Here is a 288,358-nt window from a genome sequence, read left to right as displayed (position 1 = left end):
GACAGGGGGAGGAAGTTATCAATGTAGGGACAGGGCAGGGAAGAACCAGAAAAATCTGAACTTTCCCACCCAGCAAAACAGTTTTTGGAAAGATTGTGGGGGGAAACAGGAAACTATGGGAGGTGCACTCTGTTGCAAGTATAATTTTCACTTTGGGGGGAAAAAAACACTTCCCAACAGCATTGAACCTAGAGCTAATTATCTATGTGGAAGCAGCCTTGATTACTTTCCTGCTGTTTTTTAAAATGCGCCCAGGCAAATGAACAGAAGTGAAAGCTGCGGCAAATTTTACCTGCATAGAGCAGAGTTCCTAGTTTATTTTTTAATATAAAATTGGAACCAGAATTCCTTATATAGTGGTTCTGCTTAGGAAACAACAGTAAAACATTCAGAACTCCAAGCTTTGGAAAGAAATCCAAATCAGATGAATTTCAGAAGCCTTCCTAAACAGAACCCAAAAGAACTGATTTTCACTATCATACCTGCGTCTTACCTCTAGCCCCCCTTCTGGGCCTGAATCTTTGCCTTCTGAAACCCAAGAGAACCTCAGCTATGCAACATAAAGGATGATGTTTATGCAGAATATTTATGGAAAGTCATTTGAGTGGAAAGGCTGAAGTAGAGATTATTGCATTGTGTCAAGTTAAGGAGCACTTAATGCTACCTAGTGCCCTAGTGGTAATTACTGCTGTGGCAATGGATAGCATTTGAACCGGGGAAGAAAGTCACTGAATGTATAGTACATGTTACTCACACTATGGTTTGTGCTGTGTGGTACAGTGCTAGACAGTATTCCTTATCTGCATTAACCATAGGTCATTGCAAAGTCCGAGGGTAAATAACAGGGGTGGCCAAACTGTGGCTCGGGAGCCACATGAGGCTCTTCTAGGTCTATTGTGTGGATCCTGGAGGTCTCTGAGCATCGCCGTGGCCATACATTTTAGTTTAGTTTAGTTTAGTTTATTTCCCTCCCTTCCCTTCTTTATTTTCATGTCTTTCCCTCCCTTTTCCTTCCTTCCTTCCTTCCTTCCTTCCTTCTTTCCACATCTTTGATATTTTCAATAAAAATGTTGGGGTTGCTAGGTCTGACTCAAAAAATACCTGGGGACTTTGGGGGTGAAGCCTAGCAAAGGATGTGACATCACTTTTGTGATGTCACTTCCAAGTCAAAGGTCAGGTGATGGCTCTTTCCAAGCTCCACCCCTTCCAATGATGTTACTTCCAGCACAGTGCAGTAAAACCCCACCCCTTCTTGTGAGGTCACTTTCAGGACACTGCCCCAAACCCACCTCTTCATCTGAAGTCATTTCAATGCATCGTATCTTGCGGCTCTCAAAGATCTGACGTTTATTCTATGTGTTTCTTACATTAAACAAGTTTGGCCACCCCAGGTATATAAGCACAATACCTTAAAATTCACTAAAGTATAAAACTGTTGCATCAGTTGGTCTCTGACACAAGAAATAACAGCTGTTTATCTCAGAATTTTAGCACATGATGCTGTTCTATAAGTTGGGAAATCAACTAAGGGCCAAGCTACAAGTGACAAATGACACTTGAACGGCAAGTGGATTGAGTGGAGGGCAAGTGAACAGGGAGAAATACGCTTGCTGTTCAAGTGTCATTCGTCACTTGTAGCTTGGCCCTGAGTTTGTAAGAATCTAACAGATTTTCTGAGCTTTCGTACATTGGAGTTTTTAGCTTTTGCAGCTTTGTACACTGGACAAACTTTGGAATTCCCTTCCCTCAGGGCTAAGCTACAAGTGACAAATGACACTTGAATGGCAAGTGTATTTCTCCCTGTTCACTTGCCCTCCACTCAATCCACTTGCCATTCAAGTGTCATTCGTCACTTGTAGCTTGGCCCACAGACCCAAATCTTTCCTTTCTTAGCTTTTTCAGAATCTAGTAAAGACCATTCTCTTCCAGATAGGCTTGTATGATTGTAATCCCCAGGAGACTTTGGGAGGCAGAGCATGGGGGGGGAAAGATGACATGCGCGCCTCAAAGGGATCTTGATGTCAATGCTGCTCTAGGATTTCACCAATCTCTTTGATAAAATCACAGAAACTGGAGAAATCCTAGAGCATCGGTGACATCACTTCCAGGTTTTAGCCAGAAGTGACTGTAGGAAAATTAGTAGAGTTTAAGGCAGAGATTGTGCATTGGAATTAATGAGAACAGACACACACTCCATTACAGCTCTGTAAGAATATAGAGGATAAAAATAGGATTACATTGGATGAAAATAATAAATTACTAGACTGACTACATCTTGCTAGAAAAGGTATCTTAAGACTAAATGAGAGAGAGAGAGAGAGACTTTGAGTAAGTGAGACAAAGAGCAATAAAACTTCAGTATATAGCATCACTGAATTGCCCCCCCCCCCCCGCCCCAATAAACAGGTTGCCCAATAAAAAATCCTAATTCTACTTCATTAAGACTAGTGACTCCCCTTTCCTTTGTGGGAATCCTTATTTGAAGCCTAAGTGGTCACATGCAAATAAGTTTACTAAGTAACACAGTTTAACTCTTTCATGACTGAAACAAAAACACTTGCTAAGTCCCAACAGTGACCACCCCATGTACATGGTGTTTCCTTCCTATTTCCTTCTGCTGTTCATTTGAGCAGCGGCAGGGGCCACAAGGTATTGGCAGATGAGTTGGTAGTGGATGGGTTGGCCACAGGGCCTTTGAAGTAGGCTAATACTTTGGATTGTGCAGGATTTCAGTGGCACCTTAGAGACCAACAAGGTATCCCAGATATAAGATTTCAAGAGTCAAAGCTCCCTTCTTCAGAGCTTTGACTTTTAAAAGCTTATACTTTGAATCCTGCTGTTCTACTGCAGTCCAATACTGCTACCTACCTGAAACTTTTGATTCTGTGACTTCAGTTTGATTGGCCTTTGCTTCTTTTGTTTTTTTAAGCTCTGCCTGGGGTATCATTATTGCAACTACTGTACTGTTTTTAAATTTTCTAATCAGCATGAAGCTACTTGAAACTGAGCCAGACCAGCAGTCTATCAAGATCAGTAGCTGTCCAGGATCTCGGTTACAGGTCTTTCACATCACCTGCTATCTGAACCTTTCAGCTGGAGATGCTGTGGACTGAACCTGGGACCTTCTGCATGCAGAGCAGATGTTCTACTGCTGAGCCACGGGCCCTCCCATTAAATTCTTTCGTGGTTCTCTGCTTTTAAATGTGGTTTGCATTTTGTAGTCTTGCCTTTTAATATTGTTTTAATATTTCATACTTGTTTTAATTTGTTGTAAGCTGTCCCAAATAACTTGTAGGCAGGAAGAATAGAAATTAGTAAGCAAAGTAAAATATTTATACATGCAATACATGCCATTTATCTGGATAATATTTTTATATGCTATAATGTTGATTTATTAATGCACAAATGCCATTGAAAGAGATGCATAATTTGAAGAAAAAATACAGTGCAAGGTAACAGAAAATGATGCTAAGAAAAAGAATCATAGATTCCATTTGCCCAAAGGAGAAGTAAAAACAAAATGGGGATTTGGAGGCTGAAGACACTATGGATGGGATACTGAAAAGCATCCCTCATTGTAACAAGCTATGTGACTAGTCCCATGCTGAAATACAGGAAAGCTTTTAAATGTTACACCAGTGCTATGGAATCACCCATAGAAAGGTGGCTTCCGAAGTGCACCTATGTATTTTTGCTGTAAGAACAATTAGCCAGGACTCTCCCTTTCCCATTTACTTGTTTTATATCACAGTTAAGCTGCAAAAACCTGTCTCTTTGCCTCCCCTGCCAGACATATCCCAGGACCAAGTCACTCTTTTGGCCAAATTGGTATGAAAGGAAGAAGGGGGTAGAGAAGGGACGGCCGAAGGAAGAAGGATGAACTGGTCTGTTCCACTTAGGAAGCTCAGCAAGCGAGAGGTTCATCATTAACTGTCAAACAGTGGTTTTAATCAGCCCTGCTCCTCTGTGGAAGATGGATTTAATATCAAGGCCCATTTTCAGAGCTATTAGTTTAATTATGACAGGTGTCTGCAAACTGGATGGCTTCGCTTTCTCGCTCTGAAGGACAGCCTTTAATTCTCTGGGCCCACCGGGGCCACAAGGGTACTTTGCAAAAATGAGATGCCATTAAAATCTAAGTGTTTCTTTGGTACTTTCTTTTTTTTATTCATGTACGTATTTCTTCGTCCTCTACCCGCCATATGCCTCCGTTTAGGATCAGATCAGAAAATTGTCCTTTTAATGGAAAGCAAGATAATTTGTCTGATCTATCAGGACATAGAAGGCTAGTTAGAAAGCCCTGCCCTTAGCATTCAAGGTCAGGCAATGACTTTGTGAACTATCTTTTAACCTTCCCATCAACACTGCAAAACTCCCTATCAACACTGCAAACTCTCCCTAATGAGCAGTGTCCTTCCAGAATGTATAGAACATCTCATTCCCCTCATTCTGCTAAAGCGTTACAATGGATGATACAGTTAAGAAATCTTTGGAGGAGAAGCCATATGCCTCCTGGTAGTGTCCAGGAAGAAGACGATATTAACATGGCAGCTGGAATTGTTATAGTTAGGGTGTCTCGGATCCATTTGTATTATACGTAAATAAAGGTGTACAGTTACTTCACAAACATCTGGGATTAGTTCTTCAGATAACCTGGAAGTTACCAAACTTCTCATTATAACATTTGAAGTTCCTCCCAACTAGACTTACTGGGCCTCCCACTGTGGCAGGAGGTCTACTGCTTGTAAGCCTCATTGGCTGCTGCCACTTAGAGGGAAACTACACCTCTGGGCATGTGTCAGGTCCTACCAGGTTCCCTGGGTAGATGCAAAAAGCCATCCTGGATTTCCTGCCTCCTGTTACATCTACCTCCCCCCCCCAATCCACCCGCCCCCATGCTCCTGGAGGAAAACCCAAGCGGAGGCTTTTTACAAGAGACAAAGGGCCAAGCTACACATGACGAATGACACTTGAACGGCAAGTGGATTGAGTGGAGGGCAAGTGAACAGGGAGAAATACACTTGCTGTTCAAGTGTCATTCGTCATGTGTAGCTTGGCCCAAAGAGAGAATCCCCACCACCACTTGTCCCCCAGCAGAGAATCACATGGAGCAGCTGTTCTTTGTAAAACTACACTACCCAGGGAACCTTGTGGGATCCAACACATGAAGAACACGTCTGGCATCTCGTGTAGTTTGGCTCTCAGAGTGGCAATGGGAGAAAAGTTTTAAAGAGCAATGTCACTGATGTCACTACAATACATTTGAGTAGATATCCCATTCTCCTCTGCCCTCTCCAACCACTCACTTGACCAGAAGGGGGGGGAAGGTGCTGGAATGGGTTTACCCCCACTCCTGGAGTACATTCCCACACACTCCAGATTGCTTCTGCATTGTGCCAGGAATGATGTTATTTCTGGCACAACATGGAAGTGCAGGCTCACATAAGAGGCCAGTTGAGTAAAAATTGTCCCAATTTGTGGTGAGGTAAATTATCCTTGCCCTAAATCGTCCCAGTTTTTGGTGAGGTAAATTCTCCTGGCATGCCCCACCCAGACCACCCCATCTCCTGGTTTCAGCCCTGGGGAATCCGGCAACCCTACTTTTGGGGACAACCCAGAAGTGACAAAGCATAGCTTTAGGAATCTCCAGAAATGCTATGATTTTACTATAGAACAAGAGCTTCTTTTTAGAATTTGAAGATTTCTATTTTTAAAAAAACATGCTCTTCTCCATACAATTAACTGATAGGGCTCCAAACTGATCTGCCCAGCTCTACAGTCCCATGATTCCCTCTGGATAAAAGTGGTTAAGTGATCCTGAAAGAAAATCTCCCTTTAGCTACTATGATTGTTGTAGGAGCTGAGGGGGAACTCGGGGAATTGGGCTTACATGAAGCTGTCTGGATCTGGGAGCAGATTTAGGTTTGCTGATTCTAGAAAATCTGATAAGAAGTAGCCCCCACTCTGGGGCAGACCCAACCCAAGGTTTATCTAAGCTAAGCAAAAGCTAGTAAAGTCGAGGGAAGTGGCTTGCCATTCCCCCACCCTGATCTGCCTCAGCCTACTCCTGCTCACCTGGCCAGTGTTGGGGGAGGCACAGGGGTGGGGAGAAGAGCATACACATACTACCATGTTCCCCCATTGCACTGGCAATGGAGGAATTGTGGAGCACGCTGAAGCCGAGCTTTGTGAAAACTATCCTTTCCAAACAGTTTTCACTGAGCTTGGCATCAACATACACTGCGACTCCTCTTTCACACTCATTTTCCAATGTGATGGAGGTGTCATAGTGGATGCTGAAGCCATGCTCAGTGAAATCTGCATCCAAAAGAATGGTTTTCACAGAACTCGGCTTCAGCATGCATTGTGATTCCGCCATCGTACCAGGAAATGATGCCATTTTCTGGTGTGATGAGGGAGCCCGTGAACATGGGAGAACAGAAGGTGAGTATCCTGCTGTCCCCCATCCTTCAGCTTCCTGCACTCTGGTTTGGGCCCCTAGGGCCCCTGCGAACCCTAAAAGTAGCCGAACTGGGGTCAAGGGTGAACTATATGTGCCTATGTGCTGAGGGGTCGGAGGACAACCTGAGAAGAGAAGAGGCAGAACCAACAACAAAACACTAATTAGTGTGAGGTGCACAACTCTCTCTTTCTTTCTCTCTTTCTCAGGCTGAGGGAAAAGGAAGAAAAGGCAGCCAAAGATTGCTTCAGTGTTCAGAAAAGCTGCTTTTCAGGCTCAGAAAACTCTGGTCTGAAACAAAACGAATACATTTGAATGCGAGCTTAGTGTTCCAAAGTTCTTCAAGGCGCAGCACAGCAAAATCTGTTCCATTAAAAGGCACTACACAGTTAATACCCATCCTCTCTTCTATTTCCTCTATTTTATGACAAAATCTGTATCTGACAACCAACCAGGAAAAGAAAAAAAGAAGGTCATGCCAATGGTGAACTGGCCATTTGGCAACCCAAAGCAGATTGCACTCTGAACTGCAAGGATTACAGCCTTGGATGATTTTGTGAGGGCAGTAGAAGTGAGTTGACTGCTGCAATGGCAGCTACAGCCAGCTCTGAGGCCAGGGATGTGGTTCTCCAGGCTTCAAGAAGTCTGCACATCATTTCCTGAACAGATTCCTGAGGGTGGGTCAATAGGATTGCTAGGTTTCAGGGACTGACCTGAAGTTTTAGGGTTGTAGCATCCTTCTCAGGGTCTGCAGGAGAGTTAAATCTTAAGAAAAAGGCCCATACCTCATTTCCTGTTTGTGCTTCTCTTCATCCCTTTTATTTATTTATTTATCCAACTTCTATACTCCTTTTCCATCATGCCTGGCGATACTCGAGGCAATTTACAGCATATGTATAAAATATCTCTGCTGTAGTGCACATTTGTCTGGTGTTGGACACATTTTGGTTTCTTGAAAGACATTAGTCTTGCATGATTAGAAGTGCCTAGTTTTAGAGGAATGCATTCTAGCAGCAGAGAACCTCCTCCACAATGGGCGCAGTGGAACTCAAGCAAAAATAAGGTAGAATCCAAGGCAAAGATCCAGAAGCAAGAGGGCGCCTTCCACATTCCAATAGTTTACCATTCTATTTCCTCTGGCCCATTCTTCTTGGTTTTGTATTCTGTTTCTCTCTCTGAAGAGTTGGAGAGGCCCATATCATCAATCATATCATATACAGCACATGGGAAAGAGGTAGGATTACTTGGCCTAGCTTGGCAACCAGTGGGAGACCAGGGGGCTGGAAAATGGGGATTGCCATCAGACCAATGGTGTGATGTCACTTCAGTGACAACATGCCATCAGCCCGACAGCCATTTTTAACCCTGCCCCCCCATCATTCAGAGTGGCCATAAGAAACACAAGGCCTGGGTGGGGTATTCCCTGCCTCCGTCCCTGCAACACTAGAAGAGGGCTATGGCCTCCTACTAAAGTAGGAATGATTTCAGATTTCTTATCCCTGCTGTTTCAAATAAATGTGCTGTTTTCCACCTAGCTGCTTTCTTATGCGAACCAAAGCCATGATTCTTTATTTTTGTACCATTTTCTCGATATTTTCCAAAGATTGATTGGAAGGAATGTGGTCAGGCTCTGCCCCATCTTAGAAATCACCACCTTCTTGGACCCAGGCTGTGCTTTCTGACTGTCAGGGCCTGCACCTTCTGTGACCTGGCAGTCCTAAGCTTCAGGGAAGGCCAGATTCTTACTCTGCATTGTACAGGCTTTTCAGGAATGTGGCATGCCTTAGTGACAGCAAGACTTCTTAGAATCAGGCTCAATTCAGATAGATGTTGATAGAGTCCATATTCATAGTTTCTTGGAAATATGGGGTGAACACACAAACACAACTCCCAGTTCCATAATGGCCTGGTCAGGACAATAATGACTGAGCAGACAGTCGGTGAGGTCAGACTGAGGTAAGCAGTTTTTCTGCTCTGCTTTGGCATGTCTATATGAGTGGTATAAGGTCACTTTGCCTCAGAACAAGCTTGCTTTTGTCGGTTAATGGCTGATGCCTTTGGTATGTGCTGTAGGGTTTCTTATTCATTGAAACTCAAAATACAAGATCATACATTTCTGTTATTACAGAAAATACCACAAGATTTACTAATTGTCATAGGAATTTGCTAACTGGTGTAACCGACTGCCAAGTTTTCTCACTCTTCTCCCCAACCTAAACTTGAAGAGGGAAATAATTTCCCCCTTTCTCTCCCTATCCTGACATGGAATTAGTTGTTTTCAGTATTCAGTAGAGTAAAGAAGATAATCTTATGGGTCTCTTTGACCTTTAAGTGAAGGCTGAGACAGAATTGGCATGGAGTGGAGAATCCACAGAGATTTGAGGGTCTTTCATAAGAGATATTATTTCTGAAACACTTCAGGCTTCCTCTGTACTGATGATAGAATGTTGAGTGCACCACTTGGATATGTCATTGGAAATACATTGTTACATGTTCCTCACTTCCACTTGTGGTGAGATGTTCTCAGGTTTAGTTTCTTTTACTTCTCAGCAGTCCTGGTTTACCAAGAATGCTTCCTATTTTATGGTACCTACTCTTACTAAATCATTAAGACATGGCAGGTTGTGGCTCAAAGACAAAACAGCTACTTTGCATGCAGAATTTTCCAAGTTAAATCCCCAGCATTTCCAGTTTAAAGGATAGGGTTGCAAGTAATGTGAAAGATCTTTGTCTGAGACCCTGGGCACTTGCTGCCAGTCAGAGTAGACCAGGAGTCCCCAACTTTTTTCAGCTTGACAGCATCTTTGAAATTCTGGTGGGTGCAGCTACAACATGGGTTGCCAGTTGTCAGTCATGGAAGGTGGAGTAGGGTTGCCAGTATCTCTTTCTTGTAAACTGTGGGGTATCTGGTGGGGGGTGCCACTTCTTTCTCACATGCGCACGTGCCCCACAGCCTCCCCAATAATGCCACTTCTGATTTCAACCAAAAGTGATGGCGTCTACTCCAAAGGGTAGACTGCTTAAAAAATCATCAGGCAGGTGTGAACATGTATGAGAGGCCACGACTGTATGGCATGGTCTGCCCATAATGTGTACATATGTGCACTCTGCACTAGAGATGGGCACAAACTGGAAAAAAACCAAACCATACGGTTCATGGTTCGTCAAATTTCACAAACTACGAACAATGAACTTTCATGAACCTGCCTCTGGTTCACAAACCGGCGCGGTTGGTTCGTGAAAACGTCACATCCAGGTCAGAAAATTGTCACTTCCTGGCCAGCAGAAGTTCACTTCTGGGTCAGCAGAAGGTCTGCAGGAAGTCCATCCCCTGTTGCCTAGGAAACTGATTGATTGGCACCAGGCTGTCTGCAGTGACGAAACAAAAAATGAACCAAACGAACCAGCCTAAAAGTTCGTGACGGTTCGTCAGAAATGGTATCTGATGAACTGTGGTTCATGAACCACTAAATGGCCTGGTTCGTGCTTAATTTTGGTTCGTATTTCGGTTCATGCCCATCTCTACTCTGCACAAAAGCAAAGGTTCCTAATTGTGTAGATAACCTTACATGCATACAGCGTGTATGTGCTTATGGATCTAGTCTCACAGTGTTCTAACCATTCTTCTTTTGCCCTCTTCCCCATGAACTCTCACTCTCTCATGAATGATTTTCTGGAAAAAGCTTGAGTTTCTTGATAAACCTTGGCAAATAAGAGCTTCTCAATGTCTGACTTTTTAATGAATAAATGTGGACGGTGAGATTCCCATGTGAGTAACCCCTTCTGTACCGCTGATCTTGTAAATCAGACGAATTCACCGTGTCACTGGCATCTCACACCGGACCAGATAATGCACAGCTTCCTGTAGTGTAAAGGTACATTAACCTTTGCGCGCTCTGCTGAAGTTTCAACAAAAGATGTCTGGAAAGAACTGCGAGGCCTCGATGCAATTACTTTCCAAGCACAGAAACAATCCCAGCAGGGAAAAGATAAGGGGGAGAAATTGCCAAGGGAAGATCATTCCCCCTCCTTTGATTGCCTCCAAAATAATGAAGATAGCTCAACAAATCACAGAACACACCTGTACGTTTTTGAACAAACCTGTATTTTTCTGGTTTACGCAGTTCCCTTTCCAGGGAAAAAGATGGAACCGTTTGTTGTGAGCCTTAAAAAGATCAGATTGACAGTTTGGGCTTTACAGCATACTGCAAGAAGCCTGACAGCCAAACTGTAAACTCGTGGTAGCTGCTTTTAAGAAGCCACTTACATGACCCCACGGGAAATGTTGTCAGCTTCTTCCTGATTCACTTGCCAATGCTGAGAAGACCTGCACACCACTCTCTCTCTCTCTCTCTCTCTCTCTCTCTCTCTCTCCATTTCTTTGTCATACTTTAAGAGAACTGGTGGAGCTGCTGCAGGCACCACTTCTGTTTTGCAGGATGAAGAGAGTTTTGTACAAGAGCTGGATGACACCACTTTTTACTAGGGCTTATCTCCAGCTGAACGAAACCATAAGACATTGGCTCCTTTAGTGGCATCTTACAAGTCCAAAGAAAGCCTGTGAAATGGCAGGCACTCGGCGCCTCGACACAAAAGCAGCTCTTTGCTTTTCTTCCTTCTTTCATCTTGTTTTTTTTTCTGAGCCTTTAGAAAGCAAATGAAAAATGAATTCAAGATTCTGCTTACTGCATGAAGCTCAGCATCAATTGATGAACTGTGGAGGTGTTGTTTTTAATCGGCTGTTCCTATGCTATTAATGTTTGTCCCACCCAGGGCCGGCTCTTCCATTGAGGTGGAGCCAGCCCTTGCCTTGGGCATTGAACTCTGAAGGAGGCACCATGCTGGCCCCCCAACGATCGATCGGTGTTCCCTGCAGTGTGCGCGCTCCTGTGTGCTCGTGCAGGAATTCTCCTCTCTTGGTGCAAGGCATTTCTTCTGGAGTGCAGAATGCAATGACAGCTCCTTGGAGTAGAATCTGTGCTCTGGGAAGGAATGACAGGTTTCACAGTGGAATGACAGCTCCTGGTAGTAGTAGAAGCATTCTTGGAGTGGAATTACAGGCACCACAATGGAATGACAGCCCCTGGGAGTAGCAGAAGTGTTCTTGGACTGGAATGACAGCCCCAGAGTGGAATGACAGCTCCTAGGAATAGAACCTGTGCTCAGGGACTGGAATGACAGGTCGAAGAGAGGAACAACTGCTCCTGGGAATAGGGTCAGGACTCTGGGACTGGAATGGCACCCTCTGTCATTCTACACCCACTGCCATTCCAGTCCCAGACCACTGATTCTTCTCCCAGGGACTGTCGTTCCACTCTGGGGCCTGTGTTGGTAGATGGGTAGCCATGTTTGTCCGTAGCAGTAGAACAAAGCAAGACTCCAGTAGCACCTATAAGATTAACAAAATTTGTGGTAGTGGATGAGCTTTCATGAGCCACAGCTCATGAAAAGTCCAGTAGTGCTCTTGCTCTTTTTTTGTGTTGTAATGCATTTTAATGGAGCCCATGCAAGTAAATTGGCATTCCTGGCTCCCATTTTCTCCAATGAGCCTTCAAGCCTCTCCCATGATTTCCAATGGGCAATCCTCTCATTCCTTTTAGTACATCCCTTTACCCCTCCCCAGCTGGAATCAATTCTACTTCTCACCTTTCTTCAGGCTTTTGAGGGGGGGCTGCTTTTGGTGGAAAGAGTGGCTGGTTGTGTGTGCACTGCCACAGAGGAAGGAGAAAGTGAGGTGAGACACACACAATTCCCTTTCTGTCCCTGTGCGACAGGTAGGAGCAAATCACTGTTGTTGGTTTAAAGTTGTTTTAAATTCTATTACTTTCCTCCCCCCTTCTCCTTTTCATTCTCTCTCCCCCTTGCTATTCTCCAATCTCAATGCTGCTCCCCCTTCACTCCAGCAGAGCAGCACCCCGCACTGCGCCCCCTCTTTATCATCTTCCTTCTCTCATTCCCTAGTTTACATATATCACCCCACCTTCCCCCTCTCCCCCAATAGTTTATTTCAATATTTATACACCACATGCTTAGCTGTCAGCTGCCGTTCACTTCAAACCCAAATGGGCGGGGGGGGGGGCAGAAGGATGAGCATGAAGGGTAGTTCCCAAAAGGGATCTCTGACAAAGGTGATCAATATTTTAAGGCTTGGAAACGGTTGGAGAGAAAGAGAAGGATTCAGCTCATTCTCCCCCTTCCAAACATCTCTCTCCTCCAAGCAGGCCCTGTAAGAGAAACCCTCCTTCTACTGCCAAGAGTCTCGGTGGGAAGAAAGAGAGAGGGAAACTTTTTTACACACACACACACAAAAGGAGGTGTGCTCAAAACTTCAATGCAAGTCGCTGTTTCTGCTCACAAAATAGATTTTTGGCTCACAATAAGAAAAACAAAGATTGTTGTTATTCTCACACTTATTTAAAAAATTAAAATTAAAATTAAGAAATAAAAATTAAATTAAAAATGTAAAAAGTTTCAAGTTTTGTGCTTTTCATTTTTCCTACATTTCTTCTGTTTTTTTTTAAAAATTGGTAAGCGGGGGCAGGGGGGGCGCAAGTAGGTATCTTGCCTCAGGTGCCAGAAACCATGGCACAAGCCCTGGTCTCACCCTTCCTCCTAGAAGCTCAGGGCAGTGGTGCATTGTTTTCCCTCCTCCATTTTATCGTCACGACAATCGTGTGAGACAGGTTAGACTGAAAGACAGCAACTGGCCCAAGGTTACTCAGTGAGCTTCCATGGCAGAGTAGGAATTCGAACCTGCTGTGGTCTTGGTCCACTGTTCAGCCAAGAAATCTGCCGCCTGCCCTCTCTACCCTAATGAATTCCTGATGAGGTGTATTAACATCCCACATTGCTGCTTGAATTTGGTTTTAATTTTTATATCTTGTTTTGTATTATTGATTTTATATTGTATTTTATGTCGTTGCAATATTATTAATGTTGTTCGTGCCCTGAGCCTGCTTGCAGGGAGGGTGGGCTAGAAATGCAATAAATTAAATTAAATTAAGCCTGGATCCACACATTGTTAGATACTTTGTGTGCAGGAATATTCAGGGAGCAAATGGTAATGATATATCATAACATGAATCCAGTCCTAGAAGTCTGTAACTGCCATGGTTTGTTCCTATCCATGCAGCACAGTTGAGCAGCAGAGCTTCTAAGAGTGAAAAACTCTATCCCTGGAGAGATGTAGCCTTTGCTATCTGCTGGAAAATGGACACTGTTTGCCTCCTCCCGCCAACACTTCAGAACTAACCCAGACTGTGGGTTATTTTATGGCAGAACTGCATCATTACTGAAACATCTCCTGAATTTGAATGCATGTTACCAATAACAGGCAGCCTACCAGCGTTTGAGCAACCCACTTTAGTTCCACACTTGTCCTAGAAGTGATGTTGTGGTGTTGGCACAGTGTCCTGTCACTCCACTGAGCAGGAGAGCCAGAGACCTGGCACCCCTAGTATGTTTGGTAGCCAATGTGTTGCAGTGGTTAGAATTTCAGACTGGGGTTCTAGAAGACCAAGGCTCAACAGGGACAAGCTAACTGATGACCTTAAATTAAGTATTGTCTTCTAGGATTAGGGGGTTTGTGGGATTTGGGCGTTTAAAGAGCCCTGCCACTTGCAAGTGGCAGTTCCCTTTAAACTATCAGCTGGGATCCCCCCCTCCCTGCCGCCTGCCAGCTGATAGTTTAAAAGGACCTGCTGCTTGCAAGCGGCAGGAAAAGTTTAAATGGCCATTTCCCTGGGGAAATGGCCATTTAAACGGCCCTTTAATATGAACCAAACGAACCAGTAGACCAGTTCATGGAAGTTCATGGAAACGAGTTTCCACGAACCACTGGTTTGCGAACCATGAACCGGGAATCATATTCTGATTAGTACGATGACATTGTGATGTCATAATTGCTATAAAAACTCTGCTGCTCAAGAGAGGAGCCAGAGGGAACCATTTGTGGTATTTTGTTCTCTCTCCTATAATTGTAATTAAAGTTCTATAGACCATTCATTCCACTCCAGCCCTTTGTCTCTAATTAGGAAGGGTGCAGAGTGTTAGCTGGTTTCAGGCATAACAGAACAGAGACGATGATAACATATTCCCTGCACACAAAGGCTTCTCCTTAAAATTTGTGCATCCCCACCTTTTTAGGAAAGTTAGGAAAGTTCATTTTGAAATATATCTAGCAAACCTGTTATTTCTCCACCTTTTTGTAGTGACAGAATTTGTATTTTAAGAGACATTCCCTTACAATCAACAGCACTAGGAAACTTTGTAGTTTGAGGACTTACCCCATGATCTCATGATGACCTTAGTTCTAGAACATGGGTCCCCACCATGGCACCTGCTGACACCTTTCCTGGTGCCTGCAAAGTGTTTTTATAAAGTGAGGGGAGGGCAGGTGGAACTTTTGTCCAGAAGGCTTCTGGCTGATCATTAGAGATTTGAATGGCTGTGAGGATTTTTAAAGACATTGCTTTGGCAGCAACTGCAACCACAGCACAAGGATCTTCACTGCGTGACTGAATGTAAGCCATGGCAGCCATTTTGTGTCTGGCAACACCTCCTGTGTCATCCATTTTGTAGCAGCCATTTTGTGACTACAACTGTCAGAATTCCAAGGGTGCTTGCAGGATCAAAAAGGTTGGGGACCCTATTCTAGAACAAGGCTTAGCAAGCCTAAGCAGGTCAACTCAGAAATCAGTTTAATTTTATTCAGCTTGGCTTAACCCCGGGGAAGCATTCTTAGGATTGGAACCATGGAGGCAGTTATACAAGATGTTTTAGTGCTATTCATTTTAAAGTTGTTGTTTTAAGCCATTATTCATTCTATTAAATTTGTATATGTGGACTTGGAAGTCTTATACTTTTGTGTTTTATTTTTCAATAATGTTCAGCTGCTTGGGCTAAATGGATGATTCTGTTCCCCTTTGATCAACAATTATAGTTCATCCGTTCATTTGTTCGTTTGTTCTTCCTTCCTTCCTTCCTTCCTTCCTTCCTTCCTTCCTTCCTTCCTTCCTTCCTTCCACTGGTGAAATATTGGTCATCCAGCTTTAAATCTGGAAATCTGTTGTTTTTAAAGGGGAAGGGGAGCCCTCCTGGTCTGATATTCAGGTGCCTTGTAATTTGATGTCACTTTTTAAAAACATCCTAATAAAAGTCAACTTTAGAAGCCAGGGTGTGCAGCAGGCTGTTCAGCTGCCCTTTTCCTTGTGCCTCTCTGAATGATCCATTTATTCAACAGGAAGCCTGTCTCACCACATAAAAAATAATTTTTAAAAAAAAAAATTCAGCCAGACTGGCAGCATAAAAATGTTTGGCTCTGTCATCTTTGTGTTTCTGTGAGCGCCGAAAGATCTATAATTCTCACACTTAATGTAATTCCAAGGCATCGAGAGTGATTTACAGTCAGTTTACTCAATACTTTCAGCTTTATTTAATGTAACAGTTATGGCACATAAAAAGTTTATTGAAAATCCTTTGGGAGTGTGATTGAGTAAGAAACAGTCATTGCTAATACCATTACAAAAGCTGAGGAGAAGGGCCTTGGCATGTTCTCACAGTGACCTTTATGAGTGTCTGAACCAAGGGTCACACTGGGATATATTTCCTCCGTCCCACCACTCCTCCACAGTCCCTTAGCACTGCTTTGCATTTCTGATGACTAAGACTCCGTCCTAGGCCTCAGACATAACCATTTTTCATCATATTTATAATTATAACACTGACTGCATACCATTGCTATTTATCACATTTATATGCTTGCCCTTTCTCCACAGAACTCAATGCAGAATACATAGTTCTTCATGACAACCTTATAAGGTAGGTTCAGCTGAGAAACTGTGGCGGCCGCAGGTAAGGGGTGCCAGGTTTCCTGTATCCCTTTCATTGCCTGCCAGCACCTCAAAGACTGGTGGGGAAAAAAATAAGGGGAAAGAAGAGGGGAGCTGGTGGTGAGCCAGCACATTACATCACTGCCAGCAAAAACCATAGAGTTTTGGTGGCCCCTAGAGCATCATGAAATCACTTTTGGTTTTACTCTGAAAGCCACACCACGTTCTGACATGATGCCAGCGCACCTGGATCCCTTCCCCTAAAACTTCCCAGGGGTGTCAGGTAGCAGCCTTGCATCTTTAGCCCTACGTGACCCAGTGAGATTCATAGCAGAATCAAGATTTAAATCTAGATTTCCTCACTGACACTTCACCAACTTTACCACACTGACTGTCACTATCAGTGCCAGTCCCGATTTTCTGCTCCCTGTTCTTAGTAAATTGCTGGCCCTACTTTTAACTGTTGGGAACACCTTCATAATATTTTAATGTGATTTTCAGAGGTTTCATTTTTTTCTTCAAGGGTTCAGCTCCCTCTTCAGGATCTTACCTCTAATGAATGTGCACTAATAACACATGAACACTATGGTGCCATGCAACGTGTAGCCTTCCATTTCTAAGGCTGCAGAGCCAGTTTGGTGTAGTTAAGAGTGTGGGACTCTAATCTGGAGAGCCAGGTTTGGTTCCTCACTCCTCCACTTGAAGCCAACTGGGTGACCTTGGGTCAGTCACAGCTCTCTCAGAGTTCTCTCAGCCTCACCCTCATCACAGAGTGATTGTTGTGAGGAAAATAATAGCATACTTTGTAAACTGCGTGGGCATTAAGTCGTCCTGAAGGGCAGTACATAAATCAAATATTATTATTATTAAAGAAGGCAAGACTAGAGGGGAAATAGTCCAATGATGTTATGACACTGCTGATATTGACAGCGCATAATCATCATAACCAATACTTCTGTTTGTGAGAAGCTTACTGTTGTCACATCAGGGGAGGACAATAGCTAGCATAATAAAGTTGGTACAGGGTCAGATTAGGAACTGGTAGACCCAGGATCAAATCCCTGCTCTGCCTCACTGGGAGATCTGAAGCCAGTTACATTCAGCCTAAGCTACCTCAAAAGATTTGATGAGGATAAAATGAGGAGAAGAGAACCAGGCATGCCACTCGAAGTCCCTTGGAGAAAAAGGCAGGTTAGAAATGCAATGCACATAGCTATATATCGGGTTGATTAATTTGGAAGAATGGCCATGGCTAGGGAAACAATTACTACCAAAGTCATTTTCCTTATCGGTAGGAAAATGGTGCAGAGATGGAAGGCAGGAGCTTCCCGCCACCATGTCAAGATACTGAGCCAAATTAGGCTCCATCAGGCTTCAGAAATAACATTCAGCTGGTCCAGTTAACCTGGACAATTGTGTGTATATGCAGCTAGAATTCAGATTGGGGCCATCTGGGAAAAGAAGAAGGGATTTAACCCATCAAGCCTGCTCATTATCACTAATAAAATAAGGTTCCTTGTGTTGTTAGGGGCTGTAAAAGGTGCGGGGGAGATGTGTCAAAGCCTGTCTTCCCCACCTTTAAAATACTAATAACAGTACAGCAAGTCCAATTTTTCTAAGTGAAACCATAGGTCAAAGGTGACTGCTTAAGCTTGTTTCTGGTGGGTAGCCATGTTGGTCTGTAGTAGAAGAGCAAGATTCGGTCTTTAAAGAAGCACTTTAAAGACCAACTAGATTTCCAGGGTATGAGATTTTGAGTGTCAAAGCTCTCACCAGCTGGGATTTCCCCATGGAAACTCAGTTTAGAAGCCTGGCAGAGGGACTGTATTCTGTTTGGGAGCACAGCATGGGTGGAGGAGGGGATCCAGCCCCCACCATGTCATTATCCTGATCTGAAAGAGCCCCAGGGGACAGCCCTGGGCCCCCATGGGCCAAATAACACCCACAGGGCTGTTTTTGGTTGGGAAAATGGCCCAGAGGGGAAAAGGCAGGATCCCATCTCCTGTACTGTGGCTCCAACCAGAACTGGGCCCCTGCAGTGCTTCTGAATTGCTTCCATAGAGAATGCACAGTTGGCATCCTGTTGCGAGATGTCATGGTGATCATATGACAGATATTACATGTAGTGATGACCTAAGAATAATTTTGTAGAAGGGCTGTAACACTGAGTTTGCATTTATCATTCTACGTTACAAAGTTTTCTGTTTCGTTTAAACAAGCAGATGTGGCATGACACAGTGGGTGCTGCCAACGAGGATTGGCAGTGCCATAAAGTTGGTGGCAGTGCAAGGGCACAGCTAGGATTGCCAATTGTCTGGAGAAAAAAAAATGTCCTGTCCATGTAATACAAACTAAAGGGGCTGAAATGGGACAGCTGCAGTTTTTCTGGCATGGAGGTAAATCACATCACCTGGTAAATAGCATCCTATTAAGCCTCCATTAAGAGAACAGGACATTTTTTCTCCAGGCTATAGGCAGCCCTATGCACTGCTTTGAATTATAGATGCTACACTGATGAGTGAAGCTGAGCAGAGTTTGAAGGATTAAATCCCCCAACCCCCATGGCTTGCATCCAAATTGCAGTTCTGTGTGCAATTTACATTTTACAAACTAACAAGAGATCTGCTTTATCAGTCCTGGTTTGTTCCTTGGTAAGAACTTATTATATACAGGTGATCTGAAGCAAAGCAACTTTTCAGACCCACCGTGGTAGAACAAGCCAGCAATTGTTAGGGGGGAATCCCTCCGAATGCAGGTTGGCAAGGCCAGTGCTGTGTTTCAAAATGAGTTCTTGGCAAGAGGTGGTGGGGAGGGCGTCTGCAGAGAGATGGCTGTATAGTTTATGGATTAACATGGTTTTATTACATTACTCTTTAAGCTTCAAAGGTCTGCCAGGAAACCCAAGCTTACAATCTATTGAATGACATTTTAAGAACAAATAATACATTCATATATTAAATTTGAGAATAAACACATACATTATAGGAAGGGATTTTGTCTCTGCCTGACCTTTTCCATTGTATTCCCCCTGCGCAGGGCTGGAGAGGAGCCTTTTCCAAGAACCTTTCAAACTGGCTACAGAAAGAAGGTTTTGCTTGCTCAAAGCACTGCTGAAACATGACTTGGAAATAAGAGCTTAACCACGATTATCCCTCTGACACTAATCTACAGCTACACTAAATCTTGTTGCCTCAAATTAATCAATTAAGCATCAACCCACAGAATGGGAGAGCCACTGGGGCCTGCATTTATGCTCTTGGCAGGTGGTTTCTTCATCCTTCTCCCTTCCCAACTTGTCTCTAATTTCCACTCCCTCTTCATTGGACATTGTGACGCATTTCCAAGCAGAAATTCCAAGGACAACACTACCGAGTTTTGTTTTCTTTGGCTGAGAGAACTCAAGAGCCTTTGTACTATTTGCTTTATTTATGGAGCCAGGGTAGTGTAGCCGTCCTGCTGGGCTTTTAATATTTTTTATTAATTGTTACAACTTGTATAATGTTGATGTTCTTATTATATTTTATTCTTTAAGACACCTAGAATAGCCTTTGTGGAGAGGCAGCATAGCAATCAGCGATATAGAGAGTTTTGAACGGAGAGAGCTGTGTTCTAATCCCTGCTCAGCCATGAAGCTCACAGTGTGACCTTGGGCTCAGTCACTCACCTTCTCTTAGACTGACATGTGGAACTGGCAATAAGACAAACAGCCCTCCCACAACAGCCTTTCTGTACTAGTGAAAGTGCGGGTGGTGGAAGGGAGGGAACGGTGACATTCCTTCTGTCTCTGCATGCACTCAGGAGCCCATTTCACACACACACAATTTAAAAGATGAATGTCAGGATATGTTAAATGCAAGTGAGTTTGGGGTTTCCAACTGGTGGATCTATCTTCCATGAATCTGAATATGTTCATGGGAATAATATTGTAAGACAGCAAAAATCTGTGCATTTATATATGTCTCTGATAATAGGGAGCATAAGGAAGCATGGCACATGTATGCCACTGTTTTCTAAGGTGATGTTGGGTCTTACCCCATGTTTTGGAAGTATGCTTTATGTAGCTGTGCAGCATGTTTTCAGCACTGTGAATCAGCAAGAGATGCTACTTTTCCAGTCACTGCTAATTCATTTCAAGGAGTAAGAAGTGATCAAGGGCCAGTGAAATAAAAGAGAATGTTTGTTATTTCTTTCGACACTGTAAGTTTTGCCCAGGATCTTTCAGATAGTTTTTTTTTTTAAAGAGGTAGTGTGTCTTATTTTTGTTTGGCTGTTCCCATTAGAGAACAAACGTGTGGCAATTCTATATGTATTTTTTGCAATACATTGGTTTGTAAAATAGCATGTTTATAATCAGGAATTTTATTTGCATTCATTTTTGGTTTGTGCTTTAATCATTTTATTCTTTACTGAAAACATAGGTTTTGTACCTATCTGTTTTGTTTGTTCTGATCATGTTCATTGGTTTTAATCAGAAACACATTTCCAGTAGTAAGTAACTTTTTAGTTTTTCTCCCATCCAGGGCAAATTGTTCATCCATGGGATCTTCCTTGCCAAATTTCAGGTAGATTAGAGAAAACATTCCTCTTTTACAGGCAATTAAAGCTCTACACATAGCCAGCTCTAATTTTTTACTATGCAATTGGGCTGAAACTGAGCCATTTGTGATGCCATGAGATCGATATACAGTCTACTGGTTGGTCGCTGTGTCTGTCTGTCACTTACATTAATTGCTGGCTCAGTTCCTCTTCTTCTCCTGCTGTACCCATCAAATTAAAACAGTGGCAGCAAGGTACCAAATGAATGACCTTCCTTTATTACATCTGAACGTAATTAATGTCCCACTGCAAATTAGTTATAATAACTGTATTAAAGAAAGGGGAGCATTCTATTCAGATTTTGATTCATGGATGTCTGAATCCTAAGTGTGAATGTGAACTAGAAGGAGTCAAAGTTGGGAAGGCAGGCCGCACGGCAGAAAGGAGATGTAGGGAGGGAATCCCGGTGAGGTCAGAGTTTGGAGAGGGGAAAGCTCAGCAGAGATGTGATGCCATAGAATCAGCCCTCTAAAACTGCTGTTTTCTCCAGGGGAACTGATCTCTGTAGTCTGGAGTGCAGTTGTAATTCTGGGAGAACTCCAGACCTCACCTGGAGGTTGGCAACCGTACCACAGATTCAGGTGGCATGTGGTGTTGTGGCTGGAGTGTCAGACTAGGCCTGTGGTAGGGTTGCTAGGTCCCTGGGGGATGAAAGCGAAGGATGGGGGGGTTGTGGGGGGGAGTCACTTGAGGGGAGCACTTATCTTGCGTGCAACACACATGAGCTCCGGAGTACCCCACTTCGCACCAGGAATGACACAAATTTTCCTACCTGGAGATAGCACTCTACTTGCAGACTGTTTCCAAAGGTAAAATGGAGGAGGAAAAAACCATGTCACTCTGAGATTGTTGGAGGAAGTGAAGAATACAAGTATAATAATGCTGCGTTCAAGCCACCAAGAACTCCTAGAAATGAAGAAGTCAATATGGGAGAGAAGGAAGGCGAGATCGAGGGGAAAGGATGCACAGCTTCGTTCTTCTCACATTAGTCTAGTAGGTCTGCCTTACTTGATGAAAAGAATTATAAGGAGAGTGAGAACTGGTCTCCAAGATTTAGGATTCCCAGCCATTGGCTGACAACCAACAGGAGAGGGAGGGGAAGGGAGGGGGGATATCCAGCACAAATACATAAGAGGAGTCACTGCATCTGCATCGGTGCAATACTGTAGTATCCCAGAATTTTTGGGGGATCTTAGAGAGTCATGCTAATGCAGTGTCACCGCTTTTGGGTTTGAGCTGGAAGTGACAGCTATAATTTGCTGGGTTGCCAGCCAATCACTGGTGATTGGCAGGAGTTGGCACCCCCCGCCCCCCAGCAATTGTCTGCTACTGGCAGGCAACCTGGGAAAACATGTACTGGGCATGCTCCTGGAGGGGTGCAATAATGTCACTTCCTAAAGTGATATTGTCGTGCTGGCCATAGGTATGCTCCCATGCTTTGTTGAGGGCAATTTTGGCCACAAATGGGCCAGAATTAGCCCCGCACAAATTGTGGAAGCATTCCCACGGCTGGTGTGATGACCTCACTTCCCAGAAGTGAGGTCATCACGTCTCTGGGAGTGCACACAAACGTCATGCATGAGGAGGCCTCAAAGGGTAAGTCCCAGGTTCCCCACCTCCCACCAGGAAGGGAGAGGGGCATGGGGACCCTAGTATAATGCCACAGAGTCCACTTCCAAGGCAGCCATTTTCTCCAGGGGAACTGATCCCTGTTGTCTGGAGAGCAGTTGTAATTCTGGGAGATCTCCAGCCACCACCTGGAGGCTGGCAACCCTAGCAGCACAAAGACCCTCACTCATTCACTTCCATTTCTCCTCTGTTGCCCTGCTGCACAGCAGCAGGGACAGCAAACAAACGCCAAGCGATCTACACTGCAAGAGGCCTGGCAGTCCTACTGAGGATTCATGTTACCTGGCTGCGAATATTCTCTCCCATTGTATTTTCAGTTCCCTTCCCCCATGTCAAATGGATTATTCATACTTTCCACTAGGGAAAACTTTGAGCCACATACCCCTCCACATACCTGAACTACTGCAAGCTTCTCCCCGTCTTTCCCTTTTCACACTTCAGATTAAGACATGCTGAGGCCCTAAACAACATCATGTTTTAGAGGCCCCATAACACCCAGAAAAGGCAGTGTTTTATTCATCTTTTTAAAATTTAGAAGCCCCTCAGAATCTGAGGCTTTAACTGGTAGCTTTATTAGCTTATGCATAAATCCAGCTCCAGTCTTTCCTTCACCCTCAGATGCTGCTCCCCAAACTATTCAGCTCTCTCCTTGTCTAGATCCTGTGACGTCCTCTTTCAGATCCTCCTCAATCACTCACAGAATTCTAGTTGTGGAATAGGGCTCTCCCTCTCCTTCCCAGTGCTGCCCTCAACATCAACCACACTTCATGGGCACTCAGGAACGGCATTGCAGGGGGCTGACATGGAGAATTTGCTGAACGCAGGGCAAGCCCTGTTGCAAAGAAAAGTGGACAGAAAATCTTGGGATCCCAGCCTTTATTAATTTATTGTATCTTATTTATAACCCTCCTTTCTCACAGAGACTCAAGTATACTACTACACATAGTAGTATAGTCTATAGTCCCTGTTCCTTTATCAATGCATCTCTTTGAAACCACTTACTTACATACAGCCCTCCTATCTTGAGTACAAAAGGCCCTCTTGATTCATGAGTTTTGCATAGTTCGTGGAAAGCCACGTGAGTGGGAGCTTTCCTGACTTTTCAAGTGGGGGCCACCAGAAGAATGCACATGTACAGGCAGCTGTTGATTTTGCCCATGTACAGGGTGGCAATTGCAGAAGGCTCTATTCAGATAAGTGAAGCTGTGATGGCGAAACAGGGAGAGAGATGGTCCTTGTAATGATTTTAAGTAAATGTGTGTATGTGTCTTTAAATGCTTGGTGTGGCATAGATGAAGAGTGGGGGTGAAAGAGAGGGACGGGACGAGTGAGTGATACAGTTGGTTGATGACTGAGAATGTGGGCAGAGTGAATGCAGTTTTGCGACATCGCGCAAAACTTGTGCGAGAAGATGCTATCTTTCGTGGGCTTTTTGCGACATTCCGCAGCATTCCGGATGAAGGCGAATAGTGTGGAAACGGCCCTGCTCTTTGGAAACCATCGAGTTTTAGAAATAATATGAAACCAATACACTTCTTATAAAAATAAAAGCTTACTTTGTTTTTAATCCCAGAGTATCTGTCATCCCTATATCCCATTCATTTCCTCAGGTACCATGGTACATGGTACCATGAAAAAGCCTGACCCTTCGGCACGTTACTAAAAGGAGAAATTTAAGTTATTCTGGAATTTAATTCCTGGTGGCAGCCAGGAATTAAATCTACCAAGAGGGGCAAGAATAAAAGGCTTAAAGACCAAATCTACCTAAGAGAAAGAAAGCGTCATAACAGTCCTGTAGATAGGAGAGACCAAGGCCATAAAAGGCTTTGTATGGGATAGCCAACAATTGAGCCCAGTAACTGATGGATAGACAATGGAATGACTGCAGAATAGCTTTCTTTATGTTATTTTATTTTCCCCTTCATCCAAGAAGCTAGCCTTTTCCAATCCACACAGGATTCTTCACTGATGCTCATAATAATCCCACGTGGTTGGTGAGAGGGAGTTACTGGTCAAGGATCACTCAACGGCTTTATGGTAGAACCCCAGGCTCCCAACCGAGTGCAGAGGTCAGGCAGGGCTTTTTTTCAGCTGGAATGCGGTGGAACGGAGTTCCGGCACCTCTTGAAAATGGTCACATGGCCTTGTGTGACCTAAGGCTTGTCGAAAAGAGCAAATCCAGTAGCACCTATAAGACTGACAAAATTTGTGGTAAGGTATGAAGTGAGCTGAAGAAGTGAGCTGTGTCTCACAAAAGCTCATACCCTTCCCACAAATTTTGTTAGTCTTGTGCTACTGGACTCTTGCTCTTTTCTACTGCTACAGACAGACTAACAAGGCTACCCATCTTGATCTAAGGCTTGTCATTCACTTTCCAGCTAACCCTACCTCATAGGGTTGTTGTGTGGAAAAAACTGAGGGGGACGCACTATCTCTCTCTCTCTCTCTCTCACACACACACACACACACACACACACCTGGAGACCGGGTAGGATAAAAATGGGATAGACTGTCCAGCATCGCCTCTTCCTTATTTATGTATTAAAATAATAATTGCATCCCACCATTTTCGCGCTCCCTTGGCTGAGATTAAAAGCTCTGCAGGTGCCCCAAGCGAAAGCGTTTTGTTATTTTATGTTTCTAACGATCATGCGAGCCTCCCTGCCCTCCCTTTTTCCTTTCGCCGCGGCGGTGATTGACGCTACTGGAGCAAAGCAAATGGACGCGCTGAGTATCCATTTCTCCGGGTTACTACACGAAAATGACCGATGCTCGGACGGTTATTGCCAGTCTGGGAGCCAATGAAAGCATTCTTCCCGGTGACAACCGCCATCGCCTTGCGCCAGGCGATCAGTTAAAAATGTAAATAAAAAAGGCCTACTGCAGGAAAGCCAGCCGAGCTGCGCGTTGGCGGGGAAGGAGGGGAGAAATTGCAACGGCGGCCGTTTATTGATCCCCCAGTCAAGATTGATGGCACAATAAGAGCGGGAGGCGAAGAGTGATTTTGCTTTTGAAAACCTTGATGAATAAGCACTCGAGGACAACAAATAGCCGGACTCCCCGGATGATGGACGGCGACGGCCGAACAAGATGCATTTTTAGAAATGGGAGAGAGGAGAGGCGGACTTATTAAAAAAAATGAATGACCACATGTGGCAGGGATATGCCACTGGGGAGAAGCCAGCCATTGATTTATGTGCACTCTCGGCATTTGAAAATTCAATAACAACATTGACAAATGAGAGGCAAAGCCGGACAGAGGACGGCACGGAACTTGGGAGTGGGGGAAAGAAAATGCCAAGGTCAGAATAAAAAGAAAGGAGGGAAAGAAAGGTTTCTGAGGGAGAGGTTTGGAGGAGTTGTGGGGTTGCCAGCCTCCAGGCGGGGCCTGGAGATCCCCCCAGAATTGCAACTGATATCCAGGCCAAAGATCAGTCCCCCTGGAGAAAATGACAACTTTGGAGGGTGGACTCTATAGGATTATGCCCTGCTGAGATCCCTCCCCAAACCCGGCCCTTCCCACGCCTAGCCTCCAAAATCTCCAGGTATTTCCCATCCCAGAGTTGGCAACTGTAATGGAGGAGAGGCCTATCAATAGCTACTAACCAACCTGGCTAAAGGGAATCTCCACATCCGGAGGAAGTAGTGTTGCCAGTTTGGGGAGGAGCTAGAGCTTTGTAGGTTATAATGTCATAGAGCCTACTGTCCAAATAGGGGACTGATCTTTGTGGTCTGGAGATCAGTTGAAATTCCAGGAGATCTCTAGGCCTCACCTGGAGGTTGGCAAGTCTAAGAGGCAGTAATAACTACATAAGCGCTTAGGAGGCTACATAAGGAACATGACCCGTTGTTGGCCTTCCAGGGCACTTGTTTGGCCCCTGTGAGATGCAGCATGCTGGACTGGATGGACCACGGTCTGATTCATCAGTGTCGTCGTATCATAAGACCTCTGCCTCTCCTTGCAATATTCAGAAATCTGTTTCATGTTTTGCATTAGTTCCTAGGTATGAAAATTTGGAGCAGCTCCAGTTCAGGTATTACTTTTGACTCTGAGTAAACTGGATAGGCGAACAGCTGTAAAGGTGTCTGGGAGGCTTTGGCTTCTTGGTTCTGAATAACGTTATCCGTGGTTTACTCTAGACAACCCTCAGCATATTTCTGAGTGATTATAGCATCCTACATTCCTGTTCATCCAGGTTTATGAAACTTGAACTTCTAAAAAGGGAAGCCCTGCAGCTTAACTTGGAAAAAACTGTCAAAGAGGTGACCCAGGCAGAACTGTCCCCAGAAGCAGTTTTCCTTGAATTTTTGGAAGAAGGGTGGACTGAACAGCTATTCATTTAATAACATTTATATAGCTAAGTATTTATTATTCAAGGTATTTCACATGTTCATTATCTTGTTAACCTGCACAATACTTTATAAATATAGTTGCCAAGCCCAGCCTAGCAACCAGCAGGAGACTGGGAGGGAGGAGGGGGCAGTCAACATCACTTCTGGAAACTGCACAAAACTCTATGGTTTCTGGTGTGGTATGACATCACTTTTGTTTTTTTTCCTGGAAATAATTTCATGCCATCACTCATGGCATTTTTCTCTCTCTTGCTGGCTGCTGGAGCACTGATGGGCAATGATCTCTCACCTCCAGCAGGTGTATGGCAACACTACCTATAAAGTAGACTGCTGCTATTATTTCTGTATGTATGTAAAACTACCTTGCAAATTAGGCAGAGATGAGATTTGAAGTGGGGACCTCTCAGATCACAACTCATTCTTATAGGAACTGTTGTATGTTAGGTTCTATATGGTTTCCCTATTTGAAAAGCCAAAGAGCTTGCAGGTATGTCTGGCAGTGTTTTTTCAATATAAAGTGGTGCTTATGCTTCCATTGCAAAGTTCCACAGTGGTGTCCAAGAAATGTACTTGATCTTTGGGTGGAGTGAATACCTTCATGGCCATGATGTTAAGGCCTCTTTTTCTGTGCTTCCCATAGGATCTCTGAAGGATGCCTAAGTGACTGCTGAAGTCAGCAGAGGGTGTGGCTAGCTGGTTTCCGATTGCAGCTAAGCATGCTGAGAAGCAAAAATGAGAGCTGTCTCATTGAATATACGAAACACAGCTGTTGGCCTATTTCTCTCTAATTTACAATTAAGTATACTCTGGATTGCACTCATGGGTTCATATAGAAAATTAGGTTCTACATGATCATAGTCAACATTATCAATCCTATAATAGGAAACCAAATAAGGGCATGATTTGGCTGTATGAGTCAATGAAAGAAGGCTTGTGTGTTACAATCAGCATCCCAGCAGAGAGCCACTTGGGAAGTTCCATAGAATTGGAAAGGCAGGAAATTATGTGAGTGATTGGGGCTTTGGGCCTCACTCTGTTTTTGAGCCCTTGTACATGGCCAGTGTGGTGGCAGAGAGGTCTATCAATTGTGATTAGCCATCACTGCTAAATGCAGCCTCTGTCTCAGAAGCAGTGTTTCTCAGAATATGAAGTTTTCAGCCCTGCTGTTTCTGGTCATTTTGGTTTTGCATCTTCCTTACACAATGGAACTCGTGATGCCACATTTTCAAACCATTTCCTGTTTACTCACAGAAAAATGTTTTCCATAAAACAAATGCATTTTTCAATGTGGCATGTACATTGAAGCCTCTGACCTGGATAGCAGGCAAGCCTGATCTTGTCAGATCTTGGAAGCTAAGTGGGGTTGGCCTTGCTTAGTAATTGGATGGGAGACCTCCAGTGAAGACCAAGGTTGCAGAGGCAGGCAATCGCAAATCACCTCTGTTAGTCTCATGCCAAGAAAACCCCACCAGGGGTTGCTATAAGTCAGCTATGACTTGAGGGCACTCTCCACCACCATGTGCATTAATAAACCGGCAATCTACATTATATGATATGCATAAATGACACATTTAACTATCATATCAGTTGCATATTGAAGTGTACACTGTGTGTACAAACCTACAAATGAATGTAGGACATCACAGCAAAAAGAAGAGAATGGAAACTATTAACAAAAATAGGAATGATTTTTTTTTTTTAAGGCAGAACAAGACAGTGTGAGAAAGCTCTTGCCATCACAAAGTGTTTGAACAATTTACTGAGCTATCAGGCTGACTTTAGTAGGCTGTAGGATGGGGGGATACATTTTTTTACAGAGTAATGCCAAGCTTCAGGGTGTAGAAAGATTTGTTTTTATTTATTTACTTTATTTATACCCCTCTTTTATCCCCAATGGTGGCCCAAAATGGCTTACATCATTCTCTGCTCTTCCATTTTATCCTCACAACAACCCTGTGAGGTAGGTTAGACTAAGAGTGTGTGACTGACCTATGATTACCCAGCAAGCTTCCATGATAGAATGGGGAATTGAACCTAGGTTTTCCAGACCCTAGTCCTGTACTCGAACCACGACAATACACTGGCTGTCTGCTTAGGATTGCACTATTTATTGCATTTTTAAAATCTTATCCTTACTCCAAGTAGCTTAGACTGGCATATTATTTTCACAACAGCTGGGGTTGTCAGGCAGATGCTGTGGGGAAGACATCATTGACATTTCAACATCACCCGTGGCTAAAACCCAGAAGTGTCATCACTAATGCTATAGGATTTTGCCCGTAGAGATCATCAAAATCCTAAAGTGTTAGCCACATTACTTCTAGGTTTTATTGAGAAATGGCATTGATGCATCAATGATGTCTCTGCCCTCCCACCCCCACTCTTTCAAGCACTGGTGGGGGCTTGGAGGCAGCAACAGGGGAAGATCATCTGCCATAGTGGATACATTCGCTACCCTACTCTGAGGCAGGTTAGGCTCAAAGAGAATAACTGATCCCAACTACCCCAGTGAGTGTCAAGTGAGCAGGGATTTGAATCTACCTTTCCCCAGGTTAAGCCCAATACTCTAACCAGGCTGCATCCACATATCATTGGACATTGTGCTATTGTTGCACTACAGTAAACATTCACAACTGGATTATCTGCCCAGGAAAATCCAGTTAATGCAATATCCAGCACTGTGCAGATGCAGCCCAATACACCACCTTGGCCCTCACACTTGCTGTGTGTCATGTTCTTATAAGATATAGCTTAGTCCAGACAATACACTTTAACATGTTCTTGGTTGGTGATGTGAATGATGTGTTTGGCATGGATATTTGCAGATTTAGAATAGGCATTGTGTTGTGTAAAGCATTTTTTTAAAAAAAGCAGTTTTCCATTGTAAAGTGATTCTTTCACTCCCCTCTCGGGAACATCTAGAGGGTTCATATTCCATAAATCATTGCTAACTTCCTACAGAAAGTTATAGAAGTCAGTATTTTGAAGGGGGACCATGGAGACTCAAAAAGCTAAATGGCCTCCATTCTTTGGAATCAATGCCCAAGTGCATTAAAATCCTCATCAACATGAGCATAATGCACATTTTTGAATTGCCATGGGCAAAAGATCAGATCATCTCATCATGGAATTCTTGAGGCAAATCCTTGAGGTGGCAAGCTAACAACTCAACATGCCAAATGCACATGGCAATCTTTACATACAAGCCATGTATTAAGTGTATTGTCTAGAACAGGTCATACATATTCTGTGCAAAAGAGCTTTTTGAAGAATCCTTAAGGAATACTTTGCATCCTAAGAAACTTAGCTATCTCACTGCATCCTGTGAAAAGAGAATGGATTCTCAGAAGGATCTTCCATTTCAACGCCTCGAGAAAAGTACAAAAAGAACTTTCCGATTTTGATGACTTTCCTTCCACTTTTCTCCTACCTGCCTTCAATTCACATTCTCTAACCTTCCTCGGGAAAAGTGCTGTAAACATAGGGAGTGTAAATCTGTAGAGGTTATTCTGGCACAATGATATATAAAGCACCGGGGAGGCCTGCTTTGATATGTGGCATGCCATCGTGCGCTCTCTATTATGGGATGGACACTGCAGCGAGAAAGAAAGGGCAGCCAGGAACTAAATAAATTGAGTTATGAGGCCAAGCTCGCTCTTTGTATGAGAACGAAATCTCATTTGAGGGGCTATAGATAAGTTTCCGAAAGGACACTTTTATGGCTTCCTTGTTATCTAAGCACCGAGGAGCTGCATGTCTAAATCTCCTAGGATCTCAGAAGGGCACTGGTCCTGCAATCTTAAAATAATGTGAGAAAGAGCTAAACACTCAGCTGGTTCACTTCTTAGTAAGGCTCTTAATTACATTATCATTCTCTGCTACAATATACATAAGGCTAGATCATCATAAAAATCCAAAGATCAGCTCAGCCACTGCAAGATAATTGCTTGTACTTTTGCTGTAGGGCTGAGTTAAAACATCATGCCACAAAAAAGGACATTTCAGAATGTTTGCTGGAAGACCACCCCATATCACAATGAGATGTTTCCCCCCTACTCCCATTTGTTGCTCTTCTTGATGGCTGCATTGGTGCCATGTTTAAGGAAAGTAGTTTGGGAGGGGGAGTAGGGAATGGCTACTTGTCTAGCCAATCAGGGATTATGTAGCCAGTGTGATTGCATCATAGTGCCAGGTAGCCTATCAGATGTGGCTACATTATAATGCATAAAGCCAAATTAAGCAATGCTTTCTGCCCTCATTCAATAAATAAACATGTTGCCCCATTTTGCAGCCCGCTGAATTATCACTAAAACAAGATGCCTTATTTCCTGAGCCAAATTCCTTAGTGGAAAAAACTCTTTTCCAGGACTGTCATTAAATTCTAAGTACAGTTACATCATTCTAAGCTCATTGACACAGGACTGAACTGTAAAAAAACCTTTCATTTTGTATCACCATTATGTGTCCGGTATTTGTAGTGGGATTTCTAGTTATTAAGAGTTCTTTTTTCCTCCATCCCTTTGCAAAAGCATGCTTTCAGTTTGGAGAGTGATGCATTCACCAGTTGAACGTTGGCTTCAGAGAATAACTGGCCAAAATATTGTTTTTCCCCAGTTCCAATAAATTTCAAAATTGCAAATTTCAACTCAGTCTTTGAAGCAAAGTGTTTCAAACTAGCATACCGATGGATTCCTTGGGATATGAATGTGAAACTATACAAAATTCATAAGAAGCAAACTCTGACAGTGATCTTTATCTAGCATCTTAGCTTCCCATTGTATGCTTGGAGTAAAGTGAGAGCTAGTACAGTTTCTGGGTTATCTTTGGCACATGTACTCTTTGCCTAAACTGCCGTCTTCGGCTGCAGAATGTGCAAAAGTCTGGGGGTAAAGTTCTGATCCTCTCTGAGAACGTGCTAGGTACGTAGTCCTCTTTCAGCTCCTGTTTTCTTCCTTTGGCATTGCTCTTTGGTGTTAACCAATGACATGGCTACCAATGCCGTTACTGGCTGCTGCTATAGTGCCGTATGTGGAAATGTGACCTCACATTGGTCAGACTGGACATTGTTTTTTCCCTGAATGTCCCCTTGTTTCTTGGCCAAGGTTGAACAGCATCTTTAAGGCTTGGCCCACAAGTTCAAGCCATGTACACTAGACAAAAATTCCAGCATGTGGGGGAAGGAGAGAAGCTTTGCTCCTGCTCCCCTATGTGTAGCGTAGGGAACTGCTGATGGAAATAAAAATGAGATTTGAAAGTATGGCTTTTCAGTTGTTCAGCCAGTAATCAGTCCCTGTGATACAACTCCTCTATCAGCTGAAAGTGAGAAATTCCTTTGACAGTTGGTCCCACATATGCTCACCAGCATCAGGTAAATGGCTGCTCTTGGCCTCAATCCCCTGCCCTCAAGAAATTGATGAAAGGGAGAAAAAAATGGCTGGAAAATGGCCTCCATAGTAATGTGCTGGAAATTTCCCCATGTCTCTACGGTCTTTACCATAGAGATCAGGAGAAATGCCTAGAGTATCACCTGGAAGTGACATCACATCTTTCCCAAACTCCACCCTTCTTCCCAGGTGGAGAAAATCTCCCAGTATTTACTGATGCAGAGCAGGCAACCCAAGTCTCACAACAAAAAGTAGGTGAGGTAGGGACTGAAGGAAAAGGTGGCTCTGTGTCTTCAGTGGATCACAATGAAAGTTGCTTTTAAACTGCTTAAATACGGCATGGCTCCTAACCTGCAGCTTGACGCCTCTGCTTTCACACAGTGAGACTTCTTCAGCCAGCAGTCCTGCCCTGCTTTATCACAATAGCAAAACCCAGGTTTGTTCTGCTAGTGGTGAGTGAATGGCTATAAGCCAGCAGCTAGGCTGGGATATGAGCAATCTCTCTGAAACATGAGGCTGGTGTCAGTGGTGACATCAATGAGACGCAGGATGGGTAGCTCTTGGGCACTTTGTCATCACCAGCATCGGGGCTTCTACTCCGCCCCCCGTTCATATTTCATTGGTAATAATTTTGAATGAAAAATTCCAAGGCAAGAAGTATGTGAAAATGAATTCCTGGCAAGGAAGGTCAAGGGGGAGGGGGCGCAAATAAAGTGCTTCTTTTCAAGGCAGCTGGGCTTATTTTAATGGGCAAGGTCAGCAATGAAATGACCAGGAAGAGAAATGGCTGCCATTACGAATCAGTCGTGATCTTGTATCAATTATTCCCCGAGCCGTTTCCTTGCCTTGGGCTGAAGCAAACACGGTCCTAATCAGTTTTACATCTACGCTTAATTTTATTGGAAAGAGGAGCCAGCAATGCATCATGGGAAGCTTGCATGACATGAAAGGTGACCCCTGCCAACTTAATGACACAATACATAACCCTTAATGAAGTCACTATCTTGTCCTTTTTCTTCCCCCTTTGTGCTGTCTCTGTGCCGTGATTTATGGTGGCATCATTTTGCTTTGGCCCTCTTTTCATTTCTGCTTGACAAAGTGGATGAAACAATTATCTTCGTTATCGGCCAGAGCAGTCGAAATGTGATCGTTGAAGATTTCTGCAGGTGGAGGTCCTTGGCCATGGATCAAAACCATTGCTGAAATGTGCGTCGGAATTGTGGTTTTCATTCTCTTTTCCCCCCACCCTGCTGACTTTGTGCGTCGGAAGATGGATTGTATATCCCAACATGCACTGCAAACCCTATATCATTGTAGCAAGAAGTAATTTCAGAAGAAAGCAATCTCTGGCGCTGCTGCAAGAAGGAAGCTGGGGATTTTTCATTTCCTGCCAGCGTCCCGCCACTGTACATGCACATACATTGCCATTGTAAAGATTGCAGCAATATATGTGTTCACTACAGAGGGAGATGCGGACTGGAAAGTATACAAACGACCATGTATGATTTTAGAAAGCACCAATTTAAGCTCTACAAAATAATGTTAAAATATTTATTTGATATATTTATATACTATCTTTCAGCCATTGCATTCAAGGTGGTTTAGAATTTTTTAAAAAATATTATCTGCAATGCCCTGATCTGGATAGCCCAAGCAAGCCTGATCTCGTCAGATCTCAGAAGATAAGCAGGGTCACCCTTGGTTAGTAATTGGATCGGAGACCTCCAGTGAAGACCAGAGTTGCGGAGGCAGGCAATGGCAAATGACCCAAGTTAGTCTCTTGCCATGAAAACCCCACTAGGGATCACCATAAGTCAGATATGACTTGATGGCACTCTCCACTACCACCAATATCTACAATATGATTAGGGTTGCCAACTCTGGGTAGTGAAATTCCTGGATATTTGGAGGTGGAGTCTGGGGAGGGAACAGTTTGGGGAAGGGAGGAAGGTTGGCAAGCATGTGATGCCGTAGAGTCTGCCCTTCAAAGTTGCCATTCTCTTCAGGAGAACTGATCTCTGCAATCTAGAAACCCACTGTAAGTCTGGGTGAACTCCATTTGGCAACCCTAAATATGACACATGTAATGTAAAAGGATTAACATATGTCAGTTTGCTCATGGTTTTTTTTCCAGCATTGTTTCAACTCTGCATTGGATTTCTATTTGTTTTCAGCTTTGTATTGTATTGTTTACTGAATATCCCAGCCAATGGTTGTATTGACTTATACTGGGTAAGCTACCTTGAGTCTCAGGAAGAAAGGAGACCTATAAATAACCTAAATAAAAATAAAAGAAATAAATAAAAATAAAAAGGGACAGGAAAGGAAGGGGAAGACGAGCAAATTCATGGTCTCTTGCATAATGTATTAATGTTCCACAGTGACCACATAGAAGGGGTGTGGCAGCTGACAGTTCCAGGAGGGGAGGAGCCAAATGGCAGCTGGTCCCAGGCAGACCAATGGAGGGCCCCTCCCTCACCTCTCCCTCTGATGTAACCAGATGCTGAAGGCAGTTTGGTAGGAGGAGACCTAAATGTTACACAATTCCTATTTTCTCAAGGATTGAGAATTTCCTGGGGGCAGCACTACCAGGTTTATAGGGCAACCTTCAGCAGAGCGGCTCTGCTCTCCTTGGCATCCGTCTCTGAAACGGCTGACTCCTGCTTCTCACAGCAATCTGCCAAGCGCTCATTTCAGACTTTACAGCTGAATTTCCCGTCCCTCTAACCACCCGTGGCTCTTAAATCAACAATAGCATTATTGTGTCACAAGCCCTGATTCCCATCAGATATCACTTGAGGCAAAACTATGGTGACAGATGCAATTATAATAATCAGACAGCTAAGGCACTGTCTTATATTTAAAATATATATTTTATGCAATCTGTTATGCTTTGATCCTGCTCTTCCTTCAAGGAGCTTAGAATGGAATATGTGCTTCTCTCCTGATCCATGTTATCCTCACAGTAACACTGTGAGTAGGCTTTTAAAATGCATTTATTTCATTTATACCCTTCCTTTCTCCCCAATGATGACCCAAAGCAGCTTGCATCATACTCCTTTCTTCCATGTTATCCTCACAACAACCCTCTGAGGTAGGCTAGGCTGGGTGTGTATGATTGGCCCAAGGTCACCAAATAAGATTCCATGACAGAGGTGGAGATTTGAACCTGGCTCTCTCAGAGCCTAGTCTTGTTTTTTAAAAAAACTTTTAAACTTTATTAACCAATAAAAACAATTTGATACATATAATCTCAGAGCCTAGTCTGACAGTCTAACCATTATGCCATATTGGCTCTCTGTATCAGTTTGCTCTGGGTCTTTTATAATATACAGAATACAGACTATTATCTACAAATGTCACTAACAATATAAAATATTGTCCTTAACCAAGCCAGGTGGGCGGGTGTTAGGATACAACAGAAAACTCAGCATACAAAACCACAAAGCAATAATTGAAGGGGGGGTGTACAAAAAAGGTGTGATAGGAAACCCAAACAGAGAGAAATTAATGCTGCCAATATGCATTAAAAGAAATACCAGGAAGGAGGTTCGAGAAGGGAATTGCCAACCTACAGGTGGGATCTGGAGTTTTCCCAGAATTACAACTGGTCTGCAGACAACAGAGATCAGTGTCCCTGGAGAAAACAGCAGCTTTAGAAGGTGGAATCAGAGTCTCTGTACAGGAGACATCTTATACTAGGACGCTCAAGTGTAGGGAGACGCAGTGTAAGCTGGGAACGCCTCTCTACACAGAGCCCCAGAGACAGCTCCTCAGAGTATTTGTTAATTTCATCTTCGCCTCCTGGAAGGCTCTGTCAATTTCACCTCCCCTTCAGGGAGACAAAGGAGAAATTAACAAACCCTCTCAGGAGCACTCTCTGCAGACTTTGTATAGAGAGGTGAAATTGACAAAGCCTTTGGCTCTACCTTTTAAAACTAGGCTTATAACTTTTTAAACTACTCTTCCCAGCTAACGTTGCATCTCCCTACACTTGAGCATCTTCATATAAGAGGTCTTGTGTAGCACATCTCTGCTGAACTCCTTACCTTCCCCAAACTTGTCCCTGCCCAGGCTCCGCCTCCAAATCTCCAAGAATGTCCCAAGCCATCATGTCTTCACTTTACAAATGAAACCAGGGTAAATGGGAAGTTAAACGGGAAGGTGAATAACACGAGAATTACTCAGTATGGTAATGTAATGGGAGAATTACTCTCAATCAAGAGTATACTGTACAAGGATTATAAGTGTATTCATTATAATGTGTGGACTGGGCTCCTTAAGAGATGAGGTAAATTGCATCTGGGTGACATAATTTCCCTCCTCTTCCTCATTAAGGAGTATCAAATGACAGCTTTTCTCAATGGTGCTGGAATGAGGTACAGCAAGTGACTTTGTTAGTAATTTGCATTTTAAGATATCTCTGCAACTACATCTGGGTAAGACAATAATCAAGGAGCAAATCTGCTGGATTTCTCTTGTCTATATGCATTCACTGATGCCATGCAAGTAGAACAAAGTCTAAATCTTTTCAGTTTGGCAATATAAATCCAGTATCCTGAGACTCTCAGATTTCATTTTTTTAAAAAGCAAGCTTCTATACCTTATGGTTATAGCAAGCATAAAAGTGTGTTGAAATGTTTGGATCAACAGGATTTCTAAACATGATGTGAACAGGTTTCAGTACTAAAAACTCTTCCACCTCCTTGGATATCCTAAGCAGAAAAATATAGAATACATAGTAATCTATTTTATGCACACAGCGTTTAACAGTTTTGCACATGACAGATGTCAGTTTCTCTTGATGCTGATGTTTTTAAGTTAAGCACAGCAGCATTGTATTACACCTTGCTGACCACAAGGACGGTGCAATTTGATTGCAAATTACAAAAAGCACGCTGCTTTTTCCTGAGAACTCAGAATAGGTTGTATTGCAAATTTATTACATGTGGGTGAAAGAACACTTTCCTGGGAGTAAATTCATTGACTACTTGGGGTTGCTTTCTCAGATACACATATGCAAGACAAGGATACACAAGGGCTAAAGGGGTAGAGAGGATCCAGCCTCCCCTTTGCCACCAGCTTCAGCTTCCCCCCTGGCCATTGGTTCTGGCTGGCCCTGCCCTCCTCCTGCTGGCTGCTGCCTAAACTCAGCACAATATGGTGAGAAAATAAAGGGAACTGAATTAAAGGAGGGGCCTCTGTTAGCCTTAGTTAGTAATTGGATGAGAGACCTCCAAAGAAGACCAAGGTTGCAGAGGCAGGCAATGGCAAACCATCTCTGTTAGTCTCTTGCCTTGAAAACCCCAGCTGAGGTGGGAGGGTGGGGTAGTCACCACCATAAGTCAGCTATGACTTGATGGCACTTCCCACCCACAACCATTTCCTCAACACCATGAAACAATTAACATTTGCATGACTAATGTCTATAAGGGAAATGGGAGTGGGGGGTGCTTCAATGCATATTTTTAAACTTTGCATTTAAAGGTTATTGGATTAAATTTCACGGTGGCATTGCATGACTGCGTGATGTATGGGACTCTGGAGATCTCTGTTCTCTTTCATTATCTCTTAAAATAGAGCGACACTTTTGATGAATCCATTGAGGCCTGCATCCTGGCTGCTTCCCATGTTGGTTTGGATGTCCAGATTCTCATAACAAGGGTATGAAAGCAACATCACCTTATGGGTGATGCCCAGCATACTGAGAAAATCATAGCATAGTATTATTAAAAACAGAAGACCTGCTGGATCAGACCCAAATGCCCATATGGTCCATTTCTCAAAGTGGCCCTCAGGAATACCACAAGCAAGCAACGGACCTTCCCCAGCACCCCCTTACTGGGAGAGTCTACTGAACCATCGGGTTTAATAGCTGCTGATGAACTCAACTTACTTTTCAAGCCATCTCTGGCCATCACATTCTCCTATTGCAGCTCACAGGTAATAGTATCAGGAAGGGCAGCAGTTTTTCATTCTTGTACGTTCATGCCTTCTGGAGCATTGGAACTGTGCTGATTTATCCAACAAGAACCCTGGAAAGCATCTTCCAGCTCATCCCCTAGCTGTTTCCAGGGAGTGTTTCCAAGACAAAGCCTGTGCATTGCCACAATTGCACCTCACTATTTATTATCGCTGTTTATATTTGTCTTTAAGAGGTAGAGGAGGGCAGGAGGAGAGGAATGCCCAGCAGCCATCAGTCATTCCCAGAGATAATGAGAAAAGATAAATAAATACATGTGAGTTTTGGCCAAAAAGAGAAAGAGAGAGAGGAGCTCACATTATCAGCCAATAAACCAATAATCCATTAGTGACCAAGGTTGCTGAATAATATAGTACTTTTGCCAGCACCATAATTTATATGGCAGACTAGAGAATAGACACGATTATTAGAGCGAGGGCTACGGGATGACACATGATGCATGACCGTGCAGCATTGATCTCCACACAACAGGAAGGTGTCTAGACTGGGAGATGTATGACCCTGCGATTCAGAGCAGGGAATATTTCATGTGAGGCCTAATGGAGTAGTGTAGCCTGTGATGGATGAGACTCCTACTCTCAGTAGCAGTGCAGTTATAGTTGTGCTAATGCCCGACCTCTCTCTCACGCCTGGTGTCCTTCATTCAGCCAGGGTGACCTCATTGAAAAGGATATAAAATGAGAAGGAGAAAGCGACGGGGGAATGAGAACGAAAAAGAGGGGAAACCCAAGGAAAGCATATGATTTAAATAAAGGCTGCCGCACTGTCCCCAAGCCTCTCAAAATCCCAGATGTTTAAAAACAGAATGGCTGTTTTTGTTTTTTGTTTTTAAAAAGGAGATACATCTTCCTCCCAAAGAGCATTTGCACGAGTGGCAATTAAACAAAAATAGTTGTACACTCTCTCGTTCATTAAATGGTTGTGTTTCATTTGAATGATAATCCCTGGAAGAGTAGCTATTATATTCCGATGGAGATATGGCCCCCCATTCCTGTGAGCAGATGTGGATTATTGGTCCCTGATCACTATATATATATATATTTATATTGCTGTAGAAATGCACAGCATCTGGGCTGTCTTCTTGGAAGTATCTCCTGCACTCAAAAATTAAGGGTAGGATATAATTAAAAGTATGAAAATATTAATTTTCAAACACGCATACTATCAGTACTCTGTGGAGGCTTGGACGGTTAAAATCTCTCTGTAAGTGTCTCTTCTGCTGGTACCGTCTTCTGATGTGGAATCAGCAGGCAGTCTCTCTGAGCATAAATACTTCACATTCCATTTTTCTCTGTATAAAAACTTCCATGGATTCATCTTTTAAGCTGATCAGAAAGCAATTGCTAATTTCTTCTTATTCATGTTATTATGAATAATAATGCTAGTTTCTTTTCTTGAGTAAACTTTTATCCTGTTTTTTGTGATCTGATAATTTAGATCATAAAACATAGGACAAAAGTTCACCCAAGAAAATAAACGTTATTATTCAGAATAATGTGAGTAATAATGAGAACAAGTGGGGGATCTGTAAGGACTTGCAGAGGTGATCTCCCTTTCCCCACCATGTCCTCTTCCTCTCATGGAGCTCTCATGGCCACTCCCTGTTTCCTGCCTGCTGTCCTTCCCACCCACCAGCCAATCTACCTTTATCTGTCCTACTGTCTTTGTCTTTCCTTCCTTCCATCCCCCTGCCAGCTCTGCCTGGGAAAACTCTGCATGGATCCAGCTGCTGAGCCGGGCTGGGCCAGACTTAGAGTATCTCTACATGTTACTAAGTAACTAGGGATGCTCAAGTCCTCAAGTCACGTGCAGGCTGTTCTTGCTCAGTACTCGGGAATGCTGCTTTCATGGGAGCTCCCTTTGTGTGGCTGGATCTGCAAGTGATTCCGAAGGGCAAAGCGCCAATTCAGCTCTGTTTTTGCAGTGAGAACAAGTACTGGAGGCTCCTTTGAATTGCCAATTTGTATTTCTCCAAGATGTGAGAAAGTGTCAAGATCTGCATTTCAATGAATGGATGTCGGGGAAATACTTTTAGCCGTTGAGGAGGAACTGATATGAAACGTGTGAATATACTCATGGGGAGCAAATTGAAGTATGACTGTGTGAGCAAGTGCATGGAAAGTTGGAGGGGGGACACGTGAAAGGCGGTTCACTTGAACATCCCTAGGTAGTTAGTATCGTGTAGAAAGACTCTTAGTTGTCTAGTGCTGGCCACTGAGGCGTATTTGTATGATGCTATCTGCAGGGTAGGATTGCCATCCTCCAAATGGGACCTGAAGATTTCCCTGAATTTCCGTGCCTGCCTTTTATGGGCAGGGCCACCCTGGCTCCAAACTTAAGAGGCACTTAGATAAAAGGATAGGGACTGTAGTATACCCAGAGTTGCCAGGTCCCCTCATGTTCTTGGCAGGAAAAGGGGACCCAGCACTCACCTTTTTCCTCCTGCTCACACACACACAAAGGATGTGTGAGCTCCGGGGTGGCACAATAACATTACTCCTGGAAGTGGCATCATCATGCTGCCCTGGGAGCATACCCAAGAAGCCTGTTCTCCACCTCCCCCACCCCCACCAGCCAGATGAGTGATGGTGAGACGTGGAGGGTGGGAGCGGGGGATCTCTTGCCCCCAATGGGGGACCTGGCAGCCCTATACCACTGTGCTATGTCACGTTAAATTGCTTATGTTTTTTCAATATTGTTTCAGTTCTTTTCCAATTTCTGCAATGTGTACTCTACTGTATTGTTTATTGAATGTCTCCGCTGTTGATTGTGTTGAATTACATTATGTAGTCCACCTTGAGTCTCAGTGAGAAAGATGGACTATAAATAATGTAAATAAAATAAAATAAACTTGGATGTTTTGATCTTAAGAACTCAGAGGTGAGCCAGGCATAAAGATAAAGCCAAGAGTGTTTTGTCTCGTTTTTGTAAGTAAATACTTCCTGGTAAAATACTGGATTGTCCCAGCACTTTTGCACTATATACTTGCAAGACAAAAGCAGTGGCTCCTTACTAGAGATGGACACAAACTGAAATATGAACCAAAATTAAACACGAACCAGGCCGGTTCGTGGTTCACAAACCATTCAGATCCCATTTCTGATGAACCGCCACGAACTTTTAGGCTGGTTCGTTTGGTTTGTTTTTTGGTTTGTCACTGCAGACAGCCTGGTGCCAATCAATCCGTTTCCTAGGCAACAGGGGATGGACTTCCAGAAGACCTTCTGCTGACCCAGAAGTGATGATTTTCTGACCTAGATGTGACATTTTCATGAACCAAACAAACTGGTTTGCGAACCAGGGGCAGGTTCATGAAAATTCATGGTTCGTGGTTCGTGAAATTTGATGGAACCATGAACTGCATGGTTAGGTTTTTTTCCGGTTCGTGCCCATCTCTACCTCTGCCTGATTGGGAACCTGAATCAAAGCTGTCCTAAAAAGTGCCTACAGCTTTGCGTGCTTCACATGAGAAGCCTTGGGTCAGAAAACCACACAACAACACATGTGGCAACATTATGGTCATAGCCTTTGAATCCTTGTAAAACTTTCTTAAGATTTATAGACTGCACAGTTGCAAATCAACATAGAAATGTGAGGGGGGTGACATTGCAGCCCATGAGAGCACAACATCTGGTGTTAGATACAGACTAGTTTGCTTGTAGTCTTGCTTAATTTGGGGAGGCAAACTTTCAGTTTCTCAACACACACATGGATGCTTGTTCATATGAGCTCCAGTGTTGCTGGTGTGTGTGTGTTAATATATTCTGCATCTTTCTTTCTCCATACAGCCAAGACTCTGCATACATCCTGCCCCAGGACAAACTGTCTGGAAGTTGACACAATTATTTCATTGTTAATTATGGTAAATTTGCTGAATTTTGGCTGGGCCAAAATATTCTAAATATAACTGGCAGTGAATTCAACAGACTTTTTATGGACAATAAATGTCTGTCTTTCTCTTTTATATAATATCATGAGGCTACTCTGAAATAAAAGATATAATATGTTTCTTGTCTGGTCCAAGCCTAATTGAACTCAATGGCATTCACTTCTTGATTAATGTGCAGGCTGTGGGTGTGATTAGAAATGGGTTATTAGGAATTGATTTCTCACATATTAACCTGTGGACATTAACCCTAAACAAGCATTAATGCAATATTTTTTTCATTGGGCTTGATGTTGGGCTATATACACACTCACAATCACCTCTTTACCTTAGTGCTGTGTAAAAGTATCACTTGCAATGCAATTCTATGTAAAATTACTCTAGTCTAAGTGCTTACGCTGGAATAACTCTGCAAAGTACTGCAGTCAGTTATGCTAAGAACAACCTGATATCTCTTTCGTCTTACCAAGTGCCCACTTCCAGCAGGTGATCTCCTGTCATGAAGCTCACATTCCTATGGCTGCTGAAGTTTGTGGTGCAAAAGAAAGAGTGGTGTCAGGATAACATTTGACCCAGAAGTAACATAACTTTTGAATTTTGCTCTAGGAATCCTTCCAGTCTCTCTAAGGGAATTCCTAGAGTGTTGTTTGGAAGTGACGTCACTTTCGGATCAGACACTATGTTTCCCAGGTCCTCTTCCAGAAATTTCCAAGGGGTTAGGGGTGGCGGCCTCCAGGTGGTGGCTCGAAATCTTTCTAGGGCTGCCAGTCCACAGGGAGGGGGCAGGGGATTCTGCACTCCCAGCCTCTGCCCCCCACTGCACTCACCTGGTCGGCAGGAGAAAAGGCCCCTGGGAACAGGCCTGGGAGACAACAAGCCTCCTAGGGCAGCGCTCAGCAGGCATGCTTCCTACAGGCATGATGATATCACTTCCGGAAGTGACATCATTGCGTCTAGTGGCAGGCAGGCTCCCACCCTTCACAGGGGCCAAAACTGGCCAAAATTGGCCCCTGTGAAGGGCAGAAGCATGCCCATCGTCAGGCATGATGATGTCATTTCTGGAACTGATGTCATCATGTAGGTCCCGGGAATGCTCCTGGGCTTTGCACTGGGTAAATTTGGGCCTCAAACGGACTGATTCTTTAAGAATCAGCCTGGCACGAAGCCCACGGACACTCCTGGGTCCTGTAGATGACATCAGTCCTGAGAATGAGGTTGTTGCGCCATGTCAGGAGTGCACCCTGGGAGACCCATTCCTGCACCTTTCCCCCCACCATCTAGGTGAGTGGCGGGGAGAAGGTTGGGAGTGGTGGATTCCCCCCATACACTGGGGGACCGGCAACCCTACACCTTGACCATTTCTTCAAAGCAGATGAGGCTGCAAATTGTGTTTTCACTACTTGGATTCAGATATTTCCTTGCAAACAATACAGATAGAGTCATAATTTGCCTGCTGCTCAGGGAAAGCCCTACTGAGACTAAGGGCCAAGCTACAAATGACAAATGACACTTGAGTGGAGCGCAAGTGGAGTGCAAGTGATCAGGGAGGAATACACGTGAGTCTGTTCACTTGCTGTTCAAGTGTCATTTGTCACTTGTAGCTTGGCCCTATGCTGTCCCCTACCAGCAGTCAGTGAGGCAGTCAGTGTCCAGTGACACTGTGAAGTAACTTCTGGTTAGGTCACCAGAAGTAACATTAAGGCATCTGATCACCATTTGGGCAAGTCTCGCCCCTGCCAGATATAGAGGTCTCTGAAGTTAAGATGATGTGCCCTACGTAAAAAGAAGTGAAGGGGTTTCATTATCATTTTCAGCAAAGATGACACTCCTTTTCTGTGATGAGGGAGGGAGATTGCATCAGAAAGGATTTTCACTGCGTCCAGACAAAGGGCACGTTGACTGAACTCTTTCCTTTAAACCCAGTATTTATTTCATTTATACCACACCTTTCTCCATAATGGGAACCCAAAATGGCTTACATCATTTTCTCCCCAAGCAAAGTGCAAGTGCATGCTCGTGCCTGGCATGATCGTGTCACTTCCTGGAAGTGATATCATCATGCAAGCGCCAGAATCATGCACACTTTGTGCAAGCACAAAAAAAAGAATCCCAGGAAGCACAAAGTAAGTACTGTTCCTCCCCTCCTGCTGGGAGGGAATTTCACTGCCTTGGGGCTGGCAGTCTACAAAACATGGACTGGCAGTTGGCACTTGGGCTTTGGGCCTTCAATTAGGATTGCTTTGCCATTCTTTAACCTTGAAAATGACAGAGCATCCTGCGCATCATGTCAGTAGCACAAAATGGGTAGGACATCAAGAAGATTATTGGGTTTTGTGCTCTAATTATGGGCATGTGGTTGCAGCATTTGAATTTTTAAATGCAGAGTTGGAAAACAGTTTACAGTGCCTAATGTGCAATTATTAGCTCTTATTACCCAACACAGCAATTTTTACTTTCAGATTGCATATTGCAAACAAACTAACACATTGGACCATATTTCTATAAAATAACACATTCCTATTAGTTTGTTTTGAACACGCTTGTTTTAACTCTTTGCTGCTTATATGGGTGGAGGACAGTGGAATCATGCTGATGGACAGGGAGTTTGTTAATCTATGGCAGGCCCTGGAGAGGAGCTGAAGTTGGTGGTAGAGTGTCTCCTTTCCATGTAGAAAGTCCCAGGTTCAGTCCCAGGGATCTCCACTTAGCAGGATCAGAAATTAGGTAGCAGATGGTGTGAAAAACCTCTGGCTGGGACCCAAGAGAGCCACTGGCAGACTAACTACACTATTGTCCTTGGCAGTCCAATTGTCCAATTCAGTATAAACTGGCTTCATGTGGTCATGTATGGCAGATGTTTGAAGAACCAGGAAAAAATTGGGGAGATAAGCAGAATTGGTTCCTGTCCCCTAGTTGGCTGTGGGGCTTGGAATAAAACTCCATAAACCCCATCTTCCTGGATTCTTGTTCTTGACTCTGAGAGCATAATCGTTCTTCTGGAGAACCCAAGAAGAAAACTCTGAATTGTCAGGTCAAAGTAGTGGTTGGAGGGAGCGGATGCGGCTGTCATATGCTAAACCACATATATATATTAAACACCATGACCTGGATAGCCCGGGTGTGCCTGATCTTGTCAGATCTCAGAAGCTAAGCAGGGTTGGACTTGGTTAGTAATTGGATGGGAGACTTCCAATGAAGACCAAGGTTGCAGAGACAGGCAATGGTGAACCACCTCTGTTAGTATCTTGCCATGTAAATCCCACCAGGGGTCACCCTAAGTCAGCTATGACTTGAGGGCACTCTTCACCACCACCACATATATTAAACAGCGTGCATGCACCAAGCTGATCACATGTATCCATGCAGTTGTGCCAGATGTGCACCCACCCAATGACCTCCAATGAATGGCTCTGCAACAGCTTGATCTGATTTTCAACAAATCAGGGGTTTATTCGCAAGTGGCAAATACAAGGCAATTCAAAGCTGCAGAAGTTCAGGAATCCTGAGTTCAAATCCCCACTCTGCCACGGAAGCTCTCTGGGTGACCTTGGTTCAGTCTATCCTTGGTTCAGCCTATCCTCTCTCAAAGGCTGATTGTTGTGAGGATAAAATACTAGAGGGGCGAATAATGCTATAAAGCTCTCCCCACCGGGGAGAAAAGCAGGCTATAAATATCCAAATAAATAAATAGGCAATGAAAATAAGGTGAACTGAAATATATGACAATGATGTCGTGAATAATAAAGAGATCATTGTCTCCTTGTTGTTGTTGTTATCTCTGTACATTAGGCCTGTGGACCTCTGGGTGGGCCCTGGAGATCGCCTAGAATGTGTACAAACTGTACACATATAAGTTTCATCTCCATGATCAGGAATCTTCCAATCCGCTACTTGTAGTCTTAGGGTCAGAGTCTTTGCCAGTACGGAATGCATGCCTGTCAGTGCTGTGCATAGTAAATATGTATGCAGGGGGCAGGGCAGTATGTTTATTCTCACTCCATGTATGACTCATGTTGGCTTGTCTCCATATGTCTTGTGCTCATGGCTGCATTCTTAAGAATTCTCCAGTCCAGCTTAGGTATGGTCCCTCCCGGTAAGCATGTTCTTTTTCCAAACTGGCATACTAGTTTCTGGAAAAACAAAGCACGTTTCATGGCATGTTCATTTTTCTTTTTTAAAAAAGAACTTGAACGGCAAATTAAAATAGGAGGGAACAGAGACGTTGGAGGATGACATAAAGAGCCATAGAAAATTCTCTGTGTACTTTTTAAATGCTGGAATTGCCCCATGGCTCGGCCAAGAGGCGTGTTTTATATTTCCACAGGTACATGACTGACATCACTCCCTATTAAGTTCTGTTTGAATAAAATGGTAGTAGACATTTAGGTAATATTACAGGGCAATAAATGGTTTAAAGAGCCTTAGGGGATGCTGTTGAAACACAGGGCAGACAAGGATTCCAAAAATACATCTTGCGCTATATTAACCTCTTTCAGACTCCAGCTCTCAAACAAATAAGGGTTTAAAGAGGGGGGGGGGGGATACATTCACACTCCATTTAGAAATTACTGACTGTATTTTCTCCCCCTCCTCTTTTTTTTTTTTTTTTACTGTGCTGGGCAAACGGCTAGTAGTTAAAATTCAAAAAGCTTCCCCTTTATCATTATCATGAATCAACACAATAAATGACCCCTTTCAGAACACGGTAATAAGAATTTGATAAATCATCAGCCAAAAATTAACTAGATGTCAAAACAATCTTAGGAAAGTGTGATGGATTAGGGGTGATAGCGGCAATTAATCTCCCAGCGTGAGTTCAGGGGAGAGACTGAACGCTGGGAGATGGATAGGGGAGGCCGAGGCCTTGCAAGGTCAGGACATTGCGGAGAGAAAAGAGGGAGGAGGAGGGGGGAGGGGGGAATCCACTGAGTCTGCAGTACCCTGGCATCCAGCAGCTGATCTGGAGGTCAGTAGCATGCCTTTGGAAAGAAAAAAAAAACCCTGTATCCAGCTGCTTTCTCTGATGAAGTAAGCAGTTTCCCACTCGCTCTAATAAATACCACAAGCCAGCTCATGAGGAACTGCACATGACCACAGCGGAGAAAGAAACCAAGGAGATTCTGTTAATGGTTGTTTGTTTATGCCCCTATAAAGAATATCATGGGGAGGGTGAGTGAAGGGTTGAGCGCCGGTTGAGGGGGAGCCACTGAAATTGTCCTCCTGCAAGCAGCTTCTTCTAGGGCTGTCTGAAAGTGTTTATTGACTCATTCTGTTTGAATGCAGGGAAGCAGGCATTGGGAGGGGGGCATCTCTGCAGTCATAAATCCCCACTGAGCAGCCAAGAAGCACCTTGTGGAGCTTGGATTGCTCCCAGCCAGGGTGAGGTGTTGCGGCTTGCTACTCTCCTTCCCGTCCTAGTTCTGGATGCTCTGAGTGGCAGTGTTGTTTGTCGAATGAAACACTGGCACGGCCGAAGCCTTCCTCTTTGCTGCTGGAGAGATCCTGGATATTTTTCATGTGCGCATTAATAACAGGCACGCACGCACGCACACGTGCATGTGTCTAGCATTACAGTTGAGCTACAGCATAAACACAGGAAGCTCCAAATAAATATATTAGGAGCTAGATGGAGCCTGCATATTACACTCATTCTGCAGTCACTCTATTGGCTACCCGCCAGTTACCAGGCTCAGGTCAAGGTTTTTGAGCATCACATACAAGGCACTTCACGGCCTTGGTCCCTCATACTGATGGAAGCACCTTTCTCCATATACATTGCTACCTTGTGCAGGTGCCAACCTGCAAATGAGCAAAATCAACAACTGCCAGTACACGCGCCTTCTCTGTGGTGGCCCCCCACCTTATGGAACAGCTTGCCTGAAGAGGTCAGGAAAGCTCCCATTCTCCCAGCTTTCCACAAACTGTTCAAAACCAAATTATTCAGGGAGAGCATTCTTACACAAGTAGTAGCACTATGCTCAGGGTTACCAGCCTCCAGGTAGTAGCTGGAGATCCCCCGGAATTACAACTATTCTCCAGGCCACAGAGATCAGTTCACCTGGAGAAAATGGCTACTTTGGGGGATGGACTCTATGGAATTATGCCATGCCAAGGTCCTTTCCCTCCCCAAACCCCTCTTCAGGTTTCTCCAGGTTTCACCCCCTAGATCTCTAGGAATTTCTCAACTTGGAGCTGGCAACCCTAGCTATGCCGTAAGGAAATGGTTCAGAGAGATGTATTAGTAAAGGGATAAGTATACCACTGTGCCTGATAAGTCAGTTGTATTTCTGATAGATTTAATAAACGTCCTACAAAATCATATATGGTGGAAAAGTAGGATAAGAAACTGTAAATCAATAATCTGTGGATTCCTGCAAGTGAGTACAGATTAAGTTGCAGCCTAGGTTTAATGTATATTTTAAACAGGCACTACTGCCTAACTTAGTAAAGCCCACTAGGCCCAGGTCAAAGCTCTTCTCTGCAACATATTCTGTACTCCATTTCAAGACCTTGGAGCCAGCAAATCAGGGCCTTCTCTGCCATACCATAAAACTTTTGTTTTGCTGTTCCCCCATCGCCCCCTTGCCTTCCAATAATAAAATCCAACAAAATGGAACGTTCCTGGGAACCTGGAAGTTTGTCCACTGTAGCCTTCTGCAGATGTTATGCTGTCATTCTGCTTATGATGCAGGAGTCTGTCAGCCATATTTTGGGGAAGAGTGATGTGTACTAGCGCCAGGGCTTTTTTTCAGCTGGAACGTGGTGGAATGGAGTTCCGGAACCTCTTGAAAACGGTCACATGGCTGTTGGCCCCGCCCCCTGATCTCCAGACAGAGCAGAGTTTAGATTGCCCTCCGCGCCACTGGAGTGGCATGGAGGGCAATCTAAACTCCCCTCTGTCTGGTGATCAGGGGGCAGGGCCACCAGCCATGTGATCATTTTCACCAAGGGCGATTTAAACTTTTAAAAGCTCCCCCCTTCTTCCAGCTGACCCAAAGTGATGTTATTGGTCCTGGGAGTGTGCACGCATTTTGCGCACGCACATGTGGTACCGGGGCACCACTTCATGAGTTGTCCCTGTGCTGGCAACCCACTGATTTCCACCACCTCTTTTCCCAGAAAAAAGCCCTGACTATCGCCATATTGTGCAATAAGGGCAACACGTGTATTTTCCATGCAGGTATAACTAATGTACCTGCATGGAAAATGCACATATTGGCCAATTCACATGATACAGCCATCCTGTCTGTTGGATGCATCCTGTGAATGGCCGTCGTCACACGGGCATCTCTTCCGTTAAATTTACAGCATATAGCGTCCTACCTGTTATCGGCACAGTAACGTTTCTTTGGGTCACCTAACGGCTCTTTGCGCCACCAGCTGTCCACACCGAAGCACTCTGTTCTCTCTAACCACGCAGAAGCAGCTCCCCCCCTTTTTTTTATTATTCTGGCGTTTAATTCCGCTATAACGGAATAACAGCATATAAACATTCCGTTAGAGCAAAACATTATGACCCTTTTGTTTTTCCAACTTTGAAATTATATAAATAGCCCTTTGCCCGCAGAAAACTCCCTGTCTGGCGTGATCCCCATCGCTGAAGACTCTGCCATGGCGATTGAGTCATTTTTACTTCAGCAGAAAGTTTGCATTGTGTTATGTCGTTATGGCGTTATAAGGACATAATAAAATAAAAAAAGGGGGAGTTGCAGGAAGAAATGGATTCTGGGATTGAAGGGAGGGCATAGGACATTGCGAGGCGAAATACATCGATGTGAGGCATTCACACTGAGGCACAAAATAGCGCGACTATCAAGCACAAAGCAGAAGAGAGAAAATCGCTACAGTGTTGAAATAAGGTGGGTGATTGCCGGGAAATAGCACCATTTTAGCGCTAAATAAAAGCCCGTGTGACGACGGCCCTTATTTCAACACTGTAGCGATTTTCTCTCTTCTGCTTTGTGCTTGATAGTCGCGCTATTTTGTGCCTCAGTGTGAATGCCTCACATCGATGTATTTCGCCTCGCAATGTCCTATGCCCTCCCTTCAATCCCAGAATCCATTTCTTCCTGCAACTCCCCCTTTTTTATTTTATTATGTCCTTATAACGCCATAACGACATAACACAATGCAAACTTTCTGCTGAAGTAAAAATGACTCAATCGCCATGGCAGAGTCTTCAGCGATGGGGATCACGCCAGACAGGGAGTTTTCTGCGGGCAAAGGGCTATTTATATAATTTCAAAGTTGGAAAAACAAAAGGGTCATAATGTTTTGCTCTAATGGAATGTTTATATGCTGTTATTCCGTTATAGCGGAATTAAACGCCAGAATAATAAAAAAAAGGGGGGGGGAGCTGCTTCTGCGTGGTTAGAGAGAACAGAACAGAGTGCTTTGGTGTGGACAGCTGGTGGCGCAAAGAGCCGTTAGGTGACCCAAAGAAACGTTACTGTGCCGATAACAGGTAGGACGCTATATGCTGTAAATTTAACGGAAGAGATGCCCGTGTGACGACGGCCAAGGTGGGTGATTGCCGGGAAATAGCACCATTTTAGCGCTAAATAAAAGCCCGTGTGACGACGGCCACTATGTGCCTGCATCCTCCTGATATGCGTGCTGGCAGGCTCCCACATTGCATGAACAGAAAACCAGTGCAACATTGATAGAGAGATACAACATTTGATATTTTGGAGGAATCTAATAAAATTACTATTGGTTTTGGAAGCATCCCATAAAGATCAGATCAGTGCTTCAGGATTTTTCCTTGAGAAGCTGTGCTGACATATGACTTCTGGACACATTTCACAGAGGTCCATTCCCTTGGCCTGTGATGATCATCAGCAACCAAGATCTAACAAAAGAGACAACATTGCCCGCAGACCTCTAAGGATTTGCTTACCTGAAACCTGCTTTGGAGACTGTGGAGTATTTGTTTTTCTCTTCCATAGCACACTCTTTATTTAACGTTGCTCTCTCTTGTTTGCAACAATAAATCTGCAGAATAAACCCTGGAAAAGGCTAGAGCAACACTTCCACTGATCTGTTCAGTCACTAGTTTCTTTAGTTAGGCAAAGATTGCCATGAGGATCTTTAATAAACTGATAGAGATGTTTACATATACTAGCAAAGGAATGTTTTGATTGCACCCTCCCCCTTCCTCCCCATAATTGCCTCTTCTCTCTCCTCCTCTTCTGTATTTGACCAGTCTCTGTATCAGGCATCTGACGAAGAGAACTTGATTCTCGAAAGCTTATGCTACAATAAAATTGGTTAGTCTTAAAGGTGCTACTGGACTCTTTTTGATTTTGCTACCACAGACTAACACGGCTAACTCCTCTGCATCACTGATAGAGTTGCCAACTCTAGGTAGGAAAATTCCTGGAACTTTGGGGAGTGGCAATGTGATGCCATAGAATCTGTCCTCCGAAGCAGCCATTTTCTCCAGGGCAACCAGTCTCTGTTTCTGGAGGTCAATTATAATTACAGAAGATCTCCAGGCACTACCTGGAGGTTGGCTACCCGAAGTTCAGCAAGCTCTGGTGTTAAGTTTTCTGATTCTTTTTTTCTGTGGCTAGATACAAATTGGTGCTTTTGGTCTTTCTTTCTCTTTTGTATTTTGATGTGGTAATTTTGAGGGTAGAGTGATATTGATGTAAGATTGACTGGTAAATAAAACAGGATATAAATCTTTAATCAATTAATAGATCTTTATTACAAATATTTATATGCCCACCTTTCTCTTCACTGAGTCAGGAGGACCTAAGATAAGTACAAAGCTATATATTTCATTTGTTTGTTTGTTTGTTTATGTCATTTATAGTCGACCTTTCTCACAGAGACTCAAGGCGGATTACATAGTGTGAAATTAGTACGATCAGTATCAGGACATTACCATACTGTATCAAGGGCATAGTGTCAAGGACATTTCCATGAACAATGTAATAGGATTTCACAAAGATACAGCCTTAGCAGGATCCAATACAAAGTTGATGAATTGCTGAAACAGAATATAATCAATTCTAGGACTGGCATTAGATAACATGAAGCACGTACAGGAGTACATATTCAAAGCAACAAGTAATATGTAAGGCAACATAGTGGTGAAGTCTATGGTCCCTAACTCATTAGTGAAGCATCTGAGACCCCCTCCCTACAATATTTCCCTCCTATCTGAGTAACAACAACCAGAGTTAAAATAAACTGCCCTGGCTCCACCCTTTCCTGCTCTTGCATACATTTCTGTCTTGTGGCTCCATGTCCTTTCCCCTGGGGAGGGATGTTGCTCAATGGTAGAGCATCTGCTTGGCATGTAGAAGGTCACAGATTCTATCCCCAGCATCCCCAGTTAAAAGGACCAGATATTAGGTGACGTGAAAGACCTCTGCCTGAGACCCTGGAGAGCTGTTGCCAGTCTGAGTAGACAATACTTATCTTGATAGATTAGTGGTATGATTCTGTATAAGGCAGCTTCATGTGTGGTTGTGCCTGCCTCCCCACTCCTGGCCTCCCAAGATCTCTCTTGGCATTATGTTGATCAGAGCAGTGGCTTTGTTTTGCAAGGTGGCAAGTGCCATGCTAAGAAGGCATGTTTATTTTTTGGTACATGAGTGACCCCATTTGGAATGTGGGTTCTTTTCTGATACTGTAAGATTTACAGTATCGTTTTGCACAGCGACAAGCCCTGTTCACATGTTACAGTGAATGCACATACATCCTACCTGTACATGTAAATATCTGTTTGTACGAAAGAGCCCGTGAAAGTCCATTCTACAAATGAAATTGGAGAATGTATCCGTGCCTGGATACATGTGGGGTTTGTATCACATGTTCCCCTGGGCATGCATTGATTGCACCTTGAGAATTACTCAACACACGTACAAAGAACAGTTGCTGTAACGTATGAACACGGCCATAGAGAGATTATCACTGAGGGATACCCAGATTATGTATTCATCTCTTTTAAACAGAGATGATCATGAATTTTTCTGCTGCTGAATTTCATAACCAAATCTCTACTTATGCCACCAGCATGTCACAATGAAATAGACCTGACAGCGAGGTGGGTGTTTTTGCTGCTGTCCTTTTGGCATCTACAAAATTATTGACTGTGCACTGTAGTTATTTACTGACCAGACTTTTACTTCCTCAAGGTAGTGCTGGAATGCCCGGTAGCCTGCATGTTGTTCAGCCTGAGGTGGAGAGCAGCACCGAATCTTGGAGGTCAAAATTTTAGCTTCCTGCTCCTCCAACCAAATAAGCTCCTCCCCCATGTGACCTCAAGGAACATGTACAGCTCACTTCCTAAATGCCATATTGAACAGCTGATTAAAATACATATTCAGATTGTTCAAAATACTGAGTGAAAAAAAGAAATCCTGAAGAAATTTTAAATAAACGAACACACAGCCAGAGGAACAGAAAGAGTCATAGATAATATTTATTTGTGTATTTATTCATAAAATGTGTACACCATCTCTCTGGGACCTGCTTCAAGGCAGCTCTCATCTAAAACAATATACTAATACCAACAAGCCACACAAAAGTCAATTAAAACATGTTAGGGAATAAAAGAAACAGAGCTGTCTGAAAGGATATTGATAAAACAGCCCTCAGGCTTGGAGTAGTCCGTGAAGCAACTTGAAAAGATGAATCCCTTTTGTTAACGGCAAAACAGATTTGGGGGATTTACTGTTCCCTGGCTTTTAAGAAATCCTGGGCACAAGGGAGTAAGTATAGAACTGAAATTAACTGAAACAAGTGAGAAACACTTTTCCTCACTCAGATTGGATCTGGGCTTGGCACACAGACCTAGCCCAAATAGGGCACTAGCACCCCTCCCCTTTTCTGATCCCAGTTCCAAAATCTGGGAAATCTGTTATGCTTCTGAGAGCAGAATTTGGAGGGTAATGAATGATAAGGTTTCTAACTCTTCCTCCCTGAGTTCCCAAAGCTTCGTACATTGCAGCTGTCATGTGACAGCTGCTGATGCTTCTTAACAGAGGGAGGGGGATTTTATTCTCCCCTCCCCCCCCACACCACTTGAATATTGCTCTTGCAACTTCCCAGGCACCAGAGACCTGGGAAATGTAGTCCCCCCAACCCCGGGTTCCTGATGTCTATAGTATGAAAAGCCAACATGTTATTCCCTCCCCCCCCCCCACGAAGCCCAGAGACTTTTGACATCGGTTGTGTAAGAATCAAAATATCTGTGAATGAAACTGAGAACATTCTGGCTTCCCCTTAATATATCCATCATGTCCAGTCCCATTATTGATACATTGACTTTCTTGTTTCTGATTTAAACTGTCAGAGTCAGTAAAATTGTGCTGACAGGTTGAGGGCTTGTGGCAGGACTCTGACGTGATGGTTACTTATAGCTAATTAAAGCTGAGAACATAATAAACAATCCCTGAATCCTAGCAACCTCATTTCCTTTGATGTGGAGTTGGCTGGATCCTGACCCGACATTTGAAGTGCTGACGGATATTCCATGTTTTGTTCTTCGGTCAGAGCAAGACATCTTGCAGGAAAAAGCCTGGAAATGGGAGAATAATTTTGTGGTGTTTGTCTTAAGCGGTAGAGAGGAGGGGACATAGTTCAGGAGCTGCGAAATGAGTGAATTCAGTTTCTGGATGAAGAAGAGGAACACTTCTGAGAAAAGCAAGGCCATAAGTCATGTGCTTGGAGGGGTGAATTATGATCTGATAATGATTCCTGTTAGGCTTCTTGACTGACTGTAGAATACCTCAAGCCAAATATGGTGTCTATTGGTTTGATTTAGATATGAGATGCAAAACTACTGTACAAGAGCATAAAAATTACTGTGCTAGAGCAGACCAAGGGACAGCTGGATCAGCTTTCTCTTTTCAAAAGCAGCCAACTAACTAGCTGATCCTACCCAGAGACATCCTTCTAAGCCTCTGGATTTAAATGGACTTTGAAGGGTGTAATTCTGTATAGGATTACAGTATTGATGCCCCTGACTGCGGGAATCTCCATCCTTGTTGAGTCTGTGGTAGGGATCCCGTTCCCATAGTGGGGGCGGGGGATCTCCCGCTCCCAGCCTCCACCTCCCCACCGCTTACCTGGGGAGAAAAGGTGTGAGGAACAGGCCTGCAAGCGCCAGAGCACACTCATGCTCTCAAGGAATTCCTTGTTGCACCAGCAATGATGTAATGCCGGCAGCAGCATGATGCCCTCACTTCCGGAAGTGACGTCGTTGCGCCAATCGTGGGAGCGCTCTCCCTCTCCGCATGACTCTGGGCCAAGCTACACATGACGAATGACACTTGAACGGCAAGTGGATTGAGTGGAGGGCAAGTGAACAGGGAGAAATACACTTGCCATTCAAGTGTCATTCGTCATGTGTAGCTTGGCCCTCTGATTCAGCCAGTTTGGGGCCCAAATTGGCCCCAAATGAAGCACAGGGTCACTTAGGATTGCCACTTCCAGCTTGTGAAATTCCTTGAGATTTTGGGGATGGGGCTTGAAGAGGGCAGGGTTTGGGGAGGGGAAGGACTTTAGCAAGGTATAATGCCATAGAGATCACATCCCAAATCAGCCATTTTCTCCAGGGGAACTGATCTCTGTTGCCTGAGGATCTGTTGTAATTCCGGGAGAACCCTCCCATGGCCAACGCGACAACCTCACTTACGGAAGTGATGTTACCGCACTGGGTGGGAAAGCACACACAGCGCGCACTCCTGAGGTGCCTGCTGGTGGCGGGCAAGCTCTGGGAGTTTGCCCCTTCCCACTAATCACTGGCTGATCAGCAGACGAGGGGGCAAATCCCTGGGAGTTTGCCCACCACCGGCAGGCACCTGGGAACCCTAGCGTGCTCCTTTGCTTTGCCGGGGCAAATTTTGGCCACAACTGGGCCCAAATGGGCCAGAGTTATGTCACAGAGCCCTGGCAGTTAGTAAAGTTGCTCCTCTATCACCAACTGCAAGAGCCCCACCCCCTCAGTCAGTCTGGCTGGCAGCGGGTGAGGGAAGGCCAAGACTTTGATTGAGGGAACTGCTGACTTCTTTGCAGGCCCAAGCCAGAGAGAGAGAGCCTCAAGAGCAGCAGCAACGGAGCCAGTGAAGAGCACAGAGGGCAAGAAGCAACCCTTGCCCACTTCTTTAAGTGAACATTTTTGACTTGCTGCTCTCTGTGTCACTACTAGACACCATTAGTTAGAGCTTGCCTTTGCTCAGAGTGCCCTTTCTAAAGAGCACTGAAGATCCCGTATCTGCAAATGTTGCTATGTTCACAGCAATTATGATTCAGCTACACATGTAGTTGTAAAGTTATTGGGTTTATGATAAATATATGTTACCTTGAAAAGTATTGTATTTTGAGTGGGTTTTTTTGGTGAAGCAATTTCATGATCACTTGCTAAGCCACAAGGGTGCAGTCATTTATTGACTTGAATTCTGCCCCCGCCCCAATTCTCCAACTGAAAAAAGATACTTTAGGAGAGGAATCTATGTAGCTAGGAATGCAAGGATGGAGTTGGTGGTGGGGAGTACCACCGGTACCTGAACCTTGCACTGTCACAGATTTTCCTCCACCCAGGTGAATATCCCTGGCCCCTAATGACAATAGCGTCAGGAGATAAAGGTCATTTTGTCCACAGCTACTACAACCAGTTTAACCCTTAAGTGCACCACTAAAGGGAACATTGCTTGGACGTATCATTTTGAGATTAGGGACAGGATGTCTCCTTCGTAACTGCTTTACTGGAACTGAATTTGATCATGAACACAAGAAGCAGTTCTATACTGAGTCAGACCCCTTGTCTATCAGGAGGATCAGTATTATCTACCCTGACTGGCAGTGGCTCTTTCATGACACCTCCTATCTGATCTACTTTTTAACTGAAGGTGTCAAGGCTTGAACCTGATACTTTCTGCATGCAGGTGCTGTACTATTGAGACTTAGCCCTTCTATGGCCCTTTATTGTGCTTTAATTTTCTCTTATCTTTAGCTCCCTTGAAGGCTTATTCCCAGGCAGAAAGGCGGCATATAAATATTTCAATAAATAAAAAGAACTGAATTAAACTTAAAGAGTTCATGGATCACCATCTGTTGTTTTTACGTCAACCCTGTTCTTGTCCAAAGGGCCTTTTGAGAATATATGGCTGCATGCCAGGGGCTCACTCAGTTGATCACCAGGAGATTTATTTGGAAGAACTCAATTTCCTGGTATGACGTTTCCGGGCTAAGCATGTTCCAGATGTGAGCCATTTTTCCATGGTGGAACCAAGGGTGTGTTTCCTCATAAAAACCAGGCCTTACCCTCTTTTATATAATATCAAACAGGAATAGGCCAGTGTTTGGCATCATGTCTAAGCTAACTGATATTGACTGGGTTGTAAAATGCATAAATTAGAGGATTAATACTCTTTTAAGCATAATGTATTGCTTGCAAGGCCTCTAGTAAACCTGATCACAGAGCAGTTATGCCCCAGCTTGCTACCCGTATCTGGGAGTTTAATGACATTCAATAGCATGGACTTCTGCCTTCAGAAGGATGCAGATTTGAAAAGGCGAACAGGCTTCAGTATGCTAGAAACGTGACTTTTCCTCAGTTGAGAGTTAAAAGAAAGAAGTAATGTATGAACTTTTTCAGGTTCCAGAGAGACCACCACGTTAGGCTGCCGCCCACAACAAAGAAACAGTAAAATCTTGTGACATGTGGAAAGCTACCACATTTCTTGTAGCATAAGTTTTTATGGACCAGAGTCCACTTCAATTGACTTGGGGGAGTGGGGGTGGGGGAAGTGGAGATTAGGGACACCAGGACCAGGTTTGGGTTCCATTGTGTGATTGGCCAGACCTGAAGTGGATATGACTGCGCTGGAAGTGACACAGAGCTGCCACTGGTCAAGCAGCCAGCGAACAAGCAGTTACTTCCAACCGTCTGTAAAAGTGTCTCGCTGTGATGTGAGACCTCATGAAGAATCACAGTGTTGAGGGAAAGGCCTGCCCAAGGTCCCTGACATGAGCATCATCATGAATAGCAGCTTTCAGAGTTACCAGGATGCAACAGGATTGTGAGAGTTTGGCAACAGTTTGTGTTGACGGCTTCCCCCCACCCCCACTTATCTGTAAGCATGCTGGTTGGGATGTCCTCTAAAGACTAGACGGCTTCAACCCAACATCTTCAAAGCAGTTCTGAAAGAGAGAAATTACTGGTGAGTGTGGAGGAAGCCTTCCCAGCCTTCTCAAAACTTTCCAGCCTATGATGAATTTGGGATCTTTGCTGGGACCACCACAAAAAGAACAAGGGGTAGGAGTCTTCCCTCTCTGCAACACATCATACTAGAATCCCCTATTCCGTGGGATGTGACAGCCATATATTTCACAAAAGCTTTTGCAACAATGAATGGATTAACCTTTCAAGAGCCAGAAAACCTTTTTCCACCCTCAGCAGAATCAGTTGGGTTTTTCAAAGCATAGTGAATGACACAAATACATCCAAGTTAGGGTTGCCAATTCGGGAATTTTTGATGCATGAAGCCAGAGGATGTGTTCTAAATAAGCAGAGGGGAGAGACCATGCAGAGATGTGGGTTCAAAAACAGTTCCCAAAGCTACAGTTGTCATTTTTGCAAGCAAGAGTTTGAAGAGCTGCATATAATACTGTTTATGGATGCTACCCTGAGTTCATTGGAGGAAGGGTATTGATATCAGGGCTTTTTTTCAGCTGGAACGCAGTGGAACGGAGTTCCGGCACCTCTTGAACATGGTCACATGGCTGGTGGCCCCGCCCCCTGATCTCCAGACTGAGGGGAGTTGAGATTGCCCTCCATGCCGCTCAGCGCTCAGCGGCATGGAGGGCAATCTCAACTCTCCTCTGTATGGAGATCAGGGGGCGGGGCCACCAGCCATGTGACCATTTTCTCCGAGGGCAACCCACTGAGTTCCACCACCTCTTTTCCCAGAAAAAAACCCTGATTGATATTATGCAAGGAATGAACAGCATATAAATGTGAGAATGAGAGGAAGGACTCTGGAGGGATGATGCAACAGCATATGAAAAACAAAGTATCCTGGGATGAGCTCAACAATTAGGAACAGGTCAGTGTTTCCCATTTAACTGCTTTTAATATTCATTTATACTTTGCTCACCAGGTTTGGTCCTCGGCTTTCCACTTTTGGTTCTATAGTTTTATCTGTATTATGAAGTCATATGGTTTTTATATGCAAATTACATGGCATTCATGTGTATTATGTAGATCATTTCTATGAATTTGATATAGGAATAATATTGAAAATTCATATATTTTGCAGAGAAAATTTTGTGCAGGGAAACAGAAAATGGCTCAAAAGTCAAGAATTGCAGATTTGGTTCCTGTATATTTCCCAGAGGACCCTCTGATCAGGAGAAAAGAAATTGTTATCAGTCCCTGGCTCCAAGGAGGCCTGCCTGGCCTCGACTAGAGCCAGAGCTTTCTCAGTCCTGACTCCTACCTGGTGGAACGCTCTGTCTACCGAGACCAGGGCCCGGCAGGATCTACTATTTTTCTGCTGGGCCTGTAAGACAGAGTTGTTCCCCCAGGCTTATGGCTGAGGCTGGGCCTCCGCTGGCTGGAGGATACAACATCTACCCCCCTCCCTATGAGAGCTGCCCATCACTGTTCTTAAGCTGCTGCTATGTTCAACTGTACTGTTGCACTATTTGTAATTAACTGTACTGCCCCCATCAAGAAAAAGAGTGCTGCTATTTTATATTTTTGTATGATGCTTTTAAATGTTTTATATGAAATGTTTTAAATGTTTTTAATGCAGTTATCCGCCCTGAGCCTGCTTGCGGGGAGGGCGGAATACAAATACGATAAAATAAAAATAAATAAAATAAAAATTCACGCCAGGGAGATATGAATCCAAAACGAAGACATGAAAGTTGAAACAGCAGGTAAAGAAATTGTCTCAAGGGATATTGGAGGCCAAAATGATCCTTAGCTCTACCCCCTTCCTGCCACGCCTTTTCTTCGGCCTCACTCCCTGCTAGAGGGAGGACTTGGTTGAGTCCGGGAGCAACGGCAAGTGCTCCTCACAGCCCCAAGGGGCTGGGTGGTGGCAGCACTGGCTGCACAATTGGGTCTGGTCAGACAACGGCTACCTGCAGAGATCATTTCCTCTGGAGCAAATGGCTGCTTGGAGGGAGGATTTTATGACATTATACCCCAATGATATCTTCCTTCCCCAACCCCTGCCCTCCATAGGCTCCACTCCCAAATCTTCAGGAATTTCCCAACATATTGCTGGCAAGCCTGTGTTCAGTGGTGATTCTTTGTAATGGAACTGAAGTGTTACTAGCTTGCCCCTAATTTGGGCAATGAAATGTTGGAAGGTACATTGAATCCACTGAAGTCAACCTCTGTTAGAGCCTCAGAAATACAACTGGATAGCAGGTTTTGGCAAAACTCTGCATTCAGATTGGAACCTCCTGAGTAGCTTTCTTTAGGGCCATCTGCTCTTTCCAGCCTTTAACCTGAAAGTGAAGTCTGTCTCCACACCTCCTTTCTACTGCATTAGCTCCTTCATTTGTGGCTAGCAATAAGGTGACCCACCCACATGTCACCTATGACCTCTATGATCATTTGCGAATCACTGAGCCAAGTGACATCTGGCAGCTTTATGCAGGCCCAGATCTAAATTGTAAGCTTCATTCTGCTCTGTGTGTTTGAGACGGGACGATTTCTGACTGGTGTGCTCGTTTGTTCCCCAGCCTTTCTTTAGAGCTTGATTTCAAACCAGTTCATCATCATTTGGGAGGCGTAGGGCTTAGGCCTTGTTGAAAAGCAGCCTGTGTAATGCTCTAAGACCCGCTGGCCTCTGCATGCTCCGGGAAAATCAAAATTCTGAGGCCTGTTTTGAATTTCACAGCACCAGCCAACTTTAACAAACTGCAGTGAACCAAACAAAACTCAGCCCCAGTGCTCCCCTCTCCCTCCGCTCACAGCAGCATGGTCTATAATAAGATTTTGCACCTGGTGACGGATGTCTGGTGCTCCTGCTGTGGAATGCCCTTGTGCCAAATATCTGTCACGCTCTTCCGAAAGATACAGATACAGCACAGAACTGAGAAAAAGAACCCCAATCAACCCTGAAGATCTATTTGTAATCAGAGTCCCGGAGGCCTGGTGCCTAGGCAGAGCGAGAAAGCCATGTGAAGCCAGCCTGACATTTTCAGCGTGGAGGAGCAAGTTCTACAGGGCGCACACAACTGGTAACAATTTTCTAAAATTAGGGGGTTTTGTTGTTCTTTTCCTCTTCCTTTCTTAATGACTCTTCTGTGCTGCCTCTAGCCATCCCACTCATCAGTTTGCGTCATATGGGAGCCATCATGAGCGAGAGCCCTGGGAGACAGGCGAACTTTTGCATCGCTTAATGGTTTCACACTGACCTCAGATATTTCCCCAAATGCCTGACTTGTGAAAGTTTTTTTTTTAAAAAAGAAAGTGGGAGACAGACTGGTGATCAGAAAGCTGATGTGGATGAGGCAAAAGACCATAGTCCCATTATGTACTGGGGGCAGGGGGAGCTTCACAGTCCAGATGGAATAGAATGAGCCTGACAAGCCAGGGATAAATGGGAATGCAAACACTGAAGAAGATCAACAGATAATAATGGGGTGGATCATACATTATCCTCCCACTCCACTGAGCATAGCAACGTTTGAAGCCTTCCTCCAACCTGAGCAGCTTTCCTCCAACTTAGGAGGTCCTTCTGTTGGAGGAAGAGCTACTGAAGTTGGAGGAAGCCTTCCTGGAAGGTAGTTGGATCTACCACACTCTTTTTATTAAGCTTTTAGGGCATAGTCTGCTCACATTTCATCCACTTCAATGAGCAACTTAAACATATGCTTTACTCTCTCTATTTCTCTCTTCCATTTGTCATAGCTAGAGTCCTACCAGCACTTTCCATTGCCCACTAGCAATCAACGGAGAAGTGATGTGTCTGTGTGGGGGGTTGTCAGTCACCCCAATATCATTTCCAGCTAAGCAATGTTGGTACATCACAATGATGCTCTAGGAATTTTCCTGATCACTATGGTTTTTACCATAAAGATTGGGGAAAACCCTGGACTGTTGCTATGTTGCAGCAATATCTCTTCTAGGTTCTTAGCCAGAAGTGCTATTGTGGTATCGTGCCATGATCTTTTGAAGTTTCGACCCCCCAAATGGGAATCAACACTTAGAGCTGGGCTGACGACCATAGTCCTGGCGATATCTGGGTTCAAATCCCCATTCAGCCATGAAGCTCATTGAATGGCCTTAGGCCAGTTGTCTTCTCTCGGTCTAGCCTATTTCACAGGGTTGTGTGATGACAAAACGAGAAGAGATAACCTTGTATACCACTCCTTGAAAGAAAAGTAGGATAAAAATGGATAGATACATGGAAAAGCAATTGGACATACATCTGCTGAAAGTTTGCTGTTGTGTGCCCTTTTTTAAGCAGTTTTCTGTGGCAAACAATTTGAAATCTTGTCTGATCACTAGAGATGGGCACGAACCTAAAAATGAACCAAAACAACCCACGAACCAGTCCCGATCGGGGTTCGCGAACCAGGGATCGTGGAAGCTCGTTTCCATGAACTTCCACAAACTGGATTACTGGTTTGTTTGGTTCGTATTAAAGGGCCAGTTTAAATGGTCATTTCCCCAGGGGAAATGGCCATTTAAAATTTTCCTGCCACTTGCAAGCGGCAGGTCCCTTTAAACTATCAGCTGGCAGGCTGATAGTTTAAGTTCCCCTTCTCTTTGGCTGCCTTCCATGCTGATTTTCCTCCACTTTCTTCCTGGTCCGTTTGAGGGGGAGGGGTTATTGCAAACATACCCTTTCTTCCCCTTCTCCCTTGCACATGTTGGTAGACTACATTATCCCCTGGGGTTATCATCTCCAAAAGAAAATGTTATGAATATAGTTAGTGCTAGAAATCATGTGGGAGCAAATAAAATTGAGGCTATGATGTCAGAGAAGGACATGCGGGAGCAACTGTTGGGCTGATGGTGTGATATTACTTCTGGGGAAACTTGAGAGTAATGTTACACCTCTCTAGGAATCACCAGAAACTATAGAGTTTTCTGAGATTCCTAGAGAGGACTGACAGAAGTGACGTGCAACTTCACTTCTGGGTTTTCCTGCGGAAGTGATGTCAGTCTTCTCTAGGTATTGTTAGGCCTCAGTAACTCAGGGCTCAGTAACTTTAACTCCTCTTCCAATAACGGTAACAAGACCTGAGCCTTTCCTTTCTAGCGAGCTTCTGGAGTACCAACATAACTCAAGTAGTGCCTGAGATAACTGGAAGCTTTCAACATTTGATCATGATTTTGTGTGCTTTTCCCACACTTCCTCCTCTCTCAAGGATGTGCAGGCCTCCTTTTATTTGAAACCAGGGAAACACTTTCCTTATTCCCCAACAATGCAAATCAACATACTTCTGTGTGTGTTGCATCCAAGAGACTCCTTGAAACTATATAGTTCCCTATATAGATGGGAACTCCTTGCAGAGTTCCCATCTTCATAGATAAAATACTGAACAGAACTTCCTGTGGTTATTAGTTGCTCAAGGGTAGCTTCTGAATATTCATCACAGCCAGGGGCATCTGAGAAGTTTTAACTCTTTGTCATACCTTTTAAAATCTGTCTGCTGCGTATTTTCAACATCAACTGAGGGAGAGAAAGAAAAAGCAGAAAGTCTCTTCAATGGTTCCAATCCAGAGTCTGTCCATTCTGGAGAAAGTCAACTGCAGCCCATGGGTCTACTCTGAATTAGGCTTGTGGCCCAAACCATCTAGTTTTGGATCATCACTTGCAGAAGAGAGGTCAACCACCACTAAATCAAAAGCTAAGAAGGGAATGCTGGGATTAGATGTGCATCTAAGCAAAAAGTTCCTCTTTTTTAAGAGAAGCAGGCAAGCAACACATCCCATGCATTGCCACAACGAAATCGTACCTTTTATGAAAAGTCACTTTGAGGTCACTGTTTTTGTCCAGCCTTTCACTACATTAAATGCAATTACTTTATTGTTGATTTACCTGTCATTAAAGGCATGTGTTTGAACATGATTTATTGAGTGAGTTTTGTGCCAGTTGACTTGCAATAGATTGCACAATATTCAAAAAGGCTCATTTGCCTGGCATTACATTAGAGGCAGGGTGATTGCAACACAAAGCAATGTAAATGAGTTCGGAGAGGCTCCATCACTCATGTTGTCATGTACTGAATCCTATTATTATTTATTACCATAATTGTACTGTGTTTCCTGGGGCGATAAATTAGGACTGATGGGTCCCGCTGACAGCCGAGGACTGGACTCGCTCTATATAATTTAATAGGGATACAGTTGGGTCTCTGCTCGGAGGAGAGTCTGGGAGGAATTAGTAACTGAACAAAATCTTTTCTTTCTTAAAAGGGGGGAAAAGAGGAAAAACTTGGAGAGTGTGTTTCCTCCCCCCCCCTTCCTCTTGGTAACAGTTTAGGACTTGACAAAAGCTGTGGCAAGCGGGAAGGAAGAGAGGCCATTTCATTTTCACTAACACAGTTGCTCAAAGAATCACTATGATCTCCCCCCCCTTTATTTCACTATCTGTTGTGCATTCTTGTCAAGACCCTGGAGTGCCCTGGTGTCACGTGACAGGAAGCATTCTTCCAAGGAAGAGAGTGCGAGAAGATTAGCCAATTGTTGTTCTTTGAGGGTAGGGTTGTCAACCTCCAGGTGGGCCTGACGATTTCCTGTAATTTCAACTGATCTTCACCCTACCCAGATAACTTCTTCGGGAGAAAATGGCTGCTTTGTAGGGTGGACTATATGGCATTATATTCCACCAAGGTTCCTCCCTTCCCAAACTCCATCCTTCTCAGGTTCCCACCCACAAATCTTGGCAACCCTATTTGAGGGATTCACAAACCACTGCAAAACCTGAGTGGATAGACAAACAAAGGTACTCCTTGCAGTGGAATGTGGAATTCAGTATCAAAGGATGGAGGAATGGCCAGAAGCACAGATGGCTTTAAAAGGAGATTCGTTTCATGGAAGGTAGGGCCATCAGTGGCTAGCAAACGTGGTGAATAAAGGGAACCTCCATGGATGGAGTCAGTAAACCTTTGAATACCAGGAGGTAACATCCAGGGAAGGCCTTGGTGTCTATGCCCCATTGTTGGCCTTTCAGATTAATATATTGGCCTCTGAGGCAAGATGCTGGACTAGATGGACCACTGCTCTGATCCAACAAGGCTTTCCCTTCATTCTTACCAGTAGTGAGCACTTGTGTAACACTGTCAAATATTTAAAATGCTTTCTGTATGTTATCATGCCGTAGGCCTTACAACAACACTACAAAGTGGGTCACTGGTTGTAATATGTCAAAACTCTGACTGGGAACATCTGGGTTCTCCTCTGGCTAATCAGTCTCAGACCAACCTACCTCATAGGGCTGTTCTGGGGATAAAATGAAGGGAAAGCCTTTGTCCCCCAGTGCTCCTTGGAGAAAGGGCAGGTTACAGACAGACAGACAGACAGACCAGTGATATCATATTGGGCTGAATGTGGCTTTCCTATAGCCACCAAGTGAGTTCATATAAGGTGAAATTGAAATGGGGGCTTTCTGACTCATCCATCACTCAGTCTCTTTAAGTGCTATAATACACCAGCTGTCTTGCAAGACATCTGATTTTCTGCAAGCGAGATAAACAAGACCAACATGGTGCAATGCCAAAACCAACAACTGATGAGGAATAGACCTTCTGAGCACAGCATATCAGAAACAACTTAAATCTGGTATCATCTAATACCTCATTGACAAAAAGGGAGGCACACTTCAACCCCCTCTTCTCAAACCAAGGATTATTGTTAAAGCCCCCATTTGCTTATACCCACCTTGATCCTGAGCACTTCAGGATCCAAAGTGGATTACAATACTATAAAAATAGTATGACACGGTTGGATAAACAGTTATAAAATAAACTAAAACCATATTAAAACCCCACCTAAAAACCCTTACGCCCTGTTAGCAGGATATTCCCCCTTTGCTTTGGCTCACCTGGTTTCCCCAAAAGCTCTGCAATAACTCTTTTTTGCAGCCTCACCAGAAATAGTAGAAGCCCCCTTGACTTCTTTAGGGAGGTTGTTACACAAGCATGGGACAACTGCTGAAAATGTCCAAGCCCTGACCATTGTAGAACGTGCCTTAGAGGGGGCACTGACTATTTACATTGCTGGGAAGAATGTAACAGCCACACAGATCATGGGCGGTGGAGAGGTGGTCCAGGTCCATAGGCCCTGCCTAGTTTCCAAGATCTGATGAGATCAAGTTTGTATGGTCAGGGTGCATAACTCTAGCAGTAACTCTTTAATCCACGTTGGGGACCCTATTTGGGTGGAAAGGCAGCACAGAAATATTTGAAAGAGACAAACAACAAACACACATTTCAGATTTAAGTTCTGTTTAACAGGATGCCTTTTAATCTACAAAGCCAATTGAATCTTCAGTGGCCAATCAGAAGCTCTGCTGGGCAAAAGCCTTACCTAGCCTTACCCACTTTCCAAAAACACTTGGTGGGGTACCTGGAAAGGTGTCAATGGGCACCGTGTTTGGGACCCCGGAGATAGATAAACCCAAACAATATGGCTTGAATGCTTCCAAGATCAGCTTCTGGATCATGCAAAGCTCCTTAACCTTTCAACTTGCTCCCTAGGGCTTATGCCTCTGCTCACACCCAAGTTCTAAAGTACCTGCAGGAAGAGGGAGGCAAATGTAGCCCCAGTACAGCTCACCTGCGGCTGTCTTCCTAGCACCAAGCCAGCAAGATCTTTCTTGCCTCCTTCCCCCAAGTGATCAGAATATTTCCAGCATTTTTTATCTTTTCTTTCCTCCAAGGAGCTCAGGGTGGCATACAATTTTGTCTCCTCTCTCACCTGATTCTCACAACAATTCTGAGCAGTAGGCTGAGAGGGGGGGCTAGCCTAAGTTCCCCCTCTGAGATTCATGGATGAGCGGGGAGTTGAATCCAGGTCTCCCTGGTTGGATACATGGAACCCTGGAATATGGTTAAGTATTTGCCCTGGCCTCGGAAATGGTTGGTGCTTCTGATTTTTTTCCTCCCCTAGAGTCTTTCTGCGGCCAAATTGGGCCACTGTCAAAGAACAAATAACAGGATAAAATGTGAAACTTTGTACTAATGGCATTTTTATGGGGTTAAACAATGAGACCTGACAGCGCATAAGTTATTGTGCGATAAATCACACCAAAGTGTGTTTCTCAGCAGCCTACAGCGGGTCTTCATCAGCACCTGCATGTGAATTATTGAGCTCATAAACATTGATTAATTCAACTATACTATGCCAAGTGTGAAGAGAAACTTATTCAAATGATTTGTTTAAGACATGGCTGTATATACTTTAGCTTGGGGGAAAAAATCATACTTTGATGGCAAGTAAAACTAACCTTCATTGATGATACGTATCATGCAAATGTCTGTAGTTTCTCATTGTGATTAGAGAGGCCACAAACTTTGATTTGAGCAGCTCACAAACAGCCAAACTGCTTGACAAAAAATCAGCTCCCTGATTGCAACCAGTGTGCAAAATGGGAATTGCAGTGTTGGGTGTTTGAGCATCCTTAATTGCGAGGTCCCTGTATTCCTTTGGGGGGGGGGATCATTGCCAAGGGTCCCCCTACCATTGCTAGGGTAAACCATAACAAAATCCCACCTGTCTTCTGAGTGAACTGTACTTTTGATCAATATGTAAAACCAGTCTTAGACACAAGATTGGATTCAAGCAAGACTTTTCTCTTGCTGTCCCTTATGCTTGGCCCTGTTTCCCCAAATATCCTTTTTTTTTTTTTTTGAAAAATTTTTATTGGGTTAGAATCCATTATTTCCACATTTACATTCAATTTTCCCCAATTTTTTCATCTCTAACCCCCTCCCTTTCCCCCCCTTTTTGTTGACTTCCAACAGCTTTCCAACCCTTTGTCCCCTTTCCCTTACTTTTATTAGCTTCCTCTATCTAAAACAAATATATATTTTCCATTATTCTAAGCAGTACATCCTTAACTATTTTTAACATTATATGCCCAAACTGTAAGCCTTTGTTTCCATCTTAGATAAACAATTTATCCCAATTTTTCAATTTCAGGTATTTCTATATATCATAAACCATATAGATCATACATTCGTTTATATCAAACAATTTGACTTATTCTCTATATATATTACTCATTCTATCTTTTTATAATAGTTCTATATATCTCTCCTCACGTAGTCAATCAATTTGACCCATCTATATCTTCAGACATTCAGTTTGGTACAAAACTTGTCAGAAAAAAAAGAAAATATTGTTAGTTAATCGCTCCTTATATTTAGTCCTTATAATTAATTATTTTCTCTATGTTCTGTTTGTTAACCTATATATATCTATATATATGTCAATCTATTAATCTGACTGCTTATTAATTCACATTTATCTCTTCTCCCCCCGGTAAAGTCTCCCCCCTCTACTTCAATACTTCAGTAGTTCTCAAACTGCCACAGTTTTCCTCCCACCTCCCATTTCTTCTCCAGGTATTGTTTCAGCTTCTCCCAGTCTGTGTTGAACTGCCCTGAGTCCAGATCTCTCAATTTTCTTGTCATCTTGTCCATTTCAGCCATATACAGCAATTTGTAAGTCCAATCTTCAATAGTTGGCACTTCTTGTACTTTCCATTTTTGCGCATACAAAAGTCTAGCTGCTGCTGTCATATAAAATATCAACGTCCTGTGTTGGGCTGGAATTCCCTCCATTCCCAAGTTCAGTAGCAGGAGTTCTGGGTTCTTATTAATTTGAAATTGTAAAATTTCACTCATTTCTCTTATTATTTCACCCCAGTACTGCCTGGCTACCTCACACGACCACCACATATGATAGAGGGAGCCCTCATGCTTCTTACATTTCCAGCATTTATTAGAAGTATTCAAATTCCCTAGCGCAATCTTCTTTGGTGTCATGTACCAACGATAGATCATTTTATAAATGTTCTCTTTGATATTAATACATGTCGTTGTCTTCATTGTAGTTTTCCACAAGTATTCCCATGCCTCCATTGTTATTTCTTTATTAAAGTTTATAGCCCATTTCACCATTTGTGTTTTAACTATCTCATCCTCGGTATACCACTTCAACAGTACTTGGTATACCTTGGATATTCTTTTCTTATCTTCTTTAAGAAGGGTCTGCTCTAGTTCCGAATTCTCTATTCGTATACCTCCCTTTACAGAGTCCGAATTATATAAGTCTCTGATCTGTCTATACTGGAACCAATCGTAGTTAGGTGATAGTTCCTCTTGTGTCTTTATTCTAAGTTTGGATGCTTCAGTTTTAGTTATTTCTTTATACGTTAAACATTGTTGTTCATTATCAACAGCTCTCGGGTCTATCACCTCATATGGAACCACCCACAAAGGGGTTCCTTCTTGTAGATAAATTCTGTACTTCTTCCAGATTATGTATAAACTTCTCCGAACAAAGTGATGCAGGAACATCGAGTTGACCTTTACTTTGTCATGCCATAAATATGCGTGCCATCCAAATATTTTTTTATATCCCTCTAGGGCTAATAGTTTCTTGTTCTTTAATGTCATCCATTCTTTCAACCAAACTAGGCAGATTGCATCATGATAAAGTCTCAGATTGGGCAGTTGCATTCCGCCTCTTTCCTTTGCATCTTGTAAAACTTTCACTTTCACTCGAGGCTTCTTGCCTGCCCAAACAAAATCTGATATTTTCCTCTGCCATTTTTCAAATTGTTTGGAGTCTCTGATGATTGGTATTGTCTGTAGCAAAAACATTACTCTTGGTAACACATTCATCTTAACTGCTGCAATCCTGCCCAACCATGACAAATTCAATCTATTCCATTTAATCAAGTCTCTCTCTATCTGAGTCCATAGTTTTTCATAATTGTTTTTGAATAGATCTATGTTCTTTGCAGTTAATTCGACTCCCAAATATTTCACTTTACTTGTTACTTCACAATCCGTTGTTTCCATTAACAATTGTTGTTTCTGCTTAGTCATATTTTTGCATAATATCTTTGACTTCTTTTTGTTGATGAAGAAACCTGCCAAGTCTCCAAACTCCTTGATCTTATCTATCACTCTTGGCATGTTCTCCAATGGGTCCTCTACAATTAACATTATGTCATCCGCAAATGCTCTGACCTTGTATGAATAGTCCTTTATTTTTATTCCACGAATTTCATCATCTTGACGTATTTGTATCATCAGAATCTCCAATACTAAAATGAACAACAATGGAGATAACGGGCAACCTTGTCTTGTTCCTTTACTTATCGTCAATTTCTTGGTCAATTCATCATTCACCACAATTGCTGCAGTCTGGTCTCTATAAATTTCCTTAATTGCTCTGATGAACCTTTCTCCCAATTGTAGCTTTTCCATAGTGGCAAACATAAAGTCCCAGTTTAAATTGTCAAACGCTTTTTCAGCGTCAACAAAGAAGAAACCAACCTCTTTGTCACAACGCTTGTCATAATATTCAATAGCATTGATCACTGTCCTTAAGTTGTCTCTTATTTGTCTGTCTGGCAAAAAGCCTGCTTGTTCCTCCTCTATGACTTCCGAGAGCCACCCCTTCAATCTCTCCGCCAATATCTTCGCAAAAATTTTATAGTCATTGTTGAGTAGCGATATAGGTCTATAATTTTTCACATTAGTCAGGTCTTGGCCCTCTTTTGGGATCAATGATATATTCGCTTCACTCCAAGTTTCTGGAATCCTTTGATCCCTTAAAACCCCATTCATCACCTCTTTTAGGAATGGTGCCAGTTCATTAGCCATTGTCTTATAGAATTTAGCCGTAAGTCCATCTGGCCCTGGCGCCTTTCCTAGATTTGCAGATTGTATTGCCTTACTTATTTCCTCGTCAGTTACTTCACTATTCAACTTATTTCTCCAAGCTTCCGAGATTTCTGGAAGTTTGGTTTTCTCCAAATATGACGCTATTGATTCTTTGTTTACTTCTTTTTTATTATACAGCTTAGCGTAAAATTTATAAAAGGCTCTACTAATGGTAGCCTGCTCCAAATACGTTTTGTTATCTTCGCAAATTTTATTTATTATCTTCTTTTCCCTTTTCTTCTTCAATTGCCATGCCAGGTGCTTCCCAGGTTTATTAGCACCCTCAAACGCTTTTTGATTCAGTCTTTTGAGATTCCACTCCAATTCTTTATTGCTCATTGCTGTTAGCTGTTCTTGAAGTATTTTAATTTCCTGGTATACCTTCTTTTTCCCTGGTCTCTTTTTTAGCTGTATTTCTTTGGCTTTTATTTTCTCCTCAATCTCTTGTCTTTTCTCCTCTTTCTTCTTTCTTGCTCTACCATTTAAGTCCATTAGTATGCCCCTTACAACCGCCTTGTAAGCATCCCAAACTTTATTGGTTGGTACTTCTTTATTCACGTTGTATTGTATAAAAAACTTTGTCTCTCTTCTCAGTATTTCCATATTCTCTCTTTCCTGTAACAAGTCCTCATTTATTCTCCATGCTTTCCTTTTTCTCTTTTTTCCAAATTTCCACATAATTGGGTTGTGATCTGAGCCTACCATAGGCATTATTTCTACCTCCTTAGTCCATAATGCTAAGTCTTTTGAGGCCCAGATCATATCAATTCTTGATAATGTAGAATGCCTTGCAGAATAAAAAGTAAACTGTCTGCTTTTAGGATATTCTCTCCTCCATACATCTTCAAGAGTCTCTTGTTGAATCAACTCAAAAAAAAGCTTTGGTAATAGTCCTCTTTTCTTTTGTGCCGTTGTAGTCTTTTTGTCTAGTTCCAAGTCTGTCACTCCATTGAAGTCTCCAGCAAGAATTATCTGGTCGTATACAAGATCGTCTAAATGCTTCCTTAAATCCTCAAAGAAGCTTTCTTTTGCACCGTTAGGTGCATAAAGTCCGACTACCAACACTCTCTTTAAATTCCAAATACATTCCACTGCTACAAATCTAGCTTCCACATCTCTCATAACAAATTTTGGCTGTAGCTCCTCTTTTATGTACAACACCACTCCTCTTTTTTTCTTGTTGGAGGCCGCTACATATTCTTTGCCCAATTTTCCAGATTTTAAATATTTTACATCCTGCTTTCTGATATGGGTCTCTTGCAAACAAACAATGTCACATTTTTGTTTTAGTAGCCAGTGAAAAGTATTTTTCCTCTTATTCGGTGAGTTTAGTCCATTTACATTCCAAGATAATACTTTACACTCCATACTCATGATCTTGTTGGTAAGTCTTTTTCATTGTCCTTAATAAATCGCTCCATCTCTCGCTCAGATCTGATGCGTTTTTTGGCCCCTCCAAACTCAAAGGACACTCCTTCCGGTAACTCCCATCTGTACCTGATTTTCATGTCCTTCAAAATCTGAATTAGCACTTTATATTTTTTCCGGTCCAGTAACACTGATCTGGGCAGTTCCTTCATTATAATAATCGTCTTGCCATCAATCTCCAATGGATCTTGAAACTGTTTTGTCACAATCCTCTCTTTCATATTTCGTGTTGTAAACTGCACAATCACATCTCTTGGTAGTTTCCTCTGGGTTGCTATTCTCGAATTCACACGGTATGCCACATCTAGGATAGCCACAACTTCCTCCTCCTCCTTCCCCAGGTACTCAGCCAACACCTCAGTCATCTGTTCTTGCGCTGACTTTCCTTCCACTTCTGGCAAGCCACGAAAACGTAGCTGCTTCTCCATATGTTTAGTTTCTGCAACTGACATTCTCCCCTTCACCAATCTCATCTCTGTTTGTTGCGTGTCTGCTAAATTCTCCATCGCGTCTTCTACTGTTTTAACTCTCTGCTGCGTTCCTTGTAATTCACTTCGTATTGTTTCCATACCTTTTTTCACTTCTGACAGCTCCGATTTTACTGTCTGTGTAACCTCTTTAACCTCTTTTATCAGCTCCAATTTCGTGTCCTTAAGTTCTTTAATCATATCTAAAAGTTTTTTGTCCAGGTTTTTATCCAGGTTTTCTATTGCCGATTGCCACTCTTTTTTTGACATCGTGGGGCTTGCTTTAGCTCGCTCCCACGAATCCGCTCTCTTCCTTAACTCCGTGGCGTAAAATTTAACGTTTTTCTATTTTAAATGTCCCGGTCTTCTTATAGAAATTAAATTTTAAAGAGTCCAAAATGTCGGGCGTCTTTTCTCTATGGTTTCTCTATGATTTTGTAATCCAAGATGGCCTACTTCCTCTTCCGCTGAGGCCGCGACCCTTCCCCTTTCAAAAATGGCGATTCCCTACTTCCTGCCCTCCAGCAAGGGCCGCTTCTCTCCAGCCACTCTATTGTTATTACGCACTTCCTGTCTCCCGTCTTCCCACAGCAGATCTCGCGATGGTGTCTTTTTCTCACAGCTCCAAAGCCACAGGTATTCAAAACAATAGTCCCATTTCTTTAATAACTTCTTTAAACTTAGTATCTTTTTAAATTCGATTCCTGCCGAGTCTTCCCCTCCTTTTCACTAGTCTGTTGCAGTTTAAAAATCTACTTTTTTTCCTCTCTGTTTTTATCAATCTGTCCCGTCTCAGAAGATAATGATCTTTACCTTCTCTTCACTTTTCTCGGGTTGTAATCGCTGTTTCGATTTTAAGTTCTCCTCTCAGCTTCTTCCCCCAATCGATGCTTGGGTATGTAGGTCTTATGCCAGCCGAATTGGCCCCAAAACTGCCGCAGAGATTATAGCCGACCCGTCGCAAGGTGGGACCTCAAGGATCGGGGGGAGACTCGTTGTGTAGAGCCCCCCCTCGTCCGAGATCTAGCTCACCCTAGGGTCTTGAGCGTTCTTTGCCTGCTCCCCGCCTGAGAGCAGTCGGCCGCGGGCTATTTTCACCCCGCCGGCCGGTTAAAACGGCAGTCCGGTCAGCTCCGCAAGTGGAGCTGCGTTAGACCTCCATGGATCCCAAACAGGAAGTCCGTTTCCCCAAATATCCTTATGATCCTACCACTGTCTCTTCCTTCAAAGCACCTTTCTGTGAAGCCTTTGCCAAAACCTCTTAGTCCTCATTCTCTACCAAAACTAAGCCTAACTACGTACAACAGCTGAAGTTGGAGAGGGGCCATCAGAACATTAATTCCCCAACTTGAAATTTCTTGCCAGAACCTTTTGATCTTAAACCTGGGCTTGTGCTGAGACTAGTTCTCTCTGTACAGTGTAGAACCCACTGTAACTTCTTCCCACCTGTGTCTTGAGCAGCAGTAGACTGGGATAGTAGAACAAATCAGGAATAAGCTGAGCCAAGTGGCCCCTGTGGTGCTGGAATTCAGGGGGCCACTTGGCTCAGCTTGCCCCTGGCTGTCCATGGCCTTGCAGGGCAGCAGCCCACCACAGGGTTGCCAGGACCCCCTGACAAAAGTTGAGGGTGGGGAGACTTATTAGATGATGGGGGGGGGTCTCAGTGGTGACATTATTACATTACCAGCAATGCATTAATGTGACTTCTGTCGGCCCAGAAGTGACATGAGCACATTGCCAGGGGACGCTGGGGATGCTCTAGTATTTGGGGAAAAATTCTATGGTTTAATCATTAATCATCCTCTGGAAATGCGCTGACATCACTTCTGGGAGCACAGGGAGTGATGTCAGCATATTAGGACTCTGTTGATGTTCTCCCCATTTCCCTCCTGCTGGCCAACCGAGTGGTTGTAGGAAGCACCCACTGGCAGCGGGGGAATCTCCCACCATCGGCGGGGGAATGGCAAACAAGGACCACCAGGAACTTTCCCATTAAATTAATGGCTCAGGCTGTCTCTGGTATGGTCTGAGGCATCTCGAGAAAATGCGGCAATACACGGCAGCCACGTGTGGCTTTGGCCGTGGGGCCGTACTTTGCCTCCTCGGCGGGAGGAGGAGCCAGCTTTTCCCGGCCATCCGGGTCTTTCCAGGGGGCGGGGCGGAGATAGAGCCGTTCGGCATCTCCGCCCACCTCCACGCAGTTGCTCCGAGCGATCGGTTGGAGCAGGACCTTTCGGAGCCTGCTCTGCCGTCGCTCGGGGGACGCGCCTGCAGACGGAGCAGCTTGGAGCGGCAGCTTGCTCCGCTGGTGTGCCGGCTCCTGGGACTGCGTGGCTCTGCAGTCCAGGCTGCTTGCTCCGTTTTTCGGGCGTTTAGGGCCCTTCTTGGGCAGCGCGGCGGAGCGCGTCTTCCCGGCGGCCTCGCACCGGTTCGGCGGCCGCGGAACGGTTTGGGCGCTTCGCGCCGATCCTTTTGGGGGGGTTGTGCGGGTGGGCTAGAGGGGAGGCGTGCTTGCCCCTTTATCTCGGCCTACCCTGCTTCGGCCGCCTTTAAAGGCCCGTGACTGGGGGTGGGGGGGGGGGGTCCGGCTTGCCTGGCCTTATACCGATCCCCTTTGCGCTGCAATTCGGCCGCCATTTTGGGCTTAGTGGCCGCCATTTTATTTTTATATTGTGTGTTGTTGGGGCTGCTGGAGTTTGTGGCTGCTCCAAACGCTGTTTGGGTCTTGTCTCCCTCAACCCCCCCTTTTTTTTCTCAGCTTGCAAATCTGCATCTATTTCTGCGGTTGTGGGGTGGGAGCTTTATCTCCACTCAGGGCCTGCCTGTTGTTCTGCAAGCAGCTATTGCTTAGCTTTTCAGTCTTAATCAACTTGGGTGTGCTTGCAGGATGGCTTCCAGAAAAGGGAAGGGGCCGACCAAGGGCAAGCAGCCTGCTAAGAAACAGCTTTCCAAACGGCCTCCCCCTGCAGTGTCGTCCTCAGACGATGAGGACGAAGTTAGTTTTCATGCTGCAATCTTGAAGCGCTTGGAGGCTCTTGAAAGGGGCAAGGGGGCGCCTGCCACGGCTGGTTCATCTGCGGAACGCAGTAGACCAGTTAGGGCTGCTTCTAAAGCCGCCTTCAGGAGGGAGATTTTGACTCGTTTGTCTGCTCTTGAGTCCACTGCAGGTTCGGCGGAGGCTGGGCCATCATCTGCAAGGGAGCTCCCTGCAGAGGAGGATGTCGTAGCTTGTGATCCTGAACCTGGACAGGCCGAAGGCGGTCAAGTGGCGGTGGCGGTGGAGCCTAGTGGTCCTGATGGTAAGTCTACCTTGCCGTCACAGGCATGCACTTGGCCATGGGGACCCTGGGGTCAGGCCGCTGCCTCCGGGTCCTCTGGCCCCACCATTCCATCCACCACACTGAACACAGCTTGGCAGTTTCCGGGGCTCGTGGGTACGGCTAATATGCCCCCAGGGGCACCTAGCGCTCCATCGGCTGCAGGGCCTGCTACAGGTCCGGTGCCAGGTTCTGATAGCATGGCTCAAGGTGTTTCTCACTTAGGTTGGCAGTACAGCGGTTGCCCGCCCTGGGGATTTACCCCTTACGGTGTGTATGGTCAGGTCCCCTATAGGGCGCTGCCATTTGGGGATACAGCTCTCCCCCTTGGCGATCACCTTACTCAGGCCACGAGGGATAAGATTGTGAGGGGGGAGTACGTGGACGTGTTCACCCTTCTTTTCCGTGAATTGGAAAAGAAGGACAAGGAGGACTTGGACGACCGCGACAAGGAAAAGATCAAGCGTCGCAAGGTTGACCGCACGTGGCATAATTGGCTCCCGGGGTTTTTGATATATGCAGGGGTGCTGGCGAGGGCGCAGCCTTTTCGTGCTGTTTCTCTGTTTCTGTATCTCAACATAATTTATAGGGGGTATACTGACTTCGTTGGTGCTGCATGGTTGCAGTACGAGGAAGAGTTTAGGATGAGAGCAGCTTTGAACCCTCAGATCCCCTGGGATCAGATTTACCTACAGCTGTGGCTGCATGTCATGTCCCCTTCGAAACCCAATTCTGGTGACAGGGCGGATAGTGGACATTTGATTCACCGCCCGCAGGCAGCTGGCTCCACCCGCTCCCAGGCGGGGCAGCAGGTTCAACCCCGGCTGCTCTGTTGGGACTTTACCTCAAAGGGTTTCTGCAACAGGAGGGCCTGCAAATATAAACACGAATGTCCGGCTTGTTCCGGGCAGCATGCTTATTCCTCCTGCCCCAGGGCCAAACCTGGCGGGGGTGGCAGGCGCTCTGGTGGGGGCGGGGGTCAGCAGTCCGCTGGAAAAGGGCCCCAGCCCAGTAAATCTGAGAGCGCTTGAGCGATTACTGCCTTATTATCCCAAGCGTGATGATGCGTTGTTCCTGTTGAATGGTTTTAAGTATGGTTTTAGGATACCATTTCAAGGCCCGCGGGTTCCTTTCATGTCAAACAATTTACGTTCAGTTTTGGGCATGGAAGCTGTTGTGCGGGAAAAAATATTGAAGGAGTGTTCAGAAGGCAGGGTGTTGGGGCCGTTTCTTTCGCCTCCTGTCCCGTGCCTACGTGTTTCTCCGTTGGGGGTGGTCCCTAAGAAGGCCCCTGGTGAATTTCGCTTGATTCACCATCTTTCTTTTCCAAAGGGGGCTTCGGTCAACGATGCCATCCCGGCGGAGCTTTGTTCTGTGCGTTATACTTCCTTTGACCAGGCGGTCAAGGTGGTGCGCAGGTGCGGGGTGGGAGCTTTTATGGCTAAGTGCGACATTAAGTCCGCCTTTCGCCTGCTCCCGGTTCACCCTGATGATGTCGATCTACTGGGCTTCTTTTTTGAGGGTCAGTATTATGTAGACAGGGCCCTTCCCATGGGGTGTTCAATTTCATGTGCTGCCTTCGAGCGCTTTAGCTCCTTTTTAGAGTGGGAGCTGCGGAGAAGGTCTAAATGCCGGGATACCTGTCATTACCTCGATGATTTTATGTTCGTTGGGCCTGCTGGCACGGCACAATGTGCCAGCCTGCTTGCGGGCTTTGTATCCCTGGCTGGAGAACTGGGGGTTCCTCTGGCACGTGAGAAGACGGAGGGTCCATCACAGGTTATGACGTTTTTGGGCATTGAGCTTGATACAGTTAACCAGTCTCTGCGTCTCCTGGCAGATAAGGTGTGCAAGCTCAGGGAGATATTGTCTGCATTCAAGGGTAAGCGGAAGGCATCTCTCCTTGACCTACAGCAGCTGGTGGGCTCTCTAAATTTTGCATGCAGGGCAGTCGCTCCGGGTAGGCCGTTCTTACGCCGGTTGTGTGATGCCATGGCAGCTCTTCGGGCCCCTCACCATAAAATTCGCATCGATAGGGGTATGCGTGCGGACATTGAGGTGTGGGAAGAGTTTTTGGGATCCTTTAATGGGATTACTTTTTGGCGTGAGGAATTATTAGTGGGTGCCCAGTTGCAAGTAGCCTCCGACGCTTCAGGGTCCACGGGCTTTGGGGTGTTTTTCCGTGGGCACTGGTGTGCGGAACAGTGGCCCAGGGAATGGGCTGAGAGTGAGATGGTTCGGGATTTAACCTTCTTGGAGTTTTTTCCCATTCTGGTGGCGGTTTTTCTTTGGGGGCGCGAGCTTGCCAACCACGTTGTGCACTTTTGGTGCGACAACATGGCCGTGGTGCAGGTAGTTAATTCTCTCACATCTAAGTCAGTCAGGGTTATGTCGTTGGTTCGGGCGTTCACGTTGAAGTGCCTGCAGCTTAATATATTGTTTAGGGCCAGACACGTGCCGGGTATCGACAATGGGGTGGCGGACGCTTTGTCTCGCCAACAGATGGATCGCTTCAGGCATCTTGCTCCCGGGGCCGACAGCTTTCCCTTCAGAATGCCACTGGACCTGTGGCGCCTTGGCAAATGGAAGTGAACAGAGCTATTCAGATGGCTATTGCTCCCAGCACCCGTCGAGCCTATGAACGAGCGGTAGGAACGTTCCAGGAATTTAGGGAGGGGGTTGGGCTGAAGCAGTTGTGGCCCATCCCCGCTGTGCACCTCCTGCAGTTTTGTGTAGCACAGAGGGCTCGTGGCTTGGCTGTGAGGACTATTAGGGGCCAGTTAGCTGCGCTGGCGTTTGCCTGCAAGGCGCGTGGCTTGTCAGATTCCACGGGTGATTTTCGAATCCGGAAGGTACTCGAGGGCTGGTCCAGGGAGTCGGGGGTTGTGAAGGATTTAAGGCAGCCTATTTCCCCAGCTATTCTGAGAGGCCTTGGGTCTCGGTGGGGGGAGATATGTAGTTCTGGTTATGAGTGCCGGCTGTTCCATGCCGCTTCCCTTACGGCATTCTTCGGTGCCCTGAGGGTGAGTGAACTGGTGGTTCAGTCACAGCGGGATGCTTCCGGACGGGCTTTATCGGCTTGTGATATTCAGTTCGTGGGCGGTAAGGTCCTGATTAGGATTAGGAAATCTAAGACGGATCAGATGCAAGCTGGTTCCGTGCTGACTTTGGGTCCTTGTGAGGACAAGGCGTTATGCCCTGTCCGGGCACTTCGCTCTTATGTGAAGGTTAGAGGCCATGATGAAGGAGTGTTGTTTCGGCACGATGATCGCTCTCCATTAACTCGCTACCAATTCTGGGCGGTTACTGATAGAGCATTGCGCCAGCTGGGATTGGTGGGTGTCAAATTCGGCATTCATTCATTTCGAATTGGGGCTGCATCTACTGCGGCGGCCATGGGCTATGCCGACAGGACCATTCAGAAGGTGGGCAGATGGAAGTCATCAGCTTATCGGTCTTATATTCGTCCTTTACCGGTATTATAGTCTCATCTAGTTTGATTTTTTCCAGGTGCAGTGAGCAACCTTGAAAGGAAGCGGATTCTTATAGCTGGCCACAGTATGGTGTTCTGGGCTGCAGTGCAAGCCAGACGGACGCCGATTGGAGCTCAGCTCGGGTTGAGCGAAGATGCCTCTATTGAATGGCTGGGTCGGCGTGGCCTTCGGTGGTCGGGGTTGCTGCCTCTTTTGTTTGGAGGAAGGACGGGTCCTCCTCCCCACATCTTGGTCTTACACGTGGGTGGTAATGACCTGGGATTATTGAAAGGCAGGGCCCTGTCCCTACAAGTGATTGCTGATCTGCACGTGATCAAGAGCCGTTGGCCTAGTGTTTACATTTTTTGGTCTGAGATGCTCCCCCGTCGTAAATGGAGGGAGTCTCTTGACCCTAGGGGGATGGCTCGGGCTAGGCGCCGGGCAAATAGGGCCATTCATAAGGCTTTAGCTATGGGACTAGGCATTTATCTTCCTCACCCTCGCATTAAGGCCGCTAATGCCGCCCTTTATAGGGCTGACGGGGTTCATTTGTCGCCGTCTGGTAATGACATCTTCTTGGACGACCTGCGGCTTGGGCTCAGGTTGGCACTAGGCCACCTGTGGGGCGCGAGGGCCTAAGCTGAGGCTTGGCCTTTCGCGTTGGCAGGAGAACTTGGGAAATAGGGAGCGGGCCGGTGAGCACCCCTTTGGCAATTCCCCATCGGTGGGGAAAGGGGTCTCTCAGGAGGGATGGTATGCTTCATGGCTACCACCACCTGTGCAGACTGCCTCCAGGGAACCCCAGGTGCAAGTCCTTCCCTCATGCTGTACGGCTGAGGCTTTAGGAACTTGAGGGGGGAACCCTTTGCCTGGCTGGCCGGGCCGAGGCCATTCCATGAATGGATTACGCCCGGGGCAATGGGGGCTCGCCCATGCAGGCAAGGCGGTGGTCAGAGGTGACCCCGTGGCTTGTCCTGTACCGCATAGTTTGCCCTTGCCGCAGTTTAGTGTTGATGTTATGTTTAATAAAGCGGCTATTTATACCAATAACCTGTGTCTGTCTCATTCTTCCAACTGAGGTGGCAATGCGGCAATACACGGCAGCCACGTGTGGCTTTGGCCGTGGGGCCGTACTTTGCCTCCTCGGCGGGAGGAGGAGCCAGCTTTTCCCGGCCATCCGGGTCTTTCCAGGGGGCGGGGCGGAGATAGAGCCGTTCGGCATCTCCGCCCACCTCCACGCAGTTGCTCCGAGCGATCGGCCCACCCTCCTCTCCCTGTTTCAATGCAGGATTAGCCGGTTGCTTTACTAAGAGCCAGGTAGGAATTTTTTCCTGCTCCCCCTGATTGGCATAGGTGGGGGGCAGGTGTTTTGCCTACCTTGTATTGAAGCAGAGGTTGAGATGTTGTTTAGGGGTGGTGCTGTGTAGGCCTCCCCTGGCAGGAGAACTTGGGAAATAGGGAGCGGGCCGGTGAGCACCCCTTTGGCAATTCCCCATCGGTGGGGAAAGGGGTCTCTCAGGAGGGATGGTATGCTTCATGGCTACCACCACCTGTGCAGACTGCCTCCAGGGAACCCCAGGTGCAAGTCCTTCCCTCATGATGTACGGCTGAGGCTTTAGGAACTTGAGGGGGGAACCCTTTGCCTGGCTGGCCGGGCCGAGGCCATTCCATGAATGGATTACGCCCGGGGCAATGGGGGCTCGCCCATGCAGGCAAGGCGGTGGTCAGAGGTGACCCCGTGGCTTGTCCTGTACCGCATAGTTTGCCCTTGCCGCAGTTTAGTGTTGATGTTATGTTTAATAAAGCGGCTATTTATACCAATAACCTGTGTCTGTCTCATTCTTCCAACTGAGGTGGCAAATTATGTATTCGAGGCACTACAGGCTTCTTGGAAATGCAGGTCTTTAAATCTCCTGAGTGCTCTGACCTGGATAGCCCAGGCAAGCTCAATCTCGTCAGATCTTGGAAGCTAAGCAGGGTCAGTGTTCATTAGTAATTGGATGAGAGACCTCCAACAAAGAACAAGATTACAGAGGCAGGCAATGGCAAAACACCTCCGTTAGTCTCTTGCCATGAAAACCCCACCAGGGGTCACCATAAGTCAGCTATGACTCGATGGCACTCTCCATCATTGGATCTCCTGAATACATATTGAATTCAGAGAGAAAGGAGAGTAAGAAAAGAAAGGACTTTGCTGCTGCCACTGCTCTTCCAACAGGTAAATTTAGGAGAAGGAAGGAGGTAGAGATATAGGAAATAAGAGAGTTAGGAGGAGATGATCGTGCATTTACATTCAGTTTTTGCAAGCTTCTTTGCCCTCGCTCACAAAATGTGAGTGCTCCCAAATTAAGCTCGGAAACAGTGAATGTGAAATTTTATTTATTTAGATCCTATATTCAAATTCCACTTTTATCCCCAGTGGTGACCCAACATTGTTCTCCCTTCTTCCATTTTGTCGCCACAACAACAGCCCTGTGCAGTAGGTTAGGCTGAGAGAAACAGTGACTGGCCCAAAGCCATCCATGGAACTTCCATTGCAGAATGGGGGATTTGGACCGGAGTCTGTCAGTCCCTAGTCTCTCTAACCCAGTGGTCCCTGATGTGGCACCTGTGGGCATCATGATGTCCACTTATATGTTTCCTGGTACCCGCTTTCTTCGTCCCATAAGCATTTCTTCCTGTAAGCTAAGAGCCATTCCTGACTTTTCTCCACTTCATTCAAAAGAGCCCATGAGACATTCCCTTTTTTTCCTTCAGGGAACACACATTTGGATACAGCTTCATGCATTCTGATGCCTCCTGATGTTTTGTGATTGGAACCCAATGGCATGCATTTTGTTGTGGCGCCTAATATCTGTCCTCAAAATTCCAAAAATGCTCAATGGTTCAGCAATGTTGGGAACCTCCTACTCTAACCATTACACAATGTTGTCTAAATTGGGGTGAAAGGACTTCTGCTCGTTACTGCATATCATTGAACAAAATGGGCATTCTCCCCCAGTTTAGCCTTGCCATGATTTCCCTCCCTTTATTCTTTCCGTGGTGTTGGATTTTAGATGATAATCTCCTCAGATCAGGGACCTATCTTTTTACAACTGACATGCACATTGCTGGGGCAATATAAATAATAATAAATAAAGGGCATGACCCTGTAGCAATTTCTTTCCCAAAGGAAAAGAAGAACAAGCCATGAGGAAACCATCTCACTCCATTCCCAGTCCTGTTAGAGGGGGTTATCGACACCTCCCCTTGCTTCCTTCCTCCTCCTTGAGGCTGTTACAAAAGATTGCATTCACACCTCTCACACAGACATATGAAACCAGTCCCTCAGACATCAAAGTTGTCCTCCCTCCCCGCTCTGCTCTGCTGTTGCAGTGACACATTTTTGGTCGAGCCTGTCACATTAATAGAACTTGCTGTCAAAGCTCAAGCTTTCCAAACAATGAAGGGATTGTGCTGAGCTCAGCTTGGCTGACGGTCAGATCCCCAAGAAACCTGAGGTGAGCTTATAAGGTATTTAGGCGGCACAAGCCAAACGGCAGAGGCCAATCTTGTAGAGGGACTCCTCGTTAGTAACGGTGTCTATGTTTTCAAGCTGACTGGAGTCCAGAACTGCATCGCAAATGTTCAAATTTCCTTAAATGACACTATGTTTTCTTCCCCCAGACTTCTCCCACTCTGCTGTATTTTATTTCATCCATTCTGAAATCACTCAGGGACAAATTATATGCTACTTTTATTGCCCTTAATGGGAAAATGTCATGGGAGAGCCTGTGTGCTTTAGTGGTGAAGAGCTGGAGTGTGATGGGGGAGACCCCATCTCACCAGGCATTCCTTGGCCAGCCTGACCAACCACACAAGCATTATTGTGAGGATACAATAAAAAAGGGAAGAACCACCCTGAGTTCAGGGAAGGAAGGGCATATATTTATTATAGATTACCAAGGAAGAGCGGGGTGCTGATGCAGTTTTTAAGTTAACGGGAGACAGAAACAAAATGGTATTTCAGTTTATTGAGTTGAGATTTTCTACCCCATCTTTAAAACAAAACTTTGAAAGCAGCTAAGCACAAACATATTTTCTTTAAAAAGTTAGATCTTTAAACATAAAAATAATAAAACAATAAAATAGCATGGTTTTTTTAAATTATTTTTTCCATTGGAAGTTTGAGAGAATACAATTGTCTTCATGAGGCACTTAAAAGCGGACAAAGTAGGCAACAAATGAATGCTCCTGGGGCTGTAGAAACTACAGGGTGTGCTACCACTACACAGGCTTGTTTCCAGTAGCCAGCAGCACCATCTGTGACTATGGTGAGAGACCTCCTGCTGGCGCCCCCTGCTGCCTGTTGCTGCTCTGTTGGCCACTAGGAGAAAAATAAATTTAAAAGTCGCTGTTAGAGATGGGCACGAATTGGGAAAATTCCAAACCATGTAGTTCATGGTTCATTGTGTTTCATGAACCACGAACTATGAACTTTCACGAACTTGCCCTGGTTCGTGAACCAGTTCGTTCTGTTTGTGAAAACATCGCTTCTCGGCCAGCAGAAGGTCTGCAGAGAGCCCATCCCCGCCCCTGCCAGGCTGTCTGCAACAAGGAACTGAAATACAAACCAAACAAACTGGGCTAAAAATCATCACAGTTTGTGAGAAATGAGCTCCCACAAACTTCGGTTCATATTTCGGTTTGTGCCGAAACAACAGCATTACGTCTTTTCCAGGGATTACTCATAAATGATGTTATGCTGCTCTAGGAATTCCTGGAAAATCAATGGTTTCCAGTGATTCATAGAACAGCATGATGTCACTTTCAGGTTTTCCCTAGAACTGATGTAAGACCATTGTACCCCCCCCCCATGGCCCCATCCCGCCAAACGTCTATTGGTTGCCAGCCTCTGGCTGGTGACCCTCATGAAGATGAGGACACCAAGATGCAGTGCTTCTGAAACAGGTCTTAAAGTATTGACATGTTCTCATTTCATTCATTCATTCATTCATTCATTCATTCATTCATTCATTCTTTCATTCAGATATTTATAACCTGCTTTTCCCATTGGGAACCCAGAGTGGCTCACAACATTGTCCCCCCCCCCCACATCCATTATATCCTAAGAAAAAAACCCTGTAAGTTACTTTAGGCTAAGAGAACAAGTGGCCCAGGACATCCAGCAATCTTCCATACTAGAGTGGGGATTCATGCCTGGATCTTCCTGATTGTATTCTGACACTCTAACCTCTACACCATGCTGTCTGTGAGCATGAATGAGTTGCACATGGAATACTGGAAACATTGAACTGGGGAAAAGCCACTAATACATATTCATCAATATTTGACAGAGGGGAATGTCCATTACTTTAACATTAAGTCAATCATGGATCATGGTATGGCAAACAAGTCAAAAAATTTTCATAGGCCTTGATAGCATGTCCTGCCAATCATCATGATATATTTCCACACAACTCAAACTGTACATGCTGTCACTGATAATCTCCCAGCAGTTTCCCTTCTCAGACTGCATTACGGAGGTCAAAATACATTCACTACATAGAAAGTTACAACATTGTTCTTAGGCAAATTAGACAACCTTTTGTCAAATAAAAAAGGAAGGCTTACCAAGACAGGCTTCAGGGTTGTGAACACATCCATTTCGTATTATCACCTTGCATGTGTGTATATATATATGTGGTGTCCTCAAGTCAGAGTTGACTTACGGCAACCCCTGGTGGGGTTTTCATGGCAAGAAACTATCAGAGGTGATTTGCCATTGCCTGCCTCTGCAACCCTGGTCTTCGTTGGAGGTCTCCCATCCAATTACTAACCAAGGCTGACCCTGCTTAGCGTTTGAGATCTGACGAGATCAGGCTGTCCAGGTCAGGGCATCACCTTGCACAGACATTAAGAAAATAGTGCTCTGAAGGGCTGATTCAATCATGAATTCAGCGGACACTTATCAGGACATGCGATGATAAGCTTCCACATGGGATTTTTCCTATGAGCAAACATGTTAGGAAATCATAATTGTGTTTCCCTACAATTTCCTCTGTGGAAGCGATTTGTAGTTTTAAAAAAGTGGGAGCACAATTGGACACCACCCAGCTCAGAATTTTAATGGCATCATTTGTATAGTTATGGTACTTTGAATGATCAGAATGTAGAACATGAGTTCACTTGCTCTTGAATTTTAACTAAATTCTAAACTGGCAAAAGGAGAAATTATGGTTTTTCTGGGCAACCCCCACCACCGCCCAAAGCAAACAAATATGGGACATACTGTATATCAAAGCAAGCTGCTGCAATTCAGCCCTACTTCAGCTGATATTTTTCTGAAATCTTGCCAAATTGTACCACTCACCTGGAAGAGTTTTTATGCACAATTTCATTCTTCTGGGACAAATCTTTTTGATTTAATGAACCAGTGGCTAGAATTTTCAGGCTTTTTAATGGTGACAGGAAGAAAATCATACTTTGAAAGTGGTGCCAGATTATCTCAATTTCTTGTGGGGTTTCTTTTTACAGAGTAAGGCAGGGGGCTACTAAATGAGGCCAACTTACCTGCCAAAGATCATCCATCAAAGGTTGCCATGAATCATTATTTACTGTACATATGAAGAATGGCTGGCCAACTATATTACTTCATAATAGCTTGGATCCAAGCAGATTTTCTGCAGGTGAAAAATGAAGGCAGTGTTCTCTTTGATCACTTAGGTAGGCTATGATGAGAATTAAAAGAGCTACAAGTAGAAATCCACATGGACTGATGGCTGCAGTATGAAGGGAAGCTTGGTGAGACTGAGTGGAAGTGGTTGGATCCAACCCAACAGGTTAGAATTATAGCCCATGCTAGTATGCAGTAAACTCATAAAATTCTCAGCAACCATTATCTTAAGAGACCAACACTGAAATCCTAGGGGGAATCCCTCCAATCTATTGAAATCAGTTGACATAGGTTGGAGTAAGAGTGTGAGTATAAGTGACTTTCTTCACGTGGAGAACACTAGATTTTTCTCGCAAGGTTACCTGGGAGGTGAAGTCTGAGTGGTCCTTCCCCTCTCTGTTAGAATCGCTGCCTGAAGAGCCACAAGAGGGCTTCGTTTGGGGGCAGGCAGCTGCTGCTTTCTCCCAGGGCGTCCTGCGGGCTGCCTGTTTCTGGGGAGCTGCTCTGGAGAAAGCGGTTGCATCGGTGAAGCTTCAGCTGCAGCAACAGTGGAAGGATCTGCTGCAGATTCTTCCGCTGTCGCTGTGGCTGAAGCTTCACCAACACTGCCGCTTCCAGAGCAGCTCCCTGGGAGCAGGCAGCCTGCAGGACGCCCTGGGAGAAAGCAGCAGCTGCCCACCCCCAAATGAAGCCCTCTTGTGGCTCTTAAGGCAGCGATTCTAACAGAGAGGGGAAGGACTACTCAGACTTCACCTCCCAGGTAACCTTGCAAGAAAAATCTAGTGTTCTCCACGTGAAGAAAGTCACTTGTAGCTTTGCTCTAAGTCTCCATAGAATTGCACATTTTGGCTCTTGGGACATGTGATGCAGTGGTCTGGCAAGGAAGGTGATGGACCCTTTGGCTATCAGTTACTGTGGTTGCTGTCTTCTTCCAGTTAGTGCCTCTGCATGGCCCACATAATTTGTGTGTTTCAGTGCATCTCTAGCAATATTACAAGAGTACCAAATGACATGAGCTAGAGAGATGGCAGTGCTGAGCAAATGTCTTCCTTGGTTATGGCCACAATCATTAGCAGCAGACTAGGTGATATTCCCCAAACATCCCTCTTAGAAGCGTTTACAGCGGAACATTTTTTTAATGGCTCAATGAATATGAATGCAACATTTACTGCCATTTATAAATATGAGACTTTGGGGCCCATACATCTCTCACTGCAGATGCACAACCTGCCATTAATGGGCTGTCACATCAAAGAGAGGGAAGGCGCCCCAGTTCATACTGACAGATTAGAGCATTATTCCTAAAACAAGCATTCAGAAATCATTCTTATTGTTGCACCAGCCTTTCCCTTTCAGTCACACACCTCTTTTAGCCTTATTTCCCCCCCATTCTTTCATTAATGCCAAGGAAATGGAGGCCGTTCTGTCTGTTGGCAGACATAATTTTAGACAAATACAACTTCTTATCAAATAAGCATGCAATAAATGTTTGATGAACAGAACCCTTCAGTAGGACTCCCAACGCTAATTTAATGAGAAGTAGCAAATGATTTTTTTTTATATTCTGATTGCTCCCCAGAGACAAATGATACTTCGCAAACCTATTTTTAACAAATGAATTATTGACTTAAACTGGCACAATTAATCACAATATAATGGGATCAGGGGATGTTAGACGCTCATTCATCATGGCAGATGATGAGTACTGACTCTTCCAAGAAATGAGGCTATTTAATCACTCTCAGATGAACAGCTACATGCTTTCAAATTTCAATCATAGAGAACTGGCAACAGAGGATAAGAAGAAGCCACTTTAGAAGGGATAAAGGAAGCATGAGCAGGGGAATTCTTTCTGTAGCAGATTCTCTCTTTTGTGTGTGTGTGTGTGTGTGTGTGTGAGTGTGTGTGTGTGTGTGTGTGTGAGAGAGAGAGAGAGAGAGAGAGAGAGATGCTTTCCATTGCAAAAAGCAAGGAAGGCTTTACTACAAAAGGCCTGGCAGACTCCAATCTATGCAGTATTTCTGCAGTTTTAGTTCAGAACTAACATTGAGACAGTCTGCTCCATTGGGAAAGTTCTTAGAACACAGATTGTAAAAGTCAGAAAATGCTTGATCCAACTCAGAATCTTGCCTGCTAATACTCAAGGATACTTCTGAACTTTTCCTCACCCAACCTTCTTCTGAACTTCTGAACTTTTATTCACCCAACCTTCTCCCCTATGAACCCTACCTTTTTCATCAGTTAAGTCTACAAGGGAAGTCCATAAGAATGACATTTAAATTACAGCCTGATGCACATCCATTTGGGAGTAAGTCCTGTTCTGAAATCAGTGGAATAGACTTGGGAATAAACAAGTATAGGATTCAAGCAATTAGATTTCTTCCACTGAAGTTTCTCCACAATCCTCGTTTCATCACCAGTAGTGAAGTCAAGAAAACAACATGATGATCAGTGTTCCTGAATACAAGGTTTGCTGAAAGAGGGGCTACTTTGCCAAGACTTGTTGCTTTGCTTTAGCAAGCTCAGCTTTTTGATCCTTCATTTAGAATGGACTAGGAAACCTCAGGGTAAGTGAGACTGACCAGAACAAAGCCAAAGTCCAATCATATTTTAAAAACCTGAAGATCAGCCTGTAAATATATCAAATGTGTCCCATCTGTCAACAACAGCCCAAGGGATGCTTCAGGAAGGTTCATATGTAGAACATGATGAATGATTTTCATACAGCTAATCAGAAATATTGCATGGTATGCAATATATTGTCAATAGAGTTAGCAAGCTATGGGTGGGGCTTGGAGCGCTCCTGGAATTTCAACGGATTGCCATACTATAGAGATCAGTTCCACTGGGGAATATGGCAGCTTTGGAGTGTGGAATCTATGGTATCACAGCTCTACTGAACTTCCTCCCCTCCCCAGGCTCCACCCCCAAATCTCCAGGAATTTTTCCAACCCAAAGCTGGCAGCCCTCATTGTCAATAAACTTCAGGTAGTGACTGGTAGCCCCTAATAGACCTCACCTCCATAGATCTGTTCAAGCAACTGAAACCTTGGTATGTTGAAAGCATGAAGCAAGGGGCTAGATTTCAGCAGACGCTGGCCCTGACTTCCATGTAGTGATTTGACTGGTGCTTGGAGCCTATCCACATGCAGTTTGTAGGTGTGTAAGATCTCTCAGTCCAACATTCTACATTTCTGATTAAGCATTCACAAGCTCATCAGTGCATAGAGGCTGTGGATATGCTATCTGTTTATGATACTGCTCACCTGCATGGATTTGTATTTAGATTTCAGTTATCTGTGCAAAGTTCATGTATACTTAAGAAAAAGTTATTCTGTGTTGTACTCACCAAAACATTTTGTGGAAATTAATTGTATAGGATGGTGAGATCCTGTCTCCACCACTGATCTCACTATTCTTCCAACAAGGATGAACTAAATGCTGGCAATAGGGGTTGTATGTGAAAGCACCAGGGATAAACACATGTTCCCGGTTTGGGTCCTCTGCTTTTACTGTTGACTTTTTAGATTTGTACTGCATTTACATTTTGCATTTTTAATATGCAATTGATACAATATGTATACATGAAATAGATGCTGTTTACTTATAAAATAAGTAGAATATCTAATATTGTATTGATACAGAAAGAAAAAAATGTATGGGAAATTCAGGGCAAAGACTGAGAAATAGTAATTAAAAAAATAGTGGGTTTTATTTTCCCATAGGAGAAGCACAACTGAAATGGGACTTTGGGGTTGAAAAGCAGGAGCAAGTAATTCAAAATCATCTCTAGAAAGCATCCCAAAGCAGAACTGTCTTTATTGTGGAACTGAGAGAGAGGGGAGGGAGACATGCCATCAATTAGTATGAAATGAGCATATGGCTATCAAGCCAGAAGACAACTTAATACAATGCACAAACACATTTCCCCTACATTTGAGTATACTCATTCTTAGAGGGAAAGGTAATGTATGAAACCACTCGGAGAGTGAGTGTGTCAGGGGATGGAGAAGTTTGGAAAGATGACAGATGTACTGGATTTTATCAGCTTTCCTCAACATATGTCATTGCTCGCTAAGCAATCAGTAAAAACAAGAATGCACAGACACAGCCCATGTGCACTCCAGGCGCATTCTGAACCTCAGCTCTGAAGCCCCAGGCAGCTCCTATTATGGGGATCTGGTAGCCAAGAATCTTCCCTTTCTGTATTTATAGACCCATCAGAAAGCTAGAATGGACTGGGAGAGAAGTCTTTTCTTAAACAGGCGATGGGGAAGAAGCCTGCTGATATTAACAGCTACTCTAGGCATATTATCGTGTGCAAGTTTCCTTTAACAACTTTGCATGACACATGCAGTTTACATTATGGTCTCCTGCACATGCAGCCCTTGGCTTGTTCTATCCTCCAGAGCTCCAAATTTATGGCCGTGCAAATAAAGTAATATGCATGCCAGGGAAGGAAAAGGGGGGGGGGGGTAAGCCTGCTTTGTTTCTCCTTCTAAGACAAATTAACTCCATCCTTGCCGAACCTCAGATGAGATTTTCCATCCCTCATGTGGTAAAGGCAATTGCTGTGAGCGGAGCTGAAGCTCAACAGTGCTCCACTGAAGGGCCTGTTTTGAGTGCCTGGGCTTAGTCAAGATTTTCTGTTTTCCCTGACACCTGGTAACCATAGCCAGTTCATCCAGATCTGGGATTAGGGAATATAACTCCAAGTCAGAGTGTGGTTTCCAGAGTAGCGCTGGATCATATCTCACCCCAAATTCATAATCTTGTTGGAAGGCTGTGAAAATTAAGGATGAGTGGATTTTCCACATTCCTTTCTTCTACTGTTCTGGAGTTTCTCTCTGTGTTGTGTTCCCACACCTTCTCAATTCCACTTTAATGGGAAGAATATCTAAAACTCATCCTGGAAAAGGAGTAAACTGAATTTGTGGCAGCTTCCAATCCCTTCAGTTCATTTCCACGTGCCTTCCACTCTGTTACCAATGCACGTGATGGCTGACCTCTTGGAAGAAAAATCCTCTAGGAGTTTAGAAAGCCCTCTCAGGCATGTGTGGCTTGCATGGTGCAGTTTTGAAAGAGGGCTAGAGGAGAGAGAGCTAAGAGGATCAAGTATTTCATACCTTGGGTAGCCATTGGGCTGGTGGGGCATAATGATGGTGAGCAGGGCTTTTTTTCTGGGAAAAGAGGTGGTGGAACTCAGTGGGTTGCCGTCAGAGAAAATGGTCACCTGGCTGGTGTCCCCGCCCGGAGGGCAATCTATACTCCCCTCTGTCTGGAGATCAGGGGGTGGGGCCACCAGACATGTGACCATTTTCAAGAGGTTCTGGAACTCTGTTCCCCCACATTCCTCCTGAAAAAAAGCCCTGAAAAAGCCCCCTGAAAAGAAGGAGGAAGTCTTCTCCAAAACCTACCACCTGATGTGCCCTTGTCAGTTGGCCTATGAGTTGAGTCAGCCATGGTTCATAATTAGGAATATGGCAAAACTCCGCAAGATTGTGGATTGCATTTAAATACCCTCTAGTCTGGTTAGACCTCATTTGAAGTACTGTTTTCAGTTTGGGACACCACAATTGAAGAAGGATGTTGACAGGCTGAAATGTGTTCAAAGGTGGGCTGCAAAAATGGTGAGGGGTCTAGAGACTGTCCTGTGAGGAAAGGTTGAAGGAGGTGGGCATGTTTAGCCTGGGGAGGAGACCACTCGGAAGGATAAAGCTGAGAATCACAGGATCCACAAGTTTAAAAATCATGTGGGATGGGGGATGTAATATGGAGCAGAATTGGGTGAATTTGAGTGGAAAAGTTGACTGGATCCCATACAATATAACTGTTTACCCTTGTAGGCTTACCCTTGTAGGCCTCTTGCCATGCTCAGTAGATAAAACTGTTGTTTCAGGATTTCTTTAGCACAAGGTTGATGTCCATTTTCTTGAGAAATCCTCTGTCTGCCAGATGAGTCTTGGATAGGCAGAAGTAGGCAATTAATCTGAGTAGACAGGTTTGAAGTACTATTATTGGAGAGATGCCTGCTCTGCTGCCATTTTCTTTGTGAAAAGAGTTCATATTCTAAAAAGGTAGCCTCAAAATCTGGCTTTCTTTTCCAAAAAATTATTTGGGGCAATCCAGTGCTTGTGATATAATGGTTTGTCTATGGAGACTATGGCCCTGGAAGGAAAGAAAATAAATTTGCTTTGTGTCAGGGACATGTTTGACTCAGAATAGGGATCAAAAACTAAAAATAGATTAATTTGTTGAAGCTACCAATTATTAACAGAAAAGGCCAACTTTAATATTTTCTTTCCCATTCCCTCTTAATACAACAGAATCAAAGGAAAATAAGAAAGTGCCATTAACTGTTCAGAGTTTGTAAGATTTTTTTCCTTTGCTGATAAAAATAAGCCCTACTGATTAATCAACCAAAGATTTCATTGCTTACCCATTAAACTGATTTAAATGTATAGCCCAAATAAATAAGCTTTGATTGCTAATCAGTAGTGTATTAGGTTTAATTGTATATGGCCAAAGGCCATCACAATACAAAGTTAAAAACAGTAAAAAAATCAGTGTGTAATCAGTAGTGTATTGCCCCCCCCCCAGTTGAAATGAAAGGCAGACACAAAGCTTGGGATTAAAATTGGGCCACTTTATTGATTACAACATAACTTGTCACTACAGCAAAGGATCTAGCTAACTAGTGGTACAGGTCAAGCACTGGGGTCAGCTTGGACCTCTGCCTTGACCTGTCTGGGTGAGCCCCCACTGCCCCAGGGGTGAGCCATCCAATGAATGGCTGTACCCGGCGGCCAGGCAAATGGTTCCCCCTCCAAGTCTGCGGCACCTTGCCGCACAGCAGGAGGGCCTTACTTGTACAGGGGATCCATGCGGCAGTCTGCCCTTGCCACTGGCTACCATACAGCCCACCAGCTGCCCTGGACAGACCCCAATTCCTCACCAATGAGCATGTGCCAAGGGGGTCACTGGCCTGCTCATTTTGCCCTTCTAACCTACAAGTGGCAGGACTATGTACAGCTCCACCAACCAATTACACGACACAAATCCCACAGTGCAAGGTAGGCAAAAAACCCTTCTCCCCTTTCATGCCAATTGGGAAAAGAGAAAAAATTCCTACCTGGGCCTGACAAACAGTGACTGGATAAGCCTGCACTGTAATAGGGAGAGTGGGTGGGCCAAGCAACCAGAGTCCTACTGCAAAGGGGGGAGGTGCAGAGCAGGCTTGTATACCCTTAGCTCCGCCCTCCCCAAGCACCCGTATGCCAGGACAAAAGGATACAGCCTTCCCTTCATCCGCGGCGGCAAAAACAGCCCCCACCCTAGCTGCTGCACTTTCGGGTGGGAAGGGGCCGACTTGGGAAGGGGCCCTTAACCAAGCCAAGGTCAGTACCACCTAGATGAATGACCAAGATGTGAGGTGTTGGACTGGCTCTCCCATCAAAGAGGAGTGACAGCAACCCTGGCCAATGAAGGCCTCTACGTCCTTGCCACTTGACTGTGGTCCACTCACTAAGACTGAGTTGAGACCCGATCGGAGTCCTTCTGTCTTGGTGGGCTGCCCACACTGTGCCCGCAGATGAGGATCTGAAGCCTCTTGCAGCGAGACACAGCACCTGAAGAAGAAAGAACCAACAAATTACAAGGATGTCAGGGGTTGCACGTAACCCTTGTACGCAGAGGACCGCCAATGCCCCACCTTCTGGATGACAGGCCCAGGAAAGCCCATGACCACTGCTGTTGAAGCAGCCCCAATCCTGAAGGAATGGGTGCCAAATCTAACCCCTGCCAAACCTAGTCTGGCGAGAGCCTTGCCTGTAACTGCCCAAAACTGATACCTGGTGAGAGGGGTGCCATCCCCATGACGAAACAGTAAACCCTCACCTTCCCCCCTCAACTCAACATAGTGCTTAAGCGCACTCACGGGAGATAATCCCGGCTTAGAGCAGGTACTTAACTGAACTAAGGTCCCCTTACCCCTCTGGTCTGTTTTAGACTGTCTAATCCTAAATGTAACTACATTGCCAATGAATTTGAGGTCTTGCGCCATAAGGGCATGACCTGACTCATCTCTAAGGGATTGGGCCACCAATTCACTGACACACAAAGCCCCCCAAAATGCCGTGAGAGCAGCTGCATGAAATAATGCCGCCTCAAAATCTGAGTGGCACACCTTCCCCCACACAAGGCAAAGGCCCCGGAGCACAGAAGGAGAAATGGATTGCCTAACATCGGCCCTTGTTCCCTGTTCATGCAACCAACCCTCAAGCATCTTTCTTAACCTGAAATCCCTGGTGGTGTCCCCCAGTCCTCTAGCCTTGCTCTCAAAAGCGAGCGCCGCTGAGGCAGTATGTCTTGTATGGTTGAAAGACTGGATAACGTTAAAAAACCGTAAGTTGCTGGCCCTGGAGGGACATAAAAAAATATTTGGATGGCATGCATACATGTGGTATGACAAAGTAAAAGCGGACTCTATGTTTTTGCATCACTATATTCAGAGAAGCCTCTTCACGGTCTGGAAGAAATACAAGTTGTATATGGAAGATGGAATTCCTTCATGGGTGGTTCCGTATGAAGTAATAGATCCGAGAACTGTCGATAATGAACAGCAATGTCTAACCTACAAGGAGATTACACAAATACAACATTTAAAGCTGAGAATAAAGACAAAAGAAGAATTGTCTCCTTGCTATGGATGGTTCCAGTACAGACAGATCAGAGACCTTTATAATGCAGATTGCCAGAGAGGAGGAATAAGATTGGAAAATTCGGAGCTAGAGGAAGTGATACTACAAGAAGGCAAGAAAGAAATATCCAAGATTTACAAATTACTTTTAAAATGGTTTACGGTGGATGAAACAGTAAAAGTCCGGATGGTGAAGTGGGCAATAAACTTTCATAAAGAAATAACAATGGAGGCATGGGAGTACCTATGGAAAAATACAGTGAAGATTTCAACTTGTACGAACATTAAAGAGAATGTGTACAAAATGATTTACAGATGGTATTTAACACCAAAGAAAATTGTGCTAGGAAATACTAATATGTCAGACAAATGCTGGAAATGCAAAAAGCATGAAGGATCATTTTATCATATGTGGTGGACATGTGAAGTAGCTAAACAGTACTGGGGAGAAATAATTGAAGCAATAAATGAGATTTTACAAATACAAATAAACAAGAACCCAGAATTGTTGCTACTGAACTTGGGAATGGAGGCAGTTCCAATGCAGCATAGAACATTGTTATTTTATATGACAGCAGCGGCAAGACTTTTGTATGCGCAGAAATGGAAGACGCAAGAAATACCAACTGTAGAAGACTGGATTTACAAATTGCTGTACATGGCAGAAATGGACAAAATGACAAGGAAACTTAAAGATCTTGACCTAGGACAATATATTGTTGATTGGGGGAAATTGAAACAATTTTTGGAAAAAAAGTGGGATGTAAAAGGAGAACTGTGGCAGTTTGAAAATTTTTAAAAAACAATGTTGCAATGAGAAGAGAGAAGGGATCTTACCATTTAGGGGGAATGTAATTATAATCTAAGCTAATATAATATTTAAGGGAATTGTACATTGAATATATGAGATAATGAGAAGGGGTAAATAGATATCTCAATGAGGTATACTATATATGATATATAACATAAAATAACGGGTTAGTGGATCAGACTTTACATTATAACATATTATGTGGTTATGCTATATGGTGTTGTGTGCTGTGCTACACTGGTGGCATAGCATACAATATATATATATATATATAATATATTACTATAATATATACTATATTGATAGTGTATTTGATGGAGTATATGCCTAAAAGAAAAGAAATAGAATAAGTTTAAAGTAAGAGATAGTGTGATCCCTGCTATATATTATACTATATTGTTATGTTATATTGATATGAGATATACTATATTGATAGTATGTTTGATAGAGTTTATGTAAAAGAATAAGAATGTGCTTAGAGTAAGAGATATTATGATTCAAAGTTGGTAGGAAAATATAAATGAAATAGATTTAAGTAATGAGAAGGGTTAAGGGTTGGAAAGCTGTTGGAAGTCAATAGGGAGGGGGGAGGAAAAGGGTGGGGGCAGAGTAAGGGGGAAAATGGGATTATATGTGTTAAATTTGGAAAATTTTCTTTTGTTTTTCCACTCACCAATAAAATTTTATTAAAAAAAAAAAGCGAGCACCGCTAGCTGGCTTCTTATAGACTTGACTGCTAACCGCTTACCTTTCAGCTCAACACAAAATCGCATAAGGTGCTTCACCGGTATGGGCCATACCTGTGGCAGTCCGACCACCCGTCTAAAGCCTGAAAATTGACGTACTGCACAGCTGTAAGTACGCCGGGTACTAGGGGCAATAGCCAATTGGATGGCCCTTTGTGCCTCTACCATCCAAGGCTCCACAGCTCCTGGGGCATCTGAGCTGGCTGCAAATCGGCCTCCGGGGCAAGCTGCCAAAACCGTTCCATCTGCAAGTGAGACAGAGCATCTGCCACACTATTATTTACACCCAGAATGTGTCTTGCCAAAAACAAAATGTTTAGCCTCAAACACTGAAGCGTGAATGCCCTGACTGGCCTCATAACCCGAGGAGATCTAGATGAGAGGGAGCAAAGGACGCACACCACTGCCTGGTTATCACACCAGAAATGGACAGTACGGTCTGCCAGTTCGGCCCCCCACAAATAAACCACCACTAATTTGGGGGAAAACTCCAAAAAGGTCAGGTCTGAAGTGAGTCCAAGATGTATCCAGCGTTCTGGCCACTGCTCAGCACACCAGTGCCCCCGAAAAAACACCCCAGAACCTGTGGACCCTGATGTGTCAGAGGACACCTGCAACTCTGCCTCCAACAGGAGACACTCCCTCCAGAAGGTTACCCTGTTAACTGTGATTCTCGAAAGCTTATGCTACAGTAAAGTTGGTTAGTCTTAAAGGTGCTACTGGACTCTTTTCTATTTTGCTACTACAGACTAACACGGCTAACTCCTCTAAAACTAATAGGAAATATGTTTCTGGCTGTAATATCTTTTTTTTTTTTTAAAAAACCAGTTGGATGTAATTCTCAGTGATTGTACTCCTTACCAAGCAATCCTTTCTGCTAAATTTCAGGCTTATAAGAGAAAGAATCCCCATGCTATAGGCAATTGAAGTCAAAACACATTTTGGGCTGTATTCTGAAACTCTGAAGGGTAATTAACATGATTTTAAAATGACTATTAGAAGTGCTATTTATTATTTGGAAAATGTATATGCCACCTCTCCAGAGACCTGCTTGAGGTGGCTTACAACTAAAACAATAAAATAAAACCATTTAGATTTTTGTTTTTTTGTTGGATAAGTGGTTTGTTTGTTGTTTATGGTTAAGTGGTTGAACTGTAAACAAGCACTTTTCTGGTTTAAATCCCACTACTGCTATGGGCTCAGTAGGTGCCCGTAGGTAAGCCACTCCTCTAGGGTTGCCAGCCCCCAGGTAGTGGCTAGAGATCTCCTGGAATTACAACTGGTCTCCAGGCCACAGAGATCAGTTCGCCTGGAGAAAATGGCTACTTTGGGGGGTGGACTGTATGGAATTATGCCATGCCAAGGTCCTTTCCCTCCCCAAACCCCACTTTCTCCAGGTTTCTCCCCCCCAGATCCCCAGAAATTTCCCAACTTGGAGCTAGCAACCCTACACTCCTCTCAGCCCCAGCTCCATAGCTGTGAGGATAATAATAATGCTTTGTTCACTGCTCTGAGTGGGGTACGTGTCTGTCTAGAAGAGCGGTATATAAGTATGATTATTACTATAATTAAACTTTGCCAGTCAACAGATTTGCAGAACAGATTCTCCTAGGCTTGAAAAATGTATTCCTTAAACCACATGACTGGTGGTTCCTCACACACCCACCCCTTCCCTGTGTCTTCTAGAAAATCTACTTGAAGCAGATAACAACAACAACATACAATTTTATACCGCCCTTCAGGGCAACTTAATGCCACACACACAGTGTGTTATTATTATTATCCTTATCACAATCACCCTGTGAGGTGGGTAAGGCTGAGAGAGCTCTGAGAGAGCTGTGACTGACCCAAGGTCACCCAGCTGGCTTCAAGTGGAGGAGTGGGGAATCAAACCCAGTTCTCCAGATTAGAGTCCTGCTGCTCTCTTAACCACTACACCAAACTGGCATGACAAGATGTCGCCCAACCCTGACTTTTCCTGCCCTTTCTTCACTTCATTGGCAGCTGCTTGCAAGAGGTGGGGAAACACTGGGTGAGATGATATTAAATCACACATTGACTCTAAGTAACTGCTATCAGCCGATAAAGGGGAGATACAAACTAGCAACTCAAGCACATTTAAGGCAGCCTGTATTTTGGCTCTTAGTGCTCTAACACTATGTGATGATCACTTGTATCTTTGGGAGTTTGGCAAGTACAACTTGTCCTGTCAAGAGTGTTGTGTTGGAGGGAGAAGCAGCGCCCAACAAATACAGGATTTGACAACTCTGACGATGGAGATGGGGCTAATGCTCTTTTGACGGGACTGCAAACTTGGACATGTGAGAAAAGAAAGGAAATGGGGCGGGGGGACTTTGCTGAAAGACCTCCATTTCACAGGAGAGCAGAAATAATATATACACTGCATTTCAGCAATCTGTCAGCTGTCAGCAAAGGCCTTGCTGGAAATTAATTTTCAAGAGCAATTTCAATAGCCCGTTGGTTTTAAGCAGTGTGGGATAGATAGGAGTAGACTTGCACAGTCCTTGGCTGTGTGCCGTCCATGCACATGCAATTTAACCTCTTCTCCTAGGCAAGCTTGCTTTGCAAGCAAATGGACTTTTTGAATAAGTAGATGGGCAGTCCTTTCCATAGCCATGGTCCAGTTCCAAAGTGGTATATGTATAACCAGATATGGATCAGTTTTGATTGGCACAATCTGGCTTGCATAAGAGGAATTTTTGAGCACAGTATATTTGGGTCTCTTGATATGGGCTTCCCTTCTGGGAAAGTACATGCAGAGAGGCAAAGACCAACATGCACTGGGAAGACCATGCAAAACTCGCGTGAGAAAACGCGATATTTCGCGTTTTCCCCGCAAGATGGCGCAACGTTCCGGAGGCAGGTAAGCCATCTGGAAACGGCCCAGCTGTAATTCTGGAAGATCTCTATCCATCGCATGGAGATTGGCAACACTGGCCTCCCAGCCCTCCCCTTCAGCTGCCCCGTGGTGCCACCGCCGGCACCACCAGCACGCGCTCCCAGCTGGGTCCAGCAGCTGTGGGCCAGGCGCAGCAGGCTGCCGGGGCAGCGCGGAGAAGAACTGAGCAGGACGACTGAGAGGACACACGCACGCTGTCCCAGCTGCCTGCTGTGTGACGTGGTGGTAGCAACAGCGCTGAAGCTGCCCCCGGCCTCAGACACCAAAAACCCTGGCACCGGGCCTGGTTGTCTTGGCGGACACGCTAGCCACTCTTTCTTGAACAGATGTTCCTTTGGAAGCACACAGGGATGGGCCATTGGCTGAAGCTGAGCCAAAGCCTACAGCTGGAAGGAAAGCAGTGAATACTGTTGCTGTTCCAGTAAAGCCTCAGCTTGACCTGAAAGTCTTTATAGCCCTTTTGGGTTTGGAGGAACCCATGGCAATACTGGTTGGGTGGAGTCACTAGGAACCTTCACCACCCAGAGTCCTTCAGCCCAGTGGCTCGGCACATACGGAAAAAGTAAACTGATCTGTGGACTCCTGGTTCTAACCTGAGCAACTCGTGCCGACAAGTCCATGTTCTTCTTTGTTGTGTTGCTTCCATCGCTGTTAAACCTCCTGGGGCCATTCTTCTTTTGAAATGGCATCCAGAGCAGTGCAAGCTCTCTCTTCTGCACATCATATAATTAAAGGAAGAGTAAGGCAATGATTTCAGTTCTGCAAAGCCTGATGCGGAAGAATGCAAGTTGTCAAGAGACACATCACTCTTAAAATGGCTGTTTAAAAAGTCATGTCCCTGTGAGTTTTTGCTAAAACAGTGATCAATAATGGTAACAACAGGTAATTTGATATCATTGTTAATGTTAGTGCTGTAGAATGCTGACAAACAAAGGCTGGCTAGTTCTATCAGGCAAGAAGTGACACCGGTATTGTTTGGTACTAATCGATACCAACTAGCACATTGCTTGCCATGTCAGAGGCGTTGCATGCTTCTCCTGGGGTAGCTGTCCAGAATGTGGAAGAGAGACAGAGAGAGCAGAGAAGAGCAGAGCACATGGGAATTGGCAAGCAGGTGCTAAGAGTATCCCTGGGAAAGGATAAGATTCATTCCATAGCTGACTTTGGGATAAATTAGCATAAATTCATAAGCCTTAAATCCCAGTGACAGCGGCACAGCCTCCCTCCTGTTGTTATTTATTTTGAGATTTTCACTAGGGCAATAGCTCTGCGTTTGACATTTATATAGGTCACGGTGAGCTAATAGCCATCTGCCATCTGGGGACTTTTATAATGAACATTGCTGAAGACTATGAAACAATCTTTGGCATTTCCAAATTGAACATGAGCTGGAATGGGGTTGATCTTTGCAATATGTTCTGCCATTGATGCACAGGTTAGCATTAGTCATTTGTTTGGGCTTTGCTTTATTCAGCCAGCCAAATATAAACACTCTCTCTCTCTCTCTCTCTCTCTCTCTCATGGGGACTCCACTGATAGCAGTAAGTTCACAATTCCTTGCATTCTTTTGCGAACAAAAATCCTAGAGGATCTTCACTGAGCTATTGGAAGGCCGCAAGTCCAGAGCTCTAGCAGCCTTTCCCTCTTTGTTCCCAGGTTTCAAAGAAATCAGTAATTTCCACATCAATCAGTAATTTCCTCATCATTAACAGAAACTTCTAATAGTCTGTTGCCAAACCCAGATAAAAGTTGTAAACAGCCATATTGGCCCCCACAAAATTCAAAATAAGAAACAAAATCTATGTAATATCTTTTATTATGGCCAACCAAAATGACACAAAACAATGAGCAAGTTTTCAGTCTCACCAAAACTCTTCATCTGGCTGAATGTTACAAAAAATGTTTAAAAATGAGGGAGGAAAAAACACAGATTTTCCAGATTATGATTATAAGACTCTTTCTTGTCAGTGTTTGGTTAAATGCTGACAGTCTCACAGTATAATTGCTATAGGGGGTAGATTACAGCGCACTCATCCTGGGCAGAAGAAGCAAACAAAGGAAGGACATCTCATTTGCAAAAATACAGGCCTATCATAGAAGTTTGCTGAGTAACCAGGGTCTAGTCATACAATTTAAACCTAATCTATCTCACAATTTTTTGGGGGGGGGGGGAAGAATAAAATGGAGGATGTTGTAAAGAGTCATAAAGAGTAATATAGTTAAGAAAGAGTATTTGCAGGAGAGGTCCTTAGCTTCCTGGTGGTGTTCTGGAAGAAGTGCTGTTAAGATGCTGATGGAGTTGTTGCAGTTAGGGCCTGTAGGCTCAAGTTGTATATAGAGATGGGCACAAACCGGGAAAAAACCGAACCATGTAGTTCGTGGTTCGTCAAATTTCATGAACCACGAACTTTCATGAACCTGCCCCTGGTTCGCGAACCGGTTCATTTGGTACATGAAAACGTCACATCCAGGTCAGAAAATTGTCACTTCCAGGTCAGCAGAAGGTCACTTCCAGGCCAGCAGAAGTTCATTTCTGGGTCAGCAGAAGGTCTGCAGGAAGTCCATCCCCTGTTGCCTAGGAAACTGATTGATTGGCATCAGGCTGTCTGCAGTGATGAACCAAAAAACGAACCAAACAAACCAGTCTAAAAGTTTGTGGTGGTTCATCAGAAATGGGATCTGATGAACCATTGTTCGCAAACCACGAACCAGCCTGGTTTGTGCTTAATTGTGGTTCGTATTTCGGTTCGTGCCCATCTCTAGTTGTATATAGTAAAGAGTCAGTTTGGTGCAGTGGTTAACAGTGGCAGGACTCTAATCTGAAGAGCTGGGTTTGATTCCCCACTCCTCTGTTTGAAACCAGTTGGGTGACTTGGGGTCAGTCGCAGCTTCTCAGCCCCACCCACCTCACAGGGTAATTGTTGTGAGAATAATAATAACACACTTTGTAAACCGCTCTGAGCAGGCATTAAGTTGTCCTGAATGGCAGTAAATAAATTAAATGTTATTATTATGATGCTATTATTATTTTTGTTCAACAGATGAACATAGCTACCGTACAGAGAATTTTCCTGATTGATATTATACTATGCTTCTTTCCCTCCTGCTGGGCTCTTTGGCAAAGTGTTACTTAGTCTACATTTCTGAACTGTGCATCATTCAGGGGCTAATGAGAGCCAGTTTGGTGTGGCAGCTAACAGTGGCAGGACTCTAATCTGGAGAAAGGGGTTTGATTCCCCACTCCTCTGCTTGAAACCAGCTGGGTGACCTTGGGACAGTCACAGCTCTTACAGAGCTCTCTCAGCCCCACCCATCTCACAATACAGTTTTTAAAATGCTCTGCATGGGTGTTAAGTTGTCCTGAAGGATAATATATAAATCAAATGCTGTTGTTGTTGTTGGTATATACGTAAATAAATAACACCAGTTCCTTGACAAGCTGCTGGGATCAGTTCTTGGTGGAACCTGAAGAGAACTTCCTAAGTTCCCATTATAACAGAGGAGAATGATTAGGTTGTCAGGCTGTGCTTGCCAAATGGTAGGTGCTTCAGGGGTGATTGCATGGGTGGGCAAGTTGTCATCTGCAGCATGACATCACTCCTGGGAAACCAGGAAATGATGTCAGGTAGCTCCCAGAATGGCTGTAGTTTTTAGCTATTCCTAGAACTATATTACATCACTTCTGGGTTTTCCCTAGAAAATGTTCTTCTGCCGTTGCACAGAGTGATGATGTGCAATAAGGATAGCCTGTGAGTGGCCTCCTGCCATAGTGGGATGCTTGGAAGAAATAAGGACGATGTAAAATGGTTTGCAGCCCCATTAGGGAGAAAGACAGGATATAAATGAGACAAACAAAGCTGAACATCATAATCCAGATGAGATATGACTAGTGCAGAATAGGGTGAAAATGTTTACTTCTTGTAACTTGGATGCTACACTTCTGTTAATAGAGCCTAAAATTGCATTTGCCTCTTTTTGTAGCAGTATCAAACTGCTGAATAATTTTCAGCTTGTGAATGACTGCACACCCAACATCCTTTTCATATGTATTATTGCCAGCTCAGGTATCACCCAGGTAGCATATCACTTCTCTGTTGTATTCTTCCAACTGATAGTTAATAAAAGAAGTATTACCCCAAAGTAGCTGAGCTTCTGGGCTACATGATGAAAGTACCTTGTTCGCCATATATATCTATTATTGTGTGATACACTTCTTATGCCATTTTCCTTTGGGGAGGGCAGGTAGGAGAGAAAGGAAATCAACCCATGGCCACAGCATAACCACAGTGCAGTGGTTAGAATGTTGGACTTGGACCATGGTTCAGATCCCCACTTTTCCAACTGGACTTTTCCCAATAGGCCCTCCTAGCCTAATAGACTCTCTTAGTCAATCTGGCTAAATCCGGCTTTCCAATCAAATCAGAGAATTCTGGATCCGCTCCAGAAACCTGGATTAATTCAGGTTTATCCAGGGGAAAATTGCTTTAGCCTCAGGCTAGCTACTTCCTGGGCTTCTCCCACATTTTTTTTCCAAGAGGGAAGGGAGAGGAGGGAGGGGGAATGAGGCAGGGAGTGGGGAGTGAGTAGTCAAGCTCTCCTGTCTGCCTGGCTCTGCGAGTGACATTGGTTCAGTTGGACTAAATTCCCTTGCTTCAGTATGATTTGTCCAGAATTTACTGTTTTGACATGATTCTTTGGTTTGATGTTGGTCCCCTTGTTTCAGGCGGGGGAGGGGGGAGTTTCATCCATTTCCTTGCTTCAGTTTGGTTTGGATGGAATTCTCTGTTTTGATATGATTCTTTAGTTTGATGATGATCTTATTTTACTTTTGTTCCAGGGTATTCATTCCCTTGTTTCAGTTTGGCTCAGTTGGGTTTTCTCTGGGTTGAGCTTGCATTTGGCAGTGTACCTCTGGCCAATGGCAGCCTTGCCCCTATGTGTTTCTAGCTGGGAGCCAGCTTAGAAACTTTCCTGCCATAAGAAATAATGAAGAGTGGCTGGGCAGCTTGCTCAGGGGGCACCTAGGTTGGGGTGTGTATGTGTCATCAGTTTGGTTCTACTGGGCTTCCTGTGTGTCGAGCTTGCATTTGGGAGTGTGCCTTGGTCCTGGCAGCCTTTCCCCAGTGTGTTTCTGCAGTGGAAGTCAGCTTTGACTTTTCCCCCCTTAGGAAACAGTAGTGAGTGGATGGGGGCATCTTGTTCAGGGGCCCATAGAATTGAACCCCCTAGTTCAAACTTCCTGAAATTTGGGGTTCTTTAAAGGATATTCATTAGTAGATTGCCTGGAAATTTAGTAGAGTTTGTTTAAAAAATGACCTCCTTTAGACCCCTGGATAGCCCCTGGATAGTTTTCTCCATAGAAAATAATAACAAAATAAATTTGGGATTCTTTAATGTTGCCAAACCAGATTAGAGAATCTTCTCCAGAATTTAGGGAGCCCAGATTTCTCTGCTTGTTTGTTTCCCTGAAACCTGGATTTGGCTTTCCCAGATTTTTTTTTGGAGAACACCTGTACTAACTTCCACTGGCCATTGCACATCATTGTGTATTTTATAAGAGAAATGCGTAAAAGAGCTCAAAGCAAAACGCCCATCTTACCTTAGTTGCTGTTTCTTACAATATTCTAGGGACCTTGAGACCTATTTACCATTGTAGAATCTCTATGAGTTCCATGAACCCTGGGATGACAAATTGCATCTGTCTGTACCTCAGTAGACTACAGCTGCAGATTGGTTGCCCCCTCCCAAGATTCATCTCATGTTGAAATGCTTATTTCCTTGTCCTGAGATCTGTGAAAATTGGTCTTTTCAGCTTCCCCTCCTGAGGGATACATTTCAGCAAAGCGACCAGAGCTTTTGATTGGAGATGCTTTACTCTCTTTCAGATACCAATACCTGGTCACAGGGTGCCATAGCCTTTTCATGAGCTTGTTCAGGGCGCATTTGAAATTCAACCCCTCCTAGCAGGGGGACTGGTCAAGGTGAGGGCATGATTGAATGCTGACCAGTTTTTGACCCAGTTTGACAGGAACTCAGGTTACAAAGGCTGGCTGTGATAAGCATCAATCTTTCATACTGAGCCATTCTGGAAAGTTCAGAGGGTTCTAGCTTAAATAATTCAGTGTGCTGACATACCAGTTATGAGCAAAGAGGAGAGGTCATCCTCCATACCTACCCCCCATTCCTCTTCTCTTCAGTTATGCACAATGGACTAGTTTGTACAATACAAAATCAAGGGTTGTTAGCCCAAGGCTGGTATCCTGATAGAATGACCCCTTTCTGGCTGCCTAAACAAAGATTGCTACGAAGTTTTTCAGTCACTCTGCATAATAATTTTTATATTTATATTTTATTTATATATTAGATTTATATCCCACCCTTCCTACGAGAAAGCTCAGGTTGGGTCCCAATATCACATGAATAGCAATTACAACAATATATAAATACCATAAAGTATTATAAAATATAACTTTAAAGTAAACCATATAAAACAGTAAAACAATAAAACACTATCCAACAAGAACATCTAAGATGTGGCAGGGCGCCAGCTGCATTGGTTGCCGGTGGAGTACCAGATCAGATTTAAGGTTTTGGTATTAACCTACAAAGCCCTATGCAGACTTGGACCAGCCTCTCCCCATATGTGCCCCGGAGGATGCTCTGATTGGGAGAGAAACAACTATTGGTAGTCCCTGGCCCCAGGGAGGCCTGCCTAGCCTCAACCAGAGCCAGGGTCTTTTCCAGCCTGATGGAACTCTCTGTCCCTTGAGACCAGGGCCCAGTAGGATTTGTTATCATTTTGCCAGGCCTGCAAGACAGAGATGTTCCGCCAGGCATAAGGTTGAGGATGGGCTTGGCCTCTGCCGGCTGATAAAAAGAGGAAGAGTGGAAGATCTGAACCCTCCCATTAGGGCTGTCCACTATCTTGTTTTTTAAGTAGCGCTTATCGAATGCTTCCGTCTAGCTATTATATTGCTGTAGTTCGTATGACTGAATGTTTTAAAATGTTTTTATTTTTTATATTGTATAAATTATCTTCAATGTGTTTAAATTGTTGTAATCTGCCCTGAGCCCGCTATGAGGTGAGGGCGGAATAAAAATCTAAAGTAAATAAATAAAATTATTTCAGTACATATCACTTAGACATGGGCACGAACCCAAAAAACATCTCCCGTTCCCGAACCCGGATCATGGATCGTGGAGGCCGCAGTGGAGGGGCGCTGGAGCTTGGAACCAGAGAAGATAGATCCCTATCCACCAAAGCCAAGCACAATTGTACTCTCTCAGTCTCTCTCTCCAAAGGCTAGCAAGTGGCAAGCAAGAGCTTTGTCCCATTCCACTGCTAGCAGAAAGTGAAACCCAGTCTGGGAGCCCATGGCTATTTATAAGCATGGGTCCCATTCAGCAACACAGGAGGTCTGTGTTTGGCCGTCAGAGCTGCCTATCAGGGTTTGCAGGGATGAGATTGGAGTGCCCATGGCTACAGAACACCCCCTTCCCCCTCCCTCCCCTGGGTGTCTTCTCCCAACTTGTAACTGCTTTGCTGCTCCATGGTTGGAAGGAAGCCCTGCTGATCAAGGAAAGCTGGGCTTCCATTCGGGTTTCCAGGGCGACAGAAGGAGGGCATACAGAGCTCAGGCATTCCCCTGGCTCCGTTGCCAGGGGAATAGATTGCTGGCACCTGAGTGTCTGGATTCCCGAATCGAGCCTGAACGCCACGATCCAGGCCTCTCCCGACCGCTGGATCGTTGGCCATGGACGATCACGATCCGCCGGGTCACAATCGCGCGATCGCCATTTTCGTGGGTTTTTGACGTTCGTAATGCGGATCGTGCCCATCTCTAATATCACTTATGCACAACAGATCTCAGCTAGGCTTTAGAAGCAGAGCAGACTGGGTAAGGGACCAGTAGGATAGTTCACCAGCTCCTCAACCATTCTCATAGGACTGGTGGAACATCTCCATTTTGCAGGCCCAACAGAACTGTAATAAGTTCCGCAGGGCCTGGATCTCACCTGGAAGAGTGTTCCACCATTTCACGTTCATTCACAGATTATTGCCCTGGTTCGAAATGAATGATACACGTGGTGGGGCACTGAAAGTGTGCATTGCCTACCTACCCAGATGGTATACCTGTTCAGCCTCTGATTCCATCAGACACACTCAAGCACAGCCTTGCAGTGGACTCCAGAAGGGTAGTTATGTTAGTCTGTTGCAACAAAAATAAGCAAGAGTCATGTGACTAATATATTTTTATTCCTACATGAACTTTAGTAGACCAAAGCCCAGTTCTTTGGATTCTATGCATGGATGCTCACTAGGCAGTCATTTGAGGGCCTCTTGATTCTGATGTTTACATGTCATTTATCTCATACCCCTAAAATGACTCTTAGCAACTGTACCTGTAGGCATGAACCTTTATGTGGAGATAAAAGTTTTTTAGTCTTTAAGATGCCACAAGAATCCTGTTTGGGTTTTGTTTAGCTTGTAAAATCCAGTGTATCTAGGCCCAGACTGTGTGGTTGACCTGTGGATTTTTTCCTGGGATAGGAGTCATGCTGTTAAAGCTCGGATGTGCTGGATTTCATACATGTATATCCTATTCAAACATTATACCCACATGAAGATATCCAGTAACCTTATAGATAGGACAGGGCCACTGGGTGGGCAAGGAGGAAGCCACTACCAACTGTACTCCCCACCAGGTTTTGGAAAGCAGTTGAGGGAATGGTGGTCTTTCGGTGCTACACCTCTGAAGATGCCAGCCACAGCTGCTGGTGAAACGTCAGGAACTACAATGCCAAGACCACGGCTATACAGCCCGGAAAATCCACAACAACCATAGTTGAGGGAATGTACAATAAAATGAGGCTTTGTGTTTCTCTATGGAACTGTGATCTCCCAAGGCTTAATTTTTCATAGAAACTCCAGTGGATGGGAAAGAAGAAACATCTCCAGTTGTTAAAGAACCCACAGTTAGACATCATGACAAATTGGAGTCATTTGAAGACTCCTTGGTTTGCTACATAATGGGAGGAGGGAAGATAGACTTTGTTTATGTTAAATCAAATTTACTGTACGCATTGTGAACAAATTCCAATTTGTTCATTGTATCTGAATGGAGTTTCAATCCCTATTTTGTCCCATTTTTGCCTATTAGGGGAAATGTTTGGGATATAGAAGTGGATTCAATTTCTCTAGTATACATATGTATAATTTCTCTTGTATACACATATGTAAACCTATGCACATGGATACAAAATAATAATTGCACCACTTCCTTTCTCCTCCCGTATAACTGCTTATATCAAAAGTAAATGCTGTTAAGTGTATTTGGAGTTGCAGTAATTTAGTAATAAATGCCTATTGTGGGATTAACATTCTATTAAAAAAATAGTAAACTCTTGTGATCAGTTTATATTGGGTGGTCTTGATCACCAGTTATGATCAATACACTCAAACATTTAAACTGTTTACCAGAATTTGTACATTTCTGACATGTTCAGTTGTGCTAAAAATATTGTATGCACAATCTCATGCTATTGTATTGGTGGTCAGTGAAAAGGACGGGGGAGGGAACACTTGGAAGTGACATGACACCTCACTAGGAATCACTGAAAATAGTATAATTTCACCATAGAGTTTCGGGCAATTCCTAGAAAGGTGTGTCATGACTTTCAGGTCTTCCCTGGAAGTGATGTAATTCCATTGCCCAACATACCCCACTCTCATGTCCTTGTTGCCCTGAACTCCCTCTGATTGCTATTCGTTGGCTGGCAACTCTACTCAGTAATCATTAATGACAGAAGCAGCTGAACTCAATGTGAATGAATTTTCACATGGATCTTTTCACAATGCATCATGGGAACTGAATTTTCCCTCCCTGTCTGCCAAATTTTTGTTAAAAATTCCTTTCACTAACAAAAGAGGAGCCTTGGGGCTGATTGGCTTGGATTCTTTACCCATCATGTCAGCATGACCCAGTCTTTTTTGATCGGAAAGAGAGGCCAGCTGTTCAGATTGAGAACATTGCATGCATGCCTTCTCGGGAGAAGAACTATCATTCTCTAACAAACCACGTAACTCTTGCCCTGCATTGTGACAATTAACTGCTCAGATTGGCTGCCCTCACAACCTCTTGCCCCTGTAACATGCAATGCTATTGATGGAAGACAGTACTATACAGCCACAAAACTACTCAATGTGGCATTCAATTCGAACTTCAAACAATAATCACAAAAATTAAAAAAGAAAATGTGGAGTATTCCTAATGCACAAGTTCCATTCTGGAAACAAGGTCATTTTGAATTCCAGGATTCAGGGAACAATTTCTAAAACATTCCTGTTTCATAAGAGGTTAAGGAATGATCCTTTGTGTGACAATTAGAGTGTTGTATCCATGATGTCACAAGTATCTTCTTCGAGATGGTTAAGAATATACAATTAATACACCATGAATCTGAAAGCATGGGCCACGAGATTCATGTGCACAAGAATAGGTGGTGTGTGCATAAGCTGCTGTATAAATATGACATCCAGTGTGCTGAAATCAGGGGTTCCCATTGGCACAATCAAGGTCTTTTACAGGCACAGAAAACACATCTGCATAGGGCATACAAGTCTTGTATTTCAGTATCAATTGCAATTATACCACTAGCATTTTTTAACATGTTGATTTTCATTGTACTTTGCAACATGCTCCTTTGATCACTGGAATACAAGCAAAACTAATGTTACCAAAACAAAGCCCCCTTCCTACACTAACCTACCTAGGCCTCAGGCTTATGCAATGAGAACCACAGCAATATATTATTTGATTCCCTTTATTTCAGCCTCTTGGGCTCTGGTTCTGATTAGCGGGTTTCTAAGAAGGAATGAACCAATTTTAAATGAGAACATTCTGTGTTAGGGGAGGAAAAGGAGCTAATGATTTAGAAGAAAAATGCATGGTTTATATAAGCCTGCCAGCAACTGGAAGCCAAAGGAAAAAGCTGTATTAATTGTACCTGGGATTTTGGGGTCTGTTTTGCCTTTATATTTTTTAAGAGTAGCTGATTTCATCTCCACAGAAAGATGGATTGGTATGGCCAACCTAGCACCAGATTTTTCCAAGGAGAAAGATGAAATTTCTTTAGAATATGTTTTAATGAAAGTTTTCTCAAATATAATCATTAGGGGCTTTCAGTGTGGCTCACAGATGGCAGAAATGGGGGCCAATGGAAAGGAAGGAATTGCAGAAAGATCTGAGAAGTAGTAAGGCACCAATAGGGACAAGCAGGTTTCACCAGCTCTGTGCTTTGAGAGTTCTGAAGTTACTCCTATTTAACTCTGGTCTAATGAAGAGAAGTTCTGAATTTCAGAATTGGATTGTGTACAGTTGGTGGCAAAATCCAGTTTTTTCCAAACCTTTCTAATCCAGTAGTTGTTGAGACGGGGCAGGGGCAAAATTGCAGCACATGACATTTCCCATATCAAGAAATTTGGGAAATTCCTAGAGTGTCACTGCATCATCATGACTAGAGATGGGCACGACCAGCAATACGAACTAAAAACCCCCACAAACAACCCAATCTGCTGTTCATGAACAAGCTGTTCATGAGGCCCTATTCTAAATGAACAGGTGGTTGTTGCAAGCCTCCTTCTTGCTGTTCATCAAGCCAGACAATCTGGCACCTGCAATCAATTCCAATGGCAACTCAGGCAGGGATTGTCTGAACTCCTGCTGTTGCCCTGGAAACCCCAATCTAAGCCCAATTTAGCTTGATAGGCAGGTCTTCCTTCCAAGTGTGGACTGGAGCTCCAAATTTGTTACAAGAGGGAAAGACCAGGGGGGAGGGGGGCTCCCAGCTCTGGCTTTCAGGGAGAGACAGCTGCTGTTAGAGAGACAGGGAGAGTGCATTGGAGCTTGAATTTTCTTTGTGTGTGGTGGGATAGGGATCTACCCCTTCAAGTTCCAGGGCTGCTGCCAGGCTGTGGGGCCAGGATATTATTTATTATTGGTACATTTCCTGCTGCCTGCTCAGGTAGGGTTTCTGGGAGTGGTGCAGTCGGGATCTTGATGGCTGGAGGAGAGCCTGCTGTGCCCCCACGAACAATGAACAATGAACATGTTTGTGACAGGATCATGTTTGCCAGTGTTCATTGTTCATGGATGGCAACGAACAACGAACACCATGTTCATTTTTTTTCTGTTCATGCCCATGTCTATGCCCCACATAGATGCTTTGATTCCCTCCATGAAGTATTTGCTCCCCCACCCCCTCTGAAAACATGCTTTTAAACTTGTGACATGACAGCTTCATTTTAAAGAGTAACAGACTTGCCCAACAAAGATGCCTCTTGCCTCAGGGTAGATTTTTCAAGATTGCTATTGCCCATGTTCCGTTTTTTTTCCTGTTCGTGCCCATGTCTGGTCATGACATCACTTCCAGCTACATAAGCTCAAGTGACTTATAGCATCACTACTTTTTTCTTCATTTTTTCCCTGCTGCTCCACTGAGCAGCTATAGCGGGAGACCTGGCTGCCTTAAATCCTTTGCATCTATATTACCAATGTGTAACATAATCCCCATCCATGTTTTTAATCTCCATCTATGTTAATAAGGTGCATATTGCAGTGATGCATATGTTGCCAAAGTGCTCTGCATGAGCTTCTATGCCCTACAAATAAAGAATCATGATGAAACGTATATGTAGTTACATCAAGATTACTTTCTGGTAGTGTTTTATCAAGTGTGCACATCAGTATAAAGATGGGAGAGGAAGATGCTTATTGAACCAAAAGAATGGAAAGTTGTGGTAAACAGGCACAGTGCTTGGAAGTGAAAAAAAATGAAATTCCTAATGTGTTGGTTTCACTTATGGAAGTGCTTTGTGGACCATTGATCCGATACTTTCCCCTTCCCCACACAGGCATCAGTCACATGATGCTGACTCATCCACCGTCCAATCAGGCAACATGGGTCTCCTATGGTCTGAGCAGGAATTGGATCTCCTGTTATTGGCTCAGGCAAAGGGACTCCCCGACACTCTCAACTGGTTCATATTGTCCTTAGGCTTTGTGGGTTAAATAGTCTTGGTATTTGGATCTTAAGATGTGTTACCCGGGATGTGTCACAGATGGGGTTTGATTTTAAAATGTTGATTTCCTCCCCGACTACAACAAATGATTATTGGTTTTTCCCTTATAAAACTTTTAAAGTAAGCTATTTATTTATTATTTATTTTACTAAACTAATACACTGCTTCATAGCTTTAAACAACATTTCCAATGTGTGAGGCCCCGCCCCGCCGGCCGCGTCCTCCCCTCGTCCTGCCGTCCTCTGAGCTGCCACCAGGAGGTGGTTGAGGGAGCTCCCTCTGCCTCAGACTTGGTAGGGGCAGTGGTTTGGGCACCAGTCTCTGCCTCCTACCTGCTGCCTTGGAAATCTCTCGCACTCTCTCTGACCAACCTTCCAACCAGCCTTCTCCTCCCCGGCGTCATCGGGAGCTTCCCTCTTATAGCCCCTCCTGGTTCTGCCTCCTGCCTCTCCACCAATCCCCTTCCCCAAATCGCCCCTCCCTGATACCGACACCTGGCTGCCTTCACCTAGTTGGGCTAGACACCTTTCCATCACCCTCTCCGCCCCTGCTGTGGCCTCTGTGCTCGTTTCTCCCCTCTCCCACCCTTCACCAATCCCCAGTGGCTTTTCATACTGAGGAGCCCTCCCAGGACCCGTCCAGCCAACCCAGCGCGGGGGACGGCTCGCCGGGCGTTCCTCCCTTCCTCCGATCTGGCAGAGCCCTTCCCCTGCCGGCGTTCGGCCGCGCCCGTCCCTGGGTTGTGGCCCGGGGCGGCCGCGGCGGTGACTGTGCTGGTCTCTCCCCGCGGCCGCCTCCCTCCTCCCACGCCGCCGTCGTCGCTGCGCCAGGCGGCCGGCCTGCTTTCGGCCTCTTCCCCACCGCGAGCCTCGGCGGCGGCGCCCGTGGCAGCCGGCCCGGCGGCGGCGGCGGGCCCAGCCGCTCCGGCTGTAATGGCGGCCGCAGGCCCTGCTGCTCCGGCGGCCGCGGCAGGCTCGGCGTTGGTGCGCCGGGGAAACCCGAGGCGTCCGTCTTCTCCGGGCCCGCGGCCGCGGGCCTCTGGGTAAGTGGGGGTGCTTGGTGGGGGCCGGGAGGCTGGCAACGGGCCCTCTGAGGGTCCGTCGGCCCGGGGGGAAGGGCCCAGTCCGGGGTGGGTGAGGCCCACTCCGGACACAATGCAATTTGCTAATTGCCCATGAAAACTTGCTCATAGGAATGAACAAATTTCATTTCTTTTTATATTAATTTGTATTTGGGTCAATAGTTTGACTTCTTCCATTTTGCTGTTGTTTTTGTAGATTTTTCTTCTGTATCTACATAGTATAGACCTTTACATGAGAGGGAAGCTGGGAAAGTCTTTGGGCCAGCTGAATGGTATCTGTGCTGAGCTTCTTTTCTTCCTGTGCTGTTGGTATTTAGCCTAGGAGTGGCCAGAGGTCTTTGGGGTGAACCAAAGGGCAAGATCCAAAGGTTTCTTGTCCCTTGGTTCTTAGCTCATGATTTGTCTCCTATGGCACCCACTCAGAATGTATGAGTATCATATTGTATATGTGTTTTGATTGTTCAATTGTATTGTGCATTTATTTTGTGAGCCACTTTGAGTCCAGAATTGTGGTAGAATGTGATTTGATTTGCACAAAGTAAAACCAAAATGGAAATCTCTCTGGTCAAAACTATAGGAATGAGAAAGTCAAAATCTTCCATACTCAGAAAACATGCTGTTGCCAGCAGCTGAACACCTCCAGCACACAGTGTGGGAATGTGGTGGCCAATACCAAAGCTGGCTCTTCTAGTCAAGCCATTGAAAACAGCTTTCTGCCCACTCTGATTTCTTTCTGTAATGATGTAAAGTACAGGTTAATGAAGTCAAAGCAGTCCTGAGCCATTCTTGTTACGGTTGTTTGATGTGAGCAATTCTTCTATGTAGTGCTCCAGCTAGCTTTCTGCCTTCCTTCTTCTCTCCCCCCACCCCTTTCTGCATTGTAGTGCAGATTTTCTGGCATCGTGCTCTGCCACTGCAGCCCCTTGCCTGCATTTTGTCTACATAAATTAGACCTTGTGTAGCATATTGGCCTGTCAGGGGACTGGGAAGAAACTATATATTGTTTCTGGCATTCCCGGGCCCTTCTGCTCCTGACATCTGGTGTGTTTGTGACAGGGAATACATTCCTAACTCATTACCCGGGCAAGCGGAATCCCACCCTGACAGCACCATTAATCAGAATCAAGCAGTTTGGCAACTTAAGAAAGAAAAAAAGGAAAAGGGAGAAACACAAAGCAAAAAAAAAAAAGGGGGGGGACCACTTTCTAACTTTCACTTGTGTGTCATTCCAGTGTCTGGACAGCTAGCAATCTATCTTTTGGAGTGACAGCTATGATGGATGGTATTATTTATGCTTTTGTGTATTAAAAGACAGCTCAGGTCCTAGCTTGTCACTCTGCTGAAGATTTGCAAAAAGTGGAAATTTAATTTGGAAGAACAGAGGGCAGAGATCAAGGAAGAACGGACTAGGCAAGCGTAGATCAGAAGAGTAGGGGTGGGCCCAGCACCGTGAGGAATGAGCTCAGAGTTTCTCATGACTGTGAACTGGGTGTAGTTTTAAGCGAATGGAGAGCAGTTTAATCTTGTAGGTAAGAAAAGGTTCAAAGTAGTGGATGCCTCCCAGTGAATGGCCGCACGTGGGTAATTCTTAGCATCCTGAAAGCTCTTGGGAATCAGCTTGATGTCTGCTTATGTTGGCAGCACACCAAACAGCTTTCTGCTGCATCAAAACAATAACAACAACAGCAAAGTTGAATGTGAAGTTCCTTAGGGAATTCTAGTGTCCATGCCTGTTGGCTTTAGGGTTGCCAGGCATGGCATGGCAGTGGGTGGGAGATGGGACAGGTGGGGACTTTTGTTTGGGGGGTGCAGTTGGCATCCCTGATGTGATGACATCACTTGTGGGTGGCCCAGAATAATGTCATCGTGCTGGGGATGATGCTCTAGCATTTGCCCCAAACTCTATGGTTTCAGGCTGGGCTAGGGGAAGCTAACTCAGATTCTCTTTGAATAGGCATATCTATTGCCAGTACAGACAACTATTCTCTTCCTTGTTGAACATTAAAAACTGCCTTATTCTGGATGGGACCAGTGAGGCAGTATGGTCTAATCTAGCAGCTACTCTCCAGTAGCAAGATCTTTCTGAGCACCTTCTAGGGAAGATGGAGTCCTCTTTGACCACCAAATGGGGATCAAGAAACTTGTATGAACAGAAGCCATGGTGTAGTGGTTAAGAGCACGGGACTCTAATCTGGAGAACCAGGTTTGATTCCCCACTCCTCCACTTGTAGCCAGCTGGGTGTCCTTGGGTTAACTCTCTCAGGGCCAAGCTACAAGCGATGAATGACACTTGAACGACAAGTGGATTGAGTGGAAAGCAAGTGGAGGGCAAGTGAACAGGGAGGAATACACTTGCTGTTCAAGTGTCACTCGTCACTTGTAGTTCGGCCCTAAGACCTCTCTCAGCTCCACCCATCGCACAGGGTGATTGTCCTGAGGATAATAATAACACATTTTGTAAATAACTCTGAGCAGGTGTTAAGTTGTCCTGAATGGTGTTACATAAATCAAATGTTGTTGTTATATGCAAATGATATGATCTTTTACTTAATTACAACCTTTCTCCAAACTGATTTTGTCTATGATAACAGCTTATGTCATGGCATGAAAAAAGATTACAGCAGAATATGAACTGGTGAGCACCATGCCAGATAGCAGAAAACAAACTGAACAGGGCCACTGAAGTGCCTAGACCAATGGAAAGGGTCACATTTCTAGAAGAAGCCAGCTCTACCAGGATTCTCCTGAGGAAATCCTCTTACATCCTGAGCTTTCAAGGTATGATGGAGCGGCTCCTGTGAGGGCCACAAAACAAAAGCCAATTTATCCCATTCCTGGTTCCACCACATAGATGCAAATAGTTATACTTGATCACCTATAGGTTTGCCTCATGTCCTTCTCACGAGCAGGGGGCAGATCATTCAGCAAGCAGTTTGGAGTGAATTTGGATGGATTTGATTTTTCACAGTTACGCTTTCTCATGTGATTAGATGTCTTTCTTGCAGTAATTGCCCCCATCATTCACTTTCCACCATTGCTTCTGATATTTACAAGGCACATCATAAAAAAGAACAAAAAAAATCACTTTGAGATTTTTGACCTGAGATTTATCTTTCTTTTCCTCTTTCCTCATTGGTTTAATAAATCTCATGCCTTTAATTTTGTATGATGTAGGTAAGCAGCTTAAATTATAAAGTCTCTGAGTGAGGGTTTTCTTCTTTTTTTCTGAAGTAATTAAGGGCTCTGGAACAACATATTTATTGTTGGTTGGTACGTCTCTTTTTTATGAATGATATCAGTTCTACCAGGTAGCTTACAAGGTCCCTCAAAAGAAGTTTTTCATCAGTCCATTGCCAAAAGGATGACCTTAAAGGGGCATAGCTCTTTTGGTGTTGTCCTTCCAGAGAGCCACTTCTCTCTGGGAATAATTTAGTAACCATACATTTGGTAACCAGATGTTCTCACTCTCTAAAGAAGAATGGGACTTCTCCCCCCATACTGCTGTACACTCTGCTATAGAACAAAACTGCTTCTTTCTCAGTGATAGCAGAAGCCAAAGTGGTAGTAGAAGGTACATGTGATCCTTTGTTCTCAAAGTCTTCCTGCCCTGTGGCTCTGTCAACATCTTTGTCAATATTCTCTCTCTTTCTCTCTCTCTCTCTCTCTCTCTCTCTCTCTCTCTCTCACACACACACACACGGGAACCCACCACCTCTCACCTCACCAGCAGAGGGGGGGGAAGTCCAGAAATGGGCCTTGGAGCCCCATAGCATGCTCCACAGCACTTCCTTGTCGTGCCAGGAATGACATCATTTCCAGCATGATGTGAAAACAACAGGTTGTGCAGGACTAATTTGATAAAAATCAGCCCCCAATCTGGTGTTTGGGGCCAATTTTTATCAAATTGGCACCACACTCAATCCATAGCTTCCATGTCGCGCTGGGAAGGATGTCCTTCCAGGTGAGACAAGGAAGTACTTCAGCACACACACACACACACAAGTCCTCCTGGTACAAAAAAAACATTGGCTGGTAAACTGACATTCACATGCTAGATGTCAATTTTTCACATCTAACATCAGAGATATGAAAACCTGTGAGTGACCTCCATTTTATGCTCTACATTTGGTACCACTAGCACCATCACCCAGCCACCCATTTTATCAATGAACTGAGATCCCATATCTTCCCATAACTTCTCATATAGATGGATTTGTGGAGAAAATGGTGTTGTATGGATGTCAAGTACTGTTAGACGTCATCCTTATGTCAAAGAGAGGCATATTCACATATTTTGAGAAGAATTTAACCAAAAAGAGCAGAGGAGAATTTCTGGAAAGCAAATTCATTTCAGTTCTATAGAGAAAGCTATTATGAGGCTGATCAGTACAGTACAGTACAGTGTGTGCACACATTTTTGAACAAGATACATCCCATGCCAGAAATATTTTGATCATAGGATGACCCATAGCTTTGACCCAGGCAACATGAAAGAAAAGCAAAGCGTATTTTATTACCTTCATTATATATGGGGTATTTTTTTCCTTTGAATGACCCCAGTTTGGGCTATTTTTTACAGACATCTGCTTCATCTGACCCTAACAGCCAACCATTTGTTTTTCATTAAAACAACCTGGTCTTATCCTTCAACCCCAGGTGCATTCCAGTTTTCTCTTCTATGAGGTACTGTACTTCATCATGATTGTGGCAGCAAAACCATCCGTCACCATGTCAGTTCTGGTCAATGAGAGGAAAACTCCCAGTTATTCCATTCTGATCCAACTAAAGGACCAAGGTTTTTCCAGTAAGAAGGGTTAGATGAGACAAGAGGTAGTGTAACTTTAAAAAAAACACCTGCCCAGCCTTTGGACCTTTAAATACAGCTCCTCCTTATGTTACCTAAAACTTTTACCTCATAAGGGCCTTGGTCACAACCAACATTCATTTTTTTCTCCACACACACAGAGCTTCAAGTGTTCTGTACTTTACCCAGGCTTATTATCTCAAGAACACCTTCCCTTGGGAGTCTGAGGGCCAAACTACACATGACGAATGACACTTGAACAGCAAGTGTATTTCTCCCTGTTCACTTGCCCTCCACTCAATCCACTTGCCAGGCAAGTGTCTTTCGTCATGTGTAGCTTGGCCCTGAATTCCATTGCTAACACCACCAGCAATGTTGCCCTGTTTTGTATGACCTATAAATGGCTGTCTCCTCAACTCCCTCAGTGTTCCCCTAATTTTTTTTCTGCCACCAAATGATTTCACCTTAAATCTCTTCACTTTAAATGGTATTATAGGAAGGCCTATTAATAGAAGGTAGTACCACAGAATGGTCAGCACATGGAGGTGGCTGTGAGATAAAAAGGGATCCTATGTTTCAGATGAATCAGGTGTTTTGCTTAATCAGAAGTAGAATTTATTTATAAGTACGTAAGTGTGATGGTTGCAGAGAACTGATAAAATTATTGGTTTCAGAATAGGTTCATAAGTTGGGTGGTTTCAAAAATAGTTATATATTCTTAAAAGTATATTCACTGACCTAGTCACAAAGAGTAATTTTCCACACAGAACTTCATTAACAAAATAAACGCTCCTCTCATCCACACAGATGTAGATTCATTCAGGCTTTTTCACACAGCTTGCCTGACCTAGATAGAATAACCTCTCTCTGAGATACACCAAATAGTATTCTGGAAACCCGATTCTGAAAAGTACCATTTTTTTTTAGTGCACACCCCTAGCAAGAGGCTTTGACCTGTAAAGTTTTCAGTGGCCTAGAGACCAGAAGACTTGAAGGTTCGCCTTCTCCCATATCAACCAGCACAAGGTTTAAGGTTTTCTTCAGAGGTTCTTTACTGAAATTTGGATGGCAGAACTTCTGCCAAAATGGCAGAACTTAAAACTACTGTCCATATAAGGATTATCAACATTTGGAAAACAGCTGATGAAACTGACATAATATGTTAATTTTAAAGAAGGCTGAAAATATAAAATTATTGGAAGCACTGGCTACCCTTTAACATATTTTCAAGATAGTTTTAAATGCATAATGGTTTTTTATGCTTACCTCTGTGATTTATGCTGTTTTAAATGAATATATTTTTTAAAAAAATATAATAATTCAGTAATTTTTTTAAAGGGGGAAACCTTCATTAAACATTTCCCAAAGGCAAAAACTGGGATAGATTAAGGACAGTGATTTACTAGGGAAAATTTCCAGAAACCAAAGACTGTTCTCAATAAATAGGAACAGTTGGAACATATGGTAGTTTATCAGGTAGTCTAAGAAACAGAGAGAGAGAGAGAGAGAGAGAGAATTTAAATTTTTCACTGTATGCAATATTTCAAAATTTTATACAGACTGAATTGTGACATAACTGTCATTGTTTTATGACAAAACTGAATTTTCCACATTTCCAAAGCAAAATATTTTGAAAACGTCAAACCTGAAGCAAATGGTTGGAGATTGTATGAATGAACATTATTTTAAATGTCAAAACATGTCATTTAGGCATGCCTGAAATGCTTTCTTTGGTCACCAATATATCAGCTATTGCTAAATGTTCCTTAAGCCTACATGAAAACAAGATAACATACAGATGGATTCTCTAAATTCAAAGTAGAATAACACTCATCTTTTCGGATGGGGGATGATGGAGTAATTTCATAGAATATTTCTTTGAGTTTATGTACATGTGCATATATGAATGTATTTAATCACTTTATTTATAGACTGCCATACTTACTGAGATTCATGGTGGATTACAAAATTAGAAAATAATGCAATAAAAGCTGTATGCAAAAACTGGATCACAGAAAATGAGAAAATAAAGCAGCAGAAAAAAGATAAATAATACAATAAAGAGTGCAATAAACTACAACGCTATTTCTTTCATAAAAACAGCCTCCTGAACAATTTCATTTTTAAATTTTCTGCAGAACAATAGAAGTATGAAACAAAGGAGCACACCAAGAAAGTTTTCCTTTTAGTTTCAGCTTCGTGTGTGTGTGTGTGCATGTGCACGCCAGTTTGCAACTGAACTGGGGGGGGGGGTGTTTTGTTTTCATGAGTTTTGCCTCATTGAGTGTGCGTAGACTGCACATGCACAAAAGCACGCTGTTCTTTTCAAGGGGTGGCGAGGAAACGAGGCTCTAGGGCAATTGCTTTGCATGCAGTTGCACCAAAATCTCACAGAACACAGTCCTCCTTCTAAACCATTGAACCACTGAGTTTGAGAGCAGGCTTCCATGTTTATAGTCCCCAAGAAATGCTTGGGGAAGGCACACATCAAGGTGAGTTGAGCTGCACACGCATGCACTGTTCTTTTCAAGGGAGAGGGAGTTGGGAAAACAAGGTTTTATTTGCACTTTACCAAAAACTGCAATGCCCCAAACCTTCAATCCAATGAGTTTCTCCTCAAGCACATGAAGACTCACACAACAATGGATGCCAAAGAAGGCGAGTGTTTGCAGGCACACACAGTGGTGGGAAACTTACTGGCAAAGCAGTGCTGGCATGGCACACCAGCACTGTGCGCAATGGAATGTATGGAATGTATGAACTACGAGCTGCATACAGTTCTGTCTTTCTCATGATTTTTTTTTCAAACTGAAAAGCAGCTTTGGAGGCTGCCTTCAGGAACAGATGAATTTCTGTTGCCACCTGTAGAATTCAAAAATAAGAAACACATTATGAGACATATTGCATGTATCCAAATATAAACATATCCTGTCCTTGTAATGTTTTAAATTAAAGCTGCTTTTTGCAATTATGGCACATATCTTTTCTGCTTAGTATTTCTACTGTTACAAGTAAGGAACACTTCCTTAGAACAAGGAACAAGTGGTAAGCTAAGAATTATGTTTAAGAATTATGACTAATTATTAAAATTAGTTCTTTACCTGCCTGTCTCTTCTCTGTTCCAGATGAACCATCCTCCAAATGCTCTCCCCAACACAACTTTTTAAAATAGAAATAGAGATGAACCTGTGGGGGGGGCATTATTTTTGCCTTCACATTAGAAGCAGACTGTGTATTTGTGCGATACTTCTCTTTGTCTGATCTGGAAGCATCTGACTCTGCCTTCTCTTTCTGTGCCTTTGCATTCTTTCTCCTGATGGTCTTGCAAGAAGCAAAATGCTTATGCAGCATTCTCCAATGCGTAATCCCACTCATGTGCAGCCGGATTAGCTGATCGTTTGTACTAGGGAATAGTGTTATTTGGATAGGTCTCTTCTTTTTTTCTTCTGCTTCTTCAAAAATGCAAGAAAATACAAAGTAGTTTTAACAAAAGTAAGTTTTATCTTGCAAAATATGCAGGCTTGAAGAGTGTTTCACGATGCTTTCTTGACTGTGCAGTTTTGTTACAACTAACAAACATCCTCAATAAGAAGAAATTCTATAAGATAAAAAGCAGCATAGAGAAAGCAAATGGGGTGAAGTAGCATGAGGAAGAAGATGTTTCTCCACTCAAAAATTTCCCCTCATGAATTGTTTTCCGCCCCCTTTCCTTGAAAAAGACTGTTGTGGGGTTCTTCTTTAGTTAAATCCCAGGAAGCGATTGCAAAATAGCTCTAGTTGTGCAAACTTCCCACCTCTGTCCCAAAAGAAATTAGCAAACAAAATTATTGATGCTGTTTAGTGTAGATATGTGGATATATCAGCTGACTGCTTCAAAAGGGGGAAAGCAAGAAGAACATAAAAGACTTTAATGAAAAATTTGTGTAATAGAAAGTCATTAGGCTTCAGAAAGGAATGAGTGGGTATGCATACATTTAGTTTAAAAGGCAATCTAGCAATGAAGGATGTGACGGCAGGAAAAAGATAGTGGCCAAGATAAGGGATATTTCAAGACTACTTGTTCAAATGCAGCTGAGAAAGACTGCAGGGAAATTAGTAGCTCTTTAACAAGGTACTAAGTTTCACATAAACTGAGAAAGGTGGTGAGTATAGTGGTTAGAGCAGTGATTTGTAACGTGCTTGTGGTCCCATTATATTCACTGATGTGTTTCCTTGTACCCTTTACTCTTTCCTGAAGTGTCCATGTCCCCAAGCAAACAGCCAATCCTAGCTCTAGAAAATGCTCTAGAAGAATCCAGGAGGTATCTACAGGATTTTGTCTTTGGGAAAACAGCTGCCACATCAAAGGAGGATGTTTGGCTTAAATCTCCTACCATTTTGTTGAACTTCCTAATATTTTGAGATTGGATCCACCCACTGCAGAAGCCATTTTGTGATGGGTCCAAAACCCCCATTGGAAGCCATTTTGTTGTGCCATTCTCTACCTATTCTCAACATTCCAAAAGTAATATCAGGTTCAACAGCATTAGAGACATCAGGGTTAGAGGGACAGGCTCAAACAAGGATGACTTCTGTTGCTTTTCTTCATTTTTGCACCATTCTGCACCACTTACATATGTACATCATTGATACACAATTGACAAAAAAGAACATTGTAATGAGCATTCATTTTAACAAAAAATGGGGGGGGGGCAGGTAAGGAAATATAAAATGATGCAAACACCAGGACTCTCAGATTTGTGTTTTACAAGAGAGAAATGTAAATCAAAACAGACATATTCAAATTGAACCAGGCAGCTTTCCAAATTCAGTTGCATCCCTCAGACAAACATTATGAAGTATCTCTTCAAGTTGCACAATGCATATCATGAGCTCCATAGAGAGGTGGTTTCCTTGATTCCTTCTGTGAACTGCTTTCTGGAACTCCGAAACATGTCTCTCATTCAGGGTACACTCCACAAACAAATCACGCCAGCAGCGAGAATCACTCCGTTATCTTTATGCCTATACTCGCTGGCAACGTTTCATGGCAGTTCCGTTGGAATCACAATTTGCTACTATTGCTCTCGATTGTGTAACTGTCTGGCCCATAATGGAATGGCAACATCTGAATTTGGTTTTCTGAGAGGCAGAGAGAAAGGAGACATTAATAGAGCCAGTCAGATTACATCGCTGAGGATTAGGGTTTGGTTTTGTGAGTGGTTCTGACACCTAGAGCAAGAGCCAGATGGCTTCATTCTTATCCCATATGAGTCAAAATGAAACACTTGAGTTAATTTATGTGGAGATCACGGCAATCTTGCTAGACTTGAACTCTGAATGGCATCAGCCAACATTGGCTGATTTGATTTCAATATTTATCAGAACAGACAACTACCTCCCTCCTTTTCTGCCCTGCTAGTTTACAAGAGGCTGGTTATAGGAATGTTTGATGTAGAATACTGGCACTCTAGACTTGCTGGTGTTTATGGAACAGCCTGATTAAGAGAATGAAGGATTTGGAATCAGAATGCTGGAGTTATACATGCTCTGCTCTGCATATCTAAGGGTCAAGCTACTCAACACACTCCGGGATTCTATGATCTCCTGAACGTTTTTAATTGTAAATATTAACAGCTGTTGGGGCCTCCCCTGATTCAAGTTAGAGCTGCAAGTAAAAGGGGCAGAATGTGAACATTTTCTTCCATGCTTTTTTCTCTAACTTAAACAGGCCCCATAGAGCTGCTATCTGCCCAGTGAGGAAAAACAGAGAGACAATTTACATGTTTCCACAGTGACTCAAAAGAGCAACGCATGTTCTTGTCTGTGTGTAGTGGAAAAGAGTAAGAGTCCAGTAACACCTGTAAGACTAACAAAATTTGTGGTAGGGTACGAACTTTCGTGAGTCACAATTCACTTCTTCAGCTGCGTGTGTGTGTTTAGAAGTACAGCACAGAAGAAAAGATAACCCTCCCCTCCACATACATAACCTATCAGAGGGCCCACTGGCTGCTATTTACTGGTAAAAATGACTTAGGAGAGCAACAGAGCAATTCTAAGTAGAATTGCAGCCATGACGTTGACAATGGCCTGCAAGTGAGGAGTTGAGAAAAAAGCTGTGGCTTGGAGAGCTGACTATAGTGCTACTTTCACACACGCGGGATAATGCACTCTCATTGCATTTTAGGAATCATTTGCAACTGGATTTTCCTCCCTCTCTCTCTCTCTCTCTCTCTCTCTCTCTCTCTCTCTCTCTCACACACACACACACACACACACACACACACGTGTACACATTGTTCTTTTGGTTCAATGTAGAAGCATGTAAATTGGCTGTATATGTTTCCTAAGGTACTTAAAGAGCATGCCTGGAGACCAGTAGTAGTAGTAGGGCCAAGCTACACATGACGAATGACACTTGAACGGCAAGTGTATTTCTCCCTGTTCACTTGCCCTCCACTCAATCCACTTGCCGTTCAAGTGTCATTCGTCATGTGTAGCTTGGCCCGTAGTAGTAGCGGTAGTGTGTGCTCACGTCATGTGTGAGCTTGTCAACCCCCACAATGCCGCATCCCTCCTGAAGTCCCTGGTAGCCAGTTGGAGCGAACTAGGATGGTCTCACTGTGTATGTACAACCAAATGCTCACAAATATTCTCATAGAAGTTCCTCTCAATTAAACAAGCAAACAAAAATATATCTCTAACTGTTCCTGGGCACGCATAGGAGAAAATGGTTATAGGTTCTTTGAAAGGGCAGCCACCACTTCGCAGTGGAGAGAAGTAGCATGTTGATTAGATCGCTGGAGATCTGGGAGATGCATATGAGGGACAGTACAAGCGATTGCCTCTCTCATGGTGGCCAATTGTTTATTGCTTATGTCAGCTGCCCATTCCATATGGCTCCTCATGACTTGATCCACTCCTGCAGAGCTCCTGCCCAGTTGGTATTCAAGAGGCTTGAAGTGGCCCCTCACAGTATAATCAGTGTTAACATTTACTGAGGAAATGAAGAATAAAAGTCATTCTTTTGGTTAGGCTGATGACTGATTGGTTGATGTTTCATCAATGGGAGCCAAAGAGAGGAGACATTGGGGAGGGGCTGTGGCTCCGGGTTTTTAAGGGTTCCCCAAACCCAGCTTGGGCTCTAGCAGCCACACAGCAGCTGTAGGAAATGGCTGTTTAAAATAAAGGAGAGCCCAAATGGCCTTAGAATGCCATTACTGGGGGAGAAAGGTCTCCAGCCTCTCCCCCTCAAGCCATTTTCCAAAGTAGCAAGGGTGGGTGGGTGGGGAGGTCTCTGTTTTTGCTGCTCCACAGCCATTCCCAAAGCTGCTGTGTGGCTGCAGAGAACCAAACTGAGTCTGGGGGATCCAGATCAAACTCTTTAAAAACCTGCTTGTTTAGTTAGACCCTCAGTGGTAGAGCATATGTTTGGCATGCAGAAGGCCCCAACTTCAATCCCTGGCATCTCCAGGTAAAAAAGGATCAGGTAACAGGTGATGTGAAAGGCCTCTATGTGAGATATTGCTGATCTTGAGAAAGAGCAGAAGAGGTTAGCCAAGATGATTAAGGGGCTGGAGCACCTTTCCTATGAGGAAGGGCTGAAGAGAATGGAACTTCAGAAGGAAATACTTCTTTACTCAACAAGTGATTAAAATGTGGGATTTGGTGCCAGAGGATGGAGTGATGGCCACAGGCACAAACAGCTTTAAAGGGGGTTAGGCAGATTCATGGGGCCCAGGTCTATCAGTGACTACTAGCCATGGTGACCAAGGGGAACCTCCACATTCAGAGGCAGTAACCACCTGAATACCAGTGTCGGGAGGGAACATCAGGAGAAGGCCTCGGCAAATGTGCCCTGTTGTTGGCCCTCCAGAGTAACTGGCTGGCCACTGTGTGAAAGAGAATGCTGCATTAGATGCAAGCTGCCATTTCCTCCAGGTGAATCTATCCCTGCATTCTGAAGGTAGTAATGAAGTGGAGAGTGCCAACAACTCATAACTGACTTATGGTGACCCCTGCTGGAGTGTTCAAGGCAAGAGACTAACAGAGGTGGTTTACTATTGCCTGCCTCTGCATAGCAACCCTGGTCTTCCTTGGAGGTCTCCCATCCAATCACTAATCAAGGCCAACCCTGCTTAACTTCTCAGATCTGACAAGATTGGGTTTGCCTGGGTTATCCAAGTCAGGGAGTAGTTGGGAGATCAATTGTAATTCCAAGCGAACGTCAGGCCCTCCCTGGAGGTTGGTAACCCTGATACTTAACATGAGGTAAACCCCACTGAACATAGTAGGCCTCACTTCTGTGTCGACATTTTGCTGTAAACCCTCTTAATGTAGCATGGGCAACTTGCAATTGCTGGGGGGAAATTATTGCCAATGAACAGGGCAATTGTACGAGATAATTAGGAATGAGCACCTCTTATTGGACAACTGCCTGGAGCCCACAGACTGGCCATTTCTGTTGTGGGTTTCACAGTGCAGGCCATATAAATTCATGATTCTACGTGAACTGAGGAAAACTTCAGACCATAATAGATAGCAGCCCCAAAGCTAATATTCCCTGCCCCACCTCTGTGCACATTGCATTCCCCTGCTGCCCATTTCTTAGAATTTGCTGAAACAAACCATGAATGTAACCAACACGATCCGTCAACAGGTCAGCTGGTGCCAAAGGAACTTGAACGCATCTCTTTTGCCGAGAAGAGCTACCTTCTCAATCTTGAGGCTTCTCCATAAAAGTACAAGTGTTTGTGCTTCAGCTGGCGCAGCTCTCTTGTGCTGAAACCTTCCTTTCATCACCATGTATTAAGCTGAAAGTGCTGCCTCTTTGCTTATGTACACAGAGCATTCCACATCCTGTCACCAGCATGACTGATTTGTCAAGCTTCTCAGAGGCCCAGCAGCAACTCAGGTACAGAGCAAAGGCAGCTTTTCAGCAAAGAGCACACACAGCAATTTTTTTTAACCATCAGGGAACTTTCTCGGCCTCCTTTGGCCCCATTCTCCTCAGCCCCAGAACATGAATGAACACTTCTTTCAGTAATGGGTTTTTTCCACCTGGTTGACTTGATGAAAGGTTTATGAGTTGACAGTCTGCAAGCAGAACAAAGCAAATGGGAAGAGGAGTGTGTGCCGGGTGGCAGAGGGCACCTGATTCAGCAGCTGAAAACTTTATTACAAACCCAGGACACTTGGAGCACTAAATCTGGAGCATCCTTGTCGTTAACCAGGAGATACTGTTGCATTTCCCATGGAAGCGGGGATATGATGGGGTTGAGCAGGTTTGCACTGTTCTGTGCCTTTCTCATTTTTGATTTTTTCTCTGTGCTGCGTTTCACCTCTGAATTCCAATTAAATGAGGAAAATTTCCGAAATTAATTGCAGAGCTGAAGCACGTGCAATGTCCACTTCACCACACGGCTTTGTTTGGATTCATCACTTGGCCACATGGAACCCCACTGAGGACAGAAGGATTGCCGCGCTGGAGAAGTGCTCACTCTCAGTTGAAAAATTCCTGGAGATTTGGGGGTGGAGCCTGAAAGTTTGCAGAGGAAAAGCCACAGAATCCACACACCAAAGCAGCCATTTTATCCAAGAGGAAATAGTCTCTCTAGTCTGGATGGAGATCAGTTGTAATTTTGGGCAATCCCCAGGCCCTAACTGAAGTCTGGGAGCCCTATCAGTGGCAGGGATTGGTGATACTGTGTGGAGTAGCTGGGGAGTGCATGCATGGAACAGGGAGGGGCCAGCTAACAGTCAACACTCCAGGGAGAAATTTGTATGTGAAGAATTGTGGAAATATTCTAAGGAGACGAAATGTTTAAGGTTTTCACATGAAGGAGAAACAAACAATTGTCTTTGTAACTTCCAGTTGAAATGGGACTGAGAGAAAACAGATCATTCTCTTGGAATTTGTCACGAGCTTTCACAATTAGTTGATACAGGTGCCTAATGTTTAAAAGAATCATTTTTGATTGCTGAATCCCTGACACCTTCTAGGAACTTTCATTTTTAGTAGGTACTTGTTCAGCAGCTTTATATTTTAAAATGAATATATGCAACACACACACAGTCTACCCACAGACTATGTTTCATGGATAGTACACATAACTTGAAGACCCTGGGTCTTCTAAACTGGGTTTTCTAAACTGTTCTAGTGTAATGGAAACTGTGGCCATTTCCATACATCTTTCCCTTGTGGAAAATCGTACAAAAGTTATGGAACAACAACATCTTCATGGCACGATTTCCCATCATGACTCTGTTTTGTGGCACAATTTATGACATCATTGCACCAGGAAACAGAGTTATCATGACTCATTACAAGAAATTGTGCCATGAAGACGCAATTATTCTGTAAGTTTTGCGTGATTTTCCATGAGGGAGAAAGATGTATGGAAACAGCCTATATCTGGGCATGAGTCAGTGTGGCATAGTGTCAATCATGTTGGACTACGATCTGGAAGAACTGGGTGCAAATCCCCCCCTCTTGTCATAGAAGTCTGCCGGGTACCTTGGAACTGTCACACTCTCGGTCTAACCTATCTCACAAGTTGGTTGTTGCAAGGATAAGGTAGCAGAGGGATGAATGAAGTAGTAAGCTGCTTTATTTAAATTACAAATAATATAATAAATGAAACAAATCCAGCAATCAGAGGGATACATTCATATTAACATTTATTTTCTGATGGTAAGAAGTGGGCATTTTTTTCTTACTGGATTGTCCAGCAGCATGCTTCACGGTATGAAAATGTGTTGTACAACTACACCCCTGTTGTTTTCCATAAGCGGACACATACAGAGAGTGGAGTCTTGCTCAACTGTCATTTCTCTATAACAATCATGGCCATGAGGCTGAAATGCTTCTATTTTAAACTCTAATCCATTATTTCTGCATAACTCTTGCGGAACAGATGTCCTTGAAATGTCAAAGTGGGGCAACATGCTCAAGAGATTAAGGGAGTTCCACTCTGTAAATGACACTATACAGTTGCAATTGGTGTCTTGGCTTGAAGAAGGAATGGCAATGTCTTGAGGGTGGAATTTAATTTCGAAATAAAATGCTCAGAGGTTCTTCTAAGTGTCCTGAACTCCCTCCATTGATTCTAAGCTTTGGAAACTGAGCCTAGAAGTCATTTGCTTTGCAGTATGAAATAAAGTTAGTCCCCCTCCCCCCCGAGCATTAGTTTGTTTACTTGTTTATAGGAAACTATTCAGGTTCAAATCCCTGTGTACCATGAAACAATGGGTCAAACATCATGTTACAGTTTTTAACCAGATGTGTCTGGCTTCTCTTGACTTGGCTTTGTAGCCCATAAGTACATATGCATAGGTTTGCCAACCTCCAGGTGGTGGCTGGAGGTGGTGGAATTGCTACTGATTCCCAGATCACAGAGATCAGTTCTTCTGGAGAATATGTTTTGGAAGGTGGACTTTATGGTTGAGGTCCCTCCCCTCCTTAAACCCTGCCCTCTTTAGGCTCCACCCCCCAAAATCTCCAGGAATTTCCTATCCTGAAGATGGCAAAGTTACATGTGCAGCCCCCACCCAATGGGCCCATTTCAGCTTGGAGAAAGGGCGTGGGAAGAAGGCTAAAGATTCCCAAAATTGTTCTGGAATTACAATCCATCTCCAAACTACAGATATTAGGTGCCCTTGGAGGATTTTCCTAATGTTTTGATGAAAATCAAATCTCTATTTATTGGACAGTTGCGGCTGAGTAGGTAGCTTGTCTGAATGGAAAAATGATATAAGGTCACTAAGAGCCAAGTTTACTGGATATCTGGGAGTGATCTTTGCAAAGTGTTGCTGGCTTTCCGGTCTGTGGAAATGGGTAGTGGTGATGGACCTGTTCCTGTTGAGGGGCTGCAATCCAAGAGACTGGGACATATAGGTGAGTTATTCCACCCTGAGCTTCTTAGAGGAAGAGGGGGATAAAAACATACTAGCTAGGTAGGTAGGTGCTCTTGGACCTAAGAGGAAGGCAGGCAGTGATAAGAGACTTTATTCTTCCATTTAGGATGCCTAAGATGGAACCCTGTTGCAGGCAGAGCAGTTCATTCTTTAGTCACCCCCAGAAGAATGACATTGACTCAGATGCGACTGGATCTCAGTTCCTCATCTCCAGTTTCACAAACCCAGGCCCTCCTTTCTCTTGATAACCAATCTGAGCAACACACTTGCAGACTGACAGTAACAAATGAGACCAATTGTTGCTTTTTGACATCACCTTGCAGTGGTGAGATGACAGCAAGAACAATGCATTTGTTTGCTGTTTGCGAACACTCTGGGGAGCGTCTGTCATCGCTGAAGTCCTCCTGTGTGTATTGAGTGACTCTCGGAGAAAAAGGATAAGTTCACCCTGTAGCTCTATTACTACTGGATTTTGTATGTGGCTTTTCCTTCCTGCTCCCATTTTCACAGATGAGGATGCTCACACTACTAGATGAGGTTTTCACTGGTGAAATGTGGTTTGCTGACTGCTGTATTCAAGGGAAATTCTGTTCCATGTTTACATTACAATCTCCTACATTTGGAATCGTGCAAAAATTTCAAAATGTAACCTGTATTTGGGAGACCAATTCAACTTCCCTCTGGTGAAGAAGGGATCCCTGACTCTATGTATGTGCTGTCAAGTTGTAACCAACTTTTGGTGACCCCTGCTGGGGCTTTCAAGGTAAGTGAGGAGCAGAGGTGGTTTGCCATTGCCTTCCTCTGCAGAGTCTTCCCTGTTGGTCTCCCATCCAAGTACTGACTCTGCTTAGCTTCTGATATCAGACAGGATTGGGCTATTCCATACCATTCCTGACTCTAGGACATCTTTTTTTTCAAAAGAGCTTTATTGTTTTAGACTCAGGTCTATTCAATGGGACTAACTCACAGGGTTTTGTTTGACTATTCTAGAGCTGATTTGGATCCAAGTAGGAAGTGACAGTTCTGTGTCTAGCATACACGCACCTTCTTGAGCATACACAGAAATTGATTTATCAGCATAGTTAGCCTTAAATATGGCTTTCTTGTGATATACGAATGCCGAAATCCAGGCTTGTCCCCAGGCGTTGGCCTAACATACTCCTCCAATGACAGAGAAGCTTAGCTGGATCAAAAGCAATGAAACTAGCATTTGGCTAGTAGGAAAACCAGGATTTGTATGATCAACTGCAAGCTGGATCCCACCCACCTCACAGGATGATTGTTGTGAGGATAATAATAACATACTTTGTGAACCACTCTGATTGGGCATTAAGTTGTCCTGAAGGTCAGTATATAAATCGAATGTTGTTGTTATTAATCTCAAACTGTGTAATCGGCCTTGTCTCAGTGAGAAAGGTGGGCTATAAATGACATAAATAAATAACAATAAAAATAAAACCAGGCTGTGTGACCTAAGCCATTGTCAGATCTGATGTTATAATACTGAAAACGCAACAAAGCAAAGTGACACTGATTCCAAAGTCTTTAGGATGGTCCCCCCCCCTCAAGAGCTCCCTCCTGCATGAAGTTTCTTACCATTTGAAAGAAGATTTTTTTCAAGACAGTTGAAAGAAGATAAAAGCACATGATACCCTCACCCCCCTTGGCTGTCTTTCAAGGACTCTAACATTCTGGACAAATTTAAGGAGACCTCTGTGGCCTCCCTTTCCCATTTGGATCTTTAATTGGCAGCTTACAACTTCTAGAGAGTGGTGGAAATTTGCAATGCCTAATTGCTGCTTTACTGAGGGTACTTACACAACTATTCTTAGATTTATTTTTAAAAAAGCCATTTTTATTCAATTCATACTTCTGGATCACAGAAAGAGCCAAATTATACTACCTGCATTCACACTAATTTCAAGGGGAAGGAAAAGAGAACTCTCCATAAAATACAGTTTATCATTTATCTCACCGTAAAAGGAAATATTCTCAGTTCCATGATGTTTAATGATGAAATGGCATGCTTTTTTTTACTGCTGTAGGAGAGACCTACTGGTAAAACAAGCCAGGGTATAAGTAATGTAAAAAAACCCTGGCATACATTGAACCGCATATTCCAAAGACAGGGCAGTTAAGTTTTCTGAAAGGAAGTGGCAATTTCCACCAATTTCCCTCCTCCCCCTGAGCCCCCCCCCCCCGCCCATGTTGTTTCAGGGGAATCTCCAGCTCTACAAGAACAGCAAAAGGCAAAATTTAAGACTCCATGGCAGGGGAGAATCGACACCATTTGCTGCTGAGAAAACTTAAGTGCGCCCTTTAAGTCTTTAGAATGTTAGATTTTTTAAAAAAAATTAAAATTTTGATTTTTTTTTTAAAGACTGTTGTTAGATATTGGCCACTCAGACTAATAAAATAATTTACTTGTTTGAAAGGCAGGATGTATGTTGGACCAGTAGGGGAATTCTGCAAAATAAAATATTTTAAAAAACTGTTCCAGCTTTCTTTTCATCTCTGTTTTATGTGCAGAAAAAACGTCTCATGGCTTTACATATCTAGTCGGAGCCTCTACAGTGAATTCAACCATGCTGACTTGTGACTATGATACGTGATGTAATGATATTGCTGAGCTTTCAGACATAAAATCATGTGACTCAAGATCATTGTCCCAACCCGCCAAGAAGCCATCTGAGTACAAAAACAGGTTTTTGTGTACCTGCCTCAAGCGGAGCAACGAGATTCCTGCAAATCAGTTCTCCGTGTGCAATTTTGCCTGCTTGGTCTAGCAGCTCTGGCTGTGCACAGGTAGTCTTATAAAAGACACAGGGGAAGTATAGCTAAGCAAATTGGGGTGGCTGGATTCAGCATGTCACCATACTTTCCACTGTCTATCCAACAGCCCACATCTCATCACCAAAATTTCATTTTAAAAATGTCTAGCTGCTGTGCATGCTTATTGTTTGCACAACAAAGGCATAACTTATTGCTGTAAGGACATTACAGATCATGGGTGCAAGGCTGAATGATTCAAAGAATGGGTGGCTTTGAGCAAAAGCATTCGAGAAGATACCACAAATAGCCCACAAGGAAACATGTTTGTTTATTTGTTAATTGTAACTGAAAACCATATTGACAATGCATGGCCAGTGTGGGTTAAAGCCAATCTGAATATACCCTTAGTAAGTTTCAGGGGCTTTTCTGTTATTCATCTTTGCTGTGAATTGTGGCATTTCCTTCACATTGTCATGGAAGACAAACATAACAGTTATGATAGCTCAGACCAAGCATATGGGGACAGGCAGCCTACCTTATAGGGTTGTTGTTGGGGGAGGGGAACATTATGTAAGCGGCTTTGGGTACCCATTGGGGAGACAAGCTAAGATATCAGTATCTAAATGAACAAACAAACAATTAGAAACTCGTCTTCAGTGATACACTGCCTCTGAATGCTCACGTTCAACCATCCTGGTTAATTGCTGTTGATAGAGCTTTCCTCCATGAATTCATCCAATTCTTTTTGGATGAATGAGAACCAGTGTGGTGTAGCATTAAAGGTCAGACTAGGATCTGAGAGACCCAGGTTCGAATCCCCACTCTGCTTTAGAAGCTTACAGGGTGGCCTCGGGCTATCATATGCTTTCAGCCTAACTTACCTCACAGGGTTGTTGTGAGGGTACAGTGGAGGAGAGGAGAATACTTTGGGTCTGCATTGGGGAGAAAGGTGGGGTGTAGAATAATAAAATAAATATAAAGCCAATTGACACCATTCATCACACATCATGGCAAAGGATTCCTTATGTTAGTTTAGGTGTTGAGTGAAGTATTGTTTTTCATCTGACCTAAACTTACTCACAATTGCAGTTACTGGGTGACCTCCCCACCCCTCACAAAAATTTTTTGCATTATACCAGAGAGGCCAAAACAGCTTTCAGTCCATTTTCTCTGTTTTGCCTATTATTAATAACCGATAGAGTGTACCTCCTCATTCATCTCCTGCCCATGAAAGGCCTAAATATGTTAGCTTTTTCTTGAGGGGCAGGTACTTCAGCCCTTTGATCTGCTTGCTTGCTTGCTTGCTTGCTCGCTCATTCATTCATTCATTCATTCATTCATTCATTCATTCATTCATTCATTCATTCATTCATTCATTCATTCATGTAAATTATTTACATCCTATCTCTCCCCAAAGTGCTCAATGCAGCTTCAATAAAACCAAGCAGTAACACACCACCTATAAAAGATAGTCAGCAGCAAAAAGTCATTCTGGTACCCACAAGACTTAAAGGACAGCCAAAAGATAAAGTGAAATGCTTATCCAAATAGGTGTGTCTTTAGCTGTTGTCCAAAGGAAGCTGGGGAGAGGGACAAAGAGTCTTCCAATGAGATGGCATTCCAGAAGTAGGACAACAACAGAAAAGAATTGCTCTCAGTCTTGTGATGACCTTCCTCACTTTGTTCTGAGGAGGGTCACAGAGGAGAACCTAAAATGATCATCTCAGCAAGTGCAGGAAGCTGCCTTTTACCAAGTCTGATCATTGCGCCATCAAAATCAGTGTTGTCTGCTCTGCTTGGTAGCAGTTCTCCAGGGTTCCTGGTCTTTCATATCCCCTCCTACCTGTTGTTCTAACTGGAGATGCTGGGGACTGAACCTGGGAACTTCTCCATGCAAGTCAGATGCTTACCATCAATCAGCCTCACTCGGGGCAGGATGATATTTTGTCTACTTTTTCCAGATCTGCAGTATCCTTTTCCAGAACTGTGCATGGTGGAGTTCCAGCAGAGCCGAGTTTCCTCGGGTCCCTCCGTCTTTCTCCTTTTTGGGCACAAAGACAAAAGATTTAGTTCATCATGTCAAACTCGGCAGTAAGGAGAATTCAAAAAGGAAAAGAGGGGGAAACTGGACAAACATTTTGCCCTGGAAAAAAATTAAAATCCCTGCATTATCTAAATCATTTCCCTAGGTGATAAGGACTCTACCAAGAGCTCATTGACCCTGTACATGGAACCGGCAGCATGCTGAGTTCCACTTGCAGGGGGTACGACTTCATTAACAAACAACCGAGTGCCCTGGGCCCATCCTTATCTTGTGCTTCTGTTAAGTCCCCCAAACTGATCGGTTTCAAATTATAATGTCTGTTATTAAAACCATAAACTACGAGGCCACTAACAGCCAAGCAAAGGAGAAGCTGTAGAAGGAGACTGAATAATCCTTTCCCACATCAAATACCTCCATTGTTATTTTGGATTGCTTATACTCCACTTTGACCTAATCGCAGACAACCCTCCCCCTTGCCACTGGCAGACAGAATATGGTGTTGTTCATGTTCAATTCTAAGCACTGTTGATTTTACTCACTCTGTACCAATAAATAACATGAGGAGAGAGATGTTTTTAGACGAGGTAACATCTTCTTTACTTTAATCACACGGAGAGAATGCCTTAGATGAAATGATTGCTTCTTTATTCTTATTTATTTAGACAATTACCCTTCCCACACACACTTTTCTCCTCAATAGGGAGAAAATCATTTTACTGTTTTTACTCTTCTTTGCTTCATTCTGTTCTACAGTTTTAGTTGTGAACTACCTGGAGTATGACTGGTGACAGGGTGCACAAAGCTTCTCAATAAATAAAAAAAATAAAGCAGCTTACACGTTCATTTTATCCCCACAACAACAACCCTGGAAGGTAGGTTAGGCTTGGCAGAGTAGCTGGCCCAAGGTCACCCAGTGAGCTTCCAGGGAGGCAGAGAGGATGATTGGAATCTTGGTCTCCCAGATCTGAGTCTGACACTCTAAATATTGCACCATGCTATTAGATGACATAGGGGGTTCTAAAAATGATATTTAAATTCTAGAAGGGGTCTGTTGCACTCAGGGCTTTTTTTCTGGGAAAAGAGGCAGTGGAACTCAGTGAGTTACCCGTCGAGAAAATGGTCACATGGCTGGTGGCCCCGCCCCCTGATCTCCAGACAGAGGAGAGTTTAAATTGCCCTCCATGCCATGGCGCGGAGGACAATCTAAACTCGCCTCTGTCTGGAGATCAGGGGGCGGGGCCACCAACCATATGACCATTTTCAGAGGTTCCGGAACTCCATTCCACTGCGTTCCAGCTGAAAAAAAGCCCTTGTTGCAGTATATAAAGTTATGGGGTCTATAGCTCCCTCAAGAATTACAGATTTCTTGGGGAACTTTTGGGAGCTAAGCTTACGCTGTAGTGTGATGCATGATGTATTGTTCTAATGTGGTTTTCTGTAGAGAAATGCATCAAATGACAGCAGAACAAGTGGTGGTTCATCCAGGAGTGTATTTTCTTAGGCTGGTTAGTTTGTTATCAGTGATACTCCTTCCCCACACTAAAAGGGCAGTTGATGGCTATGAAATATCATAAGCCCCATATTAGAAGTCCCAGACATTGCCTGGCCCCAGGCAGAGTGGATGGCAATTGGCCTGGATACTGGAAAGTTATCAAGCCATGACTCATAGGGGAAATGACTGACTGAATGCCCCCCATGCGCCAGAGAGAGCAGAGATAACGAGGCTTCCTGAGAGACACCTGCCCGCCTAATCTCATCAACATCATCCTTCACCACTTATAATCAGGCTGTTCAGCACATCTGATAGTCTTCCTGTCCAATACTTACCAATTCATCAAGCAATATTTTTTACCTATAGTCCAGCCCAGATAGTCATATCACATCTTTCCCAATTCAAACTATTGTCTTAGGCTGCAAGACGTCACCCTTGCCCCAGGGCACATTTTGCTCTGTAACTGGGTTGTCAAGCCATGTGCTGAGTGTGTGCGAGTGTGTGTCCTCCTGGACCCATACGTGCACCCTCAGATACATCTGCCCCCCCTTCTTCTTACCATAAATTGCTGGTCATTTTGCTGCTGTTTCCATGAATCTCTGTTCTCCTCTGAGACTGGTAAATACCGCCCTTCTCCCAAAAATGCTTTCGCATTTCCTCAGTTTTCCTAGTTAACTCTGTGTGTATGATATGTGTGATTTTCTGTGTGTTTGTCTTTTATTGCTCTGTTAAGAAAGAAACATTTCCTGTAGAACATCTGCCTGTTTATTTGAGACTTCTCTAAGGAACAATCCTGGTATACATAGGTGGACATTCCTAGTTACCCTCTCTCGCTACATCCCTTTGAATACTAATTCCCCCAACTCTCTAGGAGACCCCCCCACTAGGTAACACACCTTCTGCAGTTACACTAGGAAAAGGTTGAGTTTGCAGCCTTCCTACATACATTGCTAACACCCTGAATTACTGCAATGTGCTGCCTTTGAATAATCACTGGGCACTCCATTTGGTCCAAAGCGTAGCTGCAAGGATTCTGAGGCCTTGTTCATGTGTGCAAAGGGATGAGACAGATGAATGCTGAGGGGTACAATGGGCTGAATCACTTGATGTACCACATATTGGAATTCTCCACCCATGTTCCAGCAATATTGCATGGCAGGCCAAAGGCAGATCCCGTCTCCCTCATGGGATATCTTTTTTGCATGGATTCTTTTATGCAAAGGAATATTCAGATTGGAATTTAGCACCTGTGGTGCTAAAGTGGTGAAAGTCTAACACTTGTGGTGAAGTGGTGAAATTAGCAGCTGTGGTGAAGTGGTGAAAGTCTACCAGCTTAGTACCGTGCCATCTCATTCTTCTGGATGAGTGCACCAGACGTCAATGGAGCCTTCCACAGATTAATTATATCAGTTCACATCCAACTGTAATCGTTTCCAATCTATTTCCAGGTTCAATTTAAATATCTGGTGTTGAACTCTGAGGCTGACTATTGAAATCTTGTTCTGCATGCCAGCATGACCAAAAGTTGGCGGGCACAAAAAGTAGTGTTTTTTCCAGCTGTAGCCCCTCCCCAAACAATGGAACTTCCTGCTACATAACAACAACAACAACAACATTGGATTTATATACCACTCTTCAGGACAACTTAACATCCACAAAGAGTGTTATTATTAACCTCACAACAATCACCTGTGAGGTGGGTGGGGGCTGAGAGCTCTGAGAAGCTGTAACTGACCCAAGGTCACCCAGATGGCTTCAAGGGGAGGAGTGAGGAATCAAACTTAGTTCTCCAGATTAGAGCCCTGCCGCTCTTAACGACTACACCAAACTAGGATGACACTTACTCAGTCCAGTGGGAGGACTTCTGTCAATCTTCCCTGGTTCCTCACACAAGTAGCAGGAGAAACATGGAGAGGGAAATGGCATTTACATGACAGTGTAATGTAATTTCCACCTCCCCACAAAGGAAGTGATATCACCATGTTGCAGTGATGTTGTAGGAATTTTCCAGATCTCTATTGTCAAATTTATAGAAATTGGCAGGATTTCTAGAGCATCACCATGATGTGATGATGTCACTTCTGGTTGTCCAGTTGGAAATGACATTGTAGATTCACAGTCAGACCATTTCCAGCCATCCCCACCACTAGACCTTTCTGCCACCAGATCCTCAAGGCCTGGTAACTGTACTGCCACAGGAAATATATCATACCTCTTCTCTTCAGTCCTTCTGGAGACCTGTTAAATTATTTTATGCTAGAGGGCAATTGGAGAAAGTTGAATAGGAGTAATTTTCAAATTATTCGTACAAGCAAAATACATGTCCCACAACATATATAACATTTTGCCTCAGATCCCACAGCCATGTCAAAAAGCTCTTGCTTTTGAATGCTTCCTTTCCTCCTGTTTCATTTAGTCACACAACTGTTGGTTTAACACTTCCAAAATTATTTGTTGAAATTGGTGCTCAGTTTCTTTAGACAATGTGCCTAGAAAAAGGAGAAATTAGTTTTATTTGAGAAGATGGACTGGGAACTTTCTCTCCCCTTCCCCCCAGTTCTCCATTTACTAAGTATCTCTTTATTCATCACTTTAATTACTTAATCGTAAATTTCTTTAGGGGGTTACTTAGAAAGAAAATTAGCATCAAAGCTTGGCAGGAATCCTGAGGCTTTTGGAGTAAGGCCAAACTGCTTCACCTGTGATTAATTAGATGGTTTCTCCCCTCCCCCCATAAGTGCTAGAGGGCTGCTGAGTTTTTAAAGCAGTTACATGACTTCTAGCAGCTCGGGGATTATGATTGATGGATTAGTCTAGTATTGGGTGCTGCAACTGCTTATCATGTGTGCACGCCCACCAGCATTTAAAAAAAAATGCAACAAGGTGGTTAGTTGTAGGTCTTAACAGTCCAAAGTTTCTAGCATTACAAATGCACAGCCATTACTTAGCTGTTGCAGGAGGTCCTCTAAGTACCAAAGAGTGGTTTGATCACTTTCTGCTGGTGAGTCAGCTATGATTCTGCAAGGTTGTACCTCTTTTTGCAACAATTCCATGATCCCGCATCAGCTAGCCTTTCCTTTGCAATTGTGAATGTTGTAAATTGTGGTTATATCCGTGGGACAGACTGCATTGGATAGTGACATCATTACATAATTCAGCCCACCCGGCCAGCAGTGTAGCTGCTAGAGGGCAGGGGCCACCTTTTGCAGCTCCGCTGGAAGATGAGCGACAAATGCTCATTTGGCATATGGAGATTGAGGAGGGGGCAGAGCCAAGTGTTTATAAGGTGGCTCCACCTCTGCTTCTCCTGCAGTCGCCTCAAGCTTGGCCCGCCCACCCGCCCTGCAGTAGTACAGGCTTAGCTGGTCACTGTGTTACAGCCCCGGGTAATAATTTTTTATTCATTCTCCATATTGGCTGCCGGAGAGTGGAATTTTTTCACCTACCTTGTACTTCTTGCATGGGTTGTGGTAATTGGCTGGGCTGGAGCTGTAATTAGGATGTCCTCTGGCAGGATTAGGATGGGGAAAATGAGCCGGCTTGTGAGCACCCTTGGCACATCCCTATTTGGGGGGTGGAATTGGGGTCTGTCAGGATCACTGGTATTGTTTGATGGCTGCCACCTGAGAGGGCAGGCAGCTGCGTGGCTGCCCCTGTAGAAGTAAGGCCTTCCTGCTTTATGGTGAGGTGCTATAGGCTTGGAGGGGGGAATCATTTGACTGGCCGGTCGGGTCCTGCCCATGCGCATGGATGGCTTGCACCCAGGGCAACAGGGCTCACCAGGCAGGTCAGGGCAGAGGTCCAGGGGGTGACCCCAGAGCCTGACCTGTACTGCTAGTTAGGCCCTTTCCATGTATATATATGTTTCCATCCAGGGTGGCAAATCTTCCCCGCTTGACTAATGTTGTGTAACACCTTAGACTTTTATTCCATTTTTAGTCTTCTAAACTGACCCTGTACTGTTCAAACATGAAAATGATTTCTCTTTGTACTTCTCAACAATGCCTTCACTTCACAGACCTTTTCATTGTCATATTTACTTTTTCTTAATGCTGGTACAAAGTCTTCTCGATATCACTTCCTTGGTTGTGATTACATAAAGTGAAATTTTAGCAGCCCACCCAATCATCATTTATATATTCATCATATGTGGATTAGACATAGCAGTATAAGAGAGCATGTTTACTCAAAGTGGGTAGCTGTGTTGGTCTTCTGTAGAACAGCAGGGGTTGAGTCCAGTGGCACCTTAGAGACCAACAAGATTTTCTGAAGAAAGGAGCACTGACTCTTGAAAGCCTATACCCTGAAAATCTTGTTGGTCTCTAAGGCGCCACTGGACAAATCCTGCATGTTTACTCAAGAGTCTTACTTAGGTCTATTCAATGGGGCTTACCGCTAGGAAATTGTTTTTTGGATTGCACTGTAAAGGACATAAAATGGGGAGGATCATACTGTGTTCTACAGTGTAGGTGGGAAAACATGGTTGCATGCCTAGAGTTACCAACTCCAGCTTGGAAAATTCCTGGAAATTTGGGGGCAGTGCCTGGGGAGGGCAGACAGCTTGGTGGGGATGTGATGTCACTCTAGGACTTCCATTTCTCCCCAACTCTATGGCATACCATATGGTCTGACCTCCAAAGCTGCCAATTTCTCCAGAGAAACTGATCTCTGTAGCCTAGAGATCTCTTGTAGTCCTGGGAGAACCCAGCTCTGGTTTTGCAGACAGTGAGGGAGAGACAGTTGCTGTTGGCATTTTGAGAGAGAGACAGGGAGAGTGCATTGGAGCTTGAATTTTCTTTGTGTGTGGTGGGAAAGGGATCTGCCTCTTCAAGTTCCAGGCCTGATACAGGCTCTGGGCCAAGCTATTATTTATTACTAGCACATTTCCTGCTGCCTGCTCAGGTAAGGTTTCTGGGAGTGGTGCGGTAGGGATCTACCCCTTCAGGTTCCAGGGCTGCTGCCAGGCTGTGGGGCCAAGCTATTATTTATTATTAGTACATTTCCTGCTGCCTGCTCAGGTAGGGTTTCTGGGAGTGGTGTGGTAGGGATCTTGATGGCTGGAGGAGGGCCTGCTGGCCCCCACAAACAATGAACAACGAACATGTTCATGAACTGGTCATGTTCGTTAATGTTTGTTGTTCGCGGATGGCAACAAACAACGAACACCATGTTCGGGTGTTTTTTTCTGTTCATGCCGATGTCTAGCCTTAAGGTGAGAAACCCTACACATGTCCACAAACACACCGCTTTCTAGTACTTTTCATAAATCAAAACAGTAGATGCAGTTCCTTCTTGGGAAAATGCTATATTGTAAGGAGAAGAAGGAAAGAAACAAAATGTCACTATATTTAGCCCCATCAAACACATTCTGTCTTTATTTGCTGTCTGAAATACCTGTTCCTGTAAAATACTTAAACTCTTCTAACATCAGAAAGCAAGATAAGACAATTGACTTTGATGCTCCAAGCACATGCATAACACGATTATTTCCAAGTCCTCCTGTTTATAATAGCATTATGCAAAAATTCTTTTTTCCCTTTCGTTAAGTATGTTCTTCCAATCTGCATCTCTTTTAAAGCAGGAATGCACTCATATAGGACACTAAAATAAAAAAAAGATGGGAAAAGTAGAGAATACATCATCCATTCTCTATAAATGCCAGGGAATAAAATTTGTGGTTTTATGGGAAGAAGGAGGCAATGCAGGGAACGAAACATTACCTGTAGATACTCACTGGGAGGATTTCTAAGAATCATGCAACCAGTTTTTGTAACTACTCATGTTTTACTTAACAGTCCAGGTTTCTTCTATGGTTTGGGACAAAAGTCGAGAGGCCAGATGCTTAGCCATACAATAAAAATTTGATTGAAAAATTGCAGTCAAATTTGGCCTTGCTGTTCAGGACTTTAGAGTCAAACATAGACATTTCCCCTAATGCTGCATCTGTTGCCTTAACATTCTTTTATGATACTCATGACTTAGAATGGTCTGAAGTTATTTCCTCAATGGATGTTAATTGTCAGGAGATAATCCCATTAGCTTTAAGTAGCAGAAACCCCTGGAGAAGGTGACCCGTCTATGACGAGAGGTCAGGGGTGAGTGTGAGAAGAAGCAGGAAGTTTAGTTTGGAAAAGGTAGAGAAGCTGCTCTGAATTTGGTGAAGCATCTTGGGGTGCAGGATCTCTCTTGGGATCTGAATAGAGCATGGAGCAGGGGTCACTGGGGCAGTCAGGGGGAGGGGAGTAGTTGTGAATTTCTTGCATTGTGCAGGGGGTTGGAATAGATGACCCTAGATGTCCCTTCCAACCCTATGATTCTATAAAATAAAACAAGTATTGCAAAAACAACGTAAGTCTTCCGTGCTCTCTCTTCCAATGGGGACAAAGCCTAGGTAGCGTTATATATTTGCCCTTCAAAGAAAGTCATGCTCTTAGAACCTCAAATACTAAATAATTGTGGGAAGTAGATAAGAAGAACTAATGATGCTGTGAATTTCACCATCAAAATATTCAATGGATGGACTTTCTATGTTTGAAGGAGGCGATCAGATGTGAGCCAATTACTCAGTTTGTTTGGTTCATGTAGAGTTTTATACATCCTTGAACTGGAGAAGTAGCATATGTGTCTGTAACCCTTTCATTGGCCATTTACACACATCCTTAAAGGGACGGCCCACCCACTGAACACTGGCAGTTTCCCCCCAGGTACCCAGATGTTTCTGTTTGCAAAATGGTTGCATACCATTTGGCTTCCCTTTTTTGAGCACCTTTTCTTGGAATGCACTTTTCGCAGTCACAGAAAAGGCACTGCAAAAATGGAACCCAAATGGTCTGCAAATGTCTTGCAAACTAAGATGGCACCAGCATTCCATGAGTGGGCTGTCCCTTTAAGGGCATGTGGAAATGGCCTTTGTCTACTGCTTTTCTGTCCTAGAAGGAGGGAATATCCAGTAGCAACTGAATCATCTGAGAACTGGGCAGACACCATTTAACACTTGACAACTTCTCATTACCTTGTTGTCTGCCCTTGCACAGCAGGAAGTGGCTGCAGTACCTTCCCCAAAGATTTTTGAAGGACTGAGCACTGATGTCATGCTATGAAATATGACAGCTGTGAGAAATGATACAGGAGCACCAGCAAGGTTAAAATCTCTTAACCCTGATGCTGGCATAAGTGACAACAGTTATTAAAATAGCTCTAAATCTCAAGCAAACTAAACAGCAAAGATAATCAGAACTTTCCCACTCCTTTTGCTCCTCTTGATGTCCCTTGGGGTTTCTTCTTTTCATTTAATATCAGTGTGTTCCAGCAGACCCTCAAGCTGACTATCCTTTCATTGGATTCAAATTATAGCATCATTTTGAACCCACTTCAAATTAAACAAAAAAAAGTCCAATCATGTTGCAACATGGACCCCTTTTTTCATTAGTCCAGGATACGATGTTCCACTTTGGTTCAGCTGTTGACCCTGAGGTGACTGACTAGCAAAATTACTAGACACTCTGAAACCTGGTATCAACCAGAACTTCTGCCATCTAACACATCAACAAGAAACTCCTGAACTGATGATTGGGGTCCTACTGAGACGCAATTAATTCAAAGTTTTAAGCAGCAAGGGCAGCAGAGCAAAGGCTCCAGAAGGGAAGACAGTCCGCAATGCCAGAGTTGACGGAGGGCTGTGAGAGAATTCGTTCCCTCCGGAGAGATCACCTCCAGCTCTGTCATTTAAAACTATTCTTCCTAGCTAACGTTGCATCTCATGGCACTTGATGAATACACGCCCAGGCACCTTGTATAGAGAAACTCTCATTTTCAACCCCTTAGAGATTCAAAATTATATAGGCATGTCCAGTCCCACTGGGGAAACCAGAAATATCACTCTAGATAACCTCATCAAATCACTGATCCCTATGAGACATGAAGTAATTTTGACATTGCATCAGAAATGCCACAGAGGCTTCAAAATTCTCCCCCCAACGTCATTTACCTGGTGGTTGAGGTGACTGTGTGTGGGAAGGAAGAAGGAAGATCCTCTTCTAGTCCCCTCTATCCCCTGCACCAATGTTTTGGCAGTGTCCAGTGCACCTCAGAAAATGTAGTCTCCAGGGCATATGACATTCTAATGAATTCTATGTTCATAATTAGGGTTGCCAGGTCCCTCTATCCTTTCAGTGGGAGGATAGGGGCCTGGAACTTACCCTCCAGTGGCGGCATGATGACATCACTTCCGGAAGTGACGTCACCACACCAAGTGCATGGCAACGTCACTTCTGTAAGTGACGTCATCATGCTGGCTGCGGGAGCACTCCTGCGCTCCGATTTGGCCAGTTTGGGGCCAAATCGGAGTGCAGGGATGCTCCCGCGGTCAGTGTGAGGGGTGGGAGCACGCGCTCCTGAGATGCATGCCAGTGGTGGGCACGGTCCGGGAGTTTGCCCCCTCCCGAGTGATTGGCAGATAAAGGGGCAAATCCCCGGGAGTTTGCCCACTACCAGCAGGCACCCGGTAACTCTATTCATAATGACAACCTAGGACTGGAGGAAGCATTACGGATTCACATTCTGAGACCAAGAGTAAAAGAACTTCAGCAAACTCACAATGCCACCCCAGAACTGAATGGTGTGAACAAAGCCGCAATTAGCTTTGCTTTGCTTACCAGGCATGGGCTGTATTTTTAGCTAGAGCAAGGAATGGGCTATTGATCTTGGGTTGTGCCCTTGCATAGTGACCTGAAATATTAAACTCTTCCATTGGTTTAGCCTTCTTAAGCACCATGTATTATTAAGGCATGCTGCCCACAGTAACACATCAGCTATTGTTTTCTGTCATTACAGTCATGGATCATCAACATCCCACAGTGGAAATGACAAGCCTCAAAGTTTATGCCTCTCCTGGTGTTGGAGGGCTGAATCCATCAAACAAAACACGCCCCAGGAAGAGAAATCTTACTTTGCTAAGCAAACATGCAAGCCACCCACCTTGTCAGGGTGAAGGCTTGGAAATTCCCAACGTGAGCTCTAATCCCTGAGTGACAGATTTTCTCGGGCTCCCTTCCCTTGATGGGAGATTAGATCTGTTACAGTTGGGCACCTCTTCAAAAATACTTTTACATCTCATTGCTGTCAGCAGTCTCTTCTCACCTATCTCCACCTGGGAGTTTTCCCTTATGCAACTAGGGAAGGGCCATGTTTACAAGGCTGTCCCTCTACTGTGGAAATACCACAAGCCACAACACACCTCAGTGATGAGATGCCTTCAGAAGTGTTAGACGTTGCTTTCAACAGCAAGTAATACACCTGCTGGTTGGAAACATGAAACCGGGAATCAGCTTTTCCCTTTAGTCTCTAATGCTATCAAATTCGCATTCCTTTTTAATTAAAAGATGACATTACAAGGCTAGGCAGCCAATCGGATTTGTTGACATTCTGATGTCAGTGAGGTCAGATACCGCCCCCCCTTTCAGAGAGAAAGGTAATGCTTCTTGTTACATCACTATTTTCAATCCCTTTCCAAGTTAGCCCTGAAAAATTGCTAAGAAGGATTCTGATCCATGAAAATGAATCAGTCAGCCCTATATGTCATTCTTCCAGTGTCCACAACCAGTGGCACTAATTATTATTAGACATAATTTGACCACTGCACATCAATAAGCAATTTGCTTGTCTAAAATGCATTTTCCAAGCCAATGAAGAAGGTTAAAAATATTCTCTGGAGGTATTTATTAATAGCTGGGGATACTCCTTATTTGCCGCACTCAATCTTTTAATCTGAAATCAAAATTTGCATATCGAATATGAATTTTTACCATGAGGTTTGCATTCTCCACTTTTTGATTCTATGCAAGTTAAATATTACAATTCTTTGAATTTGTATAGCACTTTCAGAATTCAAAACACTTCACACAAGTTATCTCATTTCTTCCAACAGTCGTATAAGATAAATCTGCATTATTCATGCTGGACTGAGGGAAAAAGAGAGGCTAGAAGGAAGTCTCTGCTCTTCTTCATGGAAAGAAAAACAGGTTGAGGAGAAAACATTGTCCAGTAAAAAAGCCTGAAGGGAAAGGGTTAAGCAACCCTGTCCCATTTCTCCCTCTACATATTCTCTGTTAAAACTGTCTCTTCATTTCCTGCTGTTTTCAGGGATTTTTCCCTTTGAGGTGAATTATGTACAATGTAGCTTAGTCTTTTTTCTTTACTAGCTGTGCAATGCTTGCTGAACTACTCCAGTGTAAGTCCATTGACTTCAATGGACTCAGACTGGAGTGACTCTAAGAAAACAAGACACAAAATTCAGTGCATCAGGGCTTTTAAGAAGATAGCGACTGCAGGCATCTTTGGGGCCAAGAGAGACTAAGATGTTATTGTGTATGATTTAAATTGTGATTTGTAAGCCACCTGGACCCCTGAGCAAAGATAGGATATAAGTATTTTAATAAATAATGGGTTGGATCCAACCACATTTTCTGCCGGTTTAAAAGCTGGCTGGATCCACAAGTTATCTGTTTTAAACACAGAAGATTTTCATGTATCCACAATCTATGTGTGATTCAGACTAAAAAAACTGATTTGGAAGAAACTGGAGCATATTTCTTCTAGAGGGTGTGAACATACAGGCAGTACCACTCTCCAGACCTAGAGTCTCCTGTTAAGGGAGCTCAGGTTGCAGGCTTGAGAAAGACCTGAGAAAGACCTCTCCTTGGCTCTGGAGAGATGAGGTTGTGAGGTGACCTATCAGTCCCCATTGGTCCACCACAGATGAAAGCAGTTTCTTCCACTCTTACATGCCCCAGCTTTGTTTCTGTCACTTCCAACTCTTTTACACAGTTGTCTGCATTTGATGCTCACCCTTGCTTTTAAACCACACCTGGCGCTTTCCTTTTAAAACCAAGTGTAGACCTTGGTCTTCAGCTTCCGGGATCACTCAATTGGCTCCCCTAGTATAAAGGCAGTGAGCTGGGTTGCCTGATAATGATTATAAATGACAGAGACTATCAGATTTACCTTGGGACCTCTCCAGGGATTTTGCAGTTAGTTTAGTCTGAACTCTGCATCAGCTGCTTGGTCTCTTTTCTTCTCAGTATGCGGTGGCTGGAGTCGAGCTGCAGGCTTTCAAACCTAATTAGTGTTAAGGGAAGGGAACTCCCTCTCCTTTCCTTTCACCCCTGCTTTGGTTTATAGAACAAGGACAGGGTTTTATTCAAGATGAGACAAGAATATCCTAGATTTGTACTTTTCTAACAAAACAAAACAAAATTTAAAAAGTGCAGTCCTATACAGATTTATGCTAGTAGAAACCTACTGTAGTAACTCTGTACAAACCTGCATTGTTAATCTGGCATAAAGTCCTTTTGGCTATATTTGCAGATTTTAGTCTTTGAGCCTCCCTGTGTTCACTGCCAAGAAAGACATAATTAATCTAGGACAACTGCTTGCCTAGCAAAATGACATACCCTTTGGCTTTGCAACAGCACCCCCAAATGACCCAGGAGTCAAGCAATGTACACCACAGTTAACACAGTATTTTCAATGTTTCACACTCGACAGTCCTGTAAGGTAAGCCAGTATTATTATCTCCATGTTGCTCATGGCAGGCTGAGCGATAAGAGCTTGGTTTACAGTGTCACTAAGCACTGCTACACCCTGGGGTGGGCAATGAGGAAAAAAATAGTCCGGAAAAAGGGCCCCATCCATCTGATTGCCAACCTGTAGGTGGGGTCTGGAGAGCTCTTGGAATTACAACTGATCTCCAGGCTACAGAAGTCATTTCCCTGGAGAAAATGGCTGCTTCATAGGGTAGACTCTATGGCATTCTACTTTCTGAAGAAGTCCCTCTACCCTCCCGCCCCCAAACCCACTCTCCCCAGGCTCCATCCCTAAATATTCAGGAATTTCCCCATCCAGTCTTGGCAGTCCATACAAGGCAGCTCTTCCTTCCTGTCTGGGACATTCAACTTTCTTAGGGTTGGGTGGGTGTAAAATCACCCCTGCCATTATTGGGGGTAAAAGGCGCATATGCACATTTCTGAATATGTTTGGGCATCAACCTCCAAGAATTTGTCAGCACTTCCAGAGTCTACCATATTTCTGAGTTCACCATCCCTTGCTATTATCCCAATATTTTAAGACCCTCGTGGGAAAGTGTGATACTTTAATCACTCAGTATAAATATGGTAGGCCCTGACCTTCGTAGTCCAGGTGATCTTGATCTCACCAGATCTCAGAAGCCAAGCAGGGTTGGACTTGGTTAGTAATTGGATGGGAGACCTCCAACAAAGACCGTTGCAGAGGTAGGCAATGGCAAACCAGCTCCGATAGTCTCTTGTTATGGAAACCCCAGTGGGGGTTGCCATAAGTAAGCTATGACTTGAAGGTACTCTCTACTCTATAAATATGGTTGACTATCCAAGAACCCAAGATTTCTGCTCAGCTCAGTGGCCTCAGGTGAGAACATGTGCCCTGATCCAGGCTAATAAAGATTTTCTTGTTCATTTCAATGGAGGAAGCAAAATATCTATTTGCTTAGTCTTTCTGTTTCCATAGAACTGAATGCAGAAGCCCTTTATGGGCATAAGGCTCAGCTGCAGCCTCGATGTCCATGTATATTCTCTGGATTGTAACATGTATGTTTTAACTACAGCATGTGTGTAAAGTCCTGTCAAATTGTAGCTGACTTTCATAGGTGATTTACCATAGCCTGCCTCTGCATAGTACCAGCTCTGGTTGTCTTCTGAGGTCTGATAAGATTGAGCTAGCCTGGGCCATCCAGGTTAAGGGCAACTCAAGAGGCTCTCACAGTTCTCTGCATCTGATCTATTCCCAGGTGTTGGTGTTATGAATCCCTGAATTAGTTCCGTTTACAAAGAGGAACTAATGGAATGTTCCATCGTTTCGTTTTTGAATTTCCATTTTTCCCCTCTTAGAAATCTGTAGGTTGGAACCTGACTAAATTGTCCATTTCCACTGATTCCGCCTTCCCACTGCGATCCCCTCATATATTTCCCCCAGGTCACCTATACCACAGGAGCAGCATTTTCTGGAGATCAGTGGGCTGCAGTGGGAAAGTGGGAAAGTTCTGTTGTGCTGATAGAAAATTTAGTCTGGATACCAACCCAGTGTATGCATGAATGGCTGCAACTTTTAGTTCCTTTAGTTCATGACTTTTACCTTTCTGTACATTGACCTTTCTGTATACTGATAAAACACTGCAAAAAAGTAATTTTGATGTGAAGGCATTACAAGATTTTTGTGTTTGTATTGTTTTATCATCATATAGGCGTATAAGTAAAATCCACGTAAAATGGTTTACAATGTTACAGAGGATGCAGGATACAATTCTCAGCTTGTGATCAAGGTGCACCCCTGCAATCTCAGCAACACTACAATGGATTCCAATAGGTTGTGTTGTTAAGCCATTTGTAGTGTTAAAATATCTAGAGCTGGCTGTGGTTCCCAAGTATGTATTAAAAACATTGTCATTGATTTAAGAAATTCTCTGTCCTGTGTGCAAATGATACGGTTTGTTTTGGTTTCCCAAGAAGGTGTTCTTGAGATCACACTCATTCTTTCCTGCATAATTATTGCCACTTCTCATGTTGATCTATTCTCATTAGATGGATAAGTAAATGGTAAATAGTTGACTAGTTCAGAAGATTCAAATATCTACACATGGTTGGATAGAGGGTGGAGGGACAGCGCACCTCCCTCCCCACCCCACCCCCACACCACTTCTGCCTCACCTTGTACAGTAGCAGATGTCCATATAACAGTGAAACATCCATAATGAAAGCCAGTGTGGTTTAGTGATTCAAGTGTCAATGTATGATCGGGAAACCCAGTTCTGAATTCCTAATCTGCCATGGAAGCATGCTGGGTGACCTTAGGCCAGTTACACACTCTCAGCCTATTCTACCTCACTGGTGGGTTGTTGTGAGAATAAAAGGGAAAAGAACAGAACTATGTATGCTACTTTAGCTCCCTGCCGGGATGAAAGGCAGAGTAATAAACAGGTAATAAAAAAATAATAAAATATCTGGCCCAACCTAGAGTTTATAAACTCCATGCATTTAATCTAGGAAATCAGCTGCACACAGAGGGTCAGGTTTGGTCAATTCAGACACCTCCTCTGGCCTAAGGAGTCTTCCTCCTGCTTCAATGGCTCTTATGTTGGAGGAAGGCTCTTTAGGCTGAAGGAAGGATTCAAACTTTGCTCAGCAGAGTGGTCAGATGGGGTAATCCAGGCAGGCAAGGCCCAAATCCTCCAACTCTGTATTATCTGAACTGACTGTCTACCACTTGAATAAGTCTCCTTTTGGTCTTTTCAGATCCTCCTCCTCCTCCTCCTCTTGCTCCTCTTCATTATCATCTCAGGGGAAAAAGAAAAAAATATTTGTATAGAGATTTGATCTTTTAAAAAAGTAATCATAAAATCAGTGGTTTTCCAGTATTCAAGGCTGTCTTCCGTTTTGTCGGTATCATATTTGCAATCACACTGGTCAGGTTAGTCACTGAAGTGTTGAATGGAACAAGGCAAAAGAATAGATCTGAAGCTAAGATCTCCAAATTGTTGGATGGCCGAGAAATCACAAACCTATTTTTTTTTCAAAAAAGGAAAGAAAAACCAAGTCAGCCATGTCAGAATGTGAAGATCCAAAGGACCATTAATTCTTCATTAGCATAATTTAGCAATATAAATTCTAAAGAACTAAATGTTTATGCAAAAAAAAAAAAGTAAGAAAGGACTGAACCCCTAAATACTCTTCAGATCCTTTGGTACTTTAATAGCATCTTATGCTGTCTACTGCCATCAGCAAGTTAAAATATTTGTTTGCACCTGGTGGATCAAGACCCACAACTGGGTCACTTTCTGATTAAAGGTGGGAGCTGTACCAGTGGCATAGCCTCTATTTTTCTTTGAGGTTTCCTCTCTGAAAGAAAGATAGTGAACAGGGAGAAGGCACCCAATGCAGCAATCTTGCTGAATATAAGCAGGACGCAGTCTGGTCAATGCTTGGATGGGTGACCTCCTGAGAATCCCATGTGAGCCACCCATGCGGCGGAACAAAGGTGAGGTGTCAATAAAGGTGAGGTGGTAACCATAGGCAAAGGACTCCGTTCCTTTTTCTTTCATTTATATTTATATTATTTCTTTAATTTCTGCTGTGCAGAAAAGAATGGCTTGGTGGAGGTGGTTTTTTCATCCTTGCATGACAAGCTGCATCTGCAAAAATACCATTTTTCTAAACTTCTATTTGGCATTTGGGGCATCTAAAGAGAGGAGGAGGAAAAAGGGCATGACTGTTTTAAAAAATTGAAAGGAGTCCTATGTTGCAGTTTGGGCTTTAATGTGGGTCTGAAAAGGTTGAAGACAATCAAGTTCAATAAACCCTTAAACGGGCCATATTGGACAGTGCTACTACTCTTGTGCATAGGTAATGAGGCCAAGGCTGGGTAGTAGCATTATGGTTTATGAGCAACAGAGACGTTTGTGGTGATCAAGAGATTAATAGCACAGTTCAAAACAGAGATACACCGTTCTAAGCCCATTAACTACAATGGATTTAGAAGCAGGCAACTGTATTGGTGCGGACTTCATAGAACAGAAGGATGTCAGAAACAGCTGGGGAATATCTTGAACAAACAAGCAAAAACAAAACAGTATATTTGCACAACTACAATACAAAATGGAGTCATATCAAGATTGAAAGGTATAGAAGAAGGATATTCTGGGTCTCTGGTGGGTTTTCTTCTTTCATTTAATATTCCCCTTAACATATACTATACATATATCCATCCAGAGAAGGGAATCACAGTTTTTTTTATCACTATTGATTACTACATGTGGTTTTGTAACCCCTACAAATAGCTTTGCATCTCTGGAGAAGTTTAAATTGTAGTACACTTGCCTATTTTCAGCTGGATTGTTTTCTTCCTCCTCTTCTATGCGATAAAGACCAAAGCAAATAATTCCAAACATGTCAAGTGCTTTACAGTATACATCTCCAAAGTAGACCTGCAGAGAAGAAATTAAGGGTGTGTGTGTGTAAAAACCCTAGGTCACCATCCATGTGGTATGATCAGCAAACTACCAATTGAAGAGTGTGGTTTAAAACAGTACTTTCTAAATGACCAGTGATGCTTTTGAATTTCGTGTTGGCTGTGACATTTTTTTCTTTTCTACCTTCCACCAAAACTGAATGCACACAAGGATAGGGTTGCCAGGACCCCTCAACCTCCCGGCGGGGTACAGGGGCCTGGCACTTACCTTTGGGGAGAGGGGGGTGAGTGCGCATGCCCCCATATGCGCGATGACATCACTTCAGGAGTGACGTCATCATGCGGCCCCTGAGCAGGCCCATCTTCGGGCACTGCGGAGCGCGCCTGCGCTCTGCAGCGCTGGAAACAGAACGTTCTGCCATGGATCGGGCCCATTTTTGAGGCACTGTGGAGTGCAGGAGCATTCCTGCGCTCCGCAGCAACTCAAAAACGGGCCCAATCTGCACCAAAATGGGCCCATTTTGGGCGCTGCTGAGTGCAGGAGCATTCCTGCGCTCTGCAGGGCCTCAAAACGGGCCCGATCTGTGCCGAAATGGGCCTGTTTTGGGGCGCTCCGGAGTGCAGGAGCACTCCTGAGCTCTGCAGCTTCTGAAAATGGCCCAGTTTGCTGTGGATCGGGCCCGTTTTGAGCGCTGCAGAGTGCAGGAGTGCTACCGCACTCCACAGCAGCCCCGATCTGGGCCAAAACGGGCCCAATCCTGGCAGCTGTGGCACACAGGAGTGTGCTGCACTGCAGGGGAGCATGCAGGGAAGGTGCATGCTCCCCCTGCTGCTCAGGTAAGTGGGGGCGGGGGGTGGAGAGCAGGGGCGGGGAATCCCCCACCCCCACTGGGGGTTTGGGATCCCTAAACAATGAAAAAAAGTATTTACTGCCTTGTGTTAACTTATTTCAAGTATTTTTCATCAGAAAATACTGTACCTTCAATTTTTTTTTTAAAAAAAAAGTCTCCACAAAGCAAATACAAACAAAATGAAACACCACACTGTGAACAAATCAGACAAGATACAAAACCCTGGGGGGAAATAAGATAATTAAATGAATAACACATTCATATGTCCCTATATCTGACCTTCCTTGGGATATACGAATAGGGGTGTGCAAGCCAAAAATTTTCGGCTATAGCCGAAAGTAGAAAGCCGAAAGAAGATTCTCTATCGTTAAAGCCGAAAGCCGAAACAAGAATCTCTTTCGGCTTTCGGCTTTCGGGATTCTTTCGGCATTATTTCGGCATTCTTTCGGCTTTTTTCTATGGGAAAATGCCTCCGTCTTCCAGGACGCCTGGAGGAGGCATTTTCCCACCGAATAAGCCCAAAATTGGTGGGGACCTTCCTCTAACCCTTCTCTAACAACCACCCAAGTTTCAGACAGATTGGACTTTGGGGGGCCATGTTATGGCCCCCCAAAGCAGGTCCCCCCATCCTCCCATAAGAAAGCGAAGGAGCAGCATATTGTTAGCATGCTGCTGCTGATCTTTCTTCATTATTTCCTATGGGGAAAAAATGAAGAGGCAGGCTTCCTTTGCCAGGGGTGGCATTTTGCATGCAAAATGCCCCCCAGCCCTCAGGGGCCCTTCTCCCACCCCTCCTCCCACCCCCCACCAAGGCTCAGCCTGCTCCCACTTGGGGGGGGCATTTCATGGCCTCCCCAAGTAGGTGCTCTGCTCTCATCTCTACCACTGACAGCTGGGGGAGGCTTGTGTTGCCAGGGGTGGCATTTTGCATGCAAAATGCCCCCCAGCCCTCTGGGGCCCTTCTCCCACCCTTCCTCCCACCCCCACCAAGGCTCAGACTGCTCCCACTTGGGGGGGCCATTTCATGGCATCCCCAAGTAGGTCCTCTCAGCCCCTAAAGTCCACCCCTTACAGCCCCACACAAACCCAATTCCCCCCAGCTGCCACACACAGACCCAAATCCCCACATTAGCCCCTCACAGACCCAAATCCACCCCCACCTGCCCCACACCCATAACCCCAGGAACAGGCTGGCAAAGGCCAGCCCTCTCCCTTTGTTCCCTATGCTGGGAACTTCTAAACTCTCTTTCCCTGGGCAATTCTGCACAGCCCAGGGGTGCCACAATGGTGGGCACACTTCTGAGTGCCAGCTGGTCCCTGTGAAAGAGCACCTGAACCACAGACACCCTCCCTCAAATTCCCCCACCACCTACAGAGATGGCTGGCCAGCCAGCCCCATTGTTCCCTATGATGGGAACCAACTGCACAACAAAGAATAAAACAAGAACAACACAAAATAAAGTTTTAAAAAAATTATATTCTCCCTTCCAAAGTACAAGTAGGCAAAGCATTATGACACATTACACCAGCAGTCCCCCACACAGAAAAATTAAAACAAAACTCACTTAACATCAGAGAATCACAAAGCATGATTCCTGTCAAAAACACTATTTCTTGAACAGCTTTAGGTTACACAGCAGGGGGGAACACCAAAGGGCATGGCAGCACTATCTTACACAAAAATAACACAACTCACTTCACATCAGAGAATCACAAAGCACAATTCCTGTTAAAAACACTTTATTTCTTGAACAGCTTTAGGTTACAAAGCAGGGGGGAACACCAAAGGGCATGGCAGCACTATCTTACACAAAAATAACACACCTCACTTAACATCAGAGAATCACACAAACACAATTCCTGGCAAAAACGGTGAAGTGGGTTGTATTATTTTTTGTAGTACATTGCTATCATGCCCTGTTGTGCCCTCCTACTGTGTAACCTAAAGCTGTTCAAGAAATAAAGTGTTTTTGCCAGGAATTGTGTTTTTGTGATTCTCTGATGTTAAGTGAGGTGTGTTATTTTTGTTATTTTTGAACGGTGAAGTGGGTTGTATTATTTTTTGTAGTACATTGCTATCATGCCCTGTTGTGCCCTCCTACTGTGTAACCTAAAGCTGTTCAAGAAATAAAGTGTTTTTGCCAGGAATTGTGTTTTTGTGATTCTCTGATGTTAAGTGAGGTGTGTTATTTTTGTGTAAGATAGTGCTGCCATGCCCTTTGGTGTTCCCCCCTGCTGTGTAACCTAAAGCTGTTCAAGAAATAAAGTGTTTTTAACAGGAATTGTGCTTTGTGATTCTCTGATGTGAAGTGAGTTGTGTTATTTTTGTGTAAGATAGTGCTGCCATGCCCTTTGGTGTTCCCCCCTGCTGTGTAACCTAAAGCTGTTCAAGAAATAAAGTGTTTTTGACAGGAATCATGCTTTGTGATTCTCTGATGTTAAGTGAGTTTTGTTTTAATTTTTCTGTGTGGGGGACTGCTGGTGTAATGTGTCATAATGCTTTGCCTACTTGTACTTTGGAAGGGAGAATATAATTTTTTTAAAACTTTATTTTGTGTTGTTCTTGTTTTATTCTTTGTTGTGCAGTTGGTTCCCATCATAGGGAACAATGGGGCTGGCTGGCCAGCCATCTCTGTAGGTGGTGGGGGAATTTGAGGGAGGGTGTCTGTGGTTCAGGTGCTCTTTCACAGGGACCAGCTGGCACTCAGAAGTGTGCCCACCATTGTGGCACCCCTGGGCTGTGCAGAATTGCCCAGGGAAAGAGAGTTTAGAAGTTCCCAGCATAGGGAACAAAGGGAGAGGGCTGGCCTTTGCCAGCCTGTTCCTGGGGTTATGGGTGTGGGGCAGGTGGGGGTGGATTTGGGTCTGTGAGGGGCTAATGTGGGGATTTGGGTCTGTGTGTGGCAGCTGGGGGGAATTGGGTTTGTGTGGGGCTGTAAGGGGTGGACTTTAGGGGCTGAGAGGACCTACTTGGGGAGGCCATGAAATGGCCCCCTCAAGTGGGAGCAGTCTGAGCCTTGGTGGGGGGTGGGAGGAAGGGTGGGAGAAGGGCCCCAGAGGGCTGGGGGGCATTTTGCATGCAAAATGCCACCCCTGGCAACACAAGCCTCCCCAGCTGTCAGTGGTAGAGATTAGAGCACCTACTTGGGGAGGCCATGAAATGGCCCCCCCAAGTGGGAGCAGGCTGAGCCTTGGTGGGGGGTGGGAGGAGGGGTGGGAGAAGGGCCCCTGAGGGCTGGGGGGCATTTTGCAAAGGAAGCCTGGCAAAGGAAGCCTGCCTCTTCATTTTTTCCCCATAGGAAATAATGAAGAAAGATCAGCAGCAGCATGCTAACAATATGCTGCTCCTTCGCTTTCTTATGGGAGGATGGGGGGACCTGCTTTGGGGGGCCATAACATGGCCCCCCAAAGTCCAATCTGTCTGAAACTTGGGTGGTTGTTAGAGAAGGGTTAGAGGAAGGTCCCCACCAATTTTGGGCTTATTCGGTGGGAAAATGCCTCCTCCAGGCGTCCTGGAAGACGGAGGCATTTTCCCATAGAAAAGCCGAAAGAAAGCCGAAAGAATCCCGAAACGTTTCGGCTTTTTTCTTTCGGCTACCCGAAACGTTTCGGCATTCCCCGAAACGTTTCGGCATTCCCCGAAAGAAGCCGAAACACTTTTGTTTCGGCATTCTTTCGGCATTCTGAATGCCGAAACGCACATCCCTATATACGAATGTTAGCCATTTCATTTCTTGTAATATTTGTTTATATATCTGAGTAGGCCTTTGCCAATAGATTTGTGAGTTTGTTTGCACTACGTCCACATGTTTTATGGTATGTATTAAACAGAATCCATACCGTTTACACATACATGTATTCTATATCTGATTTACAACTTGGCTCTAACATAGAGATCAAAATCAGCACAATGGCATAACTTGCAAATTGTATAGATTTTTCTGCAAACCCTGGTGAAATCAAATTTTTTATCCATAGAGTTTCAGTCCAAATGCCCACATTTTGATTTCATTTTCATCTTGTGTAACTCAAATCCATGGTTTTTAAAAAAAAATCATGCCATTTTGTTTCCTTACACAAAATTTCTCTCATAAAATATACAAATTCTTCAACTGCATGTGTCAGTTTGGCATAGTTGAACTAGGATCTGGGAGACCCAAGTTTGAATCCTCACTCTGCCAAGGAAGCTCTCAGGGTGATCTTGGGCCAGTCATGCTCTCAGCCTCATCTACCTCACAGGATTGTTGGGAGTAGAGATGGGCATGAACCAAAATACGAACCAAAATTAAGCATGAACCAGGCCGGTTCGTCATTCACGAACCATGGTTCGTCAGATCCCATTTCTGACGAACCGTCACGAACTTTAGCCTGGTTCATTTGGTTTGTTTTTTGGTTCGTCACTGTGGACAGCCTGATGTTAATCAATCAGTTTCCTAGGCAACAGGGGATGGCTTTCCTGCAGACCTTTTGCTGACCCAGAAATGAACTTCTGCTGCCCTGGAAGTGACCTTCTGCTGACCCGGAAGTGATGATTTTCTGACCTGGATGTGATTTTTTCATGAACCAAACGAACTGGTTCACGAACCAGGGGGAGGTTCGTGAAAGTCCGTGGTTCATGGTTCATGAAATTTGATGAATCATGAACCACATGGTTCGTTTTTTTCTGGTTTGTGCCCATCTCTAGTTGGGAGTATAAAATGGAGGAAAGGAGAATGATGTAAGCTACTTTGGATCCCCATTGAGAAGAGGTGAGGTACAAATGAAGTAATTAAATAATAAATAAACTGCATTTGTATGTCAATAACTCAGTGTTATTTGTTATGGGGGTTGTGGGGAAGAGAAAATCCCATTCTCTCCTGTTGGCCTGAGAGTCAGTTTAATGTGGTGGTTAAGAGCAGTGGGACTCTAATCTGGAGAACCAGGTTTAATTCCCCACTCCTCCACTTGAAGCCAGTTGGGTGATTTTAGGTTAGTCTCAGCTCTCCGGCGCTCTCTCAGCCCCACCTACCTCACAGGGTGATTGTTGTGAGGATAATAACAACACACTTTGTAAACTGCTCTAAGTGGGTATTAAGTTGTTCTGAGGGGCAGTATATAAATCAAATGTTGTTTGTTGTTGTTGTTGTTGTTACTTCCCCCTTGTTCTCCTCCATTCTTGACACTGGAAGGGTGCCGCTCAAGACCAACTAGCTGATGGAGGGGGAGCCTGGAACTGAAAGCATAGTATTCCCTCTCAGTTGTTAGTTCCCTCCATCAGATGTCTAGTGATGTTATATGGGGCTGCCTAGCAACTCTCAAAATGGTGGGTTAGCTATGCTGAAGAACCACTGAACACTGGCTGCAGCTAAGGACACCTATTGAAAAGGACAAGTATTCTTAATGGTTTCATAAAAGAGGCAACTTTACTTCAGGAGTCAGTAAAGCTTTGTGATGCCAAGATAAGAAAAGTGGTACCTGCTTGAATTCCCTCCACTATATTCTCACAACAACCCTGAGAATTGAATAAGTCTGAGAGACAGCAACTGGCCAAAGGTCACCCAGTGACCTTCATGGTTGAATGATGAGTTGAACCTCCCGTGTCTTAGCTCACTACCAACACCACTTACCACATGGGCTGCCATTCTGCACTGTCTGTTGTTAAGTTTACACCAAAGCTTATAAACGTAGTTACCTGGTTATTCAATGAGGTTAAGAGGGATAGCTGACACTTAATATAACTTACCAGGATTTCTTCTACTGAAGCTGGATCATCCGTCAGTGGCAACAGAGCAAGCTTGCATCTATTTCTAGGAGCAAATTGTGTTATGTTGCTATAACTGCCACTCAGTGAAATCTTCTCTGCCAGATGTTCTTCAAGTTGGGGATTGCTTCCACCTATAACCAGAGTCTGTAGCAAAGCCAACACATGATGATTATAGTAGGCCTGCAATGGAAGGATACAGTAGACAGGAAAGCTTATTTGTATCTGAGATAATTTATAGCAAATGCCCATCTGAATGAAAAAGTGGTCTAGGAATCTGGCATGCATGGGCTTGAATTCACTTTTCATGGGATGTCCAACAGGCTTCTTCAGCCTAGTGGCCTCCCACACAAATTGGATCTTGCTAACACCTCAGAACCTAGATTGCCCCCAATGTAATAGTTGGGGAACTTTGGTAATGATGGGAAACCAATCTTCTGGAATACTTCACTGCCACTGAGGAATAAGGAACTCCTGGTAAGCTTTTGCAGTAGTCTAGAGTTCCTCAAAATACAGATGGAAATAGGGTCACCAGTCACCCAGTGGTAGCGGGAGATCCCCCGCTCCCACCCCCTGCCCCCACTCATCTGGCCAGCGGGGGGGGGGGGTTGGCGGCACAGGAATAGGCCTCCTGGGCGTGCTCCTGGGGTGGCGCAATGATGTCACTTCCCAGGAATGACATCGACATGCCACTCTGAGAGCACTTCTGCACTTTGCAGTAGGCCGATTCGAGGCCCAAATCAACCTGCTGCCAATCGCACGTGTGCTCCTTTGCCTGCATGATGACATCACCTGGAAGTACCATCACCATTGGTAACATCATCACACAGGAGCGTGCACACAAGGTACACATAGAAGGAGAGTACCAGGCACCTGCCCTCCCGCTGGGAGAGTAAGGAGACCTGGCAACCCTAGCTGGAAAATTAATGCTGTAGAACTATAATAAAATGCTGCAGGGAACTAAGGGCCAAGCTACACATGACGGATGACACTTGAACGGCAAGTGGATTGAGTGGAGGGCAAGTGAACAGGGAGAAATACACTTGCTGTTCAAGTGTCATTTGTCACTTGTAGCTTGGCCCTAAGACTGATTATTGTATAAAAGGCAATGCTAGCTAGGTAGGTAGCTAATAGCAGCTGAATAACATCTTGCTGACGTGTTTTCCTCCTTTTTGCACTCAGGTACTTAAGACCTGAGCATGCAGAAAGGTACAAGCTAAAGGACTAGAGCCAACGGGCTCTTGTTGATTGGCTCATCCTGAGGGATGTAGCCAGGAGCTGGAAAGAAGATCAGCTAGCAAGCAGAGAAACCTCATTTGCACTCCAAAGACTCCTTCCCCTTTCCTGTTTCTTCTTCTTTTTGTATTGTTAGCTACTTTGCAGGGGGGTGGGCAGGATATGAATAAGTAATTATTACGGATAAGCCATCTATTTGTCTGGGCCTTGTTGATCATCAGAATGTAAGGGGAAGGCTATAAATAGGGTGCCATAGATGTGATGTTTACAGAAGCCATATAGGTCAGGTTTCAGGCTTCTTTTAACTCCTGGGTCTCTCTCACTGTCCTAGACCCCTGCATGTTTGTCCAGGTGACCTGCTTCCTGCTACTGGTTTCATAAAATCCAACTGGATCATGTTCTTGAGTACAAATTCATACGACCACTACATTGATCTTATTTCAGTGGAATCTGGAAAGCACATTTGTCTGATGTGACTATTCCCACACAAGTTGAAGACAGAGGTCAGCAAGTCGCAGAAAACCTGAGATTTGGTAGGAAGGAAACTCACTGTGTTTGCAGATCACGATGCTGATGAAACAGTCTATTTGCAGTAACTTTACCAGAAAAAAACTACCATATGAGATTTGTCATAAAATTGTTGGGACTTCAGCAACAGCTAAAAGGTTCTCTAGGAATCAATAATCACTCATTTTAGTGCTTTGCTTGACTAGAAATCATAATAAGTGTTCTCCTGAGGCAAGAGAGCACTTCCCATGTTCTCCAGTAAAACGAAAGGTTAAAGTGAGCAACTTTGGACTCCTAGACAGGCTTCCGTCTCTCATTTATGCATGTGTAGACTTTTTTCAGACAGAATTATACCCACTAAAATAGACGTAGGTAGAGGGAGGGTAGGTATAAGCACTCACCTACCCCCAACACAAACATACCTATAAAACTGGTGGCTTGTGAGCACAGTATCGATGCACATACAAAGCAGACACATGTAAGCGCTGACCTATGATTGTCAGTGCTGCTTTTTCAAATGTTCCCAGTGATGCAAGAGAACCTGCACATTCATGTTTTACATAAGTATAAATTCCATGCTCACAAACTGTCATTGGTTCATAGGTGGAGCAGTGCCAGAGCACTTGATTTCAAGTTGCATAATCTCCTCTGCAATGTGTGTGTGTGTGTGTGAAAGGGAGACAGTCAGACAGACAGACAGAGACAGAGAATAGGTAAGTTCTATGGTGTTTCTCAGCAGCCTTAATGACAAATAAGGTAAATGGTGTGAAATCTTTGAATAGCTCCAATTACTGCAAGAACTTATGAACATAAAAGACATTTAGCAGATTTTTCACTCTAGTACTGTTAGAGCCCTCTTCAGTCTTCTTTTTTTTAATTAACAGTTTTATAAAATGAAAAAAAATAAGACAGAACATAAAAATACAATAACTCCAAAACTAGCCAAATAGAATTGGTTAGCAGACAAACAACAGTACCAAACCATACAAACAAAACAGAAAATATACATTAAAAAAGAAAAAAAAACCTATAGAAACTAAAAGGAGGCTTCTGATTTTCTCTGCAACAAATGTTAGTACTTTCAAATTTCCTCTTACTCTATTAAGTTAAAAATCTGTTAAAAATAAAAGCTCTTTTTTCTCATGTCCAAATTTCTTAATCCAAAAGTCCACAAGTCATCAACTCATTATTGTCTATTTCACATACAAAGTCAGTAAGAGATATCCATTTGGCAGCAAACCCCTCTTCAGTCTTCTAAAGAAGTTAATCTAGGTTGTAATTCAGGGTTATCTTCCTCAGAGGGGAACAGCATTTTATATACATAGCTGAGTGCTGCTGAGCTCTTTAACATCTTTCTACACTTTTTTTGCCTTCAACAGGATTGCATTTCCATAGTTGGATGCATTAATAGGATTTGTGTGCCACCTGCATTGTATACTTTATTTGCTGAGTTACACACTGCTGGAGTTTGCAATGTGAAAAGAAGACAACTAAATAAAGAATGAAAGAGAAAAACTTATGTAGAATAATGTTTGCATGGCATATAAGATTTCAGTGTATTTTACACAAGGTTAAAGAGTCTTCCAAAATTCTGTTCACCCAAGTATCTCCCTGGATGCGATGGTCACCAGACTTATCTGGGGGCCAGCTTGCTGCCAACAGGTGGGGAGGGGGATGGGGCATGGCGGCTGCCATGTTGTAGGGCATGCCCAGCATTCCTCAGGCAGTCCCGCAACCAATCAGTTTAAAATCCCTGGCTGCCCTATCAGGAGCAGCCGGGGGTGAGCTAGCAAGGGGTGGGGCTTGGCTATGGATCTCAGAGATGCAGTTTTCCCTCTGGTCCAGCAGCTGGGTACTTAAGGAGCTGTGGGCCCCAGTCCTCCATACTTTGCTCTTGTTGGTGAATCCTACCCACCTCTCCATTTTTTACATATTTGTTGTTTCTTTCATCACAACTTTGTCTGGCAGTTTGGCATGTATCGAATCCCTTTTGGTGGGGGGGGGGGAGACCGGGCCTGTGTGCCCAAGCTCCCCATTAAGGGGATTCCCATAAAGTATCTTGGGAGTGAGTTATGGAGATGCATGCCCAGCTTGAGGGCTGCCGGAGCATACTCACTCCCAGGGGTGTGAACTCCCTTAATGCCACTCCTTGGTTCCCCCCATAGCTGTGGTCTGGGGGGGGGGGTCATTGGCTGGCAGATGTGTCAGCCGATGCTTTGGGATCCAACCTACATGCTTCGCCAATGCTCTTTTATGCTGTATTCAATACAGTTGTAGCCAGTTTTCATTCCAGCTAAGGTGTGGGTCTGAATTTGTTGCTGTGCCTTCCTTACCCTCAGTCCTGGGCTGCAATTGTAATTCCAAGTTCTTACTGCCTCTTGATATGAACGTTCCCTTTAGTGACCAAGGCTTATAGCCCTTGATGGACCATGAATATGTCTAATTCTCTTTTAAAGCCATCTATGCTCAGGAACATCACTACATCCATTGGCAGCGTCTTCAGAAAATGTATTCCTGTTTTTAACATGTTTTACATTTTTTTGCTTTGATACGAGATATCATACTTTGCTTTTGGCACTCTTGGTTGTGGTAGAAGGGCAACCCACATTTTATTTTAAAAGTAAATAACACTTGAGAAGGGATGGTGAACTTGAATTTTGGCTCAGGGTGGAGTTATGTTGGAAGAGACCGGAGTCGCATTGAGGTGGCAGATCTTGCAAGTGACCATTTCTATTGATCAACTTCCTAGAGATAGTTTATTCAGCTTAACAGCCATGCGCTATAACAGAGTTTAAGAATTGAAAATAACAGTTAAAGAAAGATTGCCATGTCCACAATGCAGTGTTTGCAAAGGCTGCTCAGTAATAGTCTTAATTTTAAGGAGTCAGGAATGTTTGAAGGCTTCAGTTGCCATTTTCTAAGGACTCTCTCTCTGGCTAGTTCATGCTTTGAAGGTAAGGGACAGCGAGTCAACTTCAGCCAAAGGGCAATCACAGAAACACTGGTTTGAGGCTATTTTGAGGAAGTAGTCCTTCATCTGGGCTGTCAGCAATGTGTTGCAACATGCAATCATGTATAGCTACCTCCTAAAGGTGGACAATAAAAGACCTATGATGGAATTTCTGTGGCTCAGGTGACACATTGCATGAAGCCATGGCTAATTTTACTGAGTTTGTGGAATCAGGATTGGTCTCACAGAAAATCAGTTAAATCCTGGTTTGCCTTGACAAACACTGGTCTTACTATCTTTACTCTTACCAAGGTTGGAGGACTTATAGACCCCACTTTAAAATTATTCAAGAGTAAGGTTATTCCCCACCTTTTGTATGGCGCTGAGGTGTAGGGATGGAAAGAGGATATTATCATCAGTTTTGAAACAATTCAAGATCAGTTTCTACGTCGAATTCTGGCTCTTCCCAAAGGAGCACCAGTCACCCTAATGAGAGCAGAAACAGGTCTTCCCTCTTTGTGGGGCGTGGGTGCACGATGCAGTACTAAAATTCTGGGAAAAAATAAAGCAGCCAGATCTGATACATTCAGATACCTGGCATTTAATCAAATGCTCTCTGAGGACCCAGTATACCACTGTTTTCTGTAATATATTAAACAGACTGTAATATATTAAACAGATCTTCTTAACCCCTCAGCAAATAACTTACATCTTCGAGACTGGATCTATAAGGGTGATGCCCTGATAGATAGGCGGTCTTGAACTGTCAGTCAGCCTCTTGGTTCAAACTCTTCAAGTGCAATCATTCTAGAGAATCTTACTTCGTCAGTATTGCAAACTACAATCTTAGAACAGCCTTCACGTCCCTACACTTCGAAACAATGCCAACTGCAGTTTTAGCAGGCCACTACTGTAAAATACCTAAGGAACCTTCTGTCCCTGTGGAACATCTGCAATTGAGGACTTACCTCATTATATTTTTAACTGCCCGTTGTATGCCCAACCTAGGACTAAATTTCTTTGAAATGTTGTCCGATCTTTGTACCCACTCAGATCCTGAGAAGATCGCAGTTTTACTAGCCGATTCTGATGCTAACATATCTTACAAAATGGCTTTATATGCCCTGGCTGCAAAAAAAAATACGGGCTAATGCTGTGATTAAATTAACACTGAACATTGTGGATTTTTACTGTTTTTATTAACTGTGTATACTTTTATTGTCCTATATGACTTTGACAACCAGAAACGGTTTAATGGTTTTATCTAGTTTTAAATTTTATTGTTTTGACTATGTCACATCAATTTCATTCAAGCATATGTTTCTGTTTTTATTCTTGTTATTTGTGACTTGTAATGGCCTATGGCTAAATACAATAAACCTTTCATACTCATACTACCTTTACTCTGGCCAGGCTTCTCTGCAGCCAGGGAGTGAATATGGTGGTAGCCGGGAACAAGTCAGGATTAAACTAGGATGTTTGTGTACACATGCCTCATGATGAAACCACAGTTAAGACAACCTGATTATTAAATCAAATTTATACCCTGGTTTCTGATTCTGGTTTGGCATTCTTGACTAACCATAGTTAGTACAGTAGCTTGCATTCAGGCAATGATGCTAACCAGAGTTCCATTCAAGCATAGTTTTGCTTTACGTCTGAGTGGAGTATGACTTACAGTGCACAACAGAGAATCCAGAAAGCTGTCAGAGAATACCGATCCTCTGAAAAAACATGCAGCATGCTGCTTTTCTGTGCCATCCGCACTTCCCTTCATGTTCTGCTCAAAGAACTGTGCATTGGAAGCTACTTCTGTCAAAGGAAAGAAAGCACAGTGCTCAGTTTCTGATGAATGCAAGAATTTTCCATAACCAGTGAACATTGGCAGTAACACAACCCATCCTGCAATATGCAGTGCCACTGCCTATTGCTGTAAAAGAAAGAAGAGATAAAGTGTGTGTACACAGATGGGAATTGTTTGTTTTAATTGACTTGCATGGGGAAACCCAAAAAGAAACTGGTTCTTATGATATTTGAGTGGTTAATAAGGATGTACAAATATGTCCTTTATTATCTCTCTTGGTTTCCAAATGTTGGCATTGGGATAGTCTAGGGATGCCAGGTTCCCTGCTGTGGCAGGAGACCTTCTGCCCCCCCCCCCCCGCCCCGGCCTCCAGAGCCCATTGTGGGAGGGAAGGTGGAACAATGCTGCACAATGCCATTTCTGTCTCCACCCACCCGCCCTCCGCAAGCTCCTGCTGGTTTCCAGAGAAGGACTGGCATTTTTGTAGCTGGAGTTCTCACTTCCTTGGCTTCTTTTATACCTTTTACATACAAATAGAGCACAAATTACATCGGACATCTAAATGGCATATAACATACACATCTGCTACCAAATCCATCCCCCTCTAAATTGGTCTTGCACTTAGGGGGCTCAGCTACTATGCTGGAAGAACAATGTATGTGCTGTTTATCCCTGACACTGTTTATATGTTGTTTACATGCAATGCATCATATTATACTCCATTTATGTACAACTGGTGCAAAAATAAAATTGGCATCGGTTCGGGGGGTGGGTGGGTGGGAAATTGGTGTGGGAAAGAGAAAAACGGTGCGAAAATAAAGCCTTGTGGGTTTGATTTGCATGGTGGGGCTTTTTAAAAAAAATTTAAACAAAATTTTATTAATAAAATGCATACAATAAATTACAAGATAGCACAGATTAACAAGTAACAATTGGTAACTAAAACACAACCAATAACCAAATAACAATGGTGGGGATTTTTCAAACTGGGGGTGAGAAATTTAGTAGCACTGCTAGTTCAGATTGGGCCTGTGTTCAGAGGTAGTATTTAAACAACAACATCATGCAGTAGGAGTGGGTGGCGTAGTTCATGGTGGTATCCTCGGGCCCCTAGTGGGTGCTTGGCTGGGGTGCTAACATAAGGAATATTCATTCTCACACCATTGCAAACATTACCAAGTGGGGAGGGAATCTGTGTCTACCTGCTTAAAAGTCACTGAGTGAGGTGGGATGTAGCCTCATAGGATGGTAAACCCACGGTCCAGGTAACGTAAGAACCACCTCAAAGCTCCTGCATGGAACGGGTTGTACATCCTGCATTCCAGTTATCCCTTGAATCTCACTTAATGCATAGAAAGGGTAAATGCTTTATCTGAAGCTAAATGCGAAAACTGCAGCAGAGGCAGACTGTTCTCAGCTGTAGTGCCTTCAGCACATTTGCATTGTAACTAGGACTGCTGCCAAACCCACTTCAAATTAAATTTGTGGGTTCTGCTACCATGTTTGAAAGAGCAGCTTTTAAAATCAAAGGAAGGGTTACCAAAATTCATGTAACCACCATTCTTTCCATAATTATGAGCAGTAAATATTGATAGATAAAAAGGCCCTGGATGCTTTTATGCAAGCCAACATGACTGGGGTAGCCAACAGGTTGCCTGGAGAAAGATGTCCTGTCCCTTTAATAGAGGATGAACGTGTAGAAATGAGCAGCTGAAGCTTTTCACAGCAAGGAAGTAAATAACACCAACTGGTACATAACACCCCACTGAGCGTCTCTTAAAGCAACAGGGCTTTCCCCCCCCCCCCACTCCAAGCAGTTGGCAACCCTGTACATGACTTGTTTGTTGCATTGTGCATTGTGTTTGTTGCTGATCCCAAATGCAGACTATTAACCTCAAGATGAATTGGGATTTTGAGCAAATTAAGTATATATCCAGGGCTTTAACAATTATGGCTCAAAAATGTGTTGCAGTGCAAAATTATAGAAGGGCAGATAACAATCTGGGAGAATAGACTTTAAAAAATAATTCCTTCCTGGGCATTTCACATCTTGCTAATTAGGTTGGCAACATAAAAAAATATACTGTGAAATAATACTGAATTAGATCTCCCAGCAAAATAGTACTTAACATGCTGAAAGCTGTTTGCTGCCCTAGAGACACTTAAATTGGAGAAAGGCTCCTTAGCCTTGAGTAGGCTTCATATTTTGCTGAGTGGCTTGGTTGGATACAGTCCATTACTTGGCTTATCCTTCTCTGTACTTTTTACTACTGCTGTGGACAAAAAAGCAGAGACAGAGGAGTACCAAAAGCTCCAAGGATATAGTGAGGGAATCAGATGTGCCTCAAAACTTTAAAAGTGTTTCCAAACTCCCATGTAAATGTGGTAAGCCTTTTACAAAGTCTTTCCAAGATGAAAAGAGAGAGAGAGAGATGTTTTAGCTTCATGCTGGGTCTTTGTGACACTTTGCGGTATTTCTTCTCCCGATAAACCATGCAGACTCTTTCAAAGCCACTGAATTAACATTTAAGTCAAACCTTTTAATGTTCCTTGGACACGGCACGCTGTCACTTTCTGTCTCTGAATTGTAAAGAGGGCTAGGAGTAAATAAATAATGCAACAGGCATATTGCTTTGGTGAAATAGGCTCCTGAAGAAGGACTTACTCAGCTCTGTGATGATGGGGATACTTTTAAAAGGAAGCTGTGACAATTGACTCTTCATATCCATTGGGTCTCTATTAACTTCCATTGTCTTAGTAGCTGTCAACATGAGAGGGGGGAGAGAAAGGTAAAATCAGGAATGAAATGAATAGATTTGAGTTTGCAGGCAACTAGAAATGCTTCAGAGATCCATTTCATCTGAATTTCTCCTTGGATTTTAGTGCTTTAAACTACCTTGCTTTTTTCTGAAGGGGAGCCAATGTATTAGGAATTCTCTATTGCTCTGTCTAATTCCTCCCATCCATACTTTTCATACAGAGCATGTATGTGTACTTGTCACAACTTTTATTTATATCAATTCACATTAATTTCCATTCCCATGTTACCAAAGTGTACAATGGCATTGATAAAACACCATACAAAAGCATTCGTGATGTGATTGTACATACAAATGTATCACTATTCTTTTTGTGTCTTGTTTGATTCATTCACTGCAGTTAGGGTTGCAGGCAACTGGCAGGAAACTCTGAGGGGTGGCAAGAATGAAATCAGTGTCATGCTGATGCTGCAACATGTCTTCCGGGACAAACCTGGAACTGACATTACCATGTTGGGGTGATAGTCTAGGATTCACTCAAAACTCTATGATTGTACCTGTTTCATGCTGGAAGTGATGTTGCAACTCAGTGTGACACCCCCCTCACATGCTCCCAGTGCTCCATGGAACAGCAGTAGGAGCCCAGGATTGCAAGGTGGGAGGCCTCTTGTCAAAATGGGAGACTTACCCCGCCCCCTAATAAGATGGCATGTATGCATCAATAAAAGACTGAGTGAAAAGAATCATACCTATGATCATACATATGGTCATATCTATTTTTTAAAATTCTTTATCAAAGCAAACATCTCTCTTGGCAAAAGGGAAAGATGCAAATTATTGGAGGGAACTGAATGATAAACTTGATATAAGGCATCTTCCTATGTTCATATGAGCTAAACACTGAAGAACAACACTGGAAACTTACACTGAGGGCCAAGCTACACATGACGAATGACACTTGAACGGCAAGTGGATTGAGTGGAGGGCAAGTGAACAGGGAGAAATACACTTGCTGTTCACGTGTCATTCGTCATGTGTAGCTTGGCCCTGAGAAAGAGTTTAAGAAGGCATTCCAAAAAGGAACAAAAAGGAGCTGTCTGCATCTCCATATCAAAGGAGTTGTTTACATCCCCCCTCTCCTCCTTCCCCCCTTCCCCTCCTCTATATTTGGCCAGTTTCCTTCTGCCCTCCATGCATCTGACAAAGAGAATGTGATTCTCGAAAGCTTATGCTACAATAAAATTGGTTAGTCTTAAAGGTGCTACTGGACTCTTTTTGATTTTGAAAAAATAGAAATAAAAGAAGATCTACCAAGGATAGAACCTATTTACTAGTACTACTACTAGTTTACTATTTACTAGTATGAATCTCTAGTAAATCACGGTCCTTCTTTTGTCCCTGTTTGTAAATAGGGAAAGATGGAGCGTATGCAAAGAAAAACTAAAGCACTACTGATAAATGCCTCACTTCGTTTTTCCAAGCTTCATTATCTATGGAGGTTCAAACTGCTGAAAATGGAAAGCTCTCTTTGGAACTGGTTATTGTCATCGTGGTTCAGTATAATTTTTTTAGGTGCTGGCAACAGTTTGATGAGGCACACAAAGTCTCTGGTAAACTAAACCAGAGGGATGGGTGGGCTCACTCTCTCTCTCTTTACACACACAAACACACACACACGCGCACGCGCGCGCGCGCGCGCGCGCGCATGCGTGTGCGTGTGTGTGTGTTCCAGCTGCACCAGAGGTTAGCTTTCCTAGCAGGTGAGTTAAAGATTCAATCCAGACAGCAGGAAGTTCTTTGCCCTCCCAAATATGTCAGAAAAGATGTAGAAAAGTATATATTTTTAAAAAATGTCCCGTCTCACAATGACTTTTGCAATTCAAGAGCTGTGGGGACATATAGTTGTCTGAAGAGATCAGCATAGGATGGATTCCTTGGCAATTACCTTTTAGACAACCTGTGTTTACTCCAAGGAGGCAGGAGAAAGAAGGTCTTCCCTTGTGCTACTGAAGATTGATCTTTTGTTGAATCATAAAGACTCTGGAGCCAAGAAGAGTAGATCTGTGCCACTCAGAAATGTATACCCATAAGATTCTTTGAGATAATACCAGCTACTGTTTCCCCTTGTGACCTCTGTGCATTGGATCTGAAGGTATGAAGTTAACTCTTGACAATTCTGTACTGTTGCAGGATGTACATGGAAGAATCTGATATGTATGGCCAAATGTTTGGATCCTGAGAATTTCAGCATTTACTTATGTACATTTTTTATAAGGACACTTTTCTAGAAGCCATGGTGCACAACTGGGAAGGATGTGTAGGATAGTCCCTTTTGGACATTCAAAATATGTGGAAAAAACGTTGTGTGGAGGATATCAAATGTTGTATACAGAGATGTTGTATGTTGTATACAAATGTTGTATGTTGTATACACATGCATACAAATGTGTGCATGTTCAAACCTTCAGATTAATTTGTGAAGATCCCGAGCCAGGGTATTTGCATACTGTTCTTGCCACTCATTAATTATCTATATTTTTCATGTCTGAAAAGAGCTAATGTCTCAAAAACAGGCACAATCATATTTTCTCAGCTCCATTCCTTTATTATTTGGAATGTTTACTTCATGTTCCCAGCACCTCCTTAATTGTGGGTTGATCAGAAGAATTTCAAAAATTATTTCCAGAGCTGTAGCATTTGCAATTTGCCACAGCTATCAGATTCTTCAGTTCATTTGCATCTTTCTTCTCTCTGCATTGCTGATGCACATGTGAGCATTGATAAAACACTGCAAAAATAAATCTTGATGTGATTCTTTTCATGCAATGTTTTACTGGTGTGCCCATCGACGCACTACTGCACATTAGTAAAACACAATGCAGAAGATCAAACGTATAACTTTATTCCCTGTAGTATTCGGCCATTGCAAACAAGTATGCAGATGCATGGGTAAAACCTTTTAGCAAAAGAATCTTAATGCAATCTTACATGCAGCCATGTAAGATAGCAGTGTTTTGTTAATGCACACATGTATGTGGGAGCAGATACAAACTGACTAAAAGTAATGAAAGTTGTGGCAAACCACACATAGTTAGCATTCTGCATAAGATCATGGGTATTTCCCAACCCAGATAGTTCTGCTTTGGAAACAAGATAAGAGGATTTGTAATTTCAAAATCATCAAAGAGAGATGAGGAATCTAGAGATTTAAATAGACCTTACAGTGATTTCTATGGACATTTCAGAGGCCTGAACTGTTTCTTTATTTATACCACAGCTCTAAATCCTTGGTTCCTTCCATTCATAGCTATCTATCCCCATTGTCCATAGAAGGGAAATTCAGAACCGCTTTGAGAAATTCAGCAAGTCTTATAAGAAGTTCCACATTCATCTTAAAATTAGGCAGTAAGTCTACTTATCAGCTGTGTTTATTGGGTGGACAGCTTGCTGAGCTATGATGAACTCCCAGCTAGACATCTAATTTCTCATTCCTATTTTGATTCCCAAATCCCCATTTGATTTCACTTCTCCTTGTGTGAACTGAATTTGTGTTTCTTTATTTCTGCACCACTCTCTGTATCTTTGCACCAATTTTTCCCATTGAAATGTACTTCTTTTTCAAAGTTTATCAAAAAAATTAACATTATCTATTTGTATAACTATGATAGATCTAAATGACATATATTGTATGTGTAAATAGCACATAAATCATATGCACACAATACAAACAGACCTCTAAAATAACAGTGAGTAGAAAACTGAAACTGTTGACACAAGTATAATCAAATATAAAAAGAAACAAAATAGGTAATTTTTCTTCTCTCTGGGATCTGACATTCCAAAACACAGCTTCTCTAGCCCTCTACACACAAAATTCTGTATCTTGAAATTAATGCACATAGAGATGAAATGGGCAGGAGCAAGTTGGTACCACCCTTATGCCCATGGGCAACCATAGAGCCATAGGTACAGAGTCCACATATGTAGGAAATGTATGTGTATGTATAGCCTCCATCTTTGTGCTCAGCAATACTATTTATTGGAATTCTTCCAGTCATAAAGATGAAAACTACATACTCTAATGCTGGCAATTGCATAGATCTGAGGGACAGGGTCTGAGCATTTGTAATATTGAATGCGGAAAGCTACTGAAAATCTGCTAATGTGCTCTGTGGGTTCCAAGAAGTGTTATGCAGAATCTCCACTGAGATATTTCAGCAGCCTTCTCAGAACCTCTTCTCCTCTCCCTTTAAATTCTTCAAGTCACAACCTCCACATTTTCTTCAAAATTTCCCATTCATGTGCTCAAACTCAGTGCCAGTTTGGTGTAGTGGTTAAGAGTGTGGGACTCTAATCTGGAGAACCGGGTTTGATTCCCCACTCCGGAGGGCCAAGCTACAAGTGATGAATGACACTTGAACGGCAAGTGTATTTCTCCCTGTTCACTTGCCCTCCACTCAATCCACTTGCTGTTCAAGTGTCATTTGTCACTTGTAGCTTGGCCCTCAGTTTGAAGCCAGCTGGATGACCTTGGGTGAGTCACAGCTTCTAGGAGCTCTCTCAGCCCCACCCACCTCACAGGGTGTTTTGTTGTGGGGATAATAATAACATACTTTGTCAACTGCTCTGAGTGGGTGTTAAGTTGTCCTGAAGGGTAGTATATAAATCTAGTATTATTATTGTTATTGTTGTTGTTGTTTGTTGTTGTTGTTCCCAATAAAAGCTGATATTTTTTCTCAGGGAGGGCTTGTGGAAGTAGAACACAACTTCTGTATGCTAAAGTGCCCAGGCATGTGAAAAGGCAAAAGGCCTCAATCCCTAGCATATGTACTTCAAAGGCCCTTAAGATTGGGGAGAATTTCTTCTCAGAGGCCAAGAACAAGGGCTCATTACAGTGGACAATACAGGGCTAAATGAAACACTTGTCTCAGCATAAGGCATCTTCTTGAAAAATCTGAATTGTGGAAATAGACTAAAAAACAAAGGAAGAACCAATGCAAATACTTTGAATAAACAAAAGAAATCAAGACTGAATCCCCTAGTTTTTCAAATGAAATCCAGGGCAGCATTTGCTACAGTTAGTTCTCCCCCAAATATGGTAATGAAGAAAACAAGGTCACACTGCCAAGGTGGGAATAAATTGGATTAAAAATTGAATTGACTGCATAAGCAGGAATTTAGGTGGTATTAAATATGTTGGTGGGATATTCATGTCATGCGATAAAGGAATTAAAAAACAGATCTTGGAGCACACACAGACAAACACAATCCTACAGAATACAGGAGGAAGTTTATGCAGCAGTTAATCCAATTTATATGTCAATGAAGCCTATAGTAGTCTCTCAGCAAATTGTGAAAATGGACTGAGGAGATGAAAGCATTTTAGACAGGCTCAGAGAAGTTAGGACAAAGAGATCCTCAGTACCTTGGAGGAGAAAGTTTCAAAACTTGCCTGAGGAAGACAAGACCACATGTTCAGTAAGGGGCCATAACTTAGACAGACCATTTGCTAGGCATGCATAAGGTCCCAAGTTCAGCCTCCTGCAATAGAACGTTGTTATTTGTATGTTGTTGTTATCAGGGCTTTTTTTCTGGGAAAAGAGGTGGTGGAACTCAGTGGGTTGCCCTCAGAGAAAATGGTCACATGGCTGGTGGCCCCGTCCCCTGATTTCCAGACAGAGGGGAGTTTAGATTGCCCTCCGTGCTGCTCGGCGGCGCGGAGGGCAATCTAAACTCCCCTCTGTCTAGAGATCAGGGGGCAGGGCCACCAGCCATATGACCATTTTCAAGAGGTTCCGGAACTCTGTTCCTCCGCGTTCCCCCTGAAAAAAAGCCCTGGTTGTTATTATTATCTCAACTTAAAAGGATCAGGTAGTAGGCAAAGTGAAAAATCTGTATGTAAGAAAGCCACTGTCAGTTAGAGTGGACAACACTGACCTTGGTAGTTAGATTCACTATAAGGGAATTTCATATGCAGGAAAAAACAGCTGGCAAGGAAAGAGAGCTAGAAGTGGAAAGGATCTGATAAAAGAGAGGAGATGAAGCAAGCAAGCCATGGGAGAGAAGAGCCTAGAAAGCTGTGTTGCCAAGAGAAGAAGATGATGAAAAAGGGCCAGAGTTGAACTAAAGGACTTGAAAACTGGGAAGAGAAGTTCAGGCTGTGCCTGACCACTCATTCATCTAAAGCCCATTTTAATGATATGTTTCTACGATCTAGTGTATCTCTTAGTGGCTTCTGGCATACAGCTCTGTCTCTCATACATAGTTTTAATTAAATCTTATGCTCTTTCAAGATATTATGTTAGATAGCACAAACCCCTAGTAATATGGGAGAGGATGCATTTTGTTTTTAAGCCAAAATGCTTGCAGAAGTTGTTGTGAAAAGAGGACATTCTATTATTCATACTATAAGCTTTCGAGAATCAAGTTCTCTTCATCAGATGCCTGATCAAAACTGGGCAGATACAGAAGAGGAGGGGGAAAGAGACAGAAAAGGGAGGGGTCATAAATCACAAGAAGGCAGAATGCAATTAGCATAGAGGCAATCAAAACATTCCTTTGCTTGGAAATGTAAACATCTCCTTTTGGTGTGCAGTCAGTTTGTAGCAGTGAAGGTGTCCAATTCCTATGTAGTATAAGCCTTCGGTAACCACAGCTCTCCCTGCCAGTTGCATCTGACAAAGAGAACTGTGGTCCCCGAAAGCCCACACCAGGCGTCACTGGGCTCCCCCAGATCACGCCTCTGTAAAGAGAATCTGTTACCTCTGGTAATGTGATAACCATTCATAGTCTCTATTCAGTCCCAGGACGCCCAATTGTTGCAGGAAAATGCACCATCACAGTAGGAGTCTCGGGATACATGGACTCTATCCTCAGGCCCTATGCCACCAGCACACCCAGCTATTTAAGGGACACCGCTGACTTCCTCAGGAAAATACAGTCCATTGACAACCTACCAGATGACACCATCCTAGCAACCATGGATGTGGAGGCCTTGTACACCAATATCCCACATGCAGATGGATTGCAAGCCATACGGAATATTATCCCGGACAAAACCACAGCAAACCTCGCCACTGAACTTTGTCACTTCGTACTCACTCACAATTACTTCGAATTTGGTGACAACTTATATCTACAGGTTAATGGCACAGCCATGGGCACACGCATGGCACCACAATATGCTAACATATTCATGGCGGACTTAGAGCAACGCTTTCTCAGCTCCCATCCACTGGAACCACTACTATACTTAAGATTCCTGGATGACATCTTCATCATTTGGACCCATGGGAAGGAAGCCCTTGAGAGATTTCATCAGGACTTCAACAACTTTCACCCTACTATCAACCTAAGCCTGGACCACTCTACACAACAGGTACACTTCCTGGACACCACTGTACAACTACATAATGGACGAATAAATACCACCTTATACCGGAAACCAACAGACCGATACTCATATCTACATGCCTCCAGCTTCCACCCTAAACATACCACTCGGTCTATTGTCTACAGCCAAGCCTTACGTTACAACCGTATCTGCTCCAATGCTCTCGACCGAGACTCACACTTAAGAGATTTACAACAAGCATTTTTGGGACTACAGTACCCACCAAATGAAGTGAAGAAACAAATTAACAGGGCCAGACTAGTACCCAGAAACAGTCTGCTCCAGGACAAACCTAAAGGAACTAACAACAGAACACCACTGGTTGTCACCTATAGCTCCCAGCTCAAACCCATCCAACGTATCATCAGTGAGCTACAACCCATCCTGGAAAATGATACCTCTCTCTCAGAAGCCCTGGGTGGAAGACCTTTCCTTGCCTACAGACAGCCCCCCAATCTTAAACGACTTCTCACTTACAATCATGAATCGGCCAGCAGAGTCACCAGCACAGGGACCAGGCCCTGCAACAGACCCAGATGCCAGCTCTGCCCCTATATCTACCCAGGGAATACAATTACAGGACCCAATGGCATCAACTACACTGTCTCTGGCTCTTACAGCTGCTCATCCTCCAATCTGATATATGCCCTCATGTGCCAACAATGTCCTTCTGCTCTGTACATTGGACAAACCAGCCAACCTCTACGCAAAAGAATAAATGGACACAAATCTGACATTAGAAATGGAAACGTCCAAAAACCAGTGGGAGAACACTTCAATCTACCAGGACATTCCACCAAAGACTTAAAGGTCGCTGTGGTTCAACAGAAACCTTTCAAAAACAAAATCCAACGGGAGGCTGCTGAATTGGAATTCATATGCAAATTTGACTCTGTCAAGCGGGGACTGAATAGAGACTATGAATGGTTATCACATTACCAGAGGTAACAGATTCTCTTTACAGAGGCGTGATCTGGGGGAGCCCAGTGACGCCTGGTGTGGGCTTTCGGGGACCACAGTTCTCTTTGTCAGATGCAACTGGCAGGGAGAGCTGTGGTTACCGAAGGCTTATACTACATAGGAATTGGACACCTTCACTGCTACAAACTGACTGCACACCAAAAGGAGATGTTTACATTTCCAAGCAAAGGAATGTTTTGATTGCCTCTATGCTAATTGCATTCTGCCTTCTTGTGATTTATGACCCCTCCCTTTTCTGTCTCTTTCCCCCTCCTCTTCTGTATCTGCCCAGTTTTGATCAGGCATCTGATGAAGAGAACTTGATTCTCGAAAGCTTATGCTATAATAAAATTGGTTAGTCTTAAAGGTGCTACTGGACTCTTTTTGATTTTATTATTCATACTGGGATTGTTTCATATTGGGATACGTGTATGTGTGCGTGTTAAAGATACTTTCTTTACCATTACTGGATATTAAACATCAAACATTGCATTTCTATTGTTATTAACTAAAGCTCCATCATGTTTGATGGGGGAAGGGGAAAGGAGAGGTCCAGTCCTTTCAGCAACCACACTCAGCAGGACTGAGGATTGTTTTATCAGTCGTCTTTAGCCATGATAGTGAGGAATAAATCCTCCATGCTCAAAGGCAGTGCATCTACTATTATAGCTGCTGAAGAAACTATCATCAACTTGACCTCATTTTCTGCCGTACATTGGGTCAGAAATTCACACATCTGCTTGTCTGCAGCACTTAATAATATTGTCTGAAATTGTTAATTTCTATTGGAATTAAAGATGAACAGATTTCTTTTATTGCTTCACTGTTCTGGAATTCCACTTTCCTTACTTCCAGTTCCTAAAATCAAAGCCAGAATAGAAGCAAAACAAAACAGAGAAGCGTTGTGTGTGTGTGTGTGTGTGTGTGTGTGTGTGTGTGTGTCTCTGTGTGTGTGTGTAAGACTCCATATGAGCTGCATTTCACCAGCGCATAGGAGTGCAACAGTGCATCAATAAAACACTGCACAAATATATTATTAATCATATATAATTTATAATATATTGATGCAGTATTTTAGTGAATGCACTGTTGCACTCCTATGCACTGGTGAAATGCAGCTCATATGGAATCTTGGTGACCTATATGAACCTTCACATCAAGATTGCTTTTTTTATCAGTGGCAATGTATACATCGTTGGGGGGAAACAAGCACAGGAACGAAAGATTTTGAAAGCCAGGCAAACTGAAATTGCATTTACCAAATTTGGATTCTTTAAAAAAACAGAGCGGAAAATCCCTAATGCATCAGTTTCACTTTGGAAAGAAAGTTATATATTTCAGAACTCCAATTCAATTCAATGAAGAAATGCAATGAAAAGAATTTCCGAAGCATCTCTAAATGAGAACATGAGACCTGCTACAGAATATATGGGGTTAGGTTCAGGAGGTTAATACACTACTCCATTGCTGTCATTCGCTACCATTTAAAACTGAGATTGAGTCTAGTTTTTCAGATGCTACTGTGCCTAATTTGAATATGCTTCCAGTCATTGGCTGGACATATTTTCCTTATGTCAATATTTTTGCTCCCATACAGTACATAGCCCTATACCTGAAATGTCTCATCTTGGCAGGGTGCAATTACCAAAGATTATTTAATTGCACCCTACCACTGCATATTTGAATTGCAATAGCATATTAAATTGTCAGGCTTAATTACTGTTGTATGTTTAGATTATGCCACAGATTATTTAGTTCAGTACCTAGGTTTGCCAACCTGCTTGCAACGTAACATGACAGGGTACTAATTAGAGTGATACAGAGAAATCTAAACTTTTCCCTGATGGGAAGCACTGCACTGAAGCATCTGTTCTGGTCCTCAGAAAACAGTATTTTTCTGTATGTCTTCTAAATTATCTTATTGAGCGGTTTACAAAGTGTGTTATTATTATCCTCATGGCAATCACCCTGTGAGGGGGTGGGGCTGAGAGAGCTCCAAGAAGCTGTGACTGACCCAAGGTCACCCAGGAGGTCAAGTGAAGGAGTGGGGAATCAAACCTGGCTCTCCAGATTAGAGTCCTGTTGCTCTTTGCCATTACACCAAATTGGCTCTCAAAGGTGAGTATTTTGGCCACATGCGTCAGAACTTAGGGGATTTGTGTTGGGCTTCCCACAAACCATTACAACATAGAATGGATGGGATAGATACATTGTACATATGCAGTTTTTCTACAATTATCTCATATTGGGGATAATTGTCATGTTCTTGCCAGGCACGCTTAGACATGGACCCTTGACATGCCACCAACCAACACGGACCTGCCTCTCACTAACCATCTTTCCATTTTTAACAATTGCACTTACATACCGCTTGTCTAGACAGATTAGTGCCCCGTTCAAAGTGGTGAACAAAGTCAGTGTTATTATTATCCCCATAATACCGCTGGGGAGAGCTGGGGCTGAGAGGGGTGGCTTACCTAGGCCACCTGCTGAGCTCATGGCAGTAGTGGGATTCGAACTAGCAGAGTGCTGATTCTCAGTCCAACTGCTTAACCACTACACTACAGCAGTCCCTGCCCTATATGCTTTTCTCCCAGTATGGTTCATGATTTCAATGTTAGAGCCACTGTGTGGCAGTAGTTGCAATGTCAGACTAGCATCTGGGAGACCAGGTTCATATCCCCACTGTCATGGAAGCTTGCTGGGTAGGATTGGCAACTTGAAATTCCTGGAGCCAAGGGAGAGGAAGGATCTCAGCAGGGTATAACGTCATAGAGTTCACCTTCCAAAGCAGCCATTTTCTCCAGGGGAACTGACTGCTATAATCTGGAGATCAGTTATAATTCTGGGAGATCTCCAGCACCCACCTGGAGGGTGGTATCCTATAGCTGGGTGACTTTGGGCTAGTCATTCTCTCTCTGCCTAACCTATCTCACAAGCCTTTTACTGTGGGTTAAAATGGAGCAGGGGAGAAGGATGTTGTAAGCGGCTTTGGATCCCCAGTGGGGTGGGGGCAGTGGAATAAGATGGGAGAGAGGAGGGAACTGCACAGCTAAAAATAGCAGAAGGAGGGTTTAATGCCACTCAGCTACATACACTCAGCAAGCGTGGTGCAGTGGTTACAGTGCTGGACTGAGATCTGGAAGACCAAGGTTTGAATCCTTACTCTGCCGTGGAAGTTTCCTGGTAACCTTGAGTCAGTCACACAGTACCTCATAGAGTTGTTGAGAGGATAAAATGGAGGACAGGAGAATGATGTAAGCCACTTTGGTTGCCCATTGCGAAGACAGGAAGGTCTACATGCAGTAAATAAATATATAATCCTTTGGCACATTAAATGGCACATCCCAACCCCACAGGTCTGATACAGGTATAATATTGGTCCCAGAGATATTTAGGGCATCCGTGAAGTATAGGGTTACCAACCTCAAGGTGGGAGTTCTCCTGGAATTTCAGCTGATCTCCAGATTTACAGAGATCAGTTCCCCTAGAGAACATGGCAGCTTCAGAGGGTGGATTCTGCAGCATCACATTCTCAATGAACTCCTGCCCCTCCCCAAACTCTGCCCTCCACCCCCCCCCCCTAATCTCTAGGAATTTCCCAAGCTACAGTTGCCAACCCGAGTGAAGCTGGAATGTTTCCTGTTTCCTTGCTATTTTTATTAGCTTATATTTTTGTTCTCCTCTTTTTGCTGCTGATTTTGTGGATTCATATTAATTGTGTCGTCTTATTGTACATTTTCATGGACAGCATATATAGTAATTATATGTGCAATATGTAATGTATACAATGTATTAATGTAGGAGTGGTGTTGATCTACTGACTGGTAAGTACTGAGGGAGAAATATATATTTATGGCGAAGATTTGAGCTACTGTGATGCACTTGTTAGAGTGTCAGAAGAAGATCTGGGACCTGCAGGTTCAAATCCCCAGACTTCCATCAAGCTTGCTGGGTTATCTGGGGCTTACACCAGCTGGAGTTGCTTTGAAGAAGGCCAGAATTTTTTTTTAAAAAAAAAATATAGCCAGCAGACAGGAAATGCTGTGAAAATTAAGAATCATCACTTTCAATTTACACAGAGAACCAAAGTGGATATTTTTACCTCAAAGAAGCAGGGATGAGAAACCATCCTTAGTGGCAAAGCATTTTTCTTAATGTCTGAATTACACCTTAGTTGTACTGCAGTTTGAAAAACACCAGTTTTGATTATTTTCTCTGAAATGCAGACCTAACATTTCCCGAGAGTTTATTTTTTTTAATTATTCAAGGGAGTTGCATTCTAAGCCTGCATTAGAGTCATGACAAAAAATGCAGTTTTGGCAAAGTTTTTGATGTGAAACAAAGACACTTTATCTACTGTTGCAAAGTTTAAAATAACAACTGAATGGGAACAGCAGGGTGGCAGTATGTCAAAACAACTCAAAAATTGGTCTGTCAGCAACTGAGAAGCATTGTGTTTAAAAGGCAGGTTTTTAATTGTCTTTATTTAAAACAAAAACAAAAAACAGACAAGCAACTTCTCAGCCGAACCTAAAATCATCTTCAATCTTTTCCTGTAGCTTGCTGAACTATTATGCTGTAATCAGCACTCAATGATCAACTTTATCGCATTTGATCCCCTTTATATCACTGTTAGCCTTCTCTGTGGGTAACATTACAGAATAATGTTCTATAACATTTCCTCCTTCAGAAAAGTTTGACTTGGGGAAGGGGGACTAATGAGGAGTGGGGATGGGTGGGTGGGGAAGAGGCTGGAACTTGTGTATGAGTGTGTATGTGTACCCATGGACTCACAGAACACTTGCAAATGCCTACTGGGTATTTTTGAGTTTAAAAAAGAGAAGCACAGCATGATGGTTTTCTCCACCATGCCCGTATGACCTTTCTTGTGAAGGCAGAAGAACATGTGAAGAAGAAGACACATTAATGCCTTATACTAAATCTTTTTTTTTAAAAATTTATTGGTGAGTACATACAATGTTATTCAATACACAAATTCCCCGTCTTATCTAAATTATATCAGCCCCCACCCTTTCCCCCCTCCTTACTGACTTCCAACAGCTTTCCAACCCCAAACCCCTCTTATTACTCAAATTACTCTTAACCATAATTTTTCTAAATCCTATATATGTTATATCACTTATTCTAAGCATGTTCAAATTCTTCTATATCTCCAATTTTCTAATATATCAATCTACATTTCACCGTTTATTTTTTAATACAATCTCCTTATTACTAATATTAGCTTAGATTAATTAATAGCTAAGTTTCCCCATTAATGGTAAAGTTACTTCTCTCTCCCCTTTATAAAGTCACATATTAATAATTCTCAAACTGCCACAATCCTCCTTTCACATCCCATTTTTTTTCTAGATATTGTTTCAATTTCGCCCAGTCTGCAATATATTCTCCTGGATCAAGATCTTTATGTTTTCTTGTCATTTTGTCCATCTCAGCCATGTACAGCAATTTGTAAATCCAATCTTCTATAGTTGGTATTTCTTGCACTTTCCATTTCTGCGCATACAAAAGTCTTGCTGCTGTAGTCATGTAAAATAGCAATGTTCTGTACTGCCTTGGAACTTCTTCCATTCCCAAGTTCAGTAGCAACAACTCTGGGTTCCTATTTATTTGGGTTTGCAAAACCTCATTAATTATTTCTATTATATCTCCCCAGTATTGCTTAGCTACCTCACAAGTCCACCACATATGATAAAATGATCCTTCATGCTTTTTACATTTCCAGCATTTATCTGACATATTTGCATTTCCATGCGCAATCTTCTTAGGCATTAAATACCACCTATACATCATTTTGTATACATTCTCTTTAATGTTGGTACAAGTTGAAATCTTCAAAGTATTTTTCCACAAGTATTCCCATGATTCCATTGTTATTTCTTTATGAAGGTTTATTGCCCATTTCACCATCTGGACTTTGACTGTCTCGTCTTCCGTATACCATTTTAAAAGTATTTTGTATATTTTCGAAATATCTTTTTTGCCTTCTTGTAGAATCACTTCTTCTAACTCTGAGTTTTTTAGTCTTATTCCTCCCTTTAGACAGTCCGAGTTGTAAAGATCCCTAATTTGCCTATATTGAAACCATCCATAGTGAGGAGATAACTCTTCTTGTGTCTTTATTTTTGGTATTCTATGTTCTATCGACATTATCTCTTTATAAGTTAAACATTGTTGTTCATTATAAACAGTTCTCAGATCTATTACTTCATATGGTACCACCCATGAAGGGATACCACTTTCCATGTAATTCTTATATTTCTTCCAGATTGTGAAAAGGCTTCTTCTGATATAGTGATGCAAAAACATAGAGTCCGCTTTAACTTTATCATACCACAAATAGGCATGCCATCCAAACAACTTTTTGTGTCCCTCCAAAGTCAGCAGTTTACGGTCTTTTAACGTTATCCAATCTTTTAACCATGTCAGACAAATTGCTTCGTAATATAATCTTATGTTTGGCAGTTGCAGCCCCCCTCTTTCTTTCAAGTCTTGTAATACCTTCATTTTCACTCGGGGTTTCCTGCCTCCCCACACAAAGTCTGAAATTTTTCTTTGCCATTTGTCAAATTGTTTGAAGTCTCGGATAATTGGAATAGTTTGCAGCAAAAACATCACACGTGGTAGCACATTCATCTTCACTGCTGCTATTCTTCCCAACCATGACAAATTTAATTTATTCCATTTTATCAAATCTCTTTCTATTTGTTGCCAGTTTCTCATAATTATTTTTAAATAAATCTATATTTTTCGCAGTCAACTCAATTCCTAAATATTTCACTTTATTAGCTACCTCACAGTCCGTTATATCCATTAGTTCTTGCTGTTTTTGCTTCATCATGTTCTTACACAATATCTTCGACTTCTTTTTGTTCACATAAAATCCCGCCAAATCACCAAATTCCTTTATTTTATCCATTATTTTTGGCATATTGTCTATTGGATTTTCCACTATCAACATTACATCATCTGCAGACTTCCGGTTTGGGATCCATGGAGGTCTAACGCAGCTCCAATAGTGGAGCTGACCGGGCTGCCGTTTCCAGCGGCCGGTGGGGCAAATTCAGCCCGCGGCCAACTGCTCCCAGGCGGAGAACAGGCAAAGAACGCTCAAGTACCTCAGGGCGCGTCGATCTTGGGCGAGGGGGGGTTCTGCGCTAAGGATTCTCTCTCGTCCCTTGAGGTCCCACCCTAAGACAGGTCGGCATAAATCTCTGCGGCAGATCCGGGGCCAGTGCAACTGGCATAAGATCTCCATGCCCAAGCTTCAGCAGGGGAAATTAATTTCGGAAGAAAATTTGGAATCGAAGCAGTGATTACAACCCAGAAAGACGTGTGAAAAGGTAAATATCACTATCTCTCAAACCGGGACAGACTGTTTAAAGTAATGAGGCTTTAAAGTGAACTTTTAAACTGCAACAGTTGGACTATATTGAGAAAAAGATCCGGCAAGAATTTGATTAGAAAAAGGACTAAGTTAAAGAAAGTTATTGAAGAAAATAGATAATTGTTTACCATACCTGTGGTTATAAAGTGATAGCAAGCTGTGAGAAAACTTCTACCATCGCGAGAGCTGCAGTGGAGAGTCGGCAAACAGGAAGTGCGTAACAGCGATAGAGGTGCCTGTGAGAGAAGGTCCCCATCGAAGAACAGGAAGAAGGGAATCGCCATTTTTGAAAAGGGAAGGGCATTGACTTCAATAGGAGCGGAAGTAGGACATCTTGGATTATAAAAAGACTATAGAAAACCCATAGAGAAAAGACGCCCGACATTTTGGATTTTGTAAGTGTCTCTTGTTTATTTTAAGAACCGGGACATTTAAATTATTTCAAAGGGACATTAATTTAGATGCCACGGAGCTAAGGAAACGTGCAGACTCGTGGGAGCGAGGTAAATCAAGCCCCACGATGTCGAAGAAAGAGTGGCAAACAGCTATTGAGAATTTGGACAAAAAATTCCTGGAAATGTTAAAGGAACTGAAGGAGACAAAACAGGAGTTGGTGAGAGAAGTTAAAGATGTTAAAGAGACAGTAAAAAACGAATTGGCAGAGGTGAAGAAGGGAATGGAAACAATACAAACTGATTTACAGGCAGCGCAGCAGAAAGTTCATGTTGTGGAAAAAGCGATGGAGAATCTTACAGAGACGCAACGAACAGATAGTGATAAGGGGGAGAATGGCGGTTGCGGAGAGTAAATATATGGAGAAACAGCTGAGGTTTCGAGGTTTGCCGGAAATAGAGACAAAGACAGCACAAGAACAGGTGACTGAAGTGTTAGCTGAATACCTGGGAAAGGAGGAGGAGGAAGTTGTGGCTATCCTGGATGTTGTGTACCAAATAAACTCCAGATTCGCGGCCCAGAGGAAATTACCAAGGGACGTGATTGTGCAATTCACGACAAGGAATATAAGAGAAATGATAGTGAGTAAACAGTTTCAAGATCCATTGGTAGTCGATGGCAAGACGATTATCATCATGAAGGAGCTACCCAGATCGGTGTTGCTTGATCGGAAAAAATATAAAGTGCTTGTGCAGAATTTGAAGGATATGAAAATAAGATATAGATGGGAATTACCGGAAGGGATATCTTTTGAATTTGGAGGAATGAAAAAGCACATCAGATCTGAATTTGAGATGGAAAAGTTTATGAGGGACAATGAAAAGGACTTACCAACAACAAGGCTATGAATATGGAGTGTAAAGTTTTATCTTGGAATGTAAATGGACTTAATTCACCCAAAAAGAGAAAAAGTACTTTCCACTGGCTAGTAAAACAAAAATGTGACATTGTATGTTTGCAAGAGACCCATATCAGAAATCAGGATGTAAAATATCTTAAAGTGAGTAAGTTGGGCATTGATTTTGTAGCGGCCTCAAAAAAGAAAAAAAAGGGAGTGGTACTATATATTAAAGAGGAGCTACAGCCAAAATTAATGATTAGAGATGTGGAAGCCAGATTTATAGCAGTGGAATGTACATGGAATTTAAAAAAAGTGTTGGTTATTGGAATTTATGCACCAAACGGTGCTAAAGAAAGCTTCTTTGAGGATTTAAGGAAGCAACTAGATGAACTTACATATGATCAGATAATCCTTGCAGGAGACTTCAATGGAATTACAAATTTGGAACAGGACAAAAAATCAGTAACTGCACAAAAGAAAAGAGGACTTTTGCCAAAGACGTTCTTTGCATTAGTGCAGCAGGAAACTTTGGAAGATGTATGGAGAACGCGGAATCCCACAAGTAGACAGTATACATTTTTCTCCGCAAGACACTCTACTCTATCACGTATTGATATGATCTGGGCCTCAAAGGATTTAGCGCTTTGGACTAAGGATGTTGAAATAATGCCCATGGTAGGCTCAGATCATAATCCAATTATGTGGAAGTTCGGGAAAAGAAATAAGAGGAAAGGATGGAGAATAAATGAGGATTTGCTACAGGAGGGAGAAAATATGGAGATGCTGAGAAGGGAAACTAAGTTCTTCATACAACATAATATGAATTGAGAAGTACCAACCAATAAGGTCTGGGATGCATATAAAGCAGTGATTAGAGGCATACTAATGGATTTAAATGGAAGAGCACGAAAGAAATGAGAGGAGAAGAGACAGGAGATTATGGAGAAAATAAAAGCCAAAGAAATACAATTAAAGAAAAGACCAGGTAAGAAGAAAATTTATCAGGATATTAAAATTTTACAAGAGCAGTTGACGGCAATGAACAATAGAGAATTGGAATGGAATTTGAAAAGAATGAATCAAAAGTCGTTTGAAGGTGCAAATAAACCTGGGAAATATTTGGCATGGCAACTGAAGAAGAGAAAAGAAAAAAAGATAATAAATAAAATATGTGAGGACAATAAAGTGCATCTGGAACAGACTGCCATTAGTAGAGCCTTTTACAAATTTTACGCCAAATTGTATGGGAAAAAAGAAGTGAAAAAAGACTCAATAGCGACATATTTGGGAAAAGTAAAACTCCCAATAATCTCGGAAGACTGGAGAGTTAAATTAAATAGTGAAATAACAGAGGAAGAAATAAAGAAAGCAATACAGTCAACAAATTTGGGAAAAGCGCCAGGGCCTGATGGACTTACAGCAAAATTTTATAAGGTAATGGCCAATGAGCTGGCGCCATTTCTAAAAGAGGTGATCAATGGGGTTTTGAGAGACCAAAGAACTCCAGATACTTGGAGTGAAGCTAATATATCATTGATCCCTAAAGAGGGACAGGACTTGACAAATGTTAAAAATTACAGACCTATTTCTTTACTTAATAATGATTACAAGATCTTTGCGAAGATCTTGGCAGAGAGGCTAAAGGGATGGCTAGCTGAGGCTATTGGGGAAGAACAAGCAGGTTTTCTTCCAAACAGACAAATTAGAGACAATTTAAGGACAGTTATAAATGCTATTGAATACTATGACAGGCGTTGTGATAAAGAGGTTGGGTTCTTCTTTGTAGATGCTGAAAAAGCGTTTGACAATTTGAACTGGGACTTTATGTTTGCAACTATGGAACAGCTACAAATGGGAGAAAGATTCATAAGAGCAGTTAAAGAAATTTACAGAGACCAAAGTGCAGCAATTGTGGTGAATGATGAGGTGACTAAGAAACTGACTATAGGGAAAGGTACAAGACAAGGTTGTCCGTTGTCTCCACTGTTGTTTATTTTGGTATTGGAAATACTGATTACACAGATCCAAGAAGATGATGCAATCCGTGGAATAAAGATAAAGGACTTTTCCTATAAGGTCAGAGCATTTGCAGATGACATAATGTTAATTGTGGAAGATCCAATTGAAAACATGCCTAAGGTAATAGATAAAATCAAAGAGTTTGGAGACTTGGCAGGTTTTTTTGTAAACAAAAAGAAGTCAAAGATATTGTGTAAAAATATGACTAAACAAAAACAACAGCAACTTATGGAAATAACAGACTGTGAAGTAACAAGTAAGGTAAAATATTTGGGAATCGAACTGACTGCAAAAAATATAGATCTATTTAAGAATAATTATGAGAAATTATGGACTCAAATAGAGCAGGACTTGATTAAGTGGAATAGATTGAAGTTGTCATGGTTGGGAAGAATTGCAGCAGTTAAGATGAATGTTTTGCCAAGAGTGATGTTTTTGTTACAGACAATACCAATTATTCGGGACTCTAAACAATTTGAAAAATGGCAAAGGAAAATATCGGAGTTTGTGTGGGCAGGCAGGAAGCCTAGGGTGAAAATGAAAGTGTTGCAGGATGCAAAAGAAAGGGGTGGAATGCAACTGCCCAACCTGAGACTTTACTATGATGCAATCTGTCTGGTATGGCTGAAAGATTGGATGACACTGGAAAATCGCAAATTGCTGGCCTTAGAGGGATACAAAAAACTGTTTGGATGGCATGCATATTTATGGTATGACAAAGTGAAAGCAGATTCTATGTTTCTACACCACTATATTCGGAGAAGCCTCTTCACAGTTTGGAAGAAATATAAAGATTACCTACAGGAAGGAACTCCCTCCTGGGTGGTTCCATATGAAGTAATTGATCCAAGAACGGTCGATAATAAGCAACAGTGTTTAACGTATAAGGAGATAACTCAAACAGAACTTTCTAAAGCTAGAATAAAGACACAACAAGAGTTGTCCCCAAACTATGATTGGTTTCAATATAGACAAATCAGAGATCTTTATTATTCGGACTGTGCGAAGGGAGGAATAAGAATGGAGAATTCAGAATTAGAGAAAGTAATTTTACAAGGAGATAAAAAAGAAATTTCAAAGGTCTATAAAGTGTTGCTAAAATGGTATACTGAGGATGAGGTAGTTAAAGTGCAAATGGTGAAGTGGGCTATAAACTTTAACAAAGAAATAACAATGGAGGCGTGGGAATACTTGTGGAAAAATACGTTGAAGATTACGACATGCACTAATATTAAAGAGAATGTTTATAAAATTCGGCCCCTTCCTGGCAAGCAGCTACGCTGCTCAGCCAGGGGCCGTCCATTGCCGCACTGGAGGGATAGACGGCACCACCCCCTCCTTCCTTATATGGAAGTGCTGGGAGGGCTGAGCGAGCATAGCTACGCAGCTCTGCCCTCCCAGCTCAGTGCGGTTTAGTCGCTCGGTGGAGGAGGACGTCTCCAACGAGCGACTGGGGGCTTGGGCAAGCGTGTGGCCTAGAGGCTTGCCTGTGGGCCGAAGAAGGCATCGAGCAGTGGAGCGACTTCGGACCTGCGGCGGGAGCCTCGCAGCTCGTCCCGCAGCCCGGGAGAGCCCGGCCGGTGGAGGCGCGGCACGGCTGGGCGGCCTCCTCCATCCCAGTGGGCCGGGTGCGCGCGGAAGAGCGCGCCCAGGCCGGGGCGAACCAGGCTTGAGGGGCTCCGGAGCGGCTTTGGGGGGTCGAGGGACATTCCAGCATGGGAATACGCCGGGCGGCAGAGGCGCTGCGCGCCTGGGCGGCCCCTTCCCTTGCCTTGCTGGGCACGCGGAGGCGTGTGCTGCTGTGGGGTTGGGGTGGCTATCGGGACGTGGGGGTATCTGCGCGCCAGCGGGGGTTTCCCATTTTTCTGGCGCGGCTTGGTCTTTGAGAGGAAGCCCTAGTTCGGCTCCCTGCCAGGGACTTTTTCCTGGTAAAGGGGCCTTGAACGGCGACGCCCGTTGGTTAGCCATCTGTTGGCCGGCCGCCATTTTGCCTTGCATAGTAGCCGGCGGCCATTTTGTGTACGGCCCTGCAGGGTCGGCCATTGTGGCTACTGCTGTTCACCAAGGGGCAGTGTGGCCTAGTGGAGGGGCTGTTACTACCCATTGGGCATTGGCCTGGGCACATTGGGCTACTCCGAGGGGTTGGATTATCATTGCTTGCCTGTTAGGGGGGGCCCTTCTTTTGGATTAATGTCTGGCTTGGGCAGCCTTGCCTTGTGGTTAGTGGGACTGGAGCACGGAACATCTTTTTCCCTGTTACCTTATAGGTGACGTGCCAGTCCTCATCAGATCTTGGAAGCTAACCAGGGTTAGCCTTGCTTGGTGGTTGGGGGCTGGACCCGGCCTTCAGGCCTGGGGGGAAATTGGTGTTGGTTGCTGTGGTATTATACGAGTGGGTAAGCCTTGAGTATGGCTCCCAAGAAAGGTAAGGGGACTTCCAAGGGGAAGCGGCCTGCTAAGAGGGCGCTGTCCAAGCGGCTCCCTCCCCCAGCTCTTTCGTCTTCTGAGGAGGATGACTTATTGGGAAACCAGCAGGATATTTTAAGGCGCCTGGAGGCTCTTGAGCAGTCACAAGGGAACATGGTCTCTGCACAGCAGGGGGTGCGTGCAGTACGGCCTGTGCAGCGTGCAGCTAGGGACGCAACTAATCACGAAATTTTGCGCCGTTTATCTGCTTTGGAAGGTACTACTGGATCCCCGGCGGCTAGAGGTAGCAGTGGCAATGCAGGTGTCTGTGTCCAGGAACCAGCTGTAGAAGTGGTGAGCTCGCCTGAGGAGTTACCGCCTGCTGCAGTGGCTGTGGACCCGGTGGAGGCAACTGGTAAGGACCATGCACCACACTGCACTTACCCTTGGCCTTGGGGGCCGTGGACGCAGGGGGCTGCTGGTGGGCTAATTAGTGGTGAGCAAGATGCCCCATTCAATCCTGCAGCTACCCTTGTGGGCGGGGTGCAGCCAACTTTTTATCAGGGCATTCCGCCTGGTGCTCAGCAGCAGCAAGCGGTTCCCCTTCAGGTTGGGGGGGGTCCGTCTATTGGATGGCCTGGCTTTCCTGCCAGCCCTTGGGGCTATTATCCTTACCCGGCACTGAACTATGGCCAGGTTCCTTTTCATGCTATGCCCTTCGGTGATACGGCCCTTCCTTTGGGCGACCATTTGGCTCAGGCTATGAGGGATAAAATTCTACGTGGGGAGTATGTCGACGTCTTTTCCCTTCTCTACCGTGAGTTAGAAAAGAGGGATAAAGATGTGATGGACACTAGAAGCAGGGAACGCCTGAAAAAGAGGCGAGTTGACAGGACCTGGAACGATTGGCGGCCTGGCTTCCTGATTTACGCTGGGGTAATTGCCAGGACGCTGCCCAACCGGGCTGTGTCTCTGTTTCAGTGTCTTGACATCAGTCTGAAAGGTTACCCGGGCTTCTCAGGTGCTGCATGGATGCAGTACGATGCAGTGTTCTGCATGCGGGCAGCAATGAACCCCAGCCTTCCGTGGGACCGCATTCACTAACAGCTGTGGCTGTCGGTGATGTCTCCTGCCCAGCCTAACTTGGGGGACCGTTTGGACAGCGGCCATGTGGTTTCTTGCAATGCCCTGTCGACGAATACCCGCGGCAGGGCGGGGCAGCAGGTTCAACACTGGCTGCTCTGCTGGGAGTCTGCGTAAGGGAACTTGCCCTAGGAAACCTTGCCGATTCTGGCATGAATGCCCATCTTGTGCGGGCCAGCATCCATACAATGCGTGTGGTAAAGCCCGTCTAGGGTGGGGAGGTAGGAAGTGGGGGGCGGCGGCTCCACCAGCCAACAGCCTCCTGGAAAAGGGCCCCAGCCCGGTAAAGATGAGGGTCCTTGAACGCCTGTTACGTTCTTATCCTCTTAAGGAGGATGCAGTTTATTGTTGGAAGGTTTCCGGGATGGTTTCAGAATCCCCGTTCAGGGGCCTAGGGCCCTATTTTATGGCTGAGGACTGGCGTTCTGTTCAAGGCAAGGAAGACATAATTAGGCATAAAATCAAGAGGGAATGCGCAGAGGGTAGAGTTTTGGGGCCATTTGCGGCTCCTCCAACCCCCAATTCCGGGTGTCTCCTTTGGGGGTGGTGCCGCAGAAGGCGGCGGGCGACTTTCGCCTTATCCACCACCTTTCGTATCCTGAAGGTGGTTCGGTTAAGGATGCCATCCCTGGGGCATTTGTCTCTGTCCGGTACACCTCTTTTGAGCCCTTCAGCTCATTCCTGGAGGGGGAACTGAGGCGGCGTGTGTTAGCTGTGACTCCGCCCACTATTTAGATAATTTTGTTCATTGGGCGGGTGCAGTCGTCTCAATGTGCTCGGCTTTTCACCTTCTTATTGAGCTGGCAGATGAGCTGGGGGTTCCATTGGCCCCCGAGAAGACGGAAGTCCCTCTACAGTGCTTACCTTCTTAGGCATTGAGTTGGATACGGTTCAGCAATCCTTACGATTGCTCTTTGACAAGGTCGATGACCTTGGGGCTCGTCGAGGTTCTTAAGGGTAAGCACGAGGCCTCCTTGGTTGAGCTGCAACAGCTTGGGGGGCACCTTAAGTTTGCGTGCAAAGCTGTTCACTTGGGAGGCCGTGTTTGCGTCGTTTGTGCGACGCTGTGGCTTGCCTGCGTGCACCCCATCACAGGTTGCGAGGGACAGGTGGCATGCACGCCGACCTAGAGGTGTGGTTGGAATATTTGAGTGACTTTAACAGTATTGCCTTTTGGCGGCAGGATTTGTGGCCCGAGGCGTAGTTGCAAGTTACATCTGATGCCTCGGGTTCCTGACTTTGGAGTTTATTTCCGGAGGCACTGGTGTGCTGAACGGGGGCCCGTTGAGTGGCTGGCATCAGATTTGGTCAAGGACTTGACTGTTGGAGTTTTTTCCCATTCTGGCAGCAGTCCAACTATGGGGCGAGGAGCTGGCCAACCACACTGTCCACTTTTGGGGTACAATTTGGCCGTGGCTCACGTCGTCAACTCCTTTACCTCTTAGCCCCCCAGGGTCATGGATTGGTTAGGGCATTTACAATATTGTGCCTGTGGCGCAGTATATGGTTTAAGGCTAGGCACATTCCTGGCATGTGCAACCGTGTCGCGGACGCTTTGTCTCGCCAGCAGATGGAGCATTTCTGGCAGCTTGCCCCGGAGGCAGATCCTCGTCCGGCGGTGATGCCCCCAGAGCTTTGGCTGCTTGGGAGGTCGAGGCGGGCCGCGCCATCCAGCCAGCCATCGCACCCAGTACATGGGGGGCTTGTTGGAGAGCGGGTGGCCAGTTGGACGGGTTCAGGCGGGAAGCTGGGATTGGTAATGCCTGGCCTATTCCGGTCGAGCACATTCTCCAGTTTTGTGTCCACCAGACGGTCTGTGGGCTGGCAGTGAAGTCCATTAAGGGGCAACTAGCAGCCCTGGCCTTGTTAGCGAAGCTCGGGGATTTCCTGAGGCCACGGGAGATTTCCGAGTGTGGAAGATGCTCGAAGGATGGTCCAGGGAGTGCGCGGTCCACAAGGATACACGTCAGCCCATTTCCTCTTCCGTCCTTAAGGGCCTTAGTGCGGTCTGGAAAAGGGTTTGTACATCGGGCTATGAGGCAAGGCTCTTTCCGCAGCTGCGTTGACTGCCTTTTTGGGGGGCCCTTCGGGTCGGGGAGCGGGTGGTTCATCCTGTAAGGATAATTCCAGCCGTGCCCTGATGGCAAGTGACCTAGCTTTCCAGGGTGACCTGCTTTCACTGACGATCCGCTGGTCCAAGGCGAACCAGATGTGTAAGGGGGCTTGCGTTCGGTTGGGCTCTTGCTCTGAGGCGGAGCTGTGCCCTGTCCATGCATTGAGGAGGTACCGGCAGGTGCGTGGCAGTGAGCAAGGCTGCCTTTTCTGGCACTAGGATGGCTTCCCCTTAACTCGCTACCAGTTCTGGGCAGTGACTATGCGAGCTCTGGTGGCACTGGGGTTGCACGGCGTGAGCGTGGTACTCATACCTTTCGAATTGGAGCGGCTTCAACAGCCGCTGCCATGGGGTATTCAGGTCAGGCCATTCAAAAGGTTGGGGTGGCGGTCTGCAGCCTACCGCTCCTGGGTACGTCCATTGAAGCATGTTGAAACGTTACTAATTGTTGTTTTTCTTAGGTCCTGCGTCTCGGGTTGGACGTCAACGCATCTTGATACGTGGGCACAGTTTTGCCTCCTGGGCTGCCCATCAAGCACGCAGGACGCCAGTCGGGTCTCAGCTCGGGTTAAGTGACCGGGCTGCTGTTGAATGGCAGGGCCGGGGGCCTTCGGTGGCTAGGCCTGTTGCCAATGCTGTTTGGAGTTAGGCGTGATACGCCACCCCATATACTTGTTATCCATTTCGTGGGAAATGATTTGGGTTTGATGCAGTGATGGCATTATATTCTCAGGCGCTATCTGATATGCGCCTTAGCGCGGCATGTTGGCCGGGAGTGCTGATCAGGGTCGGCTATGATCCCTCGTCAAGTGCGGAGGGAGGCTGAAGATGGCCAGGCCATCGAGCAGGCCAGGATGATGGCCAATAGGGCCATCCAAAAGGTTTGGGGGCCGGGTTAGGCGTTATTTGCCTCACCCTCGGATCAGGGCCGAATTCCCCGACCTCTACAGGGGTGATGGGGTGCACTTGTCTCAGACAGGCAACTAGATTTTCTTGACGATCTGCGGCAAGGACTTCAGTTGGCCTTAGGCCATCGGTGGGGCGCCAGGGCCTAAGCAGAGGCTTGGTCCTGGCGTTGGCTGGTTTGTAGGAGTAGGGTGCGGGACGGTGAGCACCCTTGGCGCTTCCCTATGTGGGAAGAGGGGCCTGCCTAAAGGGCTGGTACTGCTGTGACGGCTGCCAGGCCCACAGGCAGGCTGCCTTCAGGAACCCCAGCCTGCGAGTCCTTTCCCTCACTGCTTGACGGCTGAGGTGTCAGGAGCTTAAAGGGGGGTGACCAAATTTGCCTGGCCGGCTGGGTCCGCCCCATCCACTGGATGGGTCCCACCTGGGGCTTTGGGGCTCGCCCAGACAGGTCAAGGCGGTGGTCCAGGTGGGACGCCGTGGCTTGACCTGTACCGCTTTAGGTCCTTGCCGCTGTTTGGCTTGTTCTGTCTGTATAAAGTTAATAAAGTGGCCCTTAGATCCAACTTGGTGTCCGTCTCTTTTCTGACTGGTGTGGCAATGATGTATCGTTGGTATCTGACACCAAAGAAGATAGCGCTAGGGAATTTGAACATGTCTAACAAATGTTGGAAATGTAGAAAACATGAGGGTTCTTTGTACCATATGTGGTGGACTTGTGAGGTAGCTAGGCAGTACTGGGGGGAAATAATAAAAGTAATGAGTGAGATTTTACAATTTCAAGTGAATAAGAACCCAGAACTCCTGCTACTGAACTTGGGAATGCAAGATATGCCAGCACAATACAGGACATTGTTATTCTATATGACAGCAGCAGCTAGACTTTTGTACGCGCAGAAGTGGAAAGTACAAGAGGTGCCAACCATTGAGGATTGGATCTACAAATTGCTGTACATGGCGGAGATGGATAAAATGACAAGAAAATTGAGAGACCTTGACCCAGGGCAGTTTAACAAGGACTGGGAGAAGCTGAAACAATATTTGGTGAAAAAATGGGAGGTGGGTGGAGAACTGTGGCAGTTTGAAAATTACTGAAACATAACGGAAGAAGAGGGAAGTGACCGAGGGGGGGGGGGGAGAGTTGACTGAATAATTCTAAGCAAATACCATATAGGATTATTATATAGAGTATTAGTAGTGCTATTATTATAAGAAATGTAAGGATAAAAGCTAAACTAAATATCTTTCTGACGTAAATAATAGTTGCAAAAGGGTGAATGGATACATATCAGTAGGTGAAATGTGGAAATAATAGATTGACTTATGTTAAACGAATATATGAATGGATTACTCTAGTTAAATAGCTCTATAACGGAGAAATTAGATAATTATATTGGATATGATATGTAAAAGGAAGTAAGGAGCAACATATATAGAATATAAGTCAAATTGATTGATTTATTATGAATACATGTAAAGTTTATAGAAGTACTAGAAAATATGTATAAGGTGGGGCAAATTGTTTGTCCCATATTGAAGAGAGTAGAAAGAGTAAAATAGAGTATAGGTGATCAGAATGAATATTATTGAAAGGAATCAGAAATAGCACAAATATGATAGATAAGCTTAGAAGAATTTGAAAGTATATTATAATAAATATAGTAAAATTCATATGAGTAAAGGGAAAATAGATGAGGGGTTGGAAAACTGTTGGAAGTCAACAAAAGGGGGGGGAATGGGAGGGGGTTAGAATTGGAAATTTAAAGGAAATGTGAGTGTAAATGATATATGATATGATATATTTCTAATCCAATAAAAGTTTTTACAAAAAAAAACACCATTTCATCATCTGCAAATGCCCTGACTTTGTAGGAAAATTTCTTTATTTTTATGCCACGGATTGTATCGTCCTCTCGAATTTGAATCAACAAAATTTCCAAAATCAAAATGAACAACAATGGAGATAATGGGCAACCTTGTCTTGTACCTTTACCTATTTTCAATTTTTTAGTCAAATCATCATTAACTACAATCGCTGCACACTGGTCTTTGTAAATTCCTTTAACTGCTTGTGTGAACTTTTCTCCCATTTGCAGCTTTTCCATAGTGGCAAACATAAAATCCCAGTTCAAATTGTCAAATGCTTTTTCCGCGTCTACAAAAAAGAAACCAACTTCCCTATCACAGTGCTTATCATAATATTCAATAGCGTTTATTACTGTCCTTAAATTGTCCTTAATTTGTCTATTGGGTAGGAATCCAGCTTGTTCTTCTGCAATAAATTCCGATATCCATCCCTTTAATCTTTCCGCCATAATTTTCGCAAATATTTTATAGTCATTATTCAGCAACGAAATTGGCCGATAATTCTTAACGTTGGTCAAATCCTGTCCATCTTTCAGGATCAATGATATATTAGCTTCATTCCATGAATCAGGAATCTTTTGGCCTTGTAATATTCCATTAATTACCTCACTTAGAAACAGTGTCAGCTCATTGGCCATCATTCTATAGAACTTTGCTGTTATTCCATCTGGTCCCGGTGCTTTCCCTAATTTTGTTGATTGTATAGCTTCTTTTATTTCTTCCTCTGTCACTTCCCTATTTAACTTCTCTTTCCATTCCTCTGAAATAATGCCTTATACTAAATCTGATTATTGAACCATCAAGGCCCAAACTGTCTACCTGGATTGGCAGCAGATCTCTAGGGTCTTCACCTGGTAGACATCTTGCACATCACATTCTAGTTGATCTTTTTTAACTAGAGATGTTGGGGATTGAACCTGGGGCCTTCTGCTCGACCACTGAGCCACAGCCCCACCTATTAAATAGCATTTTAGGTACCAAGAATGGAGTTTTCACTCAAACAACAGAAAACATGGGACATGAAGATGTGACGCTGCCTCCTACTGAATCAGACCATTGGTCCATCAAGTTCAGTGTTGTCTACTTAGTCTGGTAGCAGCTTTCTGAGGTCTCAGGTGGGCATCTTTCACATCACCTATTACTTGAACCTTTTAATTGGAGAAGCCATTTTGTGGGTGTGAGTGTGTAGCTGAGTTGGTTGGCACCCCTCCTCCTTTGGCAACTAAGGGCTGCCTAGTGGACACACACCAGCCCTGATATAGCACCAGCGTTAGACTCATTTCTCATTGAGAAAGTCTTCCGAATCATATCCCTCCCTTCATTTTTTTTGGGAAAAAATGGTACATAGGGAATTCACCGCTGAAGGAAACGGATTCACATGACAATAAAGCTGGCCTTATTACAATACTCTCTTTCCCCCCCACACCCACATGTTTAAATTGTGTTAGCAATATTATCTTCACAGCTTTCCAGTGATGGGCAAACTTTACTTGGCTCGATTTGAAATTGGGTCAGTAACTATGAGCACCACTGGAAAATGCTTTATGAAAGGCGTGCTTTTAAGAATTCTAAACTGATTAGATTTGAGTCCAGTAGCACCTGAAAGACCGACAAGATTTCCAGGGTATAAACTTTTGCGAGTCAAAGCTCCTTTTCCAGCAAGTTTGACTCTCAAAAGCTCGTACTTGTTGCTCTTTAAGGTGTTACTAGACTCAAATCTTACTGTTCTACTGCAGATCAAAATTGCTTCCTACCTAAATCTAAACAGAATAGTCATGTAAAATTAGCACAGTATATTTTCAAGAGAGTTTTTTTACACTGAAATGGCCTTGTGTGCTTTCCCCATTGCTGCTCAGGCAGGTAATACAGTTCATCAGCAATAAGTTTTCTGGATAGCTTATTTCCCCACATTTTCCCTGTCTCAGGGACCCATGGTAGCAATTTTTCAGGTTCTTTGATTTCTCAGCTTTCATGTTTTTTTAAAGCAAGTCTCTAGCCCCTTCTGTTACAGAGATATGTCTTTCCCCAGACAGAGCTAAGCAAACACTCTTAAGAGGTGATTTTTAATGGTCCAGTGAATTGCTTGCACTCCCTGGAATGAAGATATGAGACACTAATATGTGGGTTAAACTAGGTTTTATTAAAATTGATCTGTATCAAAATATTAACTACAAAGAGAGGTGTAGGCAAAAAGCCCGAGGAAGCTCTGGAGCTATGGGGAAAACAAACTTTGTCTGACTAAGCTCCTGGGAAGCTTCCTAAGTTTGCTCAGGATTGCAAAGGATTATTAATCTTTTCAAATTCTTTTTCATACCTCCTGAAACTGGGTCAGATTTTGTGTCTCCAACTTGGTCAGCACATCGACATCAACTGAAAACACACTCTACATGTGGGCAGAAGCTCAATTTTAAATTATGAACTGAAGAAAAGCTTTTTTGAGGAAATGACGTTTGATTCACAAGACATCTGAGCATTAAGAGCTATGTAAATTTATATACTGAACCTGATAATTATACATTTCAGCGCCATCACTGGTGCTTCCTAATGTCCATTCATTACTCTAATCTTTGCTTTGGCACTGCTGGTGTGTTATAAAATCTCTTGAATGATAATAAAGAAATGGGCAAACCACTTAGTGAAGCATCCGTTCCCACCTCATTTCCAGATAATTAATATTTTGTCTTTCCCAAGAGGAGGACAAATCTGACTCTTTTGCAAAATTAAAGGTGGAGGAAGAGAAGCAATAAAGATTTTTTTAAAAGTGTCAGACTGGAGCAGTTTGTAGGCAGGTCTAAACCAGGAGCCTGTTCTGCCTATGGAAGCCATAGCTCACAGCCTCCTGCTTCCCAAAGAACATTCTGTTCAAAATAGATGGCTTGCACTGGAGTGACTATTTCATATTCCATTTCTTTGTGTATTTACTTTTATTTTTGTCAACTGTTTTGGCTCTCTGCTGTTCTCTGTTGGTTTTGTACATTCATATGTTTTCATGTACGAGTGTTGTACCTTTTCATATACACAGTTTATTCATTGGATTGAATCTCACAGCCAATTTCCACTAACAGAAGGGGGAACATTTTTTGCCGATTCTTCCCTCCCAGTGCAGATCTCTGAGTCCCTCCTTATGTTATTCATGGGAGTCCCTCATTTCCCAGGAGTAGCATTTCAAGGATGCATTTTAGGCAGGGCTAGGATTACAGAAATTAGGAAACAATACAAACTGAAAACTGTCTAAGCCGTACCATGCCATCGACAATACCATATATCATTTTAACAATGTTCAGAAGCACTGGAGGTTAAAAGATGTTCCTAGCATCAGTAATGAAAATGCCTAGACTTTGCTCATGAGTAGACAGAATCTCACTCATCAGGTTCTACCATATGAGAAAGAAGGCTCACTGTATTCGTATAAACTAGACTACTTTCCCCTCTTACCTCCTGATGACCTGAACTTAAACTGCATGGAACGGATGTTCAGGGTTGCCAGGATAGATGTTGTGTCCACCAAGGTTTGATCGCCAGCACTTCTGGCATGGGCTGAGAGGACAGCACATATGGTGCAGTGCTTGATGCTTACAGCCTTCAAGTCTGCACAGGAAAGGGCAGTGCCCTAGTGAGAGAGTAGGGATAGAGGACATGAAAATTAGAGGACAGTGCTGGGCCAATTCATGTTACAAAATCCAGTGGCCACCACAAGCACTTTGGATCAGATGTGTGCCAAGAGTTCCATGCTGGGAACTCAGTTCCCAAGGGCAGGGCTGGTTCCTGGTTTTGGGGCACCCTGGACAGAGAGTGCTCAGAGCCCCCTACTAGGGTCCCCTTCTTGACCTCCCATTCATGTGCCCCCACCTGCCTGTGTGTCTTTCCTTTGCCCACTCATAAGCTACCACAGCTGTCCACACTTCCTGCATGCCCTTTCCCTGATGGTGCTAGGTGGTGTGTGCAGCTAGGAGTGCCGCTGCCATGCCCACCCGTAATGCTGATGCTTCATGCACCACCCACATGCCCTTCTCCAATGGTGCTAGACAGCATAGGCATCAGGGAGCAGAAGTGGCAAAGCACTCACAAGGAGGCAGTGTAGGCATTGGAGGAGATGCATGTGTCAGCAGCAGTGGGCCCTACCAGAAGCCATAGGCCCTGGCAGCTGCCCCACCTTGCCATGTGCTGACATGGACCCTGCCCAAGTTGGTGGGAGTCCAATACAGATTGGCACCATGGTGAGCAGGGAGAAGGGACTTAAGCCTCCCCCCCTTGCTGTTTTCCCAGCCTCAAATGACACCAGATAGCCAACATTTACCCACTGGAGGAACAGAAATGTAGTGATGGTCACACTAAGTTTCCCCAGCAGGGGTTATTTCACGTTGGGAAAACAGCATGTCAGCAGGCAGAGAGCTTTAAGCCTCTTCTCTCCATGGCCTGTGTTTCCCAGTCCAATTAGGGCTACTGTGTCCCTGGGAACATAGTTCCTATCACTGAACTTAAGGCATACGTATGTTAATAGGTGGACTTTGTAACATGTTTACTGGCCCTGAGAACACTTGCAAATTCAAGCTTTAGTTGAGATGTACATGAAGAAGTATAGAAGTTTCTTTCAAAGGTCCTTGCATCCCAGAGCCCACATTGTGGCATTACTGCTACAGTGACTGAAATACCTAACACTCCCTTGTGACCTTTCTGATACATAAAATAGAGACATAAAGAAATGTTCGTTCATTATGCTCTATTGGGGTTGTAATGCTCCAGAACAAATTAAGAGTCTGTGAAAGCCCTTAATAGCAGGCTATCAGGGCTTAAATTTGGATATTGACAAGTCAGTGTGGTCTACAAGAACCACAAGAGGGGGCCCACAACAAAATGTTACAGATTGTATGTGAGGGGGCAGGTAGGAGCTGCTGCAGGTTGGAGACCAGTGGCTATCCTGGAGGGTGGCAGCAGAGGTTACATTGGGGTGGGGCAGTGCAGTTGCAGGGAGAGGAAATCCCATCTCCCCTGCCTTAGCTTCCTACCTACAAAAGATTCTACCCTGTTCCATTCTCACTTCCAAAGATCACTCCCACTTCCAAAGATTCAGCTGCAGATCTCTAGCCCTCACCTGGAGGCTAGCAGCCCTATCCTTTCTTCCCCCACCACTTCCAAAGATCCTGTCCTGTACACCCTCCCCCACTCCCTTCAAAATAGTATTACCTCTCCCCCATGGCAAATATTCTTACTCTTGCCCCATTCTAGCAAAACCCCTCCTCCCCCAAAGACCCCGGGTCCATCTAGCCTGGTATACTCCCTGCTGACTGGCAGCAGCTCTCCAGGATCTCATGTTAGAAGAGATGCCAGGAATTAAACCTAGAGGAGATGCCATGAAAACCAGATGTTCTGCCACTGAGCTATGACCCCCCCCTTTCTCACTCTCTTGCAACCTAACCTACTTCACAGGGTTGTTATGAGAATAAAATAAAGAAGGAGACAACCTTATACACCATTCTGAGCTCAGTAACAGAAGAACAAGATAGAAACACAGTAAATAAATTTGACCTGGATAGCCCAGGTCTTGGAAGCTAAGCAGGGTTTGCCTTGGTTGGATGGGAGAGCTCCAAAGAAGAACAGGGTTGCAGAGACAGGCAATGACAAACCACCTCTGTTAGTCTCTTGCCTTGAAAGCCCTAGCAGGGGTCACCATAAGTCAGCTATGACTGGATGGCACTTTCCACCACCAAATAAATTTGCGATAGGCAACCCTCCATTTCCTCAATTTGGAATTGGTTGAGTATTTGGTAAGCATTTATAGACTTTCTTAAAGAACTCTTCCCATTGATAATGTTGCTGGTGCAGTTAACTCTGGCAAGTACAGGGGACATTGTGACTTTCTTTGCGATCCTTCCCCCTCCCCAAAAAAGAGTGGTCACAGAGTAGGAGAAGAAGCCCAAATGAAATAATCCCCTTCCTTCTTTTCTGATACTGCCAATTAGGAACCAGAGAGGATGCTTGGATTAAACTGTGTGCTGGTCTAGAATACAGTACAGATTTCTTACAAGGGAGTTTAAAGAGAACAATATTGTCAAAATAATCTATATACCTGGAGTACAAATAGTTTAGGAAAATTCTGGATGAATTCCCATTCTCTCTGGAGATATTCAAGAGATCCAACAAAGACAATATCCTTAAGTTCATCAAATGTGAAGTTACTGGCTCTCAGAGGCATCACGAAATTGCGCAGTCCAATCAGTGATGAGCTGGCATCGCCAAAAACGCAGACAACAATGTGATTGCGCAACACAGGGCCGAGGTTCTTGTTTCGCTTCTAAACAAGATAGAACAAAACTATGGAACAGTTTGTTCATTTAAAGAATAAATCTTGCAGAATTGGGACCACTGTGATACTGGGCAACTCCTCCACTTGAAGCCAGCTGGGTGACCTTGGGTCAGTCACAGCTTCTACGAGCTCTCTCAGCCCCACCCACCTCACAGGGTGTTTGTTGTTGCGGGGATAATTATAACATACTTAGCAAACCGCTCTGAGTGGGTGATAAGTTATCCTTGAAGGGTAGTATATAAATCGAATGTTGTTGCGGTTGTTGTGGTTGCCAACCTCCAAGTAATGGCTGGAGATCTCCTGGAATTACAACTGATCTCCAGGCTACAGAGATCAGGTCCCTTAGAGAAAATGGCTGCTCTGGAGGGTAGATTCTATGGCATTATACCTCACTAAGGTTCCTCCCCTCTTTCCCAAGTCTCTACCCCTCAAATCTCTAGGAGTTTCCCAGTCTGGAGTTGGCAACCCTATCAGGGCAACAGACAATCATAGCTCACATAACTTACACAATGACAGACAATCATGAAGTGCATATCAGTTTTCTATTTCATAGGTCAAAGAGAATGCCCAAAATTTCAGGAGGATTTCTGAATCATAGGCATGGGTATAGAAGAGGTTCCCACAAGTCAGTCGGAACTGTTTAATCTGAAGCAGTAACTCTAGAGCTAGGCTTGCTGTTCCCCTGGCGGGGGCGCAGTGTGATAACATCACTTCCAGGAGTGACATCATCCCATAGGCCTGGCACAAAGACTGGGAACTCTCTCAGGGCCTGAACGATGATATCATTCCCGGAAGTGATGTCATCATGTCGTGCCAGGAGCTCATACATGCTTTGTATGTTTGCAAGGATGCCTAAAAGATAAGTGCTGGATCCCCCCTCTTTCCACCACGAGGGTAAGGGGATCTAGCAACCCTATTTAGGCCTCATATTGGGATGGATCTAGTCAGCTTTTTCACTCAGTCTCCCCTCCATATTACAGCATCCGTAGTTTTTATATATATAGGCCCCCATTATTCTCAGCATAGCCATTTGAGGTGATTAAAAAAGGATGTCTCCTTTATTCATCTGCAGCAAAACTGGTTGGATTGAACCTATTATTTTCCAAATAAATTGTATATATCATGTTAGGTACATACAAATTAGAATCCTGTGAGGAAAATCAGGTTGCTTCATAGCATACAACACTAATTTTTGTACAATGTCTGTGTATACGATGTGACAAAGCAGCTATTAATTAGGTGTGACTGAGGAAACCTTTACATGATTACTACATAGTAGATATCCACATTCCCAATCAAGCGCTGCCAAACTAGTGCCTTCATAAAGCACTCCTGCCATGATGGGGTTTTCTTCTGAAGGAAAAAAAAAAAGATTCATGTCAGGGGAACTTTGCTGATGACTGATTAGAATCATAGCCAAATTAAATGATCATCTCTAACTAATTGAATTAGTCTAAACTGAATAATGAAACCTAGAGCTCTATTTAGTGGAACGTGCCTTAAATCTAATTATTAGTCTGTCAAGGATACTAAACAATTGAAACGATTCATTCTATAGGCCTTTTTAATAGGAATGATTGGGGGGGGGGAACTAGATTGTGGGTCGGAGGCAGTCAGGCATTCTACATGTGGAGGAATTGGTTTGCTCACTCATTGCCTAAACCACAAAATCATTGCCTCAGAATACATACAATATTGTGTTTAAACCACTTTTGCAACACTTTAGAATGGATGTTGGTCTTCAACCCAAGAGGCATATCCTGATTTATTTATTTTTTTAGGCCTAGGTGACCCTTTGCTTTCTCTATGCAAGTTCAAGTGAACTTTTCTCCAGGAAGTACCAGTTTGGACACAATGGCACTTGCAGAAATATGCATGGCAGATGTAGGAATGCTGGCAAAGTCTGGGAGTTTGGTGATTTGATTTAAACATTGCAGGCTTATATAGGTTATTTTAAGCTTAGGGCAGAATTTGTAGGAGATGCACATGTTCTTACCGTCCACATAACTCAGAGTTTGGGGGTTTAAAAACCAACCATACAGCTTTGCAGCTGAATATTTCCTTATTACGTTGATGAGTCAGCATGGCTGGTGGAGATTTTCTCCATGGGCATTAATTGTTAGGAGGTAATCCCCTCAGCTCTATGATATTTCAGAAAAATAAAAGGGAATTGTTTGTGTATGCTTCTGGAGCCATTTCCTAACAATCTCTCCCCCTCAGAGCAGCACACAGAGACATGCATTCCCCACTCTCCTCAGGACTTGATTATGCCATAGTTGATGCAATTTACACTGAAAACTAAAAACCAAGTATAAAAAGCAATAAACAAAGAAGCAAAATTCAGAAAGGAGTTTACGTGTGAAGAATTTATACTCCTTTAACGTAAGTGAACTCTAAATGAAACGAAGCATTTATTGTATATAGCCGAAGGCCATTACACACACAGACAATGTAAAACATAAATCATAAATAACATTGCTAAAATAATCAAATCTAAAAATATCATGTTAAGAACATTTCACCCTTCAGATACAATTTTTGCTTGTATTTTATTCGCTTCCTAAGTGAATAGCAACGCTCTGTATGAAACAAGCAAGTCAATGAAAACTAACCCCTCTGCTTCTGAGGGGTCTGCTTCTGAGTTTAGGCCCTTCAAGAGCACTGCAAGAAATTTGGTTCTAGCATCGCTATAAAGGGAGGAAAAACATAACGGGGTAAATCCTCTAGACTTAAAGTGCCGCATATATAGAGGCACAAAGCAAACGGTTTTCAGCAGTAGCAAGTTGCAACCATCAAGTAAAGTTATTAGCATGATCTGAAACCAGGTAGATGTAAAGGCCATTATGTAATTATGAAGGGTGATTTTGGATAAATGGGAGGCTCTGACATGGTCACTTTTAATTAATTTACATAGGGGGAGGGAATTTGGAGCTTGATATTGTTTGTCTATTTGTGGTGGCATCTAAAATTGATCCCTAGGGGGGCAAACCAGAGGATGGGGAGTACAGGGTGTGTGAGCAGGGGGGAACTTACCTCGTTTGCATGCTTTGTGCATGTGTACTCCGAAGTGCCCCTGTCATGCCAGGAATGACATCATTCCTGGCGCAGTGTGGAAATAATGGTTGCGTTGGGGGCCGATAGACTGAAAAACGACCTTACTTGGATATAATTTATTTAAAAGAAATGAAAAGTGACAGGTTCATACATCCCTAGCCACTCCTAAAGTGGCACTGTGGCTAGAGTGACAGACAAGGATCTCAGAGAACCAGGTTCAAATCCCCACTCTGCCATGGAAACTCAATGGGTGACCAATCACTGTCTCGGCCTATCTTACTTCACAGGGTGGGTGTTCTGAGGATAAAATGCAGGTAGTAAGAACAATGTTGTAAGCTGCTTTGGATCCCCATCGGGGAGAAAAGTGGGGTGTAAATACATAAATATAAAATAAGAAGGGAACCAGGAGGGTGGAATAAATGACCAGCACAGGTGCTGGATTAGAGCAAGACCTGGCAGTGTCCAGGTAAAAACTCCTTTCACATTTCAGTTCATTTGGGATCACAATAGTCTGAGAAGAAATTGTTCTGTGTGGGACATTCAAAGCTATTTCTCTCCTTTCCCAAGATTTCTCCTGCTCCTGTATGGTGCACAGCTTGCCCCTGACCTGTAAAACCCTCACCTCCTCTCCATCTTTATGCCTTCTATTCAGAGCTGCTATGCACCACCTGTCTGTAGCCCCCTTTTCAAGGAAGTTTTACAATCCACACAAAGCCACACAGAACATCCAGGGACTGAGGAATTCCTACTGAGACTACTTGCTTCCCTTATAATCTGCTTGGCTGCCACCACACTGTATCTGCCAGCTGCTTCCTTGCTGAGGCCAGGAGCCACTGCAACTTTGAAGGGACCAGGTGCCACCAAGCTGCAAGGATGCTTTCTGTTCCCTGCCTGCAGGGCAGGTTCAAGACCATTTGGGCTCATGATGCAGGCCATCTCTGGACATTCCATCTGCGAACATGGACTTCCTCTGCACAAGTCTGGAGGTTTTATTCCTGCACGTGCTAAAATTTCCACCAATATGTATTTACGAAGTTGTACAATCTCCAGATACAGGGTGAGAAAGCAAAAAAGGAAGAAAGAAAAAAGAAGCAAGGAAGCAAAGGAAGGAAGCAAGGAAGGGTGGGCGTAGAGGGAATGGAAAGACCTTGAAATTGGTGAATAAGGTGGCCGCTTTCCCAAATTGTGAAGTATTTGGCTTCTGCGATCCTGCTGTAGACAGATTTTGAGGTCAAGGATGCATAATCAAACAAGGTGTGGGTGTATGGATATAACGATGCAAATTCAATTTTAATCAACCAAAGTAAAACAAAGAAATAAAATAACTGCAGCAACAACTGAAAGAAGTAGGGTGGGAAAATATATAGGTCCTGGTCTTGTATATACTGGAGTCTGATAACAGAAGATGCTCAGGAAGGTGCTCTGAGGTGGTATTCACATGCCATGACAAAGTGTTGGATCCAGCAAGCTTTTGTGTTGGTTGTCGCCTTTGGGTTCACTGAAAAGGGCTATGCTAAGAATCATGGCACCACGTACAAAAAACATGTGAGATGGTCGCTATAGCATAGAGGAGAATTTTGTGAGATGGAGTGAAAAACTGGTTGGATCTAACCCAAAGAGAGGTTTGTCTGAGAGATTGTGCTTGCATGCTCTCCTGTCTCCTCCCTTGTGTATGAAGCATGACCAGGGCTTTTTTTCAGGGGGAACGTGGTGGAACGGAGTTCCGGAACCTCTTGAAAATGGTCACATGGCTGGAGGCCCCACCCCCTGATCTCCAGACAGAGGGGAGTTTAGATTGTCTTATGCGCCACCGAGCAGCACGGAGGGCAATCTAAACTCCCCTCTGTCTGGAGATCAGGGGGCGGGGCCACCAGCCATGTGACCATTTTCTCCGAGGGCAACCCACTGAGTTCCACCGCCTCTTTTCCCAGAAAAAAAGCCCTGAGCATGACTGAAGACATTTTGTTTTGGGAAAACTTGAAATAAACTCCAGTTCATCCTGTTGTCTCAATGTAGGCATTTGGACAAAATGATTTGTGTCCCTCTGGGATATTAAATCTCTGGTTAATCCCAATGCTGAGGATTGATCCTGGGATCTTCTGCATACAAAACACGTCTTCTACTCCTGCTCTATTTGCTGGCACTATTTCAGCACAAAGAAACAGTAACACTTTTTAGAAGTCAGTGAAGTGCTGCTGTTTTTGTTTATTTTTCTGGAAAGTCTTTTTAGATGGCTGTCTCTTTGGAGATTTTTTTCTTTGCTTATTTGTTTTATAGTTTGCTGTAAGCCACCATATGGATCCATTTAGATATGATATAAATATTTTCAATCAATCAATCAGTCAATCAATCAATCTTTTATACTTTGGTTTTGTCAAGAAAAGGAGTGATATAAAAAACTCTATCAATATGTCCCCAAAATACAATAAACAACACTTCTGCATTTCAAATTTTAAATCTATTTGAACTCAGTTGGATGCAAGTGTTTCTTTTGGTGGCCCAGAATAGGGCAGGAGAATGGTAACCCATATAGAGATCTAGAAAGTAATGGCCCAGCATGCTGAAACATCATAGGTTTCCAATATTTTGGAGAGAGTTCCTAATATTATCACGAAAGAAAAACATTTTTAGAAAGTGAAACTTTCCCCAGCATCAACAGCATTTCCATGTCATACAGGTGTTCTAATCACAGTGACCTACCTCCCCTTATATCATATGTATTGTACATACCAAGAGGGCTTTCTCTAAAGGCACAGCTTCACACCAATGGAACATTCCTGTGGCGTCTAGCAAGGATTCACTTGATTTTTCTTCTGTGACCGGTAAACTTCTAGGTGGACAAAATGATGAATTAGAAGAAAACAGTATGGCCTGGTTGACATGAGATTTGCAGCATAAACAGTGCCCTCTCCATAAAAGGCAGCTCCCCAGAAGTTACTAAAGAGAATCTCTGCATCCAGAGGCAGTAAACTTCTAAATACGAGTGCTGGGAGACAACATCACAGAAGTCCGTAGTCTCTATAACCGGTTTGTTTGTCCTACAGGGCATCTGGTAGGTCCCTCTGTGATACAGGATGCTAGGCTTTCCCCCAAGTTTGCAGCAAGACATAATTATATCATAGTTATATCTTCACCAGGCAAAGTACTGTTTGAGCTTGCCTCATGAACCAGGATTTCAAACTGTGGATTGTTCCTCATTTGGAATTTTGATTTGTTAGGTGAGCAGATATCATGGTTTGCCAGTAACATGAACATATTAACCTGCCGTATAGTGAATCCAATCATCGGTGTATCAAGGTCTACTCATCTACTCTGATGGTGCCTCCCTAGGGTAGGGGTCTCCAACCTTTTTTTAGCCTGCAGGCACATTTGGAATTCTGACATAGTGTGTGGGGACAGCAACAGAATGGCTGCCACAAAATGGCTGCTACAGCATACCTTTAGTCACACAGTGAAGATTCTTGTGCTGGGAAAGCAGCTTCTGCCAAAGAATGTTTTTAAAAATTTCCACAGCCAATTTAATCTCCAGTGGTCAATAAGAAGCCATGTTTGGCAAAAGCACCCTGACCACCACCCACTTTCAAAAAACACTTGGCAGGTACTAGGAAAGGTGTTGGCAGGCACAACAGTGTCCACGGGCACCATGTTGGGGACCCCTGCCCTAGGGTTTGGGGTAGAGGTGTTTTACACTATGCTCCTCTTAACTGGAGAGTCAAGAATGGAACCTGGAACTTTCTAGATGAAAAGGAGGTGCTCTAACTGATCCACACCTCCTGCCCAAAAGTACAATGGCAAAGTATAGTTTGCTGCAAACCCAGCAATACTAACTTTTCCATGGGTGAGAAGGAAGAAGTACTGCATGAGCTTGCAGATCCTTCAGCAGCAAACCACAGTTTGCCATTATAGCTCAAAGAAGCCATAAGAATGGGTATGCCAGTTTCAAACTAAATGAACAGCGGTATGCAGACCACATAAACATGCTGCTTTCCTAATGATCATTTCACCCCTAATTATTAAAAATTTCAGCATTCTCTGTTGTTATTAGCATTCCTCATCCAATACCCATCCTCATCTGGGAATAAAACATATTTATGCTATCGTTCATTCCCTTCGTCGTCATGCCTGGACCCACTTCCGGATCAGGCCCCATCCTTCTGGATTCCAGCTGTCATCTCTAATTTGTTCTTTTCTTATTGTTCGCTTTGATTTTGGTGGGAGGGATATTTTCATTAATCTGCTTTTTAATGCAAGCCAGTTGGGGAACATATGAAAAAACAGTATGTAAATGATCATAAATCAATCAATGAACAGGCAGACATTTGCAGGTACACTTTGCTTGCTTGCTTTCCTTAGATTAGGGTGGATCCAACCAGCTTTTCTAGTGGTTGAAAAGGGAAGAGGGAGTCCTCTTTGACCACCAGATGGAGATCAAGAAACTTGTATGAATAGAAGCTATGGTGTAGTGGTTAAGAGTGCAGGACTCTAATCTGGAGAGCTGGGTGTGATTCCCCACTCCTCCACTTGAAGGCAGCTGGGTGGTCTTGGGTCAGTCACAGCTTCTAGGAGCTCTGTTAGCCCCACCCACCTCACAGGGTGATTAAAGAGACAAAAAGTAGAATGAATGAAAAAGCTGGCAGGATCCAGCCCATGATAAATGGGCAATTTCACCAAGAGATCAGTGTTCAACTGTAAAAGGCTAAGAGGTGCTATTATTTATTTCTCTTGTACTGTCATACTCTTTCTCTACTTTTGTCCATTTTGTCCGTATTATTAGAATGTTCTATACTAGTATGTAATATACTTTTACAGTGTTATGCTTTATTTTTGTAATCGCTTTTTATTACATTGTTGATTGTATTTCTTATGCTGCTCTGATTGCATTGTTTTAAATTGTGTCTTCAGCCTTGAGGCCCAGTGAGAAAGGTGGACTATAAATAAGTATATAAATAAATAAATACCTTTTTTAAATATCTGACCTTTCCTCCAAGAGCATGGGGAAACATATCTAGTTATCCCCTTCTCCATTTTATCTTCACAACAACCCTTTGAGGTAAGGTAGCCTTAGAGGAAGTCACTGGCCCAAAGTCACCTAATGAGTTTCAAGGCAGTGAAGAGATCTAGGGGTTCCAGCTGCAGGTTGGGAAATGCCTGGAGATTTTGGGGGGTAGACCCTGGGGAGAGCAGAATTTCAGGTGGCAAGGGATTTCAGTGAGGTGTAATGCCATAGAGCTCATTTTCCCAAACAGCTATCTTCGCCAGGGGAACTGTCGCCTGGAGATCAGTTGAACTGTTGCCTGGAGATCTCTGTTGCCTGGATATCAATTGTAATTCTGGGATATCTCCAGCCACTACTTGCATTTTGGCAACCCTACAGGATCTGGACTCAGTTCTCCCAAATCCTAGCCCAACCACTAACACCACACTGGATCTGTCATTTAATAAAGTAATCTATTGTCATTGCAATCCTAAGAAGAGTTACTCCAGTCTAAGCCCATTGAAATCAGTAGTCTTAGACTGGAGTAATTCTGCTCAAGATTGCATTGTTTGGGCCCTTTTCAAATACCCTTTTGGCATTGAATGAAAAGCTGGATTTGATTTTTTTCTGTGCAATGTAGGTAGTATTTATACATACAATATATGCCACGGACACATTTAATATTGTTATTACATATAATGCAAATGTATGGATGCACAAATAACCTTGACAAAAACATACATTTTATACAAAAAAATTCAGTGTGAGGAAACAAAAAAGTGCCAAAATAAAGAATCACAGCTATGGATAGCAAAACAGAGAAGTGATATTAAAACTGAGATTCTTTGGGTCAAAATAGCGGAGGAGATATTCTAAATCGTTTCCACTTAGTAAAGCCAGACATGATTGATGGGTCCTTGCCAAACACTTTTCCAGCCTTTTATGAAAAGCTGGTGTTTGAATGCATCTTTTGGGTTTGATTTTATGCAGCTGAAAGCAAATGTGGTGCAGGGCCACATTTTCTCTTTTCTTTTTGCCATTTTGAATGGGTTTCTTGAAAGGAAATCACTGATAGTAGAGGATAATGTGGGAGCATAAATTAGTTGGTGTCTCTCAGTACGCCTATGCCAAGAATAGACATTTCTGTCCATTAGTCATATGGCACCTCCCCAGCATTTGAAACCGCCTCCCTCCTGCCTGGATGATGGATTGGTCAGCTGGTGATTAAATTGTGTTTTGGCAAGAGGGAAGCTATCTTCTTGCAAGCTCTTTTAACTCAGCCCAGCTCAGCAAATCAATCAGTGCACACTTTCCCATCATCATAAAACCATGATCTATGTACACAAGCTGTCACAGATGATATCTCCCTTCACTCAAATGTTAGAGGAAGCATTGATGCCCCGGAGGAAACACCTGTCAGAGCTCTGGGTAGGGAAATAAAAAGGCAAGGCTGCCTGAAACACACTTCATCACCAAAGCATCCTTCTGTAGATATCATTGTGAAAGCAAAAAAAAAAAAGAAGAAAGAAAGAAAAGAATGCTCATCTATCTTTCTGTGCCTTAACTAATGTTCCCTTTCTGCCAAATTCTCTGGAAATGATAGGGGCCTTTCAGGAATCTACTCTTCTTGGGAGAATCATTCTTGAGAATTCACTAAAGAGCTTTAGGACCATGTGGCAGGAAGAGTGAAGAGATGATAGAAATAGAAACATAAAGTCTGGGATGGGCTTGTGGCCAGATGTTCCAAGGACTTTTCTCAAGAACCCTGTTCATTAGCTGATTTTTGTGATTCAGCCACGCATCAGGGAAGATTATGCTATACACAGTCCTCTCAATACATGCAGTTTCCATTTGTGTGAATATGTGAACGTATTTTCCAGTCTTGGTGCATACCATCAGAAAGACAGATTTTCGAAGTTTCACATTTATATGTACTAAAGCAGGAAAACAAGCATGTTGATCTATTCAAAAAAGGGGGGAGGGGGAGCTGTGCGCATTGGTAGGACCACGAGCGGCATTCCCTCTCATTATGCAAGACATCAGAATTGTAACAAAGCTAATGTCAGTTGTGTTTTCTTTAAGTCCTACTGAAGCACCTTAAAAGCAGGCAATGAAGCTGCAGATTTACACCAATCTAAGCCAATGGCTTCTTATGGGTTTAGACTGGAGCAATTCTGCATAAGATCATGCTGTATAACTCTTTGGGAAACCTTTGCAAAACATCAGCAGAACCAGACTCTTTTATTAGGATCAACTAAAACACCACAAAGTATTCTCAAGTTTTGGGGTTCCCTATATTGTAGTGAACAGCATGCTGGACTAAATGGTCCGATCCAGCAGGGCTCTTCTTATGTTCATAGATGATTTACATATTTGGATTATGCCAGTTCTCCCTCTGAATCACAAAACTCATAACAAAAGGTAGCTCTAGGAATCACCAGAAATTTATAGTAAAACCATAGAGTTTCCAATGATTTCTAGAGTTACCCTTTATCGCTCCCATGTTATACCTAGAAATAATGTGGTGAAATTGTCAACACTGCTTTTTTAAAAAAAAATCTCCCTCTATCACTCTGTGCAGCAGCAGTGCTTGCTGACAGGAGGGCTCTCACCATAACAGGAGACCTGGCAAGCCTAGATATGTCCAGTTACTATAAATCACACAATTTTTTTATATGCCACATTCAGAATGTTCTCACAAACAGACACAGTAGATTTCAAATGCAACAATGACTACTTGTTTTACTCACAAAACTATTATAACTGTATTGTCTATATACTTATTGGTTGTATAAGATTGTATAACTTTTAATCTAGTGTACAATTTAGAACTTTTATACTATGCACTTACTTTATTTTCTTTTCTTTAATGAAATTCTTTATATTAAAAAAAGACTACATAAGGTTTCTTTTTCACTTTAGTGCTGTGTTTAGGGAAACCATTGACTTTCCCCTAGCACTTTATTAGCATGAATTAACACCACTTGAACTATAACAGCTCAACAATATGTTTTGCTTACCATCGTGCAAAATTTAATAAATGTATGCATATGTAGAGACGCTTACTGTAATTGAAAATGATTATTATTTATAGCATTCCAGCCACTAATCAGCAAAAGGCCCCAGTAGACAGATAAAACAAATCACCAAATACACGATAACATTTTAATAACGATTATATCTATTGTGTTGGGAAAAGAGTACAAACAAACAGATACTCCTGCACTTAGCTAGAATTATTTCTTTACAAAGGAAGGAAGGAAGGAAGGAAGGAAGGAAGGAAGGAAGGAAGGAAGGAAGGAAGGAAGGAAGGAAGGAAGGAAGGAAGGAAGATCCAGGGCAAAACTTAGAATATGTAAACAACAACAACAATGGCAGGAACAGCAGCAAAGCACATTAATGTTCAGCTTTGTCTTTAGGCCTTGCTCATTCCTGAGACCTCTGGATGAAACTGCAACTGGCTACTGACTGAAAACCAATGTTTCTTGCTGAACTTGAGCTGCAAATCTGCTATTTCCCCTGTTGTAGCAGTGGATTGCCTGCTGCAAGCTGGCTCTTATTGCTGTCGCTCAGCTGGCTAGTGTGTAAAGAGTGAGAAACTGGGGAGAAGGGAAAGGGCAGCATGATGATATGCTGATGTCACTCCCCATGCAACCAGAGGTGATATCAGCATGCCATTGGGAACACTAGGGACGCTCTGGTATTTGGACAAAACTCTATAGCCAAACCATAGTTTTGCCTAAATACCAAAGCATCCCCAGTGTCCCCTGGTGACATTATTTAATTATTTATCTGTTTGTTTATTTATTTATTTGATGTATACCCCGCCCTCCCCACGAATGGGCTCAGGGCGGCTCGCAACATTCGTAAAATAAAATGAGTTAATCATAAAACGATAAAATCAATAATAATCTTAAGACAATCATTAAAATAGTCCAGGCACAGGCTACTTAAATAATCAGTTAGGAGTCCATATATGGGCATATATATGAGCATAGCACATGGCCGAGGGCAGTCCCAGAAAAAATGGAGGTCTTAGGTGGAAGAAGGGGGACACCTGCTAGCCCTCAGCCAAAGGCCTAGTGGAACATCTCCTTTTACAGGTCATGTGGAACTGTAACAGGTCTTCCAGGGCCCCGGGCTCTAGAGGGAGAGCATACCACCAGGCTGGGGCAGGGCTGAAAAAGCTGAAAGGGGCTGAAAGGGGACATAATAGAAGAGGTGCTCCTGCAGGTATGCAGGTCCCAGTTTGTGAAGAGCTTTAAACACCAAGGTTAACACCTTGAACTGGATCCGGAACTCTACTGGGAGCCAATGCAGCTGGCACAGCACAGGATGAATGTGCATTCGGGTTGGCGTTCCAGTAAGCTGCATTCTGGACAGCTGTAACTTCCGGGTCAGGCCCAGTAGTCTACCCTGGAGGTGACCATTGCATGGATTACTCTAGGCAGGTCCTGGGGTGAAAGATAGGGTGCCAGTCACCTGGCCTGTCGAAGATGAAAAAGGCAGACCTGTAACTGGTCACAACCGGGGCCTCCATTGAAAGTGTGGCATGTAAGATCACACCCAGGCTCCTCACTGTTGACGAAGGTTTCAGTTGTACCCCGTCGAGAGTTGGAAGCTGGGTCCCCAGCTTGATTGCCCAACGACCCAGATACAGAACCTCCGTCTTCAGGGGATTCAGTTTCAGGTGACTCTGATGTAACCATGCCATTACAGCCTCAAGACCCTTGGCCAAGGAATCCAGAGCAAGATCAGACTGGCCGTCCATCAGCAGAGAGAGCTGGGTGTCATCTGCATCCTGGTGACAACCCAGCCCAAAGCTGCGAACTAACTGAGTGAGAGCACGCATATAAATGTTAAATAGCATCAGGGAAAGAATCGCCTCCTGAGGGACACCGCATACCAAAGAATGGTGGGTGGACATCTGTTCCCCAAGTGCTACCCTCTACCCCGATTGTGAAGGAAGGAGTTCAGCCACTGCAGGGCTATTCCACAAATCCCCACATCGGCAAGGTGATGGGTCAGAAGATTATGACATGCTGGTTTCACTTTGGGAGCACAGAGTAAGTCCCTCTGGTGGTTGCCAGGTTGTTCTTGGCAACCCTACCTAAAGTATACTGCTGAAAATGCAGTAAGTCATAACAATATCAGTAAAATCAACCTATGCCAACCCAGGTGGGTGGCACATGCCAGACAAGACTTAGATTGCCACTGGTTAATTCTTAAACGCCTCAGAGGGCAAGACAGGATAGTTCTCATGGCTCTGTGGGACTGTTCCAGTACAGTCTTTAATTTATTTTTTATGTACTATTTACTATTTAAAACATTTTTATACTGCCTTTCCACCCAATTCCAGGTCCTCAAGGCAGTGAACATTAAAATATTTCAAATATTAAAAAGCATATAAAATACAACTATATATAAAAATATATTTAAAACAATTAAATAAAACATATAAGCACATCAAAACAAAACAAAACAAAAAAGGTCTTCAGCCACTGGTGGAAGATAACAATAGAAGGAGACAGATAAATCTCCCTGGGGTGAGAGCTCTATTGTTTGAACATCACAATCAAGAAGTCCTTTCTCAGGTTGCCACCTGCCTAGCCTCAGATGGTAGGGGCACCCAAAGCAGGGCCTCTGAAGAAGACTGTAGTGGCCAGGTAGGCTTAAATTCAGGTTTTTAATGCTCTGCTGTGAATCCTCTCTTTGTATATCAAACCTGCTGTTTTTTAAGATGTGATATCTCAGACCAAGCACTGATGCTGTCAGATTCGTCAGGTTTTCTAACGTTCAAAGAGAGTTTTTTCTATGATCTGGGACAAAAAAAAATGGCATGTGGAGTCAACCCAAATTGCTTCCCATAATCGGCCACTGTCCACATCTGTACTCTTTGCTTGATGTGTAAAAGGGAAATCTTGAAACAGATCATTTGAAAAAGTCTCTGCTGTCCCCAGCCTTCCTCTTATCCCCTCCTTTATTGCAGCCATTTTTCTTTTTTCTCTATCCTGCTGAATTTACACCTATGGCACACAGATTTTTGACAAATGTTGTGTATAAGGATTTAAAAAAAAAAACCTCAAGGGAAATAAAGCTATTTTAATGATCTCCAGACCTAGCTGTCTGGCAAACCCATATCAATCTACCTCTGGAGGGAGAAACACTAAATTCATTTTATCAAACAAAAATCAGCACTTCATTAAGGAAAAAAAAACAGAATTGCAGGTGGTATGAACTGGAACTGTGAGAGTTTAATACAAGGAAACTTGGGGGGGGGGGCACATGTTAATGTAGCATAATGCAATGCAACAACAGTTTTATCAGTCTAAGTCTAAGGATCCCAGGTCTCCTGATAAGGGTGGAGATCCTCACTCCTACCTTCTGTCCCCTGCCACCACTCACCTGGTCAGCAGGGGGGGAAGGCAGGGGAATAGGCATCCAGGGCATGCTCCTGGGGCAGCATGCCCCACTCCCAGTAGTGACATCATCGCATTTCCCTGGAAACACTCCCAGCCCCTGCATGATGAAATCACTTCCCAGAAGTTAAAAACGGTGAGTGCTGGTCCCCACTTCTGCTGGGAGGTTAAGGGGACCTGACAACCTTTGGATTGCCAGCTCCAGGTCAGGAAATTCCTGGACATTTGGCGGGGTAAATCCTGGAGAGTTTGAGGAAGGCAGGGACCTTGGCATAGTATAATGCCACCCTCCAAAGCAGTCATTTTCTCCTGGGGAACTGAGCTTTGTAATTAGTAGATCCATTGAAATTTTGGGAAATCTCCAGCCACCAGCTGGATGTTGGCAAACCAAGACCACTTGGTACATGAAAAGCTTCCACTGTTCTCCATGCAATGGTATGAAGTGTACTGGCAATCTTCCAGTGCAGCAGGAACCAAACCTGTATGCATACATCCAGTGCATGTGATTGTAGCAGATCTGAGTTTTGCTGTCTTGATTAGCATGAATGGCCCTCTCATTATGATTTCAAATGTCAGACTAATGGGTATTCAGGGACATGACAAAAGAAGGTTAATGATCCTTAATGACTGGGGATGTTTTCTTTAATGTCTGGAACTCTCTCCTACCTTCTGAATGTGAAACCAATCAAAGCTAGTGGGAGGACAGAGAAACTGCAGCGAGTTTAAAGGTGGAAGAGGCTATGATTTTAACTGGTCTGAAAGCAACAGAAGATGTTGGGCCTAGTAGTTTTCTCTTTGGGACTTGAATGTGGAATCAGTTGTTTGGCTGTCTGCTCTATATTCTGCTTAACTTTTTGTTAAAAAAAGAACAAATATTGCAGACATCATCAGTCTTTGGTGCTCTCTCACCCAAAGGAAGTTAAACTCAGCTGCACAGCCTCTGGACTCCCTGCTCAAGGAAGTCTTTAACATAGTTAAGCTGGATTCTAGTGCTATTTTAAGGACTAACAAAATGTATTCCAGCATTTTAATATTTTTATTTACATCATTCTAGTCTGCCTTTCTCACTGAGACTCAAGGCAAATTACACAATGTAAGTCAATACAGTAAGTGGCTGGGACATTCAATAATGGGTATGGATTGCATATATTTGAACACAAGTAGAAATCTGATACAGAGCTAAAACAATGCTGGAACATATCATTATTATACACTTAAACATGACCAATTGAACAGTAAATAAATTGTCTAGTAGGAGCATACTTATAGAAACAGGCAATACACAATTGTATAGTCCACAATCCCACTCTCTACCCTTTTACCAAAGCAACTTTCTGAGTCATTTTTTTACAGCCCTTTAACCTTTAACCCGTCCTGATTTTGCAAAGTTTGCAGAAAGCCAAAAGAGTAGGAGCAGACCATTCCATAACGTGGAGGCCACAAAAGAGAATACATATGTATGATTATTGTTGATTTTGCCCATGAGCTTTTCACCTACTTCATCTGATAGAGTGTATATATGTAGAACAAAGTTGGGCGTTGGGAGATGTTACAAGGAGAGACCAGCTAAAAACAAGAACCAATCCAAAGACTGGATGAGGACTACACCCAGCTGTAGATTGATGGGCAGAGAAGGATCAGCAGCAGAGAATCAGATCTAATCAAAGAAGGTGCAGTATGAGATAAGCAGAATGAATTAACATCTGTAAAGGGTGGATCATGCTGAGTTATTAGCACCTACGGGAGTAAGGAAACCCAAGTCTGGAATATAGTGGTACAAAGCATAGTACAAGTCTGCAATATGGCACATTGCTGTTGCAACTGCAGACTCCATTGCCACCATGTGTTTGCATGAAGTGCCAGCTACTGCATCCATATGTATATGAGAACAATCTCATCATGTGATGGACACTTGCATTTATAAATGTGAAAGCATCGTTCACCATATACCAATAGGAAGAGATGTTACCTTTTCTTACTATGGAATGGCCAGCAAGCTAACTTCTTGGCCTAATTTCTTTGCTATTGACCTACAGTTGCTTGTTCAGTGTTGTATCTGGAAAGCCTACTGTTGCTAAATCCTTCCGAGAGACTGTCACTCTTCAGCGGGAGGTACTCACTCAAATTTAATAGCCTGAAAATACATCCCAGGACCAGAAGTTAAGTTTAATAAGAGATGCTTCTAAAATGGTCCTCATCATGGACATTATCGATCAAATCTTGCAGACCTGCACAGTGCAATGGTTAGAATGTCAAATTTGGACCAGAGAGCAAATTTGGACCAAATCTCCACTCAGTCATAAAGTGCCCTGGGGAAGCCTGAGCCACCACCTCCAGTCCAGCCTACTTCACAGGGTTTTTATGAGGGCAGAAAAGGGAGGAGAATTACATATGTTATTTTAAACCAGGGGTCCCCAACACTGCCCATAGGCACTGTTGTGCCTGCCAACACCTTTCATTGTGCTCACCAAGTGATTTTAGAAAATGGGAGGGCCCCAGTGGAGCTTTTGCAAAATTTGGCTTCTGATTGACCACTGGAATATAGATTGATTGCGCAGATTTTTAAATGCATTGCTTCCACCATGCAAGGATCTTCACTGTGTGACTGAAGGTAGGCTGTCGTAGCCATTTTGTGGCTGACAGCACACTCTGCAGCAGCCATTTTGTTGCTGCCACACTGTGTCAAAATTCCAAATATGCCTGCAGCCTCAGAATGGGGACCCTTGTCCTAAACCATAACATTCTAAAAATGCTATAATATTCTTTCCATATTGAAGTGATGTTTTAGGAACTGCATTTTCGTTGCTCTGTTTTTTTCTCAACATTTTGTACGCACAATGCACATGCAGTTTGCCATATCTTTCAGTTCCTTCCATTAATTTTCTCCCATTCCCACATTAGCAACGTATATGCACACTGATAAAACACTGCAAAAAAAATCTTGGTGTGACTATTAACATGGTTGGATCAAGATTCTTTTTGTGTGGTATTAACCAATGCTCAGGAGTAGACATGCATGTCAGTAACAGAGAGGGGGAAAGATCTGAACTGAACTAAAGGAACAGAAACCAATAGCAAACTCTGCATATTATGACTGCAGAATTAATTTAGAAATCCTTCCAGTTAAGTCCAAACTAAGAAGCAGTGACAAGCAGCACAGAGATAATTTTTTGGAATAGTATAGGAAAGGAATGAAGGAAATTGGCTGATCCCTAAATTTAAGGTTTGAATCCAGTAGCACCTTGAAGTTGAACAAAATTTTCAGGGTATAGGCTTTTGAAAGTCAAAGCTGTCTGATGGTATCTGACTAAGGGAGCTTTGACTCTCAAAAGCTTATACCTTGAAAATCTTGTCATTCTTCAAGGTCCTACTGGACTCAAATTTTGGTGTTCCACTACAAACTAACACTGACCTGAACCTGAATTTAAGAGATCTGCTTTTCAGGGTCTGCTTTATGTATTGCTAGTTGTGTGTTACGGAGTTCTACCAAGCTCCCATGAAAATACTACATATGGGTACTGTTGGAGCAGTTCCCAGCATGACATAAACGCAGGGGGAAAAATACACATAGCCAGGGCTTTTTTTCAGAGGGAACGTGGGGGAATGGAGTTCTGGAACCTCTTGAAAATTGTCACATGGCTGGTGGCCCCGCCCCCTGATCTCCAGACAGAGGGGAGTTTAGATTGTCCTCCGCGCCGTTGCCCTCTGTCTGGAGATCAGGGGGCGGGGCCACCAGCCATGTGACCATTTTCTCTAAGGGGAACCCACTGAGTTCCACCACCTTTTTTCTCAGAAAAAAAGCCCTGCACATAGCAACACAGAAAAGAGATTGTATGACAGTGACAACAAATAATTCCCAGTGACAGCATTGTCATTTATGAGAAATTCTTGACAGAACCTCATTGTGTTTGGCCACTACATATCAGCTTGAATTGCATGGCTAGTTAGTGGGTTAATTTAATTATAGGCATTGCTTGTCAACAGGCTGGTGGAGATCTGAATAGGGCAATGAAGTCTATTTTTCTGATTAGGAAATTGTATGCATGCTCATACTTGAAAGTCCCTTAGGGACTGATCACTGTCTTTCAAATGCATTTTTAAAACTAAGAATTCGGGCATTCTTCACTCGTAAAAGTAAAGATTCAGGCATGGCTTGGAATCAAACCACTCTCAAACGTATCAGTTCCATCCACTGGTTGCACACACACCTACTTCTCTCTCTCGGCAATAATGGGGAAGGGCTGAGAAAAGGGAGCAAAATATTCTTCCCTGTAGAGTGAAGGTAGGAAGCATTATTCTAAGTCTGATAGGCTTCATAATGTAATCATGTAGCTAAATTGGCTATGTGGCTCCGTGATGTAATGATGCTAGCTGTATGATCCTTGATTGGCTGGATCACACTGATAGGCAACAAATGGAACCAAAACTGAATGAAACAGTTTGGGAAAGGTAAGGAAGGGGGATTATTTTGGAGATCATTTCAATCAATAAATTCCCTTTATTCCATTGAAAATATTTTCTACACAATTCCGGCTCAGCTCTACAAAATAGCGTAAATTGGAGAACCTCAGACTGACAGAAGAAAAGGGATGCCAGAAAAGCATGGAATCCTGGTCCCCTAAATATATGAAACTTTATTAGTATCCTGTTTTCATAGAAGGGCAGCGCTGGGAATGAAGAGTTGGCCATTTAGTCCACATTCAAGGCATGAGTTCCCTATCCTATAGATTACCCTATGCAGTTTATCATTTGAATGCACTGCATAGTGACACATTTTTAAATTTTCACATATAAGCAAGTTGTTGTGAACCAGGGAAGAAGGGCTGCCAAGCCCCCAATGGGGTCAGGGTATCCCCGGGCTCCCAGCCTATTTCCCACTGGGAGAAAAAGAAACAGAAAAGGCCTGTCCTATAGATTAGCCTACACAATTCATTCATTGCAAAGTGACACATAAGAAAGAGAACTTGGAGTTGTGGTAGATATCTTGCTGGAAACCTGAATGCAATATGGCATAGCAATAGGGAAAAAAAACCCTTAGTATTAGGAATTCCTAGGAAAGGGACTAAATGGTAAGCACCATTCCATGAATCGCACTACAGTTCCAAAAAGGGAGCCAAATGCACACAGTAAGCACTTGCAAGCACACATAGAAAGTTATCAGTTTTCATTTCTGGTGGTGGTCTGTCTCTCACCATGGAGTGCCACTCTGGAGGTTCCTCTGAATTTTGGAAGAAACATTTTAAGGATGGAATTGCTATTGGAAGAGTTAAGATGAAAAAGCTCCGCACTAGAGAGGGGCACAAACCAGGAAAATTCTGAACTGTGCAGTTTGTGGTTCGTCACGTTTCACGAACTATGAACTTTCACAAACTTGCCCAGTTCACAAACTGGTTCGTTCGGTTTGTGAAAATGTCACTTCTGGGTCAGCAGAAGGTCTGCAGAGAGCCCATCGCTTTCCCCCCGTTACCTAGCAAACTGATTGATCAGCACCAGGCTGTCTGCACTGAGGAACCGAAATACGAAACAAATGAACTGGGCTAAAATTAATCACAGTTCATGAGAAATGAGCTCCCATGAACCAGCCCAGTTCGTGCCAATGCCATCCCTGCACTACAATGGGCGCCAGACAGGGTCACTGATTCCCTCAAGGCCTCTGCCCAAAAACCTCCTCACATGTTTTTGAGCTCATTAGATAATAGGATTCTCCTTTTAGAGGGTTTGTATCCCTACCTCTTTGTTCTGTCCTTTAGAAGAGGAATGAAATACAGAACTGATGTGATTATCTTAGGGAACAGAAAACCCCTTTCATTTGAAAAGAGCTGGGCCTTCCAAAATGCCATCAACTTCCTTCACAACCCAAGCCCAGTATATGGCAAACCTGTTCTCGAAAGAGCCTGGATTGCCTTATTAATCCCCTTCCTAGCTGTTCAACTCAAGTCCCAATCCAGCAATTAAATAAGGGCTATTATGATGTGATTTATGATATATGCATAAGTGTTAGAATGACTGTGGATAATTAAAATATAAAGTGCATGCTGCCAGGGGGTTCAGTCATTCTCTACATCCTAAGTACAGATTCAGGAGCTGACCAGATTATAAATAGACTGATTTATACCAATTCACAGGGAACACTAATTAGCAAACGCATACTTATGCATTTGGAATAGTCAGGGCAGATTAAGCTTTTGCCCAGTGCATAGGGACTTGAAAGGGTGCAAGAATTCCACACAGGCCTCTACTTAAGTTTCTGAGCATCCATTCCACATGGCTCCCATATACCAGCTGCACAATCTCCTGTCTTTCCATATTACAGATATGGGGAATCACAGGATGCATATGAGTTGTGCTATGTCTATAGATGTTGGTATGCAAGACCCTCAAGAGCATCACATCATACTCTTTCCAAATGCACCGCTTCATAGACATCTCAGCATTTGTGAGAACCTGACCCAGATGTACAGGAAAGTAGGAGAAATTCATTCAGTTGTCTGAAAGGATTCCAAAGAATCTGTGGCTTTCATTGGAGATATCTGTAGTCTGCCCATTCTTACAGTAGCTAACTCTGCTGGAAAACATGGGAGTAGCTGTCAAGTAGTCCATGGGATAATTTTAAGTAACATTTCCTAAAAAGATAGCTCCCATAAAACTCTGACTGTGGCCATGTGAGAATCCCAGAATGGTGATTGTGAAGAAGGACCTCCTACCACCAACACCAGCATAGATGCAACCAGATATAATCAGTTTTTGTATCATAGATGAGAGACAGGAGGGGGCTGTATGCTTCTGTACTGTTCTGTCCCTTCCCAACACAAACATACTTATATTCTTTCCATTCTTCTCAACCATATTCTCAACACAAACTCTTAGTATTTCCACTTTACTTAAATATCTACACTGTCTGCTGACATTCAAGGCTAGTGCCAACGGTAGGAGAGCACCTGCTCAAGGAAGTACAAACAGAAGTAGAATAGGTACACCTTCCGTGTAAGTCAATATAGTCCGTATTTATAAAGCCTTCAGTGGGCAATAATCAATGTTATCAAGTACAATTATTTCAAGTACAAGTACAAGAGTCCCCAACAAGCACATCATATGGAACCAGCATTCATCAAAAAGTATACATTCATCAAAGCAGCCCAAAAATGGAGCATATACAGTCAAAACCCTAACCCATTAGGGTTTTGACTGTATATGCTCCATTTTTGGGCTGCTTTGATGAATGTATACTTTTTGATGAATGCTGGTTCCATATGATGTGCTTGTTGGGGACTCTTGTACTTATACTTGAAATAATTGTACTTGATAACATTGATTATTGCCCACTGAAGGCTTTATAAATACGGACTGAGGGCCAAGCTACACATGACGAATGACACTTGAACAGCAAGTGTATTTCTCCCTGTTCACTTGCCCTCCACTCAATCCACTTGCCGTTCAAGTGTCATTCATCATGTGTAGCTTGGCCCTATATTGACTTACACGGAAGGTGTACCTATTCTACTTCTGTTTGTACTTCCTTGAGCAGGTGCTCTCCTACCGTTGGTGTTATCTAAGGAAGTTTCCCTCTTTTGTGTTTGGATTCAAGGTTAGTAGCCAGAAAAAAATGCCAGTATTCTCCAAAGAAAATGCTTGGCTGAACTGGAGATTCTTAATAGATCAGTGCATATTAGTTATCATGGTCAGCATTGCTATAAATATTGGGCTTTTTCACATGAATCTTGCAATTCTACAAACTTGCATGTGAATTGTAACACTATAGTCTGTGTTTTCGGGACTTCCAAGGAAGGAAGGAAGGGAGGAAGGAAGGAAGGAAGGAAGGAAGGAAGGAAGGAAGGAAGGAAGGAAGGAAGGAAGGAAGGAAGGAAGGAAGGAAGGAAAGGAAGGAAGGAAAGGAAGAAGGAAAAGAAAAGTATACAGTGCTAAAATCCGGATGCAAGTTCAATGAGAACCAGCCATATGAGAAGCCTATCACACCTGCCTACAGTCCAGTGCTGAAATCACCCCCTCAGTACAAAATGTTCTACAAAATGTTCCATGACAAAATACAATTTACCTACAAATGATTCACTCACAAATGAATGCGAGAAAAAAAATGAGGAGGAAAAAAAAGTGAGCTATCCTCTTTACCAAATCCTTCAGGTGCAGAAGCAGAGTTCCTGAGGAAGAGCAAGGAAAACAAGAGAAAAGAAGGAACAGAGATAATTGATAGAAGTATTGGGGAGCCATCAACTTTATTGTGGCTATATTCAGTTGTCCCTCTGTGGGTTGGTGACCTTCAGACGGGCCTCTTTGTGAACAGGGCTGCTCCATGGATTCCTAGGCAAAGATTTCCACTGGCACCCATACATCTCTAGACAACGCTGATGTGGCCAATTATCATCCAGTCTCTAATCTGCCCTTTCTGGGTAAAGTGATTGAGAGAGCAGTAGTTGACCAACTCCAGATCTTCTTGGAAAAATCTAGCGCTCTAGACCCCTTCCATTCTGGATTCAGACCAGGACATGGGACAGAGACAGCACTAGTAGTGTTAGTGGATGATCTCCGTCTAAATATAGACAAAGGACACGCTTCTTTATTGCTCCTCTTGTATCAACAGTAGTAGTAAGCCATTACTGAAGGAAGACACAAACAAGATGGCACAATTTTATGGGATAAGGCTGCTATAACTATTACAACTTTTATTAGGAAATATTTACACACACACACACACACACACACACACACACACACACACACAGACAACTTTTAACCACGAATGTATATTGGTATCAATATATCATTACATCATTTAATGTCGATTTTGTACTTTTGGATCATGATTTGGGGTGGTGCTAACAATTAAGAAGGAAAAGAACAGAAAGAGAAAAGAGGTGAGCAAACAGTGAGAAAGATTAAATTAGTCTCACTGATGGCAGTGGACTTTATTCTTCACTGCTTCCTCTATCACGTCTTGTGGTGATGAGTTCCATTAGTTAATTCTGTATGAAGCGTTTTTTGTTTGTCTTGAATCTACTGGCAATCAATCTCATTGGATGACCCTGAACTCTAACATATATAGGGAGGGAAAAGTTCTCTCCCCAGTTTCTCTAAACCATGCAAAAATTTATAAAGCTTTATCAAATTCATTTAGAGAATTTATACCTTCCTCTTCATGCTGAGTTGATGAAAAGGCATACATTCTGCACTGCATACCTAACATCCTTCAACTTTGACAGCTTTCTCTAAGGAACCTAGACAATTCACTGCATGAAAGCTCTATTTTAATCCAGGATCCCCACAAATTTTAGAAATTCTGAGTATATATTCCTTTAAAAATATGCTAATTATGCAGAGATAGGCCTAAAGTTACAGAAAATTAAAGGCATATTGGGAAGAAAATCGAGATAGCTAACTGCAAGCAAGCAAAATCAGATCAAAACTGTGTAAAAATAGAATTAAAAAATTACATAAAGATAGAAGATGTAGAGGTTGGGTATGGAGGAATTTGGAAATGATATATTTCTATGGCTGTCAGCAGTTCTGAAGAAAATGTCTTATCTCTTTAACAGAGGTTTAATGTGTGTAAATCGGCAGGTGAAGGTTTTCATGGCATGTAAAATAACACCTCTTGATAAATAACATCTCATTGATCCTCTGTAAAAGGGATAGGACATTTTTCTCCAGGTCTGTTGGCAACATCCCCCGTGAACCATATTTGGGTTTTAAAAAACAAATAAAAATGCAGATATGGCATGAAAACTGCCCAGTATGGACAGGACACAGTTCCATTGTGGCTACGCATGTAAAGGGTGTGTGTGTGAGGGTGTGAGAGAGAAAGAAAAGGGAGAGAAGGAAGCCACCCATCTTTAAGGGGACAAGAATGGCTAAATTCTTTCACGTCAGTCCTTCATTTAACTGGAAAACCTAGCAAGTGGGTTCTGTGAGCTAATTCTGTATGAGATATTTTCTTTCGGTCTGTCCAAATACTGGATTTGTTCATGGAGACAAGCGAAGGGTTAAGGTCCCTGGAGAGTCTTCTAGCCATCCCTGAAGCCTTGATTTACAAGCACCTGTGCCAGCTGTTTCCTTATTGTGGCCTAAGAGCAAAATGAGGCAGCAGGACTGGATGGTCTTCTCGTCCTCCAGACCAACTTGATTCATGGGCATTTTGCATACCATGTTCTCTGCCCCCCCCCCTCAAGTAGGCATTGTCAGACTCATGAATAAAGGCCATGAGTAAGAATGTCCTCATGAGTAATGTAAAGGAGCCAGGAAATGATTAGAGATCAATACAGAATGGAGAAGGGAGAGAAGGAAGGAGCCCCGTGGCTCTTCATGACCAAGAACCAGACATCTCAGATGTTCATTTTCATGAGTTAGCAAGATTGAACATGAACTAAAGCCAGGGCTTCCTAGCTTGTTGCCTAGTTCACAGTGAACCTGAGACTGAGTAAAGTTGCCAACAGGCCAGGAACAAAAATGTGCCCTGTCTGTTTAACAGCAGTTTAATGAGCAGAAACCGGCAGTTGAGTTTTTTCATGGCGTGGAGGTAAATAACGTCAGCTGGTATTTGCTGCAGATCAAAACGATATGAAAGGGGCAGACAGAGGGACCAGTTTTAAAGTGGGGCACCCTGCTCCTGAGGTGAATGTGGAATACAGTACAAAGCAGTTAGAAAACTAATTGTAAGCTTGTAAGAAAATTAGTACATACTGAAGAAACAAGTATGGGGCAGAGAAAAAAAAGCATTTTTTTCTGTATGAATGAAAAATGGTCAGTGATATCCTCTTGAACGATTTGTGCTGTGAGAAGCAACCATGCTTCCGGGGGCAGACGGGGTGCCATTCATCTAGAAACACAACTGTGACAGTGGCTTAGATGCGCCAGGTGCTGCCTTTTGGCTTCTTTAACATGCAAGTTAAGATTTTCCTCTCCTGCAAAAATGCAGGCAACTAGGATTTCCCAGAAGCCCCATTGTGGGGTAAAAGCCAGGTAAGGTCAAAAGTTAAAACCGCCCTGTCCAAACTGACAGTACAGGGGAGGCTTCTTTCATGTGACGAAACCTTCTCCACCCGTGCCTGTCTCTCTTTTCCAGAGAACACAGTTTTACACTTGTCCTTCACACAAATAACCCGAGGGTGGGAATTATTCAGAAAGCTCATGTTTGACACCCCATCTGTTCATTTCTGACAGCGATATATAATGTAAAGCTATAAAAACTTGAAAAATAATGCAACATAAAAAGAGATTGACTCGGCTCCAAGAGGCCATAAACGGTAACAAATACCACTGTGTGATTTATTTTCTGCTGTAATCTTTACAGTAAGTCATCTTTCAGACATTTCCTCGTGACAGGTTTTAATAATATTAATGCCCAGAGCAATCCAAATCATCGCCAATAGACATATTTATCAAGCTGCCAATCCAAGTAAATGAAATTCTATAAGCAATAATGTAACATGTTAAAAGGGAGCTAATAAAACAAGTCAGCAGAGAAATATTGCTTCAAAGAATTCTCCTCTCTCTCTCTCTCTCTAATCCGTCCCTGAATGTTATACAGCCAAAATGCAAATCTCTCTTCCCTTTCGTGATTTATCGCTCCGAAAATATCAGTGACCTTTCTGCAGACTCCTGCACAGCCTTCATAAAGAGTGTGATGCATCCTGCCAGATTAATGGGCTGTGGGGCTACTTAGTATTACTGCTCTTTCTCTTGCTCTCTCTCCCCTCTCTCTTTCACTTTTGCCTTTGGACCAGGATGTGATGGGTAGCATCAAAGAGTAAGATCTTAAATCCTGGAGATTTATTAAAGACTGACATGCCCTAACTATACCTTGGCAACTCAGCAGGTATTTATGAACAATTATCCAGATGCTAGATAAGTTTCAATTAAGGAAGAACACAAATTTGCTTTTTTTAAAATCTGGCGTTCTCTTTCATGTAGTTCATTTTTAATGAATGATTTGTTTGGTTAAAAGATTCATTACAAAAAGAGAGAGAGAGAGAGAGAGAACTTGGGATTTAAGCCAATCTAGTGCTGCTGCACCCAGTTTGTACTAACTGTCAGATTTTTATCTCACTCTTTCCTCCAAGGAGCTCAGGGCAGCTTCTCAACATTTCATTCCCAGAATAACCTGTTTGAAAGTGCCTGTGACTGGCCCCAGATAATTCAGTGAACCATATGCGCTAAATGGTGTTGAGACCAGAACACACTTCTAGTCTGACATTTAAACCCTCTGAGCATGGGATGCTGGCTCTCTGGTGTAATCCTTTTGTTGCGTTTGGGGTGGGGGTGGTGGAGGTTCATTAAGTTGGTTTCTGAGTGGAGGTAGATGGTGCTGGGAGCAGGGAAGAAGGCTGTTCTAGTCGGTTTAGCTAATAGCATTTAACTGTCAGCCATATGTTGGGGGGGGCTTTGATATTAGGGTAGTACATGGGGGTGGAGATAGTGATGTGGGAAGACGGAGGAGGAGCCATACGAGCCTTCATCACCTGCCTGCCCTACCCCCGTGATACTGGTGTGTGGGATGTATTTTGGTGAACCATCACATGTTGCATTTTAGATTGTGATTTTAACTTTTGTATTGGAATTATGAAATTGTGTATTTTATCTTTTATTGTGTATTGCTGTTTTAATTTATTGTACCACTGTACAATGTTGCAACCTACCCTGAGCCCATTCATGGGGATGGAGGACAAGAAATCTAATAAATTAAATGAAATTATGATCTCCATCCCTTCCAGGGAGACGTAGGAGAAGAGGGCCCTTTATTTCCTTTGCTTCTACTTTGGTAATATGGAATGCCAGGTCTGTGAAAAATAAGATTTCCACCATCCATGGTCTTAGAAGACCAAGTACATCTGGATTGCTGGCTAGGTAAATCTCTGAACACTATTCTATCTCAGTTGGCCTGAGCTGCATATATATTCCCTCACCAAGTCTGAATTAGAGGCCAGGGGGAAGGGGAAGGAAAATAGTGATAATGTCCTGCAATTCTGTGTCAGCAGGTACCTGGTACAGACTTAGGCTAGTTTTGATCAACCCCGTTGTTGATAATAATTTGTCCCTTAACTGTGATGTTTCTGTGAGTTTCTTTGCTGATAAAATCTCTCTTATCCTCTCCTATTAGGAGTCCAGATTGAAGGTGGATCTGTTATCTTGGGTGACAAAAGCACCTGCTTATCAATGGTCTAAATATAGATTCAGATTGATTTTGCCTGTGGATGCTGACAGGGTACTGGGTGTTGGGAGAACAGCCACTGCTCCGTTTCATGCTTACTCCCTGGGCTTATAAAATCATGACAGTACGAGGAAGCAGGATCCCTTATATCTTCATTAAGACAGAAGCCTTTGAAAAAAACAGTCATTGGTCAACTGCTGTAAAAGTTTTCATTAGATAAAGATGATACGGCCAGTGATAGGCTGTTTTCTAACTTTTCCCCATTTGGGACAGTTTATAGAGCTCTTATAGAGCTTCTGGTGGCAGAACGACTTCAGTATTCCTCTACCTTTGGCTATTTTAGGCCCAGTTTTGAAAATGAGATAGCTTTGATTTGTTCAGATGTACAACTACATGGATAGCCCAGGTGAGCTTGATCTCATCAGATATCAGAAGCTAAGCAGGGTCAGCTTTGGTTAGTAATAGGATGGGAGACCTTCAATGAAGACCAGGGTTGCAGAGGCAGGCAATGGCAAATCATCTCTGTTAGTCTCTTGCCATAGAAATCAGTTGTAATTCTAGGAGCTCTCGAAGTCCTGCCTGGAGATTTGCAACCCTACTTGTTGTGTCAGTTCTAACTGAGTGTACCATCCACGTAAGATGGAAGTGATGATGGAGGTGATGTTGGTGAAGAAGGTCTGATATTTAGGAAACATGGGATATTTTGAGGGGCACTTGAATAAGCACCCATGCATTTTTTTCTCCTGTGGAATGAGTGAAAGAGTTTTCAAGCTAACATTTTACTCATTTAAAGTGTGGTAGCATGAAAAAAATTACATAAGACTATCTACATTATTAGATAGTGTTGGTATACAGAATATTTCCAAGGATATAATAGTTTAAATATGAAATTTTTGGCAACAGTTAATATGCTATAATGTATATGATCATTCATTATTAATTCAATGTCTTCAGTATTATAAAGGTTAAGTTATATATTCCAAATATGCGAATACTTCTATGGTTATTATTACACAAGCCTGTTCTGTCCATATAATTTACTTCCTTTTTTTCACTACAAAATGTGTTTTCTAATTTTAACCACCACCACCCTTACTCTCATATGGCAGAAATTATGCATGGGCTCAGGTAGCATAGGGCGCAGCAGTTGGCAGCTCTCTGTTATGTACTGGGTATGTTTGCAATTTTGCTTGTAGAAACTAAGGTGTTTATACTTTTAAATTCCATAAATATGCCAAAAAGTACAAATTCATAGACCAAGTTGTCCTGACTTAGATAGCCCAGGCAAGCCTGACGTTGTCAGATCTAGGAAGCTAAGCAGGGTAGGCTTTGGTTAGTAATTGGATGGGAGACTTCCAAAGAAGACCAGGGTTGCATAGTCAGGCAATGGCAAACCACCTCTGTTAGTCTGTTGCCATGAAAATCCCACCAGGGGTCACCATAAGTCAGCTATGACTTGACAGCACTCCATATACCAGGTTAAATTAAATTTAAATTATTTTTTAAAATAATTAGATACATTTACAAGTGGAAGGAATTGAAAGACCAATCCATCAGCATTTGATTCACTGATAAGCATGTCTATCAGAAGTATTGCAAAGGTGTTGGGAGGGGAGCCAGCCATTAAGGTACATTAGAGATTCTGATCTAATGCTTAGACATGTTCTGTTTTTGATCTTTGTGAAAATCCCCATTCAAGCTCCCTCCCCTCCACCAACCATAAGGATTAAAAATCTCAGCTATTACAAAAAAAATGAAAACTCTGTATTTTCTAGATGGAGCAAATGCAAGCAGATCCAGAGATGATTTCTAATTTCCTGCTGCGAATCACCTATATATATATAGGTGATACACACACACACAGGTGAATCACCTAATATATATAATGTTATAATATATAATATATATAATGTAATAAATATATAATATATATAATGTTACACCAATACCATACAACTTGCATCTAAAAACTGTACATGTGTATACAAGGCAAACAAATCTAAAGCCAACAGTGAAAAGCACAGGGCTGGAACCATTGACAAAACAATAAATGGACAGGAAACAAAATAAAATACAGAACATTTGCTCACTACTAACTAGATTTTATATTGAAAGGCTGAAATACTGCAAAGTGCAGAGAATCAGCTTCACTAAATGCTGCGACAGCCTCTTGCAGGCAGGGGTGAGTGAAAAGGTCAATGTAAGAACGACCTTCCCTAATGTTAGCCAATAGCCTCCCCTTTTAAAAGGCCTATGGAACATCTGACAAAGAAAATCCTCTCCTTTTTTAAGTTAAACAGCTGCAAAGATTTCAGCAATATCTGTAATCCCCAAGGTGTAATCCCACAGTATGGAAACTCACTTCTTTTAAATACCTCCCTCTGGCATAATTGACTTTTCATGCACATTTTAATAATGATATTTCAGCAGGTTGAGAGAGGACCTTTTTTTCAAATTATGTTATGGGCCAGGGGGAGGGAAAGTGTGTTATAAAACTAATTACCATTTCTCTTCTGGTGGAATCAGTACAATGCATGTGTGTTCATATGCAAGCATAAAGGTGTACTGACTTGGCCAAACCTTGCCTGAATAGATGAAGTGTACATTTTTTCTCCCACCCACATTCGAAAAGGAACAGGAGGCTCCACACAGGCGATGCTGAGCTGAGCTCATTACAGCCCAGCCGATGAAAGTGAAGTATGGAGTGGCTATTGAAGATGGTTCTGCCACCCAAGCCACACATTGGTCACCGCAGCAGTTGCCCACCTATGACAGGCAAGTTGAGAGTGGCTGGCTGTCATTGGGGCTGAGCAAAGTGGCTTGGTACAGGCATTTATTCGTCTGTTGCCCATTGTTTGATGGGATTGAGGGTTCTATAATTAAGCCTTTTAAAAAGACCATAACAAATTGGCCTGATTTCTTGATTTAAAATTATTAGAATACTGAGGGCCAAGCTACAAGTGACGAATGACACTTGAACGGCAAGTGGATTGAGTGGAGCGCAAGTGGAGGGCAAGTGAACAGGGAGAAATACACTCGCTGTTCAAGTGTCGTCACTTGTAGCTTGGCCCTGAGAAGAAACATTGCCCGTATATACATGGCAGAATTTATTTAATGCTCTCTGTCTGTCATGCTTTACTCCCCCAAATCAACTTACAGATTTATTCTCCCCTCTTCCACTTTATCCTCACAACAACCTTGTGAGAGAGCTTAGGTGAATGAAAGTGAGTGGCCCAAAATCACCCAGCAAGTTTCCATGGCAGAGTGGCGATTCAGTTCTGGATCGTCCAAATCTTAGTGTAATACTCTATCTAACCACTACAATATCCATTTTCTGATTACTGACCCCTTCCCACAAATAATGAAAACAACATTTAATTTATATACTGCCCTTAAGGACAACTTAACACCCACTTAGAACAGTTTACAAAGTGTATCATTATTATCCTCAGCACAATCACCCTGTGCAGTGGCTGGGGCTGAGAGAGTGCCGAGAAGCTGCGACAGACCCAAGGTCACTCAGCTGGCTTCAAGTGGAGGAGTGGGGAATCAAACTCGGCTGTCTAGATTAGAGTCCTGACACTCTTGACCACTATATCAAACTGACATTTAGGAACTGCCACCTTTCCCAGTGTCCTGAAATGTAGGAGATTTCATCCCCCTCAGTTCACCTTAAAGTCAACTAGGGATGGCAGGAAAAGCATAAGCTGGTGTGGCCTGTGTAGGGGTAGTTGCCAAGCAACCAGAGGGGTCAAAGAACAAAGGGGTGTTTTCCCAAGCCGATGCTCATTGGTTGTGTGACTGAGGTGGAGGGTGGGACAGAAAAACCTTTGATGATGAACAACTATTCATTAGGCCCTAATTATTGTATGATATGCACGGAGAAGAATGAGGCTTGGTATCTCTCAGCACAGGATTCTGTGCAGGTTAAGGATAAACAACGCACAGCAGGAGTGGTGGCTGAAGCCAAGTGGGCAGTTGTCAGTAATGCAGCCTTCAGATGCATGTAACTGACAGAGATCAATTGGTTAGAAATACTACTACAGCATGCAGATTAGGATTGCCAAATTCCAGCTGGGGCCTGGAGATCTCCTGCAATTACAATTGATCTCCAGGCAACAGAAATCATTTCCTGAGGAGAAAACAGTTGCTTTGGAGGTGGGCTCTATGGCATTATACAATGGTGATGTCCTTCTCCTGCTCAAACCCCACCTTCCCCATGTTCCACCTACAAATCTCCAGGAATTTCCCAATAAGGAGATGGCAACCCTACTTCAGATGCCCCCACTTATCTGGCCGATGGGGGAGTGCTTCCCGGGGGGCCCAGGCTGCATGGTGTGCCTCTGAGTGGCGCAGCACACTCCCACGCCCACAGTGGCCCAATTCAAGCTGAATTGCATCCTGCAGCAGGCCCAGTTTGGGATGAATTGTGCCCCGCAGTGGGCTCAATTTGGCCCCCTGGTGAGTGCAGGAGCACTCCCAGGCCGCCCTTTGACCCAAGTGATGATGTCACTTCCCAGAAGTGATGTCATCACACAAGTTTGGGAGCACACAGACATGGAACACAAGAATGTTGTGAGGTGAGTGCCAGGCTCCTGATCTCCTGCCAGGGAGTCAGGGGACCTGGCAACCCTATCCAGAGATCAGTTCTTCTGGAGAAAATGGCTACTTTGGAAGGTGGAATGTATTGCATGATATCCTGCTGCAGTCCCTCCTTTCCCCAGGCTTCGCCCCCAAATCTCCAGGAATTCCCCAACCCAGAGTTGGCAACCTTACTGTACACTCAGGAATGGATACTATATTTTTCCTCCAACCATATTAATAAAATTAAGTAGAAACATTATCCTTTAAACTGATACCCGGTTTTGTGCTAAATGTATATAGATGGCATATAATGGGTCAAGAATTGTACAAAATGTAAACTAAACAAACAGAAAATTTGCCAAAGAAAAGAAGTGGGATGAAAATGGTCTTTTTGAGTGGGATCAAAAATTAAAGGAAATGGGGAAAGAAAAACATGTTTGTATATCCCTAACAGTACGGCAGAAGCAATCTTATTTCACTGGTTTATGGCTCTGGGATAGCTGCCATTCATTATAATGGACTCGGGTGCATAGTCTCTCAGTGGAATAGGCTCATATTTCACAATACGTTTGACAAAGTTGTACAATAGCCACCATTATCTGGCTTTCTCTACAAATGTCCCAAATTGCACAAGAAATGCCCAGACATATCACATCATGGTCAACACATGTGAACGACAAACAAACGAATTAAAAGTTCTTACGGAAACCAAACAAACCACAATGGAGCTTAAGATCTGGTATAAGATGTAAATGTTGCTGCACTGATTGGGAACAATATATTGGTTATTTATTTACTTCATTTATAGTCCCCCTTTCTTGCTGAGACTCATGGTGGATTACAAAAATTAAAAACAACCAAATGAAACATTATAATGGATATAATAGATACACTAAACAATGCAATTAACATTGCTTAACATTTTTCATAGACATTAAAACTACAACCCTTTTATAAAATTATCTTCCTGAACAATTCTATTTTACATATTATGTGGAATAATAAAAGTGTAGGAGGCTTCCTGACCTCCTCACATGGGTCATTCCACCAGGTGCGAGCTAGTACAGAGAATGTTTGGCTACGAGCGGCTATTGTTTTTACTCATTTGCAGAATGTCACCTATAGAAGGCTTTACTCAGATAAGCTAAGCTGTCACAGCAGAACCTATCAGGATGGAGAGACAGTTTTACTGTATAGGTCCTCCTAGGCCATGAAGGCTTTTATAGGTAATAGCCAGCACTTTGAATTGAATCAGGAAACTAATCAGAAACTAATGGAACAAGTGCAGAATAGCTTAATATGCATACTCTGCCTAGCTCCTGATAGTAATTGAGCAATGGTATTCTATACCATCTGAGGCTTTTGAGCAATCTTCAAGGGCAGATCCTAAATATGTTATTTATATGGTCTGACCTGGCTGGGGTTGAGAAGAAAAAAAAATTCTTGGGGTTGTAGTGAGCATGCAGCTGGATCAAAATGTTGGCTCAGTATATGGCAACGGTGAAAAATGCAACTTCTATGCTGGAGATGAGTTAAGGAAGGGATTGGAAATGAAATGATCAACATTGTAATACCCTTGTGTAGCTCTACAGTGCGGCTCCATTTGAAACACTGTGCCATTTTGGTCACTGTATTATCTATCTATGAAATTTCCATGCTACCTCTTCGGAGTCCTGCTTGAGGCAGCTTACAATTAAAATATGTTATAAATATAAAAACAGCCACGATGGCTAAAGAGACCATCCACATTCTGAAGCAGTAAAGAGACCATCTGAAGCAGTAAAATTCTGAATATCAGTTCTAGAGAGCAACACTTGGAGGTGGCTTTGGACTCTATGCCATTTGCTCGCCCACCAAAGCAACTGGTTGAGCACTGTGTGAAACACTATTAAATGGACCTCTGGTCTAATCCCTCAGGGCTCTTCTTATAGAATTATGAGAAGACAGAGCAAAAGAACTTTTAAGGTCTGAAAGGAAGCCGAAAGAGTCTTCTGCCTCTTTTTCACTTGCAAACAAATTCTATAGAAAGCCAGACAAGGGGATATTTATTTAACAAAGAGAGCTCTGCCTGTCTTACCTTTCACCGAGAATCTGCGTTGTGATTGGAGGTGAAGTAGGGGTCAGAAATCCCTGTATGGTTGATGCAATTTCTGAAAGATATTAATAAAGCATTTGCTTTTTAGTTTGCCTACATTGCATTTCAACACTTCTGAGATGAAAAAAAAATCATACTCAAGCAATTGACCATTTGCTGACCTTAAATGGCACCTGAGATGTATGCCCAGAAGCAGCTACTTACTAGAATGTCCCTAAGTATACTTCTATTTCCAAGACCTTGAAAATTCAAATGATTTTGAGTTAGTTTCTACGACCGATCAGACACAATCTCTCATGGTTTGCTACTTTCACATTACCTTGTTCGTGCAAGTAAACTTTCATGCACAAGCAAGTATTCGCTGAAGTGAGAGGTTAATTAATTGTATGAACTGGCTGGTTCTATGCTTGCTGATATTGCTTACGAATACAGTCTAGTAGAAGAGCTCTTTCAAGTTTTTCATAGAGATACCTTTACAATTTTCAATATCCAAGCCTCTTCCAGGATTTTGGATTTCCAAATGACATGGTCATATTTCAAAAATGAAACTGACTTAGAGTCCTCCAGTAATTCATAGGGTTTTTATCCAAATTTTTGTATAGAGCACTATGCGTACATAGTTTTTCCATCAGTTTCAGTTCTTTCTGTTCATTTACGTATTTCTCTTCTTGTACATTACTAATAAATAGACATACATTAATACATCAATGTAAAAAGTATATATGATTGCATCAATATTTGTTGTGTGTTTTCCTAGAGTGTGCAGAATTCATTCATGACAAACAGAATCTTGATTCAATTTTATATTTGAAATTTTAAAGATAGCATAGAGTGTTCATAACTTATATGGGTGCAACAGAAAAAATATGTAAATGAACAGAAAGCTGTAATAAACTGTACATGTGCTAATGCTAGGATTTTTTCTTATTCTCCTGAAGGACTTGTGCAATACAGCTCAGAAAAACAACAAGGAACAAAACAGGGGAGAACTCCCGGCCTCTAGTTTTACATTGCTTACCAATGTACAAAGTTACAGTTGTGAGGTCTTTCTCATTTATTACAAAGGACAAACAAACTCCTTAATTTCTGTGTTCAACCTCTGATTTATTTACACAATTTATGGGCTGGACCAATGGAAAGAGAGGAAAAATACGCCACCAGCAAGATCCTTTTCTGTCTAGGATAAGCATGGTACATAAACAACAACAACAACAAAAATTATAAAAATTGCTGTTGAGCTATGGATGGCATTGTTTCAGGATAATACTCTTAAGCTCTCATTATTACTATGGTTATGTTGTGAGTGGCAACTACTTCTGTGGAACTTCGGGCTATGTTCATTGGTTTCATCTACAAGAAACCATAGCTCTTTGGTAGAACTTCTAAACTTACTGCCCAAACTATATCGAAAAGGACAAATAACCCTGCTCATAAGAGTATAGCCTTAAAGGATTGACCTCTGCCATGTGGCCATCACCTAGTCATATAAGTAAGAAAGTTCAAGTAGAAGTATCCACACGGTTCAAACTCAGGATGGTAACTATGCCCCAGCATAAAAGGTAATTTGGCCATTTTCATACATAATATTATTGGCATTCATTATGCAGTCTTATCATTGGCTTACAATGTTTGCATGTTACTAAACTTCCCCTTGAACTGCTTATAATCACCAAATCAACTATAGCGAGTTGTAGCACATTTAGATCCTGCTCTTTAGCCATACATTTCTACAACATTTGAACCCCACAGTCAATGTTCTTCAGTTATTTCACGTATGACCAAATCCCACAGGTGGGGGGGGTGCTGAACTATTGCTCGGAATGTGTTTATCATTCATTCCAGCCCAGTGCAATGTACATAGGAGACAAAGCTGCAAAGTTAGCTGTGGGGCTTGCCTGCCATCTGCTGTTCAGATGAGAGAAACAGATACAGAGTTTAAAAATAAGAGAATCAAAAAGAGTCCAGTAGCACCTTTAAGACTAACCAATTTTATTTTAGCATAAGCTTTCGAGAATCAAGTTCTCTTCGTCAGATGCCTGATACAGGCATCTGTATCAGGCATCTGACGAAGAGAACTTGATTCTCGAAAGCTTATGCTAAAATAAAATTGGTTAGTCTTAAAGGTGCTACTGGACTCTTTTTGATTTTGCTACCACAGACTAACAGGGCTAACTTCTCTGCATCTAAAAATAAGAGAGCATGGCTGCTACTGATGGATGAACAATTTCCCATGCAGTAAAGCTTCAAAAAGTCTAGGAGAAATAAGTCTTATACCATGTGCTGACCCAGCAGCTTAGCATGAGCCACATCAACCATGTGGAAGGGCACAACTGATTTCAAGCCAGTATCCAATGCTGGTATCACATCAGATATCGAAGAAGTAGTCTGTTCTCTTTGCTTTCCCTAGAATCTGTTTTAATTTTGCTCCTTCCTTGTGAGAATTAAACCGGTGATTCTTTATTTTCTGTTGTTTTTTCTTTGTACAAAATTCCCCAATAAAACATTTTACAATTATAATTTGTGTATAGATAAATCAACATTATATGTTATACATATAGTATGTGCCTAAATCAGTGTTTTCAAACCTGTGAATTGGGACCCCAAAGTGGTTTGTGAAGCCTCTGAAAGTGGGTCCTGGGGGACAAGCCAGAGCCTTAGTCAGATAAGGGCCCATGAGACTACAACTACCCCACTAGAGATGGGCACGAACAGCAATACTAACTTAAAAAACCCACGAACACCTCAATCAGCTGTTCGTGAACAAACTGTGAGGCCCCATTCTAAACAAACAGGTGGTTGTTGCAAGCCTCGTTTGTTGCTGTTCGTTGCTGTTTGTCAAGCCAGACAATCTGGCACCTGCAATCAATTCCCATAGCAACTCAGGCAGGGATTGTCTGAACTCTGTCTGAACTCCTGCTGTTGCCCTGGAAACCCCAATCTAAGCCCAATTTAGCTTGATAGGCAGGTCTTCCTTCCAAGTGTGGACTGGAGCTCCAAATTTGTTACAAGAGGAAAAGACCCGGGGGGGGGGGGCTCTCAGCTCTGGCTTTCAGGGAGAGACAGCTGCTGTTAGAGAGACAGGGTGAGTGCATTGGAGCTTGAATTTTCTTTGTGTGTGGTGGGATAGGGATCTACCCTTTCAGGTTCCAGGGCTGCTGCCAGGCTCTGGGCCCAGCTATTATTTATTATTGGTACCTTTCCTGCTGCCTGCTCAGGTAGGGTTTCTGGGAGTGGTGCAGTAGGGATCTTGATGGCTGGAGGAGAGCCTGCTGGCCCCCACAAACAACAAACGTGTTCATGAACAGGATCATGTTAGTCAATGTTCGTTGTTTGTGGATGGCAACGAACAACGAACACCATGTTCATTTTTTTTTCTGTTCATGCCCACGTCTATGTCCCACACAGATGCTTTGATTCCCTCCATGAAGTATCTGCTCCTCCTCCTCTGAAAACATGCTTTTAAACTTGTGACATGACAGCTTCATTTTAAAGAGTAACAGACTTGCCCAACAAAGATGCCTCTTGCCTCAGAGTAGATTTTTCAAGATTCCTATTGCCCTTGTCACACTTAATTGCCTGGAGGAAAATATGCTGTTCATTGCTATGTTTGTAAGCATGGCAGGGTGGTATAAAGGCTAATTTATACTCATTGATTTAAGGGAAATGAGTCTGAAGTTAAAAATAACTGCTCTTGTTCAACTTCTGTGTTTCTGATGCAAACAGATGCATACAACGCAATTCTAAGAGCACTCTCCTAGGAGTAAGGCCCATTGGATAGACCTGAGCTGACCTGTTCAGGATTGCTCCAATAGATGCCAACAGTGCCATACTAAAAAGAGTCACACTTTTCGAATCCCATTAATGCTGATTTAGAATAGTCTATTTCTGCTTAGGATTGCACAGTCAAATAGATGCACATAGCAAGAGGATCCTGGAAGTGTCTGAGGCTTATGAGGAAAGAGTTCACTACCCACTTAATTTTTGAAGCATCATTGGGAAATGGGGAAGCCTTACCTTGCAAGGAAGGAGAACCAAAGCCTTCAGCGGAGAACTTGTGCAAACTTACCATATAGCCATCTTTATAGCCATCTTTCTGCCTGCATGCCCAGCCTAGGCAGAAAGGCTGCCTAAAGCCCGGTACCTGCTTGATATGTGTCTAAGGACTCTGTGAAATGCAGTTATATAATAAAATTACCAGTAGGTAAAATCGAGGGTGCTTTTTGTGAAGGTCTTGTTCTACAATGGCATTTGCCAATATTGTCCGGAATATCAATGTCATCGTGGCATCTTTTACAGTAATGACGAGCCCTGGGCAACAGAAGGAGAGAATAAAGTTAACAGTGCGGAGAGAATGTAATGTGGATAGTATTGCATGATGCACTATTTGTTAACAGCACAAGATCAGACTTCTGTGTAGATGCTTTTGGAATTCATGTGTGAAAATGCGCTGTTCAAGCTTTTCATGGCATGGTGGTATATAACATCGCCTGGTAATTTGTTGCAGATCAAACTGATATTAAAGGCACTGCTTGAGGGACCAGTTTAAAAGTGCACAACCCTAAACAATGTATATACATGGTTTGCCACAGCTCTGAGATTTTCCCATTCATTTACAATTTTTCTACTTTTTGAGGCTAATGATTTATGTTACATGTTTTGATAAAACATTGCAAAAAAAGTCTTCTTGATGTGATCATATATCAAAATTCTTTTGGAATGGTATATAATTGCACTTGCAATGCACATGCATTAATAAAACACTACAAAAAACAATTTTGTTGCAATCACATATACAGTTATATTACATTTTTGTAGTGTTTTAGCAGTGCACAAATCTGCTTTGGCAATGTAGAAGGCAAAAAAAATGATGGAAGAATCTGAAAATTGAAGCAAACTCTACATGTGCCAGCTTTAGAATGAATTTTAGAAAATATTCTAATTCAACTGGAATTAACATTTAGTGGAACTCAATGCAGACTGAAATTCTTGGAAAATAAAAGAACAACAAGAGAGAGCCTCTGCCGATGCCTGGTACTGCAGATATTGAATTAGGCTTGCAGTGGGAATCTTCTTTCCTATACTTTTAAGCCAACTCAGCAGACAAAAGTGTATGCCTTGCTATTATCCATTATTGGCTCCTATTTGTATATGAAACAGAGTCCAGATTGTCCTCATCCTAGATGCTACATTAGGGCACAGAGGTGTCCAAGAACTCAGTCGAATAGCAGATAATTAACCTTATTAAATTAGATTTTCTCTTCCCCTACTGCTGGCATTGGTGGCTGTTACTTCATGGACTGTTCTCAGATCCACGCTCATCACTGATCTATATGTCTTATCTGTTTTTTTTCCCTCCTGGACTCTCTCTCCCACTTCTACAGATTGCACAGCACATACATTTGCCTCCATTACTCCCTCACTATCTGCAAGGCTGCTTGTGCAACATATGCAAACAAAACATTTGCTCTTGTGCCTAGTAGGCACAATTTCATGAAGAACAGCAAGCAGACAGGAGCCTCTGTGCTTGTATATTTTCAAATCAATGCTTACTTTTCCTCCAGGCCAATGAATGATGTAAACAATTAAAAGATAGAACCATCAGTAGAGTCTGCTTAGGTGTCCAGATCAGTGTGTAACTCTGTTAACTGGAACATGTACCTGTCACTTAGAAATTTGTTCACTAGTCTTTCACTCTTTCTTACCTCTTCCACCTCAAACTCTAAGCCTGACAGCCAGGTACCAGAATAAGGGCCAGATCCGATATTAATTTAAGACATTAATTTTCCAATTCAGATTAGTTATGAATGGGATTTATTTGCGGTGTGGGTTTTGATCAGTCAAGGTCTGACTGTGTTTCCTTAGTACCTATTAGCCTACTAAAGATTCAAAGGAAACTCATGTTATAATTTTTAACATAAACACAAAAACACTTGCTGTGCCCAAACGGCACCCAAATTTACCCCAAAGTTTAATGATTCAGAAGTTAAATGCAATACCACATCTTAAATGCAAGTAATTAAGGAAAGTACCTTTTGACTTCTGCTGTAGATCTGGCAATGAAGAAGCCCATGGTCTTGTACTGGATTTTAATAGTTGAAGGTGGATTGATCAGGATGCTATGGCCAAACATGAAAATAAAAATCAATGCCACTTTAGCCTCCCTTTTTGCACTTGAAAACATCAGTGCTGGGTGGTGACAATAACTTTTAATGATTGATAAGTGGAGGGTGGGGAGAATTAGAAAGGCAAGTTTATGTGCTTGCTAATCCTTGGGCCCAACTACAGTGCCTCCTCCATTAAAAGAACAACAGCTGGGGGAAGAATGATTTAGAGTGAAGCAGCAACAGTTTTAATCCTTTCGTACCCCTCCCATCCATGTATTTCTCCTTCAGTGCCACCTATGTAGCCACTTCACCTGAATTTTAAACTTGTTTTTTCAAGGAAAATGTCTGGAATTCTGCAGGGTGAAAGCACCCCTTTGCAGTACAAAACAGTAGGTAATGAAAGAGTTAAGCACCCCTCCCCCTCCACACTTTTATAACAACAACAACAACATGAATCCCTCCTTGTTGCTCTTACAGTGGATTAGCAACAGAGCCCATTGTGTGGAAAAATACAACAGGCACTAGAAAACTGGTATGCCAGGCCCTAGCTGCGAGGCCTTGGGAGGGCCACACCACTGTGGTATACCTCTCTGCCACCTCCGTGGCTGCTGTGAGGCCTTGGGAGGGCTGTGCCACCACGCCAGACCTCCCTGCCACCTCTGTGGCCCCTCAGAGTCCTGGTGCGGGCGTAGGGTTGCCAGGTCCCCTTACCCTCTGGGCAGAACACCTGGAACTCACCTTTAGGTCATACTCACATGTGCACAAAGCATGTGTGCTCCTGGGATTACATGATGATGTCAGTTCTGGGATGTGACATCATTGCTCAAGCCACGTGATATTCCAGGGAGCACTCCTGTGGGAGTGCTGCCAAAGTGGTGCAATGGGCCCTGAAGTGTTCTTGTGCTCCGCAGAAGCCTGATTCAGCCCAAAATGGGCTGGGTATGACCCAAATCAGGCCTCTGTGGAGAATGGGAGACAGCTGCCAGGGCAGTGCGATGGGCCCCAGAGTGTTCCTGTACTCTGCAGCAGGCTGAATTGGGCTGATTTGGGGCCGAATCGGGCCTCTGCAGAGCCCGGGAGCACTACTGGGGTGGTGCAATGGACCCTGGAGTCTTCTTGTGCTCTGCAGCGGGCTGAATCAGGCCCATTTTGGGCTGAATTGGGCTGCTGTGGAGTGCAGGAGAGCTGCTAGGGCAGCATGATAGGACCTGGAGTGCTCCTTTACTCTGCAGTGGGATGAAATGGGCCCATTTGGGGCTGAATCGGGCCACTGCGAAGCCTGGGAGCACTGCTTGGGTCACACAACAGGACCTGGAGCACTTCTGGACTCTGTAGCAGGCTGAATCGGGCCAGTTTTAGACTGAATCAGGCCACTGCAGAAAGTGGGAGTGCTGCTGAGGTGGCACGATGGGCCCTGGAGTGCTCCTGCACTCTGGAGCAGCTGGATTTGGCGCCAAATGAGCCCAATTCAACCTGAATCAGGTTTCTGAGGAACACAGGAGCACAGCTGGGGCAGTGTAATGGGCCCTAGAGTGCTCCTGCACTCCGCAAAGGGCCAAATCGGGCCTTTGAGTGAGCCTGCATAGGGATAAAAAGTGAGTCGTCACCAACAGAGCTTGCCTTTTATATAGTAGGATTTGGGGGATTTATTACACATGTTTGCATGTAACATATAGTTCAGGCCCTTAGTCACAGAAAGATTTGTCACTGGCTTCTTACCACTTCCAAGCTTGGACTCCATTTTATTTATTTATTGTCTGCCTTCCTCACTAAGACACAAGGCAGATTACACAGTGGAAATCAATACAATCAAAAGCAGAACATTCTATAAACAATACAATAAAATATTCAAATTGAACTTTGCAGAAATCTGATATAAAGCTGAAACAATGTTGCAACGGAGCGTAAGCAATGCTAAACCTGATGTATTAAACAATTCAGAAACTATCCAGTAGGATCATACTTATAACAGACAGGTCATAACAGTACAGTCCTTTTCCCTTTACCAATGCATCTCTTTTGAAATCACTTCCTCACAGTACAGCCACTCTATTTGAGCCAAAAAACCACCCCTCTTGAATAATTATTAATAAAATGAATCCTCTGTAGTGATCCTGCAGGTAATCCTGCTATGGTTTCACACGTTACATTATAACTACATCTAATATGGCATTAATTAATGTGTGAACATGCTTTAAGGCTTATTTTTTTAATTAACACACCTTAAGAAAAGGTGGAATTGCTTTACTTTGTGTATAAGTTGGTTCCAGTGCATAAGCTTGTTTTTCAGTTTGCTGCTTTGATGCTTGTGATACTCTGTGGTTTGCACTGTAGGTTGGCCTGTGGGCTTGCAAGCCTTTGGCTTCCTAGTTATGATCTTTTCATTCCACTGTTCGTGCCTTCAATTCAGAGGCAATATTCTTTAGTTCACCATTGACATCATGCCAGTTTCCGGCAAAACCTAACCTAAAAGCCAGACTGACCAAGACTGACAGAACAACCCTATGCAGATTTACTCCAGTCTAAACCTATGGAAATCAACGGGCTTAGACTGGAGTAACTCTGCATAGGATTGTAATGTGAACGACATAAGTTCAAGATCACTGTCAATAAAAAGCAGGGTGGCATGGTCTTCGTGAAATGCTCCGTCATGTTAAAAGAGACATTCCTGCTTCTCACACAGGAGGAAATACCTCTACTGTAATGCACATGCACTGTAATATTACATTACAATGTGCATTGTAATCAGGAGTCCATTTTATGCTTTATATTCATTCCAGGGCACTAGAATCTAGAGCTGTTCCAGCCCAGGTTTTATTCTTGCCTCTGGTTAGGGAAACTGCTATGAAGGACTCCATTAGGCCTTGTGTTTCTTTACTCATTAACAAAGTAACTCAAAGCTTATTAAAACAACCTGCAGTATTTTCCGGGATGATTGTAGCATCTTACATGCATCATCTAAAAGCCAAGGACACAGGGCTTTTTGCTTCAGAGCTATTCTTTGTATTTATATGCACATTTAATAGGCTAATTGATTAGGATTTTTATAACTGGGTGATGACAACCTTTCACTCAGAGCCAAAACAGACGATGTGTGTGTCATGAGAAGGATCGGGGCTTCAGGTAGGAATCCCAGGTCCCCCAGTGGAGGCAGGGGATCCCCTGCTCCCACCCTCTGCCCCCTGCCAAAGGCATGGGAACGGGCCTCCCGGGGTGGTGCAATGACATCACTCCCAGAAAGTGATGTCATCGTGATGCCCCGAGAGCCCTCCCACACTTCTCTGTGGGCCCAAATCAGCTGGTTGCAAAGTGTGTGTGTGAGGACTGAAAACAAGGTGAATGCCCTCCTACTGGGAGGGTACGGGGACCTGGTAACCTTAGCTTCAGCCAATCCCAACTTCAGCCTTCCCTGTGCCATCTTCCCAAGCTAAAACAATTACAGAGGGTCCTGTGGCATCTTTCTAAAGCACCCTCTTGACAACTGAGAGATCAGTCCCTACTCTGCAGTTTAAGATTCACGCACGTCGTTTTGGTTGAAGAATTTGAGGGGCACGTGCCTGTGCGTGAGTAGGTACATATAAGATAAATCTGACAAAATGAAGTGTTCTATTGTGTACCTGTTGGCATAACGGCCATGTTTGAACTGGATAGCGAGCAGCATGAGATTCAGCTTGACAAAGCATATTCTAGGAAAAGAGATTAACTCATGTTAAAAACATGGAAATGCATAAATAAGCCAACAAGGAAACCTGGGATGTACAGGACAGAGTTAGAGTTACAGGCTTTTTAAATACAATATTGCTAAATAGTCCTGCTGGTGATTCCCTGCAAGACAAAAACTGCTTTTCAGGAAAGGGCTATCATACTAGTAATAGTGAGGTGTATCCAACCATCTGCAGACTTTGTGGGTTAGGACTTTGCCACTTCTCTTTCCTGCTGCACACCAGCTGCTCCCCTCTCCATTTGGACCTGAGACTCAGCAAATGCTAAGGAACAGTATCCAGCACACAGTGGTATGATGGTGATTGGCAGTGGGACATAGAAATTGTTGCATCTTTTTTTTTTTTGTGAAGACTTAAGTGCTGTTAAGTCTTTGGAAATGTATGGTTGGACACATGATGGTCTTTGGAGGGATAGGAAGAGCCTAGGTGCAATCCAATCACACCACAAGTGGCAGAACCAGCGCAGCACTTGTAATCTGTTGTGGGGAGAGGTGAACAAAGTTGCATCTGAATCACTTAGTTATTCAACCTAAGGATGTTTTGAATAATAGACTTTTCCCCATTTGGCACATTTAATTTAAAGAATAAAAACCTCTTTTTAGAATGGGAAAAAATAGTTTAAAAATCTGATGACTCACCTCCAAAAGTGGTTGACCCAGCTCTTTGCAGCCTGAATTGTTGGTTGCCCAGGGCATATTTTTCAAGACGACCGTCCTATCTTTATCATGTGAGAAGCAAAAGTCCTATCTTTATCATGTGAGAAGCAAAAGTGTGGAGCAAATGGAAGGTGAAGGGGGCAATACCTCCACTGCTGGCTGAAAACAGAGAAACTCCAAGGCCCAATTCCTGCTTTGTCTCAGGGCCAAGCTACAAGTGACGAATGACACTTGAACAGCAAGTGAATTGAGTGGAGGGCAAGTGAACAGGGAGAAATACACTTGCTGTTCAAGTGTCATTCGTCACTTGTAGCTTGGCCCTCAGTTTTCTCCGTGAAGCCTAGAGATGACAGCAGGCAAAGCATGGCTTCCAGGTTGCAGGTTGACATGGGCAGAGAAGTTGTGGAGAAGCACCTTGCTGTACTGGAGGTGAACAAATCTCCTGGGCAAGATGGGGTATACCTGAGAGTACTTAAAGAACTTTCAAAAGACCTTGCAGACAGGTGATGTGTCGGAGGACAGGAGAAGGGCAAATGTCATTCCAATCTTCAAGAAAGGGAATAAGGATGATCCTGGGAACTACAAGCTAGTCAACCTGACTTCTGTCCCAGGGAAAATAACTGGTACAGATATAAAAGGCATCAATCTGCAATCATCTGATGGACAACATGGTGATATGGGGAAGTCAGCATGAATTTGTCCCCAACAGGTCCTACCAGACCCACCTCATCTCCTTCTATGACTGAGTGACAGGTTTACTGGATCGCAGGAATGCTGTTGATGTAGTTTATCTGAATTTCAGTAAAACTTTCGACAAGGTTCCTCATGATGTTCTGATGGGTAAACTGGTGAACAGTGGACTGGATTTTATGATGGCTAGATGGACATGAAACTGGCTGGATAAGTGTATTCAAAGAGTAGTTGACAATGTCATCACATCTGATTGGAGGGAGGGGTCCAGTGAAGTGTCACAGGGCTCAGTTCTGGGCCAAGTGCTTTTCAATATTTTTATAAATGATCTGGATATGGGTGTGAAGGAATTACTCATTAAATTTGCAGATGAACAAAACTGTGAGGAGTAGCAAACATCCTTGAAGAGAGGGATCGAATTCAATGAGATCTGAACACACTAGGAAAGTGGGGAGATTTGAATACGATGTGATTTAACATGGATAAGTGCCAGGTTCTGTACCTGGGTAACAAAAATGCAAAGCACTTCTGGGTAGCAATGACTATTCACAAGATCTTGGTATATGGGTGGATAGGAAGCTAAATATGAGCTGTCAGTGTGATGCAGCAGCAAAAAAGGTGAACACAGTCTTAGGGTGAATCAACAAAGGCATAACACCCAAATCACAGGATGTCATTGTCCCACTATATACCACATTGGTCAGGCCCCATCTGGAATCCTGTGTGCAGTTCTGGATGCCTCATTTTAAAAAAGATGTGGACAAATTGGAACGGGTGCAGAGGAGAGCAACCAGATGATCAGGAGCCTGGAGTCCAAGTCCTATGAGGAAAGACTGCGGGACCTGGGAATATTCAGTTTGGAGAAGAGGAGGTTGAAGGGAGACATGATTGCTCTCTTTAAGTATTTAAAAGGCTGTGATTTAGAGGAGGAAAGGGAGCCGTTCCTGTTGGCAACAGAGGATAGGACTTGAAATAATGGGTTTAATCTACAGGAGAAAAGGATCCAGCTGGACATTAGGAAAACCTTTACGTTAAGAGTAATTCACCAATGGAATCAGCTGCCTAGAGATGTGGTGATCTTCAAAGAGCGGCTGGACGAATACTTGTCAGGGATGCTTTAGGCTGTTCCTGTTCCTGCATTGGGCAGGGGGTTGGACTAGGTGGTCTGTAAGGCCCCTTCCAACTCTATGATTCCATGAGTCTGTGTTTAAGTCATGACTTTTTAAAAAATAAAAATGTTCACTACTATGACCTTGGACATGGCAAAATGTTTGAAGGGGAAGGGGTAAGAGTTAAGGAATTAATTATTGATTGAGGGAATTTTTTTCATTCTAAATATGTAAAATAATTTTGTGAGTGACCTGGCTGGTATTCCTACGTGCTGTGGTAAGTGTGATGCTGGGAGTGAGCCAGGATTTTGGTATGGCATATCCTAACTAACTTTAGATAGTGAAGTGACCCACATTTGGATGATCACAAAAACATACTTAGTTGAATTAAACCTTGATGTTGTCTGAACCAGGCCATATACAAGTGGGTTCTAGAAGTTTCTGTTGGTCATGAGGAAAACTGTTCATTGTGAAGCTCTGTCTGTTAATGTGGCAGTCCCACCAAGCAAAGCTGTGGAACATGGAATAGTTTGTATCACAGTAATAATATCTGGCTTATTAATTAGTCAAGTTAAAAGCTAGGCAAGCATGTTTGACTAGTGGCTTCATAATTAACTGAAGAAAGGAGGAGAAAGTCAGGGAATGAAGGCTGAGGAAAAACCATCACCTACCGGCAAACTTCTTGGAAGGTCAAGTCAATAAAATCATTGGAGAGGCACCCAGTCAGCACGTTATAGTCCATCCCTTGTATTTCATGCCAGTGCCCGAGCAAAAAGTTTTTTGTCTGCAACAAACATTTATGAGATATATCTTATTTGTTGAATGTTGTCAGAATTTCTCATAGACCTCCTGAACGATCTCATGCATAGTTACTTCAGTCTGGCTTATTATTAATTAGTCAATTACTTCAGTCTTAATGGGCTCACTTGATTTCAGTGGGCTGAGAGACTGAAGTCTCTCACATGTTTGGATGGCACATAAGGGCCTAAGCTGACATGGTAGAGAAATATCTGTATGCAAACAAGGAATGAATATGTTTCCTCCATTCCATTTTATGATGGATCTATGCCAACCAGACATTGTTTGATGTGATTTTTGGTCTTGCCTTCTGAAGAACACAATGATTCTCATCTCGAGTTATTACATTTTTGTTCCTCGCAGAGAGCAGGAAGTGTCTCAGTTTTAACTCTGAATTCTTCATAGAGAATTAAGCCTATGAGTGTCTGATTGTTATGGAATGCCATTGTGGGGAAAAGTGCAGATAAACTTCTTAAGCAAAGACTGTATGAATTGGAATCAGAAGGGAGAAGAGGGAGAGAGAAAAATATGAACTGTTCAAATGAAACATGGACTACTGGAGAAAAAGAAAACAGATTAGGAGAGACAACTTTCACAGATGTAAATATATTTGTATTATATAATGAATATGCTTTTTATAACTATATGTTTTTATAAATAAATATTTTACAAACAGGTCTTTCTTGAACCTTGTTGGAACCAATATTTCATGGGGAATAATTCCCCCTTTTGCCAAAATGGCCTGGATAACAGCCTTCTCACAGAGGGCTTTGACTTCCGGCACCTCTGAATATTCAACTATTCCCTTCCACTATTAGAATCTCTCTTTTCTGAGTTCATTCTTTTCTTAATCCAGTTTAACACAGAGAACTTATAAAATTAATTTTGCAACCACGACATGAGCGGTTTACTGGACTTTTTATCCACTGGCATCTTTCTCCCCAGCTGTTTCATTGATGCACAAGTGTGGCATCAATGTGTGGCATCCAGCAAGAGGCCTTGCTGGAATCAGGCATATGCATTTCATGAAGATTCTTTTTGTTTGGTATGTTACTGATGTGCAGATTTATGTATTTAGGAACATTATTTTTATACAGACAAAAGACACACTAAATGCCCAATAATTTTGAAACACACACATACACATCCATGTTTTAGGATCATCTCAGAGGTACTTGTTGGTTAACAAAAAGGGCTTAAAGAGGCAATCAGGACACAGACTCAGAGGGGCTTGTGAGCAATAATATTTTTGTTCCTCATATATATAATTATAAAATTTATTTTGGACCTCGCCCCCCCCGCCCCCGCAAACACACAGTGAAGATTATACCTCTTAACCCAATCATAAAATGCCAGTTGGAGACTTGTAGAGTCTCAGATTGCCTGGGGCTCTGCAGGTCAAGGAAAGGAGATTAACCCTTCAACCCAGCAGCGTAGCGTGGCTTTAGGGTGCCCAGGGCAGGGATAGTCTCTCCTGGGCCTACGTGATGACATCACTTCCGGTGATGTCACCTCACAAGATGCAGCCACGCCTCCCCCCCCCCCCCATGCCACTGCAGTGAGCTTGACTGGCTTGAAATCTGGCCGCTCGCGGGCAGTGTGGCCACCCTCCCAAAGGGCGCAATGCAGTTGCTCGCTGGTCACTCAGCCTGCTGTGGTGTTGTGGGCAACTGCACTGCTCCCTTCGGGAGGGCAGCCATGCTGCCCGCACATGGCCAGCTTACTGGGTGCCGAGCCAGCCAAGTTCGCTGTGGCAGCAGCGGCATAAGAAGGGCAGCTGTGTCTTGCACCCCTCCAAATCCTGCGCCTGGGGCAGCCGCCCCTCCTACCCCCATCACACTACGCCGCTGCTTCAACCTCCTTTTGGTTTTGCAAATAAAAAAATGCTTTCCTGCTCTGCTCTTAGCATTTTAAAGGAGAAGATGCCTGTAATGTTGCATAATGGTTAGTGTGTTGGACTAGGATCTGGGAGACCCAGGTTTGAATCTCCATCCTGTCATGGAGCATGAGCAATCACTCTCAGCCTACATAACCTTGTTGTGAGGATAAAATAGAGATGGGGAGACTGAAGGTGTAAGCTATAATACTTTAAATAAATATGGGTAACATAAGACGTGGGATCTTAATCAAGTCTGTTGGAACCCTCACTAGCCCTTTGTGATGGAGAAAGTCAATGTGTCGGATCTGGATGTGAGTGATGCAGCTTGAAAGCGCAGCTAATTTATTTTGGAAAACTCAGGTGACTTATCTCACTTGTCTGGGTTAACAGAGAGGGTAAATGAGAAAAGAATCACAAAGCATTTGGAAGACTGGACTAGATCACAGAATGAAACTCCTGTGCTGTGTCTGCATAGCAAGAATTTGCAAGTCCCCAAGAACTACCTGAGTGTCATCTCGAATGAAGAGTCTGGTCAACAGGGTGGTCAAACCTGGCACTAAGCAACTTTGTGCTATTAATCCAAGCTTGAGTTCAGCAAAGCAGATGATACAATCTCCTTTTTTCCAGTCCCAGTTAGGGAGTTTGGGCAGATAGACCTGCCAGGAGAAAACAGAAAAAAGAATGATTAACTGCAGGCTAGTGAGTAAAAAACTTGACAAAAAAAGTTTGATTTTTGGAAAAAAGATCAACGTTGTAAAATTCTGAAGAATTTGTGTAAAAAATTTAAATTAAACTTTGAGACAGCTTGAAACTATGCCTTGGATCCTGAGCCTTGCTTCCATTTGCACACCTTTTTACCAGTTGCATTCCCCTGCAGCTAAATACTTTTCAGCTTATTAAAATGCTGATCTTGGTGTCCGGGGTCTGAGGCTCAGCCCCTGGACTTACCAGGAGGAGGGGATGGGAGACAGCCACCCAGCCGCCCCAACAGTCACCCAGGTCCTGAACAGGCTGGCAGCAGGGGGGGGGGAGAAGCACCCAAGCCACAGAGGGTCAGATGGGGCAGGTGGAAGCCAGCTAGCCCCACCCTCTGGTGGGAGGCTAAGAGCCCAGGTAGGGAGAGTGAGGACAGCCATGAGGGGACCAGACCAGAGGGAGAAGGCACAGGACACAGGGACAGCCAGCAACCTTACCAGCAGGGAAAAAGAGGCAGCAGAGGCAGCACAGGGCCATGCCCCAACCTGCAAGCAGGGTAAAAGGGAGTAGCAAGGACCAGGTGAGGCTGGGAGCAAGGCAGGTGGGACCACCTTATGCAATCAGCAAGAAGAGCCTGGCAGCCAGCAAAGGAGGCACAGGTGTGGCTGGCCAAAGCAGCCAGCAGAGCAACACCAGGTGTGACTGTCTAGGACAGCCTGGGCTGTGGCTGGCAGGTGGATCCAGGAATGGGTGAAGGGATATAAGGAAAGTCCACCCAGGGGATGGGGTGGGCAGTGAAGGAGTGGTGGTAGAGAGTGGTGAAATTGAGAGTTTAGGAGAGTAGGCAAGTGAAGAGAGAGGGAGAGAAAGAGAGGAGAAGAGGATGAGGTTTGGAAGCAAGAAGCAGAGGCAGAAGGGAGCTTGACCGGTTGAGCAGGCCTGTGAGTGGTAGAGAGGGAGCAAGGGTGATGTATACCTCCCCTCCTTCCACAGAGCTGGAACCTGTGTTGTCCCTGTCTGTGCCTGGGAGCTGGAGTTCAGGCCCACCAGCGCTCTGCACAGCCATGCCCATGCAGAAGCCTGACACTTGGATAAACACCCTGATCTGGATAGCCCAGGCAAGCCTGATCTTGTCAAGTCTCAGAAGCTAAGCAGAATCAGCCTTGGTTAGTAATTAGATGGGAGACCTCCAACAAAGACCAGGGTTGTTAGGCATAGCTAGGCAATGGCAAATCACCGCTGTTAGTCTCTTGCCATGAAAATCCTAGCAGAGGTCACCATAAGTCAGCTATGACTTGAGGGCACTCTCCACCACATGGATAAACAGAAGCTCCTAACACCAGGAGAGCATGCTGGGCAGTGGAGAACTACCTCCACAAAAGAAAAGGGTGTCATGTGGATGAAAGCAAAGCTTAGGATCCGAGCCTATTTGTTGGATTGTAAAGAGCTATCCTGATAAGTGCTTTCCTGTGGTGCAAGGAGCCTTCCTCTGATACAAGTGGCTTTCCCATCAAAGGATGAGTGCCTGTTACCAGCAGAAGGATTCATGCACTGAGCAGTGGCACACCAGTATTTATTAATTATTTTATTTAAAACATTATCCAGATCCAACTCTATGGGTCTAAAGGCACTGAAGGCAATGTAACAGGTATAAAATTTGGTTGGTTGATAACGAATACCTGTTAAAGCCTGTCTGTTGACTGCATAGTCTCCAAAGTCAGTCAAAACACTTCAGTGCAACCCTAAGCAGAGTTACATACTTCTAAGACAATACAGAGTGTTTTTTTTAAAAAAACATTAAGACATAAAAGCTCAATCTTAATCTCTAGCTTCACTGTAATTTCTGCAGTAAAAGAATCAGGTTGGTAGGAAGACAGATGTATAATGCAATACAACCTTGTTAGAAGACTCGATGATCTGTATTATAACTCTGACATGGGCATATTGATTCTTGATGGATAACACCCTGCATAAAAAATATGTAGCTGTTTATCAGTGGCCAGAAAGTTGCACATCATTCATTTTAGCTATCCAACAGGAAACAGCCAAAATTTCTGTGTTAAATAATCTTATAGCTGATATATTGTTAATGAATAGCATTGCAGTCCAACAATTTTCATATCTTTTCAGCATCAAGCTGATCCAAAAGAAGTTCATTGAATTCTTTTGTTCCCCTTTGTGTGTTTTGACTGAGGTCTGTTTGGATGGCAGGGCATACTCAATAAAACGACCAAGGTGGCGGTTGCATCAAATGCCACCTAGTTGGGTTTCAGGTACTCCTCTTGAACAAAAAGAGAAATTTCAGGGTGGAGGGCCATGTCTCCATTTCTGTCTTACCTCATGATGTTGGAAGCGTCCTCAGTGTAAGGCTGGGCTGAACATACGTCAGCTAAGATGAGACATGCTTCAGCATCACCTAGCTGTTTCCAAAGGAGAGTGGAAAAGCAGAAAGAAAGTAGGCTAGCAGCTCAGTTCTATGTACGTTCACTCAAAACCCAGCACAACTGTATTCCATTTCATCTTTAACCCAATAATTGTGCACAGGAGTGCAGATTAAGTGTTCTATTAGAAAGACTCTTTATTAATTTTCTAACACGCTCTTTGTGTGATGTAATTTAAAATCTTTCTTACATTTGCCTTCCCAAACAGTCATATTATTGCAGTCTTGTAGACAGAAAGTCAATGGCAAAAATGGAGCATGAACCCAAATTTCTGGGGTGCAAGTTATTTGTTCTGTGCACTGAAGTATAGTGTCTTTCATAACCCCACAGCTAAGGAATAAAAGCAAGCCATGATACAGGGAGGGCATCAAACACTGCACAGTATCATGCTTATATCTTTATTTTGAGGATCACTGCCCAAGCTTTCTTTCCATTATCTTTCTGTCTGTCTCTTTATCTATCTTTCTGTGCTCTCCTTCCAAGGGAATGTAACATGAAGATATCTTACATTGACTCAGAAGAGCGCATGAACTTATGAAGCTGCCTTCTATTGAAACAGACTGTTGTTCTATCAAGGTCAGTATTGTCTACTGAGACTAGCAGCTGCTCTCCAGGGTTCCAAGCAGAGGTCTTTAACATCAGCTGCTTCCTGACCCTTTTAACTAGGAATGTCAAGGATTGAATCTGAGATCTTCTGCATGCCAAGCCGTTGTTCTATAGCCCATCACCTGAGCTGGCACTGGATCATCTTGTCTGGAATGGTGTGCCCTGGCTGGCAGTGGTTTTCCAGAGATCCAGTTATTCACAGCCCAGCTATCTGTGATTCTTTCAGCAGGAGATGCCAGGAACTGAACCGGGGATCTTCTGCATTCAAAGCATATTTCCTGACTTCATGGGCTCTCCCCATTTTATGAAGAACACACAGCCCATTCTGGATAAAGAAGACATTGGGGAGGGTGGCATTGTTCCATGGAACTAAACTCATGATTTGAGGATTTCTCTGGAAGGAAAAGAATAGCCTTACCCGAACTCTCTGCAGATCTTCATTCTTCATGATTGAGCCTTGGAAGAAAGAGGCATAGGCAGAATAGCATCTGAATACAGTTTCCAGTTCCAGGTTGGGAGCAGTTCTATATAGGAGAGATGTTTGGAAACAGATTGGAAGAACATATTAGCTGCTAAATGCTATTCTTTTAAAAAAATCCTTTGGTAAAATTTGCCTTATTTAAATACCACTTTAAATTCATACAGCAGTAGGCCTTGGAAGAAAGAGTATGTTGCTGTGTATTTAAAGAGAGTGCATTCCTCTACTTGAGAGCTTTTTTGGTGTGATAAGCACAGCCTAAATGATTAAGACTTTATAATATCCCTTCTTCATAAGGTTGTTTTCAGGAGGATAAAACAGAGGAGGAAAAAATGATGTTATAAGCCAATCTGGGTTCTCATTGGGATGAAAAGGAAGCTATAAATATCTAAACGATAAATGAATAAGCCCATGTTGTAAATATTGATACAGAAGCAATCCATTTGTATAACGGGAACACACAGCCAGTAGGAAGAATATTTTGTGTGTGTTTAAATAGTGTTGAAGTATGTGCCATCAAAGGCAGAGAACAGACACAAAAATAGACTTTGGGTTCTGTGGAAGGGTTCATAGAAAAGACTAAGAGCGAAACTACAAGAGACACAGTACACGTGGTGGGTTCACACAAGTTTACCTGGGAAGTGTAATTGGAGTCTCTTTCCCCTCTCTGTGCGAATGGATGGTGGAGTAGCAACGGCAGTGACTGTGGCAGTGGGAGCAGCAGCCTCAGCAGCTCCTTCTGCCACTGCTTGCCGCCTGCCAGCTTCAGGCTCCCCTTGCTGGTTGAAGAGCCAGAGGAAGCCAGCAACAGCAGCCACCACAAATCATTCTTCCAGGCACAAGCCGATCGGATGTGAGGGCCCCCAAAGACCGTTCGGGGGCAGGCAGCTTCCCCTGCCCCTGAGTCCCCAGAGGAAAACTGGAGTGAGGGCATGTCAGAGCTGGAGCAGCAGCAGATCCCTCTGCTGTCACTGCGGCTGGAGCTTCGCTGACGTGGTGGCTGTCTCCGGAGCAGCTCCTTGGGGACATACAGCCCACCAGGCGCAGCAGCTGCCCACCGCCAAATTGTCTTCGGGAGCCCTCACATCTGGCGTACTTATGCCTGAAGGAAGGATTTGCAATGGCTGCTGCTGCTGGCTTCCTCTGGCTCTTCAGCCAGTGACGGGAGCCTGAAGCTGGCAGGTGACGAGCAGTGGCAGAAGGAGCTACTGAAGCTCCTGCCGCTGCCACAGCTGCTACTTCACCATCCATTCTCACAGAGAGGAGAAGGAGTCTCTTGATACACTTCCCAGGTAAACCTGCACCAACCCACCATGTGTACTGCATCTCTTGTATAGAGATGGGCACGAACCTGTGGCACTGCGGCCATTTGAGGGGTGGCAAGGCCGTTCTTGGCCTACTCCATCCCTCTGTGGGCCCGTGGTGGGATGGAGGAGGTCGTTTTCGGGCCCACAGAGGAGGCCAAAAATGGCCTTGCCTCCCCTTAAATGGCCGCAGCGTGCCACAGCCATTTGAGGGGCAGCAAGGCCATTCTCGGCCTCTTCCGTTCCTCTGCTGACCTGCACAGGGGTGGAGGAGGCCAAAAGCAGCCTTGCCGTCCCTCACAGGAGGAGGAGGACGCAGCAGGCCTCTTAAAGGTAAGTGTGGGGTGGGGGGGATGGCTGGGGTTTGGGCAGTTTAAAGGGCCCTGCCACTGGCAGGTCCGTTTAAACTATCAGCTGGCAGTGGGGAGGAATTCCTCCCCTGCCACCTGCCAGCTGATAGTTTAAAAGCAGCATTTTCTGCTGCTTGCAAGGCAGAAAATGGCCCTTTAAACTGTTAAATGCCCCTTTCCCTGCCACTGCTAAGTGGCCAGAAAGGGGTATTTAAACCCCACGAACCACGAACTGGGTCATAACTGGCCCCAGTTCCATGCCAGTTCGTGGTTTTTGGTTCATTAAAATCCACGAACCGGTTTGTTTGTTTTTTCGTTTGTGCCCATCTCCACTCTTGTAGTTTGGCCCTAATACTTCATTGAGATAATGCATGGCTTGCATGTAGAGAAGCGTTCCCATGTTTGAAAAGTTCTCATGTAGCAAGACTGGGAAAGGGACTTCTTTGTGGCACCTTGGAGAACCACTGTCATCAGAATAAGAGTTGTTAAGTTCAGTGGGCCAATGGTTGGACTCAGCTTCAGATGAATATCTCCTGCCCGCAAACACTTCTGCCTCTTTTCCATGCTGAAATTGTTGTTCAGTGAAACTTTAGTAAACATTAAAGCAAATTTCTACACATGCACTGTGAGTGGGGGAGTGATTCCCCCCAGTGGGGCTAAAGCTTCTTGAACTAAGGCCAAAAAAGTCTTCAAGCACCCAGACTTTCTGCAACCCAATGTCATGCTTGGTCCCTTTCTTGATTATCCTTTTCTTTGAATCCTTTCACTGACTCCAAAGTCTATATTAATACCCATTCTTTCCCCTTAGTGGTACTTAGTATCAGGGTCTTTTGGGGGGAAAAGAGGCGGTGGAACTCAGTGGTGGAAGTCAAGACCGCACAATGACGTCACTTTGGGTCAGTTGGAACAAGGGGGGAGATTTTTAAAGTTTAAATTGCCCTTGGTGAAAATGGTCACATGGCCGGTGGCCCCTCCCCCTGATCTCCAGACAGAGAGGAGTTTAGAATCTAAACTCCCCTCTGTCTGGAGATCAGGGGGTGGAGCCACTGGCCATGTGACCATTTTTAAGAGTGCCAGAACTCCATTCCACCATGTTCCCACTGAAAAAAAGCCCTGCATAGTGTCATGATCAGCTACAAGAGAATGGGTGATCTGGCTGGGATTTCTATGGCAACCATTTCATCGTGGCCATGCCAGGAAGACTCAGATAACTCCTGAAGCAAGCTTGTAGGGTTAGGGGCATGCCTCGAGGCTAGCAGCAAGAAGCTGCAAGAAGGTTCAGTACTGAGGAGAAGAATGAAATCAGGGTGAGCATGCACCCATTTTCCTCTCAATCTGAGACTGTCCAAGAGGTGACTGTACCAGCTTAAACATGTAGGGTTTTGGAGCCTTTGGAGCAAAGCCCCCCTTCACTGTGGCCTTCTTTTCCCCCTTTGCTGTTGTGTGACCACTAAAGGCCTTGCTAGAAGATAGTGGCCATAAGAATGACCTCCCTGCCGCCCCTAAGAATCAGAGCAGGGTGGTCAGATAAGGACAGATACTTACTCTCCCAGAAAGAGGATCTCAGTGGTGATCTCTCCTGTGTCCTGGGATAAAAAGTCTCTTAAAAAAGCAGTCACACTGTGCAAAGTGATATCACCACAAACAACAATAAACCTGCAGAAACAAGAAATGTACATAGCTGCTTTTCTTATTTGAAAGATGTCGTATGATTACTTCAAATCTGCCTCTGGTCCCCAAAGCCAAAATGATGATCCTAATATTTATTGCACAGAAGTCATAGACTGCCTCTTGTTTCAGTGAGCTGTTGATTGGATATGCTTACTCATGTTTATTCAGAAGTAAAATTCCTGAATCCATAAAGCTTACCACTAAGTCTATCTTTCATTACAACCAAAATTTTGACTTCTTCTCTACTTATTCATGGGGGAAGATGTGTATGCATCAGAAACAAATTGCTAAAGGCACATTTCTGGCAAAAGACACATGTCTCTGGAAGAACTAAAACAAATTTCTTTCCCATAATGCTTTTCTTCAAATTGTTATGAGACAGATTCAGTGGATATTCTCTCACAATTCAAATGCTTTCTGAAAATTTGATATCTGGTTTTATTTGATTTCTATATTGGACTTACATGGAATAATATTTAAGCTTTGTTTGGAATTGCTACTCTAAGAGCAACATAGTTTGATGAGAGATGAGTGGATTTCCCCTAATTTCATCTCTTTATTCAGAAATTTATTTACATTTATTTTATTTAAAACATTTTATGCCTCCTTTCCAGACAATTTAGGGTCCCCAAGGAGGCATAAACATTTCACCTCTGCACTGCATTCCGCTCCGCAATAAATTTGGTTAAATGAGAAGAATTTCTAAAATTAATTTTGGAATTAGATTATGCAAACTTCACCATAGCTTTCAGTTCTTCCATTCATTTACATCTTTTGAGCCACTATATTTTTGATGTATACGAACTATGGGGGGGAAAAGAAGCAATCTTAATGTGATTGTGTGTCTGCTTCTGTCAAAGTTCTTTATGTATGGAGTTTTAATCATGTACATATTTATGCTGTCCACTGGTAAAAATGTGTATCTTCACATCAGGACTGCTTTTTTTGTATTGTTTTATGTGCACACTGATGTTGCATGGAGGAAAATGATGCAAGTGAATTAAAGGAACTAAGAGCGCTGGCAAACTATGTATCCACTGCACACTATAAAAAACTTGGCAATAAAAATACTGGGGTTCCACTTTGGAAACAAGATCATGTAGTTTTGAACTCCAGGATGTAAAATCAGATAAGAAGAATCTGGAAACATCTTTAGTATTTTACAGTCGACATATTAGGACCCAGATCCAGTTGTACACATGCGTCATTGTTCCAGGACTTTCATTTACCCCTCTCAACAAATTAGGGATGCTTTTGAAATTCTCTTCTACTAAACATCTCACATTTTGGAATCTGAATTGTTTTCTTAGTGCCACTGATGCAATGAATCTACGTCGGTGTTTCAGGTTTTTTTGTTGCTGTTGTTTGTTTATTTCCAAGTTTGTATGGAGTACTATGTATGTGCTTGTTTGCCTAACTTTCAGTTGCTCTACATTACCAATGTGCACTGTTTTGTTTCTGTACCAGTATTAAAATGCTGTCTTAAAGCCACATGTGCATGTTCAAGTTCTAGTGAGAGCTCTCTGGAGGAGGGGAACTTAGTGTTAGCAAAACTGTAGGTCAGAAAAGGAATGGAATGATGAAAGCCTCTAATTTCTTTCAGCAATCACATAGGTAAGATATTAAGCAGAGAAGGAACTGAGGGAGGTTGCTTCTTCTCCTTAGCAACTGAAAAACATGATTGGTAATTTTCTGGATGGTGCTAAGCTGGTCTAGGACTAGCATTACACATTCAACACCCATTTGTGTATGCTGCCTCATCTAGAAGCATCTGCTTCCATATACTTATACTTCCTTGGAAGAACAAGGCATATAGATATATTTGATTGCTGCCAAAACTGAAAAGGAAAAAAAAACCCTATGCCCACAAGGTTCATTTTCACAATATATATTTAAGTTGCATGTTGAATAAAATGCAATTGACTTACTTTCTGCCTTTCACCGTTTTATAGGAACCTTTGTAGATCTTAGTGCTTCCAACAATATCTGCTATTTCAGGTATAAAATTTGCAAAAAGCATCTAGGATAACAGAAGTATGAGTTCAGTTACTTTCCTAGGTGCAAGTGTACTCTCCCAACCCCACATTAAATCTGGATAAATGAGCGGCTTGCAACAGGATGTTTTGTGAACAGTGACACAATAATCAGAAGAATGCCATACCTAGTAACAGAATAAAACACAGGGCTGAAATGAAACTCAGCAAAATGTAGTTATTGGAGAACATGAAGCTATCCTGCACTGGGTCAAATCCTTCGTCTGTCAAGGTCAGTAAGGTCTACTCTGGCTGGCAGTGGCTTTTTAAGGTCTCAGGCTGAGGTCTTTCACATCACCTACTTCCTGATCCTTTCAGCTGGAAATGCTGGGGATTGAACCTGGGACCTTCCGCATGCAAAGCAGATGCTCTACCACTGGCCCATGGCTCCTCTCCAGTTTTGACCAGCCAACTAAATTAATGAACAGCCAACTAAGTTCTGTTGCCATCAAAAAGCGTCATAGCAAGAAGTCTGATTTTCTCCTTTCTTGCATCACTCTAAGACTACCAGTGTAATCCTAAGAAGAGTAATGCCAGTTTAAGACCATTGACTTCAATGGGTTTAGATTGGAGTAACTCTGCTTAGGATTGCACTGCAAGTAACTCATCTATGAGGTTTTCTCTGTTCTATCGCTTTTCAGTGATCTCTATACCATATACTCTATTATCAGAGATGAGAGAGACGATCGTCTTACTGCAATTTATTACAGAAACTGTTGGCTCCCCTTACTACCACTCATTATAGAAGCTGTTTCCTCATATCACAAGAAAGGGACTTCTCTAAATTTATGATACAGGATCACATTACTTGTTGAGATAATTTTCTGTTATTCATGTAGGATTGCCAGCTCACCACTGGAAAATTCTTAGAGATTTGGGGAATAGACCCTGGAGAGGATGGGGTTTGGAAAGGGGAAGAACCTCAGCAAAGTATAATTCCATACAGCCCACCCTCCAAATCAACCATTTTCTCCAGGGGAACTCCTCTCTGTGGCTTGGAGAGTAGTTGTAATTCTGGGAGATCTCCAGCCACCACCTGGAGGCTGGCAACCCTATTTTATGTAGCATGTAACTTTATGATATTATATAGTTGCTATAAATCACAGTGTTGTCTGTCTTTAGGATTGTATTAAACTATATCTTGGCACACTATCTGTATAGCAGAGCATGACTCAGATGCTCTTGATAGAGACTTCCCCACATCTAATATACTCTTTGGGACTTTCCATGTCTTATATACTTTGGCAACTTTACATCTCTGTTTATTCACATCCTACAATTGACCAGACTTTTCTCATATGCACGAGAGTTCAAGTATTCTGTCCTACCACTTTGTGCCAGTGTGAATACTACTACTATAGAGAGGTTAAAGCATAGATGTAAGACTAGAAGGAGCTCGCTGGGTGACCTTGGACAAGTCACTCTCTCTCAGAGTAATCAACATCACAGGGTTTGGGGAAAGAAAGGGAAGATGCTAGCTAGCTATTTAGAATCTCACCGAAATTGGTTTTTGGCGTGTTTTATTAATGTGTACATGCCTGGTAATAATGCAAAGGAGGAGGGTGGGGAGGCAGACAAAATAATCAAAGCTACAGCAAATAGAGCATGTTCTGATTTTAAAATTAATTTTAAAAATTCTCACAGCTGAACTAAAATTAAGGAGAGAAGCACAGAGCAAAATTCCATGAGAACCGAAGAAAGGAAACAGGGTAGAGGGGTGGGCTCATTTACTACCCAATACAAATATAGCCTCTTACCAGCCCACCAATGATGAAGAAAAGGAGGAAGCAACGCCCTAAGATAGTTTTGGCTACAATATCTCCATATCCAACAGTAGACATGGTTACCATAACCATATATAAACACTCAAAGTAACCCAAGCTTTGGAAATTGGTCTGACCTTCCCAGGGGTCACCAGAATTCTCGATCTGCACAAGAAAAAAAAAAAGATTTGAAAATGGAGACATACATCAAACAAGACTCATGCTGCAGATAAGAATGGACCGAACAATTTTCAGAAAAAAATATCATTCCATGGGTGTTTTCCTTAACAAATGGAAATGTCTGGAATGCGTTTAGGAATTGGGTATACCTGACTGTTATGATGATGGTCCTACGGAAATGCTGAGGAGGACAATTAAATCTCCTCAGGCCATTTCTCTTTTCCTTGCCTTGATACAGAGGTGTGTGGATCATTGAGTTCTGGCCCACACTCAGGATTATTCATGTGAAATAATTTATGTACATGCCTTGAGGATCAGGAAGGTGGCTATTGACTGTGTGTGTGTGAATTTGGAACATAACTAATCAAAATCTGACCTAAATATTCCCTGTCTGCTAATCCCAAATGGGTAACTGATCCAAATGAAACTAACTGTTAATATGGCGAGGAATCAAATAGGTTACATCCATTTTGGTGATGGCATATCTGCGGCTTTACTCTGCTTTCAGTGTCCATTTCCTTGTATCATCTTTCACAGGTTAGTTGCATTTCTTTGCACGAGAGAAATTGTCTTTTATTTGGAGGAGATATTATATTGGGAGAAGCAATGTGAGTTAGTGTGGTTAGACTGTTATACTCAGATCTAAGAGACCTGTGCTCAGATCCTCACTCTGCGAAGTTCACTGTGTAATCTTCGGCTGCTCACTCTCTCCCAATCTTACCTCCCTTACAGGGTTGTTGTGAGAATAAATTGTGGAAATGAGGACATTTTTATAAACGGGATAAAATCATAATGCCTGTGCAAATATTTTATTGTGTTGTATTACTGTACTGTTTTATTGCATTGTATTGTTTTGCTGTACTGTTTATTGCAGTGGTCCCTAACTTTTTTGAGTCTGTAGACACCTTTGGAATTCTGACACATGCTGGAGGGTGAAACCACAAAATGACTGCCACAAGAGGTGGAAACAATCACAAAATGGCTGCCAGAAGAGGTGGAGCCAGTCACAAAATTTTAGGGAGTGAGGTCATGTGTACCTCTTCAATATTTCAGGCAAAAGCTCTAACAGGATGCCTTTTAAAATGAAGAGATTGTTTAGAAATATTTTCTCAAATGCACTCAGTTTACCTTCAGTCATACAGTGAAGATCCTTGTGCCGTGGTGGCAAGTGGCAACTACTGTCAAAGCAACTTAAAAAAAAAACTTCATAGCCAATCTGATACCCAATGACAAACAGAAGCCATGTGGGGCAAAAGCTCCACATGACCTCACCCACTTTGTGGGTACCAGGCAAGATGTCATCAGGCATCATATTGCCTGCAGGCACTATGTTGGGGAATCTTGGTTTATAGTATGTCTAATTCTGTTGTATAACATTGCTTTAATCTGATTTGAGTCTAAGAGCGGAACTGCAAGTGACAAAAGGCACAGGTTGGACACTTGTCAGCTTCCCTCATGTTTTGACGGGAAATGTAGGCATCCTAGTCTTGCAGCTTGGCTCTCTGACTGCTGTCCAATGGACTTTTCAACTGTCACTTGTCCAACATTCTGCCAAGCTGCCTACATTTCCCATCAAAACTTGAGGGAAGCTGACAAGTGTCCAACCTGTGCCTTTTGTCACTTGTAGTTCCGCTCTCAGTGAGTTCTACAAATAAAGTAAATAATGATGCCAATCCTCCTGAGCTCCTTGGAAGAAGGGTGGAAAGGTTCAGAGACATTACTTAGATAAAGGAAATTAGAGAAGTATTTCTTTTTTCTCTCTGTTACTATTATGCAGATGATACACAGGTAGTAGAGGTGAGATATGAACCAAGAATTTCCAGGTTCGTTGCCCATCTCCTGAGCCACAAAAGGTCTCATTCCTGTTTGTCTAAGGAGACACTATACGTACCCAGTGAAGAAACCCTGCAGCAGTGAGCCACGTGCTGACAAATACAGCCAGAAGTTTGGACAGCTTGATTGAAGTTCTGAACAGACAAAACAAGATATGGCATGAGTCAGAGAACACCAAAAGAACGTTCTTCCCCCAACGTTTGTCAAGGATACACAAAACACCCCTAGGGCTGTTGTATTGCTATCATTCTATTGTTCAGAGATTAATGTGATTTGATTAATTATATTTTCATCTTGTGTTTTCGGCTCTGCGGATCTCCCTCCGTCCGGCAATGCCATCCTCCTTTCCAGCATCCCCACCAGAAGTGGGTTCCAGTTCATGAAAGTTTATGCTGGAATAAAATTTTGTTGGCTTTTAAGGTTTTACAAGGCTCCTGTTTATTTAAGCAGAGAAGAGAAATTCCAAACCATCCCTATTTCCAAGTCTGCCAAGATTCAGAGAGGGAAGGGGGATAATCTAGTTAAAGGAAAGAGAGCATGATTAGATTTTGACTTACCCACTCTTTATGATTTGGAGGAATTGTAATATTTTTGGAAGTTCTAACAGTCTGAGTGCTCTCAAGAACCTCAAACCTATAAGATAAGAGTGAATGAACTAGTGTGGGGAAAACCAGGGTTGAATTTTGACATGAAATATTCTCTAGATATTCTCTGAATATGTTTTTTTTTGTTTTAGAAAGTGCTGGTGCCCATATATAAGTTTGCATCTATTTCCCCAATCCCCCTCAATTCTTGGGAAAGCCTCCCCCCAAAGATGCTATACTCAGTACCAGTGAGTACCCAACTTCCCCCCACCCAACATTCCCCCACCCCCATCTGAATATACAAATAATCATGAAATCTTTGATGTTTGTTTCTGACATCCATTGATATTTAATTTTATATATGGTATTTTGTATGAATTTATGAAATGGTGTTGCACAAAAGTGCCTTCCCCCTTGCACCTTCCAATTCGCCGAGCAAAAGAGAGATGAGACAGACAAGGGCTGATGTAAAGAACAACGTATATTTGCAAATAGGGTACAGGCTACAAGTGAGCTCAGAGTGTACCAGAGAACAAAGGAACACATGCTACTTTTAAGGGCTCATGACATTATTTTGGAGAAACGAAAGTCACATTCAAAATAAACATCTGATCTTTTTACACCTTTAGACTGGCCATTCTCCATTTCTCACTCTCGCAACAGCATCGCACACACACACACACACACCTCTCCAAAGGGACGGGGGGGGGGAGAGAACTCATAATTCTTCCTTTGTCTCTACCCCTGCCTCTGCATCACAGGAATGTCCAGTTATCTATCTCCTGAAGGCTAAACTTCTCCCCTCTTCTTTGGTATGTAGGCAGAGAGGCCCTGCGGGGACTAGTTATTTAAGACATGCATAGAGAATACATTTTATGTCTCTTACTAGTGTAAATTCATAATTACATGATTGATCCAAGGTCTCTACTAAAATTTGCTAATCCCACAATGGTATGTAATAGTTGTCTCAGAATAGCATTTAGTATTTGCCACTATTTAACAGCTAATGAGCAAAGATAGTTACTATATGAGAGTATTTCCTAGTTCCGCACAGCATTCAAATTATAGTATGCATGATATCAAGTATTTGACAGTTGACAATTCATGAGATTTCATAACCAGTGCCCATTTGAATTACCCACAATCCTAACACATCTGAATGTTTCTAATTTTGAGGTTAAAATTAACATTCAAATTACAAATTTTTGAATTAAAAACTGGCACATTCAGAAAAGAGTATTAAGAAGCGCCCTACAGGATCAGACCAATGTTTCATCTAGTCCAGCATCTATGCACAACAGCCAACAAGATGCTACCAGAAGATTTAGAAGAAGGGTAAAGAAGCCAAAACCTCCTTCTATTGTTGCCCTCCAGCAAATGGTATTCAGAGGTACGCTGCCTCTGAACAGAGAAGTTCCTTCACCATCATGACTAGTAGCTAGTGATGGAATTTCCCTCCATGATTTTTATTATTTTCTTTTAAATGTATCTAATTTATCCATAGGGATGGAAAGTCGCATGGTATAGACCAATCTCGTTGGTCTTGGAACCTAAGCAGGGTCGATACTTGGATGGGTGACCACAAAGGAAGACTCTGCAGAGGAAGCCAACGGCAAACCACCTCTGCTTCTCAATTGTCCTGAAAACCCCTTGATGAGGTCACCATAAGTCAGTTGCGACATGAAGGCAGGTGTCTACATAATCTAACCATCATCGTTAGATCCTGGGTCAGTGAATTTCAGACATGAAAATGTGCTTTCTTTTGTCTGTCCTGCCCATCTTTATTAGTTGCCTCTAAATTCAGGTATTACGGGAACGAGAGGAAGAATTATCTGTTTACTTCCTTTATATCATGCATAATATAATAAATCCTATTCATTTATCTTTTCTCTAAAGTGAATTCCCTTCCTCACATGTACATAATTCTTCAGGCTTTCCTTGTAGGGAAAGGTGCTGCAGCCCATTGATTATTTTAGTTTCTCTTTTCTGCACATTTTCCAGTTCGACAGGCTCCTTTTTTGAGTTAGGGTAACTTTCAATGGTGGTCCCAATATTATGGAACAACCTTCCCCAGGAAATGAGTGTGGCCCCCTTCCTGTTGATTTTTAGGAGTCAGTTGAAGACTTATTTAGGATTGCATTTGATTAAGTTGGTTTTTCTTTTAACTCTTTTAATATATTTTTAATTTAATTTAATTTATTATCTTTATATTCCACCCTCCCCGCTTTCACAGGCTGTTGTTTTTACATTGTTAAGTCACCAAGTACTTTGAAGTAGAAAAGTGGCTAATAAATATTTTAAATACCATAGTAAGTATTTTAACATTTGATATAGTACGTTGAAATACATGGAAGCCGTCTACGAACTGAGGAATCTTCCACTGGAGAAAAGACTGCTTTTGTGAGAAGTCTTCCCCCAATGAAAGGGCTCTTTCCTCTGACAGAAAATTCCTTGTTTAGCAGAAGGAAATAACTGGATCTGTCTCAGTGTTTTGACAATCCAAAACAACACTCCCTTTGAGTATTTGATGACTTGCGTTTGATAACTTGGTAACACACATCCAACATGGGAGAAATATTGTTATTTATAATAAGTCACAATTATTTTAGGCGACTGTAAGAGTTCCTCACACACTCACCAAGCCAATTCTTTTCTAAGTAGAAGGAAACACAGACTGGAGTGATGGTGAAGAAGTCCACAATGGAATTAAGTTCGACCCAAAACTTCAATTTGTCACTTGCTGCCAAGAACTAGAGAAACTACGCAAAGTCAGATTATACAACAACCATTTATCTATCTTACAAGTAGCCTCCCATCTATCCATCCATATTACCAATTGCTCCATTGTACTTAAGAATGACAAGAAAATAACAAAACATATCAGTTGCTGTAGCAATAAAAGAATGATATCCATTTATTCTTTCCATTGCACAAAACAAAGATCATCTGTAAACAGCTGGCAACCCTGATGCATGTTCTACAAAATTCATTTCAAAATTTACTAACAAGGTGATCTCCAATTTTACTCTTGAGCCTCCCCACTATGGGAAGGGGAAAGGAAGCTTAATGCATAGGATCCCCACTGGTTATCTTTACCAAAACTGTTTGGTAGAGTCCTTTTGCATAACTGGAGCAAAGTATCCATCTCAAAATCCAGCTTGTAAAAAGACAAACTAAAAATCATGACAAAAGTTCTCACGCTACTACCCAAATTGGACACCTTGCTCTAATCCCCCCGCCCCCGCAAAAGACCTTCCCAGTCATGAAAAGAATTAGGTTTCCTGCTGCATATCAAAAAAAGAGAAGATGCTGTGAAATTCCAAAAATTGAAGTAGAGGGGATAAAACTACTCAGATCTTCCTATCTTGAGATCTAATTCTAAAAAAGAACAAATAAGGTAACACACCAACTTCTGGACTGTAGAACTTCACACTACAGGTGGAGGGTCACTTGAATGAATGTTCCTCCGTAGAAAACAACAACTCTACACATGGGCCATTTCCACACAGCTTACCTTCTTCCGAAAACTTCCAAAAAACAGCATCTTTGCACGCGAAATCGCGCCAGGAAGATGCTGTTATCGCGCGAAATCGCACAAGAAGACGCTGTTATCGCGGAAGACAGCGTCTTCTCATGCAATTTTGCACAATAACAGTGTGCGAAGATGCTGTTTTTTGGAAGTTTTCGGAAGAAGGTAAGCCGTGTGGAAACGGCCAGGGTGAACATGTCAAGAAGAGTAGCCTAGAACCTGCTCCTGACATGACAATTACTTGTACACAGAGAATGTATGGAGATTCATTCAGTTATTTAAATTCACACCTGCTGCCCAAAGCAGTATAGCCGAAACACATGAATATTTCCTTTTCTGCAATTTGTGGAAACTTGATTTTCATGTTCAGAGGTGGGGGTGGGGGCGAGAGCTCTCCTCTAGCCTATATCACAGCATTGTCTACACACTTCACTTCCCAGTGATTTATTGCGAAGATCTCTTACCCGCAATCCAAAATAAAAGAGGAAGAATATATTGAAGAAGAGGTCAATATTAATTGTCCTGTCTTGGAAGGAGAGGCAGAACTGTATGGCACTGGAGGGAGAAGAGGGAAGGAGGATTGATGATGAATCCAGTAAGAGATTTCTATGTCAAATCAAATAATTTTTTCTTATGATGTGTTTTTATACTACTCTGTGTTTGGTCGTTGTTAGCCATCTAGTTTTGTGGCCTTCTCTTTATATCCTGGGAGACTACCAAAAGAAAACAAGCAAAGATGTTTGCCCTGAGACATTCCATGAAACCATAATTAAGATTAACTGTGATTAATAGCCCAACTTCTGATCCTGGTTCTACAGACCTTCACTAGCTATACTGGGGTGGCCTGTGCTGAAACAATCTCTGTAAGCATAGTTTAATAAAACCTTGATATTGCATAGTGTCTGAAACGAGCCAATATGGGATTTTAATTCAGTTGCATTGAATATTTTCAAAATTCTATGCTTCGTTTTTTTTCTTCTAAAAAAGTAGTATGTGAAATTGTGCTAAAGTTGATATGTGAAAAGAGACCTCAAAGTGGGCTTCTTAAATTCTTATCTATTTTTTAACGGAATTTTTAAACGGAACAGAAAAATGTGTTGTTTGCTATGGTGTTTGTTCAGTTCTTTCAACTGTGTCTTGTCTTGACCCCTTGACATTACTGAGTTGCACATGGACACTGATGAAACATTACAAAAATGCAATTTTATGTGGCTTGAGGTTTGGGGCAATGCTTCCGACCACTGGTATAACCTCACACCAAAACCATCGCAATACAACTATATATGTGATTGCTTTATTATACTGTTGTGTCAATGTAAACACATGCATTGGTAAAGTGGAGAAAGGGGGGAGTCATGAAGAAATGCTTTGGATAAAATGACAGAATTTTTTATTATGGGGGGGAAAAAAACAAGAACAGGTAATTTGAAATGCCATAGCTGGGAAGAAATGTGGATAATGTAAGTTTTGGAAACAGCCATAATAGGGCTTCATAATGGGAATTCATAGTATAGCAGGGCAAAATGCTTGCATAGTATGGAAATATATTCTGTGCTTAATCTGGCCTCCTTCTTGATACTTTTCACCAGCCATCCTCCCCTAAATTAAGGCATTTTATGCATTAAAACGTTCTAGACTTGGGCAAAACTAAAAAAGGAAGGCATCTATTTATTTATTTATTTCTATCCTGCTCTAATCAGCTGATTCAGAACTGGCAGTATTTGAGCAAAGCATTTCTCTCGCCTACATTGGCAAGTTGAATTTCAAATTTCATTTGACACCCTTGACAGTTTCCACATTTCCCCCCCTGATGCTGTTGACAAGTACAGCATGACAGAATGAAATTGCAAAAGTCATTTTGATTGGTGATTTTAAAAATAATGTTGCTATTTTCAACCAAGCAAAATTCAATATTTTCTTTTTAAAAATATAGCTCTGAATCCTGATTTTTTGGGAGGAAATAAACCTCTGCAATAAGCTTCAGCATTACATATCACATAGATGCAGCAGCTGCCTGCTCAACATATGTACTAGTTAACTTACGGGTTAAGGCTAGATGATAAATTCACCACATGCCAGGTTGGTGACATGATGCCTGGCAGAATACTGAGTGTTAATTATTGCAAACATTAACTGCATTGGCTTAGGTCCAGAATTGAGTTTCTGCAGGTCCAATGATTTCTGCCTGTGGAATGTGATTTTCTCCCCCCCCCCCACCAATCCATGCAACATCCCAAAACGCTCCCTGAAATCCTGTTACTGGGGACAGGAGACTAGGAGAGGGCTGAGGGAGAAATGATGTTCTATGGACAAAAATCCTGGTGCTCACAGAAATGCTGTTCTTGATCCAAGCCAATGTGTGGTATAAGGAGGCTTGCTGACTCCCTGGTGGACTACATTGCCGCTGGGAGATGAAGACGGGGCAAAGGGCAGGCCGCCTATCAGTGGTGGAAACAGGGATCACCAGGAGGAATGAATTGGGAGGATGGCCTTAGCATCACATCCTCTGTCCTCGTGGTCTGGACAGTGGCAGAGGGGGAGGACAGGCATTCTCCCCTTCCTTCCTTCCTAGGTGCCCAACTGCTGCTGGGGACACTTGCCACAACTTGGTTAGACAGTTTCTTGGCACAGGGCCAGATCCATTGGGGTGACTCTATTGGGTTTAGTTATGGATAGCTGGACCAGTCAGACAGCCCTTCCTTTCCTTATTAACAGAGTGCTCCTCCTGAGCTTCAGTGCAGCAGCTGGCCTAAACTAGTATTTACCACACTATGTTACAAATTGCACACAGAGAGCCTCTCCCTTGAGTTAAAGAACCAATAATGGTCTATTTATTTATAGAAGTACATTCATGTAAGTATACTGGAGAGAAAAAAAGACTAACTAATATAGCTAACTAGGATGGCTTCAGATTGTCCCAGGAGGAGATAGCATGCTGCTTCTCCTGATGCATGCAGGGAAAGAAGGAGGGGAAGAAGAAAGAAGGAAGGAAGTTCCCTTGGACTACATTCTACCAATTAGAGAAAGTGAGCGATAGTAGAGCAGGCAAGAAGGAGACTGATACTAGCCTATCTATCTGTCTAACTCTATAGTTCTTATCTTGAAGGTTTGAGCCAGAGACATTGCAGTCCCTTTTTCTAACAGAATCGAGCTGGCTGGGTGGTAACCTCCAATTTTTACTGGGATCCCCTTAAGAGATATGGGAAAACCGAAAGGTACATGCCTGGGCTGGCCATTTCAGGAACGGTCAAGGTCATGCCTGGACAGCGTGCTACACCCCTGCCAGTTAGGGCTGGGGAATGTGTGCCATTGAGTGGTGATGATGGTGGGCGTTTAATGAGATTGATCCATTGCTGTTATGCTCCAAAGCTCTGGAGGACTTGTTGCATACGTCTTTGCAACTGGCTAAAGAAAGTTGTAAAAGTCAGTCCTTGGAATGGAGAAGCATAGAAACAGATGGCTTGATAGTCCCCATTTTTTCAGATGGCTTGAAATTGGTTAGTTGATCCTGAAAGCTTTCTTCCCCCAAGAACTGTAATTCAAAAGTTCTAGTAGCCACAGGCTTAAAAGATTATGAGAACAACCACAGAATTGTTGCAGTGGCATCCTACGTTGGTAAATGTGTGTGGTTAAGTGTTCTAAAATGAACTAATATCATATGAAAAGAGAAATAGCCCCCATCGCCTAAGCAAAGTCTCAGTCTTGTGAGTTCTGAATATGAAATATTATAATAGAATTATAGGCTCACAGAATCAAAGGGTTGAAGGGACCTCCAGGCTCATCTAGTCCAACCCCCTGAACAATGCAGGAAATTCACAACTACTTCCCCTCCACCCCACACACACCCAGTAGAATGACTTGAATTTTTGAAATTCTGAAAAAGTATGTTATTTGAAATACAGAGATGACTGGGCTTCTTTTCATCCCAATTTTCAAAATGATAGTAGTCATTGAAAACTCCACAGTGATCAACTATATTTATTGTCATTTGACAAATGACACAGGCCAAGTTGCGTGAACTGGATTTAACAAGCAAGCAAAAGGCAAGAAAAAGAGCAAATGAATGAAAGAACTTTTTGGAGAAAGGTCCATGTTCTAATTACCTGTAACAGTTGATAAAGTAAATGATGAGTGATCCAATACTAAACAGGAAAACCAGTATAACCTAAAACAGAAATCCACAGTGCATCACTGACAATTGGTACTGGATACTTCTACTGTGCTAAGGTTCAAAATCTTTCCTTTTGTGTAGCTGCATGCAAAGCTCATTTACTATCACTTTAAAGTTCCCGCAAAATGAAAGCTAGTGGTACAAATTTTGGTTTCCACAGGGAGGCTGCTTGAATTAAAATGGTTTTCTGTTGCAACATGCTGTTGATGTTTGGAAAATTTGTGACGGCCTATGGCTATAGACAATAAACTCTTTGGTACTTGGTACTTGTTGCAACATGCCGAACTTCGTCAGAGACGTCATTCTACACAATTCAAGAGATCTTCTTCAAGCTATCATAGACTTTTCTGTTTGGCCATCTGTGGTGATATAAAGGGGGACCTAGCATGACCAGTCATTTGGAAGAGCATCTCCTAATGAACAACTGATAAAAAATGGCTTCCATGTGGTAGTTGGGTTATGGGATCATGTGACCTGGCCTTTACAGAACAATCCATGGGATAGGCCAAATTCCAGTGCCTTTCTGTTCACATGACCCTGCCCACTGAGATCATCTTCAGAGGTCTTTCTGTAGATGAAGTACATGGTGACCAGCAGTGGCCAAGCATTGGGAGGGAGGCAGGTACACTTTTGGGGACCCATAAATCTAGGAGATCCAGCCTGTGATGCAAGCCCATTACTATGATACGACATTTCAGAAATAAATTTGTTCTTTCAGAAGAACTCATGAGATGCATGGGATGGGACTGGAGGCCTTGTTGAACTAGGGAATGCACAAACACATGACGTTTCCCCGACTGGGTCAGATTGTTGGTCTATCAAGGTCTAGCCAGTATGGTGTAGTGGTTAAGAGCAGCAGGACTCTAATCTGGTGAACTAGGTTTGATTCCCCACGCCTCCACTTGAAGCCAGCTGGGTGATAGCTTGTTCAGAGCTCTCTCAGCCCCACCTACCTCACAGGGTATCTGTTGTGAGGAGAGGAAGGGAAGGTGATTGTAAGCCACTCCAAGACTTGTTCAGGTAGTGAAGCGTGAGGTATAAAACCAACTTTTCTTCTTCTTCTTCTTCTTCTTCTTCTTCTTCTTCTTCTTCTTCTTCTTCTTCTTCTTCTTCTTCTTCTTCTTCTTCTTCTACTACTCTAGCAGCAGCTCTCTCGGCTCTCAAGTCCTTCACATCATCTATTACCTGATCCTTTTTCAACTGAAGATGCCAGAGATTGAACCTGGGACCTTCTGCATGCAAAGCAGATGCCCCATCGCTGAACCACAACCCCAGAGTTGTCACATTATGTCTTTGGAGCACCCTTCCCATAGAGCTCCATTTTCCTGGCAGCCCCATTACTGGCACTTAGTCCAGGCAAGGAGCTGCTCCCCCCCCCCCCCGACCCTCAGCACATCTCCGAGAGGCTTCTTGATTTCGTTATTTTTCACAGTTGTTTAGTTATAGCATTCCGTTAGGACCAGGGCTTTTTTCCAGCTGGAATGCAGTGGAACAGAGTTCCGGAACCTCTTGAAAATGGTCACATGGCTGGTGGCCCCACCCCCTGGTCTCCAGACAGAGGGGAGTTTAGATTGCCCTCCACCCACTGAGTTCTGCACCACCTCTTTTCCCAGAAAAAAAGGCCTGGTTAGGACTATGATCTGTTGCCTAGATTTGCTGAATGCCATGTCTTGTTTATAAATTAACTGATACATTCATGTTTGGTGTAGTGGTTTGGTGTAGTTAAGAGCAGCAGGCCTCTAATCTGGACAACCGGGTTTGATTCCCCACTCCTCCACTTGAAGCCAGCTGGGTGACCTTGGGTCAGTCACAGCTCTCTCAGAGTTCTCTCAGCCTGATTCACCTCACAGGGTGATTGTCATGAGGTTAATAATAACGCACTTTGTAAACTGCTCTGAGTGTGGCATTAAGTTGTCCTGAAGGGCGGTATATAAATCAAAAGTTGTTGTTGTTGTTGTTTGAAATTATTAAAATCTAAAATTATTAAAATCTACTCTGTTTACGACTTTGAACACAGGTTATTAGAAATGTGGGAAATAGGTTCTCTTGTTGTAGAAAATGAACAGATACTTGCACATCATGGTACTCACCAGCACACGTCCCACAGAGGTCTGAGCTGAGAGCATCATCAACACCCAGTCTTGAAAGTGCCTCTTCCACCAAATAAATGTGGGGTGAACTGTGGTAGTCATCTGCTTAAGGTGAGAGAAAAGAGTCCCTGAACAGTGCTATGGGACATATTGCTATCTTGAATCGTCAGAGCCTGGTAATAGAATCATTTTTCCTTCTGTGCATGCCTTCCACATGCTCTCCACCTAACCTTGTATTCTAACAACATAGCCTGCACCTCTCTGATTAAATGCCCAAGTTGGATATGTTTTGAACCAGGGCTGGTTCAGGGTTCTAAGAATTCTGGGCATGCCATTCAGTGCTCAGCCCCCATGTATGTCACCCCATTGTACTGAGCACATACATAAACACACACCCCATTCTAGAGGAGGAAATGGAATGTGGCTCTTCCACATTTGGTGGTGAAGAGTGCTGTCAAGCCATAGCTGACTTATGGAGATCCCTGGCAAGGTTTTCAAGGCAAAGAGAAGCAGTTTTCCATTGCCTGCCTCTGCAACTCTGCTCTTCGTTGGAGGTCTCCCGTCCAAGGCCGACCCTGCTTAGCTTCTAAGATCTGATGAGGTTCTCCTGGGCTATTCAGGTCAGGCCTTTCCACATTTAGCAAGGCAGAAAAGTGTGAAAAGTGGTTGCGTTCCTCCCCCTTTGGGGCATCACTCACAGCATAAAATGGAAGATTGCCCCTCTGGGATGGCTTCTAGGTTTATCTTGCATTGCAGGCACAAGTGGATGAATCAGGATCACTGGAGGGATCCTCTACTGGTCCCAGACATCAGTACACCACTACCATGTCATTCCTTTTTATCAACCATTTTTTGGCTCACAGTTAGGAATAGCTTCTTTCATATTATTATTTACTACCTCAAGGTCTCATCATGCTTGCACACTTCGCAATTCTCCCCGAACACAATCCCTTTCTTCTAGTGGTGTTTTTACCTGAATCTCAAGTTTTGCAGCTAAGAACATCCAGGAGAAATAAGTTGCCCTGTACATTAAGATCAAGAGAATACCACCTAGAAAAATGGACAAGCAGGAACCTATAAAAGCTGACTGGAAATATTCGTTGCAGTGGCGTCCTTGTTCTTTAATCCAGTCATGTTTATGACCATCCATCTCTCTGCTATTCCTGTCTGTTTCAGCTATCCAACTGTCCACTTGGGACGTTCTAGAAAATACTAGAATTCCAGGAGATTCTCCACTCCTTTGTGGAACCTTTATGATGCACTGTCACTGCCAGCCAACAGATTATGCTGTAATTCTTCACGTGGAAGAACTGGGAAATAGCAGTCCATGGAAAAGGAGGAAGTAAATCCTTGAGGAAATGTGTGGGAGGGGAACTCCCATTTCATCCTGCTGCCTCCTGCTTCCCTTTCCCCCTGCATCTTTGGTTTACCATGCTCTGCTTCTGCTCCCCCCACCCCCAACCTGCCTCCTGTTGCTCCTCTTTGGCTCATGCTTCATCTTCCCCCTTTTGGTTCCAGTTCCCACTTTTGACTTCTCCTTGCCCCATCCTCCTTGCCCCCAAGCCCCTTTCTCTTCCTCCTGCTTTATTACTTGTTTGTTTGTGATATATAGTTCACGTTTCTCGCTGAGATTCCAGGCAGATCACACAGTGTAGGTCAATATGATCAACAGCTCTCACTACTCAGTTCCCATTTCTGGTTATCATCCCTGCCCCTCTGCTCCACCTTCTGTCTTCTTCATCTTGTCTTCTTCTTCATCTTCTTCTCCCCACTTGCCTCCTGCTATCCCCTTTGCTCTGGCTTCTCTCCCACCTTGTCTTCTGTTTTCCCATCTGCTCCTCTTTTCTTCCCTGTCCACTTCCCTCCGGAAGAGGGGAATAGCAAGCAGACAAGAGCATTATGCCTTTAAGGAGATTTTCCAAAGCAAAGGCTGAGGAATCAAAAATAGTTCCCATCCCCTGGGAAACCAAAAGAGATGGGGAAGTACTGAAACCCCAAGAGGCAATCATCCTGAAGCTTACACGGAATCCAAACAGAGTGGTTTTTTTACAGCAGGGGAAATACTGAGTGCTGCCCTATCACAGGGTACAGTACTCAGTCTCCTGTTTTAGGTGGGTAGCTGTGTTGGTGTGTAGTAGAACAGTGGGACTGGAGTCCCATGGCACCTTAGAGACCAACAAGATTTTCAAAGTGTAAGCTTTTGAGAGTCAGAGCTCCTTCTTCAGGTGACACAAATCCTGCCATTCAGTCTCCTGTATTACAGGTTCTGGAAAATCCAACATGCACATTGCTTCTCTGACTGCAACATTCTGGAGGGAATCAGGAAAGATGCACATTTCCTAGTGCTCCCATTACAAAGGTGGCAAGGGAGGCGGCCCATCTACCTTTTGTGGCAGCCCCCTTAGCTACTGTTTTTAAAAGGCTGCTCAGAGGGGGTATCTTTTGGCTACGATGACTCAATTATGAAGTCCCCTACTTTTCTTGCCATAATTTAATTGATTTATTTGAAATATTTTTATCCCACCTTTCTTCTTCAAAGAAAGGTGCTTAGAGGAAAAACATACCTTTGAAACAGAAGTTGGCCATAAAAAACACAGTCACGAGATACAAACATTAAAAGAATAACTACCATACACACATAGTCAGACCATCAGTCTATCAAGATTAGTATTATCTTTCCTGAAAGGTAAAGGTCTTTTACATCACCTGTTGTCTTATGTTTTTAGCTGGAGATTGAACCTAGCACCTTCTACATGCTGAGCAGTTGCTCTATACCACAGCTTCATATAAACAGTACAACTAATATTTTTATGTGTAGAGATGTTTCTTTTTCTGAAATTAGCTTTTTTAGATACAGCCATCGATTCCTCTGATTCCTTTTTCTCTTTTAAAAGAGGGATTTCTCTTTTTTTTCAATGTCTGCTCTTTAGCATGGCAGGTCTTACAGTCTGAGAGGCTGTGCTTGGAAATATACACCTTGTCTATAACTGGTACTATTTGAATTTATGTGGGTGTTCACATTGGCTGATACCATATGGCAGAAAGAGAGAGTAACAGACAATGAAAAGATTGCACAAGAAACACAACAGCTCACCCTCCCCCCCCCTTTCAGGCCTAGAAACCTCCTTGTGCAGCTGCTGGGATCAGATGCAACTAGTTAGCTGCGCAGTTCTTTTCCCACTGAAATAAAATTGCATCCAAACCTCTAGGGCTCCTCCAGAGTTTTAAACATCTTTTATGAAGCCGGCAGATGAATAATGCAATCAGGTTCCTCTTCATGCAATCAGAACAGCTGAGTAGGAAACTAGTGATTTTATCTGTAAAGGGGACACATGTCCAAGAAAAGCAAGGAGCAAAACAACTCACTGGCAGAGAATATAACATTGTGGTCTTTCAGTTCAGCAATTATCTAATGCCCATCCTTCTCCCATCTGAAAGCCAGAGGGGTCCAGTTGCAATCGGTACATCTGAGTTGGAATGTAAATGGTAGAACAGTGAAGGGCCAACGGCAGCCATTTTGTCATTGGGCAAAGTGATGATTTCTGTTTATGTATGTGCGTGCCTTTGAGGGTATCCAGTAAAATTATAATCAGTTCTCCTTTGCAGATATCACTACGCTCAAATCAACATCTGTGGGAGCAAAACCCTGGATTGAAATTCTATGTGCACAATTGCAGGATTGTCTTTCAGGGGTACTGTTGAGGAAGAGCTTTACTTCTGTATAGTACAAACAATCTTGGTGTGTAGAAAGCAAATTCCCTTCAGGGATCAGTGAAACCAGAACTCCCAGAGCCTCCATTACACGGCATTCTAAAGTAGAAGTAGCATTTAGGTCTACAGAGAACAGAAGTAACCTTATTCTCATGACTGTGCCATTTAGAAGTAAAGATACCCACTAGAGCTGTCACTCTATTAACAAAATTGTGGTCAGTTCATAGTGTGGGTTTCAACTATGGATGACCAAATTTTCCAGGGGTTTTTTGTCCCACAAATGTACCCCATTCAGCTCCATGAGAATAAAAGACCAGGCACGCTGGGCTAGACCAATAGCCCATCTCGTCTAGCATCCTGTTTCACCCAGTAATGCAACAGGTGTGGCTGGAAGGAAGCAGTAAGAGGACTAGAACTGCCAGCTTATGAATCAGCCCTTGCTTCTATGGCCGTTGTCACACGGGACCTTATTTCGTCAGTTTTGCACTAGAAATCGTTTCTTCTGTTATCGTTATTAGAACGGATTCTCCCATCTTTTGACGACTGCTTGCGCTTCCAGTTAACACATTAAAAGGGAAAAGTGCAATTCGACGGTCAGTCAAAGTGCCTCCAGAAACGGGGCCCTAAAAATCCTGCCCCTTAATTTTTTTTTCTGCATATTTGCGTTATATCACTCATCTATTATAATGTTGTGCTGGGCCAACTCAAAACCCAACCGTGATAGGTAGCAGAGGTTTCCCACCCATGGCAGAATAGCGCTATAGCACTATAAGGCTGACGTTTTTTAAAAAAAATTACTTTGAGGCTTAATTGTGGGTTGCACTGGGGCTTGTGGGAGTGTAGGGCAGGAGAATCAGTGTTAGGTGAGTCAGATGATCAGGGAGAGTGAGAGTTTTGGTGTTGCAAAGCGTTCATAGTCGATCCAGGGCATTCACATGGAAGTGGATAAAGACGACATAAAGAGTCACAAAGCGTGAATTGGGGAGAATGGCGAAATCGCAAGAGAGCCGGAATAAGGTGAGAATTCAGCGGGAGATGGCACTAGTTTGGCGCTAAATTTATGGCCATGTGACGACAGCCTATGTCTTTAAAAGTGACTGGATCCATAGCAGTTAAGAAGTGGAGCTTTCTGTAGCTGGAGGTAAACATTATCACAAGAGTGTAAGGCCATTTTCACGCTGCTTGCTGGCCACGGAACATCGCGCCAAGCTCCTGGAATGACAGCATCTTCCTGGTACGATTCCGCACAAGAACTCAGTGTGTGAAATCGCACCAGGAAGATGCTGACATTCCAGGAGCTTGGCGCGATGTTCCGTGGCCAGCAAGCAGTGTGAAAATGGCCTAAGATCGCTCTTACGCTTAAGAATGTAAGAGGGCCTTCTCAGTAGTGGCACCAAAGCTCTGGAATTCTCTCCCCTTGGAGATTCACCTGTCCCCTCTATTGCTGTCTTCCACCAGCAGGTAAAGACTTTTTGTTTCACTTGGCATTCCCTCAGTAAGTCCTCTTCCCAATATTTTAACTGTAGCTTTTTATCTTTTATATTTATTTTAAATCCTGGTTTTAAATGGTTTTAATGAGGCATTTATGTGTTGTTTTTAATGGCTTTTGAAGAGAAGGTTTTAATTTGTATGTTTTCAATTTATTCGCTGCCTTGGTGGCCCTCTGAGGGCAGAAAAGCAGGGTTAAAATTGTTAATAAATAAACGTAAGAGCTGCAGTACTAGGTTAGTTCAATGGGCCATCTAGTAGAACATCCTTTTCCCCTGCCCAGATGCCCCTAAAAGGCTTACATGCAGGGCACGTAGCCAAAACCTTCTCCTTAGAGTTGCCAACAGCCTGAAGAAAAAAATACCCTTTCCATTTAATAGAGGCTTAATGAGCTATTATTTACCAGGTGATGTTACTTAACTCCATGCCATGAAAAACTCCAGCAGGCCCATTTCTACACATTAAGCCTTTATTAAAGGGACAGACTTTCTCTCCAGGCTGTTGGTCATTCAGCTGGTCCTGTTGTTGCCTCATCACAATGCTATTCAGGGCTTTACTACCTCTAACTATGGCTAGCAGCCACTGATGGACCTATTATCCTCCCTGACTCCCATCTAGATTTGTGGCCATCACTGCCTCTCCTAGCAGTGAATGCCACAATTTATTCATTGAGTAAAGCATTTCCTTTTGTTTGTCCTGAATTAGTTTCTAACCAATTTCACTGGCTGCTTCTGAGTTTGAGCCTCCCCCTGTTATCACCTCCCAGCACCGGCATTCAGAGGCTCACTGCCTTTGATTGCTGCTGTAATTAATGGCATTGTGTCAGAGACCGGCTAGAATGCTTAGCTGAAGGTGCCACTTTCCTCTGCAGTGACCTGTAGGGTTGCCAGCAACCTGGAGAGGCAGTGTCCTGTCCCTTTAACAAAGGCTTAATGGGTGGAAATGGACAAGTGAAGTTTTCACGGCATGAAGAGGAATAACATCACTTGGTAAATAATAGCCCACTTAGTCTCTTTTAAAGGACAGGGCACTTTTTCTCCAAGTTGGCAACCCTAATTTAACCTGACTGGACACTGGCTTGCGGAAGCAGACCTGTCCTCCTTATGGTCAGTTTGCTGAAAGAACGGAAGGAAAGTTAATGCATCCTGTTTTTTTAAAAAAATGATATCCTCAAAATATCCACAAAGGCAAAAATCAGGACAGTGATTTAGAATGGGCAGGAACCAGAAAATAGAGGCAGAATTTGGTAAATAGGGATAATTAGAGGCTATAGCATTCTTCAGCTATGCCGCTTCTCCTGATATACATTCATGTTCTGGACTTGGTAGATTTAACCCACCACAAGCAGTAGTTTTCACAACTGGATGCCTTTTTATGTCACTACAAGAATGTGCATTCTTCTAACCTTCTAGTTGCAACGACAAACACCTTGCAGCTCCTCTTGTGTGAAGCTGTGCTGCTGCCATATATAGAACTTACCACTAGATGGCAGCATACACCTTTTTTACCAGCAACTCCCTCCTCCAAACTTCATAGCGCAGACCAGCCTGTCACAAATCACAACGGTGTAGCAAAAAGCACAGTACAGTATGAAAAGGAAGGGTGTGGTGGGAGAGGTGAATGATTTATTTGCTGCTGGATCAGAGCAGCTTTCCAGAGAAGCTAACCAACTGCCTTTGAGGACCAGCAAACAGGACATAGTGGCTTAGGACTTCCCCAGACGTTGTCTCCTATTACTGGTGTTCCGAGGTTTGCTGCTTTTGAATGTGAACCTTCTCTTTACTCACCATGACTAGTAGCCACTAACAGACTTCTCTTCCACAAATCCATCTAACTCTCTTTTAACACTATGCATGTTGCCATCACGACATCCAAACAGGCAGTGAATTTCAGAACAGAATAACTCTCTGAGTAAAGAAATATTTGCATTTCTTCATCCTGAATCTACTGTCCATCAACTCCATAGGGTGCCCCCAAGTTCTAGCTAGCTCCACTGACAGATAGGACCCCGCACAAGGACAGAAAGACAATATTTACATGATATTTATAGTCCACCTTTCTCACTCTCTAAGATGGGGCTGCTGCCGCCCCAGTCCTCCTCTTAACATTGATGGCTCTCTTCATTTTAGCCAGCCATGGTCACTTAAGCAACTGGGTGAATTAAATGATAATTGGCTGATACCGGCTGTCCGTTTCTGTACACTGCACATTACGTCGCCCAAATGTTTTGATCAGGCCAGGACAGCCATCAGTAAAGAAAATGCCTGTCTACAACAGATATAAAATTAATATAGCTCAGCAGCCTTTCTTCTTCCTCACTTGACAAGCTGGATCCAAACTTTCTCACTCAAGGAATAAAGATGTTAGCCTGGAGTTTGGAAGCAAATGATCCGGTCTGCTCTGTTCCTTCCCAGTTTCCAGTTTAATAAACATGCATCTACATCTAATGGGCCGTCTGTCAGTTCCCTTTAATAGAAATCACCTCCTCCTCTAATAATCATTAAACAAATTGACAGTGTAATAGCCCGGGCATCTCATCTTAATGCCACCTGCTCCAAGAGGAAAATTTCCTGCTAATATCCTTTCTGAAAGGCCATTACTCTGGTTAATACAGGCAGGACTCCTGATGGAGAGCACAGCACTAAATGTGTTGGTGTGAGGGACAGACAGACAATGTTACATATAGTAAAGAGTCCAGTAGCACCTTTAAGATTAAGCAACTTTATTGTGGCATAAGCTTTTGAAAACCACAGTTCTCTTCATCATGCATCTGACGAAGAGAGCTGTGGTTCTCGAAAGCTTATGCCACAATAAAGTTGGTTAGTCTTAAAGATCCTACTGGACTCTTTACTATTTTGCAATTTCAGACTAACACAGCTAACTCCTCTGGATTAATGTTTCATATATTTCTTATGATAAACTTCAGAAAAAAGCAAAGGAATGCTGAAAACAGAACACTGGCAATCCCACCTCTTGGTCACTCTGGCAGTAAGGGTGTCTCTAGATGTGCCGGTTTTGAAAGTGTTGGATCTGGGTTCCTCAGACCCAGCTTGGGTTCATGCAGCCACACAGCACTTGTGGGGAATGGCTGTTAAAAAATAAAAGGAGAGCCCAAACAGCCTCAGACCACCACTGGGGGGGGGGAGAGGGGGAGGGTTCCTCCTTTCCCCTCAAGCTATATCCAAAATAGTGAGGGTGTGTGTGTCATGCCTCAGGTGGGGTGAGCCACCTTACACTGCCATCACTCTGGGATTTAGGGTCCCTTGGGAAGGCCCAGAGTACCCTCCCAACTCTTCTGACCTCCATAGCTTGGCCAATAAACAGGCGTGAGGACCCAGCAGAGTAACAACAAACAAAAGGGTTTATTTACAAGGAGGTCAGTTAATCAAAAAGCAAACAAGAAGCAAGGTGCATTAGCAACAATAGATGGGTGAAAGCAAAATAACCAAAAGGCCCTAGCGCGACTGAACTCCGTCCCTCTGTCTGCCAGGCCTGTCTTCTCACCCTACCTGGATGAGGGCCTCTCCCCCTTGCAGAAACCTCCTCTGGCCTGCTCCCTGAGAGAAAGGAACACAGGCTTTTCCCCTCCCAGACTTATGTAACACTTAACCCCCTGTGTTTTGATTGGCCAAAAAAGGTGTCAAAATGGACCAGGGGCTCCTGGGAATAGTAGGCAGGCCTACTCCCACTGCTAATGGGCTTCTGAGGCCTTCCTAGGCCTTCCTGGCACAGCCAGATCATGACAGGCGGTGTCTCTGTTTTTGCTGCTCTATGTGGAGTACTCTATGCACTTGGAGCAGTAAAAACAGGGAAATACCCTACCCTTGTGCTATTTTGGCTCAGAGAAATGGCTTGGGGGGAAGGTAGGAGGCTTTTCTCCCCCTGCAGTGGTGTTCTGAAACCATTTGGGCTCTCCCTTTTTTTTTTAACAGCTATTGCCCACAATTGCTGGGAACCCAGACCCAACTCTTTAAAAACCTACATGTCTAGTGAGACCCTCAGAGACCCTGTCTCTGACACCATTCCCCAACCTCTTGTGTGAATTGTAAATTCCTGCCATTTTATGCATGGACTTGGGATGTTGCATCACACTGAATTTTCCATTAACTGTAATTTCCACCAGTTTCCCTTTTCTTCTGTAAACGCTCTTCATATTCTTCAGGCTCTCCTCTCCCACCATGAGCATCATTTCATAGAATCACAGGATTCATAGAGATTGTTGGGCAACTATGGGAGGGGAGAGGCAGAAGTTTCTGTTCTACTGATGGAACATGTACAGTGCCATTCCAAACAGAGTTACACTCCTCTAAGTCCACTAAATTCAATGGACTTAGAAGGGAGTAACTCTGCTTAGGATGACGTGGTTAAGTCTGGATCTAGCAAAGGACATTGCATTGCACATTCCTTCTACCATGAAGGAATAAACGAATGTTATCCCAATCTTTAAGAAAGGGAAGAAGGATGACCCGGGAAACTACAGGCTGGTCAGTCTGACTTCTGTTGCTGGGAAGATATTAGAGCAGATTTTAAAGGGATTGATCTGTAAGCATCTGAAGGACCGCCTAGTGATCCGAGGAAGTCAAAATGGTTTTGTCCCCAACAGATCTTGTCAGACAAACCTGGTTTCCTTCTTTGATCGAGTGATGAACTTACTGGATCGTGGGAATTCTGTCGCAGTATTTTACCTGGATTTCAGTAAAGCTTTTGATAAGGTTCCCCATGACATTCTAATGGGTAAACTGGAAGACTGCGGTTTGGACTATAGGACAGTTCGGTGGATAGGGAACTGGTTAGAGGACCGCACCCAAAGAGTGATGGTCAATCGTGTTTCATCAGATTGGAAGGAGGTGTCCAGTGACGTGCCACAGGGCTCGGTTTTGGGCTCGGTACTTTCCAGTATTTTTATCGATCTGGATGAAGGGGTAAACGGGCTACTCATAAAATTTGCTGATGATACCAAATTGGGAGGAATGGCAAACACCCAAGAAGATAGAGTTAAAATTCAACAAAACCTGAATACTCTGGAGAAGTGGGCAGTTGTGAACAGGATGCAATTCAACATAGGTAAGTGCACAGTATTACATCTGGGCCACAAAAATGTGAAGCACAAATACAGGATGGGGGATACACTTCTGGGTAGTAGTGTATGCGAAAGAGATATTGGGGTAAATATGAGCAGTCAGTGTTATGCGGTGGCAAAAAAGGCAAACTCAGTCTTGGGTTGTATCAAAAGGGCCATTACATCGAAACTGCAGGAGGTCATAGTCCGTCTCTATACTGCCTTGGTCAGGCTGCACCTGGAGTACTGTGTGCAGTTCTGGAGGCCTCACTTCAAAAAGGATGTGGACAAAATTGAGAGGGTGCAGAAGAGAGCGACGAGAATGATCAGGGGTCTGGACTCTGGAGACTGAGCCCTATGAGGAAAGGCTGAGGGCCTTGGGAATGTTTAGTTTGGAGAAGAGGAGATTGAAGGGGAACATGATTGCTCTCTTTAAATATGTGAAAGGCTGTCATTTGGAGGAGGGCAAGGCGCTGTTCCATTTGGCCGCAGAGGATAGAACTCGAAGCAACGGGCTTAAATTACATGCAGAAAGGTACCGGCTGGATATTAGGAAAAACCTTTTCACTGTCAGAGTAGTTCAAAGGTGGAATCAGCTGCCTAGGGAGGTGGTAAGCTCCCCTTCACTGACAGTTTTCAAGAATTGGTTAGATGAACGTTTGTCAGGGATGCTTTAGGCTCATCCTCCATTGGGCAAGGGGTTGGACTAGAAGGTCTGTATGGCCCCTTCCAACTCTGATTCTGTGTTTCTGTGTTACCAATGTGAAAGTGTTTGAAGGTATTGAGGAGACATAGTGCAATTTTTGTGCCATTCTGTAACTGAATTAAGGGTCCCGTGAGGTGATTCTGATGTTGCCAAGGAGGCCCCCTCTCCTGCTTTAAGGCCTGCCATGAACTGTGTTAAAGTTTCCTGCGTTGCTGTTTTACTGCTACACAAAGATTGCCCTGCACGTGTGTGTTCTGGTACACGTGTCAGTTTCCTGCCTGCGTGTTAATTACCTTGCTGCTGCAATAGACTGTGTAGTTCACTGACTCCATGTTTGGTTAACTGCACAAAGGACTCTTTTTCTGGGCAGCCCTGCCCTGACCCGTATCTGGATTTCCCAGTGTATGTTTGGACTGTGTTACAAGTGTGCCCCGTGCCTGCATTGCCATCTGCCACGGACTGTGCCTGTTCCCTGCTTGGACTGTGTTTTAAGTGCTGTTCCCCCTGCCTCCATGGAAGCCTGCCTCATATGGGCCCAAGCCGCTGCTAGCAGCCGGGCGCCTGCCGGGGAAACCTCCAGCGAGCCTGGCTAGGCGCTCCCTGGTCAGTTCCCGCCTGGAGACTCCCGCGGGCCGGTCGCCGAGCTCGCCCTCGCTACCGGGTAGCCTGCTATCCAGCCCCAGCTATGCCCAGCCGGCATCCATGTTCCCAGGCAGCCAGAAGACCCAGGGAAGAAGACTGCTTTGGAAAGCCATTTCGGCGAAGCGGGCACACCACGTCCGCAGCGAGAGTACCTCGCCCCGCTCTGCATATCTTAGGAGCCGCCCCGGAGAAGGAACTAAGTGCCGACCATCCCAAGCACTTAGAGAATGCATCTCAAAGAAACCTCCGCATTCCAGAGCTGATGACATCAGGACAAGCCCTGTCCGCTGGAACATCCATTCAGCCCACTCGGATTTCCCCCTCCCTCTTTTGTCCCCTCTTCCTGAGGTGTCACTTATCACGATCTGATTACCAAAGTGGCCCATCCAAGCCATTCAGTAGCCCATTAGAACCTTTGTTTTAAACTGTGAGAACCACCAAGTACAGCACCAGCCCCAGGGTACGTTTTGGGGTATTTAAGCTGGTCTCTCAGACCACTCGGTGCTCGTGCCATCCTATCCAGAACCCCTCACTGTCCGTCTGTGGTCCCAGTGCTGTCATTGGGCCACCTCGCTGCTGTGCCTCTGCTTCGCTACAGGATAAGTGAGTATTCCCCACCATCGTTGGGAACCAGCTAATGCAAACGTCTCTGTATTTCCTACTCTGTATTTCTTAGGTCTTGTGTGTTCTCTGTATGCTTGTGCAAGTTTAGGCTTACGCCACACTAAATACACGTGTTTGGAACCTATTTGTAGTCTGCCTCTTTTTCACTAGAGTGTCTGGGATCGGGACCTCCGTAAACATAGGTTAAGATCTGCGCTAAATTTAAGTTACAGACTGCTAAAGCTAATTCCCCATTATAATAAAGAGCAGTTCTGGTAACACTGAGCACGTCATGAAATGATTCCGAGTAAGAGTAAGCAGGCCTAGGTTTGGACAAACAGGCTTGGCCCCCACTCTGTGCTCAACCCATAGCAATGAGCTCAATGATGGATGGGAGGGGCTGGGTGGAAGACTAGCTCTACACTCTGTTTCAGCTTTTCATTCTTCACTGGAGTTTTGACCAGTGAAGCAGGTGGAATTTGTGGAAGAATAAGGCATATTTGGGGAAGAACTGAGATGGTTGCAGAACAGAGTGAGCTTGTGATCCTTGACAAAGTGTTCTGTCTTTGTGCCATTGAGTCTATTATCACAGCGGTTGGTGGGAGAATCTACATTCCCTGGAACGTTGTTGCCCATGGATAAGTAAGTCGCAGTGTGTACCTTTCAAGATATTGGTGTGGCAGTGAACAAAATGGGTCGAGAGACTAGGGTTGTGTTTGGACCGATGCGCATGTAACAAGCCAACCCCAGTGGTACTGTCAGCATATCAAGGACTCACCTTGGACTCAGTTGGTGGCTGTGCAGGTCTGGGAAGCAATGATGA

The 288,358-nt window shown here is 43.5% G+C and overlaps 1 protein-coding gene across 1 annotated transcript; it reads right to left on the bottom strand.

Moving 5' to 3' along the window:
- Window positions 1-151,119: 151,119 nt before the first annotated feature.
- Window positions 151,120-276,476, bottom strand: KCNU1 (potassium calcium-activated channel subfamily U member 1). Its single transcript, XM_054998055.1, has 27 exons — window positions 276,300-276,476; window positions 275,327-275,428; window positions 273,169-273,230; window positions 269,530-269,620; window positions 268,175-268,286; window positions 265,510-265,585; window positions 265,011-265,086; window positions 262,934-263,104; window positions 261,072-261,163; window positions 259,018-259,128; window positions 255,759-255,864; window positions 254,631-254,713; window positions 254,190-254,259; window positions 252,098-252,253; window positions 249,592-249,704; window positions 246,361-246,429; window positions 242,669-242,755; window positions 240,877-240,947; window positions 232,228-232,249; window positions 208,138-208,237; window positions 202,117-202,341; window positions 199,485-199,659; window positions 168,448-168,543; window positions 165,657-165,790; window positions 159,268-159,468; window positions 152,604-152,710; window positions 151,120-151,288 (listed from the first exon to the last, which is right to left on the bottom strand). Exons 1-27 carry the CDS (start codon window positions 276,474-276,476, stop codon window positions 151,120-151,122), a joined length of 3,054 nt encoding a protein of 1,017 aa, XP_054854030.1.
- Window positions 276,477-288,358: the final 11,882 nt, after the last annotated feature.

This window comes from Eublepharis macularius, chromosome 14 (assembly GCF_028583425.1).
Source record: "Eublepharis macularius isolate TG4126 chromosome 14, MPM_Emac_v1.0, whole genome shotgun sequence".
NCBI classification, from domain to species: domain Eukaryota; kingdom Metazoa; phylum Chordata; class Lepidosauria; order Squamata; family Eublepharidae; genus Eublepharis; species Eublepharis macularius.
Note: the sequence above shows the minus strand (reverse complement) of the source record. Positions and strands in the feature narration are given on the sequence as shown.

Coding starts and splice junctions, on each gene's coding strand:
- KCNU1 (XM_054998055.1), bottom strand. CDS start 276,476: ATGGATGGTCATAAACATGACTGGATTAAAGAACAAGGACGCCACTGC. Junction 254,714..255,758: donor AAGATCTGCAGAGAGTTCGG/GTAAGGCTATTC, acceptor CTTTGGAAACAG/CTAGGTGATGCTGAAGCATG. Junction 199,660..202,116: donor CTAAACTATTTGTACTCCAG/GTATATAGATTA, acceptor CTCTCTCACTAG/GGCACTGCCCTTTCCTGTGC.